The 241685-nt window shown below is 38.7% G+C and overlaps 5 protein-coding genes and 2 long non-coding RNA genes across 7 annotated transcripts; 5 read left to right on the top strand and 2 right to left on the bottom strand.

The window, feature by feature from the left end:
- The first annotated feature begins 8741 nt into the window (after positions 1–8741).
- LOC139138222 (uncharacterized) lies at positions 8742–23929 on the top strand. Its single transcript, XM_070706503.1, has 7 exons — positions 8742–8908; positions 10206–10299; positions 11729–12004; positions 13317–13431; positions 17071–17228; positions 19724–19887; positions 20377–23929. The coding sequence occupies exons 1-7, from the start codon at positions 8897–8899 to the stop codon at positions 20545–20547; spliced, it is 990 nt and encodes a 329-aa protein (XP_070562604.1). The 5' UTR covers positions 8742–8896; the 3' UTR covers positions 20548–23929.
- Positions 23930–35339: 11410 nt separating this feature from the next.
- On the top strand, positions 35340–36002 carry LOC139139472 (uncharacterized). The gene has a single exon (XM_070708385.1). The coding sequence runs from the start codon at positions 35340–35342 to the stop codon at positions 36000–36002; it is 663 nt and encodes a 220-aa protein (XP_070564486.1).
- Positions 36003–36137: 135 nt separating this feature from the next.
- On the top strand, positions 36138–37834 carry LOC139139471 (uncharacterized). Its single transcript, XM_070708384.1, has 2 exons — positions 36138–36283; positions 36328–37834. Exons 1-2 carry the CDS (start codon positions 36138–36140, stop codon positions 37832–37834), a joined length of 1653 nt encoding a protein of 550 aa, XP_070564485.1.
- A 27494-nt stretch (positions 37835–65328) lies between these two features.
- On the top strand, positions 65329–186349 carry LOC139138223 (interleukin-12 receptor subunit beta-2-like). Its single transcript, XM_070706504.1, has 11 exons — positions 65329–65457; positions 112063–112181; positions 113595–113873; positions 114842–114956; positions 137739–137932; positions 138228–138379; positions 143468–143651; positions 144769–144854; positions 184588–184771; positions 185488–185583; positions 186016–186349. The coding sequence occupies exons 2-11, from the start codon at positions 112100–112102 to the stop codon at positions 186282–186284; spliced, it is 1641 nt and encodes a 546-aa protein (XP_070562605.1). The 5' UTR covers positions 65329–65457; positions 112063–112099; the 3' UTR covers positions 186285–186349.
- On the bottom strand, positions 116356–118295 carry LOC139138221 (uncharacterized). Its single transcript, XR_011553560.1, has 2 exons — positions 118040–118295; positions 116356–117074 (listed from the first exon to the last, which is right to left on the bottom strand). It is a non-coding gene; the product is annotated as an uncharacterized lncRNA (long non-coding RNA).
- On the top strand, positions 146246–147095 carry LOC139137871 (uncharacterized). The gene is made up of 2 exons (XR_011553468.1): positions 146246–146511; positions 146906–147095. It is a non-coding gene; the product is annotated as an uncharacterized lncRNA (long non-coding RNA).
- Positions 181639–182943, bottom strand: LOC139138224 (paraneoplastic antigen Ma1 homolog). The gene has a single exon (XM_070706505.1). It carries the CDS (start codon positions 182809–182811, stop codon positions 181747–181749), a length of 1065 nt encoding a protein of 354 aa, XP_070562606.1. The 5' UTR covers positions 182812–182943; the 3' UTR covers positions 181639–181746.
- Positions 186350–241685: the final 55336 nt, after the last annotated feature.

The raw sequence follows: 241685 nt of genomic DNA, 5'->3' as shown, positions 1-241685 counted from the left end.
AACATTTGGGTCATTTTGAGAAGTTTGGTCAGTCATAAAAACATCGACCCAGTTAGCGACGGAGCTATTTATATTGGTGATATTGATTATAAGGTACAGGTGTACTCTTGACAGTTCAAATCAAAAAGCACAACAAAACTCTACTTTTCACGGTAGGGGAGTCTAATTTTATAAAATGTTAGACGCAAAGTGATAATTAGGGGGTCAAAAGTTACTCTAGAGTCAAAAATGGGGACCAAAATACTAATTTAATGAAAACATTCTTAGTCAACATACGGCGAAAGCGCCATACATTTGTCCATGCCCTTCCCTTGGCAGTGTCCTTGCCATTGGGATTTAGTACCCAGTGCACAAAAATGGTCTAATTCCCCATGGTATTTAGAACATCTAGAACAGGATTTATTAGGTGTCACAAAATCCACTTTAATGCGGTACAGTTCGTTTTAGCCATATTAGCGACAGACTAGTGCATTATATAGGGTTCAGTGGATCTTGCAATGGTCTGAAAAATAATTTATCAAGTCCTTTACCCATTTTGTCCGATGGAAGTTACCAAGAAAATCTTCTCTTCCCTCTACGATGTTTCCTTCCGTATTGTCACGTTAGGATGACTTACATAATATTACAGATTAAAGCAATGCTGGCTAAAAAATATGCACTCGTTTATACAGTCTTGTGTTAAAGAAAAAAGTGTTTATTAGATACTGAAGTATAAAGCTATGAAGATAACATCTATCACTACTGAGTCCCTCCGTCGTCGTACGAGTAGGATACCAGAGATCAACCATAGTAGCTTGTGGATGACAAATAAGAATTTATATTTCTTTGACAAAGATGCTTACAGAAGAGCCCTTATAAAAGGCTGCTATACCAAAACTACTACCTAAGGGATATGCTCTTAGCTTAATTATATAATTGTATATTTGATCCATCCATTACATTATCTCGAGGTAAGGGAGTGCTCAGAATTTAGTTCCAGGGGGGCTGGAGGATTTTCAGGGGGCAACCCATTGTTCCCAAGAAAAATTGGGGGGGGGGGCGGCGGACAAAAATTCCACAATTATTTAGGGGGGCTAAGGAAAAAACACATCAATTAAATATTTGCCAAGAAGTCCTGATCTATAAAATTATGAATGGCTGTCAAAATATATGGTGGAAAATTTACAAATTTGCTGCTCCTACGTGAAAAAAGGGTTGATTTTCCATTAATTCTGTATGAGCATCCAGAAGATCATGTGCATCAATACTATGGTGCGAGATTGTTGAATTATTGACCATAGTTATCCTGTGTACAAAATAAATTTGCTGTAGTCAAGAAGTGATCTCAGTGTGTATGAATCAAGGAGAATTGTGGGTAGGCTCATACATTGTGTAATGATACTAATACTTAAGAATCATATTCATTCTGATTTGTATGATCAAGAATTTCTGAGTGACGGCTGGCAGAAAAAGGCAAAAGAAACAAATTAACATCTTTTAATTCGTGTCATCAGAAAACATGCGCATCATGACTATTTTAAAGTTTGTGAAAAAATGGGAAATATGCATGCTCTGTCAGCTTTGAAAAAAAAATGTACTGCTTACAAAAAGTGAACTTTGCCGTAAGCTTAACCTGGGTAATCTGCATTTACGAACTTTGATTGAGAATGAAAATAGCAGAATATAACAGATACATTGTGTGAATTTATGTTATGGATAAATTGTACTGTCCAACAAAGGTTTTGTAATATTCCTCAGGATTGTTGCTTTAAGTGGCAGTCACTTTGTTTCATGGCAACCAAATTTCAAAAAAAAGGAGAAAAGAAAATAGTAGCTGGGCTTCGCCAAATTTCACCGTGCATCTGCACGTTATTCAGCATCATCAGATAAAAATGTAGGCTGGACTCGTGCATGTAACATCTCACTTTCCATAAATATCTGGAGACGTGCAAATTGTTTACCGTTAAACTTCAAAGACAGATATCACTTGCCCAATTATGTGCTCTGACAATGTCTAACTGAATTATGTGCTTGTCTTCCTGTGTATCATGTGCATGAGTGAGAAAACTTACGTTGTAGTCATGTCTACTTGCACAAATTGCATTGTTAAAAGTATAGAGAAGATTTGCATGGCATCCGAGAATGAAAGTAAAAAATGACTGGTTTTGCCTTGCAGTGAGAAAAATAAGTCTAGGTTTGATACAAATAGCGACTGTTCTTGGCATAAACAGGTAGAAGACTACCAAGGGGCTATGCAAAATTAGTCATTGCATAGGATTGCATACATGTAGAAATGTCAGAAAACATACTAGGAATATTGTCCAATGAAAGCTACTTTATTGAAAAATGTAACACAAATACCATGTTACTGTGCTTGATTTTTAAACAGAATCATAATTGTATGTTTTTCTTTGAAAAATCACTGATGTAAAAGTAGTGACTCAGCATTTTCCATAATTTTTGTTACATTAGGCCTATATAAGGTGGCATATTTGTTATTGGATGATTAACTTCATACATGATGTTTCTATTGGAAATACTACATGTAGATGATACTTTAGAATCAAGGGTGTATGAAATAACTATTTTTATCCACCATATGGCTATTGTTTTCTTTGAACAGGTCAAATTTGCAAAGAAACAACAATTTTACCAATCTAACATTGTAACATAACTTTTTTGAAAACAGGCTTCTTTTATCAAGTTCATGCAAAAGTGGTGATAAAATGACATCTTGACAACGGCATTTTCTTAACTGCATCTCTTGGAATTTGCAAACAGTGCATTAACCCCTAGGTACTAATACGTGTCTTCCATGTATGATCATCTGCGTATCTATGAAAACAATTATTCCAATGCCAATTATTTAACAATTATTCTGACCCGATTTGAATGAGGTATAATCACACTTAACTTTGGAAATGAAATTTTTTAATTTGTGCTCTCAACTACAGCATTATAGCACTAGATGTTTAAGGGCTGAGAAAACAGCATCCTCAGCGTACTCTTCTATATTTTTTAAACTTATCTTCTATACATTTTGAACTTAATGAGACTAAAAGCGTAGAATTTGCTATTTAAGGGTGATCGAGCCACTTGCTACGTCATCATAGCTGCAAACAATAGAATGCGCATGCACTCTACGACGCTCGAGTCCACTGCACGGGACCGTGCTCTCTGTAAAAATTACACCGTGGTTTTGTTGGAAACCTATCTTAATACAACTTATTGTCAGAGCTTTTAGCATGAAAGCGGACGTTGTTAGTGATGATTGAATGATCATTATATTATCTTCGAGTTGTAAGTTTTAAATGTTTGAATGTCGATATACTTACAGTGTATTTAAAAATCCCAACAAAATAATTTGAAAAGGACATATTTCTCATCAAATTGTGATTTTTCCCATTTCACATATGGGGAGGGGTATGGCATTGTAAATAGGCTGGTGACCCAATATATTTGATGCATATATAATGTGCAATATATGAACAATAATTAATGAAAATAAACAAAATTGTTGCATCGGAAATCTAAATAATTCTACAAAGTATGGATAAGGCGTGGTCGTTACCTTTAAGTTATAACTTGTTTTGGAAGACCTGAGAAGTGATTATTAAAATCCTTATGCATATATTTAGCTGAAAAATAGCTGAAACTTTCATTTATTACTCAATGTGGTTCACATGTAAATAAAACAAGTGCAGCATTTCAAGAAAGGAACTGAAAGTAAATACATCGGGTCGGGCAAGGCTTACGGGAGATTCATAATTTCTGTTATTCGAATTGGATAAAGTGGGTGTATTTCAAATCCGTCTAGCTGCCAAATTAATCTGGTGAAAGAGAAAAATGACGAAAATTGTTGGTAAAACATTTAGTGGCTCGATCACCCTTAATTGTTGAAAGGTTTTCATGTCATTCAAGGCGAATGGCAGGAATATTCTATAGTTACCGTATTATTCATTAAAATGCACTATATCAATCTGATTTCTTTCTAATAGCCAATCTATGGATTAGGTGACATCACTGCCCCCCGAATATCATTCGGTTTTTGTATTTCTGTCTTGCCTTGGACAAGACTTGAGGTTTGTTGTGATTTTGCTCACAAGATTGACTCTCCTCACAGAACAATGAATGTTTTCAATTTTATGTAAAATCCCACATTCTTACTATACCCATAATTATTGTAACAAGTTTTCTGAACAGTAGCCTTGTCATTTTGTATACAAAATACAAAATATCCTCAGTTGACTACGGTGGCCCAAAACTACCTGTTCTCCGCATGCAAAGTCTGCGTCGCATTCAATTGTTTTTCTCTCACATATGTCTCCGCATTCAAAGTCTGCGTCGCATTCAATTGTTTTTCTCTCACATATGTCTCCGCATTCAAAGTCTGCGTCGCAATCAAATGTTTTTCTCTCACATAAGCTTATGTCTCCGCATTCAAAGTCTGCGTCGCAATCAAATGTTTTTCTCTCACATATGTCTCCGCATTCAAAGTCTGCGTCGCATTCAATTGTTTTTCTCTCACATATGTCTCCGCATTCAAAGTCTGCGTCGCAATCAAATGTTTTTCTCTCACATAAGCTTATGTCTCCGCATTCAAAGTCTGCGTCGCAATCAAATGTTTTTCTCTCACATATGTCTCCGCATTCAAAGTCTGCGTCGCAATCAAATGTTTTTCTCTCACATATGTCTCCGCATTCAAAGTCTGCGTCGCAATCAAATGTTTTTCTCTCACATGTCTCCGCATTCCAAGTCTGCGTCGCATTCAATTGTTTTTCTCTCACATATGTCTCCGAGGTATGCCTCAGTGTACGTTATTCCGCGAAGCATAATTTCTATCGAACAGCGCTCTCAGACGGTCGCTATTGACAACGACGAACATTGTATCAAGTTATTTTCAATAGATTATCGATCGAAAATTTGTTTGGACGCCGCTTGTGCCGGGCGCTCGTGTGTTGAGGTCACGTCATAAACATTTCCACAATAACCCATATATTGACTTATACACTTAAATATCAACATTGAAGGTATCCGTTGGTTCCTGTACTGAAATTAAATCGACGACAATTTTTTTAGTTTTGGTGATACTTTTACGTACGTTTCGGCACATTTTGGCGCACCTCCGCGTAGTTTGGCGCCATTGTGAACGGGGGACTACACGCGAGTGAGCGAGACAACAATGTATCAATTTCGGACAAAAGGATATCGATCGATAACGTTCACTGCACGATTACAGTGGAGACTCTACGCCCGTTCGCCTCTGTTCTGTGTTATTCTTGCAGTTTACTGGGGTTTTCATAGTTAATATTCGCCAAAATTTGGTATAAATTACAACAACCTGACTGGTATTTGGTCTGTATAATTTAAGAGACACTAACCGATTAAAATGGGTCAATATTAGACCCTGATTCTGCATATGCAAACGCTGTAAGATCGCCATTTTATTGAGGGCAAGAGCAAAAGTTCAGCGATCGGAAAAATAAGATGCAACTAAAACAAGTTTCGTCGAGAAATTCAAAAAACTAAAACAACAGCAATTTTGTATATATATCAAGGAAACACCGTGCCACTTTTCACTATAATTGGTTCAGAATTGAGAAATTTGAACGAGCGATAGTTGTACGGTCTGTTCAGTACATTAAACGCAATTGTTTTCTATGGGAAATCGAGCAGAGTAGACACATCGTAAAATGAAAAATACATCTGAAAAAAACCGTTTGTTTAACTTTTTCATTTCGCTGTTATTTTTTATAATATTTGGTATGACACATATCATGAAGGGTAACTAAAACTGTATGGTTTTATTTTTTTTAGTTTCCCTCTTTTTTTATGAAATGACGAGTTGAAGATCGTTTTGCTGTTGACTGTGTTTTTACTTGATTTTGCATCTCTTATCGCTTACGTATTTTTCGAATTCCCTAACTTGTGAAATTCTTCCCAAAATATTATAATTGTAAGGGCAGCATATACGGGAAATAGGACCTGTTGCTCTTTCATTAATATTTAGATGTGCAGCAAGGAAATACGGCGAAATTTTCAACATGACGCGGGAGGTGAAATTGACTCTCCGAACGCGCACTCCACGTATGCGTCCCAAATTTTTGCCACACATACGTGGAGTGCGCGTTCGGAGAGTCAATTTCACCTCCCGCGTCATGTTGAAAATTTCGCCGTATTCCTTGCTGCACATCTAAATATTAATGAAAGAGCAACAGGTCCTATTTCCCGTATATGCTGCCCTTACAATTATAATATTTTGGGAAGAATTTCACAAGTTAGGGAATTCCAAAAATACGTAAGCGATAAGAGACATATGCAAAATCAAGTAAAACACAGTCAACAGCAAAACGATCTTCAACTCGTCATTTCATAAAAAAGAGGGAAACTAAAAAAATAAAACCATAGAGTTTAGTTACCCTTCATGATATGTGTCATACCAAATATTATAAAAAATAACAGCGAAATGAAAAAGTTAAACCAACGGTTTTTTTCAGATGTATTTTTCATTTTACGATGTGTCTACTCTGCTCGATTTCCCATAGAAAACAATTGCATTTAATGTACTGAACAGACCGTACAACTATCGCTCGTTCAAATTTCTCAATTCTGAACCAATTATAGTGAAAAGTGGCACGGTGTTTCCTTGATATATATACAAATTGCTGTTGTTTTAGTTTTTTGAATTTCTCGACGAAACTTGTTTTAGTTGCATTTTATTTTTCCGATCGCTGAATTTTTGCTCTTGCCCTCAGTAAAATGGCGATCTTACAGCGTTTGCATATGCAGAATCAGGGTCTAATATTGACCCATTTTAATCGGTTAGCGTCTCTTAAATTATACAGACCAAATACCAGTCAGGTTGTTGTAATTTATACCAAATTTTGGCGAATATTAACTATGAAAACCCCAGTAAACTGCAAGAATAACACAGAACAGAGGCGAACGGGCGTAGAGTCTCCACTGTAATCGTGCAGTGAACGTTATCGATCGATATCCTTTTGTCCGAAATTGACACATTGTTGTCTTGCTCACTCGCGTGTAGTCCCCCGTTCACAATGGAGCCAAACTACGCCGAGGTGCGCCAAAATGTGCCGAAACGTACGTAAAAGTATCACCAAAACTAAAAAAATTGTCGTCGATTTAATTTCAGTACAGGAAACCAACGGATACCTTCAATGTTGATATTTAAGTGTATAAGTCAATATATGGGTTATTGTGGAAATGTTTATGACGTGACCTCAACACACGAGCGCCCGGCACAAGCGGCGTCCAAACAAATTTTCGATCGATAATCTATTGAAAATAACTTGATACAATGTTCGTCGTTGTCAATAGCGACCGTCTGAGAGCGCTGTTCGATAGAAATTATGCTTCGCGGAATAACGTACACTGAGGCATACCTCGGAGACATATGTGAGAGAAAAACAATCGAATGCGACGCAGACTTGGAATGCGGAGACATGTGAGAGAAAAACATTTGATTGCGACGCAGACTTTGAATGCGGAGACATATGTGAGAGAAAAATATTTGATTGCGACGCAGACTTTGAATGCGGAGACATATGTGAGAGAAAAAAATTTGATTGCGCCGCGAATGCGGAGACATGTGAGAGAAAAACATTTGATTGCAACGCAGACTTTGAATGCGGAGACATATGTGAGAGAAAAACATTTGATTGCGACGCAGACTTTGAATGCGGAGACATAAGCTTATGTGAGAGAAAAACATTTGATTGCGACGCAGACTTTGAATGCGGAGACATATGTGAGAGAAAAACATTTGATTGCGATGCAGACTTTGAATGCGGAGACATATGTGAGAGAAAAACATTTGATTGCGACGCAGACTTTGAATGTGGAGACATATGTGAGAGAAAAACATTTGATTGCGACGCAGACTTTGAATGCGGAGACATGTGAGAGAAAAACATTTGATTGCGACGCAGACTTTGAATGTGGAGACATATGTGAGAGAAAAACATTTGATTGCGACGCAGACTTTGAATGCGGAGACATAAGTGAGAGAAAAACATTTGATTGCGACGCAGACTTTGAATGCAGAGACATAAGCTTATGTGAGAGAAAAACAATTGAATGCGACGCAGACTTTGAATGCGGAGACATATGTGAGAGAAAAACAATTGAATGCGACGCAGACTTTGAATGCGGAGACATATGTGAGAGAAAAACAATTGAATGCGACGCAGACTTTGAATGCGGAGAACAGGTAGTTTTGGGCCACCGTAGTTGACAGAGTGAAGAGCTTTTTTGAAATAAATAAACACAGGCAGTTAGATAATAAATTGCACTCTCAAATCGCCTTCGTATAGTTTAAATTTATGGCAAGCGAAAATAACAAAGTTGTAAAACCAATGTTTTTAAATTTATGTTTCATTTAACACTGTAGTTTATAGCAGGTTTGATGTGTTTCATTGTTACAAAGTGACAGAGGCCAACCTTTCTGCCTGCACACAGGGTATATAAATAGTGTATGCGTCATGCATAAATACCAGCTGTCACCTCAGAAAAAAGCTTGGCTGAGAACACAGAACTCAACCTGTGCAAAATCACACTTAATATGTCAGTTATAAATTCAAAACAAATATTTCCTTCTGTACTTTTTGTATAATTTTCTGCTTTCATGTGAAATTGAAAATAAATGCAAGCTATGCTTTCAGTGTTATGGCATTGAAAAGATCAAGTCATGTGAGAAAGTACATGTACTACAAAAGTCATGTGCACCTGACAATAAATTAATTAACCCACCTATGCATAATGTACACTTGTAAGCTAGATCAGGTATGGGTCTTGTTTGTTCCTCTTTGTACCTTTTCTAGCAGAAGGTAATGCTTCAATTTCCAGGATTTGACCTACTTTACAAGATTAAGGACTTGGATTCATCTCCAGAATCAGAATGAAATGCTGGGTAAGATTTTTTTGCCAAAGTTGTGGAGAAATGATAATGCTGATGTCACAACTTTTGACAGTACACTGGTGAACTTTGATATGCATACCAGCCAAGAGTGGAGGGTATACGTGCACTGAAATAGTCTTGGTTTTCACTTACAATTCGTTCTGATACGAATTACAAAGATGTTGTGAATTCCTCTGTTTTCCACACATTTTTCTGAATATATAATCAAGGAATATTTAATGTCAAGGAACTAAATGCACGCAGAATGTTCGATCTTTTGAACATAAATGGTACTCAGGTTTGCAAAGTATGTGTGAATCTACTAAAGTCTTTCACCTCTTCTCTATCTGACTTCTGTAGAATGGATCAACTTAGATGATTTCCGACAACTGTGGCTTAGTGGAATATATTTTTATAAAACCTAACACATTTGTAGCAGTTAGGTTAAATCGTATTTGAATTGACACTACTCACAGTAGGAACCGTGGTGTAATGTAGTTTCAAATTCACAGATGTTGCAATAAAGTTCTAGGATCAATTTTAAATTCTAAATAATTCAAGACTGTCTTCAAGGTTCTTTTCACTTTATTATTGACTAGATGTATGCAAAACTATTTTACTGTTGTTTATGTTCACACTCGTAAGCCACTTTAGGTTCAGATAGTCTGCCAATTACAAAGCGAAAAGTTCATGGGGCTCTTTAAATTTTGGCTGGCATGGGAGCTGGCTTTGAAAAAAGTTGATAAAATTTGTTTACAAGAGGACTTTTGACACGCGGTTAAATGTGCTCATTGGCTTACTCTGGACTTGTTCATACTTGATTTTTTATTGTCACCGTTCTCCTTACTGACCTATGTGGAATTACTTAATGCATACTATTTTGTTACATCAAAGGTAAAAGCGTTGTATATAAATTTGTTTACTGAAATTGATATGCAGCCATTTATTCAAAGAAAACTGCACTTAAGTAAGATGATATCACTGAATCCATGTATGTGACACAACTCATGGTAAATAGAAAAACAAAAAGCCATCAAATGTATTTATCATGACTACAATTCTCAAACAAAGAAGAAAGAAAGGACTGAATTTGTATGCCTATATATTGAACTTTCAATTTATAAATTAGTCACATGCACCATCGTAGAATTTAACAACGTTTTAGTGAAGCTAATTAATGGCCTTAACCATACATCACATATCACTAATTTGACATGTGCACCGTTAAAACTTCAGGGAATTGATTTTGTTCACATTTGAGTTATTGTTACAGTCACTCTGTTCTTCTTTATATGTTGGGGCCTCATAGGAATTAATCCGAATTCCAATGTCTGTGAAAAAACTGGAGCTTGTCATGATTTTAATATTTGTGATTGGGTCAACAATCAGTTTGAAGATCGAAGGTAAGTATCAAAAAAGATGCAATAACGTTTGTGTCAATTCATACTTCTTTGAGGATTAGTTGACTTGCTCTCTTTGGAAGAGACAAACTCATATTTTCAACCTTGGGCTTCGTATTCCTTTGATTTTATGATACTAGGAGCTTTCAGATTACTGACATCATATCTTTTAGATTACATTCAGCTATTGTGAATTTGTAGAAGGTAGTACAGCATAATGTTAACTGAACTGTAGACAGTATATTCAAGTGTGTCCGTGTGAAAAGGACAGAAAATGTTGTACTTTAGCAGTTAATGACAAAATCAGTTTTGCCTGAGCTCTCTCAGGTAATAAATGTGTTGGTTTGAAATGTGAAAATATGAAGCCCAATTTATGCAAATGTGATGTTTAAAACCTCACACATATTCCCTAAGCCGTAAACATAAGTGTAAACATAAGGTTAGAGTCATCATATATAGCCAAGGATTGCCACTGCCTCAAAATGGAACACTATGACTTGACTAGATTCAAAACCTCAGAACAAATTTTACATTATTGCCATAAGAATTTAATGTATCAATCTTTGTTGACGGTATGTTCAGGAATATATAATCTAGTGTAATCGGTTACAATTGAACAGCATATGGCCTTTCTTGTTCACTGATTTGTTATAGAATACATTTAAGCAATGAAGCACACCTAGCGACCGTATACCACAAGCTTTTGATAAGTTCACGACATACATGCATGAGCGATAGCAAGTGCATATTTGAAGTGAACTGGTCAGTACCGAGTGGAATACCATTGCTTGCTGTGATTTATCGCTATTAAATCATAACAGTATATTGGCATTCTGGCATGGAATATCTAAAAGGGCACGGGCATGTGCCAACCGTGGTATATCGCGAATATACCACGGTTCTTTTCATGCAACGACCAATCAGATCACTGTATTTGCGCTATCAATATACTGGTATGATGTAATAGTGGGTTTAGTGTATAATTGTCATATGTCCATATAGCACATTGAAGGGCTACTTGGCTCAGCACGTCGAGGTCTGTCATATGTATTTATGTATGTTATCTTGTATATTATCTTGTACATACGCTTGTGTCATGAACTTTTTGTGCTATTTACTGTTGCAAATATGCAAATGAGCTTACAAAATTTGGGAACTGTACTAAATATAATCTCAAAAAAAAAAACACACATCAGTATTTGGTATATTGGATGAGTATTGATAGCCGAGCTACTCATTCCCATTCTCTACCCCAGCCTTGCAACAGGGTTGATGACGCCTTTCATCATTTTAACTGTAAATTGAAATGACTGAAGGCATGTAGTCATACGATTGATAAAAATGTCGTGCTTGTGACAAATAAACTCTATTACTATCATATATTACTTCTTTATTTGTGATCTTTTTCGTTATCTTTTTCCCTTTGCAACAGTGCCTAACAAAGCAACTGCAGTTGTGATAAAGGGAAGACCCGTTCAACTCATATGTTCTCCGAAACTGAAGGTACCTCACTCTTCTTATAAACTGGTATGGTACTACAATGGCGAAGAACTGAAAAACACAATGAAAACAACTTATAAAATTAAGAAATATACCTCACTGCTCATCATAGCTAAGACCGACTATAGTGACTCTGGTAATTACTCCTGTGGAGTTCCTGGACATTCAGGATTAAGATACAATGATGTGACAAAGATAACTGTTGGAAGTAAGTCCTGATCATTAACATTTTGTATCAAAGTGGATGATGACTTTACAAAAATCTTTGTTTATCTAGCTATTTTATAAATTTATACCAGATAACTTTAAAGATTACTCTGTAAATGGCAATTTGCAATTTCCATAATGATTTCCTTCACCTATTTACCCTAACTCCCTGTAAACATGCAGGTCTTTACATCCATTGATAACAAAGGGTTTGGATTAAACCATACTGTTCTCAATGATTTATGAACACCACGTTTTGGCGCTCAACAGTTTTAATCGCCACATTTTGTCTTCAAACAAATAGGAAATCGAGAAATATAAAAATAACGCACACTTTTCCAGGAGTGGTAGTGATAATAGATATGATTAAAAGATGTAATTTTGGGTCATAATATACAGCCTATGCAAAACTGACCCTATGTAAAGTGTACTTTTGTAAACCCAAAGAATGCCTACCGACACAGGTTTGAGTAAAATTTGTGTACAGTGTGAGTAGGACGTGTGCATTGTGACTGCCACCGCCGGGCGCTGAACACAGAAAGCGCATTCCTTGTTGCCATTTTCGTTCGTTTGCTGTTTACTTGCATCAAAATATCGTCTAACTGTGCCGATGACAGCTCTGTATGACATTTCGCAGCCATAAGTTGCCAACTGCAAAGTACAACAGGATCAACAAGCGAACGACAATTTGTTTTGCGCAGAAAGGATGCGCAGTAAGTAAAATGACGTAATCTATGTAATATCAAATGCAGAGGGCATCATCACATTCGCAGAGGGCATCGTCACGTTCTTTTACATGTCACGTGAGTTGTGTTTAACCAATGGCTGTGCACGCTGAATGAGTGAGGTGTAATAAAATAGACTAATGTATTCATACTCAGAGGTTTTGGTTTACTAGCCATTTCTTATGTATTCTTCTAAACAAAATATGCCTCATTAGCCTTATGGTGTGTGAACACAGACACGTAACTTTTAACTCACCAAATGTTGCAGGTCTTTCACCGAGAAAAACAGATGAATCTTTGCCTATCGAATGTATGGTGCAGAGAATAACATTGTGTAAATATATGTCAACTTCATAGGTTTAAAGTAAACTTGAATCATTTGACTATATTATAAAGTCACTCCACAATGAACCTGATTTCTATCTTCATTTTAATTCAGAGGCACCTTTTCAAGAAAATAAGTTTTAAATGTTAAGATATTATGTCATGTTATCATTAATTTGAATGGCACAGAAGAAGCTAATTGAAAGTCCCGTCACTGTCATTTGCAATTTCTATTCAATAAATACTTCTTTTGGTTTTTATCAGGAAGACCTTTTGCCACACTACACTGTAAATCTCAAAATATTCGAGGCATATATTGTTTCTGGAATGAAACTTTCTCCAACCTACCATCTAACGTTTCATTCTCTTGGAAATCAAGGTAAGACAAAGAATCCCAATACTGGTTATCTTGAAAGATCTGTATTTTAGCTCCCAAAGAGAGCTTGTATGGTAGGTCGGCGTCGTCCTTATATCTGTGTTTGTTTGTCTGTCTGTCTGTCTGTCTGTCTGTCTGTCTGTAATTAATGTGTGTATATATATATATATATATATATTATATATATGTATATTATATATATATATTTATATGTATATGTGTGTGTGTGTGTGTGTGTGTGTGTGTGGATGGATGTATACAGTATACGGTGGTTTCAAACAGGTTAAATATATATATATATATATATATATATATATATATATATATATATATATATATATATATATATGCATGTATGTATGTATTTATGGATGGATGGATGGATGGATGTATGTATGTATGTATGTATGTATGTATGTATGTATGTGTATGTCTGTTCATCCACATCAAAACTCTAGAACCGCAGCACCTACCGGGTAGCTTCTTATTGGTGTACAGGTGCACCCAGGGATTGAGCTGTGAATTTGTTCGAATGAACATGTCAGTCTCAAAAATATGCAAAGGAAGTAAAATCCAGCAAATTGCTAAAACTCTGTAACCACAGGCCAGATTTGGTTGAAACTTGGTATGCAGGTTCTTTGTGGTGACTTATGTTAGATTTGTTAAAATTGCGGTGAAATTTTGATGGTTGTATTTGGGAACAATTTCCCCCGTTTTGGTCAAAAAAATATTCTCTGAAAGTGCTCTTCCCATTGCTTCGAAACTTCGTATGCATGATCGTAAGATTGGCCTCTGTCAGATTGGTCAAATTGTGATAAAATGTTCATATTTGTATTTTTTAGCAATTTTTCCCATTTTCAGTGGTCAAAAATCATTTTCTCCCAAAATTCTTGTTGAATTACTTTGAAACTTGATACTTTTGATCCTAGGGTTGTCTTCTATAGGATTTGTTGAATTGTGGTAAACTTTTCCTTTTTTGCAATTTTTGCATTTTCTGCCAAAAAATAATTTTCTCTGAAATCGCTTGTCCGATTGATTTGAAACTTGATATGCATGTTACCAGGTGTAAACTTACTCTGGCCTGCTACATCGAACCAATTATCAGCCAAGTGTAGTTGACGCTCCATGTTTGATTTTTTTATGTCCTGTTTATTAATGACTAAAATGGATTTTGTGCCTAAAACTCTGGTGATAATATCATTTTAGTTTACACTACTTCTTATCTGAGGAATATTTGTTTAATAATAGTTACTTCTTGCCGAGAGATGTGTACATTTTTGAAAATTAGAGATCATGATAGCGGATGTACTGTAGTTTATAGTATTTGTGTCACTAAAAGTTGTACTACAGGACACACTGGAATTGTGCAGGGTTTATATATATATATATATATATATATATATATATATATATATATATATATATATATATATATATATATATATATATATATATATATAAACACTTGCTTAGTTCAAGATCAGCTGGAGTAGAGTGCTCAATACTAGAGTAGAGCTAAATGGAAATGGAAAACAAGAATACAACCGCCACCATCGCCAGTAAAGAATGCAACTGCAGACAAAAGAGCAAATGCCCATTGCCAGGAAAATGCCTCACCGAGGGCGTGGTTTACCAAGCAACGGTCATCAGAGAAGACAACAACACACACGCAACATACATCGGCCTGACGGAGACCCCATTCAAAACAAGATATAATAACCACATGCTATCATTCCGCAACACAAAATACAGAAACAGCACCGAACTGAGCAAGTACATTTGGTCACTGAAAGATGCAACGACAGAATACAGGATTGACTGGAAAATAATGAAACAATGCAATCCATACTCCAATGTCACCAAAAAATGCAATCTGTGCCTCCACGAAAAATTCATACTCCTCAGATATCCAGAAATGTGCTCCCTAAACAATAGAAACGAATTAGTATCGACCTGCAGATACAGGAGAAAACTTCTCTTGTGCAGTCACTAATTATTCAACCTTTTGCAACAAACAGGTGCCAACAAAAACAAAACAAAAGAAACCGTTTCCCGCCTAAAGTTTCAGTCGATCACAGCCACCCGATGAGTGTAGGCGGCTCTGCAGCCTATACGAAACAAATTTGTAGTGGAAATGTAATATTTTAGATTATTCTGATCAACTCAGTTGTGTGTATATATATATATATATATATATATATATATATATATATATATATATATATATATATATATATATATATATATATATATATATATGGAGTATCTCACCCTTTCTCTCTTAAATGTATATTCCCAAGGTGGTCTGCATTCATAAACATTTTCAGAAGGCAAACATCATATTGCCTTTCCGCTTGCAAAAATATCGTACATCTTATAAGTAGAAACAATGGGCCTCATACATATGGTTGGTAAATCTATCTCTCAATTGCTATAATGCCAGGGTGATCGATATTCCACTAACTTACTTTATGTTTGCAATAATATCACCGAGGCTCAAGGGCCACAGCGTACTCCAAGCCCGTTGTCTTTGTTCCCATGGCATATTGTAGGGTTTGGTACTGCCAAGACAGGTGGTTCAAACTTTGCAATACCAGTCATTATTGTACTACAGAATTACTACAGAATTATAAATGGTGATGGAGGGACTGTGATGGAGCTAATTCATCCCTCCTTTCTTATACAATTGAAGGCCTGTACAAGTGCTATTTCCAACAAACCATTAATATCCTGTTAATCATACAATGTATAATATAGGCAGCATCGAGATTTTTAAATCTGAAATCTTGAGTTTTGCCTTTACGATGTAATTATACTTATCATTATTATCGACGACAACAACAAATGAGGCATTTTATTGATTAAATTAATCAAAACAACACAATATAGAGCGCCCTGGGTTATCTGTGTGTTTATTGAGTCCGACTCCTCTTCCATGTTTAAATGCTTTTCAGTCAACTGATGTATTGTTGATCAATCTGCATATATTCATTGCAAGAGCTTATGTCACATCGACACCTTCATCATTGTCTTGTTCTTTATGATTGATAATATTGATCTTTTCAAAGAGGCTTGCATGTTAAAGGCACAGAGTTTTACATTATAAAGAGAAAACACACATTTTCCACTTTCACTATAATTGTAATGCAGGTTAGGGAGTAACGGACTCATCCCAAATGTTTGCTGCGAAAACGAGCCCTGCCACTCCTTGACGTGTTCTGCTGGGAGTGGGCCTACCACTCCAATGACCAAGCTACCCGAGTGGCAGAGGCTACGGATTCGCAGCAACCCAAATGTATACTGTGCAGTTTGGAACAGTGTATTCGTTGCATGTGCATTATGGGCCGTAGGTGTCGTCTTTTGGACTCCCTAGAATGGCAGCAATGTGAAAAACAACATCACCATCAGAACACTCTACTGAGTATCATAAACAGCTGCAAGACGTCAAATTCTGAGAGTATTGTTTTATATCCTTTTCTTTTTTTCAGTTCAAATATTGCATATAATTGCAGGGTCAAATACAGTTATGTTATCATTACAATGTTTGAAAACTGTTGCATTTCACCATACTAATATCACTAAAGGACCTTCTTCATCATTTACATTGTTTTAATCATTAATGTCATTATTATTCTGATTAAGTTTCAGAAAAAAATTTACAAAATGTGTACATCAAATTGAAGATATCAACAGCTGTTATTTACCACTGGACTATGGCGCCTCTTATACCGTGATGTTACGGCTGGCTAATGCCCTTGGAAAGAAGAAGGTCAAGCTGGAGTTTGATTCTGACGAACTGAGTAAGAAAAAACTAAACTAAACTAAATTAAACTTTATGTTATTTCAAAATTGAAAGTCCATAAATGTTGTGAAAGGTTATTACAGACACTGAAAAATCAATTGTTCTCTCGCATATTGGTTGAAAAGAAAGACAATCAGTCAAACAAAAAGAAGCGTATTGCAAACCTGAACAATATAAGATTTAAAGTACAGAAAGTCACATATACGTACTTGATGCCGTATATTGTGGGTTAGAACCCCGAATGAAGATACAGTATACGTACAATATCAAAAATAACGGGAAAGATTATTTGCTAAACGGTTGGAGCATAATTTGAGGATGCGTGGTGAAACTACATCTTGACCAACCGCTTTGTTTGGATTTATTGTTGAAAAGAAAACGGACTTGATCTTCAGTGGTTTTGAATGTTTGCTCTTGATTTTCAGAGATCGATTTCAATTGTTCTTTGACAAATTTTGTTTGAAGGGCTTGTAATAGATGAACATATCTGTTGTCATATATATATATATAATATATATATATATATATATATATATATATATTATATATATATATATATATTATTATATATATATATATATATTTGTTTTGAAATTTCCACATTTGTCAATGATACTGATATGCTTGATTCACAAGACGGCAGTTTTAAACATAACATTATCATGTAGGTGTTGCAGCATCGTAAATATTGGCAGCCCTAAAAACGCCCATTTTTACATGTTCCCTTAATATTCGATTGTGCAACCATAGACTCTAAGGGGACCAAATATTGTCTAAATAAATTCCATGCAATACAATATTAGAAGAGGACGCCTTTACTTTGGTATGGTAGATTACATAACTAATTATGGTTTACTAGGTTGCATGGTGTTGTATAAATGTACGTAATCAATAGTTGAAGTAGTTGCCAACAATTTAGTATTTCAATGGAAGGTGCATCAAAATTTGTTCAAATGCACTCGACCATGAATATCACAAGCTAAAATCCATTGTGCGTACACTCATTCTGGCTTGCCACATGTAACCAAATGTGAGCAAAGCGTCATTGATGCTATTTTTCATGTCTTGATTTTGTTATTATAAGACTGTTGCATATGGACAAGGGTTATGCATGGCAATGCTACCACAATCTGGAACACAGTATGCCGATAGTAAATTCTCATGTACAACCCTTGTAGAGCAAGCTTGTTTTGTCTTTGCACAAGCAGAATTTTTGACTTCATCAAATGGGATTTATCAACAGTTAAAGCCGCACTTTTCAATCCCAGGTTCTCGCATTAGTGGAGTTCTCCTCCCAGTCAAACACATGGTCAGTATGATATTTGATTTCTATAACATTAATTACACAAACTGATCTCAACCTTTTGTCACATTTTGCTAATCCTGCAAACAGAGTTTACGCAAGCTTTTGATTGACGGTAGGTTCAAATCGCCAACGGTCATTGATTCCCCACCACAAACGTTTGAATTTCCAAAAAATTGTCTTCCAGTCGCGTTAAACTTTGAATATAACCACAGAGTTCAATCGGCAGCAACTTCACGCTGACCGCTTGGCAGTCTGTCTGTGTTTTTGCGGCTGGGAAAAACTAAAAAGTGGCATTTCCTGGAGCGTGTGCCCGCGTGTTGCCTGTTAAATTTGGCGTCCACTTACACAGTGAACGCCGCCATACCTTGGTGTCCTTTTAAAGGGAGGCTCCGCCTTTAAGTGACAATGGGTGGATTGGCTTTCACATCATGAATAATAGTATGAAAATTGTACAGAAAATTAAACATTTCTGCGTTTATGTAGTGTAAAATTGAAAGGCATGCATTTTCTAAGAATTACACCTTTAAAACTTGTATTTGACAGAGACAGACGCCTACATGACACCTCACTGCTCTGTTTATCAACTCGTGTCCATAAAAACAGAATGGAATCGATCTGCATACATTGTATTATGGTTTGCCTAGCCAGAGTGCCGTCCTCGTTAACCTGTTCACCCCAATTCCCTGTGAACAGGTCCACACATTGTTGTTAAACAATGGCGGTGAATGGGTTAACTTCAGTCCCTAAATCAACTCTATGAGTAATTTAGCACTTCCCTTGTGTGTTCTATCCAAACAACACCTAAATTAGTCGGTCCTTTTTATCTACAAAGTTATCTACAAACTTGTTTGTCACATACATAAAAGTAAACTTGTATATGTAATGTTCAGCTTCCCTGACTGTAGCAGTATGTTGCAACTATACCAAGTACATTTGTCTCAAATATTAGTACACGCAACCATTTCTGAACAAAGGCAGTGCAATTTTCAGAGATGGTGTGATTGCTTGTGCCTTTATTGAGATCCTTTTAGGATTCTAGATGAGTTCATTTTTATACACAGAGTACTAAAGACCTCTGAATATCATTTCAACTGCTTTTTTAGTTCGTAAAGTTCGTATATAAACTAATATTGCTAGTTCATGTATTAATTACGAATTATTTAAGCAGTTTGTTTATCTCTGTGTAGAAACAAACAACAAATTTGACTCAGTACCAGTAATCCCCATCACAGTTGGAGCAACCATATTGTTAATATTCTGTGGTGTAATGGGTCGACTTCTCTACAGGAAAGTCAGGGGAACTGGTGTCTCTGATCCTGTAGCAAAAGTCAAGCTTCCCTATGATTCTGAAGTAAGTAGTATTGGTATTCTCATAATATGCAAAAGTAAAAAGTTATCCATACAGGAAATAATGAAAATAATGAAAGTTCTGATAAGATTACATCTGATGTAAAATTTGTGTTAAATTCTATCACAGAGTAATCTAGAAGCTTATTTTATGGACTGACAAATTTAACAAACCGTGCACAGCATGAATCTAATTTTTTGTGAAAATTTATAAACGAAAATGAGTAATTGAAAACAGCATTGAATTTCAAATATATTGTTAAGCAGACAGCATTCTGGGCAAGACTGGAGAAGACTGGGCCCTCAGTGAACAATTTGCAAATTAACATATTGCTACGAAGCTTCAGAAGGACCTCAGAATGCTACTTTGTTTTGATAAGGAAGATTTGAGCAGGTATACTTTGGTGCACCAAATTTTCTTAAGATTTAAATATCCTTGAAGGTTACGAAATTTCATGAAAATTTAATGTTTTAAAATCATCTTAATTTACAGGAATACAACAGTGCAGTTATTACCAGAGAAAGACAAGTCCAAGAGAACTTTAAAGTCTATGATGATCTTGTTGTCACACCCAAAGGGGAACCAATACCTGGACAGGCCGACAGAGGTACACAGCCAAGTCACTGCATATATTCGCAGCGAGAGAAGGGATGCAGAAAATAGTTCTGAAACAACTGAAGATATTCCTGATTGGATTGGTGATGATGATGAAGACATTAGGTCACTGGATGCGTTTAACGCATTTCAAGCATTCATATAAACTATTGGACAGGACTCCACAGACAAAAAATAATGACAATGATGATGATGAAATAATTCGTTTGTCATATCTGTTATCAGAATCAGGGTAGTCTAGATGTGTAACTATCAATAAGGCCAAAGTAATTAAATTATTTGTTTTGCGTCCCCACCAGCGTAGGTTTTTAAGGTTTCCATGAAAAACACACACAGTGTATTTGAATAGGAAATTTTAGGACATGACCGCTTAGCTTTTCTGAACTAAAATTTTGTTACAATTTTTTATTTGGCGCAATCAAATTACATTGTATTAATTTTCTCTTGTGTGTTTTTCAGCCGCTTAGACGCGTACCGTTTCCCGTTTAGAGTGGACGCAAAACAAAGAATTTAATTACTTTGGCCTAATGATTTAAACTACCAGGATTCAAAAAATAAACAAAATACTCACATCTAGTTTCAATACGGACTAGAACAGATAAGAAATGATGAGATAATGCCGTTAATATCAGTGGTACCAGAAGACACTGAATGTGTGCTTATCGATGAAGATTTGGATTACAAGACTTCCAAACACGAACGAGATATTCCCAAATAGTCACAGTACCGATAAGGAGAGGAATACAGATCGCAGCAGCTTTGATTATAGTCATCTGGTATCAGACATTGATCACACAGGAGACAATCTTCATAATGAAGACATTTCTGATGGTATAATCCCTCCACCTGGTTGCCTCACACCAACAACAGTAGATGACAGTCATTACAGCACGATTAACGGCTGTCATCAACCCAGATTTGACATGCATAGGTTTGACAGTAATGATTGATTAATCAACCACTGTGGATGCATAAAAACAATATTGGCAGGCAATGAAAACCAAACAGCATGCCAACGCAAAATTACCAAATATAAATTTCTTTAAAAATTTGAATTTGTACTGCGTCATTCTTCTTAAATTAAAGTTGAATTTCCCAAACCATTTGAAACATGGTTTTGAACATTCTGTATTTCCATGCAAGAATTCAGCAAATCTTGGTAATCGTGGATATTATCTGCACAAGTCGTTATAATTTGCAAGAGGCATACACGTAATCTTGGTATGTTTAATACTGTTACTGTAAATGACAGACAAGAATTTGCAAATTGTGTAACAAAATTTCAGCTGTGTGACTTCCTTTGCGTCAGAATTTTTTCCTTTGCGTCAGAAATGTTGCAGGAAAGCTCATATTTTGGGGTATTTGGGATATTTTCGGATGTGGGGACTTAAGGGAGGGGACTTAAATTTCTGATTAACATGAAATATGTGTTAGGTTCTTAATTTGAAGCCGTAACCTCTGGCTAATTTTTTATGGTTTTGTTTTGTGTATCCATTGCAGTTTCTTGTTCTACTCCCAAAGTGTGAAGAAGGTCAAGTTTTTTTTGCTTATCAAAACAGCCATATGTAGAGAGTCAGCATTGTTACTGTTTAAAAGTGAATTCAACTCTCGACTAGAATTTAATTGTCATCAGTAACAATGATTATTATCTTTACACATATACAGGGTATTTTGTCAAACAGAATGTTATTTGTTTTTCTAGCATGCTCTGTGGAGTAGAACAAGTAGGTGCAGTCGATACAAACAACAAAACATACAGAAAAATTGACCAAAAGGTACAGTTAACCCTCTGAGTGCTGTAATATTTCCGCCAAAGTTTCAGTGTGACATTTCACCAATTGTAATTTTCTGTATTGCTTTTATTATTTCGGAGCAAATGGACATAATTTGATATATTTTGTATCACAATTTTTGGCGAAAATCTGAAAAAAATTAACTGGGGTATAATCTATAAAGGCGACAAAGATTGACTTTGGCGCTCAAAGGGTTAATGTCCATTTTATAGAATGATGTTAATTATGTTCGGTTTTCGTGACAGGTCAGGGAAGGCATCTTGTTTTCAAAGCTTTTTTATGTGATTGCTAAAAGGACAATAGCTGTAATATTTACTGTCTTTTGTAGTTTGACTTGGTAAAGAGTGCACTATTATCGTTTATGAAACTTGTTTAACAAACTTACATATACTTACTACAGATATAGCAGGTTTTGTCAGGAAAATAGTTCATAGTTTAGCTGTAGACTACCATGAGAAGCGAAATAATACTTTGGGTGAAATTCCAATATAATAATTTGTTGTCCACATCTTCACTTTCAAACACCCTATTTGAATCACGTGCATTTGTAAGTTATGATACCTTTAATAACACAAGACTTTTAAAACACAAAAATCAATGTAGAGACCATTTCACCTCTAACTGCTAATTTAATACTTCAAAACTAAGTCCTATCTTGCTCCAAGATGTTATTGCTACGCTTAGATTATTTTCCATGTTGATTTGGAAATTATCTGCTCATTGTTAACTGGGGCTTTGACTGTCGTTTTTTTAACGTCTCATTTTATAGGGTTTTATATTGCACTGCACTATATGAGCCTGGCCAATTCACAGATTGAAAGATGGGTATTCGGGTCATACTACAATAAAAAATGACAAATACTTGTGAAAGCTGCTACATGTATTGATAACAACCACCCAAGCACCGTTCGCTGATTGCATTCTGTATACAAAGGTTTTGTGGCTGACTTTTGCCCCCATTTGAAATTCTGCGATTCATGCATTTAATGATTAAAACTTTGGATTAATGTTCGATTGTACTCCACCCACGCTGAATTCATCGAATTGCACTCAGTATAAACAGGTATCACAGCTGACTTTTGCCCCCTTCTCCTAAAATTTTATGAGATCGTTACATTAACCGACAAACGCATGAATCCGGATTGAATGCAGTTGCAGGTCAGTGAGTAAGGTCAATAGCCAAATCACGAAGCTGGCATGATGTCCTGAAAACAATACTGACGTCATCACTGTTACTCAGTTGTGCTCTGTTGGTATAGGAAAGCGTCAATTGAGCCGAAAAGTGACAGACATGGAGTAGGCAAGTCTTTAATGGTGTAAGGTTGAAAAGCTTAAACTTCTAAACACAAACGTTTTTGTATGTTTTCCTGTATATTCATTAAAAGTAATTATCCCTCAACATAAGAAACAACATATAATAAAGGAAATGATATGACGTTGCTTATTATTGTTTAAAAAGGTCTGTGAAATGCAAAAAATGTTAGATTTTTAAAAGGTTTTTGAAGAAAGGTATTGCGAATATTAAATAATTTTGACATAATCAGTGGTTGTTACACGAGCTTTATTGTGCAAAGGTATTGCGAATCTGCTAGCAATTTCATTTCAATAAATTTTGAAATTTGACCTAGTGTTATTGGATTATAGATTGGTATGATTCTGAGTTTTTTCTAGTGGTTGAAATATCTTACTATTTTCCAAGTGTGATTTTGGTGGAAAAATATCATCTGCTAGTCACGTGACTTGATTTAAATCACAAAAATTTGCAAAAAGTTCATTTCTATATACTAGGAAATGAATTCTTGTCTACTGTAAAGTCATTACCATCAGAACTTTTGACTCTGAAATGTCGAAGTCTCAGACCAATACCTTAACACACATGCGTCTTTCATCCATTCAGCGTGTTCTGAAAGGGCAACTAGCTGTAACTTTTTTACTATTTTTTTCTCACAAGATTTTTGGTTACCATTTGCAAGTTCTTGAACTCACAAAAAGCATGTTCAAACATCTTCAATTTAGCTTGCTGACGCAGGGTCCACGCATGCTAAATGCTCTTATTACTTTTGTTTGAAATTTAGTCCTGCCTAAAATTCACACATTAACAATAATTATGTAGTTTAAACTATTGCAGGCCAAGTTGACATGCTCAATACTGTGTATCTCAACGTGCTTTAGGAAGTACAGCAAGAAAATATGGTTGACATTATGAACAAAAGTAGTGAAAAGAATCATGAAAAGTTACAAGCAGAGGCCCTTCAAGCCAAACTCTAGTAAACAAGTTCTAGAAGAGTATTCGAATTGTCTGTATTGTTCTTGAAGCTCATGTGCATTACTGGAATTAATCATACGGAAATGCTGAAATTATAGAACTATAGTACCAAACTGACATTAAACCTTGTCGGAAGTTTAACATCAAAACAGTGAAAGCAAACTTCTTCAAAGAGGTTAACAGCTGTGTAATTCCCTTTTATATGAAACCACCAGTATCTCATTGTACAAGAAATGACATGTGACTAGGCCAATAGGTTTAGTTTGTATGAGTGGCCGTGATTGGAAAAGTAAATCTGCAAGTCTATATCATTCATGGCTTCTTTCAGGTTTTTCTGTTCATACTTTGAGATTTTGAGTATTTGTATCCTAATCATGAGGCAATGAGAATCTCGAGGACCTCATCAGCTATTTTTATTTATGACAACATATGATTGCTGTACCAAACTTTGATTAGCGTTGCTAGAGCATCGTTTATTTTTTTATTTTTAAGCAATTTGAATTAAGGGCCATTGTATTTTGGTTGGGTGCCATCATTGATTGGTCATTCTGTAATTCAATATGGTACCATGGTACCATCACAAGTGGTTGTTGGGTCCAATAAAAAAAACGGTAGATGATCATGGCAACCTTTTCCTCTTCTATCGAACAACAATGTCAAAGGCATCTTATCTTGAAGTAAACCATATACATGTATATGCATTTCTTATGGCATGTTCCAAATTTCGGCTCCATGCAAAAAAAATCTGAATGCCAAAAACCCGGACAGTGTAAGCTTAAGCATTTCACAATCGTTTGTCCCAAGTAGTGCCACTAACTGTTTGCCAACTGCTCATCTCAAACAATACATGAACCATCTTGATGATATTATGCAGGAAACTACAGAATGACAAGAGAAAACTAGAACAAAAGAAACATTCAAAAATGTAAAAAGCCATATAATTCATGAGATTCGCACCACCTCTGTAAGTGGAACAGAGTAAAGTCATGGCCAATATTATGAGGTCTTGTTGGACAAACATTTGTCTATTTGGACATACATTTGTCCATACCCTTTTCTTGGCAGTGTCCTTGCCATTGGGATTTAGTACCATGTGCACACAAATGACCTACGTCCCCATGGTCTTTAGAACATCACAAGATTGGTAGGTGTTAGTAAATCAAGATTTTACGTTTACCACAATTAGCGCGGTACAGCATTTTACCCATGTCAGCAACACACTAGTGCATTTTATGTGGCTCGAGGAATCTTGCAATGGTCTAAAAAATAACCAAATTCGATCCCGATTTTTTTAGAAGTTTGCTGTTGCCGAGAAATCTTTTCTCCGCTCTACAGGTTTTCATTGCCTATTGTCAGGTTGGGAAGACTTAAATAATATTACACATACGCACTGCCAGTTAACTCGTTTATACAGTCTTGTGTTGAAGAAAAAAGTGTTTATTAGACACTGAAGTATAAAGCTATGAAGATAATAACTATCACATCTGAGTCTATCTGTCGTCGTACGAGCAGGCTAGCAGCGACCAACCACAAACTTGTTTCAGTCACCCGGATTCTGCACCACTTAACACCATTGAGCCTATCGGTCGGCGTACGATCGAGTAGGGTACCAGAGATCAACCAGAGTAGTGGCTTGTCGATTATCATTTCTTTGGCAAAGATGCTTACAGAAGAGCCCGCTAATCACAAAGGCTGCTATACCAAAACTGCTACACTGCAAATTTTTCTGGTTTGTCGGCCAGTTAAATTCAAGCCAAAAATAAACCAGCTGGTTTGTCAGTTAACGGATTGTTTCGAGTTGTGAATTTTGGCTTATTTTGGCTTTCTGGCATGCCAAGTCTGGTTTCTGTGCATGCCAGTTTGATTTTTGATATGGCATATATACATGCCTAGCAAAGATCACTTCAGCTTGCCAGTAAGCCACTTAGTACTGAAAAATGATTTACAGACAATCCACTCTTATATGAAGTAGGCTTGCTAGCAAGCCATGTTTAAGATACTGTGGCTTGCCCATATACCAGATAATGCTGAACAGTGGCTTATTTATAAACCAATACCACACTTCACAACAGTAAGCAAATTCTGGTTCAATGTGGTTTGAAGATAAGCCAATCTTACTGCAATGTGGCTTACCGACAAACCAATTTCTGACCACTTTAAAGCCCGGCTCGAAATGGACCGGGATCAGGATTAGTGCCAAGTTTGGGTGGGCGTTTTGGGGCATGGTTCTGCATAATGAGTCTGTTGGCAACGGTTGCGCATATTATCTGCGTAATCTGTTTGCTCTCAAATCACACTCAGGCTTGGGTACGTACACTGCAGCCTTCGTTTCCCGGTTCGTTTCAGTTATGCCATGACAATACTCGAAAGAAAAAAGAAAGAAAGAAAAACTAGGAAGGAAAAGGAACATGTCAGGAAAATGGTAGGAAATAGGTAAACGGCGACGTCATGACCGATCGCAAAAAACAAAGGAAATTCACGGAAGGGTCGAGACTTCCTTGAATCTCGTGTATCACGAAATTTGTAATAGCGATCGCGGTCAGTTGCTCGGTTGCTTGGCGGCGGGGTGATATCGAAAAAATTATCACAAGTTATGTTTATTTTCGGAGTAATTGCAAGTTTTGCTCGAAACGTTTGTTAACCTTCAACTGGAATCAATGACAGACTGGGTTCCTCTCCGTCTTTCTTTCTACCTCCATGGTTATTGAAGGAATTAAAGTCCAGCTTTTGACGAAATATTATTACGATGTAGCGCGGAATCAATGAGCTGTCCTCAGACACGCGTATCCTAAAGCGTTTACAAGATTGGGTGATGGCGCTTACTTGCTCATCTTGAACTGAAAGATTGAATGTTTCAACTGTTCAAATATCTTACAATTTTTGTTAAATTTTCATCACAGAAGTCCAAATGTAACTGGGATAATCGATATGTCAAAACCTTACTAGTACCAGCCCTCCGAACGCGACATGTCATTTCCATGTGTAAAAACACGTGTACATACGGCCGTTTTCGGGGGCAGCATATATATCCCAAACAACTGTTCAGTACCGTCAAGTTCGGCCGTAGATTTGGAAGGGGGAAGTTGTTAAAAACGTGGATATAAAAATAATCGCAATCATACCAATCCATAATCCAATAACACTAGGTCAAAATTTGTAAGACAATAGTTGTAAACATAGACACAAAACAGCACAGAACAGACAGTAAATAGACGGTACAAACAAAGTCAAATTCATGAAAGAAAGATATATGGACCTCTGGCCAAAAGACCAAGAAGTGATGTCAGGTGCTTCGAAAATAGTAAGCGCATCCTGCCCCACATGTGGCACCCGCCATATATCAATCTGTAAGTCAGATAGGTAGTGGTCACTAACTAAGGCCCAATGTCACCGATGCCATCAGTGATCATTTGTCGAAGAGAGAGATATTGTATTTATCTACCAGCTTGCGATACCTGCCAAAAAAGCGTTTGAATGTAGAGACAAGTCTTGCTCTGGTGTAACCTTGATTTAACAGTTTGAAAGAGAGATGGCCATGTCTCTCTACAAAATCACCATATGAACTGCATGCTCTTGCATATCGTATAAGCTGGGAAATGTATACCCCATAAGCAGGTGAGAGTGGAATATTACTGATGAGGTGTGGAAAATTAATTATACTAAAGTTGAAATCATCTCTCTTGTCTTCGACTGACAATAATTAAATTGATCATGGAGGCTACCGCCATGTTTTGATGGTTATTTTCGATGCCATTCTCAGTGCAAACTACGGACTCTGCTTACGCGCTTTTCGCTAGAAAACATCGTACTACGGGTAAGCTTACGGACTAGTCCTCTTGCTAAGTCACGTCTGAAAATGGTTCACTTTCGTGATGTCATTGCACCATAAACGCTAGCAAAAGAGTTGATGGCAACACAAAGTTTCCATCTTTCACCCGCTGATATAAGTCTAAGTTTACATATAGTTTGTTTACATCGTAATTGTTCTCGTATGCACAGCAAATGTTTGACCAGTTTACGCCTCTGCGCGTCACCGAATGATTGACAATTGTTTGAATCATGGAACGACTGTCTCCTGAGGGCCATTCCCTTTGTTCAGAAAGCGATTTTTCCCCTAATTGTCGTAGTTTTAAAAAACTTTGTGAAACTTTGCAGATATACCTGTATGGCCTAGGTATTTATGAAACAGTCTATGTTCATGGTATGCCAATAATATATGTTTAAGAATCGTTTAGGCCGATTTTCACGGAGCGGTCTACCTAGCTATCGCCAGTTGTCACTCAAGCGCCATTATGAATTTTCAATAAGTTAGGGGCCTTTTATACCCCGCACACCGGTTTAAGGATTCCTCTGGTTTACCAACAAGCCATAACAAGCCGACTTGCTGACATGCCACTCTATGGCTTTTGTATGGCTTGCTGACAAACCAGTTCAATATGAACCATAATGGGGGAATAATTATTTCTATTACCATCCTTCAAATTTAAATTGGATTTCTTCATATTTTGTAGTCATGGGGAAGGATTATTATCCAATGAAATGGCTTATTGGGTCCTCTATGTGATGGAGCTACACAAAGCAGGACTGTAAAACATCTGAAATACAAACAACAGCAGAAGAAATTAGAAATCATGCTTGCAAGCTACATTAAAAAACAACAACAATCATCAAAATTAATTTCAGACTAACATAAAATGCAATTTACAAGAAATGAAACAGTAATTGTTGCAACATAATTAAATCTAATACTTACAAGTGTATACTCACTAAAATTGACATTCTTATGAATGCAACTTGTAAAATCATACTCATAACATAATTTGATGTTGTTATAAAATTTACCTCATGCATCTGATGCAAAATTGCTAGCCGTTTCACCAGGAAATCCCCTGCACATTACAGACCACTCATAATTGTCAGCACATTTACTTAACATCCCAGCTTTGTCAAGCCAAAAGTATTCTAAAAATTGACAAGTTCATTTCATACATCTAATGTAATCAAAGTTTGAAACCCTAGATAACTAAGCAAACCTAGAATAACATTCCATGCTGCAGAATATCTTCATAGATGAGCACACCTAAACAGGGCTGCTTTGCATCTCTTCCTCAGAAAGTGAGTTTTCCAGCATCCTGGAATATAAAAGATGTAAACATTGAAAATTTGAGGTACAAGATTAGATCGTGGTAAAACACTCAGTGCCAAGCTACTAGTACAATTAGGGCAAGGCCTATCTACTGGTATGTTTAGGGAACTTGTACAAGTATATTGGAATGTTCATTGGCAGCATTCTAAATTACAGTCATGTTCTTAAACACATATTTGACTGCAGGTACACACACAATGATCAAGTCTTTCTTGGTGCACCAATAATCTGACATGACTGCTCAGGGTAAATCTCTTGGTATGAAAAAGAAACTCTTACAAGTTATTGTCAATGTCATAGGCCTTGCGGCATCACTGCACTAGCAAATAAATGTGTAAAACTATGGTTTGAATGTCATGATAATGAATTTCAATTCCAGAATACCAAATTAATATATTACAAGACAAGATATATTAGAGTCACATTGCAATGTCCTTTTGAGACTTGCAAAGAAGTTGGAAAGACCTTTGAGAAAGTATTTATCACTCTGGCTATGCAACAATCATCATTGATGATATACTTCACATGTATGATGTAGTTTGAAATAAGTAAATGAGGCTCCATTAACTGTAACTTTTGGCTACTTCTTCAGTATTTCACTACTGTTTATCATCTACAATTTCTTGGCCTATTTTTCTCAGCATACTAAAATGCCAAGTATTATGTCTGTGAACACAGCCTGTATATTTTATAATTTTTATAATTGAAAAATAAATTATTGTCCGGCCCTAAATGAAATTTTCAACAATAACAATGTTACATGTACATATTGTACTGAGAAGCTAAACATTGGATATTTCATCATGCTTCAATGACTTGAATTGAAAACTGCAGTTGATAAGCAGAACAAAAATGCTGGCAGAAAGCCCCAAAGCTGTGGCTAATGGAGATCAGAACAACAAAACTAAGCCATAATCAACCAAGTAGACATATAATTCATGTGAATGGGAGTGTAATTGATGGACATATTGGCCTTTTTATCTTGAAAAAAATTGACAAATGCATGGCCATTTCCTTGTACAACATCCTGGCACAGCTTTGACGAGCTCTCATGCGCATCACCTTTGTACTTGACAAAACTGTAGCAGGGGTAATTTTATACACAGCCCTGACATAAGAATGTGTGCTGTAGGTATGTGACGTGCCCAGCACCATATGTATGTACCGGTAGTGCTGTTCACCTCTCTCTACCAGGACCTGTGTTCAGCATTAGAGGCACAGTGATGAACACATCCACATACCAGCTAGCCCTGTTGAAATTTTCAGCCCCTTTTTAACCTGGTCACATAAAAGCTGGTCACATAAAAGCTTACCTCCCATTACCAGCCTTATTGTAAACACACAGTGCAATTGTGCCTATGCAGACATTCATGTACTAGTTGTGTTGGAATTTCCCTATTACAGAACTGTACACATTGCTTCTACAGGGTTGATTTGGAAGCAAATTTTCAAGCTCATTTTTTCAAACCCATGATGCATGTACTATTTGCAAAACCACTGTACAGGACTGTTGGTATACTAGGGACATGGATGTGAAATGCAGCTGTGCTAGTTATTTTTCTGACTATGCTATACTGGGGATATTATTTTAATAGCTGGTTGTCTCTGTAGCTTCTCAGAGCTGGTACAGGTATGTTCACATCCCTGAACCAGCCCTCAGAATGTAACAGGGCTGTGAGGGATTTCCAGTGTAGGGTTACACGGACGTCGTTATACTGGATCTGACAGAAATAATAAATCCAGCATGATGATAGCTCCATCAGCTGTAGCCATTGGCAATTTCCGAGTAGTTTTGTTGTGTGTATATAGGCCCTACTGCAGTTTCTTGTTCTACTTCTTATGGCATGATGAATGTCCAACATACATTATCAACCCAGTTCATATGTGTATAGCATTGTTATTGTCAAAAATCTAATTTCAGTCTGGAATAGAATTCATTTGTCCACAATAACAATGGTTGTTAAACATGTACACAGTACATTGTCAAGCAGAATATTGGTATTCCAAGAGACTGTTATATAGCTATCAAAACTGCAGTTTGTACACAAAACAATGAAGATTGAAAATTGCTAAAACTTGCTGCTAATGTGCCTTGACTATAGTTTGCACTGAATCACAGTAAAAAAATTTTTCAACAAGCAATACTTAAGTCACAACTGTAAACCATTGTTCCAACTGCAGTTTTGCCACAAAGACACTCTTCAGAACCAAAAATGTAGGATGCCTGTTTAAAAATAAGGAAATGGCAAATTATGTTAATTCTGCTCTTGATACACCAGACTAAGATTCAATATCATAAACCAGGTGCAAGCAAGTGGCTCCTCTCATATGATTGATTATAACAATAATAAGTTTAAACATGTCTGTCTGTTGCGCGACTACAACAAAGTTATGTCACTTATATGTAATAACAGCTGAAATTTAAACAAAACCCAAAGTGTTTGTGTAATATGTGGAAATATGAGGAACATTCATGCTTGTAAGCTATGCCAATACGCGGGCAAAGCTTAAAACGAAGGGGGGAAGGGGGATTACGATGGGATTATGATATTCACATTCTAAGTAGATAAAACTTGGGTAAAACTATGGAAAATAAAATATTGTCCTGACTATGATAAATATGAAAATAAAGAAATATTATCCTCACACTTCAGGGACTTATGTTAGTAGACAAGGTGAGGGTGGCTTTATATGTACAATGCAATATAAAAGAACCATATGCATGATCAATAACTATCACTGATGCAGTGAAGTGGGATATGATATTGACAGTAATAGAAGAAAACTCTTTGATAGCGATATGCAAAAATGAAATATTGTCCGAACATTTAAGGAACTTATGTTATTTGCTGAACCCGGGGTTTATGTACAATACAATATATACAGGCACTCACACATGATGCTTAAGGCAGAACCAATAACTATCACTGAAGTCATGAAGAGGGACATGATATTCACAGTGTAAGTAGAAAAAAGTTTGATAAAAATTGAAAAATGAAATATTATTTTCACTCTTAAGAGTCGTATCTTTTAGCCCGAGGGGGTTTACATACAATGCAACCTGTACAAATACTACCGTCATACAGATTGGGGGCCCTATAACTATCACTGATGCCAACGAAGGGAGCATGATATTCTAAGATTTAATATTGAACACATCGACAACAAGATTCAAAAATGAAATATTGTCCTCAGGCATAGGGCACTTATGTTTTATAAAAAGGGTGGGAGGTCTTGTATATGATGTACAATAACTTTAAATAATGCCACGAAGGAGGACATGATATTCTCAGTGTCAGTAGAGAACACATTGATTGGACAAGATATTTTCAGCGTGAGTAGCGAAAAATTTGATAGAAACACGTAAAGTTAAATTATTGTCATCGGAAATAAGGGACTTATGCTATAGGACTGGGGAGGGTGGCTTTGCGTATAATGTATAATACGTAGGCACCAGAACCATACTATAAATAGGGCCTATAACTTGAAATCATACCACGAAGGGGGACACGATATTCTCAGCAGAGAACATATTGATTGCAAGATGCAAAAATGAAATATTGTCCTCAAGCTCAAGGGACTTATGTTATAGGACGAGGGGAGGCTTTGTGTATAATGCATAATATACAGCCACCACCACCACATACTGAGGACGGGGCCTATAACTTTAACTAATGTCAGGAAGGGGATCATGATATTCTTAGTGTCAGTAGGGAGCCCTTTGATAATAATATATAAAAAAAGAAATATTGCCCTCAGGCTTAAGGAAATGATGTTATAAGACGAGGGGGAGGGCTCTGTGTACAATGTATATAATATTTAATATACAGGCACCTCCACTATACTAAAGACATGGCTTATAACTTTAACTGATGGCATGTAGGGGACATGATATACTCAGGGTAAATAGACAACACTTTGATAATTATATGCAAAAAGGATTATTGTACTCAGGCTTAAGGAACTGATGTAATAGGTGTAATGAACTTGATGCAGCAGAGTATTTCGAAGTCAACAGCGCCCTCTGGTGTTGTTGTTGGTCATACTACAGATCGTAAAGTTTTCATAAGATTTATTAATATTTTCTAAAAGTTTGAAAATACATATATCGACCTAAAGCTATTTCATAGTAGTACATTAAACTTTTAGTGTTTAGTAGTGGTTTACCGCCAATTTGTTGTTCCCATGATTCAGCGGTAGCCATCTTTTTTCCTATATTCCATATGAATCAAGGCAGTAGTTCAAGTTCGCCGATAACATTCACCTAGAGTACCAACTAAATAGGCCCACGAGGTAATATATTTACGTAGTTTGTATTGCATGAGTTTATGAGAGACGTTTATTGCACTTGAAAGTAGTTTAGAGCATTTATTGATGAGATATATACGGAATCATTTTCACACAGTGCAGTGTACACGGACAATTTCACTATCACTGCAAATGCACTGTAGCAATGCCCATGGCACACTATCGGACAATGATCGGACAGCGATTAAGCTCATTTGCAACAATGGCGCTATGAAAGTTGAGATATCAGTTATATTCTGTACGTTGAGCACACCGTGTTTAGACTAGTAGTTTATTTGTTTTTATTTACTAGATCTTACGGTGTTGGTGTATGTAATACAGCAATAAAGGAGTCAGATATATATGCCACATCAGTCAAGTTTGTGTACGCCTAAGTGTTGAATGTTAGTTGGTGCTGTTACAGTAAGATCTCGGCCTTCCAAGGTGATGTACACAGTCAGGAGTATCAACCTAAGTGAGCTAAGGTGAGGTACAGAGCAAGGTGAAATTACAAGCTAACCGTCAGAGCAGTAATATCACCTCAAAGCCACATGGAAACAGAGAGAATTGCCCACAGAGAGAATTGCCCACCTAGAACACAAATTAGAGGAACTCCAAGACACTTTGGAAGTAGAAACTAGTGAAGCTGCAAGAGATGGAATTCTGCAACATATGCAAGAAATTCAAGATGAAATTATACAGCTCAGCACAGCAGCTGATAGCAGTAGCAAAGAACCTCGTAGGAGTGAGAGAGTTCATAATCTCAGTCGGAAAATGGCAGAGTTTCAGGAAACAGAGAGAGTGAAGAAAGAGAATCAACTGAGAAGGGCCTTCACTAAAAATTACGGAGCCTGTAAGTTAGCTACTAAATCAGTACGAACAACCTTAAAGAGCCATTGTACTCCAGAAACGCTCGACAGTCTTGAAACGTCACTGCACATGAAAAGGGATGAAGTCATCAAAACATATGAAGCCCTGCGTGACATTTTTGGCCCAGAATAAGAAATTCTGCGACAGACTGACACTTGTGCAGCTATTACAAATCAATTGCTTCAAGTGATCATAAACAAGAAAAAGGATACCGGTGAAGAAACCACTGATCGACAACTACATGACATGCTGCGACATGATTGCAACAGGTCCATCTTCAGCACAGAGCTATCGATGTCATCACATTTCTCTCTGTCTTCAGTAGAGAGACGAGCAGAGGCAGCTGCTGAACTCGCAGCCCAAAGGGCAGAGTTAGAACTGCTAAGAGTCAGGGATACTAAACAAGCAGAGCTGGACGAACTATAGCATCAAAGGGATCGAGCTCCTGCGTCATCAACAAGAGAAAAAGAAGAGCGAGATGGAACATATGGAGAAAGAGAAAGACATAGAGAAAGCTAGAGCAAAGTTCAGAGTGTATGACCAGTTATGTCAAGATGTCCACAGAGATGAAGATAATGCGGAGGACATTTTGACAAAGTATAATAACTCTGCTCCGCCTTCAAAGGATAGCACACCACAGCATACTGCACATCACAGTATGGATACTTCCTCCCTAGCTCACATTTTACAGAATAGCCCTTCAGTCAGCAGATTGCCAATGCCAGAGCCACCTATATTCACTGGTGACCCACTGCAGTATATTCAATGGAAAATCAACTTCAAGAGTCTTATTGAAAGCAAAGGTATCACAGCAGCAGAAAGAATGCACTATTTGAAGAGGTACGTGGGAGGCGAAGCACAGAAAGCAGTAGAAGGATTTTTCTACAATAATTCTGAGGGATCATACACAGCTGCATGGAACTTACTCGAAGAAAGGTATGGCCATACTTTCAAAGTACAGAAAGCCTTCAGAGACAAACTTTTCAAATGGCAGAAAATTGGCCCCAAAGATTCAGCTGGTCTACAAGAGTTTGCAGATTTCCTCAGAGCTTGCAAGGACGCAATTCCACACGTACCTGGACTGAAAATTCTGAACGACTGTGCAGAGAATCAGCGATTGTTAATGAAACTACCAGATTGAGCTACTTCACGTTGGAATCGTGAAGTGACACAAACGCTGGAGAGTTCTGGAGAGTATCCAAGCTTTGACGATTTCGTAAAATATGTAACAAAGGAAGCACGTATTGCCTGCAATCCCATTTCCTCATTGTATGCCATGAAGGAATCAAGCTTCACAGAAAAGAGAGAATCAAGTGATAAGGGAAGAAGAGGCAGCCGAAACAAAGGTACCACACTCACAACAGAGGCAAGAGAAGTCAACAAAGAATCATCTGGTGTGAAACAAACATCTGACGCAAAGACGTATGTACCAAAACCGTGCATGTTTTGTCTGATCATCAACTCAGCACATGCCTAGAATTTGAGAAAGGATGGCTGGAAGAGAAAAAGAAATATATTCAAGAAAACAGAGTATGTTTCAGCTGTCTCAAGAGAGGACATAATTCAAGAGAGTGTAGGCAAAAGTTAAAATGTGAAAAGTGCAAGAAAAGACACCCAACAAGTCTTCATGATGACTCCAAGGATCAAAAACCTCCCAACGAAACTTCAGAAGCATCAGCAGTGTCATGCAAGGCAGAGTTAGGAGATAGCAAGGGTACGTCTATGATAGTTCCAGTGTGGGTGTCTACCAAAGAGTCTCCCTCTAAAGAAGTCCTCACGTACGCATTGTTGGACACACAAAGTGACTCAACATTCATCCTGGAAGATATTGCGAAATCAGTCTCTAGCGAATGTCAACCAGTACGACTGAAACTGTCAACGATGTCTTCAGCATCATCCATCATTGACTTGAAGGTGATCTCAAATCTTATTGTCAGAGGTATGTCTTCATCTACTCGCATAGACATTCCACAATCATGTACCAGAGACTTCATTCCAACCGATAGATCTCACATCCCTCCCTCGAGCACAGCAAAGAGATGGTCTCATCTACATAGAATAGCCCATGAGCTTCCCCCATTACAAAGTTGTGAAGTAGGATTGCTCATTGGCTACAACTGCCCACAAGCACTGGCGCCAAGAGAGACTATAATTGGAAAGGGTGATGAACCGTACGCTGTCAAAAATGACCTGGGATGGAGCATTGTAGGCTATGAAGATTCAGCGATTCATAATGGCACGCATTTCTGCAACCGTGTCTCTGTAAAGGAGGTTCCTTTCTTGTCACCGAAACAAGTGATCAACACATTGGAAGCTGACTTCACTGAAAAGGCCCATGGAGAGAAAACCATTTCACAGGAGGATATCCAGTTCCTCAACATCTTAGAGACGGGCATACAACAGAGAGAAGATGGTCATTACTGTATGCCACTACCATTTAAGTCTGGAAAGCCATTACTGCCAGACAACAAGAGAGCAGCAGCAATTCGCCTGCAACATTTGAAGAAGAAGTTCATCAAGGATCCAAAGTATTATGCAGATTATAAGAAATTTATGAACGACGTCCTAGAGAAAGGTGATGCTGAGAAAGCAGACTCCAAAGTTGCCAAAGGACAAGTCTGGTACATACCGCACCATGGGGTGTACCACCCTCACAAACCTGAGAAGATAAGAGTAGTGTTTGATTGTTCAGCACGCCATGGAGGGACTTCCTTGAATGATCATCTACTCACAGGACCAGACTTGATAAACAATCTGATTGGTGTACTGTGTAGGTTCAGGAAATATCCTATTGCAGTCACCTGCGACAAAGAGAGGATGTTTCATCAATTCCTTGTACAGGATGAAGATCGCAATTACCTAAGGTTTTTACGGTGGGAGAACGGTGACATCAACACTGAACCCCAAGAATATCGCAGGAAAGTACATCTTTTGGAGCAGCATCGTCTCCTGGATGTGCAAATTATGGTATGAAACATCCAGTTAACGAGGACAAGACAGAGTTTCCCTCAGCAGCAAGCTTCTTACAAGAAGACTTCTACGTCGACGATGGTCTTACCAGTAAAGAATCAACAGATGAAGCAATCAAAGTCGTAAAAGAGGCACAAACAGTGTGTGCGAAGGGAGGATTACATCACAAGTTTATCTCGAACAGCCAAGAAGTAATGGACTCAATTCCCATCGATGAAAGAGCCAGTGGAATAAAAGACGTGGACTCGAGTCATGATAGTCTACCAATAGAGAGAGTACTTGGGATCCAGTGGTGCATAGAGACAGATACGTTTAAATTCAACATACAGGCCAATAAAGATAAACCTGCAACATGGCGTGGTATCCTGTCTACAGTAGTCTCCATTTATGATCCACTCGGATTCCTTGCTCCATTTGTGCTAATTGGCCAAAGAGTTCTATAAGAAATCTGTCAGAAGAACATTAGCTGGGATGACCCTCTACCCGACAACCTACACCCACTATGGGGTAAGTGGAAAGCTGAATTTGAGAATTTGAAGGAAATTCAAATACCAAGGAGCTACATACCACCAGATTTCGGACCAGTCCTGACCACCTAACTACATGACTTTTCAGACGCCAGTACCAGTGGCTATGGACAGTGCTCATACCTAAGACTCGTTGGTCAGAATCAAGTACACTGTTTGTTCATAGCAGGAAAGGCAAGAGTTGCTCCAATCAAAATAGTCACCATTCCACGTCTAGAGCTGACTGCAGTGGTAGTGTCCGCAAACATGAGCAGTAAACTTAAAGAGGAGTTAAACATCAATATTGATGAAGAGTACTTCTGGACAGACTCACAAGTAGTACTGAGGTACATCGCAAATGAAGCCAGAAGATTCCATGTACTCGTAGCTAATAGGATCCAAAGGATCAGACAAGTATCAGAGCACAGTAAGTGGCATTATGTGCCAACCAGAATGAATCCAGCAGACCACGCGTCTAAGGAGTCTGTGCAACAGAGTTACTAAACTCAAATTGGTTCAAAAAACCAGACTTTCTTTTGGAAAGAGAGTTGAAGTTGGTAAAGGAACTAGCCTATGAATTGAGTGTTGGCGATCCAGAGGTGAAAAATGTGATGACCTTTGCAAGTACCGTGACACAAGAATCACTCAATTTAGAGAATTGTATATCCCACTTCGGAGCATTATCACGCATTAGAAGAGTTGCAAGAAACAGAAAAGGTAGTAGCAATCCGTCCACTCCCAAAGAAAGACAGGAAACTGAAATATTCATAATCAAGTCGATCCAAGGTCAAGCCTTTGCCGAAGAGATCAAAGAGATAAAGAAGTAATCCAAGGTGAACAGAAACAGTAGCATCTACAATTTGAACCCATTTCTGGATGACAGCGGTGTATTGAGAGTCGGAGGTAGTTTGAAGAATGCAAAGAGTCCCGATGTCATCAAACATCTGGCAATTCTACCGAGAGATAGCCATGTCACAAGGTTAATTGTTTCGCACTTTCATGGTAAAGTTCAACATCAAGGAAGAGGTATGACACTCAACAGTATTAGAGCAAGTGGCTATTGGATTGTAAGAGGAGTCAAGGTTGTTTCCTCTTGCATTCACAAGTGTGTCACATGTCGTCGACTTCGCCGACCTGTAGAAGAGCAGAAGATGGCAGACCTGCCGGAAGATAGAGTACAGCCATCACCACCTTTCACATTTTGTGGTATGGACTGTTTTGGTCCCTTTATAGTTAAAGACGGAAGGAAACATCACAACAAGTATGGACTTCTGTTTACATGTATGTGTTCCAGAGCCATACACATCGAAATGCTTGATGATATGTCTACAGATTGCTTTATTAACAGCCTCAGAGAGATTCGCCTTTTCTCACCATCATAGTGCGATCGGTTTTACAGCTCTCCAGTATTACCCTGAAAGAGACCTCCTGTGTGTGGTCGAAACGTTGGTTTTTTAATAAAGGCTTAACCGTAGACTACCGGACTTGTCTCCTTTACCAAACTCAAGCCTCAGATGTTTCATCGCTGGTCCTGTGCAGCAACTATTGTCTGACCAGGGAAGCAATTTCCTTGGAGCCAAAAACGAGTTCCAAGAAACTATTAGAGAGTTAGACGCAGAGAGAATTGAAGTATTTCTCGCAGAGCAGCAATGTGAAATTTGTTATGAATTCCCCACATGCCAGTCACACAGATGGTGTATGGGATTAAAGGCAAATCAGGACAGTGAGAAGTGTCCTGTCCTCACTTTTACAGCAGTCTCCAGGTCGTCTAGATTCAGCATCCCTACGCACGTTTCTCTATGAAGTTATGGCCATTGTGAATAGCTGTCCACTGACAGCAGAGACTCTCAATGATCCCATGAGTCCTGAGCCATTAACGCCAAATCATTTACTCACGATGAAATCCTCATCAGCTCTACCCCCTCCTGGTAAATTTGTAAAGGAAGACCTGTACATCAGGAAACGCTGGAGGAGAGTGCAGCATCTTGCCGAACAGTTCTGGGGCAGATGGAGGAATGAGTATCTGACTACCCTCATAAAACAACAGAAATGGAATGTGCCCAGGCGAAATGTCATGGTGGGAGACATCGTCTTAATTGTGGATGACCAGTTTCATCATATGGATTGGCCAATAGGTGTAGTGGTTGAGACAATCGAAGGCAATGACAGTCTAGCAAGAAGGGCTAAGATTCAAGTTGGCACGAAAAAACTTGACAAGAAGGGAAGACGAAAGCACAAACTCGCTATACTTGAGAGACCAGTCCAGAAATTGATTGTTCTGATTGAAAAGGAGTGAACTTTGCGAACGCTCATGTACTGTTTCAGAGCATCACACAAAACTTTGAAATAACTGATAAATAAGTAATTTGGTGGGAGTGTGAACTTGATGCAGCAGAGTATTTCGAAGTCAACTGCGCCCTCTGGTGTTGTTGTTGGTCATACTACAGATCGTAAAGTTTTCATAAGATTTATTAACATTTTCTTGATTAGTAAAAGTTTGAAATTACATATATATCGACCTAAAGCTATTTCATAGTAGTACATTAAACTTTTAGTGTTTAGTAGTGGTTTACCGCCAATTTGTTGTTCCCATGATTCAGCGGTAGCCATCTTTTTTCCTATATTCCATATGAATCAAGGCAGTAGTTCAAGTTCGCCGATAACATTCACCTAGAGTACCAACTAAATAGGCCCACGAGGTAATATATTTACGTAGTTTGTATTGCATGAGTTTATGAGAGACGTTTATTGCACTTGAAAGTAGTTTAGAGCATTTATTGATGAGATATATACGGAATCATTTTCACACAGTGCAGTGTACACGGACAATTTCACTATCACTGCAAATGCACTGTAGCAATGCCCATGGCACACTATCAGACAATGATCGGACAGCGATTAAGCTCATTTGCAACAATGGCGCCATGAAAGTGGAGACATCAGTTATATTCTGTACGTTGAGCACACCGTCTTTAGACTAGTAGTTTATTTGTTTTTATTTACTAGATCTTACGGTGTTGGTGTATGTAATACAGCAATAAAGGAGTCAGATATGCCACATCAGTCAAGTCTGTGTACGCTTAAGTATTGAATGTTAGTTGGTGCTGTTACAATAGGTAGTAGGGGGAGGGCTTTGTGTATAATGCATAATATACAATATAATGTCCCCGATAATATAATATAATGTCCCCGAGGTTATCGTTCGCCCAGTTAAAGCGATGAAATTCGTTTCTTCGCTTCGATAAAGTGTGTATGTGCGATGTATGATAGTGAGCATGCGTGCGTGAGTGCTTCACAAACTCTACAACGTGTGGAGCGGTCTCAGTCAGAAAAATGTAACAACTTAGCCGGCTATTGAACCACTCTTTTTTGGGAGTGGAGATTTAGCCGAGTGGTTCTGTCTGTGGCCTCTCCGCTAGGCGACTGATGCCGTATGTTGTGGGTTCAAACCCGATTGAAAACTAGCCGTATTTTCTATCCTGGGTTGGTAACTCTGCTGGTGGACAGAATTGTGTCCGAGGTTATCGTTCGCCCAGTTAAAGCGATGAAATTCGTTTCTTTGCTTCGATAAAGTGTGTATGTGCGATGTATGATAGTGAGCATGCGTGCGTGAGTGCTTCACGAACTCTACAACGTGTGGAGCGGTCTCAGTCAGAAAAATGTAACTACTTAGCCGGCTGTTGAACCACTCTTTTTGGGAGTGGAGATTTAGCCGAGTGGTTCTGTCTGTGGCCTCTCTGCTAGGCGACTGATGCCGTATGTTGTGGGTTCGAACCCGATTGAAAACTAGCCGTATACAGACAAGAACACAATACTAAAATGGGGCCTATAACTTTCACTGATGCCCAAAAGGGGGACATTATATTCTCAGTATCAGTAGGAAACACTTCGATAATAACATACAAAAAAGAAATATTGTCCTCAGGCTTAAGGGACTGGTGTTATAAGACGAAAGGGGGGCTCTGTGTACAATAATCACAACCATACCAATCCATAATCCAATGACTAGGTCAGAATCGTAAGACAGTAGTTGTAAACATAGACACAAAACAGCACAGAACAGACAGTAAATAGACAGTACACAAACAGAACAGACAGTAAATAGACGGTACACAAACAAAGTCATATTTATGAAAGAAAGATATATGGACCTCTAGCCAGAAGACCAAGAAGTGTCTAATATACATGCAGGCACCTCCACCATACTGAAGACATGGCTTATAACTTTAACTGATGCCACGAAGGGGACATGATATTCTCAGTGTCAGTAGAGAACAGTTTGATAAACAGATGCAAAAAAAAATATTGTAGTCACCCTTAAGGGACTGATGTTATAGGGCGAAGGGGGAGGTCTTTGTGTATAATCAGTGTGTGAAATTAACTTGAAATGCATGCTGGTCCGAAGGACCAATAGCAAAGGGAATCTGCTGGTCCTTCTTGATGTATGTTGGTCCAACAAAAAACTGACTAAAAAAACTTCAAAAATGTACTTTCAATTGAAAAATTGAAAATAGCTGATGACATGGTACATTATCAGTCTCTCCTACTCTGGTGTTGTTATATAATATTGATACAAATAAATGAACAAATATATATTTCAATTTTTTGCTCAATAATATATGCCATGACCAGAGGTAGGTATCACCGAGAGCCAGATCTCTATGGGAAAAGGTTTTTACAGTTCATCCCAAAATTGACATGGGGAGAAAGTCTTTCAGTTTTCATTCCAAATTAATATGAAAAAAATTCTTTCAGTCCTCATTTCCAATTAACATGGGAAACAGTCTCAGTTTTCGTTTCTAATAAACATGCTGAAAAGTCTTTCAGTTTTCATTTTATATCTCTACTACATGGGAACAAGTCTCCAGTTTTCATTTACACCATCAGCTATTTCAAACAGATCATGGGCATCATCATTCTCAGAGTAGCTAGTCTTTAAACTCAAAGTCAGATTCATATTCTAATTCTACATCAGTATCCTGATCAGTACACTCAGTAGCAACTGCATTTGCAGCACCTGCCTCCATCTGCACAGTTTCCTGTTCCTGACTAGATGTAGATGCAGTGACTGTCACGGCATCTGTCAGTAACTCCTTTTTAACGGCGAGTGAAGCCATCCAGACAAAGTCTTTTGTAGGACGGTTATTCATACGTATAGCATGGGCATTACGGAACAGATACTGATAGTAGAGTTTTGTGAAGACCGCATTGTTCATTTTTTGCAATTTTAACTCAGCTGTGGCAGATTGCGGTTCTCAGCGTGTTAAACCTCTGACTGACTGTGTGAGGCTAAATTCGAGTGTCTAAAGTTGTTAGTGCCAACCACAAACTGACCCTTAGAATAAGTTGAGAAAGCAGACAAGATATGCGGCTACCTTATGGGCAGAGAGATCGCCGTATGTTCGTCGTCATGGCATGCTGTACATACATCTTCGACTCTATCAAATAACAACCAGTCGCAGAACTCATTCTGCCACGCATGCTGAAAAGATCGCGGTTTTCGTCTTTCTCGATGAGGCAAAAAAAATAAATAGTGCTGTTCCGATAAAATGGTTTTCAAAAATAGGGTAGGTAGGTCGGCAGGGATGTTTTTTCCAAAACATTATTATTTTCAAATACGCAATTTTCAGGGGTCCGGGGTGATCAAACACTGGCCACAACATTTCCAGAAAAACGTATCATACATATAAAAGGAATAAAAACATAAGAGACACCCTCGTTCAAGCAAAACTCAAATGCCAGGTAACGAACACGTTATTTTACGGGTTTTTTCTTTCTCATTTTTGCTTCCGTGTATATACGTAGCTCTTAAAAAAGTTTAGGGTCGGCAGGCAAAAAATAGGCCCTAGGGTAAGTCGGGTTATCGGAACAGTACAAATGTTTTCTTTGGCCTAATATTCCCTTCGTGCCTGTTGCTTCTCCTTGTGGTTTGTTTTTGTATTCTTCTTTGGGGGCTCATATCTTTCAAATACGCCGAATATTGGTAGGGCGATCAGCAACAGCGTAGTCAATGGAGTCAGGTCGCGCACGTGTGACAGCCGACTCGCAAGACCTATGACCTTTCTAACAAACTTTTTCAGTATAAAGAATTGTGATTGGTCAAAATAACAGCCTGCCCTTGAAATCGGCCAATTGCGTGCGTTATTTTAAAAAGTTTTAAGCTGTCTCTGCTGTCGTTCTCTGTCCGAAGAGTTGGTAATTCGTTGCTTATTGCAGTAGCAAAACTTGGAAAAACACTCATGCAAGAGAGGGGTTCGGACCGACAAATTGTTGGATATAGTCAAACAAATTCGGTTTTCAAAGTTATTATATGATTTTTGTGCTGGTCCGAAGGACCAGTGGTCTGGAAACACTGCTGGTCCGTCGGGAATTCTGTTGGTCTCGGACCAGTGGACCAGCGTTAATTTCGCACGCTGTGTATAATGTATAATATACAGGCACCACCACCATACTAAAATTTGGGCTTACAACTTTCACTGATGCCACAAAGGGGGACATGATATTCTCAGTGTTAGTAGAGAACACTTTGATAATAATATGTAAAAATAAATTATCGTTGTCAGGGTTAAGGGAGTTATGTTATAGCAGGAGGGGGGGCCTTTGTGTCTTGTTATGTAGGTCATTTTCACACACTCATCATGACCTAAGTTCAATTAGTCTTGAACATTCTCAAGGTCACTGCCCTTAATGACCTCACAACCTTGAATTCGATTAGTCATGTTTGGAATGTTCTGGAAAGTTAATTAGTTGTGTAAGAGAGATAATTTTAGAACAGTAATTAGCATGTCAATAAAAGTTCTAGATTGTTCTTATATGCCTTTATGTAAGCACATGGGTATAAAAGGGACGTGCACAGCTTCCAGTCAGACTTTTGGGATCATGTCTCTTGTGTGTTACTACATTTGTTTGGAAACCCAGCAGTAGTCATTCTCAAGACTTTTCAAGACCTTCACTGCCAATGCTGGATTTATACTGTGGACTTTGTGCAGCTCCAAGCCTGCAAGCCAAAAGGACTGTTCATTCATCCGACTGACTGTTACAACTCTGAGACTGGAGCTTTGCCGTCCCAGCTGAGATAAGTAGTCTGTACACTTTTAAAGCTTGTACTCTATCCCTGACTTAGCAATTAGTTTTATTTTTATAATAATTTTTTTTTAAATGGAAACTGCTGAGTTCACCCTTTTGTTCGTTTTCTCTGCACGTAACAAAATTGGGGGCTCGTCCGAGAGACGAGCATTTTAAGCCATTTGATAACATTTTGCCAGCCTTTTCAAAAACTATTGTATACTGTGAACTCGGCGAAATTTAATCATGGCGGAAATTAAACCAGAGGAAATGGATGACCTTGATCAGGATACATTTGATTCCCTCAAAAAAGACAACCTCATCACACTGGCCGATTTTCTTAAAGTAGAAGTTAAACGATCTATGCGCAAGCGAGAAATACAGTTCAAGATTGCAAAACATTTTGTTAAATCAGGCCATTTTGACGAGTCTGCCTTAAAAGATTATGAGCCCGAGTCTACCTCTGAACTCAGAAAATTAGAATTAGAAATGCAGACAAATTTCGAGATCAAGAAACTAGAATTACAAATGAGAGTGAAAGAATTACAAATGGAAGAAAGACAGAGAGAAAAAGATAGGCAGGAAAGATTAGAAATGGAAGACAGACAGAAAGAGAGGGAATTGGAAATGAAAGAAAAAGAATTGCAAATGGAAGAAAGACAAAGGGAGAAAGAAAGAGAGGAAAAAGAAAAGGAAAGAGAATTAGCAGAACACCGACTGCAGTTAGAAATGAGATGTTTAGAGCTTGGAAAGTCAGTAAAATTCTTCCCTTCAGACAATTTTGACATCACTAAGCATTTCAGGTTAGTTCCCCCTTTCCAAGAAAAGGATGTTGATAAATATTTCCTTCATTTTGAGAAAATTGCCCAGAGTTTGAATTGGCCTAAGGAGTCCTGGTCTATGCTTTTGCAGAGTGCTTTGGTGGGTAAAGCCAGAGAAATTTATATTGAGTTGTCAGTAGAGCAGGCTTCAAATTATGATTCTGTGAAAGAATTGATTCTCGAGGGCTATGAGTTGGTGCCTGAAGCTTACTGTCAGAAATTTAGGGATTGTGAGAAGGTGAAGGATCAAACTTATGTTGAATTTGCTCGAACAAAAGAACAACTGTTCGACCGTTGGCGTTCTTCTGAAAAGGTCAGTCAGAATTATGACAAATTACAACAGCTTGTTTTGATTGAGGAATTTAAAAGGTGCATCCGGGGTGACATCAAGACATTTATCAATGAACAAAAGGCATATACATTCCTGTTCCTCTCCATAATGTCTATTTGTCTTCGGAGTTTATTTCTGGACCTGTGACTTTAGGTATTAGGCCTTTTTTGCCTTTTGAAGGGATTCACCTTCTTCTTGGAAACGACCTTGCTGGGGACAAGGTCATCACTAATCGACTTGTGACTGATAATCCTAGTTTAGATCAGAATCCAGAGCCAATAGAGGAAGAAATTCCCGGCCTTTTCCCTTCATGTGCTATTACTCGAGCCATGTCAAAGAAAACTTTTGAGAATCAAAATACTCTCAAAAATAATGTCACAGATGTTGACTTAAACGACATCTTTCTCAGTCAGGTGTTTGACACGGATCATTCCATTATCCCTCGTGGATTTGAAACTCCCAGTAAAACTTCTGCTGACAAAAGTCAGACATTTTCTAGATCAAATCTCATTGCAGAACAACACAAAGACCCAGATATTTTGTGTTTGTTTGACAGGGTAGATGATGAAGGTAAAACTTCAGATAGCTCTGTTTCCTATTATACAAAATCTGGTATTCTCATGCGTAAATGGAGACCTCTAGACGTTTTGGTTGATGACGATTGGGCTATAAAACATAAAATTGTGGTTCCAAAGCCCTACCGTGCTGAAATATTGCACCTGGCCCATGAAACGCCCTGGGCTGGTCATTTTGGAGTAAGGAAAACTTATCATAAAATTCTCAGTCACTTTTATTGGCCTAATCTCAGGCAGGATGTAACACATTTCTGTAAAACTTGTCACACATGTCAAATGGTAGGAAAGCCGAATCAGACCATTCCAAAGGCCCCTTTACAGCCAATTCCTGCATTTCAAGAACCATTTAGTAGGATACTAATAGACTGTGTTGGGCCCCTACCAAAAACAAGATCAGGAAATGAGTACATGCTGACAATAATGTGTACATCAACTCGGTTCCCCAAAGCCATACCACTGAGAAATATAAAGACAAAGACTATAGTGAGAGCTTTAGTCAAATTTTTCACTTTATTCGGCCTCCCTAAATGTGTCCAGTCCGATCAAGGCTCCAACTTTATGTCTGGTATTTTTCAACAAGTAATGGATCAGCTAGGCATTAAACAGTATGGGTCATCCGCCTATCATCCAGAAAGTCAGGGTGCTCTTGAACGATTTCATCAAACTTTGAAAAACATGGTTAGGACCTACTGTTTTGACACAGAGAAACAGTGGGATGAAAGGATTCATTTTCTGCTCTTTGCTGTTAGAGAGTCAATTCAAGAGTCTCTTGGTTTTAGCCCATTTGAGCTTGTATTTGGACATACAGTCCATGGCCCACTTAAGCTCGTTAAAGAGAAATTCCTATCAGACGATGATGATTGTCTGAATATTTTGCAATATGTGTCAGATTTTCGTACAAACTCTCTAAAGCATGTGAATTAGCCAGAGAAAATCTTGAGTCATCTCAGCAGTCATGAAAATCAATACGATAAAACACCTCAAACGGAAGTTTGAACCAGGTCAAAAAGTTCTTGTTCTACTTCCAATTCCTGGCAAACCACTCCATGCTCGTTACTTTGGGCCATACCTAATTGATAAGAAATTGAGTGATTTAAATTACATCATAAAACACCTGACAGGCGAAAACAAAAACAGCTATGTCACATAAATATGCTTAAGCCATATTTGGATAGGGATAATCCTACTATAACTCAGCCTGTCAGTGCAGTCAGTTCAAACCATTATGAAGATAGTGATACTGAAACTGACTTGAGTGAAAATACTCTAAACTCAAAGCTGGGCTCGGTCAAGCTTCAGAACTCAGAAATCCTGGAGAAGCTGGAGTCTACAAAGTTGGCACACCTCCAGCTAGAACAACAACAACAGCTGAAAGAACCAATCCATGAACATTTGTTCCAAGATGTTCCAACAAGGACAAACATCACCTATCACAACGAAGATGTCAGCGACAGTAATCCAGTGGAGCAACATCCAGACAGACTGAATCCTGCGAAAGCGGAATATCTCCAAGAGGAAGCCAAGTATTTGCCGAACAATGACTTTATCGAACTCAATAAAAATAACTGGACTTTGCAATGCATACTTTATGCCAAATTCAGTGCCATTTTAAGTTTTCCAATACCAAATTGCAAGAGGATAGTCACGGGACAGATCATCCTGTTTGCTATTTTTAACAAGTTTAGCAAAATTAACAAATCCCAGAGAAACTACTCTACAATTTAAAAAGAGTGTTTATCTTTGATATTAGCTTTACAGCATTTTGAAGTTTATGTTACTTCTTCAAATCAGCCAATAATGGTTTATATTGATCACAACCCTCTTGTTTTTCTGCAGAAATTTAAAGGCAAAAATCAGAGATTGCTAAGATGGAGTTTAATGTTACAGGAGTTTAATCTTGACATTAGACATATCAAAGGCAGAGACAATTTAATTGCAGACTGTCTGTGGTACGTATTTAGAGTTTATTGTTGTTCACACTTTTAAGATTACATTTGTAAAAGAAATTTTTTTCTTTGAAAAAATTTCCTTTTGAAGAGGGGGTGTGTTATGTAGGTCATTTTCACACACTCATCATGACCTGAGTTCAATTAGTCTTGAACATTCTCAAGGTCACTGCCCTTAATGACCTTACAACCTTGAATTCAATTAGTCATGTTTGGAATGTTCTGGAAAGTTAATTAGTTGTGTAAGAGAGATAATTTTAGAACAGTAATTAGCATGTCTATGAAAGTTCTAGATTGTTCTTATATGCCTTTATGTAAGCACATGGGTATAAAAGGGACGTGCACAGCTTCCAGTCAGACTTTTGGGATCGTGTCTCTTGTGTGTTACTACATTTGTTTGGAAACCCAGCAGTAGTCATTCTCAAGACATTTCAAGACCTTCACTGCCAACGCTGGATTTATACTGTGGACTTTGTGCAGCTCCAAGCCTGCAAGCCAAAAGGACTGTTCATTCACCCGACTGACTGTTACAACTCTGAGACTGGAGCTTTGCCGTCCCAGCTGAAATAAGTAGTCTGTACACTTTTAAAGCTTGTACTCTATTCCTGACTTAGCAATTAGTTTTATTTTCATAATAAATTTTGTTTAAATGGAAACTGCTGAGTTCACCCTTTTGTGCGTTTTCTCTGCATGTAACAGTCTTATGTATAATATACAGGCAAATGGTTATGATTGTCGAATATACACCATTTTGAATGCATGTTGTGTCATCACAGGAAGACTGTATGACATTATTGACAGTATTACAGTTAGAAGATGGGTGTCGACGCTAGTAATACGTCAATATGATCATATTTTTAAGTTCCTTAATCTATATCCGAAGAGCCATACCACAACCAATGCGATATGTACACGATACTGACGCAGCTATTTCGTGTAGGAGAAGAGCCCTAGAATTATTAATAGGCCCTAAGGAAATAATTCACCTGTTGTAAAGAAGACCTTATGCTGAATAGAAATTTGTCTGTTTGTCATGCAACAATATGTCCAGGGAAGTTATCATATACGGAGGAGATTATATGTTGTTCATGCAGAGAAGCTAAGATGTCATATTAGTTGTGTTTCGCTTAATCTCAACAATCACCAGTGTATTACAAATGTATGTAATGTAATTTTAAATATTTTTCATGTAGCAAATGTAAATATCCAAAGGTACGGCGCTGCAAAGTATTGCTTTTTTTTGGGGGGGGGGCTATAGCATATAGAGCAGCGTAATCAATCTTATTACATTAGTTAGAGTACTGTAGCCAGTCTCCATGTGAGAGCATGAAAACATACATTAAACTGATGTCCGTATAAACTAATGCATAACTGTGCATTACATGTATGCACTATGTGTACATCTGTATTTTTCATAAAAACGAGAGACCACAACATTGTGAACAATGTTGTGACTGTTATTTATATTAAGTACAAATAATGTAAATCTTTGTATGCGCATACACAAAATTTATAAGTCCCTTCATTTAGGTCACTTTACACGATCCTATGCACGAACACATAGAGAAGGTGACAACCTTTTGCCAAGAATATATATCCCAGAATCGTAAAAAACCATACTTCGGCATTCCGTAAATTTCACATATTGATCTCTAATACCTCTGTATATACCATCTTATCCGTCAGATTATAACTGCAAGTCATTTGCCACTACAGTCTTGCTTGTATATGGTGCATTGTGCACATAGCCCTCGCCATGTGTTTAATAAAATAAATATATGAAGTGTGAGCACAATATTTCATTCCTGCCTATTGTTATCAACACGATCTCTAACATAACTTTGAATATCATGTTCTTCAGGGCATTGATAGAAAGTAATTGCTCTCTTTAGTCTGGCGATTGTATATCATGCATTGTCCCTCACATCAGAGGACAATATTTCGTTTTCGAATCTTGTTATTAAAGTGTTCTCTACTTAAACATTAAAGATCATTTCCCCGTCATCGCATCAATGATTGTTATAGGCCCCACGATCTGTATGGTGCTAGAACTTTTACATATTGCATTGTATGTAGCCCCACCTCTTTCGTCCTACACCATAAGTCCATTAAGCATGAGGACAAAATTTTTCTTTTGCAAGTTTGAATCAACCTTTCTTTACTGACACTGTCAATATCATGTCTCCCTCCGAGGCATAATTTCTAGTTTATGGGCCCCGCAATTATTATGGTGGTGGTGCCTAAATATTAGACATAATACACGAAGACCTCCCCCTTTATCCCATAAGATAAGTTCCTTAAGCCTGATGACAATAATTAAACTTTGCACCGTTCCCTATTGAAACTGTTAATATCAGGTCCCCTTCGTGGCATAAATGAAAGTTATAGGTCCCATCCTTAGCATTGTGGTGGTGCCTGTATATTATACATTATGCACTAAGCCCTCCCCTTTCGCCTGACAATATAAGTGCATTAAGCCTGAGGACAAAAAATATCTTAAGCTTGAATATTTCTATGAAACAGTTCCCTACTGATACTGAGAATTCATGTCTCCCTTCGTGGTATAATTTAAAGTTATAGGTCCTGTCTTCAACATTGCGGTGGAGCCAGTATACTACACATTATGCACTTAGCCCCCCCCCTTCGTCACGTGAGATAAGTCCCTTAAGCACGAGTACAATATTTCAAACTTTTTATAAATATGTTCTCTACTGAAACTGAGAATATCATGTCCCCTCTTTGTGGCATCAGTGAAAGATATAGGCGCTGTCTTTCAGAGCATTCTAGTGGTGCCTGTATATTGCACATTATACACAAAGCCCTCCCCCTTCGCCCTATAACATCAGTCCCTTAAGCGTGAGCACAGTATTTCTATATTGAATCTTGTTACCGATATGTTCTCTTCTGAGACTGAGAATATCATGTCCCCCTTAATGGCATCAGTGAAAGTTATAGGTCCCATCTTCAGCAATGTGGTGGTGCCTGTATATTATACATTATGCACTAAGCCCCCCTTCGTCCTATAAAATAAGTCCCTTAAGCGAGAGCACAATATTTCACTTTTTAATCTTGTTATCAATATGTTCTCTTCTGACACTGAGAATATCATGTCTCCCTTCGCGGCATAAGTGAAAGTTATAGGTCCTATCTTCAGCAATGTGGTGGTGCCTGTATGTTATACATTATGCACTAAGCCCTTCGTCCTATTAGATAAGTCCCTTAAGCGTGAGCACAATATTTCACTTTTGAATCTTGTTATCAATATGTTCTCTCCTGACACTGAGAATAATAGAATCACACGAGTTGGGAATTCTGTCTCACACGAGCCGAAGGCGAGTGTGAGATTGAATTCCCCAACGAGTGTGACACATTCCATCCCAACCCATTGGGGTGTGGGATTATTTTTCTCACGTCCCTCCAATATCTTTAGAAAATCGCATTTTATTGTGGTAGGTTTATACTATCAAAAAACCAGCACTCGATTGCACTTGTTTCATTTGTATCATTCCGCAAAGAAAAATGAAGTTCCTTTCATTGATGAGCATATCAAACACGTTAACATGTATATTACCGATATGGCAATTTTGTTTTGTTGGTCAGCCACAAAATTCTCCAGGTCATCTGAGGAAAATGTTGCGAAACAGCTCTGGTGGCCATCTGTTGATGACATTGCGTGAAAGCTGTCGTCTGCTACAGCCTCGTGTGCAAATGGCTCGCTCATCTAAGTCTTTCGCTAACTGTATCGCTGTCAAGTCAGTTCTTCTCCAGAAAATATGTCGATGAGCGTAAATAGCCGATAGGTTTGTAATGGCCTAAATTCTCCCGTTACAACATAAAAGCGGTCATCCTCCGTGTATTTGTTGCCAACGCCGCGCTGACCGTAGGCCTACCCAAATCTAGAACAACCTGTTCACTCTGCGGTTCAGTCGTCTGTCCCCTATAGTGCCAGTTGTACATTACGCGATGTTCTATTCGTCAAATAATTCGTACAGAGAACTGGGCGCTGAGCAGAATTGACCAATCAACATACGTTTCACATACGAGGTGTTCGGTCGCGCAACAATACAGAGTGTGAGAACAAATTGTTCTCACACTATGTTCTCACACTCCCAGCGCACTGGGGACATGAGAATATCATGTCCCCCTTCGTGGCATAAGTGAAAGTTATAGGTCCTATCTTCAGCAATGTGATGGTGCCTGTATGTTATACATTATGCACTAAGCCCCCTTCGTCCTATAAGATAAGTCCCTTAAGCGTGAGCACAATATTTCACGTTTGAATCTTGTTATCAATATGTTCTCTTCTGACACTGAGAATAATAGAATCCCACACCCCAACGGGTTGGGATGGAATGTCTCACACGAGTTGGGGAATTCTGTCTCACACGAGCCGAAGGCGAGTGTGAGACAGAATTCCCCAACGAGTGTGAGACATTCCATCCCAACCCATTGGGGTGTGGGATTATTTTTCTCACGTCCCTCCAATATCTTTAGAAAATTGCATTTTATTGTGGTAGGTACAAGGTTTATACTATCAAAAAACCAGCACCCGATTGCTCTTGTTTCATTTGTATCATTCCGCACAGAAAAATGAAGTTCCTTTCATTGATAAGCATATCAAACACGTTAACATGTATATTACCGATATGGCAATTTTGTTTTGTTGGTCAGCCACAAAATTCTCTAGGTCATCTGAGGAAAATGTTGCGAAACAGCTCTGGTGGCCATCTGTTGATGACATTGCGTGAAAGCTGTCGTCTGCTACAGCCTCGTGTGCAAATGGCTCGCTCATCGAAGTCTTTCGCTAACTGTATCGCTGTCAAGTCAGTTCTTCTCCAGAAAATATGTCGACGAGCGTAAACAGCCGATAGGATTGTAATGGCCTGAATTCTCCCGTTACAACATAAAAGCGGTCATCCTCCGTGTATTTGTTGCCGACGCCGCGCTGACCGTACTCAAATCTAGAACAACCTGTTCACTCTGCGATTCAGTCGTCTGTCCGCTGTAGTGCCAGTTGTACATTACGCGATGTTCTATTCGTCAAATAATTCGTACAGGGAATTGGGCGCTGAGCAGAATTGACCAATCAACATACGTTTCACATACGAGGTGTTCGGTCGCGCAGCAATACAGAGTGTGAGAACAAATTGATCTCACACTGTGTTCTCACACTCCCAGCGCACTGGGGACGTGAGAATATCATGTCCCCCTTCGTGGCATAAGTGAAAGTTAAAGGTCCTGCCTAAGTATGGATGTGCTGCCTCTATATTATACATTATACACAAAGCCCTCCCCCTTCGTCCTATAAGATAAGTCCCTCAAGCGTGAGCACAATATTTCATTTTTGAATCTTGTTATCAATATGTTCTCTTCTGACACTGAGAATATCATGTCCCCCTTCATGGCATAAGTGAAAGTTATAGGTCCCATCTTCAGCATTGTGGTAATGCCAGTATATTGCACATTATACACAACGCCCTCCCCCTTCGTCCTATAAGATAAGTGTCTTAAGCGTGAGCACAATATTTCATTTTTTAATCTTTTTATCAATATGTTTTCTTCTGACACTGAGAATATCATGTCCCCTTCGTTGCATCGGTGAAAGTTATAGGCCCTGTCTTCAGCATTGTGGTAGTGCCTCCATATTATACATTATATGCTAAGCCCTCCCTCTCGTCGTATAACATAAATCCCTTAAGCGTGAGGGCAATAATTTAACTTTGCATGTTTCTATCAAACTGGTCTGTACTGACACTGTGAATATCATGTCCCCTTTTTTGCATCAGGGACTGTAATGGGCCAGATCAGTATGATGCTAGTGCTTGTGTATAGTGCACTATGCACAAAGCCCTCCGTTTTCGTCCAATAAGATAAGTACCTTAAACGAAAGGACAACTTTTCATTTTTGCATATTTTTATATGTGTTCTCTACTAACACAGTGCATATCATATCATAGCCCCTAAATGGTATCAGTGACAGTTATAGGTCCCCATCAGGTTCGTGCTAGTGCTGGTATATATTGCATTGTGCACAAAGCCCCAGCCCCGTCCTTCTTCTACTGACATAAGTCCCTTTAGCGTGAGGATAATATTTCATTTTTGCGTATTTTTATCAAAGTCAGGGCAATATTTCATTTTTGCATAGTGTTATCAAAATTTTATCGACTTAAAGAGAGAATATCGTAAGCCTTAGTATTCACCCTTCCCCCTTCCCCCTTCGTTTTTAGTTTTCCCCTGTTAATTTCAGTCTAGACTGAATGTTACAGTGCGGACGCAGATACCCGAGACGCGCAAAATCGATTTTCCTTCGTGGGTGGTATGGAACGCGAAAATGTCAAAAAAAAATCACTAAATCTAGCGCTACACATTGTAAAGAAATTTCGCCTATAGCTCACCGAGAATTCATTTTATGTTACTTATAACTAGGCGAATTGAAAGATAGATAGTTAGAATTACCAAATCGTGCATTATTTAGTGTCTTATTTGTTTATATTGCAGAAAAATCGCGAAGTCAAAATGTTGTCTCGTGCGTTTTGACAGAAAATACAACTCATTCACTCCTGAATTTTCCGGTCGTGCTCATTCCATGTGTCTTCTCCAAGTTTGATTTTGTCACTGTCCTTTTACACAGAAATCAAACTTTAACGCTGTGCCCTCAGTTTTGGCGATAAGGCCGTGAGACGGAAATGTTAACTTTAAAGGCGAAGTTCACCAAGGATGATTTTTACATATGTGCAAGCTTACCCAGGAAAAACTATTTTCGCCATTTATAACTTGCAAGATCTTTTACAAAAAACCATAGAAATAGTACAGGAAGTTGCCCATGTAATTTGAATCATGGGAAAAAGCGCCAAGCTTGGAGCTTGCATAATGTGATATGGAAGGGACCATTTTTCCATGGGTATGGCATTGTCCACTCACCCATGCTTAAACTCGGCTGTGCGTACTTACATAACTTTTGTTTATACTGAGTATCCTTGCATGAACGATGATTCACTTATAATAAACCGTCCACTGTCAGATTTTGTGTTGCTGTCTATTACCGTGTTACTGTGAGTGGACTATGTGTGGGGCCATACCAGTCCGGAGATGGTCCCTTCCAAACTTGGAGCTTTTTTCCCATGATTCAAATTACATGGGCAGCTTCCTGTACTATTTTTATCGTTTTTGTAAAAAATCTGGCGAGTTATAAATTGTGAAAATAGTTTTTCCTGGGTAAATGACCACAGAGCTACCACATATGTAAAAATCATCCTTGGTGAACTTCCCCTTTAATAAAACAGCACTGACTGGTACAGTTAGTCCTTGCAAATCCCGCAAACAACAGCTAAAGCGCAAGCGTGAAGGTTGCCCTCTGGCGACGATACTCATTGACGCGTTTCTCAAAGAATCTCATCCTCAACTTTTGCGCGGGAGAAAGTATCTCCCCTATAAAAGTGCAGAAAATTAAGCATATTTAAATAAGGCGATTCACTGAAGCCTTGTATCTCTGAAGTGGTTAATATAAATTTACTATAAACATAAATGGACTTTTACTGATTGTCACTGATTTTTCTGAAATGCACACTTGCATATTGAGCCAGAAAGGGAAAAAATTACAAGAATCACAGCTTCAAAGCTATACCTGAGTTCGATTATTTTAACAATTATTGTTCCAAAAGTACAGGCTAAATTGATGAGGTTATGCGATTAACCGAAACTAAAATTCGTATTATAAATCTTTTACAATTTGATGCAATAAATATCTTATAACAATACAACAACAATATAAACTTTATTTTAACTCTATAGCCATGATAGGTATACGCCTCTTTTCACAAAGGTCAAACACAAAGAAAACTTATATACAGAAGACAAAGTATCAGATGACAACAACATTACAACACAGACAGGTTTCATGTAAAAGTGTACAAAAAGCTTTGTCGATAAAATTTGTAACAAGCCTGCTTAAAAACTCTAACACTTGTACAACTTCTTATTGCTGTAGGCACATTGTTGTACAGGTAATTACTCGAAAAGACTGCTTTAATAATTCGGTTCTAGCAAATGGAGCTTGTAGAGCTTTATTACAAACAGATCTTAAAGATCTTTGTGGATCTTTGTACTTTGTTATCATATCCCGGATGTATGGAGGAGACTGGCCACAACATACCCTTGTAAACAGACACTACTAGGTTGTACTTATAGCGATGGGATAGCAGATACAATTGTAGAAGTGTAAACATTTTAATGGATGAGGTACCAATGTCACAAATTCAAAGTCAGTCGCATTGCCCGCTTTAAACGACAGTTCAAATGATCCATATCCTTTTGACTACAACAACTCCAAACACCGAGATCATAATCAAAATATGGTATAATGAAACTGTTATAAAACTGACGCCTTGCTGAAACTGGTAAAATGCTTAAATTCTGGCAAGAAGATACAGATTACTCTTTATTTTTTCACAATACTATCAACACGTGATGTCCATGTTAAATGACTCTGAATCTTCCACACCAAACAGCTTTTCGCTTTCTACATTTTTCAATATCATTGTCACAATCTTATGACGGAACTTTGAGTTCATTTTCAATCAAAATTCATAAAATTGCAGCAAATCTAGATTTTAATAAAACAAATGATTTATGTCTTCAGTGGCAATAGGCCTAAATCATTGTTGTAATGACATCTCAAAAAGAAATTTAAATGTTTCAGTCTTGTGGCAGTCACGCATCATGCTCACTGGCCGTCAGTTCATGTAGAGTTGATCTGAAAGAATAAGTTCACACCACTTATTAATATACATGCATATTAAAAACCAGGAAATTTATCATTTATTATACATATGTTTTAAAGTATTTGTCAATGATTATTCATCAAGTCCTCAGTCAATTGTTAGGTCACTTTAGTGCGTGAATTTTATAAAGAATGACACTCTTTGAAAATTATCTCTTCAGTGGATATACATGCATGATGTAGTAACATATATCAGTAGCAGATATTGTTACGTAAAACAAAGGATTTTTCTCTATCTCAAAACATCGTTCCATATCAGCTGTTCTGTGGAATCGTAATACTTAATGTCAGCATGCTCTCATTTGTCTATGATAGGATTTTATCACACAAACTTAATACACATCTGAACTCCCAATAGACTCCCTATACTTGAAATGAACTTCAGCGTACTTGGTATACATCATTGCCCTCTAGACTATCATACTCTCTAGTGTGTACAGGTGAAGCTAAAAAATAGTCACTGCTATGGCTAAAGACGCGGGTCATAGGAAGGGGACTTTGTTTTTTTCATGTTTAATACTACGTCACATTGTAGACACTCAGAGAAAAATCAAGAGAAGAATCGGAAATCGTACCCAAAAATGCAAGGAGATCTTTATTGATGATAGACTATAACAGGTGTGGATTCAGAGACGTATTGGACGCCATCGATGCTGGTTTATTAAGTAAACTATAGCTTTTTGTCAGGAAAATCCGTCTCCGAACTTGGCTGTACGTGCGTATAGCGGTTAGGGACGATTCAGAATTTACTTCCAGGGGGAGGGTGGAGGATTTTCTATTTTCTCGGTGATTTTTTTCCATGGCCCCCCTAGTAAATTATAGAAAAAATCTATGGCCCCCCTCATCTTTCCTGTTTTTTTTCCATGCCCCCCCCCTAATATATACATGCATGCTTATACGGTACATTATAGACATATCCAGTCTAACAAGTTGCAGGAACTGTAGGGCCTAGTGGACATTAATCGATGATATAACAAATCATTTCAGGGTTATGTGACTATAAAAAGAATGATTTGCAGGGACTGCAAGTGGCACACTTTTGGAAAGGGTAGCAATAAACATATCTGGTTGTAAATTTCTAAAGAAAAGTTAATTACTAAATATGAATACTTTTTTCGTTATGTCTCACTGATACATATGATGCACACAAAGACAAGCAAAGACGTCAGTTAGAAATGGTGAACAGAAAATCAGGGAGCAGATAATTGGCAAAGTGATATATATCTTGAAGTTTAATGGTACATCATTTGCAGATATCCAGATATTTCTGGAAAGTGAGATGTACATGTACATGCACACGTTCAGCATACATTTTCATTTGATGATGCTGAATATTTGCAGACTCACGGTGAAAGTTTTAAACATTAGGAATTAAAATTGGTGAAAGCCAACTTGTTTTTAATTTTCTCTTTTTTTTTCTAATTTGGTTATCATAAAACCAAGTAGCTGCCACTGAAAGCAAAAATGCTGAGGAATATTTTAGAACATTTCTTGGACAAAACACCTTATCCAAAACATGAATTCACATTTTATTCTGCTCATTCCATTCACAATCCAATGTTCATATTAAAATGCACACAATCCTGTGCAAGTCAAAATTCACATTTTGTCAGCAGTATTTTTCAAAATTGACAGAGCATGCATATTTCAAATTTTTTTAACAAACTTTAATTTTAAAATAGTCATGATGCGCATGTTTTCAGATGACACGAAACAATAAATGTTAATTTGTTTTTTTGCCTTTTCGCCTTTTCTGCCAGCCGCCACTGTGAAATCTTTGATTATACATATCAGAATGAATGGGACACATAAGTATTAGCATCAATACACAATGTGTAAGCCTATCCACATTTCTCCTAGCCTCATACTCACTGAGATCACTTCTTGGACTACAGCAAATTTCTTGTGTACACAATATTTCAACAATCCGACACCATAGCATTGGCGCAGTGCCACATGATCTTCTGGATGCACACAGGATTATTGGAAAATCAACCCTTTGTAAATTTTTCACCATATATTTTTGACAGTAATACATAATATTATTATTTTCAACATTAAAAAACTATTCGCTGAAAAGCACCTTGAAGATGAGACGGCCATAAATTTATTTTCAAAAAGTTTATAGTAGATGTAAGCACTGTAAAAAGTTATGTAGAACATTTAAAAAATTTAGAAAGGGTAAAATTGATGAGAATGAAACATAGAAAAAAGGAGCAGAAAAGAAGAGTAGCAGTAGCAGTAGTTTACTCAAAGGATGAAGTGGGTGTATATTTGGGGTAAAAAACCTCAATTTTTGTATTAATGATAAAAATTTATTTAAGTCAAAATCTAGACAGTATTTTCTGAAATGTAATATTTCATTTGAAAGGAGAGTATTCATGTAGAAAAAACAAGTATTTTATTTGGCATTATCCATCCTCATTTTAAAATTGTAGGGGTTTAAAGACTGACACTCTAATAATTGATTAAAATCATGATCAGCAAAATTAAAATGCCTCTTATTCAAAATGCCTCTTATTAAAAATGTAAGAGCTTTATTGCCAAACAAAACCAATTGATAGTTGTTGTGTTATATAGCATTTAAAAAACATAATGTGAAATTTCAGAAAATTTGACCCAGCCGGAGTGGAGTTAAATTCTTTGGAAATTTGAAATTGGGAGGCAAAAGAAGCCAAGAAATCGGTGATTTGCATACATTTGCATAATTAACACTTCTTTATCATGCAACTTTCAACTGCTTTACAAGCTACAAGGTAAACCCAACCTTAAAAAGACATTTGCTGTAATTTTTAGCATTTGTTCAATGTTCATCTCTGTGTATCAGCATTTGTTTGTTATTCTATCACTACATAGAACACCCAATGCTGTATTTAGCAACATACCAGTGTGAACATAAATGACCATTGTTATTGTTGATAAATGAATTCTAGTCTGGACTTGATCTGAGATCTCTTTTCAACAAAAACAACCCTGACTGTTCACTGTATGGTTTGTATTGACATGCTAAATACTGGACATTTAATAACGCTTCAGGGAGGAGAACAAGATACTGCTATAGATGCATAAAACAAACCACTGTGAATATTACCGAATTTGGCAGCTAAAGGAGTTTAACTAAACATGTTGAGTTTATCTGTCACCCAGGTAGCGTCTATGGTTCTCTTTTGTAGAGATCAGAAATTCTAGGCAAATATTGAATTGATGGTTTTTTTCCTTGGCCCCCCTAAAAGATTGTGGTATTTTTGTCTGCCCCCCCCCAAATTTTCTTGGGAAAAATGGGTGGCCCCCCTGAAAATCCTCCAACCCCCCCTGGAAGTAAATTCTGAATCGTCCCTTATTCCATTTCCCGACTTCCTATATTTCTAATGCATACCAAAGCGGCCACCACCGTATCTCGAACAGCAAGTGACTGTGGCTCGAGGGTAACTTGCATGGTATTGCTTTTGAAATACCGCGACGGTTATAGCTATTCTGCATGATAATACATTAAATAAGCGACAGAAGATTATCAACTTAATGCTTCCCTATAACAAATAACTGGATTAAACGACCGTGATACTAAATATGAATATTGTGAACGAAGTTATCATCAATTATATCACCTGGGAAGTTAATGTACTTCCGGTTTTCAGGTGTCTGCATTTCACATGCTATCATACTGTCAAATTACCTCCTCCAGAAGCGATATTAACAAAATCTATTCCTATACATAAAGTGTTACGGAAATTACCAAAAGTGTTCAAGATAAGGCCGTGAGACGAAAATGTTAACATCAGAAAGCAGGACATAATACCGACAACTTTCTCCTAACGATGCAATCCACTATCGTCAGTAATGTCAGTTTTCTTTGGGCATATTTACATTATTTAGAGGAGGATTACTGCATGAACGGTCAATTTTGATCGGAGACCAGTATTCTTAAAATAAGATTACTTAAAATATTTGATCTCAAACTTACTTGGCGAAATTAAACGAAAATTTGGAGAGCTCCACCTACCTGAACCGTCGCCAAGTCAGTCTGATGTTGCTCTAAAGCGCACGCCAGGACCCCTTGGCAACGATGGAATTTGGCATAATAACAACGGAAAAATCGCATATTTGCGTCCGCACTGTTATTGACAGTGCTGTGTAACGACGTCTGCCGCGAGTGTGCCGTCGTCTGTGAGTGCAGTGCAGGACGTCATTTTTCCTTTTTGTTCCCTAAAATATCTCAAAATCAGACGGCGATCGATAAAACCAAGAGCAACAATCCAAAACGAAAGGGGTGTAAGTTTTGAATATCAAGTCTATTGCGAAGCGAGCGTGAAAATCGCTCTCGGAAAAGGTCTACGAGAAAAGTGGCAGTTTCTCGTAGAAAACGACTGCCAAACGACAAGAGAACGTGTGACATCATCAGAACATGTTTAGAGCGCGCAGAAAGTGATGAGGTATCCGTTCTCGTTCCGTTCCCGTATGAACTAGAAAATAACGCAGCAGGGCAAGCTAAAGCTGCCCTGCTGTGTTATTTCACCTCTTAACTCTTAACACAGTTTGGCTTAGGAATACTTTGGCACATCACTATATCCCTATCCAAAGTGGTAAATTACCTACTTTGGTGTTAAAAAAACACATGTGTCAAGACTATAAAAAAAACCAGGTAACATGGAGAATCACCGCATTGATAACCTATATATTCTATAAAAAATAACCATGTCCCGTGTTAATGAAACGTAAAAACTATATGTGTATGTTCAGTTCAATACTGGTAATTTCAATATATTTTTAAGGGTTTGGAAAGGAAAATGGGTTCGATACATTATAAAAAATTGTAAAATAAAGATTTATTTAATTTATTTTGGCAAAAACATCTGAGGAAAAATATAGTTCATGCCTTACACATGAAACGTATTAAAAAAAAAGAGAAAGAGTTATAAAAATCACAATGAGTAATAATTACCAAGGACAAAACAAAAAGAAAACTTTTTTTTTTCATTGCCATATACTGTAGTGTACTGTGTTTCACTGAAATTTATTTTTGCTGAAAAAAAATCTGGACATCACAGTGATTTTATTTTCACTCTTCCTTGTCAGTCTATGTATAAAGAATGGGAAATATGAATATTGTCACTTGGATTTTACTTTAGTGGAAAAGTGAGTCAAGCAAAAATAATGAAAATAAATTCAAAGTGAAAATTATTGTTATTAAAAGAAATATAAATTATTATTATTATTATTATTATTATTATTATTATTATTATTATTATTATTATTAAAGAAATATGAAAATTGCAATAACCAATATCATATTCATCATGCAGCACCACTGGCAGTGTTGAAAATCCTACCAAAGTTCGTCCGCCTCATCTAAAGTACACGTACTATCCCCCCTAACTATAGTTAAATAGTGAAGGGTACTTTAGATGAGGCGGACGAACTTTGGTAGGATTTTCAATACTGCCAATGGTGCTGCATGATGATGGGGGTATTAGTGATATTTCTTTTATAATAATAGTAATAATAATAATAATTTTCATATTTCTTTATTAACATTAATGCCTTCTGAGTACCTTGTGGGTCACCTTAAGCATGGCTTCACTATGTGAAAAATACCAGAAATAGCAAGAAACAAACAACCGCTTTTTTTTTCATACAGTGGAATTTGATCGAGTGTCCGTTTTGCCTTGCAGAGCTCGACAAGTATACATGTTGCTTATCCTTAGAAAAGTAAACATTTGCAACAAATTGAGTATTTGGTGTTAGATTACAGCGCACGCGGCGAACGTTTCCCAGACACTGTCTCGTCTACAATAATGACAGTCGTTTCAGCATGCCACTCATGCACAACAAGCTTGACACCGCACTATAGCTATAGCACATCATCAAAGTTTTCTTTCAGCTACAGCTTTGTGTACTTTGAATTGGGAAATATAACTCAGACAAAACTCACTGGCATATTTTTCGAGGATCTATATCTCGAGGAAAGTCCTCAACATCAACCGGGCTGACTCTCGGCGTTTTATTACAGTGAAACATTGTATTTTTTCAGCAAGGTAAAGAATATTTTGAAGGCAGAGAGATATCATCGTCCCCTCCATGCTAACCCGTTGCCGTGTATGATGCCGTTCGGGAAATTAAGTGCCAAAATACGGTGAATTATTTCAGAAACACTTGGTGTGTTATTCAATGGCACAAAATGTACCGTGTTGATTGAATTGCACTTGCCTGTGCAAAATCAACACTTTTCTTCAAGTCTATTTTGTAGCTCAGAGAAGTGTCAATTCAGAGAGAAGTGTCAATTGAGAAAGTTTCATTTGCTGAGACAAAGAGAAAGCGGGATTAAAGTTTCATTGAGGAGTGTTTAGCATTTTCTGGTTGACAATATTCAGTGTTGTATCGTGTCAAACTTGTTGATAGAGTAGACTGCACTCGCAATGCTACAGACTGCATGCTGAAGGAACTGTTGTCGTGATTGCTGACATCGAGAGGAGAAGAAAGGTTTTTTTTTTAAAGAATTTACTTGTTTCTTCATAAAGTTCCCAATTTAAAGTAAACACCTAAAAGAAAACTGGTGAGGTGCATGTAGTGCAGTGTTATGCTTGTTGTCAGTGACATGCTGAAACGACTGCAGTGATCGTGACGAGACAGTGTATGGGAAACGTTTGCCGCGCGCTGTAATCTAACACCAACCAAAGACGAAGACTCAATTTGTTGCAAATGTTTACTTTTCTAATGATAAGCAACATGTAGACTCGTCGAGCTCTGCAAGGCAAACCGGACACTCAATCAAATTCCGCTGTATTTCAATTGCATTTGACCAGATTACTTCATTTATATTTCAAGAAGTGGTTTACACGTTTATCCTAAAGTTAACAAAACATCCATTACCCTCTGGCAACAAAAGTGGATGGTATAGGCCTACTTTGAAACGCCAAAGCGTTCAGCAACGTCTCGCATACAACACCTGTAACTTCTTTACCAAATAAAAATTAAAAACTGCTTGGTTGGCTCTACTGGTTGGTGACCTCCATTACTTGCCGGAGTTAAAAGTGGAGCGACGCTTTGAAAAACTATCTCAAAAGTCGTTCTGCATAGGCGAAAATGTTGCCGGAAATCATCAAGGTTGTAGGAAGGAATTACGGTTTCAGCGTAATCGATAATTTTGGGAACGTTCTCTCTCCTATTACAGTCTGTAAAGTAAAGAGTTATCACCATCGGTACTGTGCGACCGATGATGTCAAAAATAACATCATCGTGAAGAATTTCTTCAAGAAAATTAAAAAGTGCTACGCTCGTAATATCGTCGCCGATCATTACAGGCGCCGTCATATTGGAGAACAAAGTTGCTTTCGTTTTAGCGAACGTCACGAGAAAATGTATCGTATTGCAACGATGAGGGCGTGATTCCAATCGCAAGAACAGTGCACCCAAACGCACCCATAGATCTGCACCCATGCCATGCTTCCATTCACTCTGCCGAACTGTCACAACACAACGTCATGTCACCCACCCCCTGGGAGCGGACCAACAGGCAACACTCCTCGGCACCATCGATATCCATCCCCAGCTGAAATGCTGTTACCATACATCGATCAATCAAAGCTCAACGCCCTGGCTAACCTCGGTAAGTTCATCAAATGTGTTGATTTGCACCCTGATTTCCTAACACATGTTTATGATTTCGCGCCACAATGTTTCGAGTTTGGCGCGTTAACTTTTCATGTGACAAGTGCCTGACTGCTGATAAAAAGTTGCATTCAGACGCGCTGACGGGGATGATTATCTTTTCACGCATTGAACACTTCGTTGAACTGCGCAGTAACAGTGGGAAGGCTACTGGAGGGTCAGCACACCGTAGCTCTGCGGTGAGCTCGGCGGTCGGTGAGTTTTGGTTTTTGCGACATCGCTCACCAGTAGAGCGACAATGCCGAAGGCCCTCTAGCATACAAAATAAGCGCGCCACACATGGTGCGGCATTTTCATGTAAAATCCCACATATTTACTTACTGCATTTGGTCGTACCGATTCATCACTGCTGAAGACTAAACACTATACTACACTAAACTTGTCGTTTATGGGGTTTGGTAAAAGTAAAAGTAAAGTAAAGTAAGCCTTTATTGAAACCGTATCCCAGTTGGGATCTTGATCATAAAGTACAATAAAGGTTTTGCAAAAAACAACAATGAAAGAGTATATATAATATATATATAAAATATAAATATCTATACATGAGGTCAACATATTAAAGGTTCATAAATAGTTTACTTTGTCTTTTTCATTTTGTCTTGTCTGAGTTTAAAACATGTATGTATGTATTTTCCCAATTCACATAGTGATGCTTTAGCTGTCCTTGAAAAGATGCTTACAAGGTCTTGTGTGCCTCTGAATGCATTTTTACCAATGTTTAGTTTACTGAAAAAATCATGTCTAATGTCTGTGTATCCTTTGCAATGAAAAAGAAAATGTATCTCATCTTCTACTTTGTTTTGGCAAATTGGGCATGCTCTGTCTATGACATCAAGGTTTCTATATCTACCTGTTTCTATGTGTAGTATGTGTGCACTACTGCGTAACTTGCACAGGGCTGATCTGTGATCTGGGTTTTTTATAACATGAAGGTAGCTTTCGAGAGAGAAATCTTTTTTCAACTCTCTGTATGTGCGAAGTTTATTTTTATGGTGCCCTTGTCTGGTATCATCATGAATCAATTCAAATGCACATTTTTCAAAAGCTGTTTAACTTTTACATTGAAATTAGTTTTAAACTGTTTGTCATTTTCTATCTTTACATTCATGGCATCTCCAATATTTACGAGCAGCAACGATTGTTTAATTCCTGACACCCAATTGTCTGTATGTCAGGGCTCCCCCTAAGTCACCAAAATGATTAGCCAACTGATTAGCCAAATCAAAAATCTTGTAGCCACTTTGAGCAACTTTTAGCCAGTTTATGATCTCAATTAAGTGTGGCAATTACAGCTTTCTCCGCATTCAGGAGTTCCTAATTTTACAAATCGAGATGTTTTGTATGATGTTCCTGATACTTTTTACATTAAGGAAATATTTGTTCAGTTTGTATTGAACAATCTCTGTTTTTATGACATTTCCAGGATAGAAATAGTTTTTCATTTCAGATGGTAAACTTTTACCACCAGAAATAAAATAGGTATCAATTGAATTCTAAAAATCTGGTAGCAAAGTGAAGCGTATATTACAACAGGTAGAGAACATTTCTGCGGCATTCATTTAGTGTTCACAGTATGATAGCTTGTCATAAGCTACAGGCCTCTCATGCGGCAAATTTATGCAGTCTTCCATAACCAAAATGTTTTAGCCACAAGAATAAAAAAATGGTGTAGGAGAAAGCATTTAGTAGCACACTGGCAGTGTAGATACAATTGGCCCCGGTGTTACTTGTATGTCATAGTTGTGATCAAGCAGGCTGAATAGCATTTTGAGTATGAGTATTTTTCTTGAGACCAAAGGGTTTGGCAAAACACAACTCTTGTAAAACAATACACAATGATATATGTTCATTTAAATTACTCTCTGTTTGAGAGTATATTACATTGTTTTAATGATTATGATATCATTGTAACACAGATATATTTTCACTTGATATTTTGATATCATAAAGAAATGTCTGGTGATGTTTACTTCTACATCATTAAACTGGTCGAATCTGCAATTCAGAATCACATACTTCTTGTATAAGCTATAGCAGTTTGAAATAGACCGAATTAACAATTTTAATGAATTGTTGCTTTAATGTTTACATGCAAAATTGCAATTCACAAACTTTGATTTGACAATGGATATGCTTACTGCAATTACTGTTGACAATATCCCTTTCCAATGACTCTTAATAAATTTAATTTAAAACTGACAGTCAAGCTGAATGCCATTTAAACTGGAAGACACCAAAATTACCTTTTACCTATTGGACCATCCTAGGTCGCTCTTTTGAACCATAATTGTACACTTAAGGGGTCTTCATGCATAACATCAGATGATGAGATGACCTGGACTTGACCTTTCAGAAAACCTCAGTTTTTCTCCTCTTCCTTTGTATTATTGCTCGCTCCGTTTGTGAAATTCCCCTTTTAAAATACGGTTTTTACTATCAAACTGAGTAGCTGCAGGCTAAATTTTGATTCTAGCAAAGTAGGTAAAACTTCTAGATAGACGAACGGGACTCACGGAGGCAAAACAAAGCCTCTTATGTACTGCAGACGGAACAGCAACAATGTCTGCTCCACGTACCAGGGAATTTGTAACTAATTAGAAAGGAGAGTAAACTGTTTCAATACATTGCAACTTTGTAGGAAGGAGGGTAAACTGTTTCAACATCTTACAGATCTTACAACTTTTTTATTGTTAGCTGTACTTTTTTGTTGAGGTGGCACCTGGACAGGAAAAATTCATTAGCCACTATGTTCGCCAAACTGGAATTTTTGTAGCCATTTTTAAATTTCTTTCGCATTTGGCTAAGTGGCGATCGGGTAGCGGGAGCCCTGTATGTGCATTGTCCAGTTGACAACCCAGATCATAAGCCTCACGAGTCAGTGTTGTATCTGCTTTCTTACTTATTTTTAACAAATATTTGACCATTTGTGTTATGCTTGAAACAATTAGAGGATATCTACCCAGTTCCATTAAACATGCTATGTTGGATGCTTTATTATTCACTTTAAGTATGTGCTTGCAAAATTTAATGTGCAACTTTTCAATTGTGTTTAAGTTTGTGAGTATGGTTTTTGCATTTGCGCATATGTCCGCAGTCCATACTTCTGTACAGTATAGCAGAATAGGTTTTATCATGGCATCAAACATTTGTAAATGGACCTTAATTGGAATATTTGACTCTGCAAAGAGTAACTGTCTCAATTTAAAACATGCCTTCATAGCTCTGTTTTTCAAATCAATTTGTGCTCTGTTTAGTTTTCCTGTAATATTTAACTTTATGCCAAGGTAAGTATATGTTGACACATTTTCCAACTCATTACCATGTATAGTAAATTTAAATTTGTTGAAAATTTTCCCCGATTTGTTGAAAACCATGATTTTTGATTTGAGAATGTTTATGCCTAAATGCCATTTTTCACAATAATGCCCTATTGAATTTATAGCATTCTGTAGCCCCGTAGGTGTCTCAGATAGTAGAAGTAAGTCATCGGCATAAAGTAGACATGATAAAGTACTCCGTAATAAAGTTGGTGGGTCATTGGTGACACAATTAAGCGAATCTCTTATGTCATTAATGTATAGGTTAAAAAGCAGTTGGCTTAAGCCGTCACCTTGCCTTATTCCTCTCTCCATGGGAAACTGTTCAGTGAGTCCCTCTTTCACCCTTATGCAACCCTTCGGATTTAAATAAATTGACTTAATGATGTTATAAAATTTCCCTGTGATACCATACTTTATTAGTTTGTGTAGAAGCCCCACATGCCAAATTGAATCAAAGGCTTTCTGAAAGTCTATGAGGCAGCCAAAAATATATTTCCCCTTACTCAGATACTTTGTAAGTAATTGTTTTAAAACAAATATATGATCACATGTACTAAACTCTGGCATAAAGCCAATTTGTTCCCTAATAATAAGGTTTTCATTTTTAATATGAGTTATTAGTCTTTGTTTTAGAACTGAAGTAAAAAGTTTACTAATTGTACTTAGCAATGTTATCTCTGTAATTTCTCGGGTCATTTTTGTCTCCTTTTTTATATATCGGTATAATAATGCCTGTATTCCATGCATCAGGAAAGTGACCGCTAGCTAAAATTATGTTGAAAAGAGTTTTGATTTGTTTAATTAATACATGTCTACTTGCTTTTATCATTTCATTTGTTATTTTATCCATACCTGGGGCTTTCCTGTTCTTTAAAGTACTGATGGCTTTTTGAATTTCTAATTCAGAGATGGGTTTGTCCAAAGCTGAGATCTGTGTTCCCAGCCTCTGTTGATCTATCATGACATTCTCATCTATTAATGGCAAATCTACCTTTGTATTAAGTGCCTTAAAATGACTGTACCACCTTTCTTTTTCAATTGGTGTGTGTTCACTGCTATTATTTTGTGAATCTGATTTCAACTCATTAATCAGCTCCCAGTACTTATTTGGGTTTGATTTCCCCAAGCTGTCTAATTTGTTTAAAATCTGACTTTTAAATTCTCTTCTCTTTGTTTTAACTAGACGTTTATATTGTTTCTTTAAATTGTAGCACGAGCTCCGTAATTCAGTATTATATGGGTCTCTGCTCAACTTAGTTGATAATTTGTAAACATCATTTTTTAAATTACCAAGACCATTGGTATACAACTTTGGTTTCCTAGAGGTGCTTAACTTCTTGCCCTTTTGTTCCTTTTTTTTCCTTATAATGCGTTTATGGAGACTAGCTCCTGCTGTTTGTAGGAATATGTTTGATAACATTGCACAAGCTGTATTAACTGACTGTATTGTGGCATCAAAATTTGTTTTGTTAAAATTATTAATGAGTGATGCAATGTGTGGGTTATGTAATGCTTCATAAAAGTAATACCTAGAGTCGCTGTCCCATACAAAAGTAAAATCATCGCTATGTCTATCTTGATTAATTTTTATATTAGTATCTACATTATTTAAGTAGGCGTTAGTTTGTAACTGAAATTCAGTTTGGCAGTGAGGCCAAATAAAAAAATATGTGCTGTTCCGATTACATGGTTTTCAAAAATAGGGTAGGTAGGTAGGGAATTTTTTTTCAATTTTTTTTTTATTCCTCAATGTGCATTTTGTACGCGTTCAAACAAACTATCAGTAAATAATTTCCTCATGAAACACACTCAAATTGAATATCAAACTATTAAAATAAAATAAAATCGCGTGATTTCATGCGTTTCATGTTTTTTCATATAGTTATGCTTACTTCCTGGTTTATGAAGCTCAAAAAAGTCTAGGGTCGGAGGATAAAATTGGGGTAGGTCGGGTAATCGGAACAGCACATATTTTTTATTTTGGCCTGATCTGATATAGAAATGTTAAGTGGGTGAACCTTAAAAAATAGAATTTTGCTAAATAAGTTAGTACTGACGATACTATAGCAGGGTTTTACATCACTTTTTACTTTTGAGAGTCCCTGGGACCCCTGGTGTTAGAAAATGGGAGTCCTACATCAAAATATGGGGGTCCCAATTTATTTCAAAAGAATATTTTATTGTTTATCCATGCCATGGTCTTCACTGTGTTCAGTTAGTGTTATAACACACGGCAAATGGTTGCGCATTTCTTAAAATTATTCTTACATGAAAATTCTAGTTCATACTGAGGTCCCTCATTGATCAATTCAAAGAACACTATTCATAATTGAAATGATCTCATAACTTTAATGACAAGTTCACAAAGTTGTGAAATTTGAACAAGTATTCAAATTTGTCAAATTGACAAGAAGGTAAGTAATTTCATACTCTGAAATGGCATTCACCCAGCAAGTCCAGTAGGTTGAGTTCACACTCTGCCAGCAGCTCCTTCAGCAAATAACCTAGCATTGTTTATGAAGTCAAAATCATCTGTGATGGGGCCAACCAGACTTTTGATGAACATTAGTCTATTAAGCCTTTGAGGATTGAGTCTATTTCGTGCCCTCTGTTTGATGGCATTTTGTACTGAAAAGCCCCTTTCACATGGGGCAGAGGACACTGGTATGAAAAGAGCAATTTTAGCAAGAATGGCAAGATCAGGATACTCCTCTGTAAAATCAGTTAGCAACAGCTTGATATACATATCAAAATTCAGTGCGTCCCTATGAGATCTTGTGAAGTGTTTGTAAACAAGAAAGTGTGCCCTAGCTCTATCAGCATCATACCTGGTGTATTGTTATGATGATTCAACAGTTGATCAAGCTGGTTGACCCCATAGTCAGGTAGGTTGGCCAAATTTTCAGGATATCTGTGTGGGTTTAGAATTACATCAAAACATTCCAGAATATTCATCTCATCATCTGGAAATCTGCAATCTAAATTCTGCAGTAGTTTGTTGATATAATTTTCTCGTACACTACAGAAGCTCTGTCTGAGTGGCTGATTGTAAGTGATTTTAATGTTTTTGTATGTGTTTTTCTGACCATTGCCAGGAACATCACCCAAATCATTAAAGACTTCTCTGACAGTGTGTGAATCATTAGTAATTGTATTCAATGTGTCCCTAATAGACTGAACACTTTTTTGGATATGGGATAGGTTGACAGAATCTTTCTGAAATGTATAAGGCTCAAAATTCCAATCACAGTAAGGATATCAATCAATAAGGCAGTGAATAGCAGAAACAATGAATTGGAGACAAATTTCAACAGCCCATCAGCCTTTCCCCGTTTTTTGTCACTTGCAAGGGCCAAGGCAATTGGCTCAAAACTGATGAAAATCATCTTGACAGCTGATTCAACCGACAACCAGCGAACAGATGTAGGCTCAGTAATTTGTTTCGCCTTTCCATTCAACAGAGTTTGAATTTCTCTAAGTTTGTCATATCTCACACTAGAGTCATTAAAGTATTTATACAATGAATGGATTATATTATGATATTCTTTGCAATATTCAATATCTCTGCCTGCTTGAGAAGCAGCAAGATTCAATCGATGTGCAACACAATGCACTTGAACAAGGTTGGGATTTCTGGCTTTTAATTTTGCACCCAACCCGTTCAAACGACCGGTCATTACGGCCGCCCCGTCTGTTCCCAGTCCATATATTTTGTCTACGGCCGCGTCACAGATTTCTTTCCTAGTCAAAAATTCAATCAAGGCGTTTTCGATCCCTGCAGCAGTGGCAATTTGCTGGTTACCGAGGAAAGAAACATTCGCCTCGCCATTCTGAATATATCGAACATATATGGCAAGTTTCTTATGAACGGTTATGTATTGTCACAAGTCTCATCCAACATTATACCGATGAAATCACTTGCATGTATGCTATCAATCAGGGACTTCTCGATCACACGTTGAATACACTCTTCAAACTCCATAACTATCTGCGGACGTTTGTAATATTCAATGTCTAAGCCGTTCAGATTCTGTAGATGCATGATGTCAGTGAATACATCGCATGGAAGGTCACGTTTAGCGATCAGATAAACAGTACGTATAATTGTGCAGCGTACGCCTCGAGTTCGTTTACCCTGCACCTGCCGGTCCTCTGCAGATTTGCGAGCGGTAGTAAATTAATGTGACCTCAAGCTTATGATTTTAACACTTGAGAGATGACTTTTCGAGTCCTGATGACGAGTGAGAGTTGAATGTTGAAAATTAGAACAACCTTCCGTGAACGGGCATGTAACATTCGATTTCAAACATACATCGCATTCCATGACGTTTCGCTCTTCAGAATATCGAAGCCATTTAAATCTATTGAGCCAACTTCTGTTGAATGTTCGTAATTTTGCTGACTTGGCCGGGGGATCTGATGTATCAGTATCGCATGGCGTAGCTGCTGTTTCGGCCTCGACCAAACCTACATCGTGCTGGTTGCTGCGGCTGTCGAAAAACTTTCGCAGATCGGCTTGTTTTGGGTATTTGACACGATCCGCCATGATGCATATAAACGTGTATTGATCGCCGCAAACAAGAAATCGACCAATTAAGAATCAGTTTACATTTTGAAAGTCACTTTTTACGGTAGTAAAATTTGTTTCCGCGGGTACCATTGGTCATCAAACAGTGGAGGCCAATGCACTACGGAGCATTCTATTAAAGTATGGGGTCGGTAAGGTTTACTGGGATGTGTTTTACGTGTTCAGCAGCTTCGCGAGATATACACCAGCAACAGATATTTCTGCGTCCGAAGGGACGCGTAGTTTAGTTTTTGAGGGGTCCTGGGTCCGGTTTTATGCGTAAAGGACGCAGAAATGCGCGTCATGTAAAACCCTGCTATAGTCCACAGTACTGCTGCCATGCCTTTGGTGACAGGTGAATTTTCCAATACTGTCTCCAATACATCTCCAGGGTTTTACATGACGCGCATTTCTGCGTCCTTTACGCATAAAACCGGACGCAGGACCCCTCAAAAACTAAACCACGCGTCCCTTGGGACGCAGCAATATCTGTTGCTGGTGTACACCTTGCGAAGCTGCTGAACACGTAAAACACATCCCAGTAAACCTTACCGACCCCGTACTTTAACCCTTAAAGTGCCGCGTCGGTTTATAAACCGACACGGCATTCTCGCTCTCAGCGCCACGTCGGTATATAAACCGACAGTGATTGCGTTCTATGCTTATGCCTAACTTAGCTATGCATTGCCGAACTCAGCCAGAAGGAGGGTATTCCTGACCCTTTGAACCCAGTTTAGTACCATATAAGGACTAAAATAATGACATCATGCAGCCTAACAATCGAAAATTCCAGTAATTTATACGAACTTTCTTCAAAAGAGGTCAGCGGTTTTCATGAATATTTAATCAGGTCTGCAGTTTCACCCGTACGCGGATACGGCCACAGTGCACTGAACGAAACACGTACGTACGTTTTGAAAGCTTTACCATGCCGTAGACACGGAAGACAACTATATTATGCCAAGCTACTGCCCTCTGGGTGATAGAAATGATAGATTTTACAGTTTTTTTGAGAATATTTTATGGAAAATGACGCGATTTGGTGACCAAATCGATCGCGATAGTGAACTTCGAACGTATCGGCGGCCAAGATGGCGGCACTGTGTGATGCCTAACTCTCGACATGGAACCCGAGGTTAAGGTTTTCGAAGTCCAAAACATGCAAGATTGAGAAATTTGTAAGGATTCGGTTAAATTGAAGTGTATTTTGTGAATTTTCAAGCGTTTGACTGCCAAAAAGCCCCTTTAAACTGTTGATATTTGACCTCCGGCCGTCCTGAAGCGAGACGGCCATAACAGTCGACCCGGTTTGTAAATGAAATGTAGTTGTTCTGAACTGTTGACATTGCGAGACATTTCCTACGTGTTACGCATTTTTTTAACTGAAATAAACCGGACATGAAACTTTTTTCTCGATACTTAGTGGTTTCTTTCCATTTTGTGGCGGATTTTGTGGCGTGCTTGTCAAAAAATGTGATCAAACTTGGCGAACGGATTGACTAGTATGTATGGTAGTACGAGTCCGTGACTCGATAAGCCACAGATAGTTACACACGCGTACGTGAATTAAACTAATGTAAGTTGGGTCAAACACCAAAATTAATCGATAAAAAGGTTAGTGAAATGTGTTTTTGTCTTCAACTCTTCATTATAGTTATACAGGCGGTTCAAACTATACAGAGTCAGTTGAATATGCCCTATAGTTGTGTGCATGTGTTGCACAATAGTTACCCCTCCATGTACAATATGGAAACTTGTTGTCTCTGTGTATGCAAATTAATACTAATTGAACACAGTGAAGACCATGGCATTGATAAACTATAAAACATTTTTGTGAAATAAATTGGGACCCCCATATTTTGATGTAGGACTCCCATTTTCTAACACCAGGAGTCCCAGGGACTCTCAAAAGTTAAAAGTGATGTAAAACCCTGCATCTCCCATTAAGAATTACCATATCGGTGGCCATGCACAGATCTAAAAGTTGGTCACCATAATAATTTTTCATTGAAATATCCTGTGAATTTCGTTTTTTGAATGCAATGTCTGCATTTGATAAATGATAGTCGTCTTGTTCATAAATTGCAACCTCCTGTTTATTCTTAGTACGTGCATTGAAATCTCCAGTGAGAATAATTGCCCCCTTTTTTGAAAATTTTGCAATATCTTTTTCCAACAGCTGAAACTGGTTTGACTCTTTCCAGCTAAAAATACTTGACCCTTGTGGACTAAAATATAGGGTACAAATAAAGATATCATCATCTAAGTTAAAAAAGTTACTATCTAAACGAACCCAAATAAAATCTTCAGAACTACCTTCCATCCGCGTAATACCAGCACTAAAAATATCTCTAAAATAAAATGCAACTCCTCCAGAGGGTGAGCGTGCCTTTCTATGTTGTTTGGTTCTAGCCGAATGAAAATAACTATACTTTGAAATATTAATATTTGAGTCCACTCTTGTTTTTGTCTCTACTAGACTTAAAAAATCAAACCTTTCTAAACTACTTAAAAAAATGCTATCTCTAACTTTCTGTTCTAAATTTCCATAAATATTCCATGTAGTAAATTTCAGTGTACTTCTCGCTATTGAGGAACACACATGTCAAGAGTTCAAAAGTAGTGACAGTGAAGTTAAGTATTGTGACATAAGATACCTGATTCAAGGTCCTCACATATCTAAAGGACGGATGTCAATGATGTATTCATTGTTGATAAAATTCAATATGTTCGTCAAAAACTCCCTCACGAGGTGCTTTCCTTTATCGTTATTGCTGTTGCTGTTGTGATTGTTGTTTGCACTGTATTTGTAATTCCAGGAGCCATTAGTGTTATACTCTCTCCCTCGATTAGTGTATTTCTTTGGAATGTGCTCTTCTCCAATCCTTGGATTTGGCTGATTGTTACCCATCTGTGTCAGAATAACTTTGTAGATGCTTCTCTTCATGTTTGCCACTAGGAAAGCAGTGCCTTTGTAATTTGGATGTACTTCATCTTCAAACAACTCCAATCTAATATTATTCACTCTGTCAGAATCTGTCTTGGAAATTGTTTTGTATGAAGTGTAGGTTTTGTGAATTGTCACTCATGGAATGGAGAGTGTCATTAAATTCACTGCTGGCGTGATTGAAGGTATCATTGCCTAACCTCGGTAAAATGCTTGATATAAACACTTTACTTTTTGGATAGGTTGCTCTAGTTGTGTCGATTAGATCTTTATACTTCTTTTGGCACATGTCATGTGGTGTCCCGTTTGCAATGTTATTTGATCCAATGTGCAGCACAATGTTTTGTGGGTCTTTTAGTTTGGCAGCCTTGATGAAAGCATGGGCGTCATCTATTCCTTTTCCATGAAGTGTTTTCACAAACGTCTTTCTGATTGTTGAAAATTTCCGTGGCTCAATGTATTTAATGGTCGAATCACCTATAATTACCGTGTTGAAGCTCCCTTTCCTGGAATAAGCCAAAGAGTCTGAATGGGCTGGCCCAATTGATGTGTACTGTGTTGTGTTTGTACTTCCTCTGTGTGGATATGTCTTTCATTACACTCTGCTCTGTGGACAATGATGATGAACTATCTGAGTGTTCACTGAAGCCAGAAGGGTTCTCAGAATCATTTAAGATGTCATAGTAATTACTGACTGGAATATTAGCAGTAATTCTATCATCTGTGTCATCTGATGGAGTTCGGATCTCAAGCTCCATATTTTGCAAGTGTCTTTTCTCTTCACCACAATTCAGTTTTATTGTTTGAGTTGAGACATCAACATTGTCTCTTTTCTTCTGTATATTTTCATTGACAGTGGCCTTCAAGATGTCAAGAATAGTATTTTCATAATGTTCTTTTTAACCGTTCAAATGCGATGTCTTTGTTGGTATTATTAATAGATGTCTGCAGTTTTCCCAGAGCTGCTGTCACATCACTCATTTCTCGCTGACATGCTGCTGTTAATTTATTCTGAGACACCCACTTTGTATGTAGATCAAGCTTGTCTTGTTGAATGGAATCTAGTCTATGTGAGAGATCAATGTAGTTTGATTCAATACCCTCTATCGTTTCCATGAAGGAAGATTCTTTCCGCAAAGCAACACTTCTTGCTTTATGTAAGAGCACTGACTTGTTTGGTGAGAGGCGTGAGCTGACAGGCGTTTCAACACTTAATGATTAAAGATCAACTTGTCTTTCCCTTTCAGTCACGGTACCAGTCTCTCCATTACACTCCCCTGAGCTGCTTGCCAAAATAGCGGTAGTGTCAGTTACTGATTGTTCTGAATATCCGGTTTCTGAAATGGCGCCATTTCCAACGGCATACTGCTTACACTGATGGTCTCCATCTTGTGAAATTTGTTTTGATTTGTCCAAAGCACCATCCAAAAGACACTCGTGTTTACATTCACTATTTTCTCCTACCTTCTCAGCAATTAAACGATCCACTTCAGTTTTTAAGTTGTGGTACTCTTGATCACGCCATTTCTGAATATATTTACCCTGAATGAAAATTACGCCTGAGGTTGAATAGAAGCACACTGTAACTTGTTTACTGCCATCGCTGCTGTCCCCTTGATGTAGATCAACCCATTTCATTTGTGTGCCGCCCGGTATGCTGCTCCACTGAACTTCGATCTTGTTATTTGCAGCAAAAGTTTTATGGTATCTCAACTTGGCAGCTTCTACCCAGACCTTGATTCTCGCCTGTGTGGTTCTAAAACAAATGTCGTTGACCTTACGATGTTGACTGTTATTACTGTAGCGCCAATGGGTGACACTATCCGTTTCGTCGCTCAGGAGGTTCTTTGCTTTCCGTGTTGGTGGTTGCTCCGGCAGGAAATTGTCAGTCTCGTGATGTTTCTGAATGTCCCTGTTGATATCTGCTTCATATATAAAATCATTATTTTTTGTAGCAGCCTTTTTGAACACTCCAAGTACCACAGCTAGGTTACGGGAAGACGTCGTCGTTCCGATGTTTTTGTGATTGATAAATCGTCAATACATAAATAGAGTGAGTTGATCATGTATTACAAAGTTGTAAGTGATATTTTCAGACCTGAATCGGATCTTAAGTGCACAATACAACCTACTGAACACGGAGCAATTGAAACATGTGTGTTCAGTCAAGTTAACCGGAAGTTGTATATTAGTTCTATTGGTATTAGCACAGACACGTCGATCGCGTTCCATAAACATTGACAGGGATTACCCTGGCTCAAGAACGGCATGAGATAAAATCGCACATGAAAAAAAACAGTGGGAGAATTTCAAAGTCTGTGGGAACCGGACCTAATTTTCCCTGATTTTCTGCATATTGGTTAATTTGCATAACAATACACAGTGAGACAGTTTTCGGACGACCTCAGTTTTCAGACATATAATGACATGCTGTTCGTTATACGCCCTTCGCTCCGTTTTGATAGCGTTTTTTACAAGTCATGCTACAGCATATTAAGTCAGGTGACGCTGCCGTCCCGTTTTGGATTTTTTTGGGGGGTAAAAGCTATTTCGGGCGCTACAAACTTGGTGAAGTTAGCTACACCGTACGGTGTAGAACGCAATACACAGGGACAACCCGTGTACGACGTCTAGAAGCGCTATACACGTTGAAATATAGTTGCGTCGTCCATGGATTAAACGTAATTATCACGAAATATTTCCACATAGTTTGCTAAACACATCGAAATTGAAAATTGGGGTTCGAAGTTTCAAAATATTTTTCAATATTTAGCCCCTTATCACATTCAAAATACGACGTCCGATTATACTGTGATAGCAGTCCGATTACACGCGCTCAACATGGGGCAAAAATTTGGCAACTTTGACCCCCCTAAATGCCACTTCTGTCGGTGTTAACAGTTTGAGGATAAACGCAATAAAGTTTCGAAGGGTATGGTAATAAGATTTCGTTGTGCTCGTCATTCAAGTTTATGAAACGGCTTTGGGCGAAATTCACTACCCTGTCCGAAAACTGTCATTCTGAGTGTAGTTGTAATCGGAGGCGGTCGAATCCATACTTTCTAGTGCGGGAGTAACGGAAGTACAGTAGTGCATTTTCGTTTTTTTCTTCGCACTACCACTCGTACTGGACACGAATATTCCTTCGAAAGCGCCATTTTGAGCTACGACAACACACTGTACTTCAGCAATGAACACTTGCTGTATCGACTCCAATGATTTGTCAATGAACGCAAAACTTCCTGTTGGCAACCAATCACAAACGCTGTTGAAACGGGTAACTCTGCAACAGCTTTTTTCTAGCGTAATTATAGCGCTCTCTACGGCGACACAATGAGTGGTTCTGTACTGAAAACTGGCCAAATGTTACCGATGAATTTAGATCGCGTAAAGGTATCACGTACGCGCCATTTGAATTATCGGCGCGACTTTTTTGCCCAATTGATTTTTCTGAATGCGATTTTTCTGATTTTTGAGCGTAAATATCGCGTTATCGCGCCCCAAAGTGATCCCTGATTGAGCGTGTTTCTGGGAGCCGCCATTACCGGAAGTTGGTAATGGCGGCTCCAAGAAATGTTTTTGGAACGCGATCAACATGTTTGTGCTAATACCAAACCCCATAAACGACAAGTTTAGTGTAGTATAGTGTTTAGTCTTCAGCAGTGATGAATCGGTTTGGTATTAGCACAGACACGTCGATCGCGTTTCATAAACATTGAGCGTGTTTCTGGGAGCCGCCATTACCGGAAGTTGGTAATGGCGGCTCCAAGAAATGTTTTTGGAACGCGATCAACGTATTTGAACAAATACCAAACCCCATACACGACAAGGTTAGTGTAGTATAGTGTTTAATCTTCAAAAATGATAAATCGGTATGACCAAATGCAGTAAATATATGGGATTTTACATCAAAATGTACAGCGTGCTTATTTTGTATGCTTCAGGGCCTTCGGCATTGTAGCTCTTCTGGTGAGCGATGTCGCAAAAACCAAAACTCACCGACCGCCTCACCGTAGAGCTACAATTTTGCAGCTAAGCACACCGGTGTTCCTCAAGAATATTCCAAGATCTAGAAAATTATACTCCATTACCCTTTAAGGGCCGTTTCTTTTTGTGTGACACTGGAAAATATGGAGCACTCTATTCCACTTTCCTGTAACAAGAAAACTCGTTCAGTGATAAACTGTTTACAGTAATGCGTGGTGACCTTGCTGGCAGGGGGGAGAGGGGAGGGGGAAGGGAGGGGCACACTGAGCTGCCATACCACAGCCACTTGTGCCTGCGACCTGGCCATAATTTGGGGGTAATTGTCATGGGCCTGTAATGGGTGCCTATAGTAACATGTTGCCCGACGTGCAGCGGGATCCAATGAGGGACCTGCCCTTACCAAAATAGGAGTACATCAAAAATGCATCAACTATGCATGATGTGAACATCAGTCTGGTAAAAATTTACCGTTGATGTATGCATCATTAGTGCATTGTTGAACTTCTGATGTATACATTATGCAGTACAGATTTGGAACAAAATGAATGCATAATGTATCCATCTTTGGTGTACATCAATAGTGCATCAATTGTGAATGATATATGCATCGGTCTGTTAAAAATTTACAGTTGATGCATGCATCATTAGTACATTGATGACATTCTTATGTATGCATTATGCAGTACAGATTTGGAACAAAATGAATTGCATAATGTACCGGTATCCATCTTTGACAGCTGTGATGCACACAAAATGTACAGATGTCCCCATAATGCTGTACACATCAAAAGCACAGGTTTAGCACAAAATACATCATGTACAAGTCTTGAACAGTTGAATTTGAAAACTTGATTTCAGAGACAAATGATTTAAATTCTTTTTTACCCGTATTGTAGACGTTACTCTCAATCAACCGACTTTAGGTGGTTTTAATATATACATGTACCACACACCCTGGCCATGGTATACTTAAAAATGTAAATTCTTCAAGACCTAAACATACAGACATTACATTGACTAGTATCTAATGTGACATAACTAGTAAGTTGCTACCATGCAGGCGTACAGGAGACTGAGAAAGACAGATCACATTCCAGAGTTTACTTGTACAAGAGTTTTAACTTTGAGTGTTCAACTGTGTGACTTCCAGAATACAACAGAGCCTTGGTTTATAAAGCAGAAACTGTTTACTTCTACTATTTTTTGCATGAGTTCAATTATCAGATTCCATACCACTTCATTATTAACCCTTTTCCTGCCAAGTCGGTGAAAGTCCGCTTGAAATTCGGTGTAGCTAGAATCTGAGCAGCCACGGCCGTTATCCTGCCAAGGCGGTGGAAATCGGGCTACTTTTTGGTACCCCCTTTCCTGCCTAGTCGACGGCACTACGTGTAGCAAACCCTTGCTCACGCTAGGGGTCGTTCGACGACAGGTTTTGGGTGAGGAACGGCGTTTGCTCTCGAAATGGGTTCACAGGGAGTCCAACGACAGGGAAAGGTGCAGAAGCTACCCAGCCAGTCCACTACCCCGTTGGGGGACTGGTTTTTTGGGGGGACGAGTAGCGTACTTGGCAGGTTAGCACGGTGACGTATCCTAGCGGAGTTTGGGCTAACTTGGCTCTGAGGCACTACATAGATTGCGGCCGAAATTGACCGTCTCGGCAACGCTAATCTATAAGGCAACGGCCTAAGACCACCTCAGCTGGCGGTGCAATTTTTGCCAATGGTGCGAGACGAAAATCACGGACTTAGTCCTGATTGACGGGAAGTGCGGACGGATTTGACGGACTCGGCTTGATTAGTCCCTGACATGGAACTGATCCGAACGGACTTGAGCGACATTTGTGAAGGGTGACCACCGCTTTTAACCGACTTGTTATAGGGAGGCCAACTGAAATTTTGAAATGTTCAATCTGCATTTTAATTAATGTAGTTTTTTAGATTTCAATGAGAGAAGCTAAACATTTTTTTAATTTTCGAAATTGGATGAACGGTTACAATTTTATAGCTTTTTAAAACATTCACTTTTACTCTTTCTGTAGAAAGACAATACATATAATAACAATGGGAACAATGGGACAAAAATGAAGGAGTTTTAGCTGAAATTTACAGTAAATTTGCTGTAACTTTGTTAATAAAACATCTTTTTGTACCAAATTTGGCATGGAGATAGATTTCAATGGCACACACAAATGTATCCTAAAATTACGCGATTACGATGGTGGCCATATTGGATTTATCCATGGCAACGGATGAACGACACTTAACGAGAAATGACAAAATGAAATTAAAGCTGCAAGCAGCGTTGGCGGGGCCCAAGCGATTAACCTGGTTTCCAAATCTTCCACTGATTATATTATGTGCAAAATTTTAGCTTGAAAACAGTCAAGTTCTTGTAAAGAAGAATTTTGAACATCATCTCACATTTATCTGTTCCATGCAAAATACAATATGGCGGCAAAAACATGTGAGCGATCTAATTGCCTTTCACAAACCTGAAAGAGCTCTCACTAAGAATGACAAAAGTGGAATTTCACTTCCATCAGTGTTTTGGTTCAGGAGAAGAAGATTTGTAGAGATAAATTGCGATTTTCAAGAAATCAAATATGGCGTCTTAAACTGAGCACGGTGACCTACCAAAAAGTTTGTTTCAAAAGTACAAGACATATATGATTTAGATACTACTCAAAATTTACAATACGGGAAGGTTAAAATATTCCATCAAATAAATGTATTAATCTCTGAAATTTTTGGCGTAATAATTACAAATTTGGTTAAAAAATAAATAATTAGTCATATATTTTTTCATTTCATCTTTACTGTTTAAAGTTTTACTTTTGTATAATGTTTTGACAAAACTGAAAATTTAGAAAATCAAGCACGGTGACCCCCTCTCTTTTCTTTAATATTTGATTATTCTCATATGCTAGAATGCAAAAATTTTCATGTGTTCTTCCTTGTGTTGCTTTCTGGCCTGATCTTGTTTAGGTAATGTTTTACTGTCATGAGACACAAACTCTTCTTCAACTACAATGTATATCGGAGTCAGAGCTATCTCTGTCACTGCTCACGTATATACTACAGTAGCAGGGCGGTATCTGATAGTGACAGTTGCCCATAGGAAGAAGTTGTATTAACTTTGATAATTTTGACACTATTTTTGTTCAGTTTATCATACAACTGCGTTCTTGTTCTACTCTCTACAGCATGTTGAACTGTCCAGTATTCAGCTTGCTAGCACAGCCTGTGTATGTGTACCACGTATCAGTGCTGACAACGGACTGTCAGTCTGGACTCTAATCAAACTATCACCTAAATGCATATTTACAAACTGAACATTGTGTGTTTGAGCATGCTGTAGGGAGACAGCAGGAAACTGTAGTTGATATATTAGATAGATTGCAAAAATCATCAACGGTTGCAGCTTCTGCCCTGTTACTAGGCTCAAGTTAGATTTTTTTACGACAATCACACATGTTTAGATTTTTTCGAGATATAAGTCATGGAATGTGACAAAATGGTTCTAGATTCTGTTAAATTATTACTAACATAACAACATTTGAATGACATAAAAATGGTATTCACTTCATTAGATTACCTACAAAAAAACTTGGAATCGGAAAATGTAAAACATAAAAGGGAACCAATAAATTTTCAAGTGCCCCCTGCAGGTAGAGCAAAATTTTCAAGTCCCCCTCTACTACCCCCAAAATTTTCGATTTCCCCTTCCTGAATGAATACCTCCAGCCCCCCCCCCCCCCCCCCCCCACCTTTTTTTGTGAACGCAGCCTTTGTAAAAAACCTGCAATCGCTATCACTGCTGTACTGTACATATCGCACTATAACGGCACGAAACCTGTTTCAGCATACCAGTTTTTCAAACGAATTATACGTAGATATCCATTTTCATAGCTGTTCAAAAGTAAAATACTCAAAGACTTGACAAATTTGTGCATGTTAGACTTTCGATACATTTGCTTTACGCTTGAATTTAGCATGGAGCTTTGGTAGCAAGCGATGCTCGGACAGCGCACAGCGTATCGATGACACTTGGGTCAGGGGTCATCACCAAAAAAGTCAGTGCGTATCCACGGCCAGGTTGAATCATGCCACGGATCGCGGAAATCACGGATCATAAATCCAATGTTCATGTCTATTACTTAAACAGAACCCTAAAATATAAAACATATAATGTTTTGATATGGAGAAACATCTTTTTGATTCACTGACGATCAAGTTAAATGCTCAAATATCGCGACAAGACTTGCGGATTTGCACAATATGAATGCGGAAGTACGTCGACTGTACTCGGCGGACGAGCGGGCGCCTTCTCTGAAAATCTGTTTTCGATATAACGTCACAATAGCTGAAAAATCTTGCGAATTCATCTTCAAGGAAGCCAATTCACACAAGTTTCTAACATCAGTAAGGATATTTGCTTATTGGCAGCTATACACCATCAACATTTTCGCCGTTCAGGAGTGCCTTACTCGCTCTACCTTGTTAAAAAAGCCGTATGCTTTGGCCGTTTAAATTTACCCATGGAGATCGCCATTGTGAATCTCGCCGCAGAGACTCAAGTTAACCACAGACCGTTGCCGGGAAGAAACACACCTGAACGCAGGGCTACTTTTGCACTAATAAACTTCACAAATTAAGGAAGTACATGTTTACTGAGTGTTCCCACTGTAATAAGTTGTGCAAACAATTCTTCTGAACAGCTACACTATCAACTGAAATGGTCACACCTATTTAGACCTAGAACTATGGCAAGAGCGTCCAGCTTTGAATAGCAATTTTACCGACAGGCTGTGAGTAACAGCAGCCATTTTAAACCTAGTTTCCTTCCCAACTGACAACAATCAATAAACTATTTGTAGTTGGTAATTGCGGCCGCCTGCTAGCCGCATCGTAGACTGTGATTTGTGAATATTTTAGTGGGGTGAAGGCGATGTGAGATACCTGAGTGTGCACGTGGTGAACGCGATAGGCGGGGTGAGTGCTATATAATATCCCGGAATCCCGAGGACACCGCGACATTGCACTTTGATATGATATCCGATATTTACGGCTATTAGACTATACAATACCGAAGTTAGATTGGCTCGACTAGATCTATAAGATGGTGAAATCTCCAATCTATATCGGATATTCACCCTCGATTTGACAGAATCTAGTATCGCCTGGTATCGAAGTTACAGTCGGTCCTTCGCAGTCGGGTTTGTAAGGTAAGGTGATGAAATGTCCGATATATATATATATATATATATATATATATATATATATATATATATATATATATATATATATATATATATATATATATATATATATATATATATATGATATTTACCCGCGATTTGACAGAATCTAGTATCGCTTAGTATCGAAGTTAGAGTCAGTCCTTGGAAGTCGGATTTGTGAAAACCTGTAAGGTGGTGAAATCTCCAATATATATGTCGGATATTTACCCGCGATTTGACAGAATCTGGTATCGTCTAGTATCGAAGCTAGAGTCAGTCCTGGGGAGTCGGGTTTGACAAGAAGTGTAAGGTGGTGAAATGTCCGATATACATATCGGATATTTACCTGCGTTATGACAGAATCTGATATCGTTAAGTTTCGAAGCTATAGAGTCAGTCCTTGGAAGTCGGGTTTGACAAGAAGTGTAAGGTGGTGAAATCTCCGATATATATCGAACATTTACTGGCGATTTGAGAAAATCTAGTATCGTCTAGTAACGAAGCTAGAGTCAGTCCTTGGAAGTCGGGTTCGACCAGAACTGCATGTAAGGTGGTGTATTCTTCGATATATATCGGACATTTACCCGCGATTTGAGAAAATCTAGTATCGTCTATTATAGAAGCTAGAGTCAGTCCTTTGAAGTCGGGTTTGGCAAAACCTGTAATGTGGTGAAATCTCCGATATATACCGGATATTTACCCGCGATTTAACAGAAAGTATATAGTCTAGTATCGAAGCTAGAGTCAGTCATTGAAAGTCGGGTTTGACCAAAACTGTAAGGTAGTGAAATCTCCGATATCGGATATTTACCCTCGATTTGACAGAATCCAGTATCGTTCAGTATCGAATTTACAGTCAGTCCTTGGAAGTCGGGTTTGACCAGAACTGCAAGGTGGTGTATTCTTCGATATATATCGATATTTACCCGGGATTTGACAAAATCTAGTATCGTCTAGTATCAATATTGGAGTCCCCAAATCGCTGATAAATATCTGGTAAATATCGGCAATTTCACAGACCTTGTGTGCCGAGGCACAGGGCAAGTCATTCTAGTATTGTGTGCTATTTATATTAGAGTCCCCAAATTCCCGATAAACATGCAGTAAATATATCGACGATTTCACAGATCTGGCGTACCGATGCATAGGGCAAGTCATTCTACTATTGTCTAGTATCGATATTAGAGTCCCCGAATCGCTGATAAATAAAGGGTACATTTCGGCGGTCACAGACCGGGCGTGCAATGGCACACAGCAATTACAGTGAAGTTAGATCAAGCTGCAGAACTTCATTAAACAAGGTGTTGTTTTAATAGATGTGTATCAGCGATTTTTATGACATTTACAGCTGGGCTTGATGTGGTCTTGTTTACATTTTTAATCAGGTACATGCTCTCAGTTACACAACACACCAGGGCCACTCCATGCATGTCAGATAGAGAAACATAAACAAATCACCACACCTTGCAATGTCATGTATCTTTCTTTCTTATTAGTGATGAACAAGTGAGCGTGTATTGAGACACCTACATATAATATTACCCAAATAGCTTCATTTATGATCCTTGACACTCACATATCAGCTGTGCGTAGACCCCAGTAATTGTGCCCTGGCGGGACCTTGTCTCTTATTCAGTCAATCACAGCAGTCGGCCACCCCTTAAAGCTAGTGGCACACTCCTCTAAGTACTTCCGTGGCAGTATACTCGACAAAGTCACCCGGCGTACAAAAGCTGGTCGCCAAAGTTGCCTTAAACAAGGCGCCGATATTAGGGTTCGTGTGACTGCTAGCTGAATTTGACAGCGGGCATTGCAGTCTGTTGTGCCGTCTTTGACTTTCAAGTGTACAATATAACATACATCACTGATCGATCTTCTGACTGACGAGGTTTTATACTGCAGCCTTATGCACATTGTGTGACATTGTGCCGATCCAAATGCTTTTCGCAAACTTGAAAGTGCTCGCACTAAGAAAGATATGAGTAAAATTTCAGTTGAATCTGTGTGTTGGTTTTTGAGAAGAAGAGTTTTAATGATGAAATTGCGATTGTCGCTATATCCAATATGGCAAACAAACCACTTGACCGACCCCAACGCCTTTCACAAACTTGAAAGTACTCACACTAAGGGTGACAGAAGTAAAATTTCAGTTGGATCGGTGCGTTGGTTCTGGAAAGAATAGTTTTAAAGATGAAATTGCAATTTTTCACAAAATCCAATATAGCCCAAAGCACATGACCGATCCAAATGCCTTTCGCAAATGTAAAAGAACTGCCACTAGGGATAATGAGTGTAAAATTTTAGTTCAATCTGTACATTGGTTCTGGAGAAGAAGATTGCTAAGGATTAAACTGCGATGTACATAAAATCCAATATGGCGGCCAAATTACGTGACTGATCAAAATGTTTTTCTGAAACTTAAAAGGACTACCACTAAGGAAAATAAATGTGAAATTTTAGTTCAATTGGTGTATTTGTTCTGGGGAGAAGATTTTTAAAAATTGCATTACGATTTCACAAAATCCAATATGGCGGCCAAACCACGTGACCGATCGAAATTTTTTTTGCAAACTTGAAAGAGATCACCCTAAGGATGACTTGAGTAAAATTTGAGCTTAATCGGTGTTTTGGTTCTAGAGAAGAAGATTTTTAAAGATTAAATTACGATTTTTGCAAAATCCAATATGGCGGCCAAACCACGTGACCGATCCAAACGCTTTTTGCAAACTTGAAAGAGATCACACTTAAGATGATATATGTGGAATTTTAGTTGAATCGATGAATTTGTTCTGGAGAAGAAGATTTTTAGAGATTAAATTGTGATTTCACAAAATCAAATATGGCGACCAAACCACGTGACCGATCAGAATGATTTTTGCAAACTTGAAAGAGATCGTTCAAAGGATGACATGAGTAAAATTTGAGCTTAATCGGTGTTTTGGTTCTGGAGAAGAAGATTTTTAAAGATTCAATGAGTATTTTAGAAAATTCAATATGGCGGCCAAGGTCACGTGACCGCATGCGATTTTATGTGCAAATTATGAAGACCTTAGGTCATGCTTGCTATACAAAAAAATTCAAATCGACTAGACCCCTAGGTCTTCTGGAGAAGCCATCTTTAGGTTTTTGGAAAATCCAATATGGTCGCCAGGTCACGTGACCAATCAAAATTTCAAGGGTCAGGTGCACGAGTACTAATTAACACCTACTAGCTCTGCAAATTTGAGAAGTTTTCATTCAGCCGTTTAAGAGATCTAGGTCGACAAAGAATCGGCAGAAGAAGAAGAAAAAGAGGAAGTGGAGGAAGTAGTAGAACTTGAGCAATAACAATAGGGTCCCAGCCGGTCGGCTTGGGCCCCTAAATATTAAGCTCAAATGGCATAAGTGATATATCAAATTGAAGGTCTTTTTGAGCTGATGACACTTTTGAATAGCTCTACTGCATTAAAACTACCTACAAAAAGTATTTTATCCAAATAAAGGCTTTCAAATTATCACCACTGGGGCCATGTGGAGTTTTGACATTATTTGGTAAAGGCTTCTTCAATTTTATCAGTTTCTGAACAATTTGAAACTTAGAATTTAATTTAAGGATTATTTGTTAAAACTATGTTCCAAAATTATTGATCATCTTTAAAATTCAGGAGTAAATTGAATGAGAAGTCGATGTTTGGAGGTGCTAAAAATTGCATACTTGTCATGGTAAAGTTATCAGCAACTAAGATGGTCTCATCATACCACCTGTCAGACATGCAAATTTCCTTTGTTACAAACATTTAAAAAAATAAATACCCTTTCTTTTGCCAACACAGATGCAACTTATTCCCTTAGTTTCCTTAAAAATATTGTGTATGGCTGTCAAAAATCTATGTCGACAAAATCACAAAATTGCTCCTCTGGGCAAAAGGGATTGATCTTCTCATTATTCACCGTGAGAAATTAGAGAATTATGATTATCAAAACTATGGTCCCAGAATTTTGATATATGGACCGAGCTGTTCTGTGTACAGAAGAAATTTGCTCCAGTTCAATGAGTGATCTCCGTGTGTACGGATCATGGAGAATTGTGGGTAGCCTCACTTACTGTGAAGCGTGGTCAATATCTCCGTCAATAAATACGTGAGCTGTTAAAAATTTCTCATTTTTCTAGCAAAAATTCAAAAGAAATAATGATAAACTGCGTACTAGAGGACGTTTCACTGAGAGTTGGTCGGGTTAGGTCTCGGAAAAATCGCTCTCAATTTTTTGTCTCGGATTTGGTCATATACACTGCCCTATGTTGGTAAAGAACCTTATATCGCGAGAAAGAGCGAGATCTGCGCTTTCAAATGAGTATTCGATGTAAGGGATGTTTTGATTGGCTCACCTTCAAAAATGCGTTTCAAAATCGGCGATGTAAATATTAGGTGCTGCCATGTTTCAGATCGTTTCTAGCTCAATTTTGCAGTTTATTCAAAAAGTAAGTAGTTCATATAAAGAAATAAAAAACATATGAGAGAATAGCTGCATTTTCAATTTTTAGCCTCATGTATTTTTTTCCACAATTTTCTTTCCCGTTATCGATGTTTTTCAATTTTGAACATGACTAAGTCACTGGTGATTGAGTGTCAATTCAGCACCTCCTGGGCGTCCTGCTGGCCTCCCTACTTGTTACCTTCTCAAAAAGACTACCCACTCAGATGTCGGACGTTGTCGGCTGCACTTGGCTCTAGACGTTCAAGCCGTGCAACGAAACACACCGCCTCAGCCTTGCCATTCACGAACATGGCCTCAAAATTCGATCCCATTGTTCACCGACTTGGCGGCTGCGGTTAGGTGCGTGAACCGTTGTTCACCGACTTGTTACGCCTATGTTGTCCCTGTGAAGTTCGGCTAACGGCCGAGTCTAACGGGAGTTGGCAGACCTGTGTTTGGTTTATACCGTAGTATGACCGACTCAGGTAGAGGTACCTTTCGGTATATTCCGAGTTTTACGCACTCGGGCGTCAATGACGGGTCGTCATCACCGCTGATGACGTAGACGTGCTGGCCACGTTATTTGAAGGAGCCATTTTTGCCCAACGGATGAGGCCGAGACAGTTGTTGACAATTTTGGCATCCTTCATCTTTGACCGCCTTAGTTGGGTAAGCCGCTCGGAAGGCAACGGTTATGACCTAAACAAGCCGCTGAAACACTGTTCGTTGCCGTACAAGAACGAGATGGCCAGTCCATTACTGCTTAATGGGCGATCTGTCGGGTTGGCTTGTCACCGACTTGGATGACAATACGCCCTGCTCGCGCGTACTTAGAAGGGACATGAGGTTAAATATACGGGTTTCCCACCCGTACTGAACATGGGCTTGGGCCAACGTCCTTGGGTGGCAGGTGCGCATGCCACGTACCCAGCTGGACGGAATGTCAAGTTGAGATGCTAATGACATTGACTATGTTATGCTAAGTGCTCGAGGGATTTGCATTGCAAACGAGTATTATTAGCATATCAAATGGTACGGACAGGCAATTTACATGACGGGTAGGAATGTCAGCGCCGGTTGGTGGACTGATTGCCGTAGGTCCATTACAATAACAGGTGGCTGCATATATAAACACCCCTGCGTCCATCATGTCCAGGGCTTTGTTTCCCTGTGGCTTTAAAAGGGTGGGACCTGCTAGTCTGTCGACACTGTTCCAGACATGAGCTTAACAGACCGCAAAAGTTTTCTGAAGGCGAGCAGACGACTGAAGCTCAAAGATGCAGAGTCTCCGGGCGGTAGTGGTAGCGATCGTTGTGATGTCCCTAGTAAATGTTCTAAGAAGTCGGGCAAGAAACGCGCCCGTAAGGCGAAGCTATCTCCGGCTGAAAAACCCAGTGGTAAGCGTAAACGTAAGACTGATCGTTCTGCCGATGATGATGATGGTGGGTCACCGGTTGCCAGTGGTTCTCACCCGGCTGCTCCGGGAGAGACTACTTCACCTGCAGAGACATCTGCTGCTCTTGTGGGAGATACTTCACCTGCAGAGACTACATCTGCTATGGTGGGAGAGACTACATCTGCAGAGACTACGTCTGCTGCTGCTAGTGAGACAGTTAGTAACGAGACGGCTGATGCCATTGGTTCTCCCCCGGCTGCTCCGGGAGAGACACCACCTGTTGCGTTCACAATGAGCCCTCATCCTGCGTCAGGAGAGGTTCCTGTGCCCAGTGCGAAAGAGCTTGAGTCCTCGTCATCAGCAGAGGCTGCCCAGCCCGCTCCTGCCATAGTTTCGTGTGCTGCGATGTCCCCGCCGAAAAAGATAGTGCGGAGGGTTCGTTATCAGGATAGCCCACCTGATTTTGAGCCAGATATGATCCTTGATGCCGCTACGGGCGAGTTCAGGCCCAGACGCCCAGACGATGGTGATTTCACCGCTGAGTCCGAGTCGGAGGTTGACGAAGATGCGGCAGAGGACGATGACTTTTATGACAGGCAGTATGTAGGTGAGGCAAGCTCTGACGACGATGATGACGTTGCTGCTGTGTTGGCGGAGGACGACACCCCTCCTGTCTGGCGTATGTCAGAAACTACCGATGCTAATAAATTTGAGGAGACCGAGTTTGATCATGAAAGAGGACCGACCTTCACCTTGCCCAGCCACTCTCGTGAGATCGATTACTTTTTTAAGTTTATTCCTGCTACACTGATCAGATTGGCAAAAGACGAGACTAATAAATACGCCAAATTCCACCAGCGATATATCGCCAGAAAGATCGATAAAAACTGGCGTAACGCTGACTACCGAGAGGTTCAGGCGTTCATTGGCATCTTAGTCTGTATGGGTATCAACCGTAAATCATCAGTGGAGGATTATTGGTCTAGCCATCCATTTCTGAGAAACCAGGGTATTTCTACTCCTGTGATTACCCGCAGTCGCTTTCAGCAGCTTATGCGATATTTTCATCTGGCAGACCCAGAAAACGATCCACGTCGTGATCCTGATGAGGCACGCCACCGACGTCAGTGTCAGGAGGATCCCCTTTATAAAATCAATCCATGGATGGAGCCCATAGTTGACAAGTGCGTAAATAATTATAAGATGGGTAGAGAGATCTCCATCGACGAGGGCATGGTGCGATTTAAGGGCCGTTCTAAATTTAAGCAGAGATTACCGCATAAGCCTGACCGAGACGGTTTTAAGATATGGCAGCTTTGCAACTCCAGCACTGCATACATCGCTAACTTTGCACCGTACCTAGGTGTTAAATTTCGGGATCGGACTGATGGGAGACGGCAGGAGCGAGGTGTGGTGAAAAGAATTACGATGGAGCTTGTCCAGCCATTTTGTGGATATAATCACAGCCTATTTTGTGATAGCCTGTTTAGCACGGTCGTTACTGCTAGAGAGCTGATGGAGACTGGGATCTACATGGTCGGGAGTTTTAACCGCCGTAATCGTCGCACCATACCCCCTCAATTAATTCCGCCGGGTAAGAGGAAGCGCCTTCCTCTGTCTGTTGGGGATATGAAAGCCACGACCAGAACGGACTCTCGTCTTAACATCACTGCTTATCAGGATAGTAACGCTCAGGTGCTGATCTTGAATACGGTCTATCCACCCTTGGAGTGCGTGCCAGTGGGGGAGGGAGACGAGCAGCGACAAGTGCCTCTGTCGCTGTATAATTATCGCCGGTACATGGGAGATGTCGACCGAGCCAACCAGAAGCGCAAGTACTTTCACACTGGGCGCAAGAATCACAGATGGTGGACATATCTGGCATGTTACCTGATTGATGTTGCCCTGGTAAATGCATATATATGCTTCAAGCATGTACACCCTGATAGTTAGTCTCGCATGCCAGACCTCGAACCTGCATGCGACGCGAGCGGCGAAGCCGCGAGCAGCGAGTAACCGCAGGTTACGAGGTCTGGCAAGAACCAACTGCTCAGGAATGTGATGACGTCAAAAGTGGGCTGTCTTTCCTATGCTAATAAAAGTATAACTTTGGACCACCGCGTACAGACGGCCATAACGCATTTTCACTGTACTTGTCCACCACGTTTCACATATTTGTGCCGAAAAAACACTCAAGCGAAAATCTACGGCGAGAATTTATTTGTGAGGCCATGGCCATTTACCACCAGCTCATCGGCAGTTGAATGGGGCCAAAATCTGAGCTTCGTTTGAGCGGAGCAAAACGAAAAAGCAAACTCCATAGAGGATGTCGACGATCAACAAAATGCAATTGCAAGCATTGAAGCAAGGCCGGAGCAATCTTAGAATTAGAGATTGGCCATATCTTGTCGACAAATCCACGGAAACGTCGTCTCCGTCCAGATAATCTATCATGGCTACCTCCTGCTTCGGTTTCAGGCTGTCCATCACCACTTTCTTCGACGGCATAGATCATTTTTGCAGATTTTTTTCATCATGGCGACTGGCAGGTATGTAGGAGTATCTCAAACCATACATTCCGAGTTCCAACACCGAGTCGGACTTGCAAGTCCGAGTACTCGGACTTGCATACTCCGAGTAAAACTGCTTACTCAGACTTGTATACTCCGAGTACATGGCCTACTCAGACTTGAATACACCGATACGTGTTCCTATAAATGCATATTTTGCCATACCGTTCAAGAAACGATCTGTCGGAAAAAGGTACTTTATTTACTCACGGAGTTTTAATACGGCTAGCGCGGATCGATATGTCGAAAATCTGCTCTTTTGAAAAAAAGAATTTCATTTTCACGATGTCTTGTAATCTGTTGCGCAATGCATATTTAGCCACGGTCCCTCCACAAGGAGCGGCCATGATTTTACCCTCAGAAGAAAGCTGCTGCCACGGCCAGCAGCGAAGTTTTTTGAAAGATGACTTTAATAGACGTTACATTTACAGAAAACCAATAAACTTCAGGCAAGTCCAGCCAGTTACTCAGTTCGATATCACACAGTATCGTTCCATTAGCGAAATAAATGCCTGACATCACAGGTCAAGTCAGGTCATTGTTTACGACCAAGTGGTCACTCGCACTGGGTTCATACTATACACGAGCGCACTGTGCTCATTAGTCCCCGCGGACGAAGTCCGGCGGGGACTTATAGATTGGGTCCCGTCCGTGTGTCCGTCCGTCCGTCCGTCCGTCCGTCCGTCCGTCCGTCATCAACAGTTTCTCAGACACTGCTAAACTGATTTTGTTCAAACTTGGCACAAAGGCATAGGACTATGACCTACAGATGCACGTCGATTTATTTTGTGATACGATCCAATATGGGCGCGAGGCGGCCATTTTATTGCGATTTTTCATGTCTTTGGACCATAACTCAGACATCCTTGAGCACATTCTGCTCAAACTTGGCACAAAGGCATAACATTATGGCTTTCATATCCATGTCAAATTTTATTGCGATATGTTTCAATATGGGCGCGTGGCGGCCATTTTGTTGCGATTTTTCATGTCTTTGGACCATAACTCAGACATCCTTGAGCACATTCTGCTCAAACTTGGCACAAAAGCATAACACTATATGGCTTAAATATCCATGTCAAATTATTTTGCGATGTGTTTCAATATGGGTGCGTGGCGGCCATTTTGTTGCTATTTTTCATGTCTTTGGACCATAACTCAGACATCCTTGAACAGATTCTTATCAAACTTGCCACAAAGGTATAACACTATGGCTTACATATCCATGTCAAATTATTTTGTGATACAATCCAATATGGCCACGAGGCGGCCATTTTGTTTGCGATTTTTCGTGTCTTTGAACAATAACTAAAGATCCTTGAACCGATTCTGTTCAAACTTGACACAAAGGCATAACACTATGTCCTACATATGCACGTTGAATTATATTGCGATACGATCCAATATGGGCGTGAGGCGGCCATTTTGTTGCGATTTTTCATGTCTTTGAACCATAACTCAGACATCCTTGAACCGATTCTGTTCAAATTTGGCACAAAAGCAAAACATTATGCCCGTCATATGAACACCAATTTATTTCGTGATATGATCCAATATGGCTGACAGGCGGCCATTTTTTTTTGCGATTTTTTCATGTCTTCGAACCATATAACTCAAACATTTTTTGAACCAATTTGGTTCAAACTTGGCACAAAGGCAAAGCACTATGGCATACATACGCATGTATCAATTAAGCTCGCGATAGGATCAAATATGGCTGCAGAACTGCATGTCTTTGAATCGTAATTCAAAGGTCATTACACCCATTTTGTCCAAACTTGGCACAAAGATCAAGCACTATGGCATACATATACATGTCAATTTACTTTGTGACATGTTCCAATATGGCTGCCAGATTGTCATTTTTTTCCAATATTGCTGTCAGATGGTCATTTTTGGATTTTTTCATGTCTGTGAGGCTTAATCATATGCAAATATTCTTTAACCAATGTTGTTGAGACTTGGTACAAAGATAAAGTACTATGGCATACATATGCATGTCTACTAATTTTGTACTATGATCCATATGGTCAATAGACAGCCATTTGATTTAAATTTTGGTGTGATTTTTTTGTCTTTGAAACATAAACATAGGTCACTATCCCTCGATGGACTGATTTTGTTCAAACGTGATACGAAGATAAAATACTATGGCTGCATTTTTGTGTACATTAATTTGTTTCATTATATGATCCGAAATGGCTGATTACAACAACATACCCGATCCCATACCATTTCGAAAATTCCACCAAACCACCAAACCATGAGTATAGTATGTGCCATCATGACACTGGAGGCAGTAAGGGCATCATTATGGGTGATGTAATCAAAAGTTCCTTGAGTGGTCATTACCGGCAGAGATGAGTCATTTATTGAACGTTCCTCAGATTACTTTATTATGCAAGTCACAGGCCTAATGCACCGGTTGCATCAATGTCATTCCACAGCTACCCAGACCACAGCTACCTAGACACCAAAGATTATAACAAAATGGACAAGCGGGGACTGTGTCATCAACGATGACTTGTTTTATTTTGAAATATTATTAGTTTAATTATTTTATCAAGACATAAATATGCCTAAAATGCATGGGCAAGTCTATCACGGCCTCGCAACGCCAGCAAACCAAGGCCCTGACGTCACAGGTCGACAGGTCATTCGATAATGGCGTCCGTGTTCTGATACACGTAATTCGCCGCGATGCATCGCGTTGATCATGAAACTTGTTGTGACCAATTCAAGTCATGTACCAAATCAGGATCTGATCCGGTAATGAAACGAAAAGACAAGACAAACTAATAATTTGCGTGACGGTAGCTACACTCGACAACGACAATGACTTGAGTGTGTTGTACAAGATGGTATTTTACACAGATCAGAGAGATCGCTCTTTTCTCTGAGCGACTGAAAGTACATGTACTGTATACGCTGTTTGCAATTTTTTATCACAAGATCGAATATTTCCTCTGTTTTTCCAGTATTGTTTTTCTACAAGCAAGTGTAACTCGGCGTATTCAACTCCGAGTAGGTCATGTACTCGGAGTATACAAGTCTGAGTAGGCCATGCACTCGGAGTATACAAGTCCGAGTAAGCAGTTTTACTCGGAGTATGCAAGTCCGAGTACTCGGACTTGTAAGTCCGACTCGGTTTTTGAACTCGGAGTATGCTGTTGAAGGCACTCTTACATACCTCCTACTGGGGATAGCGTAAGGTTCCGTGATTTCATGAAGCCGTACTGTCTGAGGTCAACGTAAGGCAGTTTACTTCGAATGAAACATTTCTGGATGACTGACACAATCGTTCAGTCAAATTCAAAAGGCTATTTTTAGACGCTCCACCTACATTCATGAATAAACAACAGATGCACTCTTTCATCCAGCCGATTTTCGAAGCATTCTATAGGACAGTATATATAGCACGTCGGTTCTAGCCAGACCTCGTAACCTGCGGTAACTCGCTGCTCGCGGCTTCGCCGCTCGCGCCGCACGCAGGTTTCGAGGTCTGGCATGCGAGACTACCTGATAGTAAGCTGACTCATAATATGTTTCATCTGCGTGTCGGGAAACAACTCATTGGCGGTTATTGTGGGCGATCGCAGCCCAGTGTGAGAGAGGTCGAGGCCACCGTTTCTCTTGCCTCGTACATAAATCCACAAAATCAGCCGATGCACGTTGTCAGCCGTTTGGAGGGGCGGCAGAAATGCTGTAAAGTATGCAGCAGAGAGGGTAAGACCACTGCCAGCAGACGACTGTCTGAGACGTCCAAAGGATGTAGTCTGTGCGGGGTTCATCTTCACGAGGGTGAGTGTTTTGCGGCTTTTCATCATCGCATGATGCTACGAGGTAAGAGGAGCGTTGGCGTGCAGACCTCTACTCACACAGCCCCGACGACACCCATCAGCAAGAGAACCCGACGTAAATAACGGACAGGGGATAGCTTCGCCTCACAGTGGTGCTCTTCTTGACTGTATTCTTAACACGGACCATGATCACATTTTGAGCACGGTTGTGCTGTTTGTTTGTGCTTTACGATCCTGCTGATTGTAAATTGAAACACGGATTATTTTGTACAATCCCCCCGATTGTAATCTTTGTAACACGGACCATGCACTCGGACGTCGAGACAGACTCTGAGATTTATTGTTTGGCATGATGTAAATTATTCCCGAAAAGAATTGAAACACGGATTATTTTGTATTGTAATTTTTGTAACACGGATCTGCCACCCCGATTGTAATTTTTGAAACACGGACCATGCACTCGGACGTCGAGACAGACTCTGAGATTTATTGTTCGGCATAATGTAAATTATTCCCGAATAAAATACTATCTATGATCGCATATTTTCGTTCGTTTTGTTTTTACCCCCACTTTCGTTTTTGGCAGATCCGTAAGGACGCTATAGTAATGGATGAACGTGCGTTGTATCAAGTGGGAGGGGCACAGCCCAACGGAGGCTGTGCTCGTGCGACGTAGACGTTGTACCAACCATCTGTCGTTTTGGTTAGTGCATAGAGCAGTTGCACTGTCCAGAGCTAAGGCGGTACAAAACTGCACCTTAGTAACAACTGCACAACTAACCTGTTAGGAAACGGTAACACTAACGAGCTAAATGTGCACTGAACTGGCCAAACTACGTACACGCTTTCCTTCAAGTGACACAACCCAGGGGGAACAGGACAGGTTTGAGGGTGCTGCCGCACCCATAGCACTAACCCCTGGGTCTTCTACTAACTCACGAGCGAGGTGATGTTTCCCCGGTGTGGACGTGCGTGATGGGGAACGAGCTTTACTTCCGCAAAAGTAAGCTAGAAAAGGGCATAAAAGTGCACGTCCCCCGGGGCAAACAACGCTCAAGACCTCGTTATTTTCTCGACACAACCTCATCAGCGGTTGCCCCTCTATACGGGCATGCAAAAATTTTTGAAGTCTAACACGTATACGGTCGGTAATCGTACCCCGAAAATGCGGTATTTTCCCGCCAAATGCCTGGCAGGAAAGCGTGCAGGAGAGCCAGTCTTCTGTAGACACGGAAAAGGGGGCCGGTTTTGACCGACTTGGCAGGATAACGGACAGGGGCGCTCGGCAGGAAAAGGGTTAAATGAAAAAAAAGACATTCATAATATGATTCCTCTTCAATCTGTTTTTAGAGCTACTATAGACTATAGTCTATAGAAGCTATTGGGATGGGTATCCGTCCGGCGTCCGTCATCAGTCTGTATGTATGTATGTACCGGTATGTATGTACCGGGTATGTATGTCCGTTTGTGAGGCGTCCGTCCACTCAAATATCTTGAGAACCGCAGTACTTACTGATTTGATATTTGTTGTGTAGATGAAAAATATGATTTTGAGAAACAATTTTGTTTAATTTTTTGATATTATTGAAAATAGGCAAATTAATGCCAAAAAAGGCGTTTTTGGTAAAAAATCTTCTTCTTCATAACCACTGGTCAGACAGCTTTGTTATTTGGTAGGGGTAACCCAACTTAGATTTGTTCAAGTTGTGATGAAATATGCAAATCTGTATTTTTAAGGAATTTTTTGTCATTTTTGGTCATAATTTGACTTACATTGTATGTAATTCTTGTACTGTATAAACCCTATCAATTCACCCAGAAAAAAATAATTAATATGATTTTAAATAATTGAATTAATTAGGAAATCATCAAAGCCAAAATAATTTTATTGTAGAATTATCAGAAAGTTCAACTTTTTTTAACAGTTCATAGTGAAATGCTAAGTACCATCTTGGAGGATTAAAACATGTAAAGGCAACTTTCCTGAATCCCAACTTTGACATACCGGTATTCTGAACTGTCATATATTGTGTCCTGTATGTTTAATATCTATAGTATAAGAAATTGCTCAAAATAGTCGATAGAGATAGAGAAAGTTCTAATTTCCATTTATGGTTGACTTGGTAAGGATAAAATATAATTACTTTTTGAGGGAAGAAATAGAGTGATCAATTAAAAGAGTGGTCAAAGTGATAGGGTTTTTATGGTAAAGCTAGGCTGTAAGATTCCTCATGTGCTATTTATAGCAATTATGCAATCTGTGTAAACAGTGCAGTGAAACTTACATGATTCCTTATAATGCTTTTGATGACATTGAACTTCTTAAGTTTCAAACAGTTGTCTCTTCAGTGTGCTTTCTCTGAGTATGTACAGTCTCAACTTATTCAACAGAACTTAGTACAGGGTTCGAAATACCCGGTGGTCATGCGTCAAAAGACCACCAATTATCTAATTTGGACCACCAGATTCTATATTTGGTGGTCAATCTTGACCACCAAGTTTTTGGAGCAGTGTTTAGGCTGCGCGATTGCGCGATTCCCCCTCTTTGGTGTGCTGCGCGCCGCCAAGTGTACGTAGAAGGGGCGACCCATCGCGCACTGCACTGAGCTGGCTGGAATGGCATATCCAAATATCATAGGTGTCACACTTCGATGCATTTGACCCGTTATCGGCACCTGTTAATACTTTGGCAGCAGGCATTGTATAGTGTAGCAAGAAAATTTACGTGAAAGGAACTAATTTTAGTTCGATTTTGATACTTTTTGTACTTTCCGTAGCTGATTTTGCATATGAAAGCATGTCAGCCCATTGAGAGTTACGTTCACAAAAGTTCATTGCCCTTGTCTCATTATCTCTGCACGATCGAGAACAGGAGACAAACTGAAGTTTTTGTGCATAGTATGAATGTCCGTAACACTATGAAAATAATTCTGGTAGCAAAAATTGACTCGGAAATTTGACTCTACTGTTTACAGAAACGTTTTCAGTTCAGTGAATGGCATTGGCACTGTGACGGGATTGCATGCATGCAATGAGAGCCACAACAAGCTGTAGACAGTAGAGTCACTGTCAATGGGCCCGGTTTTTGAATTCAGTGAACAAACATTGACTTATTTTTCGGGCAAATAAACCCTAAAGTTAACTGTTGATGACAACCAACATTTCTGTTTGTTATTTTCCCACTGTAAAATGACTGACAAAAAGCAATTGGAGCGAATCTGACATCGAGAAACTCCACATTCAAAGCACGGCAGACAGAGACCTCCTAAGTTGTTCGTTTTAACTCTACTGAGTCTGCGCACAAGACTACAAGACCAGCTAGGTCACTAGAAAAATACAGCTAACAGGTTTGTATAGGGCAATCTTGATCCAAACTCTGTTGTGGTTAGGGATGATATAAGCACAGTAAAAAAGTGACAAACAAATATATATTATTTTTTCAGAAGATAGGAAAGCATTCCTTTATAACTACTAAAGATTTTTCTTGCTTTGTGTAAGTACACACAGTTCAGTTATAAAATGAAAAAAATCCCTTGAAGTTTCATGTACAGTGGAAATGGCTAGCTGTTAACAAACATACAGAATATTGTAGCATACAAATTACGCTACGTTTTCCAGGAATATTAATGCTTACCTGTGCTCTCCCTGGCTTTCGAAATTGTTAGTAAATTACGAATTTGGTTCAAAATAAATTAGTAAGCACAAATTATATAATGCTGAGCCCACCAATTTTCAACAAGCACTTCTGGTACTCAATAAATGATGTTAAGGGGATAGAAATGATGAATGATTTCATTATTGACAAAGGAAAGTGAAAAATCCCTTTTTAGTTTTTTTTTGACAATGAACACTCATATTTTGATACACATTTTGAAAAGACCCATTAAATAACACAATTACATCATGGGTCATGAGTGCTTCTAACATTGAAATTTCTTCCTTGTTTCAATAAAGTGTGTCATTTTGGTCAACGGCCCATGAATGTTATTCAATTAATCGATCTTTATTACACAACATAACATTTTCAAGTATATTGTGACACAAATCGTAACTCCCTTTGTGTGTGTAGTCAGTGGTTGATGATTATATATATTAATATATGAACTTGAAGTGGTCATTAATATTATCAGTGTTTGCACAAGTTTTAGATGCTGGAAAATCTCTCCCCTGTTTTTCATATTTGGAAAACTCTGTTACTTTGAAAGTATGCATGTCATTCATAGGTGTTAGGTGGTGCCTCTTGGTAGCTGCAGTCATTATGCCATGTTCATCTCTAAAATTCTATCAAACAACCACTGATCAGAACATTTTGCAGTCTGTGGTTTCGCACAAATTTTGTCTCATTATAACAGCAAATTTAAGTACGCGAACTGAGACTGGAGATCCTGCTAATGTTTTCTTAGAGACAGTTATACTTTTAAACGCTGCAGATGATCGTCATTTATTTTTTGTCTGGATAAACGTCACGGTTTTCGTCTTGGGACTGTGCACAGCTTTGTCTTTGGATCATCAAAGAAATCTATCAGTATTCATAACATTTGCTGAGACAGTTTCTTGTAAAATATTTTGAAGGAAACCTATTAAAATTGGCAAGTTCACTGAAAAAAATTCAATCTGCCGATCGTCATATGACAAATCTATGACAACTAGGATTTCCGGCTAAGATTTCCGGCTCGTTTCCATCTCCATGTACAGACAAACACTGGCGGTACGGTACATCGTTCAACCATGGGCGGTCCGGACTGCAGTTCGACTGTCTTTCCGGCTGACTGTCTTGATCTCTTCTCGGCGGTTTCATTGTTTCCAATTTTTTCATATCAGGTGCCGTTTTTATGCCAAACTTACTTTCCCAGCACCAGCTGAGGATGCTATCTATCTCATGTATCTGTAGCATTTGTAACTGCCCGCTTCCCTCGATCCGCTTCACCCGCGTCCATTCGGAAAATTGACAGCATGTGAGTGTTTGGGTATCTCGAAACTACCGTAATGCATGACATACCAGCATGAGAGTACACGACCCGGGGATCTTGAAACCTTTTCGCGCATGCTCATGTTAGCACAGGTCAAAGTCCAAAGCTATTACCATCGTCGATGCGCCGATGATAGGGGCAGAGTAGTTTTTGAAAGACGAGATATGACAGTATTTCCCGGAATTCATAATCTTGACCGAAAATCAGGCTTCAAAAATAACAAATTGTTCGTAAATGGCCGATTGGGCGTGTATTTTTTTTCGTAAATTTTCATTTTTTGTCGTAATTTACGAAAGTTACGAGCGACAGCGAGAGCACAGCTTACGAATATTAATGAGCCATCCGCCACTCTTCTAAGCTCTACATACATTCACAACAGAGATACTAAAATTTGTTGACTTTTGAAAACATCTTATATAGGATGGTTTTTGCAGCCAGCATCTTGGATTGTGAAAGCAAGTGATTTATGGTTTGTAGTATGTGTATCACAAGTGACATCATTGCAACATTAAAAGTTACCTGTAAAGCCATGGTTATATGTTTTAGTTAAATCCCCCCCAAAATTTTAAAATCCCCTCAAAAATTCCTGCAGAGGGGGACCAGTCCCCCCCTGGTGTAGCATCCTAGACGAAACACTGTTGGAGGTCACAATAGTGCACTGCAGAGCTGTAAATCTTACATGCCTCTCACAGTTTATTGCTAGGAGTATCTAGAAACAATATATTGTCCTCAGAGATAGATATTTTAGCAGTTATGTAGTACACGTCTTGTCTGTTCAATCACAGTCCACTGTTATTCAATGTCAGTCCTTCAACCCCACTCCAATCTACCCATGTGAGGTGTTCATTTGGATAGACAATGTATCTCTTTGTTTTACTGTTTATATACTGCTATGATTATTGTGATAAAATCTGCAAACGTTGAATAACATCTCCTAGCAAATTTCGTCTATAGTCATTAAAGTGACACATACAAAACTTCATAATAGTCCAAAAAAATGCAATAATTGTCATGTTATACAAGCAGTAATTGTCATTTCTTTATTACACAGTAATTCTGTCAAAACTTAAAATCTGTAACCTAAGTCCTTTGCATATAACCAGTCAGTCAGTCACTCATGCAGTAGTCAAGTTGATCTGTAAATGACTGAAAATTTTCCAGTGGATTTACTGGGCATCCACATACATGTAAACCAACTTAACATGTGTAGCAGCATGGTGAAATGGTTCCAAAACAGCATGTACAGCCACTATTCACCCCCATAGACCCCAACCTCCACAAGAATTACACTCTGATATCACTAATTTTTTGGACCACCAAATTTTGCAATTGACCACCAAAATTTGAATCTGGTGGTCAAACTTGACCACCAAACAAAAAAATTAATTTCGAACCCTGACTTACTTAATGTTAATTTGAAAGTTAAAATGTGCTTGGTTAATAGGATGAAAATACTGATACTTAATTTTGTATCCATGTCTATAGTAGCTTCAGGGACTTTATCCCTATGTTTGATAGACAGCATAAGTATAATGACAGGATGGATGGCTGGATGGGTAAAAGCTAAAATACCATGTGATACAACGTAATGGGAAGTGTTATTCAGAGAAAATCCAATAATATGAAGTTTGGAAGGGAACCCTCACCTCACAACCGATATTTTAGGCCTCTAGACTTGCAAACTGTTGCTTCAAATTTGCTGGAAGCTTTGCAGTAAATAATAGCAGCAAACTAATTGCTGCAAATATGAAGGTCTTTCATTTTTAAATTGTCAAATTTGGTTTCTTGTGAACTTTCTGCAAACATGCAGCAAACCTCTTACAGCTAATTTGCAGCAAACTTATAATTTGCATGTTGCTGCAAATTTTCCTGCAAACTACATGCACGAAATGTCCTTCAAAAGTTGGCATATTACTCTTCTGCAGTCTACTCTGGAATAAACACTTCATCAGTTTACAAGGACAAATACATCAGTAACAGCAAGAAAACTAAATATGCAGTAATTAACGTAGAACAGAGATGCTGAAAACAGAAGAAAGAATACACTCTAGTTACAGCAAAATTTGGCATTGTACCACAAGATTCAACGTTTTTATAATCTTCAACTATAACAAACTCAGGGTTCAAATATGTACACGGAAGTTGTAAAATCAGTTGTGCAGACTTGGCCTATAATATGATTGAGCGTGAATAGCTGACAAATCTTAAGGCAGTCTGTAGGAAGGGTAGATATCACACATTTTATCCAATCAAGTTCTGAAGTACTAGCTTCACAAGAATCAGAGGTGAATGCAAATAAAGTTATTGTTATAAAGACAACAGAGAAGCAAAATGTTAAATTCAATTTGTCAGTAAGATTTATTTTATCATGCCATGTTGATTCCATGCAACACAAATGTCTTTAAGAGATGTCTATTTGACCCGAGAAGTTTCATGTGACATTCACATTGTTGTCAAAGGCTGTGATTTGGCTTTCTGTTCCCTGAATTTCTTGTCCCTTTAGAGTACCAGCAACGAGTTCTGAAAAATCGTTCAGGGAAGAGTGTAAGTTGACCGAAAATTGTAACATCACAATTTGATGAAAGAAATCAATAAATCAATAATTGTCCGAAATGAAAACTATTAAAGTAGAGAAACCAAATGCAATAATTAAAATCAAAAGGACAGGCACACCTCAGCTGTATTATTTTTCACACCGGCGTACCACGGCGACAAACAATTTGCAACAGTCTCAGCAATTATTTCCCATACGTATCAGCACAGTGTGTAATGTAAGTGAATAAAGTATGAATCAGTACTAAAGGAAAACTTATCCTTGGTCAAACATAGCGATACAAATGTTGCAGAATGAATTGACTTACATTTGTGAAGGTCAAGGACTTGCAGACGCTAGACGGTTCCTGGATTCTGGTTGCTAGGTAGACCTCGATCTCTGTGCTGTTCGTTACTAAGAAAATGTCGGCATCGTTTCTGCATTTCACTTTCACAAATTTAGAACTAGGTTTGTTCCGGGTACTTAAAACACATTTATGCGGCACTGTGATATCATTTGGCTGGTAGTTCCATAGAAAGATCACAAAGTTGTGCACCAGATAATTCCCCAATCACAAATACGCAGCCGGCCGACAGTAACACTACAATAATATCTAACTTCGCGCCAATCGAGCCTTATGACCGTTCACGGAAGTGCAATCTATAAATCATTACGCGATTGATAAAGTAGTCCCATTTTTTAAACACTGAAATTGACTCTACATCTGCGCCTACACGCTACATTTCATACTAGATATGACAATTTATTAGTTTTATGAAAATGGTTATTAGTCCCCACGGACACCGTCCGGGGGGACTTATAGGTTTGGTCATGTCCGTGCGTGCGTGCGTGCGTCCATGCGTGCGTGCGTCCTTCCGTCCGTTCACGCAGATATCTCAGAGATGCCTGGAGCGATTTTTTTCAAACTTGGTAGGAGGATTACTTAATATGTCATACAGATGCACGTCAATTTGTTGTCTGATACGATCCAATATGGCCGCCAGGCGGCCATTTTATTACGATTTTTTCATGTACAGAGCCATAACTCGGACATGTTTCAACCGATTTTATTCAAAGTTGGTACAAGGATTTTGACCAATGTCATAGACATGCATGTCACTTTGTTTTGTGATACGATTCAATATGGCTGCCAGGCGGCCATTTTGTTACAATTTTTTCATGTACAGAGCCATAATAACTCAGGCATATCTCAACCGATTTTATTCAAACTTTGTATAAGGACATTGACCTACGTCATGCATATTCATGTTGATTTGTTACGTGATACAATTCAATATGGCCGCCAGGCGGCCATTTTATTTCGATTTTTTTCATGTACAGAGCCAAAACTCAGGCATATTTCAAACGATTTTATTCAAAGTTGGTACAAGGACTTTGACTAATGTCATAGATATGCATGTCAATTTGTTTTGTGATACGATCCAATATGGCCGCCAGGTGGCCATTTTGTTACGATTTTTTCATGTATAAGCCATAACTCAGACATATCTCAACCGATTTTATTCAAACTTGGTACAAGGACATTGATCTATGTCATTTATATGCATGTAGATTTGTTTTGTGATACAATCCAATATGGCCGCCAGATGGCCATTTTATTACAATTTTTTCATGTACAGCGCTATAACTCAGACATGTTTGAACCGATTTTATTCAAAAATGGTACAAGGACATTGACCAATGTTATACATATTCACGTTAATTTGATTTGTGTTATGATCCAATATGGCTGCTGTGCGGCCATTTTGTTACGATTTTTTTCGTGTACAGATCCATAACTGATTTTATTCAAAGTTGGTACAAAAACATTGACCTATGTCATACATATGCACATTGATTTGTTTTGTGATACGATCCAAAATGGCCGCCGTGTGGCCATTTCTTTACGATTTTCCATGTCCTAAACCATAACTCAGACATCTATCAAGCAAATTTATTCAAAGTTGATTCAAAGACATTGACTTATAGTATATATATGTACGTCGATTTGTTTCTCGATATGGTCCAATATGGCCACATGGTGGCAATTTTGTTATGGTTTTTTTCATGTTGGGAGCCATAACTCTGGCAAGTCTCAAGTGATTTTATTCAAAGTTTGTACCTGGACATTGACTTATGTCATACATGTACTTGTTGATATTTTAAACAGTAAGATCAAATATCGCTGCGTGGGGGCGATTTTGTTACGATTTTCTCATGTACTGATCGAGCCATAACTCAGACATGACGTGTTAGGATAGTATGAAAAAATGTTTTGCAACATCCTGCCAACTAATTCCCAGTTGACTCATTTAATGACCTTTAGGATAGTGGCCTACATTGGTTTTATGTTTTCATCACCATGGAACTCATGCTTGGCCATTGAGTACCACTGTATCAAAGTATTTTTATCACAGACCTAATGAAGATGACTCTATCCTCTCTGAGGACCTGTAATCAAAGTACCCATTAACAAGTGGGGACTGTGTCATCAACGATGACTTGTTTTTATCATAGAAAGACTTAAAACAGAATAACAATTCTTTCAGCACGAAGAATTAATATCAATGTGCGAACTGAACTTGATGAACTGTGACCTCAGTGTAACCGGCTGCTAACAGCTGGGCTGCAGACGTGTTGAATGTTGGCAAAGTAACATACTGGATTTTTGTACGGCGGCTCAGAATGGAGTACAATTGTAAACCTCAAATAAGTGGTCGGCAATATAGTTTTGCCTCTGAAAGTATGGACAAAATCCTAATTCACCTAAATCCAAGTCATCATAAGGCGAGATTTTGTCAGCAACATCGATGGGACACAGACGTCTGTACAGGTTTGCGGAAGTTCGCCTACAGCTGGAAGGCAATAGCGGTGCATACGTATAGTACATGAACATTTACTTGTCTGTTTCTACAATCAGACGTTCTCGTTTGTCGACATTTTAAAGGTACGAATTGATCGCAGTAACAAATGTCTGCTACCCGTTCTTGTTGCTCGTTTTCAATGGGTATACAGACGTCTTTCCTAACATCCGTGGTCGGCAGACGTACATTAATTGCGTTTTAAAAATGCATGCACTTTGGCCGGTGTTGGCAGAAACTTGCAATCAAAAGACAGACAAATCCTTCTTGTTTTCCTTAAAATTCAGCAGTCGATACAACCTTGATTTACTAAACCAGATCATCGAAGGCAATTGCTGTTGTATTGTCACAAGATGCACTCTCTGCATCCATACCAATGTTGCTGGGTTCTATCCCATTCAGCAGCTGATATTGAAGCTGCCCATGCCATATTGTCGAAAGCATGGCAAAGCAGTGCCAATGGTGAAATATACCTTGTGTAAAAAACCTAATGAACGTAAGGAATAGATGTGTGAATAAAACCATTCCTTTCATGTAAATAGGGATTTCAGTCACGTGACCTATGAGCGTAGACTCCGTACGCATAAGCCACGTACGACCTCATAAACTAAATTACCTGGCTGATTTCTCCAGCTTTTCTCGCGTTACAGACTTGAAATTTCACAGAAATTTAGCCAATTATATAGTTTCCACAAGTAGAAAGTTTCATATCAAAACACCGTATAGAAAAGTAGTTACGCTCGATCTCGTAACGTGTGGTCACCGACTACTCGCTTCCCACAGCAGGGCCATTGAGTAAACATGGTGCAATGCAAGACAAGAGCTCTGACGTAACAGGAAAATGCGTAGATATGCAAATAGCAATCCACCCACGAAAGTTCTACGCAAGCAATTTTTCTTCCTTAGATGTTCCCGGCCCAAATGGTGGTCGAAACTACGCGATCCGTCAATTTTTCGATATTTTTTGAGCAGTAAGAAGGTTCCGAAGTCAAGTATTTATTACATCTCTCAAATTAATCAAGTTGTTTCGCATTTCTTTTTAAAATATAACATATTTCAATCAATTTTCTGTTAAACCTTTCAAGATTTATTACATCTCTGGGTGCATATCTGTGACTTTAACCCCTGTATACGTACAGTGTACTGCACATCCGGGTGTTTCGGTGAGTTATTATGTATGGAAATTCCCAGCATGCATTGCGAAAAACCGGGTCCTTGTTTTTCATATTTTGCTTGTTTCTGATTGGTTTTAATGACTTTTCCACTCATGTTTGATCCAAGAAATCTTCATTTTTGTTGTATATTATAATTTCTTTGAGTTTGTTCTTTTAATTTTGAGAAATTGGCCTACAATCCTTTCTTAATTTCATGATGTTCAAAAATGTCATTAGAAAAAAGTTTCATAAATAATCTTTATTGTGACATGCTGAAAATCATGATAATGTGATCATGATGGCACACATAAATCAAACATAACTGTAAATGTGATGACACATCCTCAGATTGGTTGACGGAACAGTAACAAAGATAGCTACTCATAATGATGACCCCATGAAAATACAGTATAAAGTTCGGTATGACCTTGATCCATAAGACTTGTGGCATTTCAACCTGCTTCTGTCAGATTTAAAGAAATGAGATCTCATTGTGTGTAATCGATAAACTCAGGCAACGTACATTACATCATTTTTGCAAAACTTAATTGCATCAAAACACATTTTTCAGGTACAATTAACTACCGGTATAATGAATTCTATCTCCTTTACTCTACAGGGCAATAGGTGATAATCAATGAAATATCTTCCTCTTTTACAGGTCAACAGATCAGGGTCAAAGGTCAATATGCCTGTTTCCATGGAAACTTCGATTTATCTCAATGTTGTGATTGTTTTGTGTTTCAGGTGAAAATGTACTATTTATAACAAAGACATAGAAAAATGAAGTCTGGTTGTATGTGTTATAGTTTCCAAAAATAACATTTTTCTCCATTATGTTGCCATGGTAACCACAGTATTTCAATCTTGAGCGTTTACTGCACTGGTATTTGGAAGAAAATCTGTAATGAGATTGTTCTGACATCAAAATTATTTTAATAAATGATTTTTGTGTACAGTATCATAGTTTTGGTCAAATTTAAGTAGTTACCATGGAAACTGGTGATCAAAGAAATATGACATCATCATAATCAGCAAGAACTCACTGAATTACACATATCTGCCAATTTTCAGACTGATTGATTTTCAGGAATTTGAGATAACATCAATAATAACCCAGCTTTCTTATCAAATTAGGGTCTCAACGGTGCCATCACATGTTACCTTTAGCAGTATTGAATTACACACACCTGTCAAACGAAGTTCTGACTATAAATAGCCACTTGGCATATTTCTTCGAACTTCTGTAAAATCTACAAATTTCAACGGATTTTCATGGGATAAAAAGCATTGTGATCACAATTAACCAGGCTTTCTAGTGATATAAATATAATTAATGTCAGTGCATTCTTTGTAAATGTGACTAAAATCCCTAATGTAAAGAGATCAAATACATTGTTGTGTTTTCATGATTATGTGCATTTGGTTCAAAAGTGTGCCCATTTGTGCATTCTTTTGACTGTAAGTGGTGCACTTTTGATGTATTTACATCATATATTATGCACCTCTGTATGACAGCAATGGTCCTGTGATGTACTTTAGATGCATGCATTGTTTGTGCGTCTTTTTAACTTTACCATTTTGGCAAGAAAAGGAGTCAATCTGTGCTTTGACCAATACATCATATGTGCATTTTTTAAATGAAAACTCAAAGTCAGGATAATGGTTCTGTGATATCGATGCACTGTCGATGTATACATCATATGTGCATTCATATAGAAGTCATGTGGTTGATAAATATTTTTAGCTTCCTGTATACATCATATGTGCATCTTTTGATGAATGCATACATCGCCACCCTTTATTGAATACATAATGTATTCATTTATACCTCTTGTTTTGGTATAGTGTATGTACCGCCATCTATCCCACTGCACCACTTCGACACCCCTGCTGTGGCAGTACGTGCATCTTGGTGACAGGTTGCCCTCCTGGGCCCCACTCAAATCTGTGAGTGGCCTCGGGGGAAGGTAGTAACAACGCCTGGATGTACCATCGCCCTTGGGTGATTATGGCATTGCTATAATCATGGACAACGTCGGCGAATGACATGGAGAACAAGACCAGGACCATGGGCCCGAATAGGTCATCACGTAGCACTTTGTCGTACGACATACTCTAGACATAACCTAATCCGCCACCTCCTTCCCTCAATCACTGTTATCTAAACTACTTGCATCATCTCAGCTGAGTCATTATACCCATTTATCAATCCAATCAACCCTGCACATCAGCCATTTTAACTAAATTTGCCACACTCAAGTTCACCTCACAAAACTCCCACCCGCCCTCCACTGGAAAAAACCAAACAGAACTTATTTCCACTGCAGGACAGCAGATCACATGCAAAGTGAACTGTACTTATTTCTGTATTTCACCAGCTTATAACATAATAAATTTCCATGGGGGTTACTGTCACGGGCCTGTAGTTGGTGCCCGGTAACATGTTGCCCGTCGTGCGGTGGGATCCCATGAGGGACCCCGTACCGCCGTCCAGGCCGCTGCGACGCCGTGACACCCCTGACGTGCCAGTACGTGCATCTTGGTAACAGGCTGCCCTCCCCAGAGGCGACTTAAATCTGGGCGTGGCCTAGGGGATTAGGTAGTTACGACGCCTGGATGTACCGGTACCATCACTCCTGGATTTCAGCCAAAACCTGTCTCCGTGTCGTTTCCTTGCATTAAACTAGCAATAAGTTATAACATATAGTCAAATCACACTGTTCCCTTTCTTTCTTCAGATTTCAGAGATTCTGAAATTAATTCGAGCATACAACAATGTACCGGTACATGAGAAATCTGGAGCTAGCTGTAATTTTAATGGCATTGATAGGGATAAGAATAACGATACCGATCAAAGGTAAGTGTCAACAGCATGATAAAGGTATGCATGCAGTAGTGTCACATTGAGTTACAAGTCAAATTTTATGGAATTACTTTGCTCTTTAATAACCCTTTCCTGTCACTCCTTTGAACAAATGATGTAAAGAAAGTTTGTTTGTTTTCCAACCTAGGTATTTTAAAGAGGCACTCCCACTTGGTAACATTTTTAAAACACATTTTTTTAGTGCCAACGGTTGATATTTGACATGGCGACTGCACGCGGATCGCGAGATATCGATAAAAACATGTCATTTCCCGAGCGTATTTTTCACATCCCGAAGTTTTACGATCGTTTCTGATTTTGACCCGAAATCCCCCGAAGGTAAAATTGTTGTTGTGCTGATTGACGATATTCTAGGGAGTCTATAATAAGTTCGAACCACGCAATTAATTTACTTCCCATTGCAAAGACTTTATATACAACATTATGCCATTACCTCAGGTAAGTTTTGTAAAACTTCTCCTTAGTTTTTGTCGTTTTCATTATTCTAAATCAGTTGTACTATATTTTTAACCAATACCACATAAACATCAGTTTGTACGTGTCAAATATTAGCTGCCTCCGATGACTACATTTTGTCGTCTGCCACACAGTACGCCGCGCGCGTGGTATGCGTCTATGCATACCACTCGGCGGCCGCTATGTATCAACCGCACGTAACTGTGCTAGTCACCTATGCGAATTCTGGGGGAATCACACTTTGTTTCTGTTTTTTTCAGAGTCAGTAAGACTCGGCTTTCCCCCAGGGGACATGACCGATCACCGACGCGAGTGGTACTGTGGCATACAGCAGCGTAAGCGTAGACTCGTACTCCATAGCTTAGTTGACAATGGCCCCAGTGCCGAACGTTCGATGTTCGGAAGCTGAATTTAGGTGGGCCACCGGAATTCAAACTTTTACTTTTTTGAGGACATGTTTTTACCGATATCTCGCGATCTGCGCGCAGTCGCCACGTTAAATATAGACCATTGGCATTAAAAAATGTGCTTTAAAAATGTTACAAAGTGGGAGTGCCACTTTAAAATATATTGCGTTAAGCGACCTTACTTTTGTCCCAAAACACTGCCTGGACAATTAATCACAGGCATAAAATCATTGTCGCCTTTACTGGAAAAATAGTTTTGCAAGATTTCCACTTGATGGTACATCAGTGACTGTACGCATTTATAAGTCATGATCCAATATTATGCACTACAACTAAAGAAAAATTTAGTGAACTTCATCTTCAACTGCATTTTCCTTACTAGGAGTATGCAATTAATTTAACACAATTTATAAATCATGTTTATAGAGAATTAATGTATGCGCCCATGACAAGTACACTTTAGATTTCATATTGTATGTTCTTCTCTAAGTGTTATCTTTCTCATCTCATTTCTTTGACATAGTACCTCACAAAGATTCTGCAGTTGTGGAAAGGGGAACATGTGTTCGTCTGAAGTGTTCTGTGCGACCGAAGAAACCTCACACCTCTCATGACTTGGTGTGGTACCGTAATGGGGTAGAACTGCAAAACACAACGAAAACAACTTTTGAAGTGGGGAAAGATAATTTAAAAGCATTCCTCATCATAGGAAATGCAAACTATACTGATTCTGGTAACTACTCCTGTGGAGTTCCTGGGGATTCAGGAAGACATAATGGTGTGACAAAGATTACTGTTGGAAGTAAGTTTGTTAACATTTCGTATCAGAGTGCCGCGATGATGATGGGTTTACAAGAATCTTTTGTTTTTCCAGTCATACCTTTATCAATTTAGACCAGATCACTTTATTGGCAATTTGCAATTTAGATCATGATTTCCTTTACCTATTCACCAAAACTCCCTGTAAACATGCAGATCTTCACTATTCATTGGTAGCATTGATGGTTTCAATGCTTTTTGAACACCACTTTTTGGTGCTCAGCAGTTTTAATTGCCACATTTTGTCTTCAAACATTGTCAATACGAAATCGAGAGATATAAAAATAATGTACAATTTTCCAGGAGTGGTAGTGATAATGTATCACTAAAAGATGTAGCAAATCACTATAATATACGCTTGCATAAAGATGGCTGTCTTGTGACTTACATGTATACCCTATGCTATAGAAGCAGAAAGCTTGCAACTTTCATTGTTAGAATATGCAATATGCAAATGCCATTATGACAATAAATACCAGAAGGTTATTATTGTTATCATTATTATGTATTTCTACTCAGAAGTTTTGTTTTATGAACCATTTCTTGATGTATTCTGCAAGATAAAGTATGCCTCATTTAGCCTTATGGTGTGTCATCCCCTTACAAGAACTTTTAATTCACCTAATGTTGTACCTCATTCACTAGGCAAAAATAAATGAATATTCGCCTATCGAATGTCTCAGATATGTCTAAATATATGTCAACTTTATAGATTTAAGGTGAACTTGAATCATTTAACTATACTATAAATTCCCTTCATAATGAACCTGAATTTTACCTCCATGTTAGAGGCACCTGAGGAAATGAAATTCTGAAATGTTAAGATATGATGTCATGTTATCGGTAAATTGTATAACTTTAATAGACTGGCACAGAATTCAGTTAATTGAAAATCCTGTCTCTATGTTTTGCAGTTTCTATTCCATTGATATGTTTTTTTGTTTTTATCAGGAAAACCTTTTGCTACACTACATTGTAAATCATCAAATCTTCAAGAAATATGTTGTTTCTGGAATGAAACTTTCTCAAACCTACAATCAAACTTTACATTTTTTTGGAAATTAAGGTAAGAGAGAGAATTCCAGTACTATTCATCTTAAAAGATTTGTAGTGTTGATGTTTCGGTGTGTTCTGCTTATTAATGACTAAAATGTTATTCTTGTGCCTGAAACTTTGGGGATATTATCATTTTAGTGTACTGTACTTCTTATCTGAGGAATGTTTGTTTGAAAAAATAGTATTTCTGGCAAGGAGATGTGTAAATGTTTGAGAGATCATGATGGTTCATGTACATGTAGTTTACAGTATTTGTGTCACTTAAAGTTTATATTACAGGACATAAGTTGGAATTGTGCAGAGCTGTATACATATTAGAATAGCACATATCTCACACTTTCTCACTAAAAATGTCTATTTCCAAAGTGGAATGAACTCATAAATATTTTCAGAAGGCAAAATTCACATTGCCTTTCCTCTTTCGTAAATGTCATACATCTTATACAACAACTGGCCTCATACATACGGAAGGTAAATCCATCTCTCAACTACTAAAATGCCAAGGTGATCAATATTCCAGTTACTTTACTTTACATTTGCAATATAGGTCCTCAGGCTCAAGGCTAATAGTTTGCTCCTAGACCATTGTCTTTGTTCCTGTGCAGCATATTGTAAAGTTTGATACTAGCAAGGCAGCTAGTTCAAACTTTGCAATTCCAGTCATTATTGTACTACAGAAATGGTGATTGAGAGGGACTGTGTGGAGCTAATTCATCCCTGCTTCCGTATACAATTTAAGGCCTGTACAAGAGTTATTTCCAACAAACCTTAATCCTTCAAGACAGAAATAACAGGCGACATGCTGACCATTCCCTTACCAAACCTGCAGACCTGCCAGATGGCTGTTGCAGATCTTCGCAGCTCGGCTGTAGCAGATCACTTGCAGATATCTGCAAATGGTCTGATTTTGTGCATATATAATTAGCTTTGAGCTGCAAATTGCAGCTCATGGGGCATGGTATGCAGATCAATGACATACACATGACAGCTCAAATGCAGCCCGTGACTTTTGACCTGCAGACATACAGCAGCTCATAGCAGACAACTTTCAGCCCATGACTTTTGACCTGCGGACATGCCACAGCTCATTGCAGACAACTTTCAGCCCATGACTTTTGACCTGCAGACATACAGCAGCTCATATTAGACCACTTGAAGACATATAACAGCTCAAAATGGACATTGCTCATTCACCATTATCATACTGCATGTAATGGGTCATATTTTATTTGTACACACAAAAATATATTTATTTCTACCTCATGTCATACTCACTTCAATGGCTCACAACAATACAACACAAGCAGCTGGAGATCCTCGTCACCCTTAGATAAATGTGACACACCTCATCAAAGTTACCATACCAGTGAACTAGCTCACACGTGAGTAAAAAAAGATAACACCTGATGTAGGATGAAGAAACACTCATTTATTACTAAAGGTTACGGGAAAAATTGCATTGAATACAACAAAGGAAAAAAGTCTAAAACCTTTATGAAGCTAGCATAATGTTATATCAAAACTAGTACAAACTAGTCCAAGTTTACTGTCATGAACAACTGATGTTGGAGATATTTTGAGATGTTTACCTCAGCATTGTTTGATGAATCAAACTTCTTCTGAGAAATTGTGAAGAGTTAATCTCAGCATTGTAAAATAGATCAAAGTTCTTGTAGTTTATTCAAATATTTCCAGTACTTATCAATTCCAACAAAAGTTATTCTGATGTATAGAATAAATATAGGAAGCTTTGAACAAAAACCGGTAGTAGTAATGAAATTGAGATCCTCTATATGGAAAGGACATCAAACTATATATCAAGCAATACACATTTGTTTTGGCATTTAATGAGAAAGAAGAATCGCGAGGGTGTAATTTAAATAGATACAATTCACCCAGATGGACCATGGGAAATAAAAGTGTTACTTTATGTAAAATCACTTCGCAGCAAACATGTTTACAAATTCTGTTTACTCACTCAAACCAAGGATTTCCATGCTGAAACGACACAATGCTACATGTAGGGCTACGCTCTAAATTTAATCGCTCGCGTTTTTGATACTTTTATAGTGTAAAACTGTGAAGTTTTCCTTCAACGTGAAGCCTTAATACCAGTCATAGATGAACTCTGAAATGATAGAAGAATGAGAAACACAAGTTACTGAAATGTGAAAATATATGATTTACAGTGCTTAAGTGCAGACAAAAGGTTCACGTAGCTTTTAAAATCCAGTGAGAATTTACATTAGCGAACTTATCAATAAGCCAGTTAAGGCCTGTCGATGAAAAAGAAAGTGAAGCAAGGCTGCAGGCTGGCAAAGACTGAACCATATGTGTTTCATCTAGGATACTACACCAGGGTGGGGGGATTGGTCCCCTTCCACTGGAATTTTCGAGGGGATTTTAAAATTTTGGGGAACTGTAACTTGTACGGGTTTATTTGCCCCGAAAAATAAGTTTGTCTGTTCACTGAATTCAAAAACAGGACCCATTGTGTGGGCCATTGACACCACAGTTTGCTTGTGACTTTCATTGCATGCCGTCTGCACTGAACACGTTTCTGTGACAATGAAGTCCGATTGTTCGTGTCGATTTTGCTATCAGAATTATTTTCAGAGTGTTATGGACATCCATACAATGCATAAAAACTTCAGTTTGTCTCCTTTTCTCAATCGTACAGAGATAATGTGACACAGAAACCGTATCGGGCTAGGGCAATGAACTTTGTGAACGTACACGTAACTCTCAACTGGCAGGCTTTCATATGCAAAATCAGCGTACGGAAAATTTACGCGTGGTATATTGTTTCAACAGCATTTTCATGAAGCAGATCAAAAGCCTAGATGAAACACTGATTACATGGTGATCGAAAATCGGCAATTTTATTGATGACAATTGTGTTGGATTGACTGTGTATATAATTATTTCAGCACCCTGTCTTCTTGAACCGTACAATCGCAAATCGGCAGTTTTACTGATGCCTGGCTTGAACTTTGAAGCAACTAGTGTATCCTCGATATCCCGAATGTAATCTTCAGAAAAGTCTGTACAAATAAAAAACACATATGAAGGAGATATGTCAAAGTAACTTACCTGTAGTATTATTGGGATCGGTATGCGGTTTGCAATGCCGTTTGCAATTGCAGGCAATATATCCATGGTTTGACGTCATTTCTCCTGACGGCGAGACCTATTGGTACGTTGAATATGTCGTCAAGTATACTCGTTCAATTTGCTACCATTTTATCAAAGTTTGGATACCGTTTTCGGCGAAATTTCATCCAAAGTTTAGCAAAGAAACATGACAGAGTAACCCTGAAGCTAATTCAATACGTGTAGATTAACGGTCGATGTGTCTTGCCGCTAACACTTTGACCTGCGTGACCTGGGTCATTTAGCGAATCTGACCAATCGCGGACAACTTTTCACATGATAAATGACGTCATCATGCGTGATGCAGCCTAACCAACAACAACATGCAACGTACACGTTTTTCTCAAGCAAGGGTCTATGATTTGATGTACAGACCTGTGTGGAGTAGCAAAAGTAGCGGTGCTCGGACCTACAAATATCAAAGGTAAAACGGAGCACAGCCTAACATCGAATGAACAATGATTCTGAGGAAGACACGTTGATAATTATAAGGCAACTTCTCATTGATGCACAGGGCTTTCCCGGCGTTTTATATGTGTGCATATGTCCATAGGATTACGCTGATAGACTACATGTACACGTACATGCGTACTCGATCAATTTTCTGAGCCGAGATCGCAAAACGGACGCACGCAAATTTTAATTTGAAAATGGACTGAACTCATTAAATACCTGACCGTCCTTATAACTTCACTCTACTAGAAACGAAAACTCAACTACGGTGGTGCCTATATATATACCTTGACTGGCTCATGTTTTGCTGCCAGTGAACTGTTTCGAGCTGCCATAGAGCTGTGACAATTGTTGTGTCAACAAAGTTTTACTTCGAACGATTTTGAGCTGCATAACGGCTGTTGACCGATCGGCCAAGAGCTGCACAAGTCTGCATTTCGTCTTCCAGAGACACTCGAATCTGCAGCAGACAAATGACAGCTCCAAACGCTCTCTGCAGATCTGCATTAAAGCTGGTTTGAGCTGTCACAGCTCTGAAACCGATCTGCTGCAGATAAATGAAGATCTGCACGTTTCCTACGGGTTAACATTAATTAAGAGCGAGAGGAAAGCCAAAAGTTAACGGTCGAGACTTGACGAGCCCGTTTATTTTGGCTTTCCTCGAGCCCGCGCCCATAAATAAAGTTACTGGTAAGGGCGGAGTCTGTTATTTCCATCATATTATCAATGAACCCAAGAAAACCGTCAAAATTTGCGAAATTTCCCCAAGCAAACGACAACTGGGCCCAAAAACTGAGCAATACATGACGCACTGTCACTCGCGCTGTATAATTTTGACAAATCCGGAGATGTTTTTAGAAGAAAAGTACCTTAACTTGGCCCACAAGTGCTCCATTTTATTTTGTGATTGATTATTTTGTGATCATTTTGTGATTATGATTTATGTTTCAGCTGTAGAGTTACGATACTTTGAGTTGTTAATCTTATTATTCATATTCATGAGCATGTAAGCAAACCAATACTGTGTATTTATGGTCAGTCACGTGGTTCAGCTCGATCAATCAAAATGCGACGGGCAGGGCATGGTAATATAGTGTATAATATAGGTTGCATCAGTATTTTAAAATCCGACACTTTGGCTTTTAGGATATTATAATTATACTTATAACACAATCCGAAATAATTTCGGAAAATCCGATCAAATTTCAGAATTTTCTTTTGATTTCAAATTTTCTTGCCAGGTATTAATGTAACTATAACACTAAATATAATTGTACCATAATTTTCCAAATAAGATATTTCACATCCCAAAAAATGCCGTTTTATAATTCATATTTACTAAAAAATTCAGCTGAATTTTCGGATGAACACTTTATCCAGTAAAAAATTCAGCTTATTTTTTTAGATGAACACTTTGTTCAGTAAAAAATTCAGCTTAATTTTCAGAAGGATACATTGTTCAGTAAAAAATTTTGCTAAATTTTTGAAAATCGGGTGAAATTTTCAGCTGAATGGAATTGTTGAAAATTTCTAAAAAATCAGCTTAATTTTTGTCTAAAAACAAGATATGCAGCTTATTTTTCAGATCATATAAAAAAATCCAGCAGATTATTCTGTTAACCAAGATACCGGTATATTCACCAGAATTTTTCAACCGTGGAAAATAACTTGAAAAACCAGCTGAAATTTTGACGGATGAATGTGTTCCCCAGAAAATTCAGCTGAAATTTTCGCTGATCACATACTTTTGGAACGGTGTTTCACAAATTCTAGGATTAAAAATTTAAATCTAGGGACATATTTGTAAACTGCAAACCAACATAGGCTCATGACATTATGTGGATTCAAGTAAGAGTGGTATTATTTTTTGGACTTCGGAATTCCGAAATTAGTTCGGATTCTGTTTTATCAATATTATCAAGTGATGTTTGTCGTAGAGGTGCTTACAATTGCCACTTTGAAACAATACACACAAACAAGTAAATGATAACAACAGATAGAGTTTTCATGTATTTATCATGGAAAACATATTATAAACAACAAATGAAACATTTTATTTATTAAATTTATCAAAACAGCAACAAAATATTGAGCTCCTTAGGTTATCTGTAAGTTTACTGAGTTTGAATCCTCTTGCATGTTCAAACACTTTTTAGTCAACTTAAGTATGGTTGATCAATCTGCATATATTAATTGAAAGAGCTGATGGTAGACACCTTCATCATTGTCTTGTTCTTTATGATTGATAATATTGATTAAACTGTGATCTTTTCAGAGAGGCTACCATTTTAAAGCAACGCAGAATTTTACATTTTAAAGATCAAACACATTTTTTCACTTTCACTATAATTGTAGTACAGGCTAGTCCTAATTGACCCATTGTTTATGTATACTGTGCAATTTGGAACAGTGTATTCATTGCATGCGCATTATGTGCCTTAGGTGTCGTCTTTTGGACTCCCTAGAATGGTATCAGTGTGTAAAATAACATCACCATCAGAACACTCTACTGAGTATCATAAACAGTTGCGAGACGTCAAACTGTGTCTTGTTAAAATCATATACTCCTTTTTTTTCAGTTCAAATACTGCACATAATTTCAGGGTCAAATACAGTCATGTTGTCATCACAATATATGAATACTGTTGCATTTCACCATACTGAACATATGTATTGTGACGGAAGGAGCGTCATCATAATTGACATGATTTTAATCATTAATGTCATTAGCTCCCATAGCCATATGTACATATGGCAATGGAAGCTATTCTTATGGGCTAGGGAACTGTCTGTATGTCTGTGTGTCTGTACGTCTGTACGTCTGTATGTCTGTCCATCAACATCAAAAACTCCAAAACCGCTGCACATTTCATCTTGATATTTGGTGTGTACATGGATGATGGGCTGTAGATGAGATTTTGTTCAAAAGAAGTTGTCATTGCCAAAAATATGCAAATTAAGTGAAAAAATGTAAAAACAGTCAAAATTATAAAAACTCAATAACCACTGAGCACATGAAAAATTAGCATGTAAGTACTTTGGGCTGACTTGAAATGATTGTGCACATCTTGGGTCAGTATCTTGGCTTTGCTATTTTTCATGAATTTTTTTGTAATTTTCTCCCATTTTTGGTCAAAAAATCTTCTTCTCTGAAACCACAAGTCCGATTGATTTGAAACTTGGTATGGAAGTGCATAGGAGTGACCTTTCCCAAATTTGGGCAAATCGTGGTGAAATTTGCATATTTTTAGTTTACACGTCCATAGACTCCCATGTATAAGGCAGATCTCCATAGACTCCCATGTATAAGGCCACGAAAAATAAAAATTTAGTTTCTCATCATATTCATATTGCAAAAAGGATGCAGTGACACAATTTTTAGTCCCCACAGATGAAGTCCAGTGGGCTTATAGATTGGGTAATGTCCGTCTGTGAGTCCATCCTTGAGTCCATCCGTTCAAGTAGATATCACAGATAATTTTGACAAAATGTCATGTGACCTCGATGAACTTTTACCTCAAATATACATATTTGTCCATAACTCAGTAACCACAAGTGCTACCACCCTTCATATATGGTATGATTGGACACCTTATGACGCTACATATTGTACCTCATTAATTATGCACATATCTAATTTTGAGCGAGCCAATAGAGCTAGTAGTCTGATTTTTGGTATATAGGGATAACTTAGCAATACAATTTTTTTAACAAAATGTCACATGACCTCGGTGACGTTTGACCTCAAATATACATATTTGTCCATAACTCAGTAACCACAAGTGCTACACCCTTTATGTATGGTATGATGGGACACCTTATGATGCCACAATTTGTACCTCATTAATTATGCACATATCTAATTTTGAGCGAGCCAATAGAGCTAGTAGTCTGATTTTTGGTATATAGGGATAACTTAGCAATACAATTTTTTTAACAAAATGTCACATGACCTCGGTGACGTTTGACCTCAAATATACATATTTGTCCATAACTCAGTAACCACAAGTGCTACACCCTTTATGTATGGTATGATGGGACACCTTATGATGCCACAATTTGTACCTCATTAATTATGCACATATCTAATTTTGAGCGAGCCAATAGAGCTAGGGGATAACTTAGCAATACAATTTTTTTGACAAAATGTCACGTGACCTCGGTGACCTTTGACCTCAAATATACATATTTGTCCATAACTCAGTAACCACAAGTGCTACACCCTTCATGTATGGTATGATGGGACACCTTATGATGCCACAATTTGTACCTCATTAATTATGCACATATCTAATTTTGAGCGAGCCAATAGAGCTAGAGGTCTAATTTTTGGTATATAGGGATAACCTAGCAATACAATTTTTTTGACAAAATATCACATGACCTTGGTGACCTTTTACCTCAAATAGACATATTTGTCCATAACTCAGTAACCACAAGTGCTACACCCTTCATGTATGGTATCATGGGACACCCTATGACGCCACATATTGTACCTCATTAATTAAGCGCATATCTAATTTTAAGCGAGCCAATAGAGCTAGAAGTCTGATTTTTGGTATAGGGATGACTTATCAATACAATTTTTTTGACAAAATATCACGTGATCTCAGTGACCTTTGACCTCAAATATACATATTTGTCCATAACTCAGTAACCACAAGTGCTTAACCCTTCATATTTGGTATCATTGGACACCTTATGACACCACATACTGTACCTCATTAATTATGTACATATCTATTTCTGAGCAAGCCAAGAGCTGGATGTCTGATTTTTGGTATATAAGGATAACTATAGGAGAGAAATTTTTTGACCAAATGTCATGTGACCTCGATGTTCTTTTACCTAAAATAAATGTCAATAAATAAGTAACCACAAGTGCTATGTCCTATGTATTTAGTAGGATGGGAGACCTTATGAAAACACACGCTTTACCTCATTAATTATTCACATATCTAATTCTGGGCAAGCGAATAGAGCTAGAGGTTTGATTTTTTGGCTTATAGGGATTAATTAGCAATATAATTTTTTTTCAAAATGTCCTGTGACCTCGATGACCTTTGACCTTGATTATACATATATATGCATATCTCAGTAACCACAAGTTCTATACCCTCCAATTTTGATAGGATATTAGACCTTAAGATGTCACATCTTGTACCTCATTTATTATGCGCATATGTATTTCTTGGCTGGCCTATACTGCTAGAGGTCTGATCTTTTTTCCCGATTTAGAACCATAACTTAGACATGCCTCATGTGTTTCAAATTGGGAACAATGACGTAGACCTATGTGCCCATAGATCTCAACATATACACTCCCGTGATACTTCTTAATGACCACATTTCCCTGCCCCATCAAGACTAATACTCCTATTACAAGTGGGGACTATGTCATTGTCAATGACTTGTTGAGTTAATGGTTGTATCACAGTATTCGATATTTCTAATCTTGTATTTTTTCCATTTTATATTCTGAATAAATACATTAAACATATTTCACTGTCTCCAGTACATTACATTTAAACAGGAACTTACAGGACCGCGGGCGCACAATAGAGCGATTATATTCATGACGCTCATAATTTACATACACTGGGCGGGATTTTTCAAAGTCACGTGTGGACGATGGTTAATGGAGGGGTAAACACTATCTGTTACCGATTAAGAGGGATTTAGAGCATTCAATTATCACCTTCTGTCTAAATGTAATGGAAACCTGAACAAGGGATTTGTTTCCACGGGTAAAATACACTGATCGCGATCATTTTATGGCCGCAGTAAACCCCGTCCCGGTCTGTCTAACTGCAGTCAGAGTGAACGTCGACTAAAACTTCGTTGTATACTACAGCATGATGACATATTATGAATAACTAATTCAGTTGTTACACAGAGGGACTGTGGTTGTTATAAGGAATGAATCAAAGGCAACATTTTCGCCTTCTATTTGAAAACATAAACAGTGCTGGCAGCGTCCGACAACTGCCGCAAATTCACAAACAATGGGACACAACACCGACCGGGACCATAACGAAGTGAAGCGTGACTGTCACTGGCAGGATTTTGACCCCGGGTGACGTAACTGAGGTGAAATGTATGTTGAGGTAACGTAAACTTTGACTGCATTGATGCGATAGGCCTACAGAAATTCGCACGATGCATAAATTTTGTGACAAACAGAACTTAAAGTTTTCCATTGACATTAAAACTAAGACTTGGAATACTGTAAATCCGAACTTTGATATTTTAATTTTCATGACGTCGTGGTGTAGTTCGCCACGATCGCGCAGGTAGGCCTAAGCTTGTTCGGATACATCGCCGTCAAGAGTTGTCTATACTCGCGAATGACGCTTGTCTGTCCATGCAGTTTTTGCATTTTCGTTTATCTGGTGACTTAAGTTCCGAAGCCTGATAACCTTTCGACACTGTCGAAAATGAAAAGACAGATGCGTATTTGCCTGCTTTCCGTCAATCACTAGTAACATTTGTCGACACGGATCGACTGGCTGTGACAGACGCAAAATGACTAGAAAAGCAGTGCTGCACTACTGAATTTCAACGATGTGCCAATAGTAACAATAGTGCACATGGTCTCAAATATACGGTAATGAAAGATAATGTAAGTCTTGAAATGACCATTGGTATCAAGTTTGATAAACGGTACAAAGAAGCACGGTCCCTCCAAGTTGGCAATCTATTGACGCAAGCTGAATGTGTGAATCGTTTCTGGAACATGTCCTGTGTCACGAGTAGGGTATCCACAGCTCACACATTTACATCTGTGTCTTGATTAGGGTACACAGGTGTAATTTGTTGTCTTAGACTAATAGACCGTGAGAAAATTGGACGTGAACGTAAAAGTCGAATGCCCAACAGCATCAGCTGGCAATGTCCTCCATATGGTACGAGAATACAGTGAAGTAGCACTTATATATTGTTTTTTTTTCTAGGCCTTACGTTTTTGTCATGCTATACCTCTGTAACTTTTATCTAGTAACGACAGGGTAAGACTTGCTGTCACATCTTGCAATAAAATCTGTGCAGTCTAAACGCTGATGAACAGCGAGCATGGAGCAACAAAGACTGATGTGGAGCCATGATTTCTAATTTTCCGCTAGCCGGACAATTTTTCCTGAATATTTATTCTGATGAATGAACGACAACTGGAGTAAACTGAGGCGACTCCAACCCAATTTGAAAAGATGGTCCACATTTTACTACCACTGACGTTTTCTACATGTCAGAGAAAACACACAGACAAATGTCATCATGATACTGCAGTATGATGACGTTACCGGGACTGACTTTTTTGAACGTGTTGATTTCATCATGGACGTGTAAGACAAAGATATCCATTTCTTGAACAAAAAAATTGAAAAAGTGAAATTTAAATATTATCAGTGGTTTCATCTAACTAGGAAACTTAAGTGATGGTTTTCCGTCTTTCTAAAAAACCATTGACGCTAACCACTGATATTGTCTATTGAAAAACAATATGGATAGTCGCTGGGGGTGTGTGTTGGGGAGGGAGGGGCAGAGGAGTCGGTCATACAGTGGATGACGGTGTGCTCGCTGTCATCGGAATTTCATCCGGACGTTTCTAATAGACGAATGGTGATGACAGTGGCACCGAATAAGAAAGATAAGATGTATACTGGCAATAACGATGGTAGCAATTTATCTGATTTATATTGAGCTACATGCTGCCATGTTTGTTCGGTTGATGCTGTCCTATATCCCTGCATACCATGCTGTTTGTTCCCGGCATTATACGGCCTCCCACTACACAACGTCATATTAGGGCTAACTGCCCCAGCTTCGTTGAAGCAACCACTTCGATAGGTGCAGACGTAGAAAACGTGATACCGCACCGTTCAAGCTCTTTCAGGATTTACCGTATTTTTGGTTTTTATTCTCAACTCATCATAATCAACTTTTGTTACAATAAGAATACAAACTGAATCTTTTGTTTTATTTGTGGAATTGATTGAATATGCGGTGTAGCTTCAATGAGGTTTAGCTTGGGTGTCCTGTCTGAAAAAAACCGTCATACCAGTGGGTATATACGTTTTTCTTGCGCAGCACAACAAAGAATCCAAGCTGACTCCGTTTTTTTAGCTCCCATAGCCATATGTATATATGGCAATGGAAGCTATTCTTATAGGCTAGGGAAATGTCTGTATGTATGTTTGTCTGTATGTCTGTATGTCTGTATGTCTGTCCGTCAACATCAAAAACTCCAAAACCGCTGTACATTTCATCTTGATATTTGGTGTGTACATGGATGATGGGCTGGAGATGAGATTTTGTTCAAATGAAGTTGTCATTGCCAAAAATATGCAAATTAAGTGAAAAAATGTAAAAACAGTCAAAATTGAAAAAACTCAATAACCACTGAGCAGATTACATGAAAAATTAGCATGTAAGTACTTTGGGCTGACATGAAATGATTGTGCACATCTTGGGTCAGTATCTTGGACTGGCTATATTTCATGAATTTTTTTGTAATTTTCTCCCATTTTTGGTTAAAAAATCTCCTGCTCTGAAACCACAAGTCCGATTGATTTGAAACTTGGTATGGAAGTGCATAGGAGTGACCTTTCCCAAATTTGGGCAAATCGTGGTGAAATTTGCATATTTTTAGTTGACACTTCCATAGACTCCCATGTATAAGGCAGATCTCCATAGACTCCCATGTATAAGGCCACGAAAAATAAAAATTTAGTTTCTCATCGTATTCATATTGCAAAAAGGATGCAGTGACACAATTTTTAGTCCCCACGGATGAAGTCCAGTGAGCTTATAGATTGGGTCATGTCCGTCTGTTCGTCCATCCGTGAGCCCATCCGTTCACGCTTATATCTCGGATATTTTGACAAAATGTCATGTGACCTTGATGACCTTTGATCTCAAATATACATATTTGTCCATAACTCAGTAACCACAAGTGCTACCACCCTTCATATATGGTATGATGGGACAAGCTGATGACGCCACATATTGTACCTCATTAATTATGCACATATCTAATTTTGAGCGAGCCAATAGAGCTAGAGGTCTGATTTTTGGTATATAGGGATAACTTAGCAAAACAATTTTTTTGACAAAATGTCACGTGACCTCAGTGACCTTTGACCTCAAATATACATATTTGTCAATAAATCAGTAACCACAAGTGCTACAGCCTTCATGTATGGTATGATGGGACACCTTATGACGCCACATATTGTACCTCATTAATTATGCGCATATCTAATTTTGAGCGAGCCAATAGAGCTAGAGGTCTGATTTTTGGTATATAGGGATAACTTAGCAACACAATTTTTTTGACTAAATGTCACGTGACCTCGGTGACCTTTGACCTCAAATATACATATTTGTCCATAACTCAGTAACCACAAGTGCTATAGCCTTCATGTATGGTATGATGGGACACCTTATGACGCCACATATTGTACCTCATTAATTATGCGCATATATAATTTTGAGCGAGCCAATAGAGCTAGAGGTCTGATTTTTGGTATATAGGGATAACTTAGCAATACAATTTTTTTTGACAAAATATCACGTGACCTAGGTGACCTTTGACCTCAAATATACATATTTGTCCATAACTCAGTAACCACAAGTGCTACAGCCTTCATGTATGGTATGATGGGACACCTTATGACGCCACATATTGTACCTCATTAATTATGCGCATATCTAATTTTGAGCGAGCCAATAGAGCTAGAGGTCTGATTTTTGGTATATAGGGATAACTTAGCAATACAATTTTTTTGACAAAATGTCACGTGACCTTGTTGACCTTTGGCCTCAAATATACATATTTGTCCATAACTCAGTAACCACAAGTGCTACACCCTTCATGTATGGTATGATGGGACAGCTTATGACGCCACATATTGTACCTCATTAACCCAAGTCCGATTGATTTGAAACTTGGTATGGAAGTGCATAGGAGTGACCTTTCCCAAATTTGGGCAAATCGTGGTGAAATTTGCATATTTTTAGTTTACACGTCCATAGACTCCCATGTATAAGGCAGATCTCCATAGACTCCCATGTATAAGGCCACGAAAAATAAAAATTTAGTTTCTCATCGTATTCATATTGCAAAAAGGATGCAGTGACACAATTTTTAGTCCCCACGGATGAAGTCCAGTGAGCTTATAGATTGGGTCATGTCCGCCATCCATAAGTCCATCCGTTCACGCATATATCTCGGATATTTTGACAAAATGTCATGTGACCTTGATGACCTTTGATCTCAAATATACATATTTGTCCATAACTCAGTAACCACAAGTGCTACCACCCTTCATATATGGTATGATGGGGCAGCTTATGACGCCACATATTGTACCTTATTAATTATGCGCATATCTAATTTTGAGCGAGCCAATAGAGCTAGAGGTCTGATTTTTGGTATATAGGGATAACTTAGTAAAACAATTTTTTTGACAAAATGTCACGTGACCTCGGTGACCTATGACCTCAAATATACATATTTGTCCATAACTCAGTAACAACAAGTGCTACAGCCTTCATGTATGGTATGATGGGACACCTTATGACGCCACATATTGTACCTCATTAATTATGCGCATATCTAATTTTGAGCGAGCCAATAGAGCTAGAGGTCTGATCCATAACTCAGTAACCACAAGTGCTACACCCTTCATGTATGGTATGATGGGACAGCTTATGACGCCACATATTGTACCTCATTAATTATGCACATATCTAATTTTGAGCGAGCCAATAGAGCTGGATGTCTGATTTTTGGTATATAGGGACAACTATAGGAGAGAAATTTTTCGACCAAATATCATGTGACCTTGATGACCTTTGACCTCGAATATACATATTTTTCCATAACTTGGTAACCACAAGTGCTACACCCTTCATGTTTGGTATGATTGGACACCTTATGACGCCACATATTGTACCTCATTAATTATGCGCATATCTAATTTTGAGCGAGCCAATAGAGCTAGAGGTCTGATCCATAACTCAGTAACCACAAGAGCTACACCCTTCATGTATGGTATGATGGGACAGCTTATGACGCCACATATTGTACCTCATTAATTATGCACATATCTAATTTTGAGCGAGCCAATAGAGCTGGATGTCTGATTTTTAGTATATAGGGACAACTATAGGAGAGAAATTTTTTGACCAAATATCATGTGACCTTGATGACCTTTGACCTCGAATATACATATTTTTCCATAACTTGGTAACCACAAGTGCTACACCCTTCATGTTTGGTATGATTGGACACCTTATGACGCCACATACTGTACCTCAATAATTATGCACATATCTCATTCTGAGCGAGCCAATAGAGCTGGATGTCTGATTTTTGGTATATAGGGACAACTATAGGAGAGAAATTTTTTGACCAAATATCATGTGACCCCGATGACCTTTTACCTAAAATATATGTTTATGTCAATAAATAAGTAACCACAAGTGCTATGTCCTTTGTATTTAGTAGGATGGGAGACCTTATGACAACACACGCTTTACCTCATTATGGGTGATTATGGCTTGCTATAATCATTGTTAACGTCTGGAGCGACACGGGGGGAAGGGTTTAGACCTTGACATGTATGGGTCACCATGCGTCACCTACCTTACACTTCTAGATACATTTGAGACGTAACCTAATCTACCAACAGCCCCGATTACCGTTATCTCAACAAATTACATCACCCTTTCCACGTCATTATCCATGCGCACATCAGTGTGTTCAAAGCTATTTTTCGTCCATTTCAATCTCTGCCACGCTCAAGTTCACATCGCAAAATTCGCCATGCCAAAATCGAAGAAAACCAAGGGCCGCGCCTACGCCCGGGCGGCCACCCGTACATCGACGAGGACAAAGAGACGCCCAGCGCACCTCGACAAATTCCTACTCCAGCCAGTACCGACGGAAACCACACCAACCAACCCTGCCGTCGACATGCCGACAACAGCCGCAGCGGCAGCCGACCCAAGTATATCAGACCACATCGCCAAACTGATAGAAACCGGCATTGCAAGCGCCATTGACTCAATCCGACGTGAACTATGGCAGCCAGATACCAGCAACGCCACAGCAACGGCGCCCATCCCGACGTCCAACTTGCAAGTCCAGCCAACTGATACAGCCGTTGGTGCACTATCACCTGCCTCAGTCGTCGTCGCTGGGCCGGCGACGCTCGCCGCTCCGTCCAGCTCGTACCTACCCAAGGCCACCCAAGTAATCATCCCGCTAATCACGTTAATGAATACCAACCCACCATCACAGCTACCCCACCAGCCTTGACCACCAGCGGTGGCGCTGCGCACATCCGGGATAACTCCACCGCTAGCGGCGCACCTCATAACAACAACACGAGCAATATGGCCGCGCCCTACAGTCAACTCGCCCAGCCAGCTGGTCACAACGCAACGCCATGGCGCCCACCGCCTAGAGCCGGACCAACGGGCAATACTTCAGCAGCAATACCCCCAGCCGACCTGCTCCTGCCGTACGTCGACCAGTCAACACTCAACGCCTTGGCTAACCTCGGTAAGTTCATCGAATTTGGTGACTTGCACCCTGATGCCCTAGCCCCCAACTCATCCAAGGCTACCAAGACACAAGTAGCTTTTGACCCAGACAACCGTGGCGTCGCCACGTTCACAACCGAGGTGAAGCGGAAAGCCATCGACGACTTTGACACCTGGTTACAGTGCTTCCTCGTCTTTTCCTCCTATCGTACATTCTACTACCCACATTTGGCGATCCCCATGGCCAACTACCTTCGTTTCCTCGCCTCCAAAGCTGCTGCCTACAAGCCGGAGGCCTGGCTAGCCTATGACAAACACTTCCGCCTGAACGCTTCCCGCTACCCAGATAGGGCCAACTGGAGCCAGCCAAACCAAGACCTCAACTTCCAGTACTTCCAAAACCAGCCACACCTCCTGCGTCCTACCTGCTTCGGCTGTGGCCAACATGGTCATGTGAAGACTGATTGCCCAAACCGACGCAGCAGCACCACCAACCCGTTCTACTGGGAGAGCCCAGCGAACAAGAAACAGTCTGACCAACCTCCGGTTTGTCGTTCTTTCAACCGAGGCACATGCAAGACACCCTGCAACTATGGCAGACTACACAAGTGCTCCGTGTGTAACTCGACCGAACACGGTGCTCAGCAACACCACCAACGCATCAAATCAGAGACCCCCCAGCCCTTTCGAGGGAGCGACCGTCCACCCAGCGACAATCGCCACGCTACAGCCGACAACGCCAATCAACCTAACTAAGCTCTCAGCTGCCCTGCACGACCACCCGCACAAACAATTCACAGCCAGCCTCATCCACGACCTCACTCATTGTGCCGACATCGGCTTCGGTGGGAACCGCGCACCACGCTACACTCGCAACGCCCAGTCCGCAATGACCGATCCGGATGCCGTCACCACCGCCATAACAAAAGAACTGCGCCTCGGCCACACAATTGGCCCGTTCACCGTGCCACCTCTGCCAAACTTCGTTGTAAACTCGCTTGGACTTCGGCCTAAAAAATCAGGCGGCCACCGCATAATAATGGACCTATCCCAACCACGAAACGATAGTGTCAACCACTACATCAACAAGGAAGACTACACCCTCACCTACTCCCGCGTTGACGATGCCGTCGCGATATTACAGAGACTTGGCCAAGGTGCACTCATCACAAAAGTGGACATTAAGCACGCGTTCCGACTGTGCCCGGTACGGAAGGCGGACTGGCACCTCCTCGGCTTTAAATGGCAAGGGCTGTTCTTCTTCGATCGCGTGCTCCCCTTTGGCCTTCGCTCTGCACCGTTCTTATTCAACCGCCTGGCCGAAGCACTCCTCTGGATCGTCAAAAACAGAGCAAACACTCAGGACTTACTGCACTACCTGGACGACTACTTTGGCGCTGGCCCCCCCAACTCCCCGCGATGCCAGTACCTCCTCGACACCATGCTCAACACATGCCGCGACCTCGCGATACCCATCGCCCCAGAAAAAGTCGAAGGCCCATCACCCACCATGACGTTCCTTGGCATCACGTTGGACACACTTACAATGACACTATGCTTACCCGACGACAAGCTACAGGACCTGCTTCAAACACTTCCCACTTGGCTCCACCGACACTCATGCACTAAACGGGAGTTGCTATCCCTCATCGGCACCCTCAGTTTTGCATGCAAGTGCATTCCCGCCGGTCGCATCGTCCTCCGCCGCATGATTGACTTAAGCACAACCGTACGCAAGTTGCGCGACACGATCACACTATCTGACGCTTTCCGCCTTGACGCGAAATGGTGGTGCGACTTCCTACCGACATGGAACGGCACGGCCTCATTCCTCGATACAAAGTGGACCCTCTCTCGCGACCTTGACCTCTACACCGACGCCTCGGGCACTGTAGGCTCCGGTGGCTACCACGCGGGCATTGGTTCACCGTTGCATGGCCTGACTCTCTCCAAGCCTCAATCGAATGGAAGGAGATGTACCCAATACTAGTCGCTTGTTCAATTTGGGGGCATCGTTGGCATGGCCGCCGAGTGCTGTTTCATTGCGACAATCAAACCGTCGTGCACATCTGGAAAAAAGGCACTACGAGATGCCCTGACATCATGCAACTAGTAAGGAGCATCTTTTATGAGGCAGCCAAAGGAAATTTCCATGTCATGATCGCCCACGTCAGTGGAATTGATAACTCAATTGCTGATGCACTTTCTCATTTACAGATGGAGAGGTTCCGAGCATTGGTGCCAGAAGCGGATGCCGGCCACACACCTGTACCAACGCGACTATGTCCATCCCGCTTGCTACACAACAACTGACGGAACTAGCAACTGCCTACATCCATAACAGTGTGGCCGGGAACACGCGACGCACATACCAGGTAGGACAAAAGTGTTACATGGATTTTGCTCGTCACACGGACTAGCAACCTTACCTGTCACGATCAGGACAGCCATACTCTTCGTTACGAACCTGGCAAATCGAGGACTAGCATATCGAACCATTAAGGTGTACCTAGCCGGGGTGATGCATCACCACGTTGAGCGCGGGTATGCCGACGACGTAACAACGCACGCTCTCCTGCAACGAACACTGCAAGGGATCAGGAGAAGCATTGGAGAAGTGCGCCGGCCACGACTACCAATCACCATTGACCTGCTCCGTCGCCTCAAGGAATGCCTGCGTCAGCGTGCCGACATGTGCAGCAACGACAAGCTCATGGTATGGGCAAGCTTCACGCTGGCATTCTACGGCTTTCTGAGGGTAAGCGAGTTCACCGCTCGATCACCTACAGAATTCGACGTAAACGCCACATTACTCGCCCGGGACATTGTGTTAACGGAAGTGATCGAAATCAGGATAAAGTCATCAAAGACTGACCCGTACGCGCGTGGGCACACCATCCGTATTGCTCCGACCGGGACCTCTGTGTGTGCGGTCCGCTCCTATTGGAAATATACCGGGAACCGCGGATACATGTGCCCTGAAGAACCGGCGTTCCAATTCGCGGACGGCACATGGCTTACGCGACAAAGACTGAACCTATGCCTGCGGGAACTGCTTACCCAGGCAGGGATTTCCGACGCTAAAATGTACGCGACACATAGTTTCCGCAGTGGTGCAGCCACAACTGCTGCCGAAGCCGGCTTGCCTGACTGGCTCATAAAGACACTTGGCAGATGGCGGAGTGACGCGTACCAGATCTACATCAAGACGCCGCGGGAGACCCTTGACGTAGTGCCGAAGGCACTCGCGACACGCCAGCAATTCGATATATGGGTGATTATGGCTTGCTATAATCATTGTTAACGTCTGGAGCGACACGGGGGGAAGGGTTTAGACCTTGACATGTATGGGTCACCATGCGTCACCTACCTTACACTTCTAGATACATTTGAGACGTAACCTAATCTACCAACCGCCCCGATTACCGTTATCTCAACAAATTACATCACCCTTTCCACGTCATTATCCATGCGCACATCAGTGTGTTCAAAGCTATTTTTCGTCCATTTCAATCTCTGCCACGCTCAAGTTCACATCGCAAAATTCCCACCCACCCTCCGCAAAAAAAAAGAAAAAAAAGAAAAAAAAAAAAGTGCCTCGCTGCAGGGTAGCAGCTCACAATAAAAGAGTATTGTATTCCACTAATTTGATGGATTTTTCACAATAAAGTTCCAGGGGGGTACTGTCATGGGCCTGTAGTGGGCGCCCGGTAGCACGTTGCCTGACGCACGGTGCCAGGAGTCTGGTACCGCCGTCCAGGCCGCCATGACGCCTTGACGCCCCCGCCGTGACGGTACATACATAACCCCGGATTTCGGCCAAACACTTGCCTCCGTGTCGTTTCTTTGCGTTAAATTATGTACACATCTAATTCTGGGCAAGCGAATAGAGCTAGAGGTCTGATTTTTTGGCATATAGGGATTAATTAGCAAAATAATTTTTTTTTCAAAATGTCATGTGACCTCGATGACCTTTGATCTTGATTATACATATATATGCATATTTCAGTTACCACAAGTTCTATACCCTCCAATTTTGATAGGATATTAGACCTTAAGATGTCACATCTTGTACCTCATTTATAATGCACATATGTATTTCTTGGCTGGCCAATACTGCTAGAGGTCTGATCTTTTTTCCCGATTTAGAACCATAACTTAGACATGCCTCATGTGTTTCAAATTGGGAACAACGACATAGACCTATGTGCCCATAGATCTCAACATATACACTCCAGTGATACTTCTTAATGACCACATTTCCCTGCCCCATCAAGACTAATACTCCTATTACAAGTGGGGATTATGTCATTGTAAATGACTTGTTGAGTTAATGGTTGTATCACAGTATTCGATATATCTAATTCTGTATTTTTTCCATTTTATGTTCTGAATAATTACATTAAACATATTTCACTGTCTCCAGTACATTTCATGTAAGTATTTTCACTTCATGCACTTTATCCCTTTCACACATGTTCAAATATCTGACCAGAGAACAAACACTAAATAATCCAGGATGGGAGCTACAGTGTCATTGACGCTATTTTTGCAGTACATGGCCAAATGTCTAAAGCCTGTTGCTGCAAAGTAACACGTTTCTATGTTGAATATTGCGTGCATTTGAAAATTGAATTTTCGTAACGACGCCGTTGGCTTTATCAGCATTATTTGTGAACAATTTCGGATGCATACCTGACTGAGACCTAAATAGGGTCATTATAACTTTGACCCTGAGCTCACATTTTATCGACCATTTAGGATGATTTCGGTGACATCGTCTAAGACTCGAGACTGGCAACTTTTAGGTCAAGCCCTGACGTCACATACTCTCAAACAGCTAGGCACTTTTTGTTCACTTCGATATTATGTACGCTATCATCAAGCTTACACTGTCAAACTCCGTGTGACAAGAAACCGTGACACGACCTCTGCTAGGATAATTTCCTATCATTTTGAACATATGATCTTAGACAGAACTAAGACTGTACACTTGTTTCGCACTTGCCATTGGTGGATGGAAATGACGAGAGTGCATGTTATCAGAACATATTTCAAGCCTTTTAGCACCCAAATATCTTGTCACAGGAAGAAGCAATGAAAAGTTGCGCAGTACATTATCTCCCTTTGCTGTCCGTTAGTGTGAAAAAATGGACGACTTTCTGGTGGGGTCCTGGGGCCGTCGTCCTAAGGCAAAAATTTTACGCATTGTTAGCATGACAAACTCATGGATGTGTTTAGGGACTGTGATTTTAGTGTCGGGTTATCTATAATACACCGACACCTCATTTTTGTTCACAGATATCAGTGAAATAAGAAATGAAAAAAAAGAGCGATTGGGCAGATCGACAGAACAGAAAGTGCTTCCTATTTGTCTGTAGACATGACCAAGCCGCAGCTGTTAGCACCTTTAGTCTTTGACATGAATATTGATGACTAGCTAGCCGTTGGGAAGTAGTTTCAGTGTCATTTCTTGTTGGTCGTTTGCAACGGTAACAACTATAGGCTATATGCCTATCCCACACACAGTTTTCCTATCCGAAGATCAAAAGGAAGCAACCCGCACTTTCTTTGCTCGATCAGGATGGGAGCTTTGTCCTATTGATTAACGCTCAAGTAAAGGTCAGAGACAGGCAGATGGAAACGTAGCAGACAGAGACTTTGCCTCCTACGGAAGTGCCAACACCAGAAGTACAGAGAGATGAAGGGCTGCCCGAATGTCAACATTGTTTTTGCCAGCCATCATCACAGCAAGGGAGCGGAAATGGCTCCTTCGCATCACAACCCTGGCCTGAGAAGAAGCATGTAAAAAGACTTTTGGCGGTTGATAGACAAATAGCAAGGCTGGAAAGACCCAAGATATCTGAAGAAGAAATGCCACAGAAACGACGTCTTGACCCGCAGGGAAATGCGCGACTGGGTGCCGACCAAAGTTCGAGGTTTATACCCAAATCCCCAAGGCGTTCCTTATTTGGGACACAGGTGGTATTATAACCACAAAAACGGACCTTCTCAGGACCAATGCCAAACGGTCCTTTTCAGGACCACTACATGATCCAAAAAGAGAAAACCGTGTATCGTTGACTCCTTCCCTGGATGTATGTATGCGTGTTAGTATTTGTTGTTTGTAATCTTTATCTAATTGCATTGCTCTCGGCAAGTGGGGTAAACATCGTTCTGACCACGTACGTGATAAATTTGAATAATCATGATTGACAGTGTCGTGACATTTGAAAATAGGGGTCAAATGCTTGTTCCAGAACACGCTGTTGAAAATATATGCTGGCTCTGACAAAAATTACGACATTTTCAAAGTTTATTTTCGACTCGACTGCATTTGCTGTATATTCATAGACAATATATGCGACATTTGGTGACATCAAACAGCTTGAACACGGTAAAATGACACGATTCTTGGACCAAACACGGCACGTCCGATCAGTAGCATGGCTTTTTGACATTTGCATAGAATTACTGTAATCCAGCATTTATAGGGGAAGTTCCTGTTTAAGTATTTTCACTTCATGCACTTTATCCCTTTCACACATGTTCAAATATCTGACCAGAGAACAAACACTAGATAGTCCAGGATGGGAGCTACGGTGTCATTGACGCTATTTTTATCATTCTGATTAAGTTTCAGACACAATTTTACAGAATGTGGACATCATACTGATATTTATGATATCAGAGAAGGATGCATTTGCAACCAAACTGCTAACAGTTGTTATTTTCCACAAAACTATGGCACCTCTCACATCATGATGTTAAAGCTGTCTAATGCTCTTGGAAAGAAGGACGTTAAGCTGGAGTTTAATCCTGACACAGAGAGTAAGAAAAAATAACGTATAAGAACTTATGCTGAACTAAATAGAAATTGTGTATTGAAAAATATACAATTTTTAGCTTTTTTTGTTAGCCCTAGTGGCCTTTGATAATACCTGTGTCTTAATTACAACTATCATAAAGACATTCTTGATATTCATAAGTTACATACACGAGACCTAGCATAACTAGGTCACTCTTCACTTATAGACACAACTTACTCTGTACTTTACAGGTCATGTTTTCACAAACATTTTGTAATATTGTATTATTAATATTAATTAATATTGTATTATTCTAGCTATACCCAACAAACCCAAATCAGTGAACGCTACAACATCAAGTTCTACTGCTACTGTAAAGTGGTCCCCTCCAACTGACTGGAAGGATTCATACCATTTAATGTACAAGACTGCTTACCAAAAATCAGATGAAATATCAACATGGAATGAGGTATATCTTTCAATTGTATTATCACTATGTACAACAATATTTCATGTAACGTTCTTTGAGTAGCTTGATTAACCTCAGGTTTCTGTAAACTATAGGAGTTGCTGTAGTGATCAGTCAGTCAAGGTGGACTGATCATCGTAACACTTTTAAGCAAATACAAGAATCAAAAGGACCATGAAGGACTTAAATCATAACAGATAAACAAAGACAATCTAGTGTACCTCATGATGTGCATCAAGGTTCAGAGCAGCAAGAACACAGTATGATTTTATCTGAATATTCTAGCATGATATTACAAAACACTCACAAGTTAATTTTTGCAAAAAGAAAAGTGATTGTGATTACATTTCACACAGATTTCTCCCATTTCCATTGCAAACAAATACAATGTTAGCTTGTTGTTAAGAAATATATTCTTGTATTACATCATTATTAGTACAGTGTCTTACTATAGATACTCTGATAGCATTCCTTTAAGACTAAGCTTCGAGGCACCGCTTCCTATCACTGTTTATTTTACCAACCAGAGATTCCATCTGCTGAGACAATATGCCTAATCCATCATGTGCCTTTCTCGTGACTCATAGACACTTTTCCCGCCAAAAGTGCTTTATCTTCGGGAACCTCGCCTTCCCTAATCAGAGACTTTTCCACCCTCGACAGAGACACTTCACGTCACTGGACTCTATGTACGGTCTCTCACCCAAGTGTTATGCTTCACTGTATTAGCCACTGTCTATTATATTAGTATAGAATAAAGTAGTCATTTATAGCATTAGACGACTTCGTCTCCCGACTGCTTACTCAGACCTGGTCATATTCCACACACTTGTTTAATTTTCAATTGATGATAACACATTTGCTTGAATTGTTTTTATCAATTTCATTATACTTGCGCTCTCAGATTATACTGGTAGATATGTTTGCTACAGAGTACACACACACATATATTAAGTTTTCTTATATCATCCCAATCCACTTTCCACTTGGGATAAACTGCTAACGTTCTATTGATAATATATATATAATATAAATATATATATATATATATATATATATATATATATATATATATATATATATATATATATATATATATATATATATATATATATATATATACACACACACCCATGGCAACTTTAGTGTTGTTCAAGTCCTCCTTGATACAGACAGAAATTCTGCTTGTATAAAGACAAAACAGACCCTGCCAAGGGTAGTAAATGAGAGCTAACAATTGGCACTCGGTGTCAAAAATTGAAACATAAGATACCATTTCCATTTATTAAAGCCTTGAGGCAACACACTTTTACGAGCTCACTCAGCATCAAGTAAAATTGTATGTCCCAATGCAGACAGTGTGTCTGGGGAAATTGAAATAAACGAGACGTATGGACCAGTGAATGGCACTGTATCGGGTATGTCAATCTTGAACACAGGGTGCCAATTGTAAACTCTCATTTACAACCAGTACAAGCAAAGTTTCTGTCTGTATCAAGTAGCCTTGATCAACACTAAAGTGGCCACAGGTGTATATAAGGGTTGCTGGAGAATTGATTTTACGATTTAATCTCTTACGTTGTTTTGTGAGACAATATATATATATATATATATATATATATATATATATATATATATATATATATATATATATATATATATATATATATATATATATATATATATATATATATATATATGTATAGGATAAAGCCCGAGTACGAGGGCTCTTCTGGTATATAAAGTCCAACCCAACGATAAAATGTCGAGGCCGCAGCAGCCGAGACATTTTATCGTAGGGTTGGACTTTATATACCAGAAGAGCCCGAGTACGAGGGTTTTATCCGACTTAAAAACTATCGCCCCTAACTGATATATTTTCGTTTTCAATGTGTTTACGTCAGCCGTCCCCTTGTCAATGTAACATGTTTAGGATATTAATTAAAACTTCTATTTGTGAAATAGCCTTCCAGTGTGATGGAACATCCTATAAATGCCCTAGGGCACATTATATAAATGCCCTAGGGCACAGCAGATTTGTGTTGCAGCTGGTTTCCACTGTGTTACCAAATTGAATATTAAAACGTATCAGATGTCTACAGAATATGACATGTTCACTTTTGATTGGACAGTACTTTACTACGGCGCTGTCATTCGTTTCTGGAATTTGGTGACCAAGGCTTTACGAGTAGATAAAACACCCTGAATTGAGCACTCTGATTGGTCAATCAACAGTAGATAGTTTTTAAATATATATATATATATATATATATATATATATATATATATATATATATATATATATATATATATAAAGATATATTTTATATATATGTGTTTGTGTCTGTCTGTGTGTGTCTGTGTCTGTGTCTGTGTCTGTATGTCTGTGTGTGTATCAATAGAACGTTAGCAGTTGATCCCCAGAGGAAAGTGGAATGGGATGATATAAGAAAACATGATTGAAGCACACTACCACCCGGTTTTTTGGTTGGTACCTATTTTATTGAACTTGAATATAACCTGTTGCTACAAAACTAGAGCTTCTTTAGGTGTACTGTATAATGGAGACTGCAGAGATTGTACTGATAGATAAATAACTGCTGAAATGATCTGTGATTTTGAGACTAATGTACATTAGTTTGAAATCACAGATCATAACTTCATCTTTGATTGACTTTGTAAAACAATTGCTTTTATTCCAAGTTCTGTGAAGCAGTGGTTTTCGTTATCATTTACAACATTTATTTATCAGTACAATATTTTAATGAACTTGCAACATAACGTTTTGTTCAATAAGGGGAGAGCCATTTGATTTCTGGGGGTGTGTGGAGGATTTTGAGAAAAAAAAATTGTCACCAGGTGAGATAGAAGAAAAAAAAATTGATTCTGTCATGGCCTTAGAAAAAAATTGTCATAACAGACAGAAGTAAAAAAAAATTGTCACAATGCACTGGCAAAATTTGGAAACCTTATTTTCATGTATTCTTTGCCGGCGCTCCGCCATAGGCAGCGCAAATGTTTTTACCACAAGCAATTCTTATGTTTTTTCCCAAGCGCTTATGATATAAGCATGCACTACATAGGTCTACTTTACACCTCAGTACACTCACTGTTTTCCTTCCCTTTTCTGACTCAAGAAATCATATTTCAGGATTTCTGTTGGAATATCTCAATGGCATAGGCACTATCTAAAGGGGACAATTTGACTTCTGTAAATTGTGAAAATTTAAAACACAAGACAGGAGTCAATAAACTAGTGTTAAGACACCGTTAAGACAAATCACTAAATCAACAAACTGGTTTACCGGGGACTGAGATCACATCACCAGGGTCAAAGCACTATCGATTCACCGGTGTCTCGCCATGTATTCAGAGAAATGTGAGGGGGAGGGGGTCACTAAAAAAATTGAAAACTTCAAAATGTGGAGAGGAAGAAGGGGGGTGGGGTTACTCAACTTTTTGTGCGAAATAAATTGAAACATCTCAGATTGCACCATTGCACACATCCATTTCTTAAAATTGTCAATGCGAGAGGGGGGCACCCCCTCTCGAGCTCTCCCCCTTGGGTCTTCTAACAGTTTTACTGGTTAAAGACAAATTGAAAATACCTCTAGGATTGCACTACACTGCACCGTGGCACACATCAATTTCTCACAATTTTCACAGGATCTAGGACAAAACTGAATTGAACTGAACTGTTGTGAATTCATCCTTTGTTATCACAGAAACATGTTTTAATTTACCTCAGTTCAATGACCATTTTGACAGTTAAACATACCATATTCCAGCTTTTCATTAGAAGCTGGCAGCTGGAGAAGTGACACAAGAAGGTCACAGATTTTCCGTTCCTGTATATTCATTTGTCTTCAGTCTCTGGCAAACAGAACTGTTTTTCACAAATTGTATTGTCATTGTTTGGTTGATGAATATTCTGACCCAAACACTGATCATGCAAAAAATCTAAAAAATATCAGTGTTCAATATCATTTTCAAACAGTTTTACCGAGTGCAAAATAAACTGAAACTCCTCTCAGATTGCACCATTAAACATATCAATTTCTCAAAATTTTCAATACGGGAGGGGGAACCCCCTCTCGTGCTCTCCCCCTTGGGGTATTCTAACAGTTTCACTGAGTTAAAAAATTAAAAAAAAACCTCTCAGATTGCACCAGACTGCACCATTGCACACATCAATATCTTAAAAATTTCCTTGCAAGATAGGGGTGACACTTCCCCCTAAGCCTCTTGCGTGTTCTCGCCCTGTACTTTCAAATTCTGCCGGTCAGATATCCTAGTGAAAACCCTGTCATAATACCCATCCAAATTAAACAATATACTATATGGTTAGATACTGCGTGAGCTTTTATATCTTTATTTTATTGTGTCTTTGAATTTTATTTTGATGGGTTCACCTTTTTTGAACCATCATGAGATAACTGATGATAGTCTAGCAGGGTACATCAGGATTTGAAAGGTCTTTACTGTTGCTGTATTTTGTAAATTTTACAATTACATGTATTGGTATTTAACTTTTCTGAGTGGGGGATCAGTCACAATTTCAGAGTTAACCTCCCTCTCTATAGAGAGGGAGGTTACTCAAATTCATCATGGTTGGCGAGGGGGGGGGGGTCACTCAAAATTTCGGAGTTTCAGGCTGTAAATAATTACGGCTCCCTTATATACAATGCATTACAAACTTGATGACCAATGTAAAAAAATTTGCACTGCTACTCCATTTGGAAAAAAAAAATTGATGCAGGTCTGACAGTAGAAAAAAATAATTGCTGTCACTCTGACAGGAAAAAAAAAATTGCTCCCATACCCACTTCCTCCATACCCCCCCCCCCACACGAAATCAAATGGTTCTCCCCTATGTACCGGTAGAGCTTCTTCAGGTGCACTGCATAATGGAAAACACAGAGATTGAAGTGATTGAAGAATGCATTTTTATGCAAATTATGCAACTTAACTGTAAATTAATGTGGGGATAGATATGTTTTTACATATTCTATATTCTCTTAGTAGTTTTGAAATTTGCAATGTCCACTGAGCTGCTATGATCTACATGTATTTTTCTTTTATTGACAGGAACTACTAACTGATGAAGACCAAACCAGAAAGGAATTAAACGGACTCAGCCCATTTACCAAGTACCACTTCAAGGTTGCATGTCTATCTAACTATATTTGTGAGAAAGTGACCATATTGAACAATAGCATAAGTAAATGGAGCGAATGGTCAGAAACTGTTGATGCTACAACACAAGAAGCAGGTAGGTGTTTAATAATAATAATAATAATAATAATAACAACAATAATGGTTTTTTTTACCAAACGTTTGTGACCACCTGGTCAAATGGGAATGGTTTACATAATTAAAAAACTTTATCAGAAATTATATTTACAAAGAATTAACAAAGGGTCAACCGGCAGTAAAAATAAACCCGCCCTTAAAACACTAAAAATCCTTTAAAAAACACTAAATGTTATTTTAAAAGACATTACCAGACCAAGAAACATACTCTAAAAAGAAGACTCTAGCACTTACCAGAGATTAACACTGTGCACAATGGTACTGTTGTCCTTATGCTTTGTTCTGCTATTGAATGTTACCCTCTGACTACGACGTGTTTGGTATTTGTGACAATGAATATAGGGAATGAAAAAAGGCAATTTGTGATTTGACTTTAAAACATTTAAAGCATAATTTTTGAATAGATGTTGACGTCTGGTCTCCAAAGTATTTAGGTTTAACAAATCAAGTGCCTCACTGTAGGGAATAAAAGGGTAGATGATTCTCAATGCTCTTTTCTGCACGTTTTCAATTGCAGACCTGAGTTTATCAGTTAGACCTCCCTGCCAAACAAGGCATGAATATTCAATGCAGGATCGTACTTTGGTGATGTAAATGAGCTTTAACTCATCTTTACTAGCTCCATACCTACTCAAAATTCAAATACATAGTTGAATAAATAGTTGGTGTTTCGTGTAACAGAAGCAGGTGAATTGTATGTAAGTTCTTTGACATTAATGTCACTCAATGTAAGCTAGGCCATTACAAATTTATGCACGTGTTGAATATGTATACACAGATCGGTTATACAAGTTCACCTTGTACTTTATAATTTAGTACAACCAAAATGTCTGTAGAAGCTATTGATTTCCTGAAAGGTTTGGTCATGAAAATGAGAGGCATCTTCCTCCATAATTGTGTTAAGTTAAGAAAACTTTAAGCAAAGCCAAAGCTTTAAGCAAAGGAATAACAATTTGACAGATTTTTAAGGAGAATTGGATTATGTTACAACTTGTTCAGTTTCTTAAGAGTTGCCTTCCCGAAATGAGAGTCTGATTGACTTCATTGCATAGTCAAAAAGTGTTCATATATTTCAGCTCCAAATGGCACAGTGAACATCACTGATATCCGTCAGCTTGAATTCGATGAATTTGAAAACAGGGTGTACAGAGTTGAATGGGAGGTAAGATCATTCTATAAAAAGTCAAAACTTCTAATCAGTTGTTTGAGTGCAGTATAGTTTGCAAAGTACCCTTACCGAAACTTATTTCTACTGCAAATTTGCCGTAAGTTTGCTGCAAATATGCAGCAAGCATATAGCTTGCAGGAAGGAGTTGCAGAAGTTTGCAGGTAGATGTGACCCTCCTGCAAACCCTTAAGTCAGTTTGCAGCAAATTTGCGGTAAACGACTAAGTTGCTGCAAATTTGCAGCAAACCAGATTATTGCTGCAAATATGCAGCAACACATGATTGACATATTTCCCACTATTTCATTACCAGGGAGTACACACTACACACTGAGTACTGTTGCACTTCGTGACCAGTCATGTGTAAGCAACATAAAATTGATCTTTCATTCATATTTTATGTTCATTTATTTCATAACAGACAATCCACTTTTTAAATTATAATAACTGGTAATGCTAGATAATGAACAGCTTCAGTTATGCTGGTGAAAGCATTGCATGGATATAGAGTGCATCTATAGTATATACTGTAGTGACATGATGTAATAAAAGTGCCCTTTGAAAGTTTGACAATCTGGTTGGGTAAATTATGGTTGGATCGAAAACTGAATTTTAGGGAAACAAATTTTTGAAACAGGGACTTGTCTGTCTTGCAAGTTACACCCTGTATTTTCTGCGAATGATACCAAAATGCAAACAGTTTCGAACGAAATGTGCGTTTGATGATGGTCTGTAAGGACACGTCGTAGACTTTTGTTACTGCAAATCTGTACAGTAATGTTTCCGCTACTACCTCCAAGCAGAGTAGTGGCTGTGCTCCAAGCTATTCATCCCATCAATATAGTACATGTATACGGTACGTACAATGCACTGCAGCTTACAGTCTGTCCCATCGATGCCGCTGACAAAATCTCGCCTTCTGATAACATGGGTCGAGGTAAAAGGCTTTTGTCCATGTTTTCAGCGTTAGAGTTATATTGCCGAGCAAATATTTGAGGTTTAGGATTACACTCCATCCCGAGTCGCTGTACGAAAATTCAAAGTGCCGCTTCACCAACGTCCAACACGTCCTATGTATCAGCTGCGAGCAGCCGACATGTTTACACTCTCTGGTCACGGTTCATCAAGGTCAGTTCGCGCATTGATATTGATTCTTTGTGCTGAAAGAATTTTTACTCTCTTTTTAGTCTTTCTATGATATAAATAACCATTTTCATTAAACTAATAAATTAAATGCTTATATTAAGTATGAAATATAACGGATTGGTGCAGATGTAGAGTCAATTCCAGCTAAAACGGGACTACTTTATCAATCGCGTAATGATTTATAGATCGCACTTCCGTTATCGTCATGAGGCTTGATCGGCGCGAAGTTAGATTTAGTACCATCGGCCAGTGTCGGCTGCCTACTTGTGAGCAGGGAGTTTTCTAGTGGACAATTTCGTGATCTTTCTATGGAATCGCCAGCCAAATGATATCACAGTGTTGGAAAAACGTGTATACAGTACCAGAGACAGGCGGAGTTCTAAATTTGTGAACGCGAGCGGCAGTAAAGATGCCGACTATATTTTCTTAGTACGGTATTTACACACAGCACGGTGAGACCTGCAACCGAACCGGGAATCGTCCAGCGTCTGCGAGCCGTTCAGAAATGTAAGTCAATGTATCGTTCGTCTGTACATCGATCGCTATAATTAAGTTCTGTAATCGTTGTATTGCAATCTTTACCTAAAGATAAATTTTCGTTGAGTACTGTTTATACTGAATTCACTTTCGTTTCACAACAGTTACTTACAGTAAGTGCTGAGATTTTTGCAGATTGTCGCCGTCGTGTATGTAAACAACATACGGCGAGTTGTCCGCTGTCGGACATTTTAATCATTATTAATTTAATTTCGATCATGAATATTTATGCATTTTCTGCTTCAATTTTTCAACTTGATTTTGTCTCATTTTCAAATAATTATCGATTTCTTTCATGAAATTTACAATGTTTGGTCAAACGGTAAAGACTTACACTCTTCCCTGAACGATTTATATTTTTCAGAATCCATTGCTGGTACACTAAAGGGGACAAGAAATTCAGAGAACAGAAAGCCAAATCGCAGCCTTTGACAGTAATGTAAATGTTACATGAAACTTCTCAAGTCGAAAGAAAATCTTGACATGATCATGACACTTATGTGGCATGAAATGAACATGGCATATAAAATAAATTGTACCACAATTGAATTTAACCTTTTTTTCTCTGTCTCTTTTTGTTTATAATAACTTTATTTGCGCTGACCATTTTTTCTTGTGAAACTGGTATTTCAGTGTTTAGTTGGATAAATAATATTTATATATTGGCGGACTGTGAACAGCACAAGATGTGTTTTATCCAACTAAACTCTGAAATACCAGTTTCACGAGAAACAATGGTCAGCGCAAATAAAATAATTTGCTGTATGGAGTTTGCGGCAAATTTTCAGTAACATTCAAATTAATTTGCCGCAAGTTTGCTGCAAGGATTGTGCCGCAAATTTGCTGCAAAGAGTTTGCAGCAACATTGCGGCAGGGAGTTTGCTGCATATTTGCAGCAAGTTCACAAGAAACCTAATTTGCATCTGAAAAATGAACCACCCGCATATTTGCCGCAAATAGTTTGCTGCAAATTTACTGCAAAGCTTGCGGCAAATTTGCAGTAACAGTTTGCGGGAGGCCTAAAATTTCGGTAAGGGTATGCAGCAGGGCTCGACGCAAGGTCAAATCATCCACTAGCCCGAAGGACTAGTAGCAGTTCATTTTTAGTAGTCCTAAATGAAATCTACTAGTCCTGCTAAAGCAAAGCCAAATGTTGCTGTCATGTTGTAAAGAGGTGTATATGACCATTCTCATATTTTTTGTCGCAAAGGTTTTTAAACCCAATGACTAACTTTCATGCAAGACTAGCACATTTGCTTACTGCAAAATGTTTAACTTTGAATCATATATAAACCACAAAAATAACCTGAATGAAATGTCCTGTGTAGGAGGAGAGGTCATGAAAATGGCCTATTGCCATCAAGAATAAAATCAGACGTAGGAATGAATTTGTTGGAAAATTCTTCATAGCTCAGGTAGTGCGCCATTAATTTGCAAAGAACATGTTTGTTCATAATGGGGACAGATTTGTTTCTCCAGAACTGAAATTCATACAGCCATTCACAAATGTTCCTGTGGAGTGCCTTCATATTTTGACATATATCACATTTTAAAATTGACCAGCTTGTGGGGAGGACCTCTCATTTGTAATAATGGTTTGTGAAAAATTTTGTTTTTAATAGTAAAAATGTTGCATTTTACCATTTCATGTGCTTGTGTCTTTTATGAGTTTTTGCCAGTTACTGGTAACAAAATGTGATTAGCACAAAAATAACCAATGACTCCCAGAAGTGATTGGATACAACAGTCTGATACACCCATTTCATACGTTGTTTTTTCACTACTGTTTTAAGGTTCACTTCACTATTATTGCCCCAATAATTTACACTTTTCCATTAAAATGGCAAAACAATAAGTTGCTAGCACCAAGTTATTATCGGGTGAGGAATTCCCTCACCTGTACAAGCAGTAGCAACTTGCCATAGCACTGTTTTGGCAAGCTGGATGGCTCTTTTTAAGATCAGCTTCAATCAAGCTAGGGGGTCTTGACTATATATGGAGGTCAGCATGTGGAAGGCATTCTAAAGCAGGGTCAAGCTGGCTACGAACTATCGGAGGTGTTGTTTGGGAATGCCCCTGAAGAAATCTTTAGAAAAATCTTCTTTGAAAGGCAAGGATACAGTGTTTGAACGAAATTGTGGGGTTGCTCATGGTTTTAGGCGAAGTGATGAGCTTCAAGCAAACCAAAATACACGACGTGCAGACAATTCCGTTTGATGCTCAGCGTTGAGCCATGTTTCCCGGGGCCATGTTACTATGGCGTGTACAGTATACACATATTGACTTGCCATGAGGCCGTAGGCCGAGGGAAACAGTCTGTTTTTTGGGGTGACTCACAGGCCCGAGGGGTTAAAGACGTATGCTGTTGCCCCCATGGCCAGTCAATATGTGTTTTGTAACGCACCTCCTCCGTAGCCATGCATAAGAACGTTCTATACACAAAACTTGTCGCATGTAGGCCTACGATGTAATATGTTGGAGTGGTTCTAAGAAAAAGTTTTTCCCAAAAGAATCTGCAAAACGTTCAATACACCGTTGATTATTATAGTTTTTGTCCGTATCGAGTCCTTGTTGGAAACCAAAGCATTCAATTCTTCTTCAGAAAGTAGGATAAACCAAGAAATTTCTCGACTATCGTTTCGATCGGCCGCAGACGACATCTTTGTTTACATTCCGGTCCGCGTTCGCATCAATGTCGTTTTTGACGTCAGCGGGCATCATTTTTCGGAACTGATGCCTGGCAGGCAACAGTTCAAACAAATGATGCCTGATGACGTCGTTTACGTGGATCAGCACAAAAAGAATGCATCCCACGTGACTATCAATTGGCGAATCAGAATACAGACTGCGGATGAGGTGTGTTACAATACAATTTGATTCTCCGTAGCAGGTAAACAGTTTCATTTTAAGTTGGTGATCAATAAAGTTTGCTTCACTGTTTCACTGTCCAATTTGTTTGGGTAAAAGTTAGTTTATTTTTATATAAAATGATCGAGGCTTGGTTCATTCTTATCGAATGAGTGGCCCGGCGTCCCATTAGTTTTGTAGCGATAAACTTTCCTGGACAACTACGGAACTTGAAAATTGCACTAGTCCGCAGGACTACCTCCGAAGACATTTTTACTAGTCCTCTTGAAAATTTACTAGCCTCGGGCTAGTGGGCTAGCGCTTATGTCGAGCCCTGTGCAGTAATATGAGTGATACATTTTTGCCAATATAAAGTTTTTAGCTCTCATTTGGTACACCAAAGAGAGCTTTTCGTATAAGGTGAATCAGTTCATTTGCATCACATTTACATGTTGTCTGTATGTCTGTATGTATGTATGTATGTATATGTATGTATGACTGTATGTACATATGTATGACTGTATGTATGTATGTATGTATGTATGATTGTATGTGTGTATGTATGTATGTGTGTATGTATGTATGTGTGTGTGTATGTGTGTATGTATGTATGTATGTATGTCTGTCCGTACAGATCAAAAACTCCAAAACAGCAGCAGCTACCGTCTTAGTATTTGGTATATAGGTGCACCCAGGGGTGGAGATGTGAATTCGTTCAAATGAACATGTCAGTGTCAAAATATGCAAATGAGGGAAAAGAAGAAAAAATCCTGCAAACTGCTAAAACTCAGTAACCGTTGGTTAGATTTTGGTTTATACTAGGTATGTAGTTCCTGTAGATATTCTAAACTTATGTGTGTACAACTAGGTATGTAGTTCCTGTAGGTGTTCTAAACTTATATGTGTACAACTGTGGATGAAATTTGCATGTTTGTATTTTTGGGGTAATCTTTTTTAGTTTTTAGTCAAAAAGTATTCTTCTCTGAAACAGCTTGTCCAATTGCTTTGAAAGTTGGTATCCATGTTCCTCGGGATGACCTCAGTCAAGTTTGTGAAAATTGTAGTAAATGTTTTTTTGTCATTTTGGTGCAATTTCCCCTATTTTCGGTCAATTTTTTTTTTTCTCCAAAAACTGCTCACCTGGTTGCTCAAGATGTGATGGCTCAAGATGTGATCTATTCAAATTCTTATGAAATTTGCAATTTTGTATTTTTGGGCAATTTCTTTCATTTTTGGTCAAAAAATGTATTTCTCAAAAAGTACTCATTTGGTAACTTTGATATTTGGTTCCTAGGGTTTATCTTAATATGATACATTGAAATCAGGATGAAATCTGCAATTTTGTATTTTTTGGTCAATTTTTACCATTTTGGTCAACACTTTGTTTCACAAAATGTATACTACTTTAAATAGCTTTGATATTGAGTAGAAATATCCCTATGGACGATCTTAATTTAATATGTTCAAATTATAGCTTCTTCAATTACACATTTTTGCAACTGTTTTTGCCAGTTCGGCCTGGCTGACCTGAAGTGGGCTGTCAAAGATTTCCTCCTACATTAACACGTGTCACAAAAAGTTATTCTCTACATAACACAAAGGAGCTTTATCTGCTGCCAGGTCGCTTGTTTTAAATATACAGAGAAATATCTTCAATTTCCTATTTTTGTGAAGCTTCCTTATTTTTGATGGAAAAAAACTTACAGAAATAGTCCACTGTATCGATTCCATAAACTTTTCAGGTTGTGTTGATATGAACAAAATTAATAAATATCATTTTGTGAAAAGATTTTCTGATTTTTGGCAATTTTATTCCTACAGGAATTAAGAATACATAATGTGGTGATTTAGTGAGCATTTCATGTGGTAAACTTGATTGGTGTTAAAATGAGGTAAAAGAATCAATAGAAAGCACAGCTGAAGGTGATTTTAGCATGTTTGGTTTTGTGTATAGTCCAAAGTTTTTTTAATGTGTTAGAGTATCAAGGTTGTAAATAGCTCATAAACTTCCTGTCATTGTATCTCATCATGTAAATATTGTTGATAACAAAGGGTAGACCATTGATATCCTGATGGGTGATCTGGAACATTAAAGATTCCAAGCAAATGTCAGTGATAAATGAATCTGCCAGAAAAGGCTTGTTTAAAAGCAGGGCTTGACAATTTTTTTTCCAGTTCACTTGTCCGTCGGACAAGTGGAGTTTCAATTTCACTTGTCCTCTCAAAAATTTTACTTGTCCTCCATTTGTAATAATCAAGACCAAAATACTTGCGACTAATTCTGTAGCGGCTTTCAGGGCTGTCTTATTTTGGTAATTTTTGCTGATGTTTATGCCGATTTTTCTCAAAAGTTTACATTGAAGTACACAAGAGGCCGTATAACGCCGGGAACACACAGACCTGTACGCAGGGCTAACATTGAATTTGAAGGTACCGTACATATCATACATCAGCTTCCTGTGTTTGGCAAGCATAAATGCTGTCGTAAAAAGATTGGTCAGTTTCTGTCGCTGTCGTCGTCATTCGGTTCACGCATTGCGAGTGCATGCAATCGGGGTGTTGGCAAGTGAAACCGTATCGGGCTCAATGGGACCCACAGAATTTCCACAATGCTTGTCCCCGTCACGATCTCATCTGCGATGCGCCAAACAGCCCAAATGTGGTTGACTAAACTCGTGAGACCTGAAACATGTTGCATCCGTCAAGAAAAGCATTTCGCTTGGTTTGGCCATGGAGGTAGTCTCTTCTTACCTCCATGGTTTGGCAATGGTGGGGTATTTGAGACAAGACGTACACATACATAATATTTTGGAACCGTCATATTTCAACCAAGGCCACTGAATAAAAGGAAAGGTGGAAGAGTGGAAAAAATACTGTACAGTGGATCAGGTAGAAACTAATGCTAGCTCATCGATCTTCAGACTCCCAAGAATATCAAATGGTCCACCCCCATGTCTTTGTGCACACATTTCACAATGCAGTGTATCTCAGTATCTCAGTTGAAGATTCCAAGTCAGGTCAGATGTGAAAGGAATAGTCAAGTGCACCACAGCCACCACCCTTGTGACATATTGGTTTTATAATATGGATAGTTTTCAATCGGGTGCGAACTCACAACATAGGGCATCAGTCGCCTAATGGACAGGCAACAGACTGAACCGCTCGGCTAAATTCCCACTCTCAAAAAGGAGTGGTTCAATAAACGGCTAAGTTGTTACATTTTTCTGACAATAAGTTATTCCAAAAGTGGATGCACCAGTTGCACTGGAAGAAAACGATGTTTACTTTTCCCTGTGTAGGGTTTCTGAGTTAATGGTTGTATGTGGAAATCTCTTAATGTATCTGGTGTATGTGTGACTGCCATCAATAAAAATACCGTCAAGGACACTATGTGCTCACATTCGGTTTGAATTGGTCCATTCAAGAAATATTTAAACCAGGAAAAACAAGAATGACAAAAGCAAATAAGGTATCCAACTTAGGTACTGGAGGTTATCTTTAGGAACATGCATATCAACTTCTATAGCAATGGGAGAAGCAGATCCTAAATACATAAGCAAATGTCAACAACAAAAAACAGAGAAGGCTTGATAAAAAGAAAAGGTGGGAGTGGGCAAAAAATGCACAAGGGATCTGGTAAAAAAGTAATGCTACATCATCAATCTTCTAGACCCTATCCCCTCCTGAATATCAAATGTTCCAACCCTTGGTATTACATAAGACCAAATGACAGGAAGTACATGTACAACCTTGGAGATTTTTTAATTAATGTCATGAGTGTTATCATTCTAATGTAAACAGCACTTAAGGTAGTTACAGATAGTGAAATGCCTTCAACTGTGGGCAGTGATTACAACATCTGGAATTATCCTGGATCCAAATTTCTCATCAGTTCTTGTATGTCTTACATAGAAAAGTTGCAAAAATTGGTCCAAAATGGAAAAAATCACCTCAGCTTTGTTTTCTGGATCAAAGTTTCCTACAAATTGATACCAAATATGACAAAATTATGTTCACAGCCTTCAAAATTGTCTCACAACATATCCTGGGTTGGTGTAGGTCATTTAAAGGTCTGGTGAAATGCCCATGTTGCAAAATCACAGAAATACAGTTGATGGTCTATAAAACAGTTACATTCATTTTTTTTTTCGTTTAGCGCGCGTGATTATGAAATATGGCAAAAGAAAAATGCAATGTGGGCGTGTCCCCCGAGCCTCTCCAGTCGACTTTTTTCGGCTTTCCGAAGTTTGCCCGACGCCGTATCTCATAACGGGAAGTAAGGTATTTCACACCTCCGTAAGCTCCCTACGGGGGGTAACTTCTAGGGTTTCCGCTTACGCGATCAGGACAGTGTCCTCCTTCACAATGGGAGAACGTTGTTCTTTTGGTGGCTGTGACAGCGGCAAGAACATGAACGGCTCAACTGTAAACTTTTTCAAGTTCCCGTCAAGTGTTGAGTGTTTGAACCATAATGTGCTTGTCTCTGCTGGTTCGTACGATCGGCCACGGTCCCTCGGCTGAGCCTGCCTCGCTACTCGCTACACAGAAGGTTGGGACCGCATGAACACCAACATGAACACCAACACTGAACGTTGTGACTGCCATTAAAATGCACTTGTCTACAACACGGACAGTAACTTAAAACGTAAATGGGACTGTGATTAAAATGCACTACAACCACAACACGGAAGGTGGTTGGGACCACTATGCAAATCAGCTGCATGAACAGCAACACGGAATGTTGAGACTACCATTAAAACGAACAACAACACGGAACGTAGAGATCGCGATACAAATCGTGGAGGTAGAGTCCTCCATGATACAAATCGACAGCAACACCGAACGCGTCATTGGGACGGCAATTAAATTGAAGAACAACGGGGAATACCGGACCACAAGAACCGCGATGCAAATCGACCGCAACATGGAATGTTGAAGACCGTGATTAAAATGCACAACACAGAACATCAAGACCGCAATGTAAATCAACTGCAACACCGAACCGTGTTGCCTCGATTAAAATGCGTATGTCTGCTATGTATAGCAAAAGTTTCAATTCTCGCGAGCGAGCGTTCCTAAGCCCGCTGTACACTAGACAAAATGACGTCAAATTTATCGCGAGGGCTCGATTGCGTGTGTCTAAGTTTCACTTCTCGCGAGAGCCATTTATGCATGCTGTACACCACTAGACTAAATGACGTCAAATCTCTCGCGAGACTTGGCTCGATTGCAAATATGTACGACAGAAAGAACGCAATAATATACGGAAGTAGACACAGTTTTTGCGAATCGCCAAGAGAGAAGCACAGATTAAACAAAAGACTAAAAAACCCATGTTTTTTCTTTATTTTACCATATTTTTTAAACAAAAATCAGTTTCGCCGCTGTGGCGAATTAGGATCGAATTTTTTTTTCGCCACTTTGGATTTCGATTCGCATTGGCGAACGTGGCAAATGGGCAGCGCGAATAGTGTTTTGTTAGCGGATACCTGGCAGAGATAAGGCGGCGTTGGACCACTATTCGATGTAAATGAACACACCTGTGACGTCACAGACGGCCAACCATTATCCCCGCTATGGGCGTGACCTGAGTGTCGCAAAATGACCCTATGAAAGCCGCGCATAGAAATATCAAAAAAATTAACACTTGCGCGTACTTAAAGGTTGCAATTCTGTCGCGAGTGTAATAGTATTGACCTCCTGGAAGATATTCAGTCACACGAACGGGACCATTTCACCAGACCTTTAAGGTCACAAACTGAGAAAATTACCTAAAATATACGAATTTTAGGGTGTCCCAACACTTTGAGCAGAAAATTTATCTAATAACATCTTTCGGGACTTAATACCAAATTACAAAGCTATCAAACAAGGGACTTTATACCAAATTACAAAGCTATCAAACAAGTAATTTTGAGATAAAGTTTTCTTGACTGAAAATGACAATATTGTCTTAAAAATACAAATTTTTATCTTTCAGGACAATTTCCACATATCTAACTATTGTCATCTCTGTACGTCTGTGTATCGAATATGAAAGCTGTCTGTCCAGGAGTTTTAAAAAGGAAACACTGTTTAAGATTTTTTGACCAAAAATGACAGAATTGCTCAAAAATAGTAATTTTCCCAATTTTGTCATAATGTCAACAAATTAGAAGAGTAGTACCCTTGCAAAGAGACAACCAAAATTTGAGAGCGATTGGGTTGGCCGTTTCAGAGAAGAAGAATTTTTACTGAAAATGAGAAAAATCACCAAAAAATTCAGCAAAAATACAAAATTAAGGATATCTTCACAATATTCATGAAACTGTATAAGATTCACCTAGGGTACTTGCACACAAATTTTAAAAGCAATCAAAAAAGCTGTTCTTGAGTTATTTATTCTTAACCATTTTCACATTTTGTAAGCTCATTTGCATAATTTTGGCAATGCAAACTTCATTTGAACAAAATCCCATCTATAACCCGGATGCATCCACACACCAAATAACAAGCTGAAACGTGCAGCGGTTTGTGTGTTTTTGATGTTGACGGACATACTGTACGTACATACATACATACACACATACATACAGACGCCATTGACTTCAGCCTATACGATAAACTCACATTGGTATCACCAAATGTGAGCTAAAAAGGAAAGAAAACAGGGCAGTCATGTTGAGGGCGCTGCACAGGCAAGCACCATTTCACCTCTTTCCTTGTGGACAAAGCCGCCTCTCAGAAATTAGTTCTATTTTCTATATGGGTTTTGATGTGTCAGATTCTCATTTTTACTCAGAAAGTGATGCTTGAAGTTGAATAAGAATTTTTCCAAAACAGATTGTTGTACTTCGTAACTTAATCCGTGTCAAAGATGATACACGTGGTTTACTTCAGATTTGTACTGTATTCCTACGCCTTTGCCACTACAGGACAGAGAAAGCTGAAGAAACTTTGTACTCGTCAAACTTTCTCCTCGTATCAGAATTGTCCTGATTCCAAGGCCTTACAGGTCGCCAGCGAGTTTTTACTGTGATTGCCAAAGCCTTATCGAATAAAGCAAGTCTGAGACGAGTTCTTGTATACTGATCTGATGTCAATTCTGGTTTATTACGATGACAAACACGAAGTTGTACATAGATGATTGTACCGTTGAAAGTGATGTCTACACGTTTCGAAGAACCAGAAATATGCTTTGAATTTATAGATCATTAGGCTGTCAGACCTTCAGACCAGTAACATAGAACGCTATTGCTTTACACAGTTACAAGTGTGACTTTTCTGCACATTTAGACTGATGACATTAAGACACTGCAAACTTGAAATATTTTCTGTTGCATTCCATATGATGCCCCCTTTTAGTGGATATACTAAACAGTACATAAATTTATGTTTGACACATTAAACGAACATTCTCAGGATTTTACAATTGTGTCAAATCTTTCTGTACTACTGGAAGTATAATTCATTGAAACCCACATTTTCTAATTTTACCCTTTCTGTAAATTGATATTGGCCTCTGTCAAAATTTATCACTTAGCTGCCTGCGTGCACACACCCCTGGAATTTTGGTAACAAACGTAGATCAATCTTTACTCCAGCCATTGATCTTAATTGGGCTCTTTGCTCACTAACTGGATACAATCATGGCAGAGAATAATGGAACAGTGCCACCTACAGGCAATGAAGGTAAGCACACTGAAACTATGCAGACTTCTTTATTTTCTGAGGTCCCAGAGACGGATTCTAAAATTGCAAAATTAGGTACGGAGAGCGATCCTGGATTACGCAGATCAAAATGGGTGCCTATACTTTCAATGAAAGCAAAAGAAGGTAAGTTATTCATTCTCACAAAAGGTTTCTTGAAATCACATGATCAATTGTTACCACATGTCGCTCATCCAGAGCTATTAAATAAGGAGTCTGTTGAATCCCTCAATGCATTTTTGAAAGAAATTAAGGCAAGTCACGCTAAAATGCTGGAAAAGTATGATCAGATCTGGGCTATATCACAAACACCAGCCAAGGATATTTTGAAAGCTGTTGACCGGATAACTTCAAGTGTTGATAAAGTCGTCATTCATGCAAGATGTCTCCTTGAACGCGCAGAAACTCAAGAGTGTTTTCTTGATCAGCCAAATATTTTGTCACGGTACAGAGTCAAACATGTCTTCCCACTCAAGATCATCAAAGCGATCAAGTACGTCATCGATCCGAAAGGCTGCTGCAATCAAAGCAGCTGCTCTTGAAGCAGAACTGAGAGTGAGAGAAGAGGAAGCTGCTAGAGAAGAAGAATTACAACAACTAGAGCTCAGAGAGAAGGCCCGAGAATTAGAGCGACAGAGGATAGCGAGAGAACTTCGTGTTGAGCAAACCAAAGTAGCAGCCTGTGAGAGAGAAGAATTGCTTGATATCACCCCAGTGATGGAGACAGTCCCGCCAATTTCATCGGTAACACCACCACAGCCAGCAGCTACAATTCCAACATCCATTGTGAAAACTGAACTGGTGAGCCAACCAGCAAAAACTTACACAGCACCTCCATCAGTTATAAAGACAGAGCCAGCTAAACCAACATTTGCTGATTCAGACAAACGTAAAAGGATAATTTATTCCATCAAACAGGGAAACAACAACATACAAAACTAAACAAGGACAGCCTACAAGTATTGGTTGAGAATTTGGCTTCATCTGTATCATTGAGCCGACTGCCAACACCTGAACCACCAATATTCACAGGAGACCCGTTAGCCTATCCAGATTGGTTATCATCCTTTACCACCTTAGTTGAATTACGCGGCATATCACCTCTTGAAAGAATCCACTACTTGAAAAAATATCTAGGAGGCCCAGCCTAAGAAGCCGTAGGAGGATGTTTTCTCCTAAGAAGCGAACAGGCATACGAAGAAGCTAAGGCTATTCTCAACGAAAGGTATGGAAACCCATTCACAGTAACAGAAGCTTTCAGAAACAAAATAGAAACCTGACCAAGAATTTCAGGCAAGGACAGCATGGCATTACGAAAATTTTCAGATTTTCTCAAGCAGTGTCAAGTAGCCATGAAAGATATACCAGACCTAGCAGTCTTGAATGATGTGAGAGAAACAGAAAAATGCTCCAAAAGCTACGATGGGGTTGTTAATCGATGGAGTCGAGTGGTCGCAAGGGTAAAGAAACTTACAAATACGCACCCGCCATTTGAGAACTTTGTTGGGTTCATACAGGAAGAGGCAGATATTGCATGTGATCCATTAACATCACTTGGATCTCTGAGACTATCAACTGACAAGGATCAACAAGGAACTTCAAATATGGCACGACCAGAAAGCGAAAACCAGGTGGACACACTTTATCCACTTCATCAAAGCCGACAACAGATACTGAATCATGTCAGTTCTGTAAGAAAGATGGACATACCATCCAAGAATGTGAAGCATTCAAAGCAAAGCCAATGACAGAAAGGCAAGATTTTGTCAAGAAAGGCGGCTATTGTTTTGGTTGCTTGGGTAAAGGTCATGTGCACGTATCAAGGAACTGCCCTGCTCACTGCAAGTATAAGAAATGCGGTAAGAAGCATCCAACCAGCTTGCACAGTGAAGAGAAAATGTCAATTCCAAAGACGAAGCCCCGCACGAACAAAGCTGATGATGTTGCTCAAGTGCAAAATCCTGACAGGGAGGATAACGGTGAAACAAAGCCGGTTGCTATGGCTTCACTCGTCCTCAAGGCAAACCCATTTTGTCAATGATTGTTCCCGTGTGGATTTCCAGCCATGAGGAACCAAATAAAGAGATACTAGTATATGCACTGTTGGACACCCAGTCAGATACTACATTTGTACTAAATCACGTCGGACAACAGCTGAACACAGCATCGGAAACGACTAATCTCAGATTAACCACTATGACAACAAGCAACAGAGCAGTAACTTGTCGACGTGGATTCGATTCACACAGTGATATCATTACCTACAACATATTCACTTGATTGTATTCCCATAGAGGAATCACACATACCCACTCCTGACATTGCCAATGAATGGCCTCGTCTCAGACAAATTGCTCATCTCGTACAGCCTTTGAAGAAATGTGAAGTAGGTCTACTGATCGGCTATGATTGCCCACAGGCCCTGGCACCTCGCAGCTGCATTACCGGGGAGGGCAATCAGCCATTTGCAGTAGAAACGGACCTCGGATGGAGCATCGTTGGACAACTAACTCAGTCTGAGGACGATAAAGATGTTTTCAGTGTAACTCATCAAATACTTATGAAGACAATACCAGATAACATGCAACCCATTGTCAACAGGGACGGGCATCTTCCACAGGACGTTTGCTATGCCTTTAAGACTTCAGCAGGAAAACAGTTCATCAAACCTTCGGACATTGTGAAAATACTCGAATCAGACTTTGACGAAACCCGAGCTGAAGATGTTACCATGTCACAGGAGGACATTCATTTCATGAGGATCATTGAAAATAGCATCTCCAAGGAGACGGATGGTTTCTATACCATGCCACTTACATTTAAACGAGACAAACCACCACTTCCGAACAATAAATCTATGGCAGAACAACGACTGCAGTACTTTAGACGTCAATTCAAGTCGAATCCTAAATACCGAAATGACTACATGCAATTCATGCAAGATATTATCACAGCGGGAGATGCAGAGTTAGTTAATGAACAAGAGCAGGAGGATGGATCAACATGGTATTTACCTCACCACGGTGTGTACCACCCCAAAAAACTTGGCAAGATTCGTGTCATATTTGACTGCAGTGCACGATGTAGAGGAACCAGCCTTAATGACCACTTACTGCAGGGACCAGATCAGATGAACCCCCTGATTGGTGTACTTTGCCGATTTCGAAAGGAAAATGTGGCTATTATGTGTGACATTGAACGGATGTTCCACAGATTTAGAGTAAATGAAGATGATAGAGACTATCTTTGATTCCTTTGGTGGAAAGATAGTGATTTTGACTCTAAACCAGCCACATACAGGATGAAAGTTCGCCTTTTCAGCACTGTATCCTCACCAGGATGTGCAAACTATGGACTTAAACTAGTGGCAAAGGATAATCCTCAATACGGAGAGAAAGCAGTCAACTTTGTCTCCAGAAATTTCTATGTAGACGATGGACTCGAAAGTTTAGAGTCCTCACAAGAAGCCATTCAACTAATCAAGGATGTTTGCAACCTGTGTGCAAAGGGAAATCTTTGATTACACAAATTCATATCGAATGACAGAACCACAATGGAATCTGTACCCATATCAGAGCGCGCCAAGAATGTCAAGGATCTAGACTTGTCCTTCAATGAACTTCCCATAGAGAGAGCTCGGGAATTGAGTGGTGTGCTGAGTCAGACACATTCCACTTCTCGCCAGTTGTTAAGGAGCACACATCTACTCGACACGGAATATTATCTGCGGTAGCCTCAGTATTCGACCCACTCGGTTTTCGCGCCACTTTATACTTTGAGGAAAGCGAATACTACAAGAAATGTGTAAGAAGGGAACATAATGGGATGACCCCTTACCAGATGACCTACTACCGAAGTGGGAATCATTGCTTTCTGAACTTCGAGAGTTAGATGAACTTCAGATAAGATGTTTCAAACCAGACAGTTTTGGAACTGTTAAGAAGATTGAGCTTCACCATTTTTCGGATGCAAGCCTGACAGGCTATGGACAAAGCTCCTATTTAAGGCTTGTCGATTGTAAGGACAACATTCATTGTTCATTCGTGATGGGGAAGTCAAGAGTCGCCCCCTTGAAACCCGTAACAATTCCAAGATTCGAGCTTCAAGCAGCACTCGTCTCAGTTCAAGTCAGTAACTTCTTGAATAAGGAATTAGATTACGAAACCATTGAGAACTTCTTCTGGACAGACTCAAAGATAGTTCTCGACTATCTGAACAATTATGCACGTTGCTTCCACATATTTGTGGCCAATCTCATACAAAGAATCAAAGAATCATCTCAGCCAGAGCAATGGCATTATATCAGCACCAAGGAAAACCCAGCAGACCATGCACCTCGTGGACTTGGTGTAAAGGACATGATACATTCGAATTGGTTCAAGGGACCAACCTTTTTATGGGACAAGGAATTTACCGCACCCAGCCATACGAGTAGGGATATTCCTGCATACGATCCAGAGTTAAAGAGTACGAGAACGTTAGCGACCACACAGCAAACATTTTCATCAATGATAGAGCGTATAGAAAGGTTTTCAGATTGGAATAGAGCAATAACTGCAGTTGCAGTATTGTACAGATACATCGTCAAGAAAGGAAACAAAGAAAGTGCTACGCCAGGAGAAGCTAAACAGAAAGCAACCATGGCAATAGTCAAATGGACTCAACAAGAAGTGTTTGTTGAAGAAATACATGCTCTGAAGAAACCTACCCTAGAAGGCAAAGAGACCAAGATAGTGAAGAGAAATAGTCATTTACTCCCGTTGAGCCCGTATTTGGACGACAAGCAGATACTCAGAGTTGGAGGGAGACTTGACAGATCTCCGATGCTTGACCACGTCAAGCATCCTGTCATCCTTCCTCGTAGGAGTCATGTGACAACACTGATCACCAAATGGTGTCATGAACAAGTACCCCACCAGGGTCGCGGCATGACAGTAAACAAAATAAGATCATTCAAGTGGATTCTGGATAGTAAGTTGTAGTTCTGCAGTAGCATCATTCATCTACAAATGTGTTCAATGTATAAAGTTCAGAGGAAAGGCCAACACTCAAAGAATGGCAGATTTGCCAAAGGATCGTCTTGAACCTTCACCTCCATTCATATACTGTGGTATGGATTGCTTTGGTCCTTTCATCGTCAGGGAACGTCGTAGTAAGGTAAAACGATATGGAATCATTTTCACATGTTTATCACTGAGAGCCATACACACCAAAATCTTGGAAGAAGTGACAACAGATGCATTTCTGAATTGTCTTCGTATCTTTATCGCAATCAGAGGTCCTGTGAGACACATATGTTGTGATCGAGGAGCCAAAAATGAGCTTCAAGGTGAATTACAGTCCATGGATGAAGGAAAAATTAAGGATGAGTTATCCAGACGTCAGTGTGATTTCATCTTCAATTCTCCTGACGCTAGCCACATGGGTGGTGTCTGGGAACGCCAGATAGAATCAGTCAGAAGCGTGTTAGCAGGAATCTTGGACCAAAATGGAACAAGACTAAAACCTCGGCTCTTCACACATTCCTGTACGAAGCCATGGCAATTGAGAACAGTCGGCCATTGACTGTAGAGAACTTGAACGACCCCACTGGACCTACACCTCACACCCCAAACCAACTCTTGACCATGAAATCGGATGTGATTCTACCACCTCCAGGGAATTTCGTCAAAGAAGACTTGTATGCCAAGAAGAGATGGCGTGTAGTTCAGTATCTCGCTAATGTATTTTGGTTAAGATGGCGGAAGGAATATTTGTTGAACCTTCAAGCCAAAAGGAAGTGGCAAGACATGAAAAGAAATCTTAAGGTAGGAGATGTAGTGCTCCTTAGGGAGGATGATGCTTTCAGAAATCAATGGAAGTTAGCAAGAGTGATTGAAACTCTATGTGATGATGACGGTTTGATCCGTCGCATAAAAATTCTCATGGGTGATCGTCACCTATAGAAACAAAGTAAGAGATTGAACAAAGAGGTAATTTTAGAAAGACCCATACATAAGCTTGTTTACTCATTGAGAACGCTGACCAAGATGAATTTTAAAGTAAGTTAACTCACAGTGAGTGGGAGCCAGACAGATCTCTGGCTGTTTCAAGTTTGAAAAAATTCACCGTCATGTTGTTTGTCAGTTTGTGTTGGAAAATCAAAGTGATTTTCAAGGGGGGAGTGTGACTGCCATCAATAAAAAGGAAAGAAAACAGGGCAGTCATGTTGAGGGCGCTGCACAGGCAAGCACCATTTCCAGGTATGTAAGGGTAGCTCAAACCCTGAACTGGGACCGCCAACTGGGACTCCCAGTTGGCTTAAAATACACTCTAGGACCGGTCCCAGTTCGTTTCTGGGACCGGTCCCAGAAGTGAACTGGGACTGGTCCCAGTTCGCTTCTAGGACCGGTCCCAGAAGCGAACTGGGACTGGTCCCAGTTGGCCTCTAGGACCGGTCCCAGAAGCGAACTGGGACTGGTCCCAGTTGGTCTCTAGGACCGGTCCCAGAAGCGTAGCTCGACGTAACTGGGACCATTATGATTGCGGGGAAACGCACTTGTATCGAATGAACTGTACCATGGAGGCATTGGAGGTAAGGTACCTCCATGCTGCAATGACGAAACCATAATATTGATGGGAAAGAAGTTTCCCATCCCACTATATGTCTTTTGTAGCAATTGTATGCACTTGTTTTATTCATGTTCTCTGTGCTGTTGTGAAAATTATGTATGTTTTTTGTGTGGGAACCGTGTTTCAATTCTGGGACTCGTAGCTCCATAGAGCTATGACAGACATACAGACTGAAATAGAAACCACTGAGACAGCATATGCTACATAGCTACTAGCTGTCAATGAAGTTTTGAAGCAGTGCATATTGTTAACTTGTATATTCAAAACCCTTTGTCTTAAAATGTGATGGGACGTACTATTATCACCTCATTGATGTCTATTTTTTCCTCGCATAACAATGACATGATTCTGCTGTATCAGTACATGCATGCACTAATGGTTGCCCCTCTCCTATTTATGTCTATCTGTCCAGAAATATAAATAGATCCAAATTAAGATATCACTCATATACTGCAAATGAACTGCAATTCTATTAAAACACAGCGAGTTTTCCTTAAATGATTTGTTTGCTGTTTTTAATGTAAATTTGAATGCCTTGATGAGTTGCTAGTCTTGCACAGTTATTTTCATCTCCTTTTTTCATCAGTACACGGTCTCTCTATCAAGGTGATTTATGTAGTAAGATTTCAACACACCATAGCACAGGACTTACTAGTGCTAAGAATGAGTACATCGCAGTAAGGCCAAAGTAATCAAATTCTTTGTTTATCGCCCACTCAAATGTTTCGAAACATGAGCGGGAAGTCAGTACTAAAACACATACAAGAAAATTAAAACACACGTTATATTTTCTTGACTATTTCCATGTAACAACATAAGTGTCTATACAAAAATCATCAGAAACTTCCTTTCATCGTGATCATCATAAGTTATACTATAAAATGTGAAATTTTGTAAACAAAGTATTATAGGCAGGAAAGCTACTCAATAAAGTCCTATTCAAACCATTGGCAGTAGAAAAACCCTTGTATGTTTGCACACAGATGCAAAACAAAGAATTAAATTACTTTGGCATGTAATAGTTAGAATCTATTAAATATGGCGTATACCTACAGTTATGGCAGAGTAAAAAGATAAAAACATTAACAGATTGTTAGTATGAAGTACCAGTAACTGGGTTTTTTCATAGTGTCCCAGTTCACAAATTGGATGTGTCCCTGATGAAGTGTACTGGGACTGATCCTGGAGGCCAACTAGGACCGGTCCTAGAGTTAATTTTGAAGCCAACTGGGACTGGTCCTGGAAGCCAACTGGGACTGGTCCTGGAAGCCAACTGGGTCCAGTCCCAGAAGCCAACTGGGACCGGTCCTGGAAGCCAACTGGATCCAGTCCCAGAAGCCAACTGGGACCTGTCCCAGAGTGCATTTTGAGCCAACTGGGAGTCCCTGTTGGTGGTCCCAGTTAGGGGTTTGAGCTACCCTTACATACCTTCAATTTCACCTCTTTCCTTGAGACAAAGCCGCCTCTCAGAAATTAGTTCTATTTTCTATATGGGTTTTGATGTGTCAGACTCTCATTTTTACTCAGAAAGTGATGCTTGAAGTTGAATAAGAATTTTTCCAAAACAGATTGTCGTACTTCGTAACTTAATCCGTGTCAAAGATGATACACGTGGTTTACTTCAGATTTGTACTGTATTCCTACGCTTTTGCCACTACAGGACAGAGAAAGCTGCATGAAGAAACTTTGTACTCGTCAAACTTTCTCCTTGTATCAGAATTGTCCTGATTCCAAGGCCTTACAGGTCGCCAGCGAGTTTTTACTGTGATTGCCAAAGCCTTATCGAATAAAGCAAGTCTGAGACGAGTTCTTGTATACTGATCTGATGTCAATTCTGGTTTATTACGATGACAAACACGAAGTTGTACATAGACGATTGTACCGTTGAAAGTGATGTCTACACGTTTCGAAGAACCAGAAATATGCTTCGACTTTATAGATCATTAGGCCGTCAGACCTTCAGAAAATGTAAACATTATTGGTTGCATGTTAAGCATTTCAGTCAACGTCATCTATTGTTCATGAAAATCAAGAATAGGTAGCTGTTTGCCTTTATTTGTGTACACATAACTGCCTTGCGGATTGTCTTAAACATTAATAAGTAGAAAGAGGACAAGAAATTAATCAAATTGATGTATAATATTCACCCTGAGTGCCTGTATATATAACTGTTTTATCATTACATCCAGCTGTTTGTTGTATCTTTATCACTGTCCATGGGCCAAAGCACACTAAGGAACCAATGTCATCACCGCCAGTCTGTGTATGTCAGTCTGTCTGTATGTCCATTCATTCGCCAGTCTTTCTGGAGACCAAGTTTGTGGAGCTCATAACTGAATAATTTCCATATTAAATGTAGCCAGTTTTGGAATGCTTAGATGGTTACCTATAATCCAATGGAATCTTGTAGGCGTTGATAAAGAATAAGAAAAAATATCATTTTTCATATTCTGCAAGTTATATTGATAAGACAGTGATTACTTTATTATTTGGTACGAATGTTAGGAGGAACAATGTATGCAATATTTTGACGGAAAAGCATAAAATTCGTACATATGTATTTTTGAGTTTTTTACCAATTTTTGTCAAAAGTCTTGTTTTCGAGAGTCACATGTCAGATACCAGGGATCAAATTTGGATTTTAAGTTCTAAGGATCATTGGATCACCATATATCAAAATATTGATGAAATTTGTATAAGTAAATATGAGCAAATTGGAAGGCAGAAGTTTACAGTGCAGCTGACACACTGTTTAACCAATAAATTAGCATGGAACTATCTATATGTTGTGTTTAAAGAAGTTTTGGGGTACCATGTTTGGCATGTTTTATTTTTTTTAATGCCAAATATGATGTTCTTGGAATCCCTGGTCCAATTGCAAAAGATTGAGAATGGCTGCACATTTTACCTGTGTATTTGTGGTTGATACGTGTACCGGTACATGCTCAACTGCAAATTAATATTTGTTCAAATGAAGTCAGCGTTACTATAAAAGTGCAACAAAAGTGAAAACTTGGGGACAATCTCAATAAACATTGGTCAGATTGTCTTAGCAAGGCAGCTAACATACCATATTGTACAAAAATGTTGCAATTAAGTCGCTATGAGTGAATCTAAAAGACGTTATGGTATACAGATCTTGTAAACAGCCAGTCTTTCATTTTCAAGATGCAGGATAATATAAGTACATTCATAATAAGTGTCATCTGTATTATAGTCAGTAAACTTTGGTGCTTAATCTAACAAGATCAGGTTATAAGTTACCAACATCTTACAACTGTGGATGTAAATATAACAATTTTGTGTGAAAAAAGTGTTCTAACTTTGGTTTAAAAGGATTTTTTGTCATTGTCATATTGTATATTTATGGAATTGTTTGTTTGTGTAAGTCAAGTAATGGCTTCTAGACAAATCCCTGGTTTCATGCTTAGAAATTTGGATAGAATAGTTTTTAACAGATGTACATATCTGGTGCTTCAGGCGTCTTGCTATTTATGTTTGTGTTTGGAAGTTTCCCCATTTGTCTATGACACTGCAATGCGTGTTTAACTTGGTGTCAGTTTGGGACATACCATTATCATGTAGGTGTGGCAGCTTCATTAATAGTAGAAACTTCATTAACAGTAAAAGCTGAGGAATGCCCAGTATTACATCTTACCTTAGTCTTTGATTGTGCAACCATAGACCGTAGAGAGACCAAATATTGTCTACATTAATATTATGCATTGCAATATTATAAGAGACACCTTTAGTTTGGTATGGCTGATTTTATCACTAGTTATGATGTACTAGGTTACATGGTGTCGCGGAATCTCCACGATATTACTTGTGTGGACATTTCCAGTGTGGATAGTATTGTGAAATAAGTTGGCTCTGAGTAACTAAACTTGTAAATATTCATGAACTCTGTGTAACTTCTATGCGCCTGAACTTTGACTCTTTTCTAATGATATGCACAAAATTTGCATGCTCATTTAGATCATTTGCATAAGTCCAAATCTTTTCTAATTTCTTGTCTAGTTTTTTCTCTATTTTGATTGTAAATAAGATAAAGATGGTTTTGTCACAATACAAGAAAACAAACTATACAACTGGATATGAGATTGGAACTCCTGGAAGTAGAAATATTTGACTCTGCCGATTCTCAAAGATGTCAACTGCACAAAGATTTTTGTCTGTGCCAAACAAGACAGTTTACTAACTGTAATGTATAGGAGTTCTTTCTAAGTGAATTAAAGTTGTTGCTGCATTATCAACTTTCGTCACGTGATTAACTACGCTGCCCTCAACTGCTGACCTGTGATGCTGCCAAAACTTAACTGACTTCCCAACACATGGTATTGTGAAAGTGTATGTGATCAACAGTTGCAAGTCGCTAACCATTTCGTACATCAATGGACGGTGCATCAAAATTTGTTCAAATGCACTTGACTACGAATATCACAAGCTAAAACTAATCCATATCTAAAGTAGACTGACTCTCACATCTTTTATCTTAGTAATGATTGTCAATTGGTCACCTAGTTAGTCGGTTAGAAGTTTATTGCGTTTTAAGGCCACCGACCCATATGCAAGGGTTTTACAGAAGTTAGAAAATACAGAAAGATTGCCAACCACTCAGAAAACTTTACATTTCATAGAAAATATAAATATACCCATACATAGGAAAGGCACATAGCGAGCTAAACTATAAAGAATGAAAAGGGAACATTTTAGATTGATGCGGGAATTTCTTAATTCAATTGCTTTATAAATAAACTTTCAGAGGTTTACTGAAGTTGATGTTATCATGAATCTTTGAAATTTATCATAATTTGGTTCAATGTATGTATCACCTATTAAATATTCAGCTCTGAGATTGTTATAATTGTACAAATCAATGGGAAATGGTATTTATCTTCCACATCTCCACTATTGAACAATTTGCATAATCTAAGATTCGAAGCAATACCCAGATATCTTCCATCCTGTATTGCAAAAGGAAGGGTGGAACATAGGAAACGTGCCAGAGCATTGATGAATTTGCTATTGCAGTTTAGATTTAGATTCCTCTCCGTTTCTAGTAGATCCTTACAAGTAGTATGAAAATGTAATTTTGGTTTACTCCTTACATTCAATGACCATGTTTGTGTGCATTACATCTATTACTCTGGAGATAAATGATGACAAAAACATTCTCTTATCTCCTATTTCTTGTGATATCCAGACGTACCCATAACCATATGAAAATAAAATGTTGATTGTTGTAACTCACTTGTGTCAAGCTAAGGGAGCATTCAGTTATTACGGCCAGGGGTGGGCTGGCAAAATGCAGGGGGGGGGTCACTTTAAATTGACAACTTCAGAGGGGTCATGTATTTTTCATACAGTTCAGAGGGGGGGGGGGTCACTTAATTTTTATAAGTATCCGTCCAGTCAGAAATATTCTGAGAGATAAAAATGATTCGCTGCATGATTTCATTCTCTGAAGTCATTTAACTGTAAATCTGAACAAAAGACTATAATAATTACCTGTCACATGAACATCTTGCCTTGGCAACTCTGAGGCTTGTCTTATTGTGGAGCGAGCTCACTGAATGAACGATTCCTATTACTTACACATGTGAAATTACCATATTATAATTGTTTCCCACATCTGAACTATCAAATACCCTATTTGAATCAAGTACATTGGTATCAATTGTCAAACACCTATAAAAGCACAGATTAAGTGAGTTTAACATTGTAAAAAAATATTCATTGTTTTCTCATAGACTGTAATGTATAGTGAATCAACATTTCGGTGAAATTCCAAACTCAAGTTTGTTGCACACATTTGCACACATATCCATTTGTAACCACCCTAGTCTAATCAAGTACATTTATATGAATAATCAAGAGTACATAAATACACAGATGTACCTATTTTGTGTATTGGAAAAGAATTATTCATAGTTTCCTCCTAGACTGCCATGTAAAGTGAATCTACTTTTCAGTGAAATTCAAAAATCCAATTTCTGGCACACACATCCACTAACAACGACCCTAGTCTAATCAAGTACATTAAAATGAACCATCAAACATCTATAAATACACAAATTCAGCTTGTTTTGTACAGGGAAAACATTATTCAATGTATAGTGGATGAACATTTTCAGTGAAATTCGAAAATCAGATTTCTTGTACTCATAATGTGCACCTTTAACCATCGTATTCTAATCAAGTACAATTATGTTAATTATCTAACATCTGTATTTGCACAAGTATAGCAAGTTCTTCATTGGAAAAATATTATTCACAATTTTATCATAGCCTCTCATGTATAGTGGATGAACATTTTTGGTGAATGTCTAATGTCACATTTTTGAACACATACTAATTGTAACAACCCCATTCCAATTAAGTACATTCATGTCAATTTTAAGCGTCTATAAATGCATATATATTTGCTAGTTTTGTATTAAAAGTATTGCATATTTTCTCATAAACTACCATGTATAGTGATTCAACATTTTCAACAGCTGATTATCAATTAAATTGAAATATCAAAAGTTTGTACACACACGCTTGTGCAAAAAATATTGCAATCCACCTGTAATTTTTGTCCAATCCCTTTGAGGGGATAATTTCAAAATTATAGCAAGTCAGAAGGGGAAATTTGTACCATAACACCTTGCGATTTTGTAAGAGGGTCATTTGATAAAACCTGAGAATATTTTTTTTTTATTCTATCGCCCCTCCCTCCAGAGGTGTTAGTGTGTGCAGCTTTACTCAAGCAATGTGGGGGAGGGGGGGTCATGAAATTTTTGTAATCCTATTTTGACTGATGCGCAGGAAGAATTTGCAAGCCCACCCCCGGCCGTAATAACGGAATGCTCCCTAAGTTACATAACATAACATGAGATAAACACAATGGGGAAGTCTGTCAAGTGGCATCCTCCAGGAGTTTAAGGGGGAGACCCACATTCGCAGACACTTATCTTTAACCTGATTTTTCACCATTAAAATGAATCTTTAACCCGACATGTAGTATATGTTTGGGTAGCTTGACAATTGAAGATCATAAAAATTGTCAGAATATTTCAAAATCTGTTTGCGTGTGTTTGTTTTGCTCAAAAATTTGTGTTTTTGAGTTTTTTCACTTAAAAAAGTGTAAGTACGAGAGGGTGATGGCCATTGATTTTTGATACTCCTTTTTGTTTTTGCACAATTAGCCTTGAAAGTGAGAAGTGGTGGATTCTGAATAAATTGACGGCTTTTGTCCACGTTTGTCACGATATCTTTTGTTTCTGGAACATTATCGGAATTCTGAGACACGGTTTTGTAGAAACAGTCACTAACTACAACCTGTGCAAAGATGAGGCTAATCCGTCAACGTGGCGCCAAGTTACACTCTCCAGAAGTTGCGATACATTGCCAAAAACGGAACGGAGTAAATCGCAGAAGTGTGTATGCGACCCTTGGAGTCGCACAAAGTCAGCTAAAATTCCGGTTCGCTCACATTTTCCGTGGAAATTCCCAGCCCATAATGAAGTACAGGACTTTTTACACAATTGTCTGAATTTGTGGTATGAATGAAATGATACATGACGTGAAAATTGGAAGAAAACGAACACTGAAACGGCCAGTTCGCGGCGTAAGCATTAGGCTTTATTTACACAACTGTCATTCCGAGCTAAATCTGGGGATAATCTTCTTGCTAAATACAAACTAGCGTATTAACTGTGCACTGTAGTGTACCAGTTAAAATTTGATTATCAGACAAGCGAAGAAATGGCTGGCTGCGTATATTCTTCGTAAAAATTATGTGATTTTGCATGCCAAGTCCGATGACATTGTGTTTTTCTCTCTTTTAGTTGCGCAATCGTCACCGCATTTTCAGCTTCCTGCCCGGAGAGAGACACGTGACAATGAATTTACAATGTGGTACATACCGACAAAGACGAAGTTCATTCAGACGCCGTGTTGCGTACGTTAGCTTTTACGTTCCGTACTACATGTTGAAGTACGACCACAGTCCACCTTGAACATAGCAAGGAGCTAAAAACGGATAGCTCAGGGCCTGAAAATTTCCCTTTTTTCCCACTGGTCCCAGGACCAGTGACCTGTTTTTTTTCACTGGTCCCATGATAAAATCCACTGGTCCTCAAAAATTTGCATAACAATACGAGAATGATTCATTTCTCGTACTCATGTTATATTTGCATTTCTATCAGATTTGCTTGGGATTTACATACAGCAAAAACTGTCAATCTTTGTTAAATAATCGCAATCATACCAATCCATAATCCAATAACACTAGGTCAAAATTTGTAAGACAATAGTTGTAAACATAGACACAAAACAGCACAGAACAGACAGTAAATAGACGGTACAAATAAAGTCAAAGTAATATAGACACTCTGCATAAACATTTACTTGGTAGACTTCTCAAGTTCTGGTACACACACTTAACATTTTATTTTTACTATAGCTATAAAGTTCATTTTATAATTGCCCAGCGATTGATTCTTTTCCATTTAAAATGCTAAAAAAAGGTTGAAAACACCAAATATCTGAGAAGAACTTTTTCCTTTGATATCAATAGCAAATTGCCATAAAGCTGTTTTGACAAGCTAGGCGGTTCTTGTTAAGGTCAGCTACAATCGAACTAGGGGGTCTTGACTATATAAGGAAGTCAGCATGGTGACCTCCTAAACTCTGAAGCTTGCTTGCTTGCTACGGACGATCGGAAACTTATAATGAGACTCCTTCCAGAGAAATTTACTGCAAAATACTACTTTGATAGACAGAGATATAATATTTTCACACAATTTTGGGGTTGCCGATATTTTTAGGTGAGACTACGGTCTGGTTTTTGCCACGTTACATTTTACATGTAAGATGAGTTCATGGCCCAGTGCAGTGGCTAGTGCATAGTGGACGCACATCGCCTTGCTCATATCATGAATCGCTACAGAGTAACTGATTTCGTAGCTAGAAGACGTAGTCTCACAATGGACTCTTGGTGTCAGTGAAATTCTAGGCCTGATTTTAGTGCGTCCCAGTTACTCCCGTATTTTGGGGGACGTACCGGTAGTTTCCAATTTTGCGTCAAAAGACACAAGAACACAATCTTGGAAAAACACTGGAAACTCCCTTGCGAAGTAAATTGACTCCCGTTTCTACTGGTCCGCGGACTTTTAAGGGGTAATTTTATACTGGTCCGGGATAAAAAATCACTGGTCCGGGACCTCGGACCAGCGTAATTTTCTGGCCCTGTAGCTACATGAACGCGGTTTCCGACCTCAGAAGCACCAGTGCCAGGCTAACTTTGTGTTGTGCCATGTTAGAACCCATGGTTAGGCTAAACTAAATATAACACCTGACAATATCTGGTATCTAAAACGATTTCCTAATAGCAAGATAAAAAGTTGGCGAAAAACTGAAATAAATCGATACTGACACGAAACTTGAACAATTCTAAAAGCGACTTGTTTCGGCTTCGCGAGTACCATGGAGGCGAGTACCTAAAAACAGATGTGAATCTGTGACCACGCTGATATTAAAGGTATACTGTCACCTGTTCCAATTTTGCCACAGTTACCATGGAAAGAGGAAATCTAACCAATCACGGATTTTAAGCGGGTGGCCGCTTTTTAAAACAAGCGCCCTCACAAGGGTATTTTGAATACCAAGGAACGCCCCTTTGACCATATATGGGCTTATTTAGATTATAGGTGACCGTATACCTTTAAATTGAATGCGTCATTCTAAAATCGCGACGGTCGAATTTTGTACAAGTAATGAAATGCGTGAAACTTCAGTCAAAAAGTTGAATAACGCGTTGGCTGATATGTGGAAACGAGCATTCGTCGTTCTCCGGTGGCATAATAATGACGATAGACAGACCAGCAGCATGCTGTTTTTCAGCGTGATTGAGTTAATCCACAGGAGAAAGTAGTTGCTGATTCGAACAAAGCACATTCATGGTTGTTTAATTTTTTTCAAGTTCATGGAAATTATTCTATCATTTTCAATTTTGGTTTCTTTAAATTTACCGCAGAAGTTTATAATTACCTAATAACAATTCAATCGCAATGATTTTAAAGCTATACCGACATGAATTTGTGCTGTGAAATATCGCATACTTTTCAATCGAGATTGATTTCGACCCTGGACTTCGAGTCACTTCATGAGCAGTCCGCCAAATAAAAGTTCAGTTGATCGACACAAATTATGTCTGCTATATGATTAGCTCCGGTACAGATTGAAAACAAATCACGGCATCATTTTAATGTAATATAGCATAACTGTACGTGCGTTATCCACATCACATTCCCTCTGTGCCCGTATAGAATTTACAGAACAATAGGCTTAGGTTTCCAAACCGGGCAGAGCAGCCACCGGTGCGATTTTCTCGTTATAAAATTTCGAACTATTGTCATATTTCTAATTTCTACTGAGAGGAATGTTGCTCGCCCAACTGTCGAAACAAAAAGACGTCGCAACCATTTTCACCAAAAATATAGAAAACTTGTGGTGACGTACAGGAACGTAATCTTCATGCATGCTTTACGTGTAAACCGTAACGTAAGCAGGGCCGGTAACAGTTTTGGTTGCCGGATTTCACTGGGCATTTGCAGACGTAAAAAAATCATCTGACATTTTTATCATCAGTCGCAATTAGTTCGGAGCGGGATCAATTTTGAATGTCGGACTTCATTAGGTGCAGACAAACATGTAAACTGTTATCAGAAAAAGACGTAATTTTTGGATTTTTGGAGTTGCCTAGTTTGATTGGGGCGGGGTCAGTTTTGAATGTCAGACTATACTTTGCATTGAGTCCACGTCATTTGTTAGCGGACACAAATGTACGTTTTGGTTTTCGGCGGTGATTAACTTTGAGTGCTGGACTTTATTTGGCAAACATGTAAAGACAAAGACCTACTACTAGTATTTGGATTTTTGGCCGTTATTTGTTTTATACGGGAACAGTTTTATTAAATACGTGTAATAGGAAAGCGAGGTAAAAATATCATAAACTACAACGAGCAGCCTCTCAGTTGTGCGCAAGATGTATCACAAGTTTTTATTCGAAGCTAAGTTTAGTCATAGACCCTTTAGAAAAACGGGACAGGCAACTTGTTGAATGAGTAAGCGTCTGCGTTACATGCAGTCCTCCCTTGCGACCATTTCCAGTTTACACCTTTTCAACGCATCGGAAACTGGAGTTTTAAGCCTGACTGTAACTCTGACAATTTTAACTGTTCTCTCATTCCCGGCCATATGCTTGATAATTTCGCTTTTGTGGACCATGCTTTTGTAATCGACGGCTACCTTCAGCATGTTCAGTAGCCGCGACATACTTCCTGCCGGCAGCTGGGAAGAAGACTGACGCATGGGCACTCCTCCGGATGGAATTAACCTAATCTACTTACGCTCTTGAGATAGCCTTGACTAATCTGGAAACCGTTAAGACATAAGAAAAACACGGCACGCGAACTGGCCTACAATGTTAATTTTTGTTAAAATCTAACTCATTTCCGAGTATGTTATGGTTTCAAACTTATCATCCACTCAAAGGCCATAGTAGACAGATTCAAAATTTACCATAAAACAAAAAATGACCAAAATCACTCAAGGAAGGTGGGTCTACCCCTCAAACCAGTAACTCATGCAACGTTGCAAAGTGTAGATACAAATACAGAGATACGACCACATTCTCCTGCGACTGCTTCATTTCCATCATTACTGGACACTGCAAGCAGTCAACAACACCATTTTCTTTGTACTTTTTCAATCATGTCATAGTACTGAAAACCCCATATCTCTGCACTGTAACATAAAATAGGCATGATCATGGAACCGAACATTTTAAAATGGCTGCTATGAAATATTATAGACTCTGTCCGTTATGTCGCCAATTCTGTTAAACCTGGCTATAGTTGCATACAAGAAACAGAGCAAAACAATTTCTTTCAAAGGGCTTCTGAATCATAGACACATCATTGGCATAGACAGTCTGGGCTACAGTCTAAGGAGCAATACATGACACACACCAGGAGAACTTAATGTAACAAAATAATTTAATGAACAAAAAAATAAATTTCAACTAAATGCTCAATCTCCTAAATACTCTGTCAACAGACTTTAAAGTATCTCATCACTAGAGGGCTGAGAACCCAACCCTCATCAATATGTTGCAACAGATACAATCTCCAAAATACACGTGTAAATTTAATACACCCGGGTAATGATTACTCTCTGATGTTGAAAATTATAAACACAGAAATATGATATCAAATACTCATCAATTGGTACTAAAGGGAGACACTGATTACAGTAAACAGGGTATAGGGTGTAAATTACAAAGCGCTCAAACTTTACAGAAATTCTCTACAGTCCTGGCAGTAGCCACGAGAAATTCCTTCCAGTTCTGATAACCGCAACTGATCGTTGTTCAGTCCCAGCGACATTCCCTTGACGTTCCTGTACCACGAGGCAATGACGTCACTCATGGAAAATTCCAGATTACACGTGGATGCAGATCTGCACTAACAATGGTCAATTTCTTTCTATCAACCCTACAGATCACTACTTTCACAACAGACTTGTTTCACAGTCCTCCTGCAATCGTTGGGTCTCTCCTCTCAATTTGCAAAAGTGCACACTCATTGTGCTCTTTTCCAGCGAACTATTCTCACACAGAAAGTTCTGGATCTAACATACCGTACTTGACGTATAACAGAGTGTCGCCATCCAGACAGTTTTCTCAAAGTTCTCAACATTTTGAAGACGACGGGAAATGTTCAGTTCTTACCTGATTCTCTGAAAATTATCGCCAGCAAAGGCCTTAACACTTCAACTGTCCATGCAAGAAAGGTAGAATCTCTGGTCCATCGATTTAAAAAGACTTTGGTATCACTTTCGATGTGTGCGCACTTTGGTCTTGACCATGTCCTTCGCCATTGAAACCCAACTCTCCCACACACAAAGAAAATTACCCTTAGCTTACTGATAATTAACAGCGTGGCATAAGGCACAAACTCTCTCTTATCATGACTAAAGAACCACTCAATAAAACCTGTTACTGTGGCCCACTAATCCAAGCACTCTGCAAGGAAAATATTTGAAAGCACATACTATAATATTAATATGCAGTAGTGACGGCATCATGTCAATTTTGTCTCGTGTATCAGCTTTATACACGGAATATCCATGACAGTTTCATGAGGGTGCCAAACTGACATATTCCAATTAACTAAATTTTGAAACGGCCACACTTACAATGAATAAGACCCAGTAACATTAATGGAGAGCTCAAATTACACTTACCTACAAGTCATCGTTGATGACACAGTCCCCGCTTGTCCATTTTGTCATAATCTTTGGTGTCTAGGTAGCTGTGGTCTCGGTCACTGGGGAATGACAATGATGCAACAGATGCATCAGGCCTATGACTTGCATAATAAAGTAATCTGAGGAACGTTCAATAAAATTGACCCATCTCTGCTGGTGATGACCACTGAAGGAACTTTTGATTACATCGCACATAATGATGCCCTCACTGCCTCTAGTGTCATGATGGCACATACCGGGTACTATACACATGGTTTGGTGGAATTTTCGAAATGCTATGGGATCGGGTATGTTGTTTTAATCAGCCATCAGCCATTTCGAATCATATAATGAAACAAATTAATGTGCACAAGCAGGGTTTTACAGTGATTTTATTTTCTGGGAGTCCCTGGGATGCAAGATGTTTGAACAAGGGGGTCCCATCTACAAATCTGGGAGTCCTCAGATATAAGGGAGGGTGGGTATCAAAAGACAATTTTGTAACTGCCTTAATTCCCTTAAAACAATGTACTTGCATTTGGGTTACGGCCTTTCAACTTAGCGCCCAGTCAATTCAAATGACCAGTCTTGACAGCGGCGCCGTCAGTGCCAAGTCCGTATACTTTATGGATATTTTCATCGCAGATTCCCTTTCTAATCAAATAGTCAATCAGTGCAGTTTCAACTCCAGCAGCGGTACAGTCCGTGAAATGTTCATTACCTAGAAACGAAACCATCGCTTCACCATTTTCTATGTACCTTACGTGGATGGCGAACTGTGAATTGTGATATCGCATGTCTCGTCCAACATTATACCAATGTAGTCACTCGCACTGATGCTATCCATTAGCCCTGCGTACGATGCACAGCATCGTACGCAGGGCTAGCTATCCATCAGAGACTTGGAAATTACGCGTTAGATGCACTCCTCAAATTCCATGACTATTTGAGGTCGTTTATAGTAGTCAATATTCAAACCATTCAGGTTTTGGGCATGCATTAAATCTGTACACACGTCGTTTGGGAGATCGCGTTTTGCTATGAGGTAAACGGTACGCAACTGGGCGACATACGACTTCATACTATCGCTCTGACCTCGGGACTTCAAGTCATCTGCGGCTTTACAAGCAGAGGCAAAGTTAGACTTAAATGACAGAATCTGGATGCTCTGAACACGATTTCTTGAATATTGGTGCCGAGGAAGGGTAGAGTTCTGAAAATTAGAACATCCATCCGTAAAAGGGTTCTTTGAATTAGCTTTCATACATACGTCGCACGTCATTACATTTCCATCTTCGAAATAACGCAATCATTTAAACTTGTCTAGCCAACTTTTTTGGAATGTACGGCCCTTCTTTGGCAAATTCGGTAGGGTTCCATCAGTTTTATCCGAATCGCCTGGCGTCGCTGCTTTCTCCGATACCATATCTGAATTATGAAGCCGGCCTCTGCTGGTACCAGCACTACCGCCTAAGAATTTTCTGAGATCGGACTGATGTGGTTGTTTTGCAACCGCAATGATTAAAACATGCCTGATTCTTTGTTATGGACAATTGTCCAATCAAAGGGCGGTTTTCACAGCGAAAGCAGTCCCAATATCAGAACGCGTGCATGATACATGTGATAGGCATTGACCGTTGGTGATGTATGTTACAAGGTATCCGATTGGTAATTTGAAACAGCAGCCGAAATCTATCATGCGTCATAGTACCGCGATTTTACATATAAGGAAGTTGCATTTTGAACAGACCAATGGTCTTTGCAAATGTTTGGACATTCCATTTCATGGAGGGACGGCCAGTGACTGTACGGATGTGCATGTGTGCGTTTATTTTCTGCGTCCAATGGGACGCAACATTTATTTTTTTAGCGTACGGGTCGAGGTTTTATGCGTCAGAGACGCAATATCTTGCGTCATGTAAAACCCTGGCACAAGAGTGCAGCCATATTATTTTATCTTCGTATCATGTTTGAACAAAATCAGTCCATCGAGGGACAGTGACCTATGTTTATGTTTCAAAGACATAAAAAAATCACACCAAAATTGAAATCAAATGGCTGTCTATTGACCATATGGAGCATAGCACAAAATTAGTAGACAAGCATATGTATGCCACAGTAGTTTATCTTTGTACCAAGTCTCAACAACATTGGTTAAGGAATATTTGCATATGATTAAGCCTCAAAGACATGAAAAAATCCAAAAATGACCATCGGGCAGCGATATTGGAAAAAAATGACAATCTGGCAGTCATATTGGAACATGTCACGAAGTAAATTGACATGTATGCCATAGTGCTTGATCTTTGTGCCAAGTTTGGACAAAATGGGTGTAATGATCGACCTTTAAATTACGCTTCAAAGACATGCAAAATTCCAACAAAATGGCAGTTTTGCAGCCATATTGGATCCTATTGCAAGGGTAATTGATACATGCATATGCATGCCATAGTATGTGCTTTGCCTTTGTGCCAAGTTTGAACAAAATCGGTTCAAGAATGTTTGAGTTATGGTTCAAAGACATGAAAAAATCGCAAAAAAATGGCCGCCTGTCAGCCATATTGGATCATTTCACAAAATAAATTGGTGTTCATATGAAGGGCATACTGTTTTGCTTTTGTGCCAAATTTGAACAGAATTGGTTCAAGGATGTCTGAGTTATGGTCCAAAGACATGAAAAATCACAACAAAATGGCCACCTCACGCCCATATTAGATTGTATCGCAATATAATTTGACATGCATCTGTAGGTCATAGTGCTATGCCTTTGTGCCAAGTTTGAACAGAATCAGTTCAAGGATGTTTGAGTTATGTTTCAAAGACACAAGAAATCGCAAACAAAATGGCCGCCTTGTGGCCATATTGGATCGTATTGCAAACTAATTTGACAAGCACATGTATGCCTTTGTGTCAAGTTTGAACAGAATCTGTTCAAGGATGTCTGAGTTATGGTCCAAAGACATGAAAAATTGCAACAAAATGGCCGCCTCGCGCCTATATTGGATCATATCGCAAAATTATTTGACATGGATATGAAAGCCATAGTGTTATGCCTTTGTGCCAAGTTTGAACAGAATCTGCTCAAGGATGTCTGAGTTATGGTCCAAAGACATGAAAAATCGCAACAAAATGGCCGCCTCGCGGTAAAATTTGATCGTATCACAAAATAAATCAAAGCGCATCTGTAGGTCATAGTGCTATGCCTTTGTGCCAAGTTTGAACGAAATTGGTTCAGCAGTGTCTGAGAAACTGTTGATGACGGACGGACGGACGGATGGACGCACAGACGGGACCCAATCTATAAGTCCCGCCGGACTTCGTCCGCGGGGACTAAAAAGCACCAGTAGTGACAAGCAAAGCTTTAATGTATCCAAATTATGTGTGTAACCCAGGTAGTTAAACTGTCAGTCAACTAAACCTGGACCCAAGTTCATATTATCCAATTAACAACAAAGGAAAGAATGATTATCGTACAATTTGAGTTGCAGTTGATGTTGAGGTTTATTTTACTACACGCTAATGGTGATAAAAAGTCTACAATGATTAGCCGGCAATACTGTTTAAACATTCAGAAACTCTAGACACGCCCCTATCCAAGTTCATATCAATTACAGTGTTCACTCAATAGACACTCTCCAGAATTGTTCAAGGTTCAGAGTCCACGTCGATCCTGTTGCTATGGTTACAAATTCCGTGTTGTAACCTCTTCCAGTTCGGGTGGGAAACTGATTCACACAAAAGGTCCTCCAGACAGTTCTCCTTTGGGGTTAACTCATTAGCAGTCCAAACGCTTCAGTCAATGGGTTGGTATGTCGGGAAACTAGAAGTTCATCAAGCCATGCAAAAAGAGAAGAGCACTTACAAGTTACATAAGCTCTTTGAGTCAGTAGATCGTGATATCAACAGGATCTTTATCCATGGCATGGCAATGCCATTCTAGTCACTATGTCCAGTTGAACAAGTTCATTTTCTGTGGAACTATTGGTATTCAAAAATCAAAACAAAAAGTACAAAACTACTAAACAAATCAATCTATTGCTGTGGAAGCTTGAGATTCAGAATGGCTCACAGTCCAATCGGGAAAGCACATGGCCTCTCCAATTTGCCTCACAATGGGTGTGGTCTCAAACTTCAAAAAATACACCATGAAAACACGTAACAAATTCAGTATTGTAACAAATGTGAAAACCTACCTAGAAGTTCATAAGCCATGCAGAAAGACCAACCACGTCGTCTTGGTTACTGGCAAGAAGAACTAATTCCCTTAGACCGAGTCTCTGCCCGCACAACCACACCACTCCACGCAGTATCTGTCTGCTCGCAGTGCATTGTGGGAGATAACGGCAATCAAGGAATTCCATCTGATTACTTAACTGTCAGATGGGATGGAAGATCAAATCATGTGACTTACTTCGTAACCTGGGTTACACATTCCCCTCAGAAGCTTACACACTCCGGGTGTAAGTGAACTCCTTTGACAGATAATCACAACTCAATAATGCAAATTCCAAAGCAGAAACCAGAAAGGAAGGTCACTTGACCTACGGAACACCAAGTGAAACAAACGAAAAGCCATACAACTCTCACAAATGGAGGTGTTGATGTTTACATGCCATGAAAACGTGCAACAAAGTTCCTATTCTCCTCAGGAATCACATGTCATGTGTAATCCTCCATTGCACTTTTTCTCTTCATCCCAATACTCCCTCCATCTACACTATATAAAACTAACAATTAAACAAGGCATTGACACAATGATTACTTTACCACTGGTGCCGATGTTGCGGTTGCTTCAACACTATCACAGATAGCGGTGTAATTTGTACTGGCACTCGGCGTTTTCCCCTTTCGGGCTCTGTTCTTAGCTTTCTCTTCTTGACGTGCTTCCTCCTTCCTTACCATCTGCATTAACTCGATGTAACCTGCCGGTTGGTTGAGCTTCGTGTCGAGTTGCAACAATGACAAGTGGCTTTCATTGTACAACACTCCATCGGTGAACTGTTTCAGGCGAAGGTAATCAGCCTCATACTCTTTGACACTGCCTTGTCGTATTGCTCGTTGCAACAGAGTCTGTAATTCCTGCAAGTACTGAGAATGTGACCATTCTTCTTTCTGATAACACGACTGAAATGCCTTCAAAGACTCGGCAGGGGTAAGTCTTGTGCCATACGAACCCTCAAGGGCATCAAGGTAATCACGTACTGTCAAATTGGGTGCTGGGGTCAATGACCTAATAGTGTTCATAGCAGGTCCGGCTAAGCTTTCAGCGATACGTTTCTTCTTTTCTGCATCTGATACATTCCACTCTTTGATAATTTGTTCTGCTTGCTCTGCCCAACTTTCGTTGTCGTCTTCATTTACTGGTACTGGCAGCCTACCGGAGAAAACTCTCAGTTTACGATACCACCCAGACTCATTAGTCCTTGGTTGCAGGTTAGTCACAAGTTTCTCCATCATATCCATCCAAGCAGCATCAGGACCAGCGTGGCGTTGTGGTGGTGATCTGCTTGGGGGTCTTTCTCTCGGCTGGTAAGGCGTACTATTCCTGGGAGGGGTAGGCAATGAAACATATTCTGCTGGTTCTCTGTCCTGTACATCATCGTAGCCGTCAAATCCAGCCAATTGTGCTGGGGTCAACGGTGGTGGAGACTTGATTGCCGTCCGCCAATCACCCAAATCCTCCTTTATAGGTTCCGGTCCCTCCCTCATCCAGCGGTAAGGTGCTCCATCGCTGCTGGCCATATGCAGGGAAGCCTCCTCTCTGACTTTGACCGAATGGGGGAACCTTAGCGTTTTAAAAACCGAGGCAACAGGAGTGAACATCCCAACACTAGTGTCGGCTCCACTCTTTTCATATGCCAAGAATCAGCCCATTCCCTCTTTGTGGCTGAGTGGCAAATCACACCTATCCCCCCTTCACATCTTAATATTTCTGTCTTTATATTCTCTGGTAATAAACTGCAATAAATCACTCACATCATTAATAGTTCCATGGGAAACCCAGAAAACTAATCCATGTCTGAGATCAATACCGTTCTTATCATATACTTCAACTGCTTTTCTCTCAAGCTCAGCTCATCCATTTTTCGTCAACAACAAACAAAACAAACAATGCAATGCAATACTGATATCAACGGGGTTGGTCTTTTGTAATCTATATTCTTAACTGTTAAAACACTACTGCAACATTAACTGTACGATAAATAACTCATTCAATCCAATATCACAACCACAATCCCGGACGAGCCCCCAATTTTGTAACCGGGTAATTAAACTGACCTTGAATGTAGCCAGATAATTAAACCCGACCAAGGTTCATATCACACAAAAAACAAACCAGGAAAGAATGATTATCGTACAATTAGTGTTGCAGTTTATATTAAGGGTTTATTTCACTACAGCTAAAATCTCTACTACTAATGATAATAATAATAAAAGAATAAAAACACTGGTCTACAATGCATAAAACTAATAGCAGTATTACTGGAAAATAATTTCCAGGCGCAAAATCTAAAGTTCATCCACCATAATAAAGTTCCAGATAATTCTAAAATGGCTGTTGTCTTGGGTTCATTCACTTAGCTATTGTTCATATGGCTGTAAAATGGCCTCTCCGTAAGTTGTAGGTCAATGTCCGTCCTGTTGCTATGACAATGACAGTCTATCCAATAGGAAACTACGTTACACACACTGAGTCCTTCCAGACGATTCTCCCTGGGGATTTGTCCAACCCTGGTAGCAATACTCGAGTTGATGATTGACTCGAACAATTCCAGGCACTCCTTGCTGGCTCCTCAATCAGGCCACACACTAGGACACACACAGTCTACCAGTAATTCATTAACTGGATCTCCTCTGTAAACACAGTCATGTAAAAGACCAATGGCAGTTATGTAAGCGTTTCCTTCTGTTTACACTATCTCATTCAGGATGAGACTAAGTCAACATGATAGCAAATACACTGTACAAAAATCCCATGAAACAAAGAACTAAGAATCACAGAAAATTTCCTTCAAAATCACAAACCCAAATTTCAACATGTTAAATAAAACTTCACTACTATCATAAAGTACTACTAAATTCAAACTAACTACAGAATAACAACTTAGAAACTTTTCCACGGTAATTGGGAAACACATGGTCCTTCCACGTTTTCAACTTGAGAGGTGTGTCTCACACTCTGAGACTTTTAAAAGTTCATTGTTTTCAATACCAAAGCGTTCAAATACACATACCTGTAAACACAGTCATGTAAAAGACCAACCACGTTGTCTTGGAATTTTTTCTTGGCAGTAAAACGGATAATAATTCCTAAACGTACATCCACACCAAGTACTGTCTTCAAGCAGTGAAAATCAGTAGAGCATTGCAATGCATTGTGGGCGAAGACGCTATCAATGAAATTCCACACATGTGTCATCACACTCAAACAACACGCAGTAGACCTGATCACATGACTCACAATCGTAACCGGGGTTACATGTGTATATTAGACAAGACAATTATCTTCACTATTATGGTTAGCTCATGTTCTTGCCCTAAGTTAAATTTTGATAACTGTAACTTAATTTCACTTTGTTTTTCCTACATGTGTAATAGCCACTCTCTAAAAATGAAGCTAATGGTATCATACTGGGATATAAGATCCATATAAGACAAATTAATTCACCACATCAGGAAACTGACCTCAACACAACAGAGGAATCAACAACATTTGTTGAAACCCCACTGGAAACTTACAATGACTATGTACCAAATAATCAAACTAGCTATACTGTTAAAGGTGAGTGAATTCAAAAGTTTGAACTTATGAGCTTACTTTTGAGATTGCTCCTGCATTGGTCACTCACATTATTGAGAGTAAACTGAGATGTGTAGACTGTTATTGAGTTTTTATAAATGTATCAATGACATAAATACAATGACTAAAATTGAGTGCAATTCGCCAGAGGAAAAAAGTATGTCTTATTTTGCCTCTGATTTCTTATGTGTATATTAGACAAGACAATTATCTTCACTATTATCATTTCATGTAATAGTACTGGAAACAAAATTTTAAGCTGAATTCTGTCATTACTGGTTTAACATGATGTGCATGTTATAACAATGCATAACCTATATACTAAAAACAGTATAAGCACCAAAGAAGAAATTTTGTTCTGACTGATAGACTGAATCTGTAGGATATTTTCAAAACACCTGACATCACTTCTTGGTCTTCTGACCAGAGGTATATATATATATATATATATATATATATATATATATATATATATATATATATATATATATATATATATATATATATATATATATATATATATATATCTTTCTTTCATGAATATGACTTTGTTTGTGTACCGTCTATTTACTGTCTGTTCTGTGTTGTTTTGTGTCTATGTTTGCAACTATTGTCTTACGAATTCTGACCTACTGTCATTGGATTATGGATTGGTATGATTGCGATTATCTTAACTGAACGTTGTATCCTTATCATAGGTCTACGAGCTGATCAAAGGTACAGTCTTGACATTGTGGCCTATAACAGCATTGCTGAGTCTCATCCAGCCTATGTGAAAATTCCAGATGTTCCAGGTAAAGAATCACCATAGTTGAAGTGCCTAATTTTTATTAAATCTCAATTAATTCTTGTTCTAACGCCCATTTGATCTCAGTCGTCAATTTTGTTTAAATATGGATAGTTTAACACTATATACCCTTTCTAAGTCTTCTGTACCCAATTTGACTTTAAAGCACTCAAGTCACTGGCTTAACAGTGTCTTCGGTTATGTTGCAGTGCAACTATACCAAGTACATTTGTCTGATATGTTAGTGTAAACAATTATTTCTGTGCAAAGGCACTGGCAAACTTTGACAGGTGCGATTACTTGTTGCTTTGTTCTGAGAAATCCTTTGTGGTTCCTAAAGACCTCTGAAATGTTATTCTTATTTCTTACATATAAACTAATATTTCTAATATATATATTTATTATGAATTATTTAAACAGTTTCTTTGTCTCTATGTAGGAAAAAACAACAAACTTCACTTAGCAATCTCCATCACAGTTGACGCAGCAGTAGCAATACCCATCACAATTGGAGCAGCTATATTGTTAATATTTTGTGGTTCAATGGGTCGACCCCTCTACAGGAAACTCAGGGGAACTGGTTTCTGTGATACTGTAGCAAGAGTCCGGCTTCCTAGTGATTCTGAAGCAAGTATTATTGGTATTCTCTTCCTATGTGAAAATAAAAAGACATCTTTACGTATAATATTCCAAATTATGAAGTTTTAGATAAGATTATTACATCTGATTTAAAATTTATGTTAAAGTCTTTTAGATAGTTATCAACAAGTTAATTTTATATACTGACAAGTGTAACAAACCATGTACAGCATGAATTTAATTTTTTTTTGGTTACAATTTATATCCGAAAATGGTTAATTGAAAATCAATGCCAAACACACAAAGGTATAGTTCTTTTAATAAATGGAAAATATACAGAGTTACAGGTTTAACATTACAGATATGGTATTGTTCATTTAGGAGGAATAGTCAAAGTTATTAATAGCATTGAATTTCACACATATTGTTAAGCAGATAACATTTTGGGCAAGACTCAAGAAGACTGGGCCGTCAGTGAACAGAATGCTAGGGGTTAATTTGCCACAAAATGCATTAGGAGTACCCCTGAATGCTACATTGTTAGCTCACATTTGGTTATACCAATGTGAGTTTATCGTATAAGCTGAAGTCGATGGCGTCTGTATGTATGTGTGTATGTATGTATGTATGTATGTATGTATGTATGTATGTATGTATGTGTACATACAGTATGTCCGTCACAGGGCTCGAAATTCGTTTTTTTTCTTGGTAGCCCACATGGGCTACTAGTATCAAAATTTGGTAGCCCCAGGGGAAAGACTGGTAGCCCAAATGTGTACATTGCTAATTAATAACATGTTTTAGTGTGGACATATCAGTGCTTGAATAAAATATTACCAATAAATATTATTTATGTAATGAGTATTGACTCTTCACTCTTTTACATGTTTTTGTTTATTGCAAAACGAAGATTGTTAGAACAAAGTCTGTCATTCAGATAGCATGTGTCACACTATGGGAGGTAGAAAAAATTACTCCAGAAAGATTTTACACAATATGAATTTGGCCCAGTTTATCCATTGTCATATCAGAAATTGCAGAAGTAACAAAGTTTGATGAATGCAGAGTTTGAAAGTTTTAGAACATCTGGTTCAATACAACAATAAAGCTCAACGAGTCAAAGGTAGCTGCATGTAGTCCGGTTCCCTGCCCCATTTCTGCCGATGGCTGTGCTGTCGTGGAGACGAGACGGAGGCAGGGTCATGACCTTTCAATGTGTTTACACACTCGTGATATACCGTGCATGTCGATGTCCGATACGCGACTGCTGAAAGAATTTCAGTTCGGGGACTAAAACAGTACTAATGATCGTCATGACCGGAGTCTTCATTCACATTTCTAGGCCCGTATGGCTCTATGTAAGGACGACGTGTGTATTGTCCTCCTTCATACCACATTTCAATCGGCCGCCTTGCGTCAAACTCGCCCATACGAGGCCCATCGAGGACGACCCTCATCAGATGACTCATGGTTTCCGTATTTAGAGGGGCCCTCCAATCAGATTTTATGCGACCCATCAACGAAAAGCCTCGCTCGCATTCTGACGTATGGATCGGTATCAACAGGGTGATTTTCACAAGCCATAAAATACTGCGATACTCATGCAAATTTTGGCGGAGAATTCTCTGCCATACGTCAAGATACCGAAGTTGGGGATTTTCAGCCGTGATATCCCTGACCACCGATTTCAACCCGGTCCACTCAAGCAGGACATCGTGTTCGTCAAAATGCTCTTGTCGCTGTAGCAAGACCAGGAAATGACGCGTGAGGATGGTGATCTGTTCTCGCCCGTAATTTTGTAAATCATCGCATGGCCAATTTGATGGGTCAAAAACTCGCATGGCAGAAAGTATGGGGTCGTCGTCAAACGATCTAAACCTATCATTTATCTGTCTAATGCAAGCATTGATCAAATCCGCTTTCGAGGTCTCGTCGGCATTACGACCATGATCATCAGTTAATTGAATATCACCTCGGAAAATGCTATTGACAGTACTTTCATGAAAATGACGCTCACTCTGACCCGGTTCGCGGGCAAGTAACTGCAAGTTGTCGACTGCCTGAGAAAGTCCATATTTAACTGATTCGATCGAAGTATCATTTCTCTGGAACAGTAATGAAAGGCGGCTCAAAACTCGGTATATGTCTAATAAGACAAATACACGTTCCATGAATTTAAACTGCGTCAATTTCTGCAAAATCCTCGAGCTTTACTTTTAGAGTCATTGGTGTGATCGCTTCCTGGCGTCACGATATCCTGCATATGCATCGTCATCGGCAACCAATCACGATCTAGGGCTTCAAGGGCGCGCTTATGGTGTTCAATCCACCGCGTACCGAGAACGTTGCCCGTTTTAACACAGTTACTCCGTAGCATTTCCTGACTCCCGGAGTGCTGCATAATTGCGAGGGGAGTTCGTATAAAATTTGAAAATGTTGATCAGAAAATCTTCTATGTTTCGATACATGGCAAACTCCTTTAAAGCCGATTTCAAACACAACTCCAATCGGTGAGCTGTACAATGGACATTTACTAAATGTTGAACGTCTTGACGAACTCGTGTTGTTACGCCTCCTCGTGCTCCGATCATTACAGAAGCGCCATCTGATGCCATTCCGACTAGGTTTTGTTTCCATTGATTAGGTTCGATGGTCAGTTCAGCACAAAAAGCTCTGTCTATGGCATTGATTATTGACTCCGCATTACCCCGTGGCATCGGCTGCAAGCTTAGAAACTTGGTGACTGGGCGACCATCGCGAAGTATGCGTACGTACACTATCTCCTCCTCGACAGTCGATCTGTCCGTAGATGAATCGTTGAGCACAGAGTACAGCTTACTTTCGGTTATTTCCTTCACTAAATCCTCGCGAAGTGCTTCGGCCATGAAAGAGATGAAATAAGCTGCTTGCTTGTCATTTCTATATGAATTGCCAACTTTGACACGGTTCTGTTCTTGTAATGCCAACAAACCGGCGAAATCACTGAATGGCTTTTCATTTTTCGCTATATAGTATGCAGTATTGAAGAGCACAGTCAATCGTTCGTACTGCAGTTTGTCCATATTCATTACCGATGTAACAATGGGACGTGGGACGGCGCTACTTTCGATTATTTTTCTGTCACTGATGCTCTGTGGGGCTACTCGACTCGTGTTTTCTCAATGAATCGATCCGAAAATTAATGCATCCAGTTCCGGTAAAGGCCGACGTTCCAGATGGACATATTTTACAAAACATAGCTCGTTTACTTTTGTCATATCGAAGCCACGATTCCCTGCCTTGAAGCCATGAAGTTTGAAAGGTTCGCTCACGTCCAGTTTTTACCTTCTTTGACGGCGATGGCTCATCATCCTGTGATGTCGACGGCACTATAGCTTGTTTGTCTTCCTCATCTTGAGCATCAAATTTCGAATGAGTACTGCCACTGGTATCATTTTGATTTTTTCGGAAATAATTCAGAAGGCTCATGGTTTCAAGTTGAACTGAATCGTTCTTGAGTTGACCAGCAAGTCAGTGCGTACGTGTGTAAAATGAATAAAGCTCAAAATAATCAGTCGCAATATATCGGTACGTTTGAAAAAATGTTACAATGTTTGTTACACAAAAAAACTATACAAATTCCAGAAATGACAGTCAACACCTGCCATTCGGATGATTTTACAATCCAGTGCACCTTGACTGGCAGCTTCGTGTGACTATCACGTGCATGGACAATAACATGAACGTAAAATGTAGCTACATGTTAGGTAAAAGGCTGTCATAGTTTCATTCAAAACTTGGTAGCCCGGTCGGGCTACCACTCACGTCACCTTGGTAGCCTGGGGGCAAAGTTGGTAGTCTGTGGACGTGGGGCTACCGGGAATTTTGAGCCCTGCGTCAACATCAAAAACACGCAAACCGCTGCACGTTTCAGCTTGGTATTTGGTGTGTGGATGCATCCTGGGCTATAGATGGGATTTTGTTCAAATGAAGTCTGCATTGCCAAAATTATGCAAATGAGCTTACAAAATGTGAAAATGGTCAAGTATTAATATCTCGAGAACCGCTGTTTTGATTGCTTTGAAAATTTGTGTGCAAGTACCTTAGGTAAACCTTATACATTTTTATGAATATTGTGAAGATATCCTTAATTTTGTATTTTTGCTGAATTTTTTGGTGATTTTTCTCATTTTCAGTAAAAATTCTTCTTCTCTGAAACCGCCAGCCCAATCGCTCTCAAATTTAGGTTGGATCTTTGCGGAGGTGTTACTCTTCTATTTTGTTGAAATTATGACTAAAATTGGGAAAATTACTATTTTGGAGCAATTTTGTCATTTTTGGTCAAAAAATCTTAATCAGTATTTTCTTTTTAAAACCCCTGGACAGACAGCTTTTATATTTGGTACACAGATGTACAGAGATGACAATAGTTAGATACGTGGAAATTGTCCTGAAATATACAAATTTGTATTTTTAAGACAATATTGTCATTTTTGGTCAAGAAAACTTGTTCTCAAAATTACTTGTTTGATAACTTTGAAATTTGGTATAACGTCCAGAGGGATGTTATTAGATAAATTTTCTGCTCAAAGTGTTGGGAAACCCCCAAATTTGTATATTTTAGGTAATTTTCTCTGTTTGTGACCTTAAATGACCTACACCAACCCAGTATATGTTGTGAGACAGTTTCGAAGGCTGTGAACATAATTTTGTCATATTTGGTATCAATTTGTAGGAAAATTTGATCCAGAAAACAAAGCTGAGGTGAATTTTTTCATTGCGGACCAATTCTTTCAACTTTTCTATGTAAGACATACAAGAACTGATGAGAAATTTCGATCCAAGATAATTCCAGATGTTGTAATCACCACCCACAGTGGAAGGCATTTCACTATCTGTAACTAACTTAAGTGCTGTTTACATTAGAATGATAACACTCATCGCATTGATTAAAAACTCCCCAAGGTTATAAATATATTTCCTGTCATCTGGCGTCATGTAATACCAAGGGATGGAACATTTGATATTCAGGAGGGGGTAGGGTCTAGAAGATTGATGAGGTAGCATTACTTTTTTACCAGATCCCTTGTACATTTTTTTACCCACTCCCACCTTTTCTTTTTATCAAACCTTCTCTGTATATTTTTTGTTGTTGACATTTGCTTATGTATTTAGGATCTGCTTGTCCCATTGCTATAGAAGTTGATATGCATGTTCCTAAAGATGACCTCCAGTATCAAAGTTGGAGACCTTATTTGCTTTTGTCATTCTTGTTTTTCCTGGTTTAAATATTTCTCGAATGGACCAATTCAAACCGAATGTGAGCACACTGTCCTTGACGGTATTTTTTAGATAACGAAGATTTGGGCAGGTATTCTTTTATTGCAATAAATTTTCTTTAGATTTAAATATCATTGAATGTTTACGAAAGTAATGAAAATGAGACTTTCAATCATCTTGATTTCCAGGAAAACAATTGTGCAGTTCTTACCAGAGAAAGAGAAGGCCAACAGAACTGTGAAGTCTATGATGATCTTTTAACACACACAGGGGAGCCAATACCTGGACAGGCCAACAGCGGTACACAGCCAGTCGAAAGTAGAATGGAGGATAGAAGCTGTGCCGACAACATTGCAGACACAAACGCAAGTTGCAGCACTGCATATATTTGCAACGACAGAAGGGATGCTGAGAATATTTCTGAAAGAACTGAAATCATTCTTGATTGGAGTGGTGGCAATGATGAAGACAGTGGGTCACTTGATGCATTGAACGCACTTCAAGAATTCATATCAGCTATAGGACAGGATTCCACAGACAAAAACAATAATGATGGTGATGATGAAATGATTGAATTGTCGTGGCTGATGTCAGAATCAGAGCAGTCTGAATATGTCGCCATTAATAAGGATTCACAATACCAAGGGGATTTAGAAAGTAAACAAAATATTTCCAACCAGTTTCAATATGGACAAGAACAGATGAGCCATGATGAGATAGTGACATATCCATTTGGGGTACCTGAAGAGACTGAACCCTTATATGCCAATGAGCATTTGGACTATCAGACTTCCAAACGCGAACGAGATATTCCAAAGTACTCTCAAAATGGAGTGAAGGACTTACAGACATCCAAAAGCGAACGAGATATTCCCAAACACTCTCCATACAGAGTGGAACAGCTCAACCATGATGAGATAATGCCATTGATGCCATTAGCAATACCAGAAGAGACTGAACCCATAGTTACCGATGAGGCTTTGTACTACCATACTTCAATAGGTGAACAAGATATTCCCAAACAGTCTCAAAATCAAGTGGAAAGGAAAAACCATGATGAGATAATGTCATTACCATTAGCAATACCAGAAGATACTGAATGCATAGTTACCAATCAGGATTTCGAAGACAAGCCTTCCAAAACTAAATAGGATATTCCCAAACAGTCTAAATATCAAGTGGCACAGATCAACCAGAAAACTCATTCAGGGTAGTATAGCCACTGAAATTGATGATGTCACCAATATTTGAAAATTTACGTACAACGCAGAATACCAAACACCTGACAGATACTGATGACAATAAGGAAAGAAATACAGATTGCATCAGCTTTGATTGTAGTCACCATGGTATCAGAAGCTGATCATGCAAGACATTATTAATAATGAAGACAGTGCTGATGTTACAATCCTTCCACCTGGTTGGCTCTGACCTACAACAGTTGATAACAGTCATATATCACAGCACATTTTATAGCTGTCATCAACCCAGATTTGACAATCATAGGTTTGACAGTAATAATTGATGAATCAACCACTGTGGATACATAAAAATATATATGGGCAGGCAAAGAACACCAAACAGCACACCAAACAGCTTGCCCACTCAAATTGCCCAACAAAAATTTCTTCAAACTGGTGAGGGAGGGTGGGTGCAAAATTGAAATGTGCACAGTGTAAGAAAAATAAAGAGCAGACTTATACGTTAGTTTGGATGGGACTGTATATAAAGTTAGAGTTGTGAAAGTCAATGGTTGAAGCATAAAGGCGGGCATTAATGATTAAGATATATCACAGAAGAGGTGTGAAAGTCGATTAAAGGCTTTAACAAACAAAGAGGGGCATTGTGGATTAAGATATCGAGGTACATCTGTGAAAGTCACAGGCCAATGAACAAATAAGATGGGCATGGCAAAATAGGACATCAAGAGAGAGGTGCAAAGGTCAAACTGAACGAGGACCATGGAAGATTGAGATAGGTTGATAACAGGGGAGAGAAGAACATGAAAAAACAGTCAAGAAAAGAAAGAAAGACAAGAGAAAACAGACTGGTGCATAAGGAATGTTAAAGGTCACCAGCTGGTAGCCCATCAACTTAAAATGGACAGGGCAGTTGTGAAGGGACAATGGAATAGCTGGCCCTCCAGGAGCATTAACTCAGAAAGGCATACCATAATCAGTTGAAGCCATTATTTGTCGGTGGGGCAAGTTGGTACTTACCCACCAATTTAGCTAGCCATAAACCAATATACCAAGGGAACTTCCGAAGCCAAACTGTGTTTTCCTATCCAAGCGGCAAGATGAGATCTGAACATACACAGCAGGCAACAAATTTTACAGCCACCAATAGACCTTATTCTTAAATGGCGGACGAGATCTCGTTTAGCCCGAGAAAGCACGCGAGTTGTGCTTTGGGGGGCAACTTTACTTCCGGTTCGTGAATACAAGCATGGTTTACAAGTCATGCATGGCGTACGACAATGATAAGCAGAACGCAGCCGATCTTCCTAAAATTATGCTCGGAAACAGGACGGGTACATCAGTCAAAGCCGGATTTTGCATGGCAGCTAAGGAAACCGGCTTTTCTTTCTTAGAAGCATGCAATGTACTGCATACTGCTTATGCTCGCTTTGTTCTGAGATTTTCGCCCTCTCGGCCATAAAAACGTCATTGAGCTGCCAAAAATATGATAGTTCAGTCGCGTGAATCTGTGTATATATATATGATATATTATTTTATCAATCCTAAAACTCAACTACCTAACGCATCAAACAAGGGTCATGTCAGGTTCAGGCGTAGGACGTTCTCCAAAAGACATAATCGATTAGTGTCGCGGAATGATTTTCACCAGGTTTTAGAACAATAAATAACTGGTCATCAGTAAGTCTTCGCATACCAAATCGACAAGTAACTTAGTGGGATCACATCCTTTACTGTAAAGTTGTTTTTATATAAAAACAAATTTTCGAGATATGTACTCCGACCTACAAAATACTGAAACGGTGGAAGGCGTCTGAGCTAAAAGCATTAAAGGATCGCAATATATATCTCTCTACGGTTCGATCCTATCGACTGTTCCATGCAGGCTACGTACAAAATATAGAAGATAACAATCAAACTAGATTTTGAATGTAATAAAGGGAAAGCGGCTCCACGCATCGCCTACACTATTTTTACGTTCTCTGTTTTCATGTTTGATTTTGTGTGTGTTCGGCTATTGGTGTAGATATAAGCCATGGCGAGATGTAGCCGTAATCGGGCTGTCGAATGACAGTGTGATCATTTGATGCTACGTTTCGAAACCAAATATTTCTGTCCTACATAACAAACTATATATCGGGTATAATATTGATACTAGACAGCACAGGAAAGACTTGCTTTGTGTCGTGGCACGCCAGATTTGCGAAATTGCCGATATTTTACCTCAGGCTGGGACTCTAATAATCTATAGACAATTCCAAACTGACTTTGCCTTGCGTCTTGACACACCCGATCTGTGAAATCACAGATATTTACTTCATCTTTATCGGCAATTGGGACTCTAATATCGATACTAGAATGACTTGCCTTGTGTCTCCGGCACGTCTGGTCTATGTAAAATTGCCGATAAATATTTGGAACTCTATTGATACTAGTTGATTCTAGACTGTCATATCGCGGGTAAATATCAAATAATATATATGAGATTTTACCATCTCACAGATCTTGACAAGCCCGACTTCCTCAATCCGACTATTACTTTGATACTAGACGATACTATACTTGTCAAATTGCAGGTAAATATTCGATGTATATCTGGGATTTAACTACATTAGAGATCTAGCCCAGCGGTCTGGCCGAGCCCGATTTCCGTAGTCCGACTATACGATACTAGACTTGTCTAAAACTGTTGATAAATATCCTATATTGGAAATTTCACCAACTCACATAACAATTCTAATTTCGATACTGTGTTGTCTAGTTGCTGTCAGTATACGATAAGCTTATAATATTAAAGGGCAATGTCGCTGTGTCCTTGAAATCCAGTTTACCTCGACACGGTCGACACGCTAAACAAGGACTCTGACCACAACAAGATTTCACGCATGCTTCATAAATGGGGAACATATTGAATAGCGTTCTACTCTCGCGACAAAAAATGAGGTAAGGTCTTTCGCCTATAGCTAGATGCAGTACCGATCAGTCTGTTAAGTTTTTATTTGCGAATTCCATAGTTTGCAAATCTCTTGAAAAAAATAAATTTTGTGTCTTTGAATAATTTTGTAATGTATTAAGCTTAGCAAAACGTTTGGGTAAACTTCTTTCCATATAGCGAAAGTTACTGGCCATTGTCTTTAGGAACAGCAGGACATCCCTCAGGAGTCACTGGTCCGGCATGAAAATAGCTGGTCTCGGGCTATCGGGTTGGCGTGAATTTCACACGCTGTGTACTTGTACATTTATGAGTGTGTCGGTAGTGTTGCGTAATTTGTTTCTGCACTTATGTTTGATATTTCTTGTTGTGAATATTCTCGTTCTATTAACTTTTCCTTAAATGTTGTTAAAGTCCTCTTCATTGTAACATGTCCTCATGATCAGGCCCTTGAAGGTTGATTTTGGATGACATGATTTTCTCTGTAAGAACTTAAATGTATCTGTTGGTTTTGTGTGTGTTCTCGTGTCCAGTATGTTTTTGTTGTTGTAAATGACTAGATCAAGATGTGTTATTTTGTGTGAAGAACTTTCATATGAAATTTGAAAGTAGGATGCATGTTTAATTAGTGTTATGAATTCGTGGAGTTCGTGTTCTGTTCCAATGAAGATCAGGAAAATATCGTCTCTGAATCTACACCATAGTGATATTTTTGTTGTGTGTTGACGTATGATTTTCAGGCATTACAGTCAACTCGCACCTTTTCCAAACCGCCCAGAACCAACTCGCCCGATTCCAACTCACCTGAAAACCAACTCGCCCAAAGCCAACTCGCCCGTTGTTTGAGATGGGGTGTAGTTGTAGATTCCATGTACGCTAACCCGACGGCCCGAGGTCAGCTATTTTCATGCCGGGCCAGACGTGAAAGACGTGAAAGACTGTCCTGCAGTTCCTAAAGACGTGAGCCAGTAACTGCAGTAACTATCCCTATACGTAAAGAAGTCAAACGAAATTTAAGCTTATTCTTTCAAGAGATTTGTAAAACGTGAAATTCGCAAATAAAAACTTGTCCGTGTTGGCACATATTTCAAGCCGGCACCCGTGGTTCTCCATGTCAGCAATATTTGTTGTCAGAAATAAAAGGTACTCAAAACATTGCAAAATAGTATCGGGCGAGTTGGCATCGGGCGAGATGGAATCGGGCGAGTTGGTATTGGGCGAGTTTGAATTGGGTGAGTTGGTTGTGGGCGGGTTGTTTTTCAGAATATTAAAAAGTTTATAATTTGGTTTATGACATATAAGACTAATCTCTTCTTTTAAAATAGCCGTATGCGCTACAGGAACCGTGTCCACCCATAACTTCCATATGCACTGTACGCACGCATGGCTTCCCGGAAGTAAAGTTGCCCCCCAAAGCACAACTCACACGCTTTCTCGGGCTAAACGAGATCTCGTCCGCCATTTAAGAATAAGGTCTATTATGATCTGATAACTGAGATGAACCATTCTGTTACGTAATTCTGATTGCCGGCTGGTTTTGGCTGCTATCAAAGGTTTCTTCACCCACAAAAACTTAGGCAACCAGTAGTGCAATTCATGTCAAATTTTTAGCTCCCATAGCCATATGTATATATGGCAATGGAAGCTATTCTTATAGGCTAGGGAAATGTCTGTATGTATGTATGTCTGTATGTCTGTACGTCTGTATGTCTGTATGTCTGTATGTCTGTCCGTCAACATCAAAAACTCCAAAACCGCTGTACATTTCATCTTGATATATGGTGTGTACATGGATGATGGGCTGTAGATGAGATTTTGTTCAAATGAAGTTGTCATTGCCAAAAATATGCAAATTAAGTGAAAAATTGTAAAAACAGTCAAAATTGAAAAAACTCAATAACCACTTAGCAGATTACATGAAAAATTAGCATGTAAGTACTTTGGGCTGACATGAAATGATTGTGCACATCTTGGGTCAGTATCTTGGACTTGCTATTTTTCATGAATTTTTTTGAAATTTTCTCCCATTTTTGGTCAAAAAATCTCCTGCTCTGAAACCACAAGTCCGATTGATTTGAAACTTGGTATGGAAGTGCATAGGAGTGACCTTTCCCAAATTTCGGCAAATCGTGGTGAAATTTGCATATTTTTAGTTTACACGTCCATAGACTCCCATGTATAAGGCCACGAAAAATAAAAATTTAGTTTCTCATCGTATTCATATTGCAAAAAGGATACAGTGACACAATTTTTAGTCCCCACGGATGAAGTCCAGTGAGCTTATAGATTGGGTCATGTCCGTCTGTTCGTCCATCCGTGAGTCCATCCGTTCACGCAGATATCTCGGATATTTTGACAAAATGTCATGTGACCTTGATGACCTTTGATCTCAAATATACATATTTGTCCATAACTCAGTAACCACAAGTGCTACCACCCTTCATGTATGGTATGATGGGACAGCTTATGACGCCACATATTGTACCTCATTAATTATGCGCATATCTAATTTTGAGCGAGCCAATAGAGCTAGAGGTCTGATTTTTGGTATATAGGGATAACTAAGCAAAACAATTTTTTGACAAAATGTCACGTGACCTCGGTGACCTTTGACCTCAAATATACATATTTGTCCATAACTCAGTAACCACAAGTGCTACAGCCTTCATGTATGGTATGACGGGACACCTTATGACGCCACATACTGTACCTCAATAATTATGCGCATATCTCATTCTGAGCGAGCCAACAGAGCTAGAGGTCTGATTTTTGGTATATAGGGATAACTTAACAATACAATTTTTTGACCAAATGTCATGTGACCTCGATGACCTTTTACCTAAAATATATGTTTATGTCAATAAATAAGTAACCACAAGTGCCATGTCCTTTGTATTTAGTAGGATGAGAGACCTTATGACAACACACGCTTTACCTCATTAATTATGTACACATCTAATTCTGGGTAAGCGAATAGAGCTAGAGATCTGATTTTTTGGCTTATAGGGATTAATTAGCAATATAATTTTTTTTTTCAAAATGTCATGTGACCTAGATGACCTTTGACCTTGATTATACATATATATGCATATTTCAGTAACCACAAGTTTATACCCTCCAATTTTGATAGGATATTAGACCTTAAGATGTCACATCTTGTACCTCATTTATAATGCGCATATGTATTTCTTGGCTGGCCAATACTGCTAGAGGTCTGATCTTTTTCCCGATTTAGAACCATTACTTAGACATGCCTCATGTGTTTCAAATTGGGAACAACGACATAGACCTATGTGCCCATAGAACTCAACATATACACTCCAGTGATACTTCTTAATGACCACATTTTCCTGCCCCGTCAAGACTAATACTCCTATTACAAGTGGGGACTATGTCATTGTAAATGACTTGTTGCGTTAATGGTTGTATCACAGTATTCGATATATCTAATTCTGTATTTTTTCCATTTTATATTCTGAATAATTACATTAAACATATTTCACTGTCTCCAGTACATTTCATTAAGTATTTTCACTTCATGCACTTTATCCCTTTCACACATGTTCAAATATCTGACCAGAGAACAAACACTAAATAGTCCAGGATGGGAGCTACAGTGTCATTGACGCTATTTTTTGATTGTGGCCTTCCAGGATGTTTTGGGCATTGGTACTGAGAGTGAGATAGGCGATGACATGCTGAAATGCTGTCTGTACTGCATTTATTCTCTGAGCGATATTTACCATGATAGTTTCAACTTCATGTAGCTTTGTACAATTATTTTGCTTGTTAAAATTTCAACAGATTTTGTCATCTTGTCTCGAAGTTTGATCGAGCTTTCAAGACAGACTGAAAGCTGAGTTTTTATGAGTCACTGAGTGCTTTTGAATTAGACTCTTGTGAACCACAAACAACTTTCCTATAGCCGTATAACTTTCTATAGAGGGGAGGTTAATGAGCAATGATGTAATTTTTTTGAAGAGCGCTGCCATCGGCTCATGCGGACAGGTTTTGCTTGTCTTGGAATCACATTCGATTCTGAATCAATAACTGGTTGAAAACATTCTGCACATGCGCAAATCGCAAGACAGAAAGATAACATTGTAAACAGTGAAAACCCGGAGGAATTCTGTCATTTCGTTCTAAAATTACATATTTTTGAAAATCGCTCTCAAAAATTTGTGATTTTCCGAAGTTTTCTGCACATTTTTTCTGCCCTTTTTAGAGCACCTGGAGAAGATGAATGAGATTTTTTCATGTGGAAACCACTAATTTTCCCAGTGACATGAATACATCACCTAACATTTCCCCCCACAACCAAGTCGGGAACTCAACTGTAAATGTATGGAACGGGATTTCCGTCTTTTGACAATTAGGATTGGCTTGTTTGACCTAGAAAATGGAGGAGGTGAGCGGTGATAGACCCTCTGAGGAGAAGCGTATCTCCATGCTGACACGTTAATGCTGTGTGTGTTGCACACAAGACCTAAAAAAGCCTGCAAATTGTTATGTAGGTCATTTCCCCCACACTCATCATGACCTGAATTCAATTAGTCTAGAACATTCTCAAGGTCACTGCCCTTAATGACCTCACAACCTTGAATTCAATTAGTCATGTTTGGAATGTTCTGGAAATTTAATTAGTTGTGTAAGAGAGATAATTTTAGAGCAGTAATTAGCATGTCAATAAAAGTTCTAGATTGTTCTTATATGCTTATGTAAGCACACAAGTATAAATACTGGGACAGCAGGCTCGCAGTCAGACTTTTGGGATCGTGTCTCTTGTGTGTTACTAAACTCCAGCCGTAGTAATTTTCAAGACTTTTCAAGACCTTCACTGTCAACGCTGGATTTATACTGTGGACTTTGTGCAGCTTCAAGCCTGCAAGCCAAAGGACTGTTCATTCATCCGACTGACCGTTACAACTCTGAGACTGGAGCTTTGCCGTCCCAGCTGAGATAAGTAGTCTGTACACTTTTAAAGCTTGTACTCTATCCCTGACTTAGCAATTAGTTTTATTTTCGTAATAAATTTTGTTTAAACGTTAACTGCTGAGTTCACCCTTTTGTTCATTTTCTCTGCACGTAACAAAATTGGGGGCTCGTCCGGGAGACGAATATTTTGAGCCGTTTGACAACATTTTGCCTGCCTTTTCAAAACTACTGTATACTGTGAACTCAGCGAAATTCAATCATGGCAGAATTTAAACCAGACGATTTTATGGATGACCTTGATCAGGACACATTTAATTCCCTCAGAAAAGACAACCTCATAGCACTGGCAAATTTCCTTAAAGTAGATGTCAAAAGATCTATGCGCAAGCGAGAAATACAGTTCAAGATTGCAAAACATTTAGTTAATTCTGGCCATTTTGAGGAGTCTGCCTTAAAAGATTATGAGCCTGAGTCTTCCTTCGAACTCAAAAAATTAGAATTAGAAATACAGGCAGATTTGGAGCTGAAGAAATTGGAATTAGAAAAGGAAAAATTAAAAATGGAAGAAAGACAGACAGAAAAAGAAAGGCAGGAAAGATTAGAAATGGAAGAAAGACAGAGAGAACAAGAATTGCGATTAGAAGAACAGCGATTACAGGTAGAAATAAAACGTTTAGAGCTTGGACAGTCAGAAAAATTCTTCCCTTCAGACAAGTTTGACATCACTAAGCATTTCAGGTTAGTTCCCCCTTTCCAAGAAAAGGATGTTGATAAATATTTCCTTCATTTTGAGAAAATTGCTCAGAGTCTGAATTGGCCTAAGGAGTCCTGGTCTATGCTTTTGCAGAGTGCTTTGGTGGGTAAAGCCAGAGAAATTACATTCAGTTGTCAGTAGAGCAGGCTTCAAATTATGATTCTGTGAAGGAATAATTCTCAAGGGCTATGAATTGGTGCCTGAAGCTTACCGTCAGAAATTTAGGGATTGTGAGAAGGTGAAGGATCAAACTTATGTTGAATTTGCTCGAACAAAAGAACAACTGTTTGATCGTTGGTGTTCTTCTGAAAAGGTCAGTCAGAATTATGACAAATTACGACAGCTTGTTTTGATTGAGGAATTTAAAAGGTGCATCCGGATTGACATCAAGACGTTTATCAATGAACAAAAGGCAGATACATTAGAGGTTGCTGCACGTTTGGCCGATGATTATTCATTGACCCACAAATCTTCATTTCTCAACAAACCATCCCAGTCCTTTTCATACAGAAACAATGCAGGTAAATTTAACTCCTCCTTTTCATCCAAGAATTTCTCAAAGGATAGTAGAAAATCAAATGACAACAGTTCACAAAATTCAAGTAACACTTCCACATCATCAGATTCCAAGTCTCAATCTCCTTCTGACAAACAGTTCGGTACACTTTCTTGTAATTATTGTAAGAAAGACGGCCATTTAATGTCAGATTGTTTCAAATTGAAAAGAAAACGTGAAGGTCAAAGTGGTCAAAGTGGATCTAAGCCCACCGGCTTTATTTCTTCATCAACTCAATTAGAGTCTAATAATGTGTGCAACACATTTTCTGAGGTTAAACCCCTCTCATCCCCAATTAATGACGTCAAGGTCAATTCTTCTCAAGATAGCATCATGGGTATTTTCGAACCATTTATTCATGATGGTTTTATATCACTTTCTAGTGATTTTTCTTCCGCTACCCCTGTCAAAATTTTAAGAGATACCGGGGCTTCCCAGTCTCTTTTGTTGGCAGATACCCTGCCGTTTTCTGAAAAGTCATTTTCAGGTTCTAAAGTTCTTATTAAAGGGGTAGATTGCAATGACTTTATTCCTGTTCCTCTCCATAATGTCTATTTGTCTTTGGACTTTGTTTCTGGACCTGTGACTTTAGGTATTAGGCCTTTTTTGCCTTTTGAAGGGATTCACCTTCTTCTTGGAAACGACCTTGCTGGGGACAAGGTCATTACTAATCCACTTGTGACTGATAATCCTAGTTTAGATCAGGATCCGGAGCCAATTGAACAAGAGATACCTGATTTATTTCCTTCTTGTGCTATTACTCGAGCCATGTCCAAGAAAACTTCTGAGAATCAAAATACTCTCAAAAATAATGTCACAGATGTTGACTTAAATGACACCTTTCTCAGTCAGGTGTTTGACACGGATCATTCCGTTATCCCTCGTGGATTTGAAACTTCCAGTAAAACTTCTGCTGACCAAAATCAGACATTTTCTAGATCAAATCTCATTGCAGAACAACACAAAGACCCAGATATTTTGTCTTTTTTTGACAGGGTAGATGATGAAGGTAAAACTTCAGATAGCTCTGTTTCCTATTATACAAAATCTGGTATTCTCATGCGTAAATGGAGACCTCCAGACGTTTTGGTTGATGACGATCGGGCTATAAAACATCAAATTGTGGTTCCAAAGCCCTACCGTGCTGAAATATTGCGCCTGGCCCATGAAACCCCCTGGGCTGGTCACTTTGGAGTCAGGAAAACTTATCATAAAATTCTCAGTCACTTTTATTGGCCTAATCTCAGGCAGGATGTAACACATTTCTGTAAAACTTGTCACACATGTCAAATGGTAGGAAAGCCGAATAAGACCATTCCAAAGGCCCCTTTACAGCCAATTCCTGCATTTCAAGAACCATTTAGTAGGATACTAATAGACTGTGTTGGGCCCCTACCATAAACAAGATCAGGAAATGAGTACATGTTGACAATTATGTGTACATCAACTCGGTTCCCAGAAGCCATACCACTGAGAAACATAAAGACAAAGACTATTGTGAGAGCTTTAGTCAAATTTTTCACTTTATTCGGCCTCCCTAAAAGTGTCCAGTCCGATCAAGGCTCCAACTTTATGTCTGGTATTTTTCAACAAGTAATGGATCAGCTAGGCATTAAACAGTACAGGTCATCCGCCTATCATCCAGAAAGTCAGGGTGCTCTTGAGCGATTTCATCAAACTTTGAAAAACATGGTTAGGACCTACTGTTTTGACACAGAGAAGCAGTGGGATGAAGGAATTCATTTTCTGCTCTTTGCTGTTAGAGAGTCAATTCAAGAGTCTCTTGGTTTTAGCCCATTTGAGCTTGTATTTGGACACACAGTCCGTGGCCCACTTAAGCTTCTTAAAGAGCAATTCCTATCAGACGATGATGATTGTCTGAATATTTTGCAATATGTGTCAGATTTTCGTACAAAACTTTCTAAAGCATGTGAATTAGCCAGAGAAAATCTTGAGTCATCTCAGCAGTCAAAGAAAACCAAATATGATAAAAACACCTCAAAACGGAAGTTTGAACCAGGTCAAAAAGTTCTTGTTCTACTTCCAATTCCTGGCAAACCACTCCATGCTCGTTACTTTGGGCCTTACCTAATTGATAAGAAATTGAGTGATTTAAATTACATCATAATAACACCTGACAGGCGAAAACAAAAACAGCTATGTCACATAAATATGCTTAAGCCATATTTGGATAGGGATAATCCTACTATAACTCAGCCTGTCAGTGCAGTCAGTTCAAACCATTATGAAGATAGTGATACTGAAACTGACTTGAGTGATAATACTCTAAACTCAAAGCTGGGCTCGGTCAAGCTTCAGAACTCAGAAATCCTGGAGAAGCTGGAGTCTACAAAGTTGGCACACCTCCAGCCAGAACAACAACAACAGGTGAAAGAACTGCTCCATGAATATAAACACCTGTTTCAAGATGTTCCAACGAGGACAAACGTCATCTATCACGACGTTGATGTTGGGGACAGTAAGCCTGTAAAACAACATCCATACAGACTGAATCCAACAAAAGCGAAATATCTCCAGGAAGAATTCAAATACCTGCTGGACAATGACTATATAGAACCCAGTAAAAGTAACTGGAGTTCGCCGTGCATACTTGTTCCCAAATCAGATCACAGTTATCGTATGTGCACGGACTTTAGGAAGGTCAACACTTTAACAAAGACAGACACTTTCCCAATCCCGAGGATTGATGACTGCATCGACCGAGTGGGAAAAGCCAAGTATGTGACGAAATTTGACCTACTGAAGAGATTTTGGCAAGTCCCTCTGACAGATCGTGCTCGTGAAATATCCGCCTTTGTTACACCAGACGGATTGTTCCAGTACAAGGTGATGCCATTCGGAATGAAGAACTCTCCGGCAACGTTCCAACGGATGATCAACGACGTCATATCCGGGCTAGACGGGTGTGCAGCTTACGTTGACGACGTCGTCCTGTATAGTGACACCTGGGAGGAACACATCAAGCTCATGCGAAAGTTCTTTGAGAGACTGAGCAAAGCAATGTTGACTGTCAACCTTGCCAAATCTGAGTTTGGTTGGGCGAGGGTGACTTACCTCGGACATACTGTAGGACAAGGTGAGGTAAAACCTGTTGATGCCAAAATCAGTGCCATTTCAAGTTTTCCCATACCAAACTGCAAACGACAACTGATGCGCTTTCTCGGTATGGCTGGTTACTACAGAAAATTCTGTCCAAATTTCTCCACAATTACTGAGCCTTTGACTAACTTACTTAAAAAGAAAGTAAAGTTTGTTTGGTCAGAGCAATGCCAACAGGCATTTGATACACTTAAAGCCATACTGCAAAGTGCTCCAGTGTTGTCTGCACCAGATTTCACTTTGCCATTCAAATTAGCTGTAGACGCTAGTGATACGGCTGCTGGTGCTGTTTTATTGCAAGAGGATAGTCATGGTGTAGATCATCCTGTTTGCTATTTTTCACGCAAATTTAACAAATCCCAGAGAAACTACTCTACAATTGAAAAAGAGTGTTTATCTTTGATATTAGCTTTACAGCATTTTGAAGTTTATGTTACTTCTTCAAATCTGCCAATAGTGGTTTATATTGATCACAACCCTCTTGTTTTTCTGCAGAAATTTAAAGGCAAAAATCAGAGATTGCTAAGATGGAGTTTAATGTTACAGGAGTCTAATCTTGATATTAGACATATCAAAGGCAGAGACAATTTAATTGCAGACTGTCTCTCTCGTATTTAGAGTTTATTGTTGTTCACTTTCAAGAAGTTTTACTTTAGAGTAAAAAAAAAAATTTGAGTACTTAAATCTTTTTCAAGATTACATATGCAAAAGAAAGATTTTTCTTTGAAATTTTTTTTTTTTTGAAGAGGGGGTGTGTTATGTAGGTCATTTCCCCCACACTCATCATGACCTGAATTCAATTAGTCTAGAACATTCTCAAGGTCACTGCCCTTAATGACCTCACAACCTTGAATTCAATTAGTCATGTTTGGAATGTTCTGGAAATTTAATTAGTTGTGTAAGAGAGATAATTTTAGAGCAGTAATTAGCATGTCAATAAAAGTTCTAGATTGTTCTTATATGCTTATGTAAGCACACAAGTATAAATACTGGGACAGCAGGCTCGCAGTCAGACTTTTGGGATCGTGTCTCTTGTGTGTTACTAAACTCCAGCCGTAGTAATTTTCAAGACTTTTCAAGACCTTCACTGTCAACGCTGGATTTATACTGTGGACTTTGTGCAGCTTCAAGCCTGCAAGCCAAAGGACTGTTCATTCATCCGACTGACCGTTACAACTCTGAGACTGGAGCTTTGCCGTCCCAGCTGAGATAAGTAGTCTGTACACTTTTAAAGCTTGTACTCTATCCCTGACTTAGCACTTAGTTTTATTTTCGTAATAAATTTTGTTTAAACGTTAACTGCTGAGTTCACCCTTTTGTTCGTTTTCTCTGCACGTAACAAAATGTCAACTTATATGCCAATGAACACATGAAGGTGTGCCAGTGCCATCACAATGTTGATAACGTCCGTCCAGGCCTTACCAACACCCCGATCCCCCCATTGGCAGTACGTACGTACGCGTACGGCAAATCGTCGGCATACGACCACAAAATTACCTCTGAAAACTGTTTCACGCTGCACAATTCGATGACCCTCTGCTGGGAAGTAGTTATCCGACTGCTGCAGTCTTTTTGTTGAGGCTTTACGTTTATTCTCTATTGCCTTTATCAAGGCGAAATGTTTTGCCGTCGCCAGCCATTGTTTAGGGGCCGTGGATAATTAAAACATGCGCACGGTAAACGAAACTAAGTGTGTTTGGCCTCAACCCCTCCCCCTCCCCTAAACGAAAGTTTGGAAGTGCGAAAATTCAACCAAGCCTCATTCTGTATCTGCATCCAATATTACATAATTACGTTGCTATGAAATCAAGCATACTCTACCGACCGCCCCCTCCCACACATACCCCCTTTAAAATAAATCTCTGTTCGGCGCCAACTCAACAACGACACAACCAATAGAATAAAATGAAACTATGTATACAAAATAATCGTTACGTTATTTTTCTCGTGCACTAATCATCACATGTATGTCAGAAGAATGCTGGTGTAGCGCCGGTGCCGCACTGGCCTGGTACATGCCAAACTATATAGAAGGATATTTTGCGATACAGAAAAAAGTGTAACGAGATGTTGCGATAGGAAAACTTGTAGTGCGATTTTTGCGCACGGTAATCGAAATACAGCCAAACCCCCTCCCCCCTAAACACAGAAGTTGCGTTTACTGTGTGCGTGTTTTAATTATCCACGGCCCCTTATGTATTGATTTTGAAATTCGCTGGATATTGCGGGGTCAAGTCAGGTTGTAAGCCATGTGCGCATGAGCTCCAAATTTACCCAGCAGCCTCGGCGAAAAGTTATACGGCCATAGGGCTCTATGGGGAAAGTTGTTTGTGTGAACCACACAGTAAAGACCGGCTTTCGAAAGATCAATGTACATGGGGTGATGTCAAACCTTTGTACAAAATACCATTGCTCATTAACAGCTTTTTCTAACCTAGTTATGTGTAAAATTTATCAAAAAGAATTCAAGGTACGATACGATTCCTTGTAGTTTTCATTCCCAATCTTGTCCCCTTTTGATGAACCTACATGAAAATGGTTCATCCCGGTTATCAGATCACCATTGCTGGCTGTAAAATTCATTACCCGCTGTGTTTGTTTAGATCTCATCTTACCAACTTGCCCCACTGAAGAATAATGGCCTCAACTGTAATGCTTTATAGATATGACACAGGAAACAGTTGATGCGCATCCCCCCTTAAAGGGGGGATGCGAAGGTATGACCAGCAGCCATTGTAGTTTGACTCACCTCGTAATGAAACTATGCACTCGGGTGGCATCATGAAGTGGTAACGTCTTACCTGAGTAAACCTGCTGAATACAGACCTTTATGAAAAATAGTCTGCAGAAAGTCTTTTGAAGTTAAAAGATTTCTGTAGACATCTGTGGACTTTTTATAGAAATGTGATAGAAATGTGATTCTATTGGCATTCCACTTACAATTTTCCTCAGTATTCTACAGAATATCTTTTGATTTTATATCGACGCTTAAGTTGTTCAGAAGGTTTGAAGAATTCTAAACCTATTGAAGTTTGACAGAAACTGTTTTCTATAGAAGATTAGAGAATGAAAATAGTTTCTATTGAATTTTTCAGGTCCCATACATTTTGTGAAAAATATAAGTTCATAATTTGTATCAAACAAAGCTTGAATGGAAAGTCAGTAGCGTCTTTATGTATATCCATCTACATCAAAATCTTTTAAACCACAGCACCTTCCATCTTCATAGTTATTGTTCTGATGAATCTAGGGGTGTCAGCAATATGAAAATAATTAAACGCAATTTTGAAAAACTCCTTCAAAGGATGGAGCACAAATGTACAAATAGTACAAATGTGAGTAAAACATAGCAGATTTCGCCACAGCTTAGAGAACAACAACAGTAACAAATTAACTTTAAATTGTGAGATATCCCACTGATCGAAAGAAAGCTAAACTCTTCCGGTGTAATTTCAGTGTTTCCGTGACAGCTCAAAGAACACACCCTCCGACTGTAATTAGTCCAGTGTAATCTGAGGAGAGATATCCTCACTTTTAAGAGACCTCGCTGTTTATGTAAGATTAAAACACCATGTGTTCTGTGCACACAATGTGTGCATACCAGACATTGAGTTTGGCTGTGTCTAAAACATCAACTCGACTTGTGGACTGGACCTGTGGACCGGTCTCGTGAACTGGATGCAGTCCACGGGTCCAGTCCGTACAACAATCTACGAGCTGTGAAAGAGGTGAATACTATGCAAGTCCAGTCCATGAGTCTTTTTTTCAACTTTTTTTAACTATCAATTTTTAACATAGCCGTATATCCGTGTAATTATATTATCAATAATTTCAGTCTTCGTTCGTATCAAGTTAAAAATGTTCGTTTCAGGGCTTTCATGTACGGTGTATACTGCCTGAATATCTAGAGTGACTATAGTGTAAAAGAGATGAATAGCCATGTATCCGTGTAATTATATTATCAATAATTTCAGTCTTTGTTCGTATCAAGTTGAAAATGTTCGTTTAAGGGTTTTCATGTACAGTGTATACTGCCTGAATATCTGGAGTGACTATAGTGTAAAACTTGGTTGAACATCACTACCTTCGTAAGATATTATCTTGTGGACCCAAGTTCAGAGAACCTCGCAGGATCAACTGGAACCATAATTTTAAGATCATTATGGACTCTGTTGAAGAATATGCCAGGAAATGGGCTAAAAGGGAGGATGTAGAGCTGGACACACTGTCAGAATGGGTCAAATCTGTGAGGAAAATAGTGCGTGGCCATATTGGTCGACTAAGATCACATGTTTGCAGAAGACCCTATTCTGTATTTAAAGATCCTGATGCTGTTAAGTGTTTGAATGATATCCATGACAAATATGTTGTCGTCCCTGCTGATAAAGCAGCCAATAACATTGTATTTGTCTGTAAGAAGTATTATTTTGAATGTCTTATAGACGAACTTGGTGTAACTAAGACCTCCACCAACTCCACTTACAGACAATCAATGTTCAACAAATCTGGAATTTTGGCAAACCATAAGTCATTCATGGATAATTTTAATATTACAACAAAGGATGACCATAATAAGTTGCCTAGCTTATACTGGATACCAAAGCTCCACAAAACACCTTACAAAGCTAGGTTTATCGCAGGATCTTCAAAATGTTCAACAACAGAGTTATCGAAGATACTGACTTCTGTTCTTTGTACTGTTAAACGGGGACTTCAAGCGTACTGTGATGTTGTCTTTTCTTGAAGGTGGTATAAATCAAATGTGGATATTAAAAAATTCGAAGGAACTCTTGGAAAATTTGAAATCAAGATCTGTTTCAAAAATAACATCTATTAAAACTTTCGATTTTTCCACATTGTATACCACAATACCACATGATAAATTGAAAGAACGCTTGAAAAACATCATCAACCAAGCATTTTTCTACAAAAACGGTTCACGCCGTTACAAATATGTGGTATTAGGGTATAATTCTACATATTTTGTTAAAAATATTACTAACGCTAAAGTGTTTTATACCAAGAAAGACATTATCAGTATGCTTGATTTCCTCATTGACAACATATTTGTTGAATTTGGAGGACACATTTACCAACAATGTATAGGAATTCCCATGGGCACTAACTGTGCTCCCTTACTTACCGACTTATTTCTGTTCTCATACAAGGCAGAATTTATCCAGAACCTTATCAAGCAGAAAAAGGTCTCTGTAGCTCGTACTTTCAACCTTACATTTAGATACATAGACGATGTTATTTCATTGAATAACTCTGAATTCAGTAAATATCTCGCTATGATTTATCCTCCAGAATTGGAGATTAAAGAAACTACAGAAACGGCCTCTTCTGCTTCATATCTGGACATTTTACTTGAATTTAACTCTAATGGTCAGCTTTCTACTAGGCTATATGACAAGAGAGATGATTTCAACTTTAGTATACTCAATTTTCCACACCTCATCAGTAATATTCCATTCTCACCTGCTTATGGGGTATACATTTCCCAGCTTATTCAATATGCAAGAGCATGCAGTTCATATGGTGATTTTGTAGAGAGACATGGCCATCTCTCATACAAACTGTTAAATCAAGGTTACACCAGAGCAAGACTTGTCTCTACATTCAAACGCTTTTTTGGCAGGTATTGCAAGCTGGTAGATGAATACAATATCTCTCTTCGACAAATGATCACTGATGGCATCGGTGACATGGGGCCTTAGTTAATGACCACTACCTATCTGACTTACAGATTGATATATGGTGGGTGCCACATGTGGCGCAGGTTGCGCTTACTATTTTCGAAACACCTGACATCACTTCTTGATCTTTTGGCCAGAGGTCCATATATCTTTCTTTCATGAATTTGACTTTGTTTGTGTACTGTCTATTTACTGTCTGTTCTGTGCTGTTTTGTGTCTATGTTTACAACTATTGTCTTACAAATTTTGACCTAGTGTTATTTGATTATGGATTGGTATGATTGCGATTATTTTTTTTCAACTTAAATTTACCTGTATTATTAGCAATATCTGTGTTAAGTACGACTTTTCTACTGGATTTAGAGGCGGAGCCTCCCTTTAAAAGGGCGCCAACCTATGGCGGCGTTCACTGTGTAAGTGGACACGAAACAGGCAACACGAGGGCACACGCTTAAGAAAATGCCACTTTTTAGTTTTTTCCGACCGCAAAAATGCTGACAGACTGCCAAGCAGTCAGCACGAAGCTGCTGCCGATCGAACCCTGTGGTTATATTCAATTTCTAACGTGACTGGAAGACGTTTTTTAAGTAAATTTGAGTGTGTTGCTTGGGAATAAATGACCGTTTGCAATTTGAACCGACCGTCAATCAAACGGTTATATAAACTCTATTTGCAGGATTAGCAAAAGGTGACAAAAGACTGAAATCAGTTTGTGTAATGAATGTAATAGAAATCAAACATTGTACTGGCCATGTGTTTTACTGGGAGGAAAACTCCACTAATGCGAGAACCGGGGATTGAAAAGTGCGGCTTTAAATTATAGTCTGTTCCATCATAAACATTTTGAAATCGGCAAGTGAGAAGTACAATCATTTTAGAAACTGTTTTGCAATACTATTGGTGAACTCACAGGTAATCGACTCGATGCAGGTGAACTGCCAAAGTGTCACTCACAGCCTGTGAGTAAAATGTTTAACCAAAGCTGGACACTCTATAGTTCTAGGTCTAAATAGGTACGACTGTCTCAGTAGTTAGTGTAGCTGTTCAGAACGTTTGTTTGCACAGCTCATTACAGTGGTAAGACTCCTTAAACATTTTACATACAAGGCCTTGTGCCCTGTACATGAATACATGAATGCTCTCTTTTACCTCCATGGTCAGTATATATATATATATTGCATTCACCAGACCATCGACCGCCTGCCGCCAGGTACATGGTAAACAGCATGGGTTTCTCTGCATGCCCCATGCCAGAGTAGTAATTGTAAGCTTAAAGTTTGTGTTCATGTGTTGAGCATGCCTGGTAGCATGACTTTGCATGTCCGTGAGTTAGCATATATTGATTACTCGCTGTTTGACCTGTACTAACAACGTTAGTTGTCATCTACCGCCCCACTTCTGCACACAGGCATCGATGTGAAGTCTCAAGATATTCAATTTTATATGATTTATATGACACTAAATTCAAATATTTTGGTATAATTTCAAGGAAACTGTTAAAAGACAATACAAGTCACATTCGTTAGGTAGTGTTAATGCATGTTGACAAAACAATATCATGTTGTTTCATAGAGTGTAGCTGTGATATCGCAGCAGTGCTAGCAAAGGGTTCAACAGTCAGTCCCCTTGGGTGGGGGAAGGGTGGGGAGGGATGTTTCTTGTGAAACAGTTTTTTATTTGATTTTATTAATTTTGACTGATATATTTCAAATAAAGATTTTGACTCCAAACCGTCTGACTACCAAATGCTGTACCCTGTGGTGCTAGTGGCGTCTATCGAATGAGCTCGGGTAAAGGGTCACTGCCACAGTACCACTGCGAGCCAACCCACAGGCTTTTTTGATAGATTACAATGACACCAATCGTTGTCGTTGATTCTGACAAGTTATGTTGCTGCTGAATTCTTAATTCAGAAATAGAATGCCAACGTTAACAGAGCAAATTCAAGATCGAAAATTTGTCCAATTGTAAATGGTCAAGTTGAGCCGATGAAATCATGAAATTTGCCCATATTTCGACTTTCATTCTCTGAATTCAGGGTGTAAAAATGGTTGGTCGAATAATGTCACGGATTTACTATCTTTTTTTACTTGTACTACATTTGTCATTTCTTTCTTTTTTTAGTTGTACTACATTTTGTTAGCTAGTTGTACAATCTTTCTTAAGTTGTACTACAATTTTTAGTAAGTTAGCCCTACATGGTCTTCATTAGTTCTGCAATATTTCATCAGTTCTTATTTACACTGGAATTTGTTCATTTATTTGCTTTCTACAACTTTCTTATAATATATTTACTAAGCAGATATCTGCATCTCAATATAGTATTTAGTTATATCGCTTATTTTACCGAGTCTTATTATTTGTGTTGATTTTTACCAATCATTCTGCTCCAGAGCAGCATTAATACAAATTTTCCCGATTTTACATTCCACTCTTCTGTAAACTCAGTTTGTCACCAAATCTCCTGAACTATATATATCTGTCATTTTTTCTCAGTATTTGTTTAATATTGAGACTGTTGACTACTGTTTCCTAGTACTCTTTTAGAAGACATAACCCATATATTTTCCAATATTTTTCTACATTTCCATTCCGCACATGTTGAACCCTTACGAAAATAGTCTGTAGATATTCTATTGAACTCTGATATTCTATAGAAATTCTGTATATTTTATGGAAATCTGATGGAAATATGATTCTGTTGAAATTCAATTGAAAATTTTCAATACAACTCTGTAGAAAAATTTAAATGTTATAGTATTTTAATGTGTATAGAAACTTTAAATTCTATTGAAGTTTGCTGATAATTTTCTGTAGAAAATCTGCAGAAATTAAACATATTTTTTATGGAATTTTTCGGTTCCATAGCTTTTGTGGAAATTTTTTTTCTGTTTTTTTTTCCCACAGTTTACACTGTTTCAGACTTAAGTTCATGTTTTTGCATGTTGGCATGAGCTTTGATAAGAACTCAGTGACATATATATAGCTGGTTTCAATATGGAAGAGGTAGTGACATTTACCTATGGAGAGTTCTAAGCACATTCTCGTGTACCCTTTAATTCTGAAAAGCTATTTTCATTTACACACACATCCCAGGAAAATGTATATAGTTTCAATTGTACCATTCCTTTTACCATTGCTTATTTGTACATTTCATGACTGTACACAGACCAACAAGACTCTCTTTGTTTGATCCTAAGTCAAGTGAGCTGACCTGTGCCTTTGCTTTGTTATGCAAATAGTTTCCTGCCTTTACAATGGGCTGATTACATAATAGTGTAGCCACGCATTATTCATTTGAACTTGAGGCAGTCCACAGTGCACATGGCTCTTATGAAAAGTACTAAAGTTCAACTCCAAATTGCATGGAACATTAGGATCCAAGGTCCATTAGCAAGATTCTAACAGTGTTATGAAGAAGGGAGCTCACTAATATGTCACAACTGTAAGGATCCACATTGCAGCATCAACTGAAAATTATGTGAGTTAAGATACACAACACTTTAATTATGCACTTGGCTGAGGTCAAAACTGCTAGACTGGAGAGGTAGGCCTTGCATTCATATGTGTAGGTTGCTTTATATTTTGTAGTCCCTGTATGTTTCATCAAGTTTTGATTGATTGTTAATCATAATTCTTTTAGAAATAAACTACATGTTTATAATTTACTTGCTGACTGATTTTTTGTGAGTTTTGCAGTAATTCATTGCATTGGTATCTATGGCAATATCATAAGGTGGTATTCCTTACTTAGTAAAAGTTTAACACATATTGTTGTTATACCTTCTAAGAGATTGAACTCGTATAAGACAAACAAACTTCTGTAAAAGAGTGCAAAAATTAAATACAGTTCTACAGAAATTCTACATAAAAATTCTGTAGAATGTGGTAGAATATCAATATAGTGCTACAGATACTCTGTAGAACGTGTATTGAATTTACATAGAAATTCTGTAAATTCTACAGAAATGATAGAAATTCTGTTGAATTTCTACAGAAAAAGGGGGCCAAAACTCCGTTAAACTCCGTTAATTTCCATAAAGGTTCAGTAGAATTTCTGTAGAAATTCTGTATCACTTTAATTGAATTTTGTCATCAAATTTGATAGAATTTCTACAGAAAATTTTCATAAGGGAACTGCCTTTTAATATTTTTTATCAGTATATCAAATAAATTACCATCCTCACTACTTCACAATGTCAGCTACATTCCTTTTACAAATAATTGCTTTTTCCAATCAAACCAGAAAAAACTATAATAACCACAGCATACTATTAAAAATTATTTTCAACAAAAAATCATTCAAACTCAACTTAGTGTTAGCACTTTCAACTTTGCCAAAGGCATTTGGATCGGTCACATGCTTTGGCTGCCATATTGAATTTCGCACACAATCCAATTTAATCTTCAAAAATCTTCTCCAGAGCCAACACACCCATTGCAATGGACTTTTACTCGTGTCATCCTTACTGTGAGCTCTTTCAAATTTGCCAAAGGCATGTGGATCGGTGACATGGTTTGGCCGCCATATTGGATTTTGCGAAAAATTCGATCCTCTTCTCCAAACCATTGCACCAATTGAACTTAAATTTTACTTGTGTCCTTTTTTAGTGTGAGCACTTTCAAATTGCAAAACTCATTTGTATAGGCCACATGGTTGGGCCGCCACATTTTGCAATCCCAATTTAACATTTAAAATTCTTCTTCTCAAGAACCGCCCACGCCGAGTATTGGGTTGCTCCCAGTATATTAAGGTCTTGCGGCTGGCTACTGCCCTATTCCTCCTTGAAATTTTGCGAAGTTTCAGTTACATGAATCAATAAAGGCATGGATCGGATCCGCTTGCATGACAAACAGGTCAGTGAGTGTGCTGAATAGCTACATCACGAAGCTTGTGGTTTCAATACCAGACCAACGTCATCACTGTTACTTATGTGCAGTCTGTTGGAAAAGGAAAGCATCAATTATGCCAAGAAGTTAAAGGCGTGGAGTTGGCAAGTCTAGGATTATGGCGTTGAATGGCTGCCAAAATTAAGCTATGCCATTTGTAATTACGACATGCCTTTCGCAATTACGACATGACATGATGAGATGCAAAATGCAAATATTTGGACATGCGAACTTGACATTCGTAATTACATGAAGACTTGACATTTGTAATGACGACATGCCATGATGAGGTACAAAATGCGAATATTTGGACATGGAGACTCGACATTCGTAATGACGACATGCCATGATTAGGTGCAAAATGCGAATATTTGGACATGGAGACTTGACATTCGTAATGACGACATGCCATGATCAGGTGCAAAATGCGAATATTTTGACATGAAATCTTGACATTCGTAATGACGACATGCCATGATGAGGTGCAAAATGCGAATATTTGGATATGAAGACTTGACATTCGTAAGGGACGGTTCAGAATTTACTTCGGGGGGCTGGAGGATTTTCGGGGGGCAACCCATTTTTCCCAAGTAAAATTAGGGGGGGCCAGACAAAAATACCACAATCTTTTAGGGGGCCAAGGAAAAAAAAACATCAATTCAATATTTGCCCAGAATTTCTGATCTCTACAAAAGAGAACCATAGATGCTACCTGGGTGACCATTAAACTCAACATGTTTAGTTAAACTCCTTTAGCTGCCAAATTCGGTAATATTCACAGTGGTTTGTTTTATGCGTCTACTGCAGTATCTTGTTCTCCTTCCTGAAGCGTCATGAAATGTCCAGTATTTAGCATGTCAACACAAACCATACAGTGAACAGGCAGGGTTGTTTTTGTTGAAAGAGATCTCGGATCAAATCCAGACTAGAATTCATTTGTCAACAATAACAATGGTCATTTATGTTCACACTGGTATGATGCTAAATACAGCTTTGGGTGTTCTATGTAGTGATAGAATAACAAACAAATGCTGATACACAGAGATGAACAAATGCTTAATATTACAGCAAATGTCTTTTAAGGTTGGATTTACCTCAATTGTAGCTTGTAAAGCAGCTGAAATTTGGGTGATAAAGAAGTGTTAATTTATGCAAATCTATACAAATCACCCGATTTCTTGGCTTCTTTTTCTTCCAAATTTCAAAATTTCAAAAGAATTTAACTCTTCTCCAGCTGGGCCTTGTGCCCTTTACATGAATGCTCTCTTTTACCTCCATGGTCGGTATATATATATATATATATATATATATATATATATATTATATATATATATATATATATATATGATTTACTATGATTTACTATGATTGCCATGGAAAAAAAACCATGGCAAGAAAGGGAAGGAAGCCTTAAAGGCTTATATAATCCCTCATTCTGTTAATATGCTGGTCCAGTCTTATTTTAAAGTCACACACAGTTTTGGCTTGAATAACATGCTCAGGTAAGTCATTCCAGTGGGATACAGTCCGTTGAGTGAAAAAATGTTTCCTAGTGTCCAATCTGACGGTTGATTTGGCAAGCTTTAGTGAGTGTCCTCTGGTTTTGCTTGAATGGGCAAATGTAAATAGTTTGTCTACAGCTACTTTATCCCATCCTTGTAGAATCCGAAAGACCTGAATCATGTCCCCACGACGACGTCTTTCCTCCAATGTAGTTAAGTTCAAAGCCTTTAACCTGTCTTTATAACACAAATGCTGCAGCTCTGGTATTAACTTGGTAGCTCTTCTTTGTATGTTTTCAAGTAGATCTATGTCCTTCCTGTAATATGGGTTCCAACATTGAATTGCATACTCCAAGTGTGGCCTGACAAGAGATTTGTATAGTTTCATGATGATATATTTTGATTTGAACGTTATGTTCCTTTTAATCATTCCAAGTGTTCTGTTTGCTTTCATTGCTGCTGCTGCACATTGATTGCTTGGCTTTAGTGAGTTATGAATTAAAACACCCAAGTCCTTTTCTTCTGTTGCAACTTTCAGCCGAATGTCATTCATTGTGAAGTCATATGCTGGATTTGTTCTGCCAATGTGCATTACTTTACACTTGTCAACATTAAAGGCCATTTGCCAATCAGAAGACCATTCTGTTAACTTAATTAAATCCTCTTGGAAATTGTTCTTATCATCAATGGAATTTACAATTGTACAGAGTTTAGTGTCATCAGCAAACTTCAACATGAATGAATTTACAGCATTGTCAATGTCATTAATATAGATCAAAAACAGAACTGGTCCCAACACAGATCCTTGAGGAACACCACTTGTAACCGGTAACCATTGTGATTCCGCTCCTCTTAGTACTGTTCGCTGATATCTATTTGATAGCCAATTATTTATCCAGCATCCAATATGTCCTGTGATACCATGGGCTTTCAGTTTCGCAGCCAGTCTTACATGGGGAACTTTATCGAAAGCCTTGCTAAAGTCTAGATATGCAATGTCTACTGGATCACCATCATCAATAGCCTTTGTTACATAGTCTAAAAATACCAATAAATTTGTCACACATGACAGACCAGAAGTAAATCCATGTTGGCTGTCCTTAATAAGTGTAAACTTTTCTAAGTGGTTGACTATGGAATCTCTAATTATCGTCTCCAGAACTTTACAAAGCACAGCTGTAAGGCTAACTGGTCTGTAGTTTCCTGCACTGTGTTTAGGGCCTTTTTTGTATACCGGTGAAACATTTGCTCTTCTCCAAGCCTCTGGGATGACTCCATGCTTCAGTGATAGATTATAAATGACTGCAATTGGTGATGAAATTTCTTCAGCAAGTTCCCGTAAGACTCTTGGGTGGATGCTATCTGGACCTGGAGTTTTGTGTGGATTTAGCTTCATTAACTCTTTGTATACATCATCAGCTGTTATAATAATGTCAGTTAGCCAGTCGTTTGTCTCTGCTACTGCATTGAATTTCACACCAGATGCTTTCTTCAAACCCACCATTAGACAGGTCATCTCGAGGGGTAATAACAAAATTGTCCTTAACATAGAGTAGTACACCACCACTTCTTCTTCCAGCTCTGTCTCTTCTTAACATGTTATACCCAGGTAGATTAAGTTCAGCATTTGAAATATCTTCTCCAGCCCAAGATTCTGTTATTCCAACAATGTCTGCTACGACGGCTTCAAAGTCACTAAATTTGTTTAACAGACTTCGTGCGTTAGTACACATACACTTTAAGTTTCTTACAGACTTGTCTTGACACTTTGACAAATAAATATTATTTACATTATGTACAGATCTCTTCTGGCTGCTTTCATTTAATCGTTTTTTGTTGATTCATTGCCAGACTCAGAGTCATCTGTTTGTTGAGACACATGTACAATTCTTCCCTTGAAGATCTTTAAATTCTTTTCTCCTTTTCCTTTCCTTTTCCTCAATTCTTCTCTTAGTTTCCTATCTTGTTCACGTTGCTCATAAGTTAAATCCGGTGATATATAGACTTCTTTGTAAACCGGGCTTTTAGATTTTGACAGATTCTTAGCCCTTTGAAGTACCAGCAACTTCGATTTCATGTCTTTAAATTTGACTCTTAGAAGTCTTGGTGGCTTTGAATCACTGGGTTTACCATGGCTGACAGACAGTCTCTCCACCTCTGCTATGTTTACGTCTCTGATATCAAGCTCTTCTAGAAGACCAGCGACCTGATTATCATCACTCGAACCCTGTGACATGGCGTGACTGTTCTCTGGTTCCGGTAAATTTCTAATTATCACATTCAGTTTTCTTTTGTCCGCTTGAATTGCTTGCGTTATCATATGATTGATCTCAGTTCTTCCACATGAATTCTCTCTGTGACAATCAAATTCTTCCTTTAACTCACTAACTTCCTTTTCTAGTTTCTCTTGACGCATTTGTATATTGTTCATCACGTTAAACAGCTTCACGGCTCCTTTGTTGCATGCACTGCAAAACCAATGTAACGAAGTATTGGCTTTACTTGCAGCCATGACCGTATAAATTTCATTACTCACACCTTCACAAGCAATATGGAATACGTTCATGCATACTTCACATTGTAGAAATTCTTCCTTATTGATGACTTCTTTTTGACAAGCACCGCAGTTCTGGACTACCTTGGTCCCTTTCTTCGACACACTGTCTTTTCGTGGGCCTTTGGGCGCCATCAGTTCAGTTCAGTTCAGTTTGGTTGTTCCAGCCGTTGTATGTCGGCTCTAAAAAAGGATTAAAAAGACAAAAACAAAACATAGGTACAAACATAGGTACAAACATAAACAAAAGGCTCTATAATCCCCGGTCACCGGATTGTTTTCTGCTTAGGAATGTATTCCTCATCACATGGATACTATAACAGTACTGTCTGCTGATCTGTTCAATCATATGTAGGGCTTGGGTTGGTAACCGGTAAGCGATCTCAGGAATGGCGGTACAGTCAAGTGTAAGCTGGGTAATCACTTTTGGGTCTGATATGTTAATGTCATGCAGATTGAGAGACGCAAATTTGTCAATAAACTTCTTCCGGGTGGTTTCATAGAAACTGCAGTTACTAATGAAGTGTTCTCTGGTTTCTGGATTTTTGCTGCACAGGGGACAAGTGGGATCGATGGTAAACTGGTTGAATTTTGCTCTGTTTGATTGGAGTCTGTATGTTCCTGTTAATAATCTGGTCTTGATGATGGCACGTTGAGTGTCTCTCACATTGTTGGCCATACTGGACCAGCACAGATGGGGACCGTTGTTTATTCTCTTCTGAGTGTTCATATATTTTAGTGTTGATTTCGCTAAGGAATCATTTTGGAGTTGAGACTGCCAGTAATTGTTCACTGTAGCTTTGACTAATTTTTTCCAATGGAACAGCTTTGGCGGGGTTCTAAAGTAGTGGTAGATACTGGATAATTTATATTTTTGTAGAAGGAATTTTGTTTCAATGAACCAACTGTTACTTCTGAAGTCTTTCACGGCTAGTTGTCTTTCAGCTAAATGGTATTCAGTGGAGGTGTTATTTTGTAGAATTCTTCCAAATAGAGTAAGTTTTCTGTAGTCCAGTTCTGCTTCGATTGGTCGTAGACCAGATAGTAGGAAAAGGGCTTCATTAGCTACATTGTTTGAGAGTGATAGAGTTTGTTTGAGGAGTAGTCTTTGAGTTAATTCCAATTTGACAATGTCGTTTCTTGTCAATTTTACTGTTTCTAGACCATAAAGTAGTCTGGGGAGAATGTAAATGGTCCACATCTGGATGATTATCTTCGGACTGAGTCCATTTTTGCCATGGCAGCCAGCACCAAAGAGTGAGTAGGTTGTTTTTCTGGCAGTTGCAATGTTGGTTTCAATGTCACTTTTCGAGCTAGTGTTGCGCTGAATACCAAGATGAACTGTTGACGTATTGATAGGTATTTCACGTTTATGTAAATATAACTGGTCATCTAGTGACTTATTATGAAGAATGGGTGTAACACAGCATTTGTCCAAGTTGAAGGTGTATCTTTCATATTGTGAATAGGTGTTGACACAGTGGAGTATTTCCTGAGCTTCATCATGTTTTTCGGCAAGTAGAGCGGTATGATCAGCAAATGTTGGGCACGCACACTTAGTACAACCAATATAGCAGCCAATTCCCAGATTGCATATATCGTTTAGTAAGTCGTTAATGAAGATTTTATAGAGGCATGCTGACAGAATTCCACCTTGGCGAACACCTTGCTGAATTGTGAATTCCTTGGACACTTTGCCATCCCATTTAACACAGGAGGTTGCATTGTTGTATAACCGGATAATGCTAGTAATAATGTCTTGGGGGATGTTGTATTGATAGAGTTTCCTGAACAGAGAGTTATGCCATACTACGTCGAAGGCTTTACTGGCGTCAAGTGTGATGTGTACATCTTGGACGTACGTTGTACGATGACGGTAACTCACACCGACTCAGCACGCTTCCGTTAGACGGCCGGGGGGCATCAAGACCATTTCAAGTAACATAAATATGGGATGTAGGTATTCAAACACCCAAAAACAGTCTAGTTGACAATTGTGGATGCTCTAAACGCCGAATTTGTTATGACTTTGCAGACACGAAACTCTCGGCCGATGTCACTCGGGCGAGCGCCCTCTATCATTTGCATATATATATATATATATATATATATATATATATATATATATATATATATATATATATATATATATATATATATATATATATATATATATATATTCTTTATGTTGCCAAACGTTTGCCCCTTTGTTTGCTGTGTTGACAGGTTAGTTGCATTCACCAGATCATCGACCGCCTGGTACATGGTAAACAGCATGGGTTTCTGTGCATGCCCCATGCCAGAGTAGTAATTGTAAGCTTAAAGCTTGTGTTCATGTGTTGAGCATGCCTGGTAGCATGACTATGCATGTCCGTGAGTTAACATATATTGATTACTCGCTGTTTGACCTGTACTAACAACGCTAGTTGTCATCTACTGCCCCACTTCTGCACACAGGCATTGATGTGAAGTCTCAAGATATTCAATTTTATATGATTTATATGACACTAAATTGAAATATTTTGGTATAATTTCAAGGAAACCGTTAAAAGACAATACAAGTCACATTCGGTAAGTAGTGTTAATGCATGTTGACAAAACAATATCATGTTGTTTCATAGAGTGTAGCTGTGATATCGCAGCAGTGCTAGCAAAGGGTTCAACAGTCAGTCCCCTTGGGTGGGGGAAGGGTGGGGAGGGATGTTTCTTGTGAAACAGTTTACTTTATTTGATTTTATTAATTTTGACTGATTTATTTCAAATAAAGATTTCGACTCCAAACCGTCTGACTACCAAATGCTGTACCCTGTGGTGCTAGTGGCGTCTATCGAATGCGCTCGGGTAAAGGGTCACTGCCACTGTACCGCTGCGAGCCAACCCACAGGCTTTTTTAATAGATTACAATGACACCAATCGTTGTCGTTGATTCTGACAAGTTATGTTGCTGCTGAATTCTTAATTCAGAAATAGAATGCCAACGTTAACAGAGCAAATTCAAGATCGAAAATTTGTCCAATTGTAATGTAAATGGTCAAGTGAACCGATGAAATCATGAAATTTGCCCATATTTCGACTTTCATTCTCTGAATTCAGGGTGTAAAAATGGTTGGTCGAATAATGTCACGGATTTACTATCTTTTTTACTTGTACTACATTTTGTCATTTCTTTCTTTTTTTTAGTTGTACTACATTTTGTTAGCTAGTTGTACTATCTTTCTTAAGTTAGTTGTACTACAATTTTTAGTAAGTTAGCCCTACATGGTCTTCGTTAGTTCTGCAATATTTCAGCAGTTCTTATTTACACTGGAATTTGTTCATTTATTTGCTTTCTACAACTTTCTTATAATATACTTACTAAGCAGATATCTGCATCTCAATATAGTATTTAGTTATATCGCTTATTTTACCGAGTCTTATTATTTGTGTTGAATTTTACCAATCATTCTGCTCCAGAGCAGCATTAATACAAATTTTCCCGATTTTACATTCCACTCTTCCGTAAACTCAGTTTGCCACCAAATCTCCTGAACTATATATATCTGTCATTTTTTCTCAGTATTTGTTTAATATTGAGACTGTTGACTACTGTTTCCTAGTACTCTTTTAGAAGACATAACCCGTATATTTTCCAATATTTTTCTACATTTCCATTCCGCACATGTTGAACTGCCTTATAGTATTTTTATCAGTATATCAAATAAATTACCATCCTCACTACTTCACAATGTCAGCTACATTCCTTTTACAAATAATTGCTTTTTCCAATCAAACCAGAAAAACTATAATAATCACAGCATACTATTAAAAATTATTTTCAACAAAAAATCATTCAAACTCAACTTAGTGTTAGCACTTTCAACTTTGCCAAAGGCATTTGGATCGGTCACATGCTTTGGCTGCCATATTGAATTTCGCACACAATCCAATTTAATCTTCAAAAATCTTCTCCAGAGCCAACACATCCATTGCAATGGACTTTTACTAGTGTCATCCTTACTGTGAGCTCTTTCAAATTTGCCAAAGGCATGTGGATCGGTGACATGGTTTGGCCGCCATATTGGATTTTGCGAAAAATTCGATCCTCTTCTCCAAACCATTGCACCAATTGAACTTAAATTTTACTTGTGTCCTTTTTTAGTGTGAGCACTTTCAAATTGCAAAACTCATTTGTATAGGCCACATGGTTGGGTCGCCACATTTTGCAATGCAAATTTAACATTTAAAAATCTTCTCCTCAAGAACCAACACAACAATTGACCTGAAATTTTTACTCTAGCCATCCTTAGTTTGAGCACTTTCAAGTTTTCAAAGGCATTTGGATCAGTTACATTGTTTGGCAGCTATGTTGGGTTTTGTGGTAAACCTACCATTACCACCAAAACCTAAAATAACACATCAGAATTCATCTTTAGAAGAAACAAAAGCCATTTAAACTTTGCACATAGTATCATCATTGCAAGCATCTGAAACCATGGCAACTGCTTGTAATTGTAATTGTAATGAAAGCTCGGCCCTTCACAGTTATGCAGTGTTTGTCAGAAGACTAATACACATTTTCTTTCTTTGGATAAAAGATTAGCATTTTCAGAAACAAATCATACTTCTCACTTATAAGCATTTTTAGGATAATCCTATTATTAGTATTGAATTTTTGATTTTGCGATGTTCAAAAAGGCTGTAACTCAGATTGTCAGTGTTTTTATGTATTCCCTTTTCAAAGCATAGCGCTTGTAAAGCAATAGAAATGTGACGAATTAGTGCCAGAGCTGTAGCAATAACAACCACCCACGCACATTTGACCGAATTGCACTCTGTATATAAACGTCTTGCGGCTGACGTTTTCGACATTTAAAATTTTACGATATGTCTTTAAGGATTAAGACTCTTTGAGTGATGTTGGATTGTATAAAATATTGTGTAAAATATATTACCTGTGATTGTACATAACTGTAGCAATAACATCCGCCCACGCGCAGTATCGGATTGCTTCCAGTATATTAAGGTCTTACGGCTGGCTATTGCCCTATTCCTCCTTGAAATTTTGCGAAGTTCCGGTTACATGAATCAATAAAGGCATGGATCGGATCCGGTTGCATGACAAACAGGTCAGTGAGTGTGCTGAATAGCTACATCACGAAGCTTGTGGTTTAAATACCAGACCAACGTCATCACTGTTACTTAGGTGTAGTCTGTTGGAAAAGGAAAGCATCAATTATGCCAAGACGTTGAAGGCATAGAGTTGGCAAGTCTAGGATTATGGCTTTGAATGGCTGCCAAAATTAAGCTATGCCATTTGTAATTACGACATGCCTTTCGCAATCACGACATGACATGATGAGATGCAAAATGCAAATATTTGGACATGCGAATTTGACATTCGTAATTACATGAAGACTTGACATTCGTAATTACGACATGCCATGATCAGGTGCAAAATGCGAATATTTGGACATGAAGACTTGACATTCGTAATGACGACATGCCATGATGAGGTACAAAATGCGAATATTTGGACATGGAGACTTGGCATTCGTAATGACGACATGCCATGATGAAGTACAAAATGCGAATATTTGGACATGAAGACTTGACATTCGTAATGACGACATGCCATGATGAGGTACAAAATGCGAATATTTGGACATGAAAACTTGACATTCGTAAGGGACGGTTCAGAATTTACTTCGGGGAGCTGGAGAATTTTCGGGGGCCACCCATTTGTCCCAAGTAAAACTAGGGGGGGGCAGACAAAAATACCACAATCTTTTAGGGGGGCCAAGGCAAAAAAACCATCAATTCAATTTTTGCCCAGAATTTCTGATCTCTACAAAAGAGAACCATAGACGCTACCTGGGTGACCGATAAACTCAATATGTTTAGTTAAAATCCTTTAGCTGCCAAATTCGGTAATATTCGCAGTGGTTTGTTGTATGCATCTACTGCAGTATCTTGTTCTCCTACCTGAAGCGTCATGAAATGTCCAGTATTTAGCATGTCAACACAAACCATACAGTGAACAGTCAGGGTTGATTTTGTTGAAAAGAGATCTCGGATCAAGTCCAGACTAGAATTCATTTGTCAACAATAACAATGGTCATTTATGTTCACACTGGTATGTTGCTAAATACAGCATTGGGTGTTCTATGTAGCGATAGAATAACAAACAAATGCTGATACACAGAGATGAACATTGAACAAATTCTAAAAATTACAGCAAATGTCTTTTAAGGTTGGATTTACCTTGTAGCTTGTAAAGCAGCTGAAATTTGGGTGATAAAGAAGTGTTAATTTATGCAAATCTATACAAATCACCCGATTTCTTGGCTTCTTTTTCTTCCCAATTTCAAAATTTCCAAAGAATTTAACTCCACTCCAGCTGGGCCTTGTGCCCTGTACATGAATGCTCTCTGTTACCTCCATGGTCGGTATATATATATATATATATATATATATATATATATATATATATATATATATATATATATATATATATATATATATATATATATATATATATATTCCTTATGTTGCCCAACTTTGTCCCTTTGTTTGCCGTGTTTACAGGTTAGTTGCATTCACCAGACCATCGACCGCCTGGTACATGGTAAACAGCATGGGTTTCTGTGCATGCCCCATGCCAGAGTAGTAATTGTAAGCTTAAAGCTTTTGCTCATGTGTTGAGCATGCCTGGTAGCATGACTTTGCATGTCCGTGAGTTAACATATATTGATTACTCGCTGTTGGACCTGTACTAACAACGTTAGTTGTCATCTACCGCCCCACTTCTGTGCATAGACATCGATGTGGATCAACTGGAACCATAATTTTAAGATCATTATGGACTCAGTTGAGGAATATGCCAGGAAATGGGCTAAAAGGGAGGATGTAGAGCTGGACACACTGTCAGAATGGGTCAAATCTGTGAGGAAAATAGTGCGTGGCCGTATTGGTCGACTAAGATCACATGTTTGCAGAAGACCCTATTCTGTATTTAAAGATCCTGATGCTGTTAAGTGTTTGAATGATATCCATGACAAATATGTTGTCGTCCCTGCTGATAAAGCTGCCAATAACATTGTATTTGTCTGTAATAAGTATTATTTTGAATGTCTTATAGACGAACTTGGTGTAACTAAGACCTCTACCAACTCCACTTACAGACAATCAATGTTCAACAAATCTGGAATTTTGGCAAACCATAAGTCATTCATGGATAATTTTAATATTACAACAAAGGATGACCATAATAAGTTGCCTAGCTTATACTGGATACCAAAGCTCCACAAAACACCTTACAAAGCTAGGTTTATCGCAGGATCTTCAAAATGTTCAACAACAGAGTTATCGAAGATACTGACTTCTGTTCTTTGTACTGTTAAACGGGGACTTCAAGCGTACTGTGATGTTGTCTTTTCTCGGAGTGGTATAAATCAAATGTGGATATTAAAAAATTCGAAGGGACTCTTGGAAAATTTGAAATCAAGATCTGTTTCAAAAATAACATCTATTAAAACTTTCGATTTTTCCACATTGTATACCACAATACCACATGATAAATTGAAAGAGCGCTTGAAAAACATCATCAACCAAGCATTTTTCTACAAAAACGGTTCATGCCGTTACAAATATGTGGTATTAGGGTATAATTCTACATATTTTGTTAAAAATACAACTAACGCTAAAGTGTTTTATACTGAGAAAGACATTATCAGTATGCTTGATTTCCTCATTGACAACATATTTGTTGAATTTGGAGGACACATTTTCCAACAGTGTTTTGGAATTCCCATGGGCACTAACTGTGCTCCCTTACTTGCCGACTTATTTCTGTTCTCATACGAGGCAGAATTTATCCAGAACCTTATCAAGCAGAAAAAGGTCTCTGTAGCTCGTACTTTCAACCTTACATTTAGATACATAGACGATGTTATTTCATTGAATAACTCTGAATTCAGTAAATATCTCGCTATGATTTATCCTCCAGAATTGGAGATTAAAGAGACTACAGAAACGGCCTCTTCTGCTTCATATCTGGACATTTTACTTGAATTTGACTCTAATGGTCACCTTTCTACTAGGCTATATGACAAGAGGGATGATTTCAACTTTAGTATAATTAATTTTCCACACCTCATCAGTAATATTCCACTCTCACCTGCTTATGGGGTATACATTTCCCAGCTTATTCGATATGCAAGAGCATGAAGTTCATATGGTGATTTTGTAGAGAGACATGGCCATCTCTCGTTCAAACTGTTAAATCAAGGTTACACCAGAGCAAGACTTGTCTCTACATTCAAACGCTTTTTTGGCAGGTATCGCAAGCTGGTTGATAAATACGATATCTCTCTTCGACAAATGATCACTGATGGCATCGGTGACATGGGGCCTTAGTTAGTGACCACTACCTATCTGACTTACAGATTGATATATGGCGGGTGCCACATGTGGGGCAGGATGCGCTTACTATTTTCGAAACACCTGACATCACTTCTTGGTCTTCTGGCCAGAGGTCCATATATCTTTTTTTCATGAATATGACTTTGTTTGTGTACCGTCTATTTACTGTCTGTTCTGTGCTGTTTTGTGTCTATGTTTACAACTATTGTCTTACAAATTTTGACCTAGTGTTATTGGATTATAGATTGGTATGATTGCGATTATTTTTCTCAAGATATTCAATTTTATATGATTTATATGACATTAAATTGAAATATTTTGGTATAATTTCAAGGAAATCGTTAAAAGACAATACAAGTCACATTCGGTAGGTAGTGTTAATGCATGTTGACAAAACAATATCATGTTGTTTCATAGAGTGTAGCTGTGATATCGCAGCAGTGCTAGCAAAGGGTTCAACAGTCAGTCCCCTTGGGTGGGGGAAGGGTGGGGAGGGATGTTTCTTGTGAAACAGTTTACTTTATTTGATTTTATTAATTTTGACTGAGATATTTCAAATAAGATTTCGACTCCAAACCGTCTGACTACCAAATGCTGTACCCTGTGGTGCTAGTGGCGTCTATCGAATGCGCTCGGGTAAAGGGTCACTGCCACAGTACCGCTGCGAGCCAACCCACAGGCTTTTTTAATAGATTACTATGACACCAATCGTTGTCGTTGATTCTGACGAGTTATGTTGCTGCTGAATTCTTAATTCAGAAATAGAATGCCAACGTTAACAGAGCAAATTCAAGATCGAAAATTTGTCCAATTGTAATGTAAATGGTCAAGTGAACCGATGAAATCATGAAATTTGCCCATATTTCGACTTTCATTCTCTGAATTCAGGGTGTAAAAACGGTCGGTCGAATAATGTCACGGATTTGCTATCTTTTTTTTGCTTGTACTACATTTTGTCATTTCTTTCTTTTTTTTAGTTGTACTACATTTTGTTAGCTAGATGTACTATCTTTCTTAAGTTAGTTGTACTACATTTTTTAGTAAGTTAGCCCTACATGGTCTTCGTTAGTTCTGCAATATTTCATCAGTTCTTATTTCCACTGGAATTTGTTCATTTATTTGCTTTCTACAACTTTCTTATAATATATTTACTAAGCAGATATCTGCATCTCAATATAGTATTTAGCTATATCGCTTATTTTACCAAGTCTTATTATTTGTGTTGATTTTTACCAATCATTCTGCTCCAGAGCAGCATTAATACAAATTTTCCCGATTTTTCATTCCACTCTTCTGTAAACTCAATTTGTCACCAAATCTCCTGAACTATATATATCTGTTATCTTTTCTCAGTATTTGTTTAATATTGAGACTGTTGACTACTGTTTCCTAGTACTCTTTTAGAAGACATAACCCGTATATTTTCCAATATTTTTCTACATTTCCATTCCGCACATGTTGAACTGCCTTTAAGTTATAGTATTTTTTATCAGTATATCAAATAAATTACCATCCTCACTAAATCACAATGCCAGCTACATTCCTTTTACAAATAATTAGTTTTTCCAATCGAACCAGAAAAAACTATAATAACCACATACTATTAAACATTTTTTTCAACAAAAAATCATTCAAACTCAACTTAGTGTTAGCACTTTCAACTTTGCCAAAGGCATTTGGATCGGTCACTTGCTTTGGCTGCCATATTGAATTTCGCACACAATCCAATTTAATCTTCAAAAATCTTCTCCAGAGCCAACAACCCATTGCAATGGACCTTTACTCGTGTCATCCTTACTGTGAGCTCTTTCAAATTTGCCAAAGGCATATTGTGGATCGGTGACATGGTTTGGCCGCCATATTGGAATTTGCGAAAAATTCGATCCTCTTCTCCAAACCATTGCACCAATTGAACTTAAATTTTACTTGTGTCCTTTTTTAGTGTGAGCACTTTCAAATTGAAAAACTCATTTGTATAGGCCACATGGTTGGGCCGCCACATTTTGCAATCCAAATTTAACATTTAAAAATCTTCTTCTCAAGAACCAACACAACAGTTGACCTCAAATTTTACTCGTGCCATCCTTAGTTTGAGCACTTTCAAGTTTTCAAAGGCATTTGGATCAGTTACATTGTTTGGCAGCCATGTTGGATTTTGTGGTAAACCTACCATTACCACCGAAACCTAAAATAACACATCAGAATTCATCTTTAGAAGAAACAAAAACCATTTCAACTTTGCACATAGTATCATCATTGCAAGCATCTGAAAGCATGGCAACTGCTTGTAATTGTAATTGTAATGAAAGCTCTCCCTTCAAAGTTATGCAGTGTTTGTCAGAAGACTAATACATATTTTCTTTCTTTGTATAAAAGATCAGCATTTTCAGAGACAAGTCCTACTTCTCACTTATAAGCATTTTTAGGATGATCCTATATTTAGTATTGAATTTTTGATTTTGGGATGTTCAAAAAGGCTGTAACTCAGATTGTCAGTGTTTTTATGTATTCCCTTTTCAAAGCATAGCGCTTGCAAAGCAATAGAAATGTGACGAGTTCGTGCAAGAGCTGTAGCAATAACAACCACCCACGCACATTTGACCGAATTGCACTCTGTATATAAACGTCTTGCGGCTGACGTTTGCGACATTTAAAATTTTACGATATGTCTTTAAGGATTAAAACTCTTTGAGTGATGTTGGATTGTATAAAATATTGTGTAAAATATATTACCTGTGATTGTACATAACTGTAGCAATATCATCCGCCCACGCGGAGTATCGGATTGCTCCCGGTATATTAAGGTCTTACGGCTAGCTATTGCCCTATTCCTCCTTGAAATTTTGCGAAGTTTCAGTTACATGAATCAATAAAGGCATGGATCGGATCCGGTTGCATGCCAAACAGGTCAGTGAGTGTGCTGAATAGCTACATCACGAAGCTTGTGGTTTCAATAAGAGACCAACGTCATCAATGTTACTTAGGTGGAGTCTGTTGAAAAAGGAAAGCATCAATTATGCCAAGACGTTGAAGGCATAGAGTTGGCAAGTCTAGGATTATGGCTTTGAATGGCTGCCAAAATTAAGCTATGCCATTTGTAATTACGACATGCCTTTCGCAATCACGACATGACATGATGAGATGCAAAATGCAAATATTTGGACATGCGAATTTGACATTCGTAATTACATGAAGACTTGACATTCGTAATTACGACATGCCATGATCAGGTGCAAAATGCGAATATTTGGACATGAAGACTTGACATTCGTAATGACGACATGCCATGATGAGGTACAAAATGCGAATATTTGGACATGGAGACTTGACATTCGTAATGACGACATGCCATGATGAGGTACAAAATGCGAATATTTGGACATGAAGACTTGACATTCGTAATGACGACATGCCATGATGAGGTACAAAATGCGAATATTTGGACATGAAAACTTGACATTCGTAAGGGACGGTTCAGAATTTACTTCGGGGGGCTGGAGAATTTCGGGGGGGGCGCCACCCATTTGTCCCAAGTAAAATTAGGGGGGCCAGACAAAAATACCACAATCTTTTAGGGGGGGGCCAAGGAAAAAAAACCATCAATTCAATTTTTGCCCAGAATTTCTGATCTCTACAAAAGAGAACCATAGACGCTACCTGGGTGACCGATAAACTCAACATGTTTAGTTAAAATCCTTTAGCTGCCAAATTCGGTAATATTCACAGTGGTTTGTTGTATGCATCTACTGCAGTATCTTGTTCTCCTACCTGAAGCGTCATGAAATGTCCAGTATTTAGCATGTCAACACGAACCATACAGTGAACAGTCAGGGTTGTTTTTGTTGAAAAGAGATCTCGGATCAAGTCCAGACTAGAATTCATTTGTCAACAATAACAATGGTCATTTATGTTCACACTGGTATGTTGCTAAATACAGCATTGGGTGTTCTATGTAGTGATAGAATAACAAACAAATGCTGATACACAGAGATGAACATTGAACAAATGCTAAAAATTACAGCAAATGTCTTGTAATGCTAGATTTACCTTGTAGCTTGTAAAGCAGCTGAAATTTGGGTGATAAAGAAGTGTTAATTTATGCAAATCTATACAAATCACCCGATTTCTTGGCTTCTTTTTCTTCCAAATTTCAAAATTTCCTAAGAATTTAACTCCACTCCAGGTGGGTCAAATTTTCTGAAATTTTCACATTATGTTTTTTAAATGCTATGTAACAAAACGACTAGCAATTGGTTTTGTTTGGCAATAAAGCTCTTACATTTTTAATAAGAGGCATTTTGAATAAGAGGCATTTTGAATAAGAGGCATTTTAATTTTGCTGATTATGATTTTAATCAATTATAAGAGTGTCAGTCTTTAAACCCCTTCAATTTTAAAATGAGGATGGATCATATAGGATGGATAATGCTAAATAAAATAGTTGTTTTTTTCTACATATACTATCCTTTCAAGAGAAATATTACATTTCAGAAAATACTGTCTAGTTTTTGACTTAAATTAATTTATCATTAATACCAAAATTGAGGTTTTTTACCCCAAATATACACCCACTTCATCTTTTGAGTAAACTACTGCTACCATACTAAACTTTAGAGTCTCTGCTTTTTGAAAATATATGGTATGAGGGGGTTTCCTTGTCATCTTTGATGAGAAATATTGCTTTGAAAAAAACAGTGTTAGCAACATGCAGCTCCACCTTAATTCAAAACAAAACGACTTGCTACTCTGTCATTACTTAAAGTAACATAGTCACGTTCGTTCTCTGTGATTTTGTCAGTGTCAGTGTCTGTGTCACTATCATATTCAGAACCACCACCATCATCATCACTCCATTGACAGAGGTTTCCAATTCAGAGTCAATGCTATCTGACTCTGACTCATCTGTGACATAAGTTGTTACAATATCTTTCCCTGACAGTTTTCTAAAATTGAATGAAGGTTGTGCATGTATATGTGCGGTTATAATTTGAACTTTTTCAGCTTTCATTTGTTTGTTTCGGTAATTTATGTTTATCAAGGTATTTATCTAATTCTTTTACGTTTAAATTTGAAGGTTCCCACTGAAGAGCAACTTTAACCAGTCATAGTCCTCGTATTTTTTATCCTCTCTTCTTTTCTGCTCCTTTTTTCTATGTTTTATTCTCATTAATTTTACCCTTTCTAAATTTTTAAAATGTTATACATAACTTTTTACAGTGCTTACATCTACAATAAACTTTTTTGAAAATAAATTTATGGCCGTCTCATCTTCAAGTTGCTTTTCAGCGAATAGTTTTTTAATGTTGAAAATAAATATTTTATGTATTACTGTCAAAAATATATGGTGAAAAATTTACAAAAGGGTTGATTTTCCAATAATCCTGTATGTGCATGCAGAAGATCATGTGGCACTGCATCAATGCTATGATGTCGGATTGTTGAAATATTGTGTACACAAGAGATTTGCTGTAGTCCAAGAAGTGATCTCAGTGTGTATGAGGCTAGGAGAAATGTGGATAGGCTTACACATTGTGTATTGATGCTAACATTTAAAAAGGCAAAAAAACAAAACAACAAAACAAATTAACATGTATTGTTTCGTGTCATCTGAAAACATGCGCATCATGACTATTTTAAAATTAAAGTTTGTTAAAAAAAATTTGAAATATGAATGCTATGTCAATTTTGAAAAATACTGCTGACGAAATGTGAACTTTGACTTACACACGGTTATCTGCATTTTAATATGAACATTGGATTGTGAATGGAATGAGCAGAATAACACGTGAATTCATGTTTTGGATAAGGTGGTTTGTTAAAAAAATTTCTAAAATATTCCTCAGCATTGTTGCTTTCAGTAGCAGCAACTTGGTTTTATGACAACCAAATTAGAAAAAAAGAGAAAAGTAAAAACAAGTTGGCTTTCACCAATTTTAATTCCTAATGTTTAAAACTTTCACTGTGAGCCTGCAAATATTCAGCATCATCAAATGAAAATGTATGCTGAACTTGTGCATGTACATGTACATCTCACTTTCCAGAAATATCTGGATATCTGCAAATGATGTACCATTAAACTTCAAGATATATATCACTTTGCCAATTATCTTCTCCTCTGATTTTCTGTTCACCATTTCTAACTGACATCTTTGTTTGTCTTTATGTACATCATATGTATCAGTGAGACATAACGAAAAAAGTATTCGTATTAAGTAATTAACTTTTCTTCAGAAATTTACAACCAGATATGTTTATTGCTACCCTTTCCAAAAGTGTGCCACTTGCAGTCCCTGCAAATCATTCTTTTTATAGTCACATAACCCTGAAATGATTTGTTATATCATCGATTAAATGTCCACTACAGTTCCTGCAACTTGTTAGACTGGATATGTCTATAGTGTGTAAGCATGCATGTATATATTGGGGGGTGCATGGAAAAAAAACAGGAAAGATGAGGGGGCATAGATTTGTTCTATAATTTACTGGGGGGGGGGGGGCGTGGAAAAAATCACCCAGAAAATAGAAAATCTTCCATCCTCCCCTTCGAAGTAAATTCTGAATCGTCCCTAATGACGACATGCCATGATGAGGTACAAAATGCGATTATTTGGACATGAAGACTTGACATTCATAATGACGACATGCCATGATTAGGTGCAAAATGCGAATATTTGGACATGAAGTCTTGACATTCATAATTATGACATGCCATGATTAGGTGCAAAATGCGAATATTTGGACATGAAGACTAATTGACATTCGTAATGACGACATGCCATGATTAGGTGCAAAATGCGAATATTTGGACATGAAGTCTTGACATTCATAATTATGACATGCCATGATGAGGTGCAAAATGCGATTATTTGGTCCTGAAGACTTGACATTCTTACATGAAGAATGCGAGATTTGACCATTCAATGTGAAATTACATTTGATCATGCGCAATGAAGGCGCACGATACAACATGCGGACATGCCATTGTGCGATGCAAAATGCAGACATGCGATTATGCGATGCAAAATGCGAACTTGCCATTATGGATGCAGAATGCACAGTCCCTCGTGGGCTATTCAGCTCTGGGACTATTCGCCCCATAGACGAGTGTACAGAAGCGAGAAACAACCCAGTTTGGAAACAGAATGGCTATAAAAACCACGCCATGTCACATTCCGTGTCCGATTTCACTGTGAAAATTAGCAAGTTCATTTGTCATGCAACCGTTGATCGTTCCCTATCATTCTAAAATTTCATACCTGATACTTTATCTGATTAAAAAACGCTCGTTTCGTGTGATTTTCGGCCGAATTCGACGGACACCTCGCCAAAACCTGGGGGTGAGCAACATTCCGGTCACCTCTTGGGTACCTCCACTTTACTGACGTTGGCGCCACCTGCCCATGAGGGATGACTGGAATGTTGCTCACGCTTATGTTTTGGCCAGGTGCCTCTCGAACTCAGCCGAAAATCACAGGAAATGAGCATTTTGTAAGCAGATGAAGTATCAGGTATGAATTTTCGTGTGATTTTCGGCCGAGTTCAGAAGACACGTCGCCAAAACATAAGGCATGAACAACCTTCCAGTCACCCCTCATGGGTAGTACGCGGCGCTAACGTCAGTAAAGTGGAGGTGCCCAACGTCCACTGTGAGGTGACCGGAATGTTGCTCACGCTTATGTTTTAGCGACGTGTCCGTCGAATTCGGCCGAAAATCACACGAAACGAGCGTTTGTGAAGCAAATCAAGTACCAGGTATGAATTTTGAGAATGATAGGGACCGGTCGACGGTTACATGATAGATGAACTTACTACTTTTCACGGTAAAATCGAACGTCGAAGATGACATGGTGGCACAATCCCTGTACGAAATAGCCATTTCATTTCCAGACTTGGGTTGTTTCTCGCTTCTCTACGCTCGTCTATGGGGCGAATAGTCCCAGAGCTGAATAGCCCACCAAGGTACTGTGCAGAATGCCGACATGAGGAATCGAAGCTTTGAATTTTCTAGCAAACCTAGGGAGTCACCTTACATACCACAATGCCCCGGCGTATTTGCACATGGCCTCTATAAGAGTATCCCGAGGCTTGGCTGTGTAGCGCGAGGTTTTACCATAGGGGGTAGCCTATGTGTCCGTCCCGATGGGTGAGTGGTGTTTTGTATTGCTAATAAAGGTTTATTCTACCAAACTTTTGTGTTTTGGTCTTGCACTGCCCTTGACAAATAAATCTTGCGTAAACGGTTTATCAGCATGCTGCATCTATTATCTGACCAGTTTGAGTGCCTAATTTGCCAAAGTAAGCAAGGGTAGATTACTAATCTGTGGACGCTGTCACCAGATTATCACCGCGGATTAAATCTGACAAAGTCAACAACGAGCGCACCAGCAAGGTATAACTGAAGAAAGGGGGGAAACTCTCAAAAGCCGTGTCCACAGAAACCGATTTTATAATAATCACTTCCCAATTTTACGAACGCCAACAGTTTTCTGACATGTTCAAAAGGGGACAGTCATATTTTACAAAATGTATAGACTCAAAGTGATAATTTGAGGTCAAAAGTTGTGGTAGAGTCAAAATTGGGAACAAATACAAATTTATTCAAAACCTCGACATGCGGCGAAAGCGCCATACATTGGTCCATACGATTTCCTTGGCAGTGACCTTGCCATTGGGATTTAGTACCATGTGCGCAAATATAGCCATAAGTCCCCATGGTATTTAGAACATCACAAGAAACACCATTGGAACTAAAGATTTAATTAAACATTTCTTGGCAACTTCAAACTTCTGACGAAATGGTGATCGGATGTGATAAGATATTTTTCAGCCCATTGCATGATCCCTTGAGCCACATAAAATACACTAGTCCGTCGTTGACATAGGTAAAAATCTGCACCGCGCTAAGTGCGGTGAGCATAAAATGTTGATTTAGTGACACCTACAAATCTTAATACGATTAGAACTTATTGGAGATAATTGGATTTTCATATTTTTCAAATTTCTCGAAAGTGTTTGGTGTCATATAGCTGAATGTTGCAATATCGCAAATTACTCATAAAAACAAGTGTGTAATATAAAAGAATGAGATAACATTCGTAGATTAAATCGACAAGACTTCACCATCCAATTATCCCAAATTAATACTTACTGTAATTCTATTTTGACAAGATGTCCTTCTTCAATTACATAGTTTAAACAAAATATAACATATTTGTTGTCTTTATATTTGGTATCGTAGATTTAAGACATGACATGTATATGATTCACAATTTATAGTTAAATAGCGCCTTTTACTTGTGTATGTGCACGTATTGGGGGTATGTCAATACAAGTTTAAGCTGACTGACCGAGAACAGCTGTTTGTTCAACAAATTTACTGAACTATTCGTGAATGTCTACATGGATGCCTGATAGGCTATCCAATTTGTAAAATTAATTGTCAAGATAAGACACACATTGTCTGTACAAATGGTGGTGACTATATTTTTTATTCTTCTATTTGATAATCCTTCACAAGCAGACAATAGTTAATTCACTAGGTAAAACAGTCTCACCTGTAAAATGGCTGCATGTCTTAATAACATAGTGCTATTATGTTTAATTTCCATGGGAAAACATTTTGGATGTAGGTGTTACACTTGTCAGACACCTAATGTTTAATATACCAGTAATAAATGTTAAGTTTTCCGAATTGTTGGATTCAAGGCTGAAAATATAAGAATATTACATATATCTAATTCACACAGTGCATTTTGATAGATTGTGTGTTGCAATTCAAATTATGGGCAAATTGTCACTAGTATAAGGTACAAATTTTTGCAAAAAAAATCTTGTGTAAAAGAGTTACATCAATCATGCATAAGTATCTTTACCAAACATGTCAACAAGATTTGCAGTCAATAAGGGCAATAAAAATGTCTCTACCCAACCTAAAAAAAACCCACCAAATGATCTGTTAAGGTAAGTATGCGCCTCGAAAGTGAAACATTACAACCTTTGCTCAATATATCCTCAAGGAATCTGTCAACTATTCTCATTCAATATCAAGCATAAAAATCGGGGGTCCCTCAGCCTAGTGCAAAGCTGGGTACTAGGAAAACAAATTGCCCGATATTTACCGATATTGGAAATTCAAAATTTTGGCTATCCCTTTATTAACTGCGTGCAGAGTAATGAAGTTTTTAATTTTACAAACTGAGACCGTGAAAGTATGTTGTCTGCCAAGAGCTTTAAAATGAGCACACATAAGTGGTAGATCGTAAATGAATCATAAAACCTGAGATTCCAAATGTTTGTAGCAGAGGCGTACTCCACCTTCAAAGCAGAATATGCAATCCACCACATAAATACAGTGCTGTTTACTAATACAATCCTCAATAAGTTAAACTGCTGATGTTACAAATGACAATGTATTTATAATTGTGTTACAATATTAAAATGCAAATATTTTTTTAAAATGGGGAAAAGATGGGTACAACTGAAAACACATGAGACACCATGTTTACTTATGGTAGTCTGAGGATATATTTTCATGATGAATAGTTATCAATTATAATTACACCAGTCCTTTTGATTTAAGGTTGCTGTGCCTTGATATTAAAGCCCATAAAATTTTCTCCGAACTTTCTTAAACAATACTGCAACCATTCTCTTTTAAAATCGGAAATAAAATCAGGGGTTATTGTGCAAAATTTTGTAATAGGGAAACAACTATGAATAATTTACCGACTCTTGAAACTTAAAATGGCTACCATCTCACAAACTATTTGTTAGCTCTGCTCTATTGGAAACAATGATTTTTTTAATTGTTACAAAAATGAGCCATTTATGTTCACATTGACCAGTTTGAGCCAATCAAGGTTTTGAGTCAATTCAAAATTGCCAATATGGACGTGTTGGGTCGGTCCAGAGCCGGTCTAGTTTGGACCGGGCAAGAAGGGGGTCCAGGACCGTTCCAAAATTTTGAGTTGGGTCCGAATTGCGCGTCTGAATACTTTGGCTCAATCCTGGACCGAGGTGACGCTCTACCAAACAGGTATATCTTCAACTTTTGCTCTGCAAGCAGGGTCAAGTCATGGAATAATGTAAGACTACAGGGAATCCAGGCTGCTAGTTATTAATTTTAATAGAGATATTTAAATTACTATTATTATCATCATCGTCATCTTGCGGCAAAAATTCAAACCAATGTTCGCCAACCCTTATGTAAAGTACTCTTCTCCATTTACACACTCTTCCCTAGAGGGAATTCCTACCAGGAGATGGGCATAGTATACCATTAGTACCTACAGAGGGCGCATTAGTGCCTTCAAATATCAGATCCAGGGGCAGGCCACGACATATGTACGTTAATCAGTGTTTCTCTCAAGTGAAATGATTGTTGTTGTAAATTATATAATTAGCTGATTGCAAGAGTCTGTTAATAACAAGTATACCGTAAAACCTAAGGTAAGTTTAAGGACCTGGACAGAATCAAACGAGGGCTGGTGCGTTTATTTCGAAAACTGGATGCTTGAAAAATATCCACCCTCTCCGATTTGTTTTGTTTGAGAATTGGAAAAGGAGGGGAGAAAGAGAAAGGAGAGGTTGTGGATGGTGATTATGAATAGAATGATGATAGTGATGATCACAGTTGTAATCCTGCCGAAGATGATTCCGGCGGTGATGATTTCATAAGCATAGAATTTTAATACCGAAACAATGCTCATTAATGTAATCTGCATATTTGAATATCATTATACCTCGCATCTTAAATAGAAGCGGTATCAGTGACAAAGATATGCTGATATTTGTAATTTTTGTGTTCACCGAAAACGAAGAGAGGGGAAGATACTTTAAAACGGGGACAGGGGAAGTTGAGCCAAGGTGCGGGGATGGGGACACAGGGTAAATACTTACATCTTTTACAGGTTACCCAGACTACTTAGCCTTGTAATAAAGGGAAAGTGGTTTCACACATATTCAGCTTGTCTTGTATGTGCTTTAGTGTTTTTGTGTCTAAATTGTGTTTGGGCCGTTAATTTTAAAGTAAGACATGGCGCAAAATCGACAAAATCGACAGGTCTTTTCATCACAGGGTAGGGGAACTTCATGTCTGCTTGGGAAATGGAATGACAAAATTTTGAGGGGAAATTTTTCTAGGGCAGGGGAAATCTGCAAGTTTTTTTGCCACAGGGCTGGGGAGCTTCAAAAATTCACAAAGGGGAGGGGAAACAGGCAAAAATAAGTGGGGAGCCGGTAAAAATGAAATTTGAGTGTGGGAGGGTAAGTCGAAACATTTTCAGTGGGAGGGCAAATTATGAACAGCGAATTAATTACCCTCATGACTTAAAATTAGTCATTCACATTACTTGTCATGCACAATATATCTTATCATAGTAAGGTCCCCTTTAAAAGTGCATTGTTCGTTGGCTGCACCTGATCCGTGTATGTAGGCTTTTACCGACAAACTGAATAAGCTTATTGTGTGTTTCAGCATGCTGTAGGGAGACAGCAAGAAACTGTATTTGATTTATTGCATAGAAATATTGACAAAATTATCAACAGTTGCAGCTTCTGCCTCGATACAAGGCCTCCCTTGTTTGGTTTTAAAGATTTTTTCGAGACAAAAGTAATGAAACACGACAAATTAGTTCTGGGTCTTGTTTAATTATTACTAACATTAGAACAATTGGATAACATTAAAATGTTATTAAATTTTCATTTAATTATGCCCACCAAACCTTGGAATCGTAAAAAAAGGGGGATTAAAACTTTTCAGTTCCCCCTATAGGCAGAGCGAAACTTTCAAGTTCCCCCCCTCTACTACCCCAAAAGTTTTTGAACCCCCTGAATTCCTCCAGCTCCTCCCCAAACTGTTTTTTGTGAACACAGGCTTACTGTAATTGGTGAACACAAAAATTACAAATATCAGCATATCTTTGTCACTGATACCGCTTCTATAAATCATCTATTCGTGCAAGATGCGAGGTATAATGATATTCACAAATGCAGATTACATTAATGAGCATTGTTTCGGTATTAAAATTCTATGCTTATGAAATCATCACCGCCGGAATCATCTTCAGCAGGATTACAACTGTGATCATCACTATCATCATTCTATTCATAATCACCATCCACAACCTCTCCTTTCTCTTTCTCCCCTCCTTTTCCAATTCTCAAACAAAACAAATCGGAGAGGGTGGGTATTTTTCAAGCATCCAGTTTTCGAAATAAACGCACCAGCCCTCGTTTGATTCTGTCCAGGTCCTTAAACTTACCTTAGGTTTTACGGTATACTTGTTATTAACAGACTCTTGCAATCAGCTAATTATTTAATTTACAACAACAATCATTTCACTTGAGAGAAACACTGATTAACGTACATATGTCGTGGCCTGCCCCTGGATCTGATATTTGAAGGCACTAATGCGCCCTCTGTAGGTACTAATGGTATACTATGCCCATCTCCTGGTAGGAATTCCCTCTAGGGAAGAGTGTGTAAATGGAGAAGAGTACTTTACATAAGGGTTGGCGAACATTGGTTTGAATTTTTGCCGCAAGATGACGATGATGATAATAATAGTAATTTAAATATCTCTATTAAAATTAATAACTAGCAGCCTGGATTCCCTGTAGTCTTACATTATTCCGATGACTTGACCCTGCTTGCAGAGCAAAAGTTGAAGATATACCTGTTTGGTAGAGCGTCACCTCGGTCCAGGATTGAGCCAAAGTATTCAGACGCG

Source organism: Ptychodera flava, chromosome 8, assembly GCF_041260155.1.
Source record: "Ptychodera flava strain L36383 chromosome 8, AS_Pfla_20210202, whole genome shotgun sequence".
Classification (NCBI taxonomy): domain Eukaryota; kingdom Metazoa; phylum Hemichordata; class Enteropneusta; family Ptychoderidae; genus Ptychodera; species Ptychodera flava.
The sequence above is the reverse complement of the archived record's forward strand: the minus strand, read 5'-3'. Positions and strand labels throughout refer to the sequence as shown.

Bases quoted from the DNA above. Each gene is read 5' to 3' on its own strand.
- LOC139138224 (XM_070706505.1), bottom strand. From the start codon at position 182,811: ATGTTCACTCCTGTTGCCTCGGTTTTTAAAACGCTAAGGTTCCCCCAT.
- LOC139139472 (XM_070708385.1), top strand. From the start codon at position 35,340: ATGGAACATATGGAGAAAGAGAAAGACATAGAGAAAGCTAGAGCAAAG.
- LOC139138223 (XM_070706504.1), top strand. From the start codon at position 112,100: ATGTACCGGTACATGAGAAATCTGGAGCTAGCTGTAATTTTAATGGCA. The intron at 137,933-138,227 runs GTAAGAAAAAAT...GTATTATTCTAG, and splicing joins GTTTAATCCTGACACAGAGA to CTATACCCAACAAACCCAAA. The intron at 184,772-185,487 runs GTGAGTGAATTC...TCCTTATCATAG, and splicing joins AACTAGCTATACTGTTAAAG to GTCTACGAGCTGATCAAAGG.
- LOC139139471 (XM_070708384.1), top strand. From the start codon at position 36,138: ATGAAGGAATCAAGCTTCACAGAAAAGAGAGAATCAAGTGATAAGGGA. The intron at 36,284-36,327 runs GTATGTACCAAA...TCATCAACTCAG, and splicing joins CAAACATCTGACGCAAAGAC to CACATGCCTAGAATTTGAGA.
- LOC139138222 (XM_070706503.1), top strand. The intron at 10,300-11,728 runs GTAAGTATCAAA...CCTTTGCAACAG, and splicing joins AATCAGTTTGAAGATCGAAG to TGCCTAACAAAGCAACTGCA. The intron at 12,005-13,316 runs GTAAGTCCTGAT...GGTTTTTATCAG, and splicing joins GACAAAGATAACTGTTGGAA to GAAGACCTTTTGCCACACTA.